General features: G+C 43.5%; 15 protein-coding genes, 1 long non-coding RNA gene and 1 other non-coding gene across 33 annotated transcripts; 9 read left to right on the top strand and 8 right to left on the bottom strand.

Annotated features, from left to right (window-relative positions):
• Nucleotides 1-39275: 39275 nt before the first annotated feature.
• LOC128453625 (uncharacterized) lies at nucleotides 39276-66460 on the bottom strand. The gene is made up of 3 exons (XR_008341524.1): nucleotides 66034-66460; nucleotides 53548-53669; nucleotides 39276-39688 (listed from the first exon to the last, which is right to left on the bottom strand). It is a non-coding gene; the product is annotated as an uncharacterized LOC128453625 (long non-coding RNA).
• An 871-nt stretch (nucleotides 66461-67331) lies between these two features.
• LOC128453729 (BLOC-2 complex member HPS6) lies at nucleotides 67332-72330 on the top strand. The gene has a single exon (XM_053436790.1). It carries the CDS (start codon nucleotides 67643-67645, stop codon nucleotides 70463-70465), a length of 2823 nt encoding a protein of 940 aa, XP_053292765.1. The 5' UTR covers nucleotides 67332-67642; the 3' UTR covers nucleotides 70466-72330.
• A 3098-nt stretch (nucleotides 72331-75428) lies between these two features.
• prom2 (prominin 2) lies at nucleotides 75429-90859 on the bottom strand. Its single transcript, XM_053436764.1, has 25 exons — nucleotides 90729-90859; nucleotides 90021-90310; nucleotides 88218-88551; nucleotides 85571-85635; nucleotides 85053-85258; nucleotides 84471-84591; nucleotides 83953-84016; nucleotides 83757-83846; nucleotides 82200-82396; nucleotides 81626-81700; nucleotides 81289-81352; nucleotides 81015-81171; nucleotides 80775-80927; nucleotides 80565-80688; nucleotides 80375-80457; nucleotides 80122-80206; nucleotides 79799-79942; nucleotides 78950-79015; nucleotides 78718-78810; nucleotides 78546-78599; nucleotides 77782-77862; nucleotides 76948-77016; nucleotides 76734-76823; nucleotides 76488-76600; nucleotides 75429-76353 (listed from the first exon to the last, which is right to left on the bottom strand). The coding sequence occupies exons 3-25, from the start codon at nucleotides 88477-88479 to the stop codon at nucleotides 76302-76304; spliced, it is 2508 nt and encodes an 835-aa protein (XP_053292739.1). The 5' UTR covers nucleotides 88480-88551; nucleotides 90021-90310; nucleotides 90729-90859; the 3' UTR covers nucleotides 75429-76301.
• Nucleotides 90860-93085: 2226 nt separating this feature from the next.
• Nucleotides 93086-113480, bottom strand: ldb1a (LIM domain binding 1a). 4 transcript variants are annotated; one of them, XM_053436355.1, is made up of 12 exons: nucleotides 113427-113467; nucleotides 110577-110677; nucleotides 99659-99761; nucleotides 99147-99191; nucleotides 98809-98884; nucleotides 97988-98090; nucleotides 97540-97712; nucleotides 97326-97448; nucleotides 97155-97232; nucleotides 96821-96944; nucleotides 96510-96652; nucleotides 93086-94706 (listed from the first exon to the last, which is right to left on the bottom strand). In XM_053436355.1, exons 2-12 carry the CDS (start codon nucleotides 110602-110604, stop codon nucleotides 94653-94655), a joined length of 1050 nt encoding a protein of 349 aa, XP_053292330.1. In that variant the 5' UTR covers nucleotides 110605-110677; nucleotides 113427-113467; the 3' UTR covers nucleotides 93086-94652. The 4 variants fall into 4 exon arrangements, with proteins under 4 accessions (XP_053292330.1, XP_053292329.1, XP_053292328.1 ...); XM_053436352.1 differs by lacking the exon at nucleotides 93086-94706 and adding an exon at nucleotides 95024-95592 and having other exon boundaries at nucleotides 113427-113480; XM_053436353.1 differs by lacking the exons at nucleotides 93086-94706; nucleotides 110577-110677; nucleotides 113427-113467 and adding exons at nucleotides 94726-95592; nucleotides 102080-102391.
• A 3137-nt stretch (nucleotides 113481-116617) lies between these two features.
• pprc1 (PPARG related coactivator 1) lies at nucleotides 116618-127432 on the top strand. 2 transcript variants are annotated; one of them, XM_053435638.1, is made up of 14 exons: nucleotides 116618-116848; nucleotides 119348-119443; nucleotides 119558-119707; nucleotides 119938-120018; nucleotides 120110-122144; nucleotides 122634-122687; nucleotides 123637-123697; nucleotides 124013-124080; nucleotides 124305-125013; nucleotides 125094-125297; nucleotides 125394-125472; nucleotides 125566-125687; nucleotides 125995-126146; nucleotides 126951-127432. In XM_053435638.1, the coding sequence occupies exons 1-14, from the start codon at nucleotides 116768-116770 to the stop codon at nucleotides 127049-127051; spliced, it is 3993 nt and encodes a 1330-aa protein (XP_053291613.1). In that variant the 5' UTR covers nucleotides 116618-116767; the 3' UTR covers nucleotides 127052-127432. The 2 variants fall into 2 exon arrangements, with proteins under 2 accessions (XP_053291613.1, XP_053291614.1); XM_053435639.1 differs by lacking the exon at nucleotides 116618-116848 and adding an exon at nucleotides 117762-117940.
• Nucleotides 125791-125926, top strand: LOC128453941 (small nucleolar RNA SNORA50). Its single transcript, XR_008341574.1, has one exon. It is a non-coding gene; the product is annotated as a small nucleolar RNA SNORA50 (small nucleolar RNA).
• Nucleotides 127433-128871: 1439 nt separating the features above from the next.
• Nucleotides 128872-143428, top strand: oga (O-GlcNAcase). 4 transcript variants are annotated; one of them, XM_053435641.1, is made up of 19 exons: nucleotides 128872-129396; nucleotides 130402-130453; nucleotides 130549-130646; nucleotides 130798-130928; nucleotides 131009-131180; nucleotides 131281-131379; nucleotides 131731-132015; nucleotides 132130-132288; nucleotides 132407-132597; nucleotides 132869-133129; nucleotides 133230-133433; nucleotides 133876-134050; nucleotides 135980-136072; nucleotides 137528-137613; nucleotides 138700-138804; nucleotides 139163-139254; nucleotides 139816-140008; nucleotides 140118-140277; nucleotides 140851-143428. In XM_053435641.1, the coding sequence occupies exons 1-19, from the start codon at nucleotides 129231-129233 to the stop codon at nucleotides 140985-140987; spliced, it is 2859 nt and encodes a 952-aa protein (XP_053291616.1). In that variant the 5' UTR covers nucleotides 128872-129230; the 3' UTR covers nucleotides 140988-143428. The 4 variants fall into 4 exon arrangements, with proteins under 4 accessions (XP_053291616.1, XP_053291615.1, XP_053291618.1 ...); XM_053435640.1 differs by having other exon boundaries at nucleotides 132869-133144; XM_053435643.1 differs by lacking the exon at nucleotides 135980-136072.
• A 542-nt stretch (nucleotides 143429-143970) lies between these two features.
• npm3 (nucleophosmin/nucleoplasmin, 3) lies at nucleotides 143971-147258 on the top strand. The gene is made up of 5 exons (XM_053436314.1): nucleotides 143971-144147; nucleotides 144331-144416; nucleotides 144898-145017; nucleotides 145119-145212; nucleotides 146553-147258. The coding sequence occupies exons 1-5, from the start codon at nucleotides 144075-144077 to the stop codon at nucleotides 146657-146659; spliced, it is 480 nt and encodes a 159-aa protein (XP_053292289.1). The 5' UTR covers nucleotides 143971-144074; the 3' UTR covers nucleotides 146660-147258.
• A 6432-nt stretch (nucleotides 147259-153690) lies between these two features.
• trim8a (tripartite motif containing 8a) lies at nucleotides 153691-164683 on the bottom strand. The gene is made up of 7 exons (XM_053436867.1): nucleotides 164394-164683; nucleotides 161748-162347; nucleotides 156832-156927; nucleotides 155960-156193; nucleotides 155617-155648; nucleotides 155006-155121; nucleotides 153691-154895 (listed from the first exon to the last, which is right to left on the bottom strand). The coding sequence occupies exons 2-7, from the start codon at nucleotides 162315-162317 to the stop codon at nucleotides 154345-154347; spliced, it is 1599 nt and encodes a 532-aa protein (XP_053292842.1). The 5' UTR covers nucleotides 162318-162347; nucleotides 164394-164683; the 3' UTR covers nucleotides 153691-154344.
• A 5716-nt stretch (nucleotides 164684-170399) lies between these two features.
• Nucleotides 170400-178821, bottom strand: sufu (suppressor of fused homolog (Drosophila)). Of its 2 annotated transcripts, none has more exons than XM_053436272.1 (12): nucleotides 178436-178821; nucleotides 177953-178087; nucleotides 177528-177664; nucleotides 176326-176468; nucleotides 175437-175522; nucleotides 174910-174982; nucleotides 174492-174645; nucleotides 174248-174350; nucleotides 173736-173870; nucleotides 172112-172250; nucleotides 171931-171999; nucleotides 170400-171837 (listed from the first exon to the last, which is right to left on the bottom strand). In XM_053436272.1, the coding sequence occupies exons 1-12, from the start codon at nucleotides 178582-178584 to the stop codon at nucleotides 171748-171750; spliced, it is 1413 nt and encodes a 470-aa protein (XP_053292247.1). In that variant the 5' UTR covers nucleotides 178585-178821; the 3' UTR covers nucleotides 170400-171747. The 2 variants fall into 2 exon arrangements, with proteins under 2 accessions (XP_053292247.1, XP_053292246.1); XM_053436271.1 differs by having other exon boundaries at nucleotides 174492-174648; nucleotides 178436-178817.
• A 4913-nt stretch (nucleotides 178822-183734) lies between these two features.
• On the bottom strand, nucleotides 183735-187148 carry mettl18 (methyltransferase like 18). Its single transcript, XM_053436644.1, has 2 exons — nucleotides 186920-187148; nucleotides 183735-185342 (listed from the first exon to the last, which is right to left on the bottom strand). Exons 1-2 carry the CDS (start codon nucleotides 187022-187024, stop codon nucleotides 184374-184376), a joined length of 1074 nt encoding a protein of 357 aa, XP_053292619.1. The 5' UTR covers nucleotides 187025-187148; the 3' UTR covers nucleotides 183735-184373.
• A 204-nt stretch (nucleotides 187149-187352) lies between these two features.
• zdhhc16a (zinc finger DHHC-type palmitoyltransferase 16a) lies at nucleotides 187353-192433 on the top strand. 5 transcript variants are annotated; one of them, XM_053436642.1, is made up of 11 exons: nucleotides 187353-187517; nucleotides 188777-189028; nucleotides 189131-189325; nucleotides 189421-189509; nucleotides 189845-189873; nucleotides 189974-190107; nucleotides 190307-190390; nucleotides 190480-190565; nucleotides 191280-191403; nucleotides 191580-191650; nucleotides 191761-192433. In XM_053436642.1, exons 2-11 carry the CDS (start codon nucleotides 188795-188797, stop codon nucleotides 191861-191863), a joined length of 1149 nt encoding a protein of 382 aa, XP_053292617.1. In that variant the 5' UTR covers nucleotides 187353-187517; nucleotides 188777-188794; the 3' UTR covers nucleotides 191864-192433. The 5 variants fall into 5 exon arrangements, with proteins under 5 accessions (XP_053292617.1, XP_053292615.1, XP_053292614.1 ...); XM_053436640.1 differs by having other exon boundaries at nucleotides 187354-187517; nucleotides 188771-189028; XM_053436639.1 differs by lacking the exon at nucleotides 187353-187517 and adding an exon at nucleotides 187902-188088.
• A 933-nt stretch (nucleotides 192434-193366) lies between these two features.
• Nucleotides 193367-200215, top strand: ubtd1a (ubiquitin domain containing 1a). Of its 4 annotated transcripts, none has more exons than XM_053436420.1 (5): nucleotides 193367-193757; nucleotides 194124-194210; nucleotides 198218-198445; nucleotides 198916-199101; nucleotides 199320-200215. In XM_053436420.1, the coding sequence occupies exons 1-5, from the start codon at nucleotides 193706-193708 to the stop codon at nucleotides 199532-199534; spliced, it is 768 nt and encodes a 255-aa protein (XP_053292395.1). In that variant the 5' UTR covers nucleotides 193367-193705; the 3' UTR covers nucleotides 199535-200215. The 4 variants fall into 4 exon arrangements, with proteins under 4 accessions (XP_053292395.1, XP_053292397.1, XP_053292396.1 ...); XM_053436422.1 differs by having other exon boundaries at nucleotides 194059-194210; XM_053436421.1 differs by having other exon boundaries at nucleotides 193979-194210.
• A 616-nt stretch (nucleotides 200216-200831) lies between these two features.
• Nucleotides 200832-211626, top strand: rrp12 (ribosomal RNA processing 12 homolog). 2 transcript variants are annotated; one of them, XM_053436037.1, is made up of 34 exons: nucleotides 200832-201043; nucleotides 201922-202154; nucleotides 202369-202452; nucleotides 202574-202650; nucleotides 202738-202843; nucleotides 203265-203381; nucleotides 203465-203603; nucleotides 203702-203829; nucleotides 203938-204036; nucleotides 204121-204212; nucleotides 204307-204418; nucleotides 205133-205233; nucleotides 205322-205436; nucleotides 205527-205669; nucleotides 205751-205872; nucleotides 205959-206023; nucleotides 206113-206275; nucleotides 206538-206689; nucleotides 206847-206914; nucleotides 207023-207116; nucleotides 207204-207362; nucleotides 207471-207551; nucleotides 207664-207769; nucleotides 208757-208864; nucleotides 208956-209113; nucleotides 209198-209289; nucleotides 209586-209741; nucleotides 209834-209997; nucleotides 210104-210208; nucleotides 210290-210336; nucleotides 210441-210519; nucleotides 210853-210920; nucleotides 211035-211117; nucleotides 211211-211626. In XM_053436037.1, exons 1-34 carry the CDS (start codon nucleotides 200905-200907, stop codon nucleotides 211311-211313), a joined length of 3858 nt encoding a protein of 1285 aa, XP_053292012.1. In that variant the 5' UTR covers nucleotides 200832-200904; the 3' UTR covers nucleotides 211314-211626. The 2 variants fall into 2 exon arrangements, with proteins under 2 accessions (XP_053292012.1, XP_053292011.1); XM_053436036.1 differs by having other exon boundaries at nucleotides 206535-206689.
• A 1029-nt stretch (nucleotides 211627-212655) lies between these two features.
• antxr1d (ANTXR cell adhesion molecule 1d) lies at nucleotides 212656-235168 on the bottom strand. Its single transcript, XM_053436818.1, has 18 exons — nucleotides 234747-235168; nucleotides 230047-230118; nucleotides 229893-229964; nucleotides 229468-229549; nucleotides 228779-228809; nucleotides 228614-228687; nucleotides 228106-228174; nucleotides 227929-228009; nucleotides 227746-227806; nucleotides 223415-223513; nucleotides 222681-222750; nucleotides 219394-219472; nucleotides 219037-219132; nucleotides 218524-218562; nucleotides 218307-218405; nucleotides 218053-218217; nucleotides 217882-217962; nucleotides 212656-213754 (listed from the first exon to the last, which is right to left on the bottom strand). Exons 1-18 carry the CDS (start codon nucleotides 234902-234904, stop codon nucleotides 213455-213457), a joined length of 1728 nt encoding a protein of 575 aa, XP_053292793.1. The 5' UTR covers nucleotides 234905-235168; the 3' UTR covers nucleotides 212656-213454.
• Nucleotides 235169-237748: 2580 nt separating this feature from the next.
• On the top strand, nucleotides 237749-239785 carry prdm8 (PR domain containing 8). The gene is made up of 3 exons (XM_053436996.1): nucleotides 237749-237961; nucleotides 238339-238572; nucleotides 238700-239785. Exons 1-3 carry the CDS (start codon nucleotides 237749-237751, stop codon nucleotides 239783-239785), a joined length of 1533 nt encoding a protein of 510 aa, XP_053292971.1.
• Nucleotides 239786-243624: 3839 nt separating this feature from the next.
• On the bottom strand, nucleotides 243625-253249 carry gdf10a (growth differentiation factor 10a). The gene is made up of 4 exons (XM_053436926.1): nucleotides 253240-253249; nucleotides 247670-248149; nucleotides 244817-245970; nucleotides 243625-244696 (listed from the first exon to the last, which is right to left on the bottom strand). Exons 1-4 carry the CDS (start codon nucleotides 253247-253249, stop codon nucleotides 244505-244507), a joined length of 1836 nt encoding a protein of 611 aa, XP_053292901.1. The 3' UTR covers nucleotides 243625-244504.
• Nucleotides 253250-274379: the final 21130 nt, after the last annotated feature.

The following is a 274379-nucleotide window of genomic DNA, read 5'->3' as shown; positions in this document are numbered from 1 at the left end:
TTTTAATCCCTTTAGAAAAAAGAACTGTGCTCTACTTAAGTGTGGAAACTCAGCAGCTCCAAGAATAAGACGGAAAATGTGTGCTACCTTGGAAGCTGAAAATGAAAGTAAAGATGATATAAACTTGAATATAACTTGCTATGGCGCGCAACAACAATATAAATCTGCCAATATCCATTAAAGCACGATATAGAGTAGTTATTTTTCCTAAGGGGGTGAACAAGTTGTGCCACTTGTTCCGTTAAAGGTTGGACCGAGCTCCTTACAGATCATCAGCTTGACATATTCAATCTTTTTTTATATATGTACATACTTGCAGGCAAACGCACAACATCCACCGGTGCCTCACTCACCCGTCAGCTGATCATAGGACCCGTCCAGCTCTCTGGAGTCCGACAGGTTTTGGTCACGGTTTTTCGCCTTCATTTTCCAAACCCTGCTGCGCGCCGGAGTGTGGAACCGTGCGAGGACAGCCGAGATGTTGCGACGCTCGTGGAAAAGATTTAACAGTGGATCTGTCGTGCGCCCTCGCGGAGGATGGCTACAGGTATTTTACCGTTAACGAGTCATGTTTGGTTTGAGATAAAGAAGAGAGAGAGAGGGGGAGATGGAGAGAGAGAGAGAGAGAGAGACGGGGGAAAAGAGAACGAGAGAGAGAAAGAGAGAGACTCATTTAAGTCGCAGTTCCCCGTGTCTGAGTCTCCGTGTGCGCTCTCGGCATCCAGGAGCTGAGTGAACCAAGCGCGCTTATGGTGTAGCGACTCTCACTCGGGCTGACGCGCGCACACACACACACACACACATACTTACGAGCACACACACACACACACACACACACACACACACACACACACACACAAACACACACACACATAGTTGTGTCACCATGACTTCAGAGGACATAATATTGACTTACATTGATTTCCAAGAGACTCTACCTCAACTATAGTCACTAAAACTAAACACAGACAAGCCAAGGGAGCGAGAGAGACAAATCTTTGAAATAAACATTGATTTGGAGACAATAACTATCGAAAAAAGAATATGATAATAGGGAATCTCCAAACATGTGGTTTAATCATTCATTCATTCATTCATCCATCCTCCCCTGCCGTTAATATCACCATCACATCTTCCCTAATGTTCTCCATTGAGTCAGAGCCGTGTCAGATGTGCACACAGAGACATCGGCAGGAGCAACAAGGAGCACACTGCTGCTGCCAGGCAGAGGTTCTGACTATATCTGATCTATAAATACTCACATGGCTCTGGGAAGCCTTGTATCTCTTCCTTTTTTCTCCCTTTCTTCCTTCCTCTCTCCCCTCTCAGTTGTCTTTGCCTCACTTCTGCACGCCTAAATCACACTATGACATTCGGTCACAATCTGTTGAGCATTCTGTCTTTGATGCCGTATTTTCCCTCATTATGTCAGGGCTTGCATCAATAACGCTCACCGTCCTTCTGTGCATCCATTCATTAATTTATTTGGAGCATGAAATCTGAAGGAACAGTTGTATTTGTTGTCTGTAGGCTTTTCTGTTTAGATGCTCATGCCATGTGACCCCTGCTGAAGGAAGGGCATGAACTGTAGCGTCACAGATATTAGATTCCCTTCTCATTCACGGCTCGGCTCAGTCTTTCCTCCTGCTCTCTCAGGAGTCAGTTGACCTCTGAATCGGACACGTCAATGAAAGGTCGTTTGTCCTGAGATGGGACGGCCTCCAGTGTCATATCTGTCACGGAAATTCCCATCAAGCACACATGTCTCTCCCGGTCCGATAATGTCTGCATGCAAATGTTCAGGCCATGTAGCCCTTGACCTTCCGGTTACCATGTGGTTATAAGTGACATTGACATGTTGTGAATGTTTGTGTTCTGTATGAGACAGAGGTCAGCCATGGAGGTTGTGTTGTTTACAATAGACTCAACATTGACAAAAGCAGAAACACTTAATGTTGAAATTGTCTGAAAAAGTTTGTGTCCTTTTCCCCCGAGTCAGTGCGTTCAGACTCCATTTTCAGATGAGGTGGAATTAAATCTTGTACATCTTAGTTCATTCTGTGCATACTGTAAGCCATTGTCATGTGAAATAAAACCTCCAACTTGAATGGCACTCTTTAGAGTCCTATAGGTCTGCCCACAAATGGAATCCAGGTCGAAACCATTGCAGTTTAATCCTCTTTGTTCATTCTGCTTAGTGCGATGAGTTATTTAGATTTTTGTCACATGTATAGGACATAAATTGAAGCTGGACACAGCTGATGTTCTCTGAGTAACAAAACCACAAGTATCACTTAAATGAAGGCACTCCAGTTGAGCTGTCCAGGGACATCACATATTGAATTAATTACATTACATGCAGACATGCGTTTGACACTATGATGCCCCCTGGTTGAAAATGTGCAAACATTAAAGACAAACTCTGAGCACACACAAATAATGGCCTCGGTACATTAGGCTCTGTTTGCTCTTAATATTACTGCTTGCTTTTTAAACATGTCACACTCCAGCAGCACCAAGCACAATGCATGTGTCTTTGCTGTTTCAATAGTATATACTCTTGCTGTTAGAATCATGCACATGGAGTCGGCTTCTTCTTCACCATTATAATAGTGAAAACAACTAAAGGCAATGAGATGCACTTAGATCATTTTCATAGACATCTGTACACAAACAAACTGTATGCATACTCTGTACCTGTCTATGGAGGCATGCACATATTAATACCTTGATAATATGTTCTTAAAATAACAGTGAAGTACTGCATTATTGACCACAAACTGCATATAAAGAAGGAGAACGCATCTCTACGGTCTACCACTATCCAGAAATGAAGCCAAAATATTCATCATACAAACGTTGATATCTTGCAGCAATGACTGCTCAGGAACGATTGGAGGCTGGAGTTGACTAAACATCGCTGTTATAAGAACTACCTAAAATGACAGAAGCCATATTTGAGAAACATACATTCAATGTGTCCTTTTTTGTTTGGTCAGCGTCCCGTCTATTAATGTGGAGGAGGCAGGGTTTATGACCTAAACTGCAGCCAGCCATCAGAAGGTGATGGAGATCATTACAGGCTTCACTTTTGGGGAGCAGTCGTGTCGTCTATCTTTGTCTACACTACAGCCCAGCTTTGGCTTTGTGCCGCCTGCACCTGACCATTACTCCCGTTGCCTGTCTTGATTTAGCTTATTGAGGCTGAAGGAGCAGTGAGTGGACAAACACATTACGTCATCCAGTACCCTGGCTACAAGTCTCATTGCCATCCAGATGCCTACATGGTTGCTTTATGAGTGATTCTTTACATTTTCCGTGTAAAGTATGACTGAAAAAGAGAGGAGGTGAAGAAGAGAGAGGAGTTCAGGTCACGAGGAGTTGGATGTCCCCCCCCGCTAAGCCTCATTTGAACCCTGCATGCTGCCAGTAAACAGAGGGAGGCTCACAATAATCACAAAGCCTGCTCTTTCTGTCATCTAATACCAACAAAATATTTCACAGATACGGACGATTGGGTAGCGATTGGATTTCAGTGTGTGGTAAATGAACGGAGACAAGGAGAGGGGGATTCGAGATGAAGGCGAGGAGGAGTGCGCGAGGATGAAGGATAGGGGAAGTGGGGAGATCGATGCACGGTGAGTTAGAGGGGATTTAGTGAATCACCGCCAAAATAAAGTGAATCGGCAAGTCATTGATGAGGGGGCTGTCTGTAACTGCAGGGGTTAGCAGAGGGGTCCTCTAGAGAAACTTATGTGGATGTGCGCATGTCGCAGCTTTGCAGTGACCTTTGTTGTATTTAGAACAGAATTGCAGACACCAGGCATGAAGCCAGCTGGGTAGCAGGTTCTGCTGTTGTTGTGTTCACTACGTGTTGTGTGTATCCACGTCCTCAACACCACACAACATTAAGAACAAGAGTCGTCTTTTCGTGCTTCTGCTCCAAGATCATTTCTGACAGTTCACCTACTCTCTAAACAATACAAAGACTGTTGTTGACCTGATATCTTTTTTATTGTGATTCAAGTCTGTGATCCAATTCAGCCATAAACCAACACAAATGTGCCCACACGATATCACCAGATACACAACTCGACATAAAAACTCCTCGTCAGTGTTCATGTGAAGGGTAGCAGCACATTGCAACTTCATTCAAATCAAGCCAGAATTAGCTTTGTAATCCCACTCTGCCCATGAACTTCCACCACCTTGTAACCGGATTATTCACACCTACTCAGAAGCTCAGACACGTGGATGCAGAGGTTAGGTTGTCGGCGTCTGCAAGTTGTTTGTAGAAAATTCGGATGTGAGAGTAGAGGAGGACAGGAATGCAGATGGAAGGAGGGGGAGTAAGACTCATTAAACTACTGAGATGCACCTTCTGGCTCCGACTGCAACCCCAAGGTTAGTCCCCTGTCCTACAAAACTGCATAGTGAATATTAATAGCACAAAACTCCGGGATCCCAAAACCAAAAGCTGTGTACGTATTATGTCACATCCTGCAACAGCCAAACTATACCGATTTTTTTCAATGCAAAGCTTTATAAATCTTTCCAAATACAATGTTTCAATATTTTCAGTTTTCTCATGATCATTGGGGCGGGGGGGGGAAGAGACATAAAGATCAGTTGCCAGAACAATTCTGCACCTCAGCAGAAAAGATGGAATAAGAGGGATTAATTCAGAAGCAGCAGTCGCTGATGGTTTTTCAAATCACCGAGCATCACTAAGCAGAAAGGAAACCCTCCTTGTTAAGCTGCATTAAAAAGCACTTCAAACGTCTAAATGACACTTGGATTCATTATTCGCCGCAGCCAGCCACCTCCAGCACGGAGCTGTCAACCCGGCCTCAGTCCCACAGCCAATACCGGCTGAGTGACTGATTGATGATGTCCAGTGAGACTCACGCACACCCACCCAGACAGAGACCTACACACACAGCGTACCCAGACACACTCTCCGTGGCTCATTAACAAATAGTGAAGGCCACCAAAAAAAAAAAAAACCTTGTCAGTTTAGTTGAATTTTGATGGTTTGCCTGTCGGTAACTTTGTGTTGGTCTGCAGATTTAACCTCATATATGTATATAAACGCGTGACAAGTTTGTATCACGATTATAACAACAGAGGCACAACTTTGACATTGAAGGTGGAATGCTTAGCTTGCATCTAACACATGCGTCTACTGGCCGGATGCATGGGCTCGGCTCCGAGAGGTGCCGGCTGCTGGTTGGCTCATCCTTAACCTCCTGCCGTTTAAATTCGGTTGGGTTTGCCAGCGCTCCAGGGAAAGAGACTTGGCAGCAGCATCCCGGTTCTGTACCCGGCCTCCAACCCTTTTTTTGTAACTCTTTGTGTAGCCTGAAATTGCGTTTCTGAGTAGATAGCAGTTAGGGTTTGTTCTGTTTCACTTAGGTCTAGGTAGCAGGAAGGTGTTTTCTCTTCTGATAAATTGGTTTTCTTTTGTTTATTGTTTTGGCCTTGGTTCACCTCGGTGTGTTTGTTTATGGTCCCTGTCACATTCTATTATCACCTGTATTGGTAATAAATTGTTGCACTGTATTGATTATCCGGCGTTGTGATTTTGGTTTTGGGGAATGGGGGCAGTAAAGTCCTTGTGTGTTTTTATGTTGCGGTCCTACACCCATAGACAGGAGCATAACAAGTGTAAAGCTGATGAGATTAACAGTTCTAGAAATAAAGAAGAAATTCATAATGTAAAATCAATTGAGATTAATATCCTATCTTTAACTTAGTCCCACTAACCACAGCTGTGGTCTGTCTCCAACCCTCACAGGAACTTTTAAAGGAATTATAGTTCTACATTCCACTCTCGTCTCCTCATCCTCTTCTTCCTTTCAGCACTTTGCTCCCATCTTAACCTACAGCAATCGGTTCAGTCTGTTTTCATCAAGCCTGTACACTGTCCGCTCTCTCCCTCCCTTTCCATCTCCGCCCCGTCTTCTGATTTATCTTTCAGACACCTCCACACCTCCTCGAGCGAGATGTACACAATGACCTTCAGAAAACACGGACTGAATCGCTCTCCACGTCGAAATTTCTCCCCCTTTAACCACACTTGTTTGTAATTGGTTTTATTTTGCTCCTTGATGCTGTCTCAGAAAAGAAAACAAAATTGTATAACTTAACAGCTGACCCCAGATACGTTTGCTGTCTCAGCGAGCCTTTGAAACCTGTGATAGAGTTTGACAGATGTCATCCGGGCTGCTGCCGCCGACGTCACCTTTCACCTGAGGGATGACATCCTCTGAGACAGTGACACACAAACACACACACATATACACAAAGTCATGCCATATCGAACACATCACCGGGGGGATGAATCTGTGACAGCGTTGATGTCAGAGAATTATAACATATTGTCTTTTTCAGCCATTACTCCAATGTATACAGCTTGTGATTCAGGTCTAGTGCACAACCGAGAGCAGCTGAATAATGTTGCATCTCTTCATGTTTACTGACCTGGACAGAAGAAAACCAGGCAGAATGAAAACCTGTATGAATTACTCATGAGTGTAAAGTGCATACTTTCTCTGTCTGACTCACTCGCTTCTCATATCCCCCTAAAAAAAATGTTTTGCCCCTTTTTGCCGTCTTCCTCTGTCTCCTGCCGTGTCCTTGCTCAGTCCGCTCCAGACGTGTCCTCTCCGTCCAGACGGTGGAGTCATTTCTGTGGAGCGGTAGACAAACAGACCCACACGCCCACACACAGTCAAACTGGAGCCTATTATGTGGAGGTGACCTCTATGATGGTTAATCAGCAGACAATTTGTGTTTGCACAGATCGTCCACCTGCTGTGTGTCACATTCCTCCTTCAAATACAGTCATGACATGAACAGAGTGGAGTTAGTGGGCTGTTATTATGAATCCTGGCAGAAGGTTCATACTGAAGAAGCACATTACCAGCTCATCTTCTGAACAAGTCATCTTACTGTTGAATGTTCTCAAGTCAAGTCCAGGATTGTGACATTGGAGATCCGGGTTTTCAGTGCTGAATTTTAACTGAATGTTTTTTATAGTGACTTTGCAAATTAAGGATTACCAACCTGCGTTTGTATGCTTTCGCCAACAAGTGCAGATTCAGTCAACATACATATTCTTCCAGACTCATATAAGGTCAACGTGACCTTGGACCCCTGAAGTCTTATCAGTTCATCTTTGAGTAGAAATGACAACTAGTCAAAATATGAAGTGATTCCCTAAAGGCAGACTTATCAGGTACAAGAGGCAAAACATGTTTTGTGAAGCCATCGTTATTCACCACGATCAATCATCATTACCTTTGATACCTTTTGAACTTTGACCACACAAATCTAATCAGTTGACCTGTGAAGCCCAATTAACGGTTGTACCAAGTTTGAAAGAATTTCCCTAGAAGTGTTCCTGAGATAATGCATTCACAATGGGAAAACGTTTGTGTCAAATCTGACGAAAATTCTGTCTCGTGATACCGTGTTCACAAGATTGGGACCAATGGATGGACAGACCAACTGAAGAACCGACGTACAGCAAAGGCACAACCTTAAAACAGGATAGCTCCATCCACTGGAAGCATAAAAACACTTTTTCATGAAGTGAACATTTCTTTCAAAAGATAATTACTGATGGGCCAACTTTGAACCCCAGAATTCCCAAGCTCTTTGTCACATCTAATTCCCCATCTTTCTCTTTTCTTTTCTACTGTCTTCTCCCCTGTGTTCCTCTAATAAAGTACAGTGCAGTAAACAAAAGAATGAGTCAAACAAATATTAATATAGAATAAGATGTTTTAGTAATTTCTGGGAAAAAAGTACATGTGACAGTTACACCGGGTACTTCAACCTCTATTGCTCTTATTTAAGAGTCACATTGTGTGAACACATGCATTCACGTGGCTTCACGCACACACACACGCACCTCCTGTGCTTCACCAGAGTAATGAAAAGTGTTTGCGTCACAAATAGTGTGTTGTTTACACCACAAACCTCAAACTGACCGTCCTCCTGAAAACCTGATTGTATCGTTCTCACCTCACTCATCCCAGATGAGAGAGTCATTGAAATCTAAAGCTATTACAGAAGATTGGAAACATATAAACCTCTCTTCATTTTCAGCCAGGGATGTTTCCCAGAGGGAATAACAGTCGATTTTCAGATAGCACCGTGTGAGAGGCAACACAGCCGCTCGTGTTCTTGTAGCAGTGCTGCTGTGTGTGTATGCGCGCTTTCATCAAGGCAGTGCAACCTGAGCTTGTGTACTGAAGCAGTGACAGCAACCAAGCGAACAGAATCCAGTTAAAGTCGTCCACGTGCCTGTGAGAGCCGACAAACAGAGGGGGAAGAAAAAGGTTGAATTAAAGTGTGGAGACTTTTTTTCTTTTGGAGACATGTTGCTGAATCCCATTTATTTCAACATCTTATCACAGCCTTAACCTCTATCTATTCAATATTATATAACTCATTATCACTTCCTATTTCCCTGATGTGTCATCGATCTGTTGGCGCTATTTCCATAAACTGCACTCGTTTATCATTGGTGCAGCGTCAGAGCAAACAGTCTGAACATGTCAGACAAACATTTAAAATAACAAATTGCTCTACGTTGGTTGAGGACAGCTAAATAGCCCTCAGTAGGGAGGAGAAAGCCCATAAAATCGCCTCTGATAGATCACTGGGGTGTGCTGAGATGAAGCAGGTGCATGGGTTTTATAGGTGCAGGCAGGGGAGAAAAAAGCTGCTAAGGGAGATGGATGGAGAGCAGGGACCGGCGGGTAGATGCGGGATATGATTGAGAGAGCAAACAGAAAAGTACCGATGTACGGAGCAGACAGATGGATGGAGTCTGGCGGGCCGGAAACCGCCCCAGCCCCTACCGCCCCAATGTGCTGCCCCATTAATGGCCCCAGAGGGTTGTTTTCACACCACAGCACAGGTTGAATCGCTGAGGAGGAAAAGTGGGGGGGCTCGCAATCCTGCTGTTTAGGCTCAAGTCCCTCTCCACTGTGAGAGGCTGTATCTGAATTACTGCTGCACGGTGCGATGATTTCCTCTCTCATGATGCTCTTAAGAGGGTCCCTCTTTCTTATCAGGATGCTGTCTGCAGCACGCTCCTGCACTTCTCTCCTGTAACACTCATTGTCAATCTAATTACTCCGACCATCCGTGGAGTGGCTGTAAGATCAGGGTGCTATCATACCAGTGGGCAATGAATGAGATGAATGGGAGCGACAGAAATTTGATTTGAGTGTTTAATAAAGCGGATAAGTCGAACGGCAGGAAGCTACATGGAGGCTGATACACATCCTGTAGGGTTCAACTCAGACGAAGCAGATCGGTGTTTCTAAAGCACTGTATCTAATCAGTGCTGGGCTTATGGTGTGTGTGTGTGTGCGTGTGTGTGTGTGTGGAGGGGTTATCTTGGTATTTGCCTCCATTTGTACATGTGCATGTGTGTCCTATGGGTGTGGAATAAGTAATGCAGAGGCGCCTAATGAAAGATAATGTCTAGTTAATGATCTGTCAAAATGAAGTGTTTGCTTATTGAGGAAGGGATCATCCCAAGCTTTAATTTCCACTCTGTGACTCATACTGGAGGATATTGCTTCTTCCATGTACATGCATTACACACACACACACACACACACACACACACACACACACACGATATATAAACACATGCGCGCGCACACTGACAAAATGAAATAAATAGCTTTTCAATGCGGAGTGCGTTATGCTCAGGCTGAGCTCGGGTACCAGCGAATGTGCGGTTTTGTTTGTGTATCTACTGAGAAGTGCCGAAGCGTCTCATCAACCACTTGAGCTGCCTGCGGATTAACAGAGGAGATGGAAACAGAACACAACCGCCAAACCGCCCATAAATGGCCATCGAGCCAACAGCTATTGGAGGGAGGATTAGCCTCTGCTTTATTCACCACACATCATTGTCAGGAAGAGCTCTTACCGCTAATCTTGGCAACAGCTTTCATTCTCATGGGGGGACCGAGCCCCTGCACAATACTTTCGAACACTTGAAGTAATGAGTGTCGATGGCGCTGCGACGTACTGTAAAGAAACGCGGCTCCAGCCTGAACCAAAACAATGCACAATCAGCCGAGAGGTGAATGGCCCCGGGAATGAATGAAGTGTTAAGGGGAGCAGTCACACATCCACATATGTACGTACACACACACACACAGAGAGAAGTTAATGCTTAGATGAGGTGGTGGATAAGCACTGATAAGAGTCACACGCACACAAGCAGGGAAACAAATTATAGATAAAGAGGTCGGACATAGGTCAGGCGGCTATTTAATAGCAGCGAAAACAGAAATGCAGTGCAGTTTCAGTCAATATTTCTTTTGCCAGACTCATATTAGGTCACTGTAACCTTTTACCACTGAAATCAGATAAGTTCCTGTTTGAATGCAAGTGTCAAATTCCCTAAAGGCAGTCTTAAGATATAATAGTCAAGAGGCAAAGTCATAATGTGAGGTCACGGCAGCCTTGAACTTTGACCTTTCACCGCCATAACATAATCAGTTAATCCTCGAGTCCAACTGAACATTTCCAAATATGAAGATATTTACTTGGGTGTCACCATCGCAGATTCATAAAAAAGACACAAGGCATCAGGTACCATTACAAGGATGCCAACACTCTGGTAAACTCTACACTACAGGACATATGCATGTCTGATAGGGGTCACAATCTAGTGCATATTGTTTTTCAGGCCCTATTGTATTAAGGTATGTAAGCAACACCTCCACACACAGGAGCATCCGTGCATGAAGTGGCACCTGAGACGTGGAGAAGCTACCGTGATGTAAGTCAGAGACAATGACTGATGACCACAGATCTCCAGTGCATATACAGCAAAGTGAATACCTTCTGCACTTAAGGTAAATGGATTTGTATTTATATAGCACTTTTCTAGTCTTGATGACCACTCAAAGCGCTTTACATTACAGTTTCACATTCACCCATTCACACACACATTCATACAATGCATCTCCTTGCAGCACTTTTGTTATTCTATGGGGGGCCATTCGGGGTTCAGCATCTTGCCCAAGGACACTTCGGCATGCAGATGGTTCAGACTGGGGATCGAACCGCCGACCTTCAGGTTGGAGGACGACCACTCTACCCCTCATTCACAGCCGCTTTACTTATAGTAAAGCACACCGACATACACAGGGCCATCAATCATCCGGTGTGGTAATTGTTCATGGTTTATTTACTATTATCCATCAAATATATATCATTATCAGAATCAGAATCAGAAAATATTTATTGCCAAGTAGGTTTACACCTACAAGGAATTTGCTCTGGTAATTGGTGTATACAATGTGAGGCCACACAGCTCATCAGCATCTACTGTTCTGCCTAGTTCACATTAGATGATATTTTAGCAAGTTTTGGAACTTGCTGACAAAAAAAAACAAATTTCAGCCAAATCATATTTATCCAACAGGATAAATATCTTGATAAAGTAGAGCAGACTGCACAATGATCTGATGACTTTGAAAGTCGTGTAGTCTGAGTTTGGGATGATGGAAAACACATCTAAAGTCTGGTTATTTAAGTGTAAAGTATAAAGAAAAAAAAAGAAGGATGCTGCCACTGTTTATATTACTGATTGCTGATAATGAATTTATAGCCAAACAAGGTTAAGTAATCTAATGTTAACGGCATCTTCATCGGGGCGTTAATTTGTGTACGTACACGCTTTCTAATGAGTGTAAATCTCATTTATCTATTATTCTCTGTAGACCACACAGCTCTGACCTTTCATTGATTGAATCACTAGACTGAACTGTAACTAATGGGCCTGGCCCTCAGTGAAGCCACCATCTCTATGTGTCGTCTCATTTAAAATTGGCATTTACACTTTGTGGTTGATACTTTTATCACCTAGTGAAGTGCCGAATTGTAATTTATCATAGTCATGTCCCTGATTAACACAAGGGAATGCAAATACTTACCCCATCTATTGTCTGGATGCTAACTTCTGCCGCAAGGCGTCCATCTGTCCTGGAATGTCGACTGGCATTGTGTACGTGTGTGTGTGTCCAAGCTTATAATGACCAGACATTAAAGGATGGACATGGGACACGTTGGATACAATTTGTAAAGGAGAAGGAACATTTTCCATATCCCACCGGTTTACATATCCTTCTCTGGTTCAGCACTTCCATTGTATTCCAAAGAAAAAAATATTTATTTTAACAAAACAATGAGTCAAGATCAATCAAAAGATCTCCTAAACAGATGAGAATTTACCTCTGTGGTTAACTCTGGCAAATTTTCAGAAATGTTATTTATATGCACTGTCCCTTTCAAATAAAGTAAAGTAAAGTAAAGATTTCAGGGTATTTGCTTTCAGTCATGTCGAGCCTCACACAGAGTCCCACCAGATAATCAGCATTCCTCACACTGTACCTGTTGGGAAAGAACACTGCCAGAGCCGAGCTTTCTCAGGCGTCCTGCTGGTTCCTCCCACCGGGCAGAGTTATCATCAAACAGGGACGCTTCACTGGAGCTCACCCCATGTCTGTCACCTCGCCACAAGCCTCGGAGCCACATGGTCACAGAGAGTGAGCAGCGGGAGAGTGAGGCTTGGTCCTGGTGTTTGCTGCGGAGTGTCAATCAAAACACCAGCGGATAAGGTGTTGTCTGATCCCACTGCAGTGTAACAGCTTACAGCACAGAACATCCCGCACCAAAAGTTAGATATGAATAGAAGTAGCAAATAGATCCAAGACAGAGCTACGCAGTTGTGCTGTTGCCGATTCTTGGCAATGAACTTGTAGTAAAGGCAAAGGAAAGGCCTGCAGGTGAGTTGATTTCCCAGATATATAGTTCTGCCAATTGGGCAAAGCTCTCAACAGTGGCATAACTTGAATTGCGTGGCAATAATCATTGCGTTAATGAGATAATCATTAACCAGTCTTTACAGCAGCGCAGAGCTCAGTCAGGTTTGCCAAGTCATGGCCAATCAAAACCAGAACACCAGAGACTACAACAGCAGTGCTATCATTTCCAGATGATTGTTCTATAGCAATACCATAACTGTTCAGTGTGCCTGCATTAAAAGCAGTTTTCTTTAATATGTTATTTCACCAAAATCCGTTGCTGAGGAGTTGAGAGCACGCACAATGAGTGTGTGTGTGTGTGTGTGTGTGTGTGTGTGTGTGTGTGTGTGTACATGGTGGTAGATGAAGATCTCGAGTCAGCTGAGTAGGATTTATGTAAAAAAAGAAAAAAACTTGTAATATATTTTTCTATATATCTGTCACACACCTAATTTGAATGCAACCCAATTAGCAGATGAAAACATTCAGGCTGTTCATGTATCATCTCAAAAGTCACCCAGTACTGTGTGAGAACAGCAGATCTGGCAAATTGATAAAACATTACAGTGCACCGTGAGTGACGGTGACAGTGAGGAAGCGCACTGTGGGTTTCAATCAACGTCGAGTCTGTGGCCAATTAGTGAGAATTTGACTAAACTCTGCCTAAAACTTGACACAGCTAATTAAAAAGAGTGTTGGGAAGTCGTGAGAAAGAAAAGCTTTGTTTTTTCCCACCTACAAAGAAACTGCTGCAATTTGAACACTTGTGTAAGAGGAGACGCTGCACACTGACACGTCTCAGGTTTAAACTGCTGCTGCTGCTGCTGCCGCTATTAAAACACACAAGCAGACGTTTGGATGTGTCATAGTAGGACAGCACAGGTGATACTATTAACATTGTTTTATTCTGTTTGAGCGCCTCAGTAAGTCTTGGCAGAGTGTCGGTGAATAAGTACACACACAATACCAGGACTTAGCCATCAGTCATTTTAGGATTTACAGCAGTGCAAGTCAAACTGTCTTCTGTGAAAAAAAGCCCATATTGCAGCCCATAATTTAAACTGCTGGACCGGAGCCGGCTGCATGAGACTGCCAGGGTTCAACCCTGGATGAGACACGGGTGCTCTCCCAGCATGCTCTTTAACTCTAGCCTCAACTTTGCATTAAACAAAATCACTGACACGAGCCTCTCTTGCACAGATGGGGACATTTTACACCCAGCGGACAAAAGGAAGATGTGACACAGAATCAGAGGCAGCGTCAGTCACAAAGTCAGACACACAAACAACTGTTGAAGACAGCTCTCTCTTACCACCTGGCATGAGGTCCACCTGCCAGATGGCACAGTCGAAACCCCTCGGACGCACTTAGCAGTAGCACACTAACACACAGGTATGCACAAACACAACGCATGCACATGATTTTACTTATGGTCCTGGCAAAGGTAATTTAACACACACACACACACAGACACTCTTGTACTTCTACATTAGTGAGGAGTGAGGACACTCATTGGCATAATGCATTCCCCAGCATGTTATCCTAACCTACACCTAATCCTTACCCTAACCCTAAAACAAAATGTCCTCACTCCATTGGGTCAATTCTCAAAATGCTTATATTAGGCATAGACCCAGTAAAGGGATGACCACCAGTGGACCTGCAAACTTCAGCAACAACCTCTGGACTTTGTTGTTACATATCTTGACTTGTTATAAGTGGAAGTCGCAGCCAGGCCCGGCAGGAATTTCATAAAGACCAACACTGGTAGTTTTATGGTTGAATAAGCCCAGACGGTAAAACAACAAAATGAAATCATGAATAAAATAAACAGATCAAATAATCCACCAGCCTCAGGACCCTGATATCACCTTTCTGGCAGGATATAAACAGAGGAGGAAATGAAAATTAGAGAGAGAGAGAGAGAAAAGACAAAAAGAGAGGAAGAGGCATGGCAGGGGTGAGACAGAGAGACGGAGTGGGAGCGAGCAGTGGGGAAAGCAGCAGCAGCAGTTGTGCGATGGGGGGGTTGAGCAAGACCTCAAGGCTGGCGCTGACAGGTTATTGCTCACACACACAATATGCTTTGACAGCACGAGGAACGTGTGTCACAAAAGATGCCCCACGCAAACGAGCACACAACAGCACACAGAGCGAAGCGTGCACGCCGGCGTCCCCACGCTCACACATGACAATCATCGTCGTCGCCGGTTGTGTAACTGAAAATATCAGGCCATAGAGGAAACAGCTAGTCTCCCTTCAGAAATGATTTGCTAACACTCTGAAGATCCTGAGGGTTTAAAGCCTCTGTTTACGCAGAGTATTCTGCTGGATTATGTCTCGCTGCTTCTATATTTAGTAAATATTGATGTGTCAGGTTCAATCTCTGCCACATTGAAAGGTTCGAGGCAAGCCGGGCTGAATAAACACCCTGTTGCAGTCAAGAGGGGTTTTGGATTTTTACCCACGGGCACTAAACGTGCACACTCATTGCGTTTGCATAGCACGGGGCCGACGTATCAAGAGTGAGCACAGTGCCCGGGGCAGAGCAGCAGATGTGCCATCCACAAGATGAATCTACTCCACAAATAAATCAGACCTTTGTGGGGTTTCCTCCAGAGGATTGGATTTGCTAGGGCACACCTGCGCACTTACACATTCACACACATACAGTATATACAGTGCAGCGCTTGGCCAACAGACACACACTGAACGGCCACAGTGTAAAACAGGAACACACAAGCTATTGCAAATATCCACACACACACGCGCATGGGAGCTGGCATTACATAATGAAGACTGCCCTCCTAATCCCAGGGTGACTGGAGTTCCTCACCCTCCAGTAATAGTGGGGGCGGAGGGATAAGGGGAGGAGAGGAGGCAGTGGATGGAAATCTCTAATCCAGTGTGAAATCAGTGTGAGGTGGAGGTGTGTAGATTAATCCTCCCTCTGTGACAGAGGGCAGGGCACAGCTACTTCGCTGCTGAAGGTCAGACTCTAACAGCTGCCACCACAAGATATGCAGCATATAGTATATATATATATACACACTGGACACACAGATAGAAGATTAAGTCACGGATTGAGTTCAACCTGGAAGAGATTAAGCGTTACAGTTAGGAACAGTATTTTAATTTACTTTTGTTCATGGACAATATAGACCCAGAATATTACATTTCTAAATGTAACCAGGCCTAATGGTCTTAACATTTTTAAGCCATTGCACTTTTAAAATGAATTTATTTTAATAATGAAGACTGGATTATAGTTCTTCGTTATGGGTTTTCATGCAGTTGGTATATTCTCTTAAACTGTTTACAGACATGCACTGAAGGTGTGAGAACACAAATATCTGAGATACTGAAGACATCTTCTAGAACTTGTCCTACCAGCCACCCAGTAAAATGTCCAGAAAATGTCTCTCTATCCAGATGTCACCCTTCACCCGAACGTTCCAGACATTTTCCTCTTGTGTGAACTCTTCTTACTCGGATAATCTCCTCCTGCATTTTTCATATGTGAAAGACAAACTCTGCAAAATGTCCCGACACAATTTTTGGGAGTTTAACGTCTTAGTTGGGTTGAGTGAAATCTTAAAGGGGACATATTATGAAAATTCCACTTTTGTAGTGCTTCTACACGTTAATTTGGGTATCTGGCATGTCTACCGTCCCAAAAACTCTGGAAAAAAACAACCCCCGCGATTTGTTGTGGTTCCTCTATGTCAGAAACGATACGCTAAAGTGTGTCCAATGGGATTACGACCGAAATAAACGTCATATTAACAACATGCCCACTTAGGGAGTCTCGCTACATGGCATAAACAAGGGACCCCCGGTGTAACAGGCCATAGTATACCCCCAGGCCGGAGTATACCTGGGGTTAAAGGGGCCTAGGCTAGATTATACCCCGGGTATATTTTGGCCTAGGCCAAGATATAAATTGGCCTAGACCAATTCATACCCCTCAGGCCAGATTATACCCCCATGATATCAGTAGTCTTGAATGACATACACAAGAATTTTTCAACATTTTATTGGGGGTTCAGCTTTGTCAGGTAAATTAAGGGAGAAAGCTAACTAACTTAAATCTTAAAACTCTAAAACATAGACTTTTATAACTTCAACCAGAAAAACTGATAACAACATCAAAACATCCAGACATAGAATATAGAATATGCAAAATAAACAAACAAATAAATAAATAAATAGTATAAATTAACTTTGTCTCAAGAACTATTTACATTCCACTCCCTAGCATCACACGTCAAGGGTTACAGAGCAAAGTCTAAACGTTGACTCAACAGTGTGGAAGGATGCTGCTGCTGCGCCAGCTCAAGTTCCCACTGCTCCCACTGCGGGGCTGCGCTGGGAAGCTGGGGCTCTCGCAGCCAGGCTCACCGGGGGTGAGGGGGGCGGGGCACTCAAAACAGGTCAATCTGAGGAGGGCTGTTTTAGACAGGGTATAAAAAGGTGCTGTTTTAAATGATCCTTGTGGTATTTTTACCAAAATATGTTACAACCATTTCATTAAGACCCCAAGGAACCATATCAACTGTGGTTAAATGGGCATAATATGTCCCTTTTAATGCTTGTACTTGTTCCACATGGCAACACTTGAAGATCCACATGTTGTGATATTTTCTGCTGAGAGAAAATCGCGGTCAAGCAGAAAGAGAGAAGAGCTTGAGAGAGACGTTCAGATCCTGTCGACTTTCTCTACCACTGCACACCTGGCCAAGCGCTGTGTGAAGTGGGCATGCTGTGTGTGTGTGAGTGTTTGTGTGTGTGTGTGTGTGTGTGTGTGTGTGTGTGTGTGTGTGTGTGTGTGTGTGTGTGTGTGTGTGTGTGTGTGTGTGTGTGTGTGTGTGTGTGTGAGGTTGGGGGGGGGGGTTCCTCGAGCATATCTGTAGCCTTAAAGCCACAGTAAATTTTACATTTCTCTCATTTGGCTATAACGTTTAACAAAACACAGGGATTTTGCACTTGTACTAATGAGAGTTATAAATCTATTAGTGTGTAACATTGGCTGTTTACAGGTAGCATATAGTGTTCAATCATAACTCAGTTAATGATGCCGAAACAGTGCTTTGCTGTAATTGACATTTCGTTTGCAGGCTGCAGTGAATCCGCGGGCTCATAAATATTGCCTGTCTGTCTCTGAATAATTTCAGAGACAGACAGGAAAGTAATGGAAAACAAAATTATTTTGAGGAAATGTTGAGGTGGCCAGTCACTTCAGATTAGAGGGCGTGGCTACAAAATGACCTTAAACCGCATTGGTAATTTTCTCTTGCACTGCGAATACCAAAGTCTCCAGTTCAGCATCCACAGAGACAAGTTTAACTTGGGTCCCTGCATTATGAGTCACTTTATTTATTCTGTGGAAACAGGCCAAACTCCTGCAGGGCCAAGTTTTCTTTTCACAACAGATTTTTAAAAGGGGACCTTTCCCCTGAACTGCAATGCATTAAGAGCAGGACTAAACAAATTAGGCAAGAAAGGAACAAAATAAGAGGACATTAGAGCATTATACAGATAGGGCAGTGCTGCAAATACGGAGAGGCAAGACCTCCTAATTGAGTTATTTTCATCTAATACCAGACAGCATTCCCCTTAGTGCTGACCTTGGGACAGTCAGAGTAACAGACAAGGGAGAAAAGCAGAATAGGAATGAGCAAATGAAAGAGAATAGTGATGCGGAGCAGGAGCCGGGAGGGCGGAGAGGGAAATTGGAAAGCAGGCGCGAAAGGAGCACGTCAGGAGGCATGAAGAGGTAGAACTTGAGGTTATGAATGAATGACAGACAAAAGGGAAGGAGAGAACACCAAAGAGGAAGGGATGACTCTCTGATTTCACACTAGACAAGCTTAAATGGCAGAGGGGAAGGGAGCTGATATATTTGCCTTGTATCGATGTCAGACGCAGGCTTGGCATCAGTTTGCAATGAATATTATTCTTTACAGCTCAGTTTTGTGAAGAATGCTCCAGCACACAAAAGGTAAGAGGAAGATGTTTAAGACAAAAAAATGACAGCGAGCAGGAAACAAGACCAGAATCCCAGAGTAGCTAAGGTGTTGATTTGGTTAATGGATGGTTGGTATGTTTTCTGTCTGGTATGTGGCTTTTTCAATGTGAATGGATTCAATCAACATTCACTCTTGGTTCATGACTCAGCAGTAGACAAAGGTTTCTATCAGCTTCAAGAACCCAACCGAAGCCTGAGCAAGATAAAAAATTCCATGTGGACTGAATATAATTTTTTTAATTTTTGTCCAAACCCATTGATCCCAACAGGTTCCTACAGGCTTTGGTCACGTATCCACACTGCAGTCCAGCTAGTTTCTTGCTTCAAATGAATAATGTCTACACTATTAGTTTAGAGATGACCTCAGTGCCTTTGTTCCCACTAATCTAATATCTGTTGACACTATGACCAACAAATTTACGATTTTTGTCGATTCTCACTGCTCGCAGCGACCTTGTGTCCAGCAGCAACTGTCAGCAAAATAGTAAAGCATGATAAACCGTTTAAAATCTGCTCAGCATTGTTGTGGAAATTGGTCAATAAACGAGGTTCTGAGACAAGTTGTCCTGTAAGTTTATTAGTAAAACCTTTCTGCAGAAAGGATCACACAGGCAAGGTGGAGGAAGCAAGTGAGATGAAAAGTGTCTGTGCTCATGTGTCTCTGAGTGGGCTACCACCTGATTTAACATTGCATTTATGTCAGATTCATAATGGACAGTTTAACGAGATCAAAAATCTATAGCCAGACAAGCAAATAAGTGAGATTGCAGTTAGGCCAGGTCTTTACAGACAAGTCTCACCGAGTCGGCAGCCATCTTGGCATCACCCCCTGGTAGTTATGTCTTGTCCCAAGAGAACAAGCTCCCATCTATTTGAATGGGAAACGAGCCATAACAGCATTTTTTTTAATAGTTACCAGAAAAGAAAAACTGCATGTGACACTATCAACTGTTAAATATGATATCATTTCTGGATGTACCAATAAGGATTTCTGAAATTTACATTGATTGTTTTTTCCAAAACACAAAAAGGTATACCTAGTTTAATTTGATTGAAATAATAAGGAGGTTTAATAGAAAATTTAGACAATAACCTTCAACACTTAAAGTTCAAAGAGTCTGCAAGAATTACCATTGTGGTTTCTGTCATCTTTCTGGACTGTGTAACATATGTGGTGTAAGAAAGTGACAAAGAGGAGAGAGATTAGACATCGTCTATGCTGTGAAGACAGATGTGCCGGTGATGTGCACAGATGTCCAGATGTTTGTGTGTTTATTGTAATGAAGGTACACATGGTGTGTTAGTGTAAAAAAGTGCCTGGAGAAACATGACGTTCTGTTGAATTATAAATCACATCTCTACAGAGCTTCAGCGTTTATAACATTAAATATTTATGATGCAGTTTTATTGGAATGTGGCGGCAGAATTGTGACGGTACTTTAGTTAAATCTGATGAGTCAAGGAAGACATGAAGTGTTTTATGAAAAAATCTGTGGATGATGCCATAGGACAATTGTGGATATTTTAGAGTCGTAATGAAGCCCCTCAGTTCCCTGATTATTGCCATATATGTCACGTATGCCATCATAAGTCACAGAAAGGTGTGTTTAGTATTCATAAATCACAATTTCTACTTACTGTTTGGAACTTGATGCTTTAATCACACTTTCTTCTCTGCACCAGTCAACATATGCTATTTCAACATGATAAAAAAAAACTTTTACTTCAGTTTTTAATTTCTAAATTATTAATTACAACCCAAGTCTGGACCAAGGCTGCAGTTTTTTTTACTGTGGAAGTCGCATTTTCCTGATGAAACAGACACAGTATCTTAGATGTCGTAGAGGCCGTCCATCTAAAAGATATTTAAATCATGATTTATTCATGTGTTACTTGTATCAAGGGCCAAAATAGTTCTGTAGCATTAAAATTTAAGTGGTTTACAAACTGTTTATTCAGAACTTGGGTTTGTTTAATAGCAGTTTGATATCATATATTTTTTGTTAATACAGAGAAGTTTTCATGTTTGGCTAAAACCACATGAGTAATCTTGAATAAGGTTGTTTTACCACACGTCCTCATGTGAGGCTCTTTGCTCTTCTTTTTGAAAAGATGGAAACTGTGCTTTAAATTCATAAATGCAGCAATTTTGAGTAATAAATGTGGGATTTAATAAGTCTGATCGAGTTATCCTGACAAACTGGCAAGTATTTTCCTATTCCTTCTTCTCATTTCAGCTGACAGCAACCTGAGAAACCAACCACTCCTGAAACAGAGACAGAAACTAAACTACGTCCGACACATGGAGTTCAACTGCAAGGCTGTAACCAGAGTCCCCCCTCCCCCCCTGTGTGCTGCTCTGAGAGCACAGAGCTGACAAACCCCTGGAGAGTGAGCGACTGTAGAGCAGACAGACACGTCCCCACGTCAGTCTCCTGTCGAGTCTGCACAGCGGAACGAAACCGAGGAGGAAGAGGAAGGAGCAGCAGTCTCTCTCCACCCGAGAAACGCCTCAGAGTGCCATGTGAGAGTCGGACAGTTCTCATGGACGAACCAGGACATCCAGCAGGATCTGGAGGACCATCACACGAGCTCAGCTATATCAACATATGTATATCTGACATTAACAAAACATGAACACCAACATTATCTCTTATAATTACCTTTCTGAAGTTTTACATAGAGCAATACAAAGTATATTACCAGTCAGATTCATTAACATGGAGATGTTGTTGTTCCACAATTCATTCATCTTCTTCAGCTTCAGAGTTGGTTTTCATTCAAACCTGTTTACAATTATGTGTAGCGTACATAAGCATACTCATTTGCATATTCATAGACCCATGAATACTAAATGAGGCGAAGATGCAGCATTAGATCCAAGTCATATTCAGGCCTCGGTTTTTTCCATTTTTCATAATGCCAACAGAGGAACTTTAAATATGTTTTTACGATGTAAATAACATAACATGGCTCAATAATGACATTAATGAGTAATAAACTAACTTCATCTTGCTATTTCTCTCACCACTGTGGTAAATATACACAGTCTCTGCAGCTGTTTTCTTCCTTATGAACTGAAGAGAAGAGAAGAGGCGCCGTGACTTTCATCGAAAAAGATAAATACACAGTAACTTGACATTATCTGATATTTTGATTCACAGGTCTTCGATTTACGCCACTGAAGCTAACAAACGTTATTCTCCTTTATCCGCCATTTGTCTTTGAGGGAATGAGAGGAGAAGCCGAGACCAAGAGGAGACAACACGCATTGTGAACATTCTAATATGAAAAGATTAATAAGATTAAGATTAAGATACATTAAGATACAGATGAGTCATAACAGAATTATCTTACAATTAGTTGATTTCCATTTTAAAATCATGTCAAATGAAACTCCCTAAGTATCAATATTGTATTTTAGCCTGCATCAAAACCCAATATATCTTTTAACGACCAACGCCTCTCATTCCTCTGGGCAGTCTGGCTTTCTGCTGTCAGTCATGCAGTCGCCTGACAAATCTGCCAGCTCCTGATGGCCTGGAGGGGAATAAGGGCTCGTTTCCTCTCTCTCCTCCATCAGAGCTAGAATGGCATGGCAGGGGTACAGGGTGGTGGAGCCATTTACACATGGCATTTACTCACTAAATGTGCTCGCTGGCCTGTGGATAATGCACACTCGCTGACTTTCTCTGGCCTTTATTCCTGGCAAACACCGGACTACTTAATCAGAATCTGTTGGAGCACCACAGCGGCGGGAGACTTTGCTGGTTGCTCTTGATATAATTGTGAAAAGGCCTTTAGCTCGGTGCCTTCAGTCCGCCCTGTTGCGCCTTGAGCTAGAGTGTAAAGACTCAACTACATGTTCGTATTGATTGCTCACACACACAAGGATCTCTCAGGGGTTTAAGGTAAACAGGATTTTTCTCTCTGCACTTTCTCAATGTAATCTCTGATGTTTGGGTTTAATGCACATATTGCATTGCCAATGTGTGTTTGGACGGAAACTGGCCAATATTTCAACCCAGTTAAGGTTCAAATTCCTAAAGAAGAAAGATAATAAAATACAAGAGTTTACATGTAGAGACATCCCTGGTCAAACCCAACCACCCCAGGGACGTGAATGCAGAGCCGAATCAATAACCACTACACAGCAACAGGATGAAGATTAACAATCAATTTCAATCTTCTCCCTCTAAGCCGTGGATATACCATCCAATATACAGTTCATTGTCCCTCTCACTTACTGATTTATGGGCCTATATGACATGAGGTGCGCGGTAAAATAAACAAAGTGAGGACCGGAACAGAGAAAGGGTGTTTGATGAGATTGGAGAACGGGACAGTGGCCAAGAAAAGTTGTAACAAAGAAGAGAAAAGAAATGGAGGATGGAAAAGATGCTTTGTCACACGTCGTCTCAGCACAAAAACAAAGAAAGCAACAACGAGCACGCTCTAAGCCGATGATCTTAGGGAAGAGAAAACCTCAGTGAAGCTTTATCTCACTGTGGTGGAAAGAGGAAACAAAGGAAACAAGCCGTGACTTGAAGCATAGGACGATGTGACTACACAGTAATCATCACTAATTATTGTTGCCAAAGCTCAAATCGCTGCAATCAAACTGGGGCTTAGCTACACTTGTCGCACTCTGAGCTAATGGGATCTGCTTGATTGAAAAAACAGGGTTATCGCCGGGATTCATCACACAAGGGTGAACATCCACACACATCGATCAGCCGGGGCATTAAAACAGGTAACTGACTTTTATGTTGAGGCTGATCGGATTATTTTTGACTTTGTGTAGCCATGAAGCCTCGGTAAATAACTGAAACCATTAAATAGGCTTTAAATCACATCGCTGACAGTTCGGAATGAACTTGAACTGTCAAAACAGCCACAGATAAAAACTGATCAGACACAATTTGAAAATCATAGACTGTATATAAAGAGGGATGACATAAAGTGAAGCTGATTCATCTTGATCGCTCCCTGGTGGCTGAATGCAGTACACATCATTAATCCTGCCTCCTCCATGTAAGTGGATGGGACGTCTAAACTTAAAAAGTCAAAGTTCACATTAAAATGCAAATAGTCTCCTAGTTGGTTTATTTCATTTTAGTTAGCTCACACAGATTGTTCACGGGTTTTCTTGATGCTAAAAAACATTGTGAAACATCCTGATTGAGCCGGTGTTCAGGTGGTACCCCGATACTGTGCTTTACTCCACGATAATAATAATAATCTTGATAATGTGCTGCATAATTAAAATATGCAGAATATGTTTACTGCAGGTTTTCACGTGCCTATCCTCAAAGTGTAGGTTTTATACCATAAGACTGGAAAGGTGTTGTACCTGCAGACTGTAATGTCTGAAAATAGAAACTTGAGGGTCACAGCTAATCTAGAACGACATAAATATTTCAACCTCCTTCATGGAGGTCATGCAAAGTGAATGACTTAGAAGCGGAGAAAGAAAAATACAGGTGTGTACAGCGTTTTCCATCATTCTGCAGGTTTCTAACTCAGTCTTATACATCCTCAGAAAAAAGACGTTAACAAAATGATGAACCGGCTCATCTCATAGGAATCTGCGCTGAGTTTAAACGGTTACCCCGAGTGAGACCGGAACACATTATAAAAAAATCATCTATGAGAGTTGTTTACTGAATATAGCAGGAAAATGCAGCTAATCAGCTGAACTGACGGAGGGCGCTGCACACTTCCCTTTTACGATAGCTCCGATTTAACGTAGCCTGACAGGACCTCCTCCCACAGCAGTTTACCCACAGAGTCAGCTTTCCACTCACTCTGTGAGCCCATGAAAGTTTAAAACAGAGTGCTGTTAGTCGTGGAGAAAGAGCAAGAAAGAAATATGCTGCAGCTTAATTTGTCCGAGAGCATAAAATTATGTAAAGCTGTATTTTTGCATGCTAAGTGCTTTCCACCTAAGGGCTTGACATCGGCATCGCATTTGAGGAGCAACGGAGAGAAGAGAAATACCTTTTTTCTTAATATCTCCATTTTGCTTTGCTTGTGTGACAAAAGTTGAGCTCAAACGTTTCTTTAATGTGTCAAATGAAACTGCAAATCGGTTTGATCCCTCCTGGTCCTGACCTCTAACAGAGCGATTGATCCTTTTCTCAACGCAGGCTTTAGCTTTTCATCTCCCGTGACCTATCTGCTCTACATCCTTTGTACATGCAGCATGTAAAGCCGTGCAGGCCCAGGCTGAATACAAATAAACTCTCTAATAACGCAGCCAGCCTCAAGTGCATCAAGTTGGCATCTATCAGAGTTAAGTTTTCTCTCTCAATGCAAAGACGGAACCAATTTGGGCTGAAACGAGGAGCTGGTGTCTGTCGTCACTGCTACAGTTTCTCATGAGAATAACAAACAGAGCGACGAGCTCGAGACTGGAGGAATGAAAATAAGACAGAAGTGTAAAAAAAAAAGGAGAGAGATGACAAGGCAAAACTGAAGGATGCCATGAGCCACATCCACCAATCTCAATGGGTAGATGGCTAATTAATCTCTCAGCAGGAGCACACATGTCAAAAATAGTGAACCAAAGACCCAAGACGCCATCGAGCAGGACGTGGGGGGAGGCGGGCAACCCATCGGCAGGAAACAAGGGAAAACCACTGGATAATGAGCGGAAGAAAACTTGGCGAAATAACGAGCGCATGACAAACAAGAGCAGAGGTCACAGCGTTCATGGTGGAGGAGTCGTGTTGCTGGTGCTGAGCCGACAGGATGTAGGTGAAACTTGACATTCTTTAGACTGTGTGTCAAGAAGGCAGCCAGTTGAAGATGGGATGAAGTTCAACTTCTCATTAGTAACAACAGGTCATCAGTAATTATTACACTTTAAGAAAGGCTTTTTGTCTTGAAATTACAATTTCCAGAAGTTCATATTTAAAAACTAGGATGTGCACCTACAGTAACACACATCTGCCTATAGCTCTTATAATGGAAAAATATTAGTAAATAAATAAAAAGCCTGATAATCTGAACCAATTGTTATACAAAATACCTTTTATATTGTAGTACAGTATTTTATGGAATACATCATAAGGTTATCTCATATTCTTCTTTTGTTACTTATTATTATTTTAGGGTGTTTTAATCCATTCTTTTATCTAAACTGTTAATAAATATTTTGAAATCTAATAGTACTGTAATTTCTGAAATGATATGGGCTTTTAAAAAAAATACAAATAAAGTACATATTCAGCTCATATGAGATTATATTTTTTGCATTGTACCTCACTAATGCTTGAGAAAGATGGAAGGAAGGAAAAAGAAGAAAACGTGAAATCTTTCAATTTCGCTGCACTTGTCTCGTCTCATTTAGTACGTGAAGGATTTCAGCTGCTTCCACTCCCTGTCTCGTTCTCTGTCACTCATGTACTTGTACTTCTTTCTCCTCACACACACACTCACACACGGTGACGGGAGAATGAAGCGTCATCTGTCTCGAGGGAGCGGGAGTAAAGGAGGCAGGTAAGCAACAAGAGAGTAGGAAATCTATTTCTTTTTGAGGACGATGGAGACACACACACACAAACACGCGCACAAACACACGCACGCGCACAATCACACACACACACACACACACACTGTTGTGTCTTGCCAGAGATATACATCAAGTCTTCGCGCTGCGACTGGGAAAAAGCACACCCAGCTGCACCTTTCATTGGACGGCTGACTGGTCCCCAGATAGTCTGTGTTGACATTGTAGTCAGAGGAAATTGTTGGCGTGCGACAAGTTTGCACAAATGCACACACACAGATTAGGCCCACAGAGATAGTGAAATCAAACATTAAAGTTGGGGTAGAAGGTAGGTGACACAGAATACTCACTCGCACAAAGACACAAACACACAAACCATTATTGTAAATTGGTACAGAACAAGACAGAATACATTCAGGCCTGTTAATGTTAATGCCATACATTTATATGCAAAGAGATTTTCCTTTGATCACAGCAGCAACAATGACAAATTGCCTTTTGTAGGCAAAGAGTGTGATAGCATTTTTCTAATTACCCGAAGCTATCAGATTGTGATCCATGCATAATGCACACACACACAAACACACACTCATCAGCCTCTGAAGCTGTGAGCAGGCTATCACTCTGGCCCATCAGCTGTAATAGGTTTTTCACACACACCATCACGATCGGAGCGCACGTACACACACACACACACACACACACACACACACACACACACACACACACACACACACACACACACACACACACACACACACACACAGTCACACACACACACAGTCACACAGTCACACCTGAGGGGATTCATTCTGCTGTTGCTATTTTGGGCCATGAATGAATCCCATCTTTCATAACTTACATTATTCAAACACAATCCCAAAATCCTGATTGAGAGGGTGCAGGAGAATGCCACTGGGTGCAGGGATATGAAAATGGTCCCTCTTCAGTCATCCCTCCACACACACACAGAAACACCCACACACAAACACACAATCAAAGCCATAGGCAGAGCTGTCCACATGACAAACGAGGCTCTGACCTGGAGCTATTCAAAAAGATCTGCAGCTATAGACTGCAGAGAGGGGAACCCCATCACTACCCTTACACCTGCCTCCTCCAACAGACACACACTTTATCTACCGCTCTTTATTCTCGTCTTTCTTACAGTGTAATTGATCATTGTGCGTGTGTTTGGCAAGTTGCAAGAATTTGGAAAGTTTGGGGAAAGCTCCCTGGAGGGTGGTGTTTTGGGGCTGAACCGGTGACAGGATTACAAATAGAAGAGTGCCACAAATTTGTAACTACCAACATCTTTTCACCGTTATCAGTATGTGTTTGGGAATGTGTATGAGAAACAACCGAGTTCTGTGAGGGATATCGCTATATAAATAAAGGCTTAGAATTGAATCAATATTTAAGTCTTAGTCGATAAGGACCAAGTTGTGGTGCATGTTTTGATACGTGAAATTATTATTTTTACCTGTAAAAGGTATTTTAGTACACAGTCCTTCTCATCCCAGAATCAAACAGAGCTTTGTTTCTATTGCTTAAGATAGAATACACTCAAAATTGCACCATGTATATGCACACAGATCTGATTACAGTCGACACAGGTGTCTTCACACAAGACTGTATGTGTGTGCAGGTTTTGGGCTGCAGATCATCACACACACCCTTGTAGCCAATAGGGATGCTTTCATCTGCATTGGTTGTGTAAACATAATATACAACACTGATTATGTGCTGGGCATCCTACAGAGCTACCTGTAAACATGGTGGTAATGAAAGGTAATCTGCTTTTTTCCTTGGGATTTTGCTCTAAATGTTTTGTGGCTTGTTTATTTAGAAAATGAATACATAAGAAGTATATTTTGTCAAAATATCAGAATATGATATACCTCTATGTCTTAGTTTTATAGAGGGCTCTTGGGCTTGACTAATTTCTATCTTGCAGAGGAAATGTCTGTATCTGAGAGACGTCCTGTGATAAAAAAAAAGGGGTCTTCAGAGACTCCAGATCAGATGTGACTCATCTAATTGAGCCTCTCATTGACATGCTCTTCCATCACACATGTAGCTCTTCTCATTACAGTAATGAGGCTGTGGCTGCAAAGCTGACTCTGACATGTGAAGGATTCAGAAGGGAAGCCAGAAATCCATGGAGCTGACAAGACCAAGTGCCGTCCTCCCTCTTCATTCACTGCTTAACAAAAAACGTGACATTATCAGCCGCTCCACCGTGATCCATTGTTTCTTACATGAGCCCGTTTCACATGAGAACAGAGCTGCACTAAACGGCGGGCTTAAATGTCACGTTACTAGATTCACTTTCATCCCTGGATTTCTTGAATGGGAATGGCGATGGGTGCTAATGGCCCAGAAATGTCATTCGTATAAAGTTGATCCACGCACGGTGGATTTTCCAGAGGGCCGAGGAAATATGCCGCGGCGGAGCAGGCGACTGCTGCATTGAATGGAACCTATAAACCCAGAGACTGCATCTCAGCCGCTGCTGCGCTTATCTGCCCCGAGTGCCTACGACGGACAGAATGGAGAAACGTCTGAGTTATATTTAAATATGCATGACAGTTTGTTTTGTGTGTGTGTGTGTGTCTGTCTGGTGTGTGCGTGTGGTGGATCGGCTTTTTACTGGCCTATTTTTGCAGAGACAGTGGAAGGATGCAAATGTAAATAATGCTGATTATTTTGTTAATAATATAGATAACAATTTTCCAGAGCATTAAGTGAGAACTTCATAATGATAAATTATCTAAAACACACTATTTTAGTCATATACATGAAAACTGCCAAATACTCACAATAAAAAGTCTGATACAAGTTGTTATCTGCAGAGTATTCATTATTTTAGTTTAAAACAGTCGGCCTATTTACAGTAGAAAATCAAATTGCAACGCTTGCATCCAATCTCGATTCTTCCTGCAGCACACACAGCACCTTTTTTTGGGCTTCTGAAAACTCCATTAAAGTTTGTAGAATGTCTTCAAATCAAAACTTGAAAATAGGTCATGTTTTCATTCTTTGTCTTTTTTGATTGCCGAAGACAGCAGCTTCTCAAATAATAAAAAGAGGCGGCCTGGTTTGGATTGTTTGTGTGTATGGAGTGTGTGTGTGTGTGTGTGTGTGTGTGTGTGTGTGTGTGTGTGTGTGTGTGTGTGTGTGTGTGTGTGTGTGTGTGTCTCTGAGATGGGGGACAGAGGGACTTAGAAGAAACCATAATGCAAAATAATACACTTTAGACTTCTGTGATGTAAAAATGAATAAACATCGTCCTATTTTCACTTCATCAATTACATCACAAACAACCATAGACTGACTTTAGTCTTTGGGAGCTGTCATGTCGTCCACCTGTACATATACAAAGTGTCATAAATCCTGCCTCACCATGTAAGTGGATGGGACATGGAGTGTTTGTCTATCCAGTAGGTTCTATCTGTGGGACCTTGATATAAGATTATATGTTTTAAATATGATCGATGTTAAATAGCATCAGTAGAAATGATACAATCCTTTAAAGCAAAAAAAAAAAATGTTCTCTTCACAGAGTCACCACCACCTACAGTGTCTCAACTTCTTCACATCAGGAGTTACAACCCTGTGATCTCCATTTGAAAATCTACGAGTCTGGATTCATTTCTAACACACAATAATAAGAAAACTATTAATAGAAATTCTCATTGTCGTTCCTTCAATTAGCGAGTCTGACCTGGTAGAAAATGTTTCCTTGTCCTGCAGAAGATTTTGACTCAGAGAAATTTCACCAAACAAAGGACACTTCAGCATAATGGATTTCACTCCACTCCTCATTACAATAGCCAACATTTGCTCATGTCTCCTTTGGGGAAGATACAATGACTTAACACTGTTTTTATCCTGAGAATTCAACTTAACTGTCCCTAAATCAAAGGCTATCGTGCTTTAAAGTCCAGCTACACTTAAACATTTAAGATATGGAGGGTTACATCTGCCCTTCTGCTTGTCTAATAAAGAGCAACAGAACAGAGACTGCAAATTTACTGAAGCTGTGTGTAAAGTGAAATGAAAGTGGACTGACATTTCTTATTCCATTATTCTCAGCAGTAACACACCAGCCCACGATCTCTGATCACACATCTCTCATTAAGAGCCATTAATCTGCCATCCCGTAAAATACACCTTGTCTTTTTTGCATAAAACACACCCCCCACAGCTCCCCTCCTCCGGCTTTATGCATTTTTACAGCCACTCACACTTCACCTCCTGAGAAGGCAGCAGGTAAGCGAGTGTGTGAGTGTGATGACGATATGTTATAGACACCTCAGGACCTCTTTCTGCCCTTTAAGCCAGATTTACACCTCCTGCTCCACCCTCTGTCCTCAGGCCATCCTGCTGTCGTTTTTTCCCCTTCTCATCTCATCCACATTGTTCCTCATTGATGCTTTAAGGCCTAATTATACTCGTGTTGCACGGACGCACGCATGCACGCAAGACACGCAACACGTCGGCCAATTTTTCTAACTATACGACAAAACGACGCGAGCCTCACGCAGCCCGCAAGGCTTGTGATTGGTCTGCTTACTACATCCCGTCCGGAGTCTAGTTTCCGGTTTCATGCCCAACAATACGCGGAAATCACGGAAGATTTAGAAGAACGAATATGGAACAAATAGAAGAGCACTTGGCAGAAGAGATCCGAAAGTATGACCACTTGTATAACCCGTCACTGACTGGCCGATTTGTCCGCCAGAAATAGGCTATTAGGAGCCGGAGTGGCGATGTAAATAAAGATTCGACGAAGAAGAAGACGTCTCTTCTTTGTGTGTTTTGTTTTCGAAACAAAACGTTACTCCGCCTAGGGTTCTGGCGGTGAATTGCGTTGCAACACGCGCAGCACGTGAGTGAAGCATAAACCAAAACGAGTCCGTCGATGCAGCTGCGTGGCCTTCCGCGGTTGCAGTCGCAGGACTATAATTCTGGCTTTACTCTCACCTCACAAAAGTCTAAATCCAACATGCATAGTCAAACCTAATATCTCCTCAGCGGCCGCTAGTTCACTATTCCAGGCAATCAGCAACAAGGGAATCATACTTCGGCGAAGGGGCAGTGGGACTGAGAAAGAGGCTTGAACCGAAAACAGCAGATTCCATCGCGATTGTCATAAACAGTAAATGCTAAAAGTAGGCTAATCCTCTCTCTTTTAGCCATTTATGAATTAAACATGTTGAAGCATCACCCACTATCTCGCAGGAAGTTATACCCACAATTATTTTCACAGTAGCGCTCTGAATGCTAAGTGCTGGAGCACCACAGATGATAGATAACCTGAATAATGGAATGAAATAATAAAAGAGCGAAGATCCGTGTGAACATCCTTCGGCGATTCAATGATGGAGAGACCACAGACAGTTGAAATCATTTTTCACATTGAAGCTGCTTTCACACCTGCAGTGAACTCGAGATAAACTCCTAACATTGTCCTTTAGGACTTTAAGTGGTAACGCAAATGTCCAAGCGAACGGCTCCAGACTTTCTCCGGAGTTTCTCCAGCCAGCCCCCTTCTAAAAACTGGGTCGAAAGTCCGGAGGAGCTGATATAAGAAAACAGCAGGTGATTCTCAGAGGCATTTACTGTAAGCGGGTGCTAGAGACAAAAATAATATAACTATCACAGGTTGTAAAAGAGGAGCCACACACGTAGAAAACACTGACGAAGATGTCAAATAGTTTTAGGTGATAAGGGACGAGGCTGCTGTCGATGTGCGTTAAACAAAAACAGCCTTCTGCTCCACCCCTCACACACTCTGGCCATTTCAGTTTTGTTGTGAATGCTCCTGCTGCATTGTCCATGTGTCAAAGGAAAACTCCGGTGAAAGTTCTGACCTAATTCTAGTTCCAGTTTAAGTGTGAAAAAGGCTTCAGTCAGTATAGTGTTGTCCCATTGGCTTATATTTGAGGTGGCCAATTAGAAATTTATGAGATCAGTGGTTCAACTTGGCAATGCACGTGCATGAACCGTGGGGGGTGGAGAACCTGTAAGACCAGCGAAGGGAAAGGTGTATTATTTTTAAAATATCAACTGTCCAAACTCTTTCCCAAAAATCACTTTCCCCATCTTTAATTGCTATTTTGTGTGAGTAATGATCCAGATCTTTATAGTAAGTAGTATAATTTCCCTTTTTAACCTGCTGACTTCAGAGCAATAAATCATTGTGCAGCCTCTGCTGCATAACAAAAGAGTGAGAGCAGAATAAACAATGACCTTTGTCCAAGTGGAGTTGCGCTGGATCAGGTATGCAAATGGCACGACGCCGAGCCTCACCTTCATTTTCTACCGCCGCTCTCTCGCCGACTCCTTGTGCATTAAAACACCGAGTTGAACCTCGTCCTCCTACGAGTGCTCACCCACACGCTGCAGGTCCACACGCTGCAGGTCCACCCGTGCACTCTCCGACACGACAGGAGACGAGCTAGAAGGTGGGGAGCACTGCTTCAATTTCTCCAAACATTCAAAATAAAGCATTAGACAAAACCGCGGGGCACAGCGTAAACCCTCTCAGGATCAGCTCCGGTGGAGTGTTTCTCATTTGCAAAGGAAATCACCTTCTTAAATAAGTGCTGTAGGTGTGTAGCCATGGCAACGTATCACTTTGTCCTGAGCGAGGATACTTTTTGTTTATTTGGCACCGACATTGGACTGAAAGTGTTATTGCATATGACTCAAATTGGTATTGGTATATTTAGACTTCAGCTGTTTTTTGTTTTATTTTGTCTTACATTAGATGGTATATGAAAAAAGGAACCCAGTTAAACTCCAATTGATAATACAGACTTACTGCTGCTCCCTAAAGGTAGATTATTCTTAACCTTGTTGCTTCTTTAGCACCACAGCCCATAGAGAATGACCCCTAGTGCAACAGCCTGTGCAATAGTGTAGATGTGTGTAGGTGTCTTCTTATTAAGTGCCACATCCAGGGCAATAAAAGCAGTGGCTCCAATTTAGAGTCCCTCTAATATCTCCTGCACTGGACCTCTAAGTTGACACAGAAAGAGATGAAGGTTTTAATTGGACGCATCGCTCCATCTGACCGCAACACTGAAAACTTAATTAGCCTTTTAATTGCAATGAGTACGTGTCATATGTGCATACCTCTCTATCCTTTTTTAAATGGAAGTCATTGCCCTGGAATGGATATAGAAATAGTCAACACAGATGATGTGCCGCTGCTGCGACTCCCATTGTGTTTATATCTCTTACTGGTTAAATGAAAGCAGATTAATCTAGGCTGTTGGAGCACTTACTGTTTTGCACATTTATAATTCATGTGCAACACATTGAAAGGCAGACACTGTTCAAAGGGAGGAAGAGGATGTCTCACAAAGAAAGCGTATAGCCTTTATATCATTGACATAAAATCATCAGACTAGGTCAGCTGTGCTCATCAAAAGTCTTTTGTACCAAAACTCTTGACCTATACGAGTACCTTCTGAAATAGCATACCATGTATACCTTCAGTGCCATGATTACCATAATAAACATGCAGTTAGGCTTATGGAAGTCACAGTTTGGCCAGTTTGGCCAGGTTTAGGCACAAAGACATCTTGATTAATTTCAGGGGACAATCGCAATTTGGGTTGAAATAGGTATTTTGTGGAGGATCTTTCCTGTCAGTGGCGTATTTTAACAAGACCAACCAAAACACTATTCTTTTCTACAAAGAAGATTGAATATTTCTAGCAAACAATGACAAACCTATATCCTTGTTCTGTAGTCGTCAGAACAAAGTCGAGGGAGCTTCTCACTTCAAACGCTGTAGTCTGCCATTGTTAATGTTGTACTTGAAGTCGGCACTAGAGTTGCTGAGAAATCCGTCAGGCATAGAGTGACATGTACAGGGATTTAATGACCTGGCTATAGCTTGGCTCTTGGGTCCGACACATGCAGCCAATCGCACCAGCCCAGCATCAGCACCAGGTTCACTGGGGCAACTGTGGGCAACACCTGTCATCATCTGTAGCTAGTAAGTACACCTTTGAAAGTGGCTTGAATTTGCACATACTAGATGTAATTCATCTGCTCAGAACGACATAGTAAACAGATGCTGTCTGAAGTTGTGCGTTGATATTAATTTATTCCAGAATCAAGTTGAGGGATTCTGTTTTCCGGGTCAAATAAAATGAGTGATTGCCGATTCAAAGGCCACTCAGGGTTTACATGGACTGGTATAAATAGTTTGTTTTTCAAACCGTAAAGGACATCAGCCATCAGGCCATGAGATGAACAGATGCTGTATCTCGCTCTTTTGTCTTTTCGTCTTGATGCCGTCTTTGGCACAGAAGAATTCAAATTCAGTCATTTGTGAATCACGTTGTGTGACTCAGTGGCTTTGCAAACAGAGGCACATGAGGCATTTTGTTCTGTCGGCCATCTGCATCTCCATCCAGCTCGATCAACCCCCACTGAGAGCCCGTGGCAGGAAGGAGGCGGCAGCAGGTGCAGCGTGGCATCCAGCTCTGGTGATCGCTCCATGTGGGACATCAGTGTGTCCTACAGGGGTAAGAGGACATCAGTGTGTCCTAAAGGGGTAAGAGGACATCAGTGTGTCCTACAGAGGTAAGAGGACATCAGTGTGTCCTACAGGGGTAAGAGGAAATCGGTGTGTCCTACAGGGGTAAGAGGACATCAGTGTGTCCTACAGGGGTAAGAGGACATCAGTGTGTCCTACAGAGGTAAGAGGACATCGGTGTGTCCTACAGGGGTAAGAGGACATCAGTGTGTCCTACAGGGGTAAGAGGAAATCGGTGTGTCATAAAGGGGTAAGAGGACATCGGTGTGTCCTACAGGGATAAAAGGACATCACTGTGTCCTATAGGGGTAAAGGACATCCGTGTGTCCTACAGGGGTAAGAGGAAATCGGTGTGTCATAAAGGGGTAAGAGGACATCGATGTGTCATAAAGGGGTAAGAGGACATCGGTGTGTCCTACAGGAGTAAGAGGACATCAGTGTGTCCTACAGAGGTAAGAGGACATCGGTGTGTCCTACAGGAGTAAGAGGACATCAGTGTGTCCTACAGAGGTAAGAGGACATCGGTGTGTCCTACAGGAGTAAGAGGACATCAGTGTGTCCTACAGGGGTAAGAGGACATCGGTGTGTCCTACAGGAGTAAGAGGACATCAGTGTGTCCTATAGGGGTACGAGGACATCCGTGTGTCCTACAGGGGTAAGAGGACATTGGTGTGTCCTACAGGGGTAAGAGGACATCAGTGTGTCCTACAGGGGTAAGACGACAGTAGTATCTCCTACAGGGGTGAGAGGACATTGGTGTGTCCTCCAGGGGTGCGAGGACTTCGGTTTGACCTACCAGGATCAAGCCCCACGTCATTAACGCTTCAATACTGCTGAAGCATCCTTGAGCAAGGCACTGAATCCCTACCAGCTCAACAGATGTTGTGTGAGGAAAGTTGAACTTTCCCTCCAGAAAGTATGGCATAATTATTATAAGTTCTTTAATAAGCCTCCTTCCATCTGACTGTCGAGACACAGCAGTCCAAACATATGTAGATGTTTCATGCAAAGCACCGGAATTAGCCCAGCGGTTCACAGTCCGGGTGAAAATAAAAATATGGAAATGTTACGGAACATCAAAGAGGGAGATAAAAAACAACAACCTTTGGACACATATGCTCCACTGGAGATAGAGCTCACCGCGGCTCACGACCATATGGGACGGATGCTATTGCACCTCACATACACAGATCAAACAGTAACTCGACTGTGTGTGTGTGTGTGTGTGTGTGTGTGTGTGTGTGTGTGTGTGTGTGTGTGTATGTGTGTATGTGTGTGTGTGTGTGTGTGTTTTATATCAGATCACATTTTTTTAATGAAATAATGAAATAACAGAGTCTGCTGACAATTTACAGTTTCTACCATTTTATGACGCACCATCGCTACATTTAACTGCGGACTTGGTCAGTTTGTTTGTTTGTTTATAAGCAGGATAACACAAAAACAACTTGACGGGTTACCAAAAATCTTGGTGAAGGGTTGTGGAATGGGTCACAAAAGAAAGCATTCAATTTTGGTGAGATCAGGGGGCTTGATGAAAAGGTCAGGCATGTTGAAGGAAGTGATATCTATTATTGTGGGAAAAGACACTACAGACCTATGGGATATGTGGTATTTTGGGGGGTTGAAACAGATGAGGGGCAAACTGTCAGTCAAACGATTCTTGTGTGCGGTGTATTAAGTGGAGTCTGAGAGATGGTGTCATAAAAGTTTTCCGTTTTTGGTTTTTATGCACTTACTCCTGCCTTCATTTCACAAAATCTACTCTCTGCTCCACTTTCCTTTACTGTCCCTTCAGAGCAGTAAAGAAGTGTTGTACTACCTTCGACAACAACTCAACACTTTTTTTTATTACATCTACATCTGGACAATCTTCTGAGCCTCTGTTGTCAGCGATGGAGTAACGACAACAGCACTAAGTATCAAAGACTAAATAAAAAAATGGTCGTAGACTCCGGATCCCGAAGGTGAAGACAACATGGAAGTGTCTGAAACCGACAGAGGCTCCACTAGTTGGAACAACAGTCAGCCTATGAGAAAATGACTATACAATTCACTTTATATCGTCGGTACATGTTATATTATGGTCTCAAGTTTATGGTCTAATTCGCTAGTTTCAAGTCTTTTATGTTCATTTTATAAATGATGGTTCAATTTTGAGTTAAAGCACAATATGTATTCAGACATGGATACAGTGTGATTGACAGCTAGTAGTATCCAATTGGTGCAGGTCACAGGTGTAGGTGGGCGGGCGGTTCCCTGAAACTCCCAGCCAGACATTGGCGAGTAGTTCTTGCTCCCTCGTCCATCATGTGTCCTCTAGCACACCTGCACACTGGTGCACTGTAAGCAGTGCTAATTCAGCCATTAAGAGGAAGAACCTTATTCATCATTGTTAGGTCGCTTTCCAAATGAGCGTTAATTGTCATTAAAGCCGCTGCCAAAATAAATGTGTTGACTGATGGGCCATGATTAAAGCTCAATTAATCTTCCTCGCAGTCTTTTGCTAGAATTCAATGTACTTGTTTTGTAGGGGAATTTAACTCAGTTCACGCACAATTTTTCTTTAGTAACTACATATATATTTAAATATACATATATGTGAGTGGCAGTCACTGGACAGAGGCAGATACGAGGACATAGTGAGTCATTCAGCAGCAAACGCACCCACAGGTTTTCAGTGGTCATTTGTGGGAGATTTGTGGTTTCTCCACCTGGCCGAGCCGACCCCTCGCACCCCCCTGCCACCCAGCTTTCACCGTTCACGAGGATTGAAGGAGATTAAGTGTCTCTGTGGTTCACCGTGCCAAATTAAGCATCTTCTCTCTATCTGTATCACTTCCCCTCTGCCTTTCTCACAGACTCCTCCAGGTCATTTTTTCTCTCCTGGCTCCCTCTCCCTCTCTGTGCCCTCCCTCTTTTGTGTCTGACCAGTGATTGCTTTTTCCTCTCCTCCACAAATCCCCTCCTGCAGCACAAAGCTCGGCTTGTTTTTCTGGGCTGCTACAGGTAAAGCAAAGCAGGTCCGTGGTTTAATGGCCAGGGACAAAGCCGTGGGATTTAGCCTCTTGGACGTAACAGATGACACTGGGACTGCTATGTTGAAGAATGTTGAAGATTGTGGTTTACTTTTAATTTGCTTTTGTTCCATCTTTGCTTTTTAATGACATTAAAGTGATAAAATGGAAGGAATAATCAATCACCTCCTACCCTGGGATATCATCACATTTATCAACAGGCCGATCAATGCAAAACCATTAATTGAACTGATCGTGTGTGTGCATGCGTGAGTGAGTGAGTGAGTGTGTGAGTGAGTGCACCTAATTGTGAACTTGTCCAATAACAAGCTGTAAATCTGTCCGCCCATGCACAGCCGCCCCTCGCTCTTGTGTAACATGAACGATCACCAGAGGAGCTCCTGGTATGATTTTAATACGAGGGAGATTGGGACGATCGATAATCATCCGGCCGGAGAGGAGGAGGAAGATGAGCATTGTCTTTACACAAATGTCATAAACCCGTCAACGCCCACCACGGGGAAATGCTTAAAGAGGCGGTACCAAATTTAGGATTGCATTAATTTAATTGAAAACAAAAAAACATCGATATTGAATCTGTGATGGTTCAAAAAATCTAAATTCACATGAAATCTAAAACAACCGAAAAAACAGCAGGGTGGGTGAAGATGATGAAAATAATTATAATTGGAATCACTGTAACAAATCCAGCAGGAGTTTCCCCTCTCTCTCTCTTTTAATTCAGCACTCGGCAGATTAATTTTCTCTCAGCAGCTTTTAATTACCTAGGTTCCTCCCAAAGCACCGAACAGCAGCTCTCCCTTCCTCCTCTGCATCCTCCGCGGCCTGGTTTTCAAGTTGTTTCATCAATGCTGTTCACGCTCACCGTCTCAGGTGATGAAAGAAAAACGTGTATTTAGCTGCGCTCACAGCTGTAAACACACGGGTCAAATTAAAGCTGCAGTTGTTCTTTTCTTGAATATACGAGTTTATTACCACACCAATCTGTCGACAGAGAAGATTCATAATACAGCTCGTCTCAAAAAGATTGAAGTGCAATACGAACTATGACACGAACGCAAAACTCGAAAGAAGAGATGATATACACATATTCAACATGTCAACTAAATATGAGATTAAAGGGGCCACGCTTGTGTCCATGTGCAGTAGTACCATGAGATTTCAACAGCAGGATTTATACGTCATCTCCTACCTCCTGCATGCTCTACTCATGCACCACCCCTCATCTGAATGTTCTGGACATTTTCTGTGGTTGTGAACATGTCTGATGGGAACAATCTCCTGCTGCGTTCATCATATGTGGATAGCCAACAGCTTCAGAGACAGCAGAGACTCTGTTAATGTTCATCTTATCTCCATACGGGTTGGCAACTCCTCACACAGAACATAAAACATCCCAATCCATAAAACTCCTGCTGAGGCCTGATGAGCTCTCGGGGCAGCCACCTGTAAAACACTACTTTCCTCAGGCGTAATAAAAGATGCATGAAGTCATCAATTCCCTGAAAGAAGACAACGCTTTTTCAGAGGATGCACAGGAGCCCGATCTTTAGGAGGTTGATCTCAATCACATCCATAGTATGGCATGTTTGACAGGAAGAACTTGAAAGGTCTCTTCATCCATGGATAACAGAGATTTTAATGATCTAGTCCCACAGATCACATCTGGATGTTTCGAGTGGTGTGGTGAACCCTCTGGAAGGAGGAAGACAAACGACAGGACTGTCAGAACAGAACAGCCGACACAGCGATGGATAAAATGTCACAACACTCACATTGTTATATTATCCCTCCTCTCACAACAGCTGCCACTTACTGTCGGCACAATGTTGCCATCATTAAATCTTAAATGGGTTTCAGCATTTAGGGGGGGGGGGGGGGGAAAGTTCACATTGGTGGCAGAGACCATTTGCTGTGATCTAATGGAGGTTAAGTGGGTTGTGAGGCCCTGAGAAGTTTCTGATCCCACAAAGGAGCATTTAAAAGCTCCACTTCATGTGAAATGATGAAATCACCACAACACAGTTACGTGGAATTCATACAGCAGCAGCAGCAATAAAAAAGATGGAGTGCGCTGCCTGCTGTGGTACAGTGTGCGGTAATAATGTGAACCTGAGTTTGCATGAGCAGACAACACAGAGGAGTGAACGCAGCCGGTCACGCTGCAGCCTCGGTTCTGCCAAGAAGAGTGAATGCAAGACATTACAAGCAAATAATCTGGCCTGGCAGGACCCCTGATGCATGTGCATGCTGTAATACGCTTTGCTACCCTCAGGGCACATGGGTATTAACATAGATGTCACATAGGAGTCAGCTCTGCCTCTGAAACACATGCACAATCAGGCAAATGCAGATATTCCTGGAGAGTGATGAGTCAATATCCGCCCACAGGCTTCCCTCCCACAACAAACCCTAAATGTATTAATCGACAGATGGGAAACAGACAGGCAAGCCGACAGACAACCAACTGAATGGATGAGGTTCACATAAATAGATACTGGTCATCTGTTCAGCTAACAACAACATAGAGGTCAAAGTGAAATGAAACATCAGGGGTCAGATAGAGGTTCAGTATCATTTAAAAGCACATTGACATTTCAAACGATGCAGATGACAATGTAACATCATTTTGAATTTAATACGTGATTTTAGTAGCTTACCAACAAGCTTATGATTGCAATGGATTTGTGTGTTCATGGGGGGTTGGAATAAGCAGACATTTTATAATAAACCAATTAACATTTCTCTAAATAGTAGCTTTTAAAATCAAATGGTACTTATATCATTTGCAAACTGTTTATATGTCCATCACTCATAAGTGCCTGACACAACCTTTGAGCAAATAAAGGTTTTATGATTAACGTGCATAAATTGTAAATGATTTACATGCATGTGAATCAGAAAAAAAATTGTGTTTTTTTTACCCTCTAAATACAACACATTTTGTGTACAGCGTCCTTCTTAGGAGCATGTGAACACACCGGGTGACATGGCTTAAAGAAGAGGTCTGTTAAATACCCTGTCTCTCAATGATAAAGAAAGTGAAAAACATATCCTGGATCGGCAGCAAAATGTAACGGATTCGGTTGAGTAATTATTTAGCATAATCCTGAGTAATGAAAAACAAACAAACAGACAAACCCAAATGAAAACATCACCTCTGTGGTGTCCTGTCATTTTAGTTTGTTAATTTCAGTCTCCTCAGTGTATTTTCTGTTTCCTGTTTTATTTTGTAGTATCTGTCCCTTGTGTGTGGTTTCCATCTTCACTTCCTTTCGGTGATTGTCTTCCCAGTCCTCATGTGTTTCACCTGGGGTTAATTGTTCCTGCCTTCCCTCTGTGTCTTCTTAGGCCTCTGTGTTCCCCAGCCCGGTGTCGGTTTGTACTAGTTGTTTTCTCCCCACGTCGTGAGAAATGGTTTGTTTGCTCCTGCTGTTTCGTCCAGCTTCTCCTGCTTCCTCGTTCTCAGTGCGCCTTGTCGCCAGTGTTACTTTTGTTAGTGTTCTTGTTTTGTTTTTGTCTTGTTTAAACCCTTTTATTATATTAAATACCTTTTGTTTGTAACCTCTGCATCCTGGGTCCATCTCCTCCCTTCAAACCGTAACAACCTCCTTGTGAATAAGGGACAGTAGCTCTCTATTACAGTGACTACTCGACGTCACTGAGTAAAGCTCTGTAAATTATACATACAGTCGTTATTGATAATCGTTGCACAAACAAACTCATATTCAACAAAACTCAAATGAATTGATTTTTGCTTTAGTCCCAACTCTCGTAGGAGTTCCCAGCTCTTGTATAACAGATATTGGTTTGTTCACATTCATTGAACTGAGGTGTGTGTGTGTGTGCATGTGTATATATGAATGTGTGAGCGCGTGTGTGTGTGTCTGTCTCCCTTCATGCATGTGTGCCTCAGAAGTTGGAAGTTTGCCTAATCTCTGAAACACAAAAGAGCAAAGAGGGGCGAGCTGTTGCATTATTAAAACGCACACAAGTCCATTGCCTCTGCTGACACGTGCGCAGCCTTTTGTGCACTTTGTTTGTGTTCGTGACTTTGAAAAACTCACCCAAGAGGTTTAAAGCTCCGGGGTATTAAATGCTGGCTTCCCCTCCTTCCTATCTATAAGTTTATTCCCGCTGCACCGCATACAGCTTCAAATCTGTCCCCTCGTTTATCTCCCTCGCTGCTCTGAGCGCATGCAGACATAACAGTACACTCATCACACAGACTCACATGAACACACACACACACGCAGGCTCTCGAACACACAAAAGGTCCCTCACAGTGGCAGACTCTCAGACTTATGACATCGCCTGCATTAGTCATGAGACCAAATAAGAGCACATGAAATAATCATGAACAGGGACCGTATTCACAAAGCCTTCGAAAGCTAAAAGGTGGTCCCTAATTGGCCAACTTCTATTAGTATCCTGCTTTCAATCATTATTTTAAAAGCCTCCTTAAAAGCAATTCTCCAGGCCTTGAAGCAGAAGAAGAAAAGGCTTTTTCCTGAAGCTGTGAAGGTTTGAAGAGAATAAAACAAGAAAGTAGAACTAATCACTCACACAGAATAAAATGTTGCCCGGATCTGACGAGCGATGATTGTTTGAATCCATCACAATGGCTGAAACTCATCTCAGCAATTAATCCCCTTTTAAATAATTTTATCAATCTGACAAATGCTGATGGTAAAGGTGACCATTGTTCCTGGAGTATTGTCTGTTGGACAGGCAGTCAGTTTCTTCTTCAACAGCCATTACTAACACACACCTTTCTAAAGAGCTTCGAGCTGCATCGGTGCTCCCTAAAAATACTTCACTGTAGAAGCTGCCATCTGAATTGTTTCTTGAGAGGAAACTCCTCCGGACTCAGAGGTACTTTCCTGCTGCGGTTTTGACAAAGTATTTTTAGATGAAATGCTGAGCGAACAGGGACCTCGAGCACATTAAAAGGTTTTTGTTTGGCTGTGGATCCCGCGAACAGGCTTGCTGTCACAGGGAGGCTCCTTTCCAGGCTGAGATCAGAGTCATTCTCTGTGTTAAGACACTCAGAAAGTCATTAAAACACTGGAAAATGGGGCGTTTTAATTAGGGAGGTTCTCTCTTTGTGGATCTGAAACAGCCACACCATTAAAATCACATGTCTAGATTGTGTAGGCCCCCCTCCTTCTGCCAGACAAGCTCTGATCCAACATGGACTCCACAAGACCTCTGAAGGTGCACCTGTGGCTTCATGCATCAAGATGCTCCATCCTGGGAATTCCAAGATGGTTCCGTGGTGGATTGGACTTTTTCATAAATGGGCTTTATCCAACTGAGGGTCGACTCTTTGTCAACTTCCTTAAACTATCTCAGAAAAATGTTTATCAGGTCACATTATCCAGCTGAGAGAGACCACTACCATCACAGATAATTTTTGCCAGTAAAGTGGCTCGCTCTTGGTCAGCTGACATATAGCTATATATGTCATAATGCGTTCTGGTCCTTCCTCTTCCCAAGTTAAATAACTGTATGCAAGGACACACAACATCATAAGAGAATCCTGCCTACTCCATGTTACTGGATTGGACATGGATCAAACTAAAAGGTCAAAGGTCAAGGTACAGCTGCACAACTGCAATTCATCACATTATACACACATAATAACCCTATCTTTTTAATGTCCAGGTGCAGAATGAACACAATTATAGAATTTGAATTATGGCTGCCAAAAACAAATCTGTTTAAATCTACATGATGCAGTAATTGCTCTCTCGCTCAAATCCAAACTGTCCTTTAAGGTTTGACATAAACAAAGCTCATCAGCATCGAGGACAGCAGCTCCTTTATTTCTAAATCTACGGTTCAGAATTTCCCTTCATGAAGACACGTGCACTGGATTCTAACAGTGCTTATTTGCATATCATTTTCTATAGTAATTGATTTGTATTGCTTCATCAAACTCATTAGCGCACAGCCACATGCTGCCTCCCCGTGCTGAGGTTCTCCGACTGTTCTCCCATTGTTCTTTGTATATCAAACTCCCTTTATCGGTGCGCATCCGTGCATGTGTGTGTATCTCTGATTTGATTCTCAGTGAATAAAACTACAATATCACAGTTTCATCCCAACGGTGTTTATCATTGGAACATGAAGCATCCACAGGGATTTGATTACAGCAAATTACAATCATAATTACCCCAGACATTTTAATAATGGAGCTGATTAACGAATATTAGAGCGCATTGGGGAATATTGCTGATCACACAGTGAGGAGAGGATGACATGAGCTGGGATGCAGAAAATGGATATGACAGGCAGCCATGCGAATGTATACCAATACCACCTTTAAAATAGAGATGTCACCATTTTTCCCTTCCGGATACCGATTCCAATTCCTGGACAGCACATTAAAAGAAAAATCCATTTTGTCTATCTGTACGAGCGACGGGTTAATAAAACATTTAAATTAAACAATAGCAAATCTGCAGAGTGGCTTCGCTGGAGTTGAACTTTGACCTGTGATATTCGCTTTTCATTCTCGTATGTGTGATCGTGCCCTGACCCTGTGTGGAAGTGATGACTCCTATCGCTGTCGTATGACCTGGCTCAGCGTGAACCGTTGAAAACCAGCTTGAACAAAAAAATAGAGGAACACTATGGGATAATGAACCAAAATGGCTGCCACCCCTCAAAACCAAAGTCTTGCAAATGGTACAAGTTGCCATTTGAACTCTGGTTAACGCTGCATCAACAGAAATCACTTCTTCACTGCTTTGAAAACAGAACTTTCACTGGCTGAACGGTGCGACTGCTGTATTGTAATGGAGAAGAAGTTGTGATTTCAGTATTATCTGGGGGAAGCTAGTATACTTTGAAGACGTGGTATCACATCGGTACGTATAGATTCTTGTACTCTCCAATGACCAAACTGGCCTTTTCTGCCATATCTGAGGAATTTCCGATGCCGTTCGGAACATCAGTACTTCAAACATTCACTGTCCACCTTTTCATCAGTTTTGTTTCCCAAACAAAAAAAGTTTGAATCAAGAAAGTGCACTGAATAGATTGAAATAAAAAGAATGAATGAAATTCAAATTCAAGCAAATGTAGTATGAATGCAAACAGAGAGTCAGAAGAACAACTTCTTTTAGTTTGACCCAAAGTCTGGCAGGATGGACCACCCACTCTCCTTTGAATAATAAAAAGTAATTTATAATGCCCACCCCAATGCTTTTACTGCCAAAATCCTGGAGCACTTTAACCTGCGGCTGAGAAACCCCTCATACATTATTCGGTGTCCATTTTCCAATGCCTGCTTGCTGGAACACTGAACTCTAATAGCAGCCAGGAGCTCGCCGGCTCTCCGCGGTGGCAGCACCACCCCACCCAGTCCACCACGGCCGACTGAAGGGCACAGGCTGCGACCCGAGAGACAAACACAACACGCTTTTCAAAGCACTGAGCAAGGCTCGGGGCAGCATGCTAAACAACCTGCAGAACACGCCTGAAGCCAACGGAAGTTTCCCCGTTTCAATTTTGCACTTGGCTGAAGCTGCATGGATGGATTCATTTGAAAAATACTCAGCTTTTGTGGGGATATAAATTGTTTCAGGCCTGAGGATAGTCCGCGAGAGCCCATTATTCCTCTTCTCGCAAACAATTCAAGTGAAAGATTTTGTCTTCTTTCCCCTGTGTAATTGTGTTGGTCTGAATATGTGTATAGGTGTCTGTGCATCAGCGTATGTTGTATTTTGATTAATCTGTGAGGTGAGTGAAAATAATGGTGGGAAATTGTGAGTTATAGTCGATTGTTACAATTCCCTTTCTTTGGCACACACTGAAAAATAACCCAATTATATTTTCCAAGGTTACAACTGGTGCTCTCTCTCTTTTTAATCACAGCCCCGGAGTGAGGGAAGCCCGGCTCGAGAGCAGCAATCCAAACCTAAAGCAGCACAGAGATAAGCTATCAGTGGAAGAGAGGAGGGAGTTAAATAATTCAAAGTCCCCTAATGAAAGGCAAATCTCGATTTACAGTTGTCTGGAATATTCATGGGTGCTTTGCATAAACTTCCCTGACATTTGGTTGTAATAATATGCATGTTGTCTTTTTCCCCTGCATGCAGACATAGACTACCCACGTTATGAATTTGTGAGGCTGGTAAAATTGTACCATTAGCCCGACTCCCCAATGAGCCCTGACCTTTGGAATAAACCCACAATTTTCCAGTGTTAGACGTAAAGCCTGATCACTCCAGAGTTTAAAAAAAATAAAAAATGTATCTGCTGCAAAGTTGATGAAACAATGGAGTTGCAGCAATAAGTAGTTGTGTAAACCCAAAGCAATTTTTGTGGCTCAGCTCTCTAGTACCAGAACAACCCCTGCAAACCTTCTGACACCACACTGACCTGCCTGTCCCTCATCCGAACAGAATGATCAACACTGTTGGTACAGGCCTCAATGAATACCCAGTAGAAGTAGAACTGACCATAAACTTAAAAATAATCTCTTCTATATACATCCTGGGTCAGGGAGAAGACTTTTTTCCCACTAAAAGTAGCTTGTGCATTATAGGGCCGCCTGACCTCAACACAATGTACAGACTGCAACTTTCAAACAGTGAGTACAGAGCTCATCTGTGACCTACATCGACAGTTTGCTAATGCACCATGTGTCTTGCTGGGTTAGAGGGACAAAAGGTGGAAAATGCTCGAGAGAAAACATTTTCCAGTGAAGCGGAGATTTGTTATAGATAATCTCGGATTGTAACACATTTTTATTTGGTTAATAAACAAGGTATAAAATTCATCAAGATTGCGGTCGCGTGCACAACACATTTGAGTGAGTGTGTGTGTGTGTGTGTTAGTGTGTGTGTGTGTGTGTGTGTGTGTGTGTCTTTTGGGAGACAAGCCAAAGACCTCCTACGCTAACTCGGAGTGACACTAATTAATGGCTGCTCTGATAGCTCCCTCTGCAAAAACACTTTGACAGTAAACAAGCTTTCAAGGTGAAACCATGACACTAATGTAATTTCTTTCCAAGCGGGGCACACGGATGAACCCCTGATGTCCGACCATTAGGAATCACCACACCTCTCATTCCAAATACTGTCCCCCATCTGGTTAAGTATGTTCTCCATTTGCATTTAAGACCCTTCGTCCCCTGAGCATTATAAAATGAGTCTGAAGCACAGTGCATGTTCTGTGGGAACAGATGTGATAATAAGCCGAGGCCTGGTTCCTCATTATACTGAGACAGGTTCCCTGCTGTATTGGGTCAGACCCAAGTCACTGGTGTCAAGCTCAGTAGAAGAATAAAGCTTAATAAGACTTTACTGAACCTCGGGGAGCTCATCTCTATGTGCAGGAGAGAAACAATGTGACGTGATGAGAAAAAGAAAGAGCGCGTTGCTGTAGCATGTTTACCCATCATTGCACATTGGACTGTATGGGCGAATAAGGACACATAGGGCAGCACTATCACAGAGACAGTAATGATCATTACTTTATCTCCCACACTGTGCCACAAACAGCTCCTCCGAGGCTGAGCCCAAATTCAATGTAAACAGGTCTTCACGGAGCTTCAGAGACAAATCTACATGAGAGACGACCGACGCTACATCCACCTTGTGCCTCTCAGCAGTGGAGATGCGTGGTGTTCCCAGAACAAGACACACGGGACGTACAAACCCATCACTCCACTTATTTTCAGCTTTTAGAGAGTAATTTGTCTCCCACACATGTCCACAAATGCAACGTTTTGCATAAGCCCACGTTGAAATGTTAAAACAAAAGCACATTTGCACACTAGTGCTAAAAGGCAGAGATGCACACAGGCGCCTGTCAGTTATCTGTTACATCAGAGAGAGACGGCTTCACACCAACAATCATCAGACCTTCAAAAACACAAGGTTATTTAAAGTGTAAAGCACTTTCATTGTAGGGATAACGATGCCCTTTAAAACTATTTGAATGTAAAATAAACTATAAAAACATATTAAAAGATTATCCCTGTTTCATCCAATCACAACCTGACAGGCTCATCTTCAGTTCTCTCTCATGACCGTCATTCAGCTGTCAGATCGGTTCCATCCATCCATGAGTCACCCACCTGCACCACCTCAACTCCTGCTCATCTCCCTTCAAATGGTCCGACCAGAGACCCATCATCAAACATCCCATCTTCATGCTCCAGTCCTCATCACCAGCCGTGACAAGTCTACGGGGATAAATCTCCTTCAGATTCAAAGCATTAGGTTCATAGGAGTTCTTCCGTGGGGTTCTATTTCCCGCTGACGGTTTGCCAGCCTGACGCTTAGTGCTGGAACAAACGTCCTAACGCCAGAGATCAGTTTTATGCTCGGGACACACATCATAACCCGCTGTCATGCTAACATGCCATTCTAGCTATGAATACAAGGCTAAAGAGAATTACACGGGAAATAAAATCCACAAACAGATGAACACACATCAGGTTACCCAGCTGCCCCTGCCTCACATTACAATATGATTGGCAAGTGACATGTGCTTGAGTGTTTGTGTAATTGTTTGTTTGTTTCCTCAGTTTGCATGAAAAGTTGAGCGTCTGCCGTAACGCAACCCAGCAGAACCACAAACACAAACACATGACGCCGTCCCATTCAAAGCAATGTTTCTGTTGATCCCTCCAGTCCGATGTCAGCGCCAAAGTCTATTCATCTGTTCAATCAATTTAATTAACTCCAAATTACTCACTCATTTGCTATTTAGAGTTACAGAACAATTTGATGGCCAAAACAACAAAAAAGTGAAGCAACTAGAAAATGTCTGGCTGTGAACAGATTGGTAACTGCCTGGATTTTTTCTTTCTATACAGTAGAAAGAAGATGTTTGTTATGTCAGCATCTGCCAGCATCTGCCTCCACCTCACACCCAAACACAACCCCCCCCCCCCTCACTGCTCTGCTTATCAGAGGTAGTAGGAACGCAGCGTCTCCCCAGGCTTTTCACCTCGATTAGCTTCTTATCGCAGCACAGTGACAGGAAGACAAACACATGTGCTGCTCCACCCAGTGGCAGGATTACTCTTCAGCTGCGGTGGCAGGGGCCGCAGATAAAGAGATAGTGCCGGACAGTCTTTACAGGATGATGCACGAGAGCTGCTGTTGATCTCGCCAGTGTCACCCGGACAGGCCAGAACTCCTCGGCGAGAGTTTGCAGTCTTCTGATAGGTCCGACCATAAGGCCGCTTTTTCTCTCTTTACAGAGGAAAAGCTCAATTCCCTCTTTTTACCTCTCGCTTGCCTCCCTGTTCTGCTGCTGCCGCTCTCCACAGGGATCTGTTACAACTGAGTGGTTCTCTAATGATCTCCAAGTGAGAAGCAGAAAGTCAGCCATAAGCATGCACATGGTCAAAGCAACACACCCTCTCACATGCACGGGCGCACACAATACACACACACACACACTCACTTATATTAGTATCCTCAGGGATAATTGTTCTCTCACCGAATCCCCATTAAAGCATGGAGCTGTGTGTGTGCAGCTAGATTTAGTGAACTGGTGTGCCTGTGTGTGTGTGTGTGTGTGTGTGTGTGTGTGTGTGTGTGTGTGTGTGTGTGTGTGTGTGTGTATGAGAGGGGGGGTTGCAGAGTTGACAAGTGTTTCAAGGGGATAAAGTGCAGCTGAAGGCTCATCAGTTGGATTGAAAGTCAATGTTTTGTGTGCATAGCTGCGTGCGTTGGTGCATGTGTGTGACATGGGAAGTGCAGTGTTAACGCTTGACTGAGCGTGTCGAGGGCCTGCACATGAAACTCCTGCAGCCGCGAGGGAGAGACGGAATCTACAAGCAGATACAGTGCCTTGCATAAGTATTCACCCCCCTTGGACTTTTTCCCATTATGTACTGTTACTAACTGGAATTCAAATAGACTTAAATAAACTTTTTCCCGTTTGATCAACAAAACATGCATAGTACTTTGGAGGTGCAAAATACATTTTATTGTGACACAAACAATAATGAGAACAAAAAAGTTGACATCTGTTGGGTGCATAAGTATTCACCCCCCTGTGTCAATACTTGGTAGAACCCCCTTTCGCTGCAATTACAGCTGCAAGTCTTTTGGGGTATGTCTCTACCAGCTTTGCACATCTAGAGATGGAAAGGTTTGTCCATTCTTCTTGGCAAAAAAGATGAAGCTCAGTCAGATTGGATGGAGACCGTCTGTGAACCACAATCTTCAAGTCTTGCCATAAATTCTCTATTGGATTGAGGTCTGGGCTTTGACTGGGCCATTTTAAGACATTAACATTCTTTAATCCAAACCATTCCTTTGTAGCTCTGGCTGTATGTTTAGGGTCATTGTCCTGCTGGAAGATGAACCTCCGCCCCAGTCTCAAGTCTTTTGCAGACTGCATCAGATTTTCTTCAAGGATTTCCCTGTATTTGGCTCCATCCATCTTTCCCTCTATTCTGACCAGTTTCCCTGTACCTGCTGAAGAGAAGCATCCCCACAGCATGATGCTACCACCACCATGTTTCACTGTTGGGATGGTGTGCTCAGGGTGATGGGCAGTGTTGGGTTTTCGCCACACATAGCGTTTTGCATTGAGGCCAAAAAGTTCAATTTTGGTCTCATCTGACCAGAGCACCTTCTTCCACATGTTTGCTGTGTCTCCCACATGGCTTCTGGCAAACTCCAAACGGGATTTTTTATGGATCCCTTTCAACAATGGCTTTCTTCTTGCCACTCTTCCATAAAGGCCAGATTTGTGGAGTAGACGACTAATAGTTGTCCTGTGGACAGATTCTCCCACCTCAGCTGTGGATCTCTGCAACTCCTCCAGTGTAACCATGGGCCTCCTGGTTGCCTCTCTGATTAATTTTCTCCTTGTCCGACTCTTCAGTTTGGGTGGACGGCCTCCTCTTGGTAGGTTTGCGGTTGTGCCATATTCTTTCCATTTTCTTATGATGGATTTTATGGTGCTCAGAGAGATGTTCAAAGCTCTGGATATTTTTTTATAACCTAACCCTGCTTCATATTTCTCCACAACTTTATCCCTGACCTGTTTGGTGAGCTCCTTGGTCTTCATGATGCTGTTTGTTCAGTAATGATCTCCAACAAACTCTGAGTCCGTCACAGAACAGGTGTATTTATACTGAGATTAAATTGCAGACAGGTGGACCCTATTTACTAATTATGTGTCTTGCAAATGTGACTTGTGAATGTAAATGGTCGCACGATGAAATAAATTTTAATCTGTGGTTATACCATGACAAAATGTAGAAAAGTCCAAAGGGGGTGAATACTTATGCAAGGCACTGTATATGGAGAGAGAAAGAGAGAAATACCGTGGCCAATGGTCATTAGTTTACCTGACAAAGGAAGTGCAAAAATGGCCAAGTGAATCAGGCTTCAGTGTGTTTATATAACTCTATATAGCTTGTATTATTTTATACTTCAATATGACTCTCCAAACTATAATAATGAGAAGAAAATACATAATGTTCAGTAATTGGCTAAAACAATGTCAAACGTCCCTAACAGGCCCAAGCACTGAAAATAAAAAATATATGGTATATGTATAAGAAGCGTGGACCAAAACAGAATACATAACAGTGAGTCACACTAGGGGTCTCTCACTCAACACAACAGTTAAAGACCAAGTTTGATGACGTCGAAAAGCGGCGTGGGATCATGGGAGTTTTCGTCTCCCCCATCGTGGCCGATTAAATTGTATCTGACATGACCGAGGCGCAAGTCGTGCTCACGGATGAGGTCGCGTGTGTTCAAGCTATTTCCATGTCACGCAGCAAACGGTTATGAATAATCGGAATCCATTACAAGTGATTACAAGAGACGGGCAAAGTCAGGGATAAAGCTGGTGTGACACAATTAAAACGAATCAAAATAAAACATATTATACCTTTAACATCAGTTAGTAAACTATATCTCATATCATTATTCTACTTTGTCCAAAAGAGCTTTAATCACAACGGCTTGTTAGCTGTTAAACTGCTCCATCTTTGATTAAAGCGATTCATGACACGCTTCATCTAACCCCCGAGACCTGGTCAAAGGTTTCTGCCTCCACGTCGTTAAAGTTGTAATCGTGCGGGCGGAGGGTTATTAGTTATTTTTTAACAAGCGGGTGAGCGATGAGAGAAAATCTCTGCTCCCACACCACCAGCCAATACACACACACACACAAACACACACACACACACGTAGCACACGAGTCCGACTTACTGTATATGCTCAACAAGCAATGAGCTGTATTCTGGGTTTTAGAAATACCAAGGTCCACGAACTGAGCTTTGTCCTGATCTCACAACAAATTAGATTTCTTTGATCTACAATTTCACATTCAAAAATGTATCTTTAAACCCATGTCAGTGGGCAGTAGTTTAAATAATCTGTCAATCCGTAATGTGTGGGAATCCACCTGGACTCTGAATCTGGTACAAACCAATAAAATTGATCCTACCGGTTCCACTGTAATTACAGTTTTTTTCAGTCGCTAACAAGCGTTTTTCTAAACAGTAGTCACATTTTCAAAACTCTAAACACGATTAGCACAACATCGGTCCTTTGTGGCCATACCATTCACACATTTCATGTTGTTTTCACACAATATGCAGTCAGTGAACACATTTATATAATGCTTACATTTTCTTAACAGACAAGCTATACCTCCAAACAAAATTATGGATTGTTTTTGTATTATTTACAAATGTTAACACACAACATCCCACAATTGCAAACACAATATTCCAAACCTTAGATACAGTATAAAAACCTCTGCTTCTGTAATACAGTAATATCAGTTCTAAAACAATATATCTCAGCTGATAATAAACAAACAATTGAATAATTGACACACAGCTGATGTATGTTGGGTATATTGGGTCAACCACAGCTGATTCCACTCTGGCTTAGAATCAATGGCATTACTAAAAGGAGGACTTTGAGGAGTGATGTTTTTGGAAACAGAAACCGAAAAAGATGTTTGGACTAGGAAGAGTTAGAGCAAGGGGCCCAGGGAGAAGAGCAGGCCCAGTGAGAGGAGCAGTGAGAGGTGTAGTAGTGAGAGGAGCAGGAGTAGTGAGAGGAGCAGGAGTAGTGAGAGGAGCAGGAGTAGTGAGAGGAGCAGGTCCAGGGAGAAGAGCAGGCCTAAGGAGAGGGCAAGGTAGAGGTATAAGAATGCGTGGTGGTGGCATTCTAAGGGCTACAAGGGCAGTGGTGAGTGATGGAATTCGTGCCACTATCATTGACCATGTGATAAACCACGGTCTTTCACTAAGGGAGGCTGGTGAAAGAGTACAGCCCAATTTGGGGCGGTCAACGGTTGCGTCAATTATACGCATCTTTCAACAAACCAACAGGTAAGTTTGCATTTTACATGGATTGTTTCTATTCTCACTTGACATGTCAATGAGGCCATACAGTAATGCATATGTTGATTTTTTTTGTCCCTCAAAAGAATGCAACGTCTTCCTCCCTCTGGGGGAAGAGGTAAGCTCCTTAATAATCAACAAGAGCTTGCCATAGTAGATATGGTTGTTGCAAATAACGCAATTTCATGTCACTTACATTTTTTTGCACGGTTCCTGCTCTTCTTCTCTCATCTTCCTCACCTCCTCATCTTGTCCCGTGTCTTTTTCTTTCCCAAAGCTGAGCTGTGATTGACGCGGTCTTTTCATTTTCCTCGGTGTCTGTGAAGAAAGTCAAAACAGGCTCAATTGATATTTATATGCAAATGTCAGCAGCCTCAGCAAAGGACGACCTGCGTTGAAAATAAAAACAGCCCTTATCTTAACATTGCTTTTCAACCTTTTTCACAAGCTGAACTGAAAGCAAAGTATTTAAAATTTCCTTGCAAGCAGCTCAGTCTGACATTGCTTGACATTAGCTGCAGCTGTAGCTCCTTCATTCACTGAAGTGAAACTCTCTAGCTGACATCATGACTGAGAGTCACAGTTTAAAGCAGCAGGAAAGAGCCTGTTGGTGATTTCTGTGTTTCTTGTATCTCTCTTCATCGAGCGTGTGGTGTATGGCAAAATATGGAAGAAACAATTCAGTTGAAATAATCTATCAATGTGAGATCATTTTCATCTTGTGCCTTATGATGGATCGTTCTTCTACTACGTTACTGATCTCAAAGAAGTTAAAACAAATATTGGACATCAGGTATTTGCTGCTTTCACTTCTTTCAATCAATGCATCATTGAGTGGATGTTAACACGGCTCATCAGCTCAGGTAGTAAGGGGTTGCCACTGCAAATATGTATTGCTTTAATTTGCAGATTCCTCTGGAGGGATGTTGATACAAAAAGAAGAATCGGCCAAATTTCCTCTGTACAATACGATTTAATACGGAAAGCACTGCTGTTTTAATGAAGCTATAATCACCGGAGGAATGAGATTAATTTGGCTGCTGAATACAGGGGAACCAACATGGACTCAGAGAGTTTTGGAAAACCCCCTCGTCAATTAGTCATACGAGTCTGGACGATAACTGGTTGTCTCCCCACATCGGAGCTGAGTGGGCTCTCAAATCCTGCAGGCCCAGTTTCAACAGCTCAAGCCAAAGTATTAGACTGCAGGCCGTGTTACCCCGCTCTGCCAACGGCGTCATTGGCAGCTCGAGGTCCAATGCCTCCCAGCACACGACAGCTAAAACCCTGAAATGGCGTCGAGGGGGGGGAAGCGGCAACACCTACTTGGGTAAATCCCCTCAAAGCCACCACATTATCTCCAGAGCACGTATAGACTGCTGAGTCATGGAACACTTCACAGGGAACCTAAGCAGGACACCATGACAGTGGGTCTGCGTCTTAGTCGTATCAACACATGATGCTGTGACAGACTTAAAATGTCAATCACTGTGAAGCCTCTCACCTTCATAAGCTCAAGTGTTTGAATATTCATTGATTATGTATGTACAGAGCGTAAATCACATTACTAGCTGCACTGTGACTGGGAGAGGGATTCAATTGGCTTCTACTCATCACGTGAATCATTTAGGTCAAGAAAAGTATTCGTTTAACTCCAGAGCTTTGCCCTGATGTTTCTAATAATTGAACAGGAATAAGCAACTAAAGGCTTAATTTAAACACGTGATATGAAACTTTGGCCTCACGGGGTCTCTCAATCGAAACACAAGATCTAGGGTGGTGTTCGAATAGTTAATTTTGCTTAGGGACCTTCCTGACTGAGTGAAATGACCCAGAAGTATATTTCAGTGGCAGCCATAATAAGAGATGTTTGAATTCTCTAAGGTATAAGGAAAGGAGCTTCAACGCTTCCTAACTTATTTCCTTTAGCATAGGAAACATCGGACCGTCCTTTGTGGAAGGTATAAGTAACACACTACTTAAAATCCAGAGCCGCTCTAAAAGTCACTGCTAAAGTTGATATGATAAAATATAAAGGTAACCAAAATTAACATTGCATTACACATAATTGTGGTTTTCTTTGGGTTTGAACATTGTTGGAAAAATGTTGTTAAAGTCAACAAAACAGGTTCAGTCGTTTCTGTGATTGTTGTAAACAATGTTCCACATTTCATTTTTCTTAACCACAGGCTGAGAATCCGTCAAATATGTGTACATCATTGATAAACGCGTTTAATCTTTGTGTGTGATATCTGTGTCCTGCACGTGTGTGTGTGTGTGTGTGTGTGTGTGTGTGTGTGTGTTTGTTTGTGCGCGCACATATCTGCTTAATCACAGCATCTGTTGTTGTCGTCACTCTTGGATATAAACATCATCAATCACTGCAAGAGGTGATGTTATTTATCACGGCCCCTATTTGTTGGATTATTGAAAAGACTTTATCATCCACATCAGGATGTCATGGAAGAAGCCTCTCTGAATAATGATTGCATTAAAAATAATAATAAGCCAACTAATTTCAATTAAGTGCGGCCCTCTTCTGAGGGGAGGGTATGATTAATGGCAGCATGATGAATGTGTCTTGTTAGATTAAAGTCTCTTATCGATGTCATAACGTGAGTGTTTGTAGACGCCACGCGGCGCTGCACGTCGTCTGTCTCACCATCTCTCAGTTATCTAAGAGGCTGGCTGAGTCATAGTTACAGCTCAATGGAGATTCATACAATGATGGTTATCAAGTGTACCGGAGGTAAACATTTTAATATCAGATCTGTTCCAACACCCACTCGTCTTCTCTCTCACACCTTCATCACTGACTCTGTACTGCTTTTCTTTCAGAGAGCAACATGTTTCCTGTACAGGGGGATATATTGGCATTTATATTAACAGTAATCAATGTCGTCTCATACTAACCACCGTGTCATTGAAATGGTTTGTCAATATAGTGGTAACAGTGTTAAACATACCCTGCTAAGTGAATCTGTACAGTGGTCAAACATGAGTTCTGCCACACACGTCAAATCGGCAAATCAACTATAAAACCTCATAACCGAATGGTTCATTGGAAGATGACAGAGTATGACATCCATCTGGAAATCAAACACAAGCTGGAAGTAGCAATCACACCATTTCATCAAATAATGGATGGAACATGGATATACAATAAGAACTGAATCTGGAATTAAACTGGGAACTCTTGCATGTGAGCAAGAACATGATGGAAAATATAGCGTTTACCTATAACAACCGAAATAGCTTTGGTAAAGGGTGACTTCATAGATGGCTACATAAAACACTGAAGAAAAAATACAAATATAATATTAGTCCTTGAACTAGCATTAACCTCCAGCTCTAACTCAACTGTATCGAAAGTAACTTACTCAAACTTGTCAAATGTTTTTAGGACCACTGTGGTGAGATATATAGTTAAGAATCTCTTAGATAAGTGAAATAAGTTGGCCTCCAAGTGCAAACTAGTTCGCTGAGCATCTGCCGCCAGAGTCATATATGTAACTGTGATAAAATAATTATTTGCCTTAAAATAAAGGGGATAAAGGGGAGTGAAGATGAATTTTGTATACAAGACTGAGGCATGGAGAAAAAGGGTTCAATTCCCTATACAAAGACATCATTTAATGAGAGCTGGATGTTAAGGCTGTAAGTCGTTTAGTTAAAAGAAAATAATTTGTGCAGGTGCAGAACAAGTTTTTCATTAGTATTCACTTGGAGTTGCTGTGTCTGCGGCTTGTTGGCATGTAACTAAAAGTGTGTGTGTGCGTGTGTGTGGTGTGTGTGTGTGTGTGTGTGCGGGGGGGGGGGTTTGCACCTGTCTGTCTGCTGGCCCTCCACGAGTGCATGCTGGTTTATTTGCCATATGCCGAGGGCTCTTTGGAGCAGAGGCACCATCATCCATTCATCAGGCCTGCAGCATCCGTGTCCGCCTGTTTCCCTGATCTACGCTTTATTTTACACCTCAGACACAGACTCACCTCCCTCTCTAAACCCTTGTTGACATAAAGCAGGAGCCGCGACTATAAATCCACAAATGCTGCACTGTTGCAGAGTCCCATCGGTCAATGTGATTCCTTGCTCTAAATCTGCAGTTTTGTTGCACTAAGCCATTTACAGACAGATGAGAGATGGGTGTTAGAGAATGTAACTGAAGGGAAACAGTATAATCCACAGATGAGATTAAAACGTGTGTAATATTTCCCCACTTATCTTAAATCTGATCAATAACAACAGTAACGACAGTGATGGACAGTTATGAGGGGGGAAAACAAAGCATCATAAACAATAGCTACATGAAGAGACAACACCATAACTCTTTGTCAAATCCTTATACTTTCATTTTCTCGTGCCCTTCCCTCATTTCCTTCACTGCTATTTATGGGGAAAGAGCAGTGGGCCCGGGTATCGATTGTATGTGGAGGACTAATGGGCACGACAAAGGTGGCGTGGGGAGAGAAGTGGATGAGAAAATAAAAGGAAGAGGGGATAAAGAAGGGATAAATGAGAAAGACGGATGCAGAGGAGAGGCGACGCTGCTGCACAAGGCTGAAAAGGGGGGGGGGGGTCGCTTTGGGGAATACTTGAATTTTAGTTTTGTTTTTTTATCTTTGCCTTGTGTCTGCATCAATATATTGCTGCATTAGTGACACATCATGAGGCCAAACAGGAAAACACATTATATTCCGCCTGCAGAATGAAAACGATAATATTTCCATTAAGTTTTGTCAATGTTTCCATTTAGTTATAGATTAGAAATGCACATATGTACCCGATTTGAAAGGGTGCAAATTCTCACTTGGATTCCAGGATGAATTGAACAAAGGGCAAATACACTTTGACCATAACAAACATGTTTTTTGGTCTTGTGAGAACCATCTAATCAACACCTACACAGAGTTTCTCGGACTAAAGGATGAACTGATTAGAATTTGTTGGACAAAGGTCATTGGGATCTACGAAAGCCCATTTTTTGCCTCGTGAAGATGTTATCTTAATTACAAGAGAATGCTTTCAAATTTGGCAAAGGTCAAAGTGGTCAAAGTGGTCAAAGTGCAGTTATTTGAAATGTGTGTAGACTGAGATATGGAGATTGAACTAAACACGTTTGATTTAGAGGAATAAAATCACAAACCAAAACATCAAGAACGCAAATAGAGCCAGAGGGTCAGATGAGTCTTCTCCATCAAGAGCTCCACAGGCGGACAATTCGTATGAAGCGGAGGACAAACACACGGAGAGCGAGGCAGGAGGTGAAGTTGTCAGACATTGATCCAGGTCCAAGAGTCAGCGGCATCTCTTTCTCACGGAGCATAGCGCTATACAAATGAGTCTCAGGATAGCTGCCTCCTTCATCCTCTAATCCCTCCTACCGCCTGCTACGACCTAACACCTGATCAGGCCTGCTCCTGGCTCCTCGGCTACCCACAGGAAATCATTACACCCATCGCGAAGCTCTCCACCAATCTCCCCCGTCCCCTGAGCTCCACCTTCTTCCAATTAGGAGGTGCGCTGAAGCCACTGCATCTCTGATCTCATCCCTCTTCCGAGCAGCAAATCAAATAAAAAAAAAGAGAGCTCAGAACTCCCAAGCTCTCTCAAATTCGAGGTGAGTAATGATAGAAGCCATTTAAGACGATGCAGCCTGTCTACACATGGCCTTTACAAAATGTGAACATGAACTGCAGAACTATTGAGGTTTTGTTGAGACGTGAAAAGCTCTTTCTCAAATGCCGGCGGGGACGTTTGTAGCTCACAATGGTTCTGGTCATGCTGAGCTAACGTGTGGTGATATAGCACCTTTTCTGCCATGTGTTCCTGTGCTTGGATTCTAATGAAGGTACAGTGTAACATAGGGTGCCTACCCAGGGACCTAATTTATCAAGCAAAGGCCAACAGTGTCAAAGCCATTTCCTCACGAGGTGCTGCCACACAGCGAACGAGGCTGTAATGTGCAGGGTACAGACATATGTATTAGTATTCGCCCCAACGTCTAGTGTGGGAGAGCTAAGGTCAAATCAAAGGAGCAGGCATGCACGGGCCTGCAGGGAGGATAATTCCCTCTGACAGGTCTGCCATCACCAGAAAATACGGATTTATTTTCATCCAACTCGGCGTGAATATTTCAGGGTTTTTTAATGGAGTAATCTCAATACTGTTGCTAAAGGTGCAACGTGCACTGTATGTGGGTGTGACCAAATGAGCCCAGAAATGTGCTTTTCTTCACATCCACAGTTTTTTCAGCTCCGTTTTGAGGAGGAAACGCTTTTTATCCATAACGGTCACCAGGAATGCGAGGGTGGAGCTGTGGCTTCAACGGCAGCAAAATATTCCATTAAAATGACCTGAACAGGTTTAGTGTCGGCAAATGACTGACTGTCACATTTGTTTGGAAGCTGTGTGGTGTCGTTTTTTATTCTAGGATTTCAAAAATCCAACTTCCACAGAGGCTGAAATGTCTCCTTAAAATTCAATCAAGCAAAAATCATATTTACTTCAAATTTAGGTTTGTTCATGTGAAGATGCCGGAACATTGTCAGGAAAACTGAAGAGACAAACTGGCACGGAAGGAAAACACAGGTGGAACCAATGAGGGGCGGGGCAAGTGTTCAAAAAAGACAGGAAGTGAAGTGAGAAAAAGGGACGGAAGGAAAATAAACTTCAAATCAAACAGGAAATGAAAAAAATCAAAGAAACAAAATAAAAGCTGTGTTGCGACAGCAGGAACTTTCTCCAGAAACCTTTGAAGGAATTTCTTGTCTAGCGTAGCGACCTTCGTTCTAGATAAAGTGAAGGTAAATCTCTTCGCCCCACAAAAAAGTCCCTGGTGAGGGGCAAGTGCTGGAACCTTTAGGGTGGGGCTTGCAGCACTTGATTGGTTGAATTCTCTTGTTCTTTTCTTTTGTATCGACACTAGGGTATTAGAGATGAATAATCCAAAAAAACTAACGCAACAAGGTCAAATCACCATAATCTAAATTAGTCCAACAAAAGATCTGAAAAGATTAATCAAAAGTCCACAACCAAACACATCAGCAGTCCAAAGAGTCTCCTCATAAGATGTAAAAGGTGGAATCGTGTTACCGACCCCACCTCACCAACAGTACAGACAGACCCACCTGAAGAATCCCTTTCATAGCTCTCCATTTTCAACCTCTTATGAAATACTGTATGAGTAACGAGGACATTTTAATTCCTTGTCTTCCATTTCTCTCCTCCTACAGGCAGTAAACAGGACAACATACAGCATCTGCACAATCTAAAACCAAGTAGACAAACAGATGTTGGAGCGTTTAGACGAAAGCTGCTTAAATGACGATAAGAATCCCTCGGGCAGGATGATAAGGAAGTGGAGTTGAAGGGCTCCCTCTCCGCTGCTGATCGACGAGGGGGGGGGGGGGGGGGGGGATGTCGCTCGTTCTCAGCACTTGGTTTGAATGAAGTGTGATCACGCTCTTTAGGATGCTTTCACACACAGTCAGCAGAGTGAGCGATGGAAAAACGAGAAGGAAACTCCTGTAGGTGGTAATGCTCATGGGCACATTAGCAGTCGCAGCGCTTTTTGCCGTTAGCGGAGTTTAAACCCAGAGCTTCCTCCTCAACAGGCCTCTTCACAGCAGACATCCTGACATGTGATATGAGGAAAAGCACAGGTGTAAATAAAGAAATGTCTTGAATGCAGCAGCTTCAGGTTCAGTATTGAGTCTTTCATTGGTTTTTAAAGCCCTTCATGGTCATGCACCAGCATACATGTCTCATGTGCTTACAGTGTATGTCCTTATGACTACTGGTACGAGTCAGACAGCTTTTACAACCACAAAAACTGTTGGTGACGGCTTTTATTATTTCCGAGCTGCTTGAACAGTCGACCCGAGGACCTGAGAGCAGCCAGAAGGGATGAAACCTTTAAATGCAGACTTAAATCCTATATATCTTTAACCCAAATTTTTACTACGTATGGTTGTATTCTCAGTTTATATTATTAGCATATGTTGGTCTGCTTTTATTGGAATCCTTTCACACAGAGGTTTTCATGCCAAATGTCCTGACTCATCCATTAAAATAATCAAGACATATGGGGACTCTGTGTTGACACATGTGTAATATCTTAGATAGATAATGATATCTTAATAGGCACCTTTGAGTTTTTCTTTCACATAGAGAAGTAGCAGCATAAAGTAAATATTTTAAATATTGTAGTGGGTCCTTGGCACCTCTGCTTTAACTGATCCTCGGAAAGTTGTAAATTACAACAGGAAGCTTGGAGGGTGTCTGCTTTATTAACATATTAAATCCTGACAGCGGCTGACTGTTTTTTTTTTTACAAAGAACTATCTCCGGTGTAATGTGTGCTTGCTGAATCAGGCAAAAAAATTAGTGCCATATGCAGCGATTTAAAGCAGAAGACACTGTACAGTTCAGTTAATGAGCAGAGCAGAAAGAGAGCGAGGGAGAGGGGGGGAAGAAGACAGCGCCTGTCTGTACGTGCTCTGCCCGGGAGACAGATGTTGTTGTTAATGCATCTGTTTGAGTGATAATTACCACCTATAAAAGATTACAGGCACATAAAGGCAGTTTTCTGGAAGCACACAGAGACAATTTCAAATGCCACCGAGTTCTAATGACCTGGCACGACATTATCATTTCACAGCTCATCGCAGCTTCCTCTCTCTGTGCGAGGGGGGGGCAAACTTCAGAGGGAGCCACCCTCAATACAAATGCACGCCCTTCACATGCCAATAAAACCCGTGTGCGAGCAACACACGCACACGCCATCCGTGTTTAGAGGGTCTGATCATGGCGAGGTGCTGTCAGATTCACCTCCAGATGCAGCCCCGGTGGAGGAGGCCTTTTAAGTGACAGCATCAAGGATTTTTGGATACAGCGCCAGTTAAATTAGGCCAAGGCTGAGGAGAGGATGCTCAGCGTGATCAAAGCCGACACTGATACCGCTTTGACTCCTGCATGTTGCCGAGGCGAGGCGGATGTTTTCAGAAACAAAAAAAAGAAGAGATTGCATCCGAGGGTTTATCTCAACAGCAAATACACCTGATCCTGGGACAGAGAGATGGAGGCAGGAGAACAGACAATCAGAAGCCGAGGCCGTGGAGAGGAAGGGTGAGTATAAATACCCAAGGAAACCTAGATGCAGTTTCCGGGCTGATTAATGAAGAGGCAGCGAGGTGAAATGAACAGGAAATCAAGGAGGCGGAGGAGGATGACTCCTGTTCTCTGATCTCCAGCAGGACTTTGAGCACCGAAAGCTGCAGCGAGCCCAGTGACTCACGAACGTTTTCATCACCATAAAACACAGAGGAGATGAAGTTGGGTTGTTGTCACAATCACAGAGGGAGGGAGGACTAGGTGGCAGAGTTCATACACTCTGCTCCCAACCCACTAGATACAGTTAAACACTTCAGTCAGCGAGCTGTGTGCAGGGAAAGTGATGGCACCACCTTCCTTCATCCTGACACGACCAAACTCAGCACTTACTGCCAAGCTGTGGTCGGACACCGTACTGCACCACAGTCGCCTCAAAGTCGCCTCAATGGAGGAGAGGACACGAGCACAATGAAAATGCAGAGATATGAGACAAGCCAGAGAGATGGGGGCAACATCCCACAATGACCCAAGGGCCATGAAGCCGATTAATAGTGCGAAGTGAGCGCTAATGCTACTTATGCTCAGAGTCAGCGTATGGATCACTGAGATAAGAGTCAGCGCTAAATGCAGAAGCACATACAATTGTAAATGGCGTGTTATCCAATCAGCCAATGAGGCAGGGGCATGTGATCTGAGAGACAGACACTTCACACTTCAGGTTCAATTGAGGTGAAGCAGAAGTTTCATTTCAACTTGTTCCACTAATTCTTAGATATTACAACTTTTTTTCCGTTTCCAAGTAGCAGCTTTCTCATTATGCCAAAGTCACGGCTGAAGACGTTTCCAAAATGCATCTTGTATTATTGAACTTGTAATTGTTGTAATTGTCGTCTCAGCTGAAGGGAAAGTCAGTCATAGCTCATTTATCTACTGTTTGTCTTCCCTAATGAAACCCGGAGCTTCTCTCTTTGCATCATCTCTCCTCTCCGTTCTCCGAGACCAACAGCCTATCAAGATTTGTGTGCTCGTACAAATTTGTTGGAGTTGTTGGAATAATGAAGCTCCGGAAAGAGAAGGATCTAACTTTGAAGCTCCTGTTTAATGAGTTACTTTATTCGGAGCTGTGGAAAAATAAAAAATAAGGAACGTTTTTCAAATAGATTTTGGAAAATCAGCATGGAGTCTCCAGTTGTTCAAATCCATTGAACTCATTAATATTTCATCAGGAATGCAACAAAATCCAAAGTTTGCTTTATGTATTTGCATTCTGTCTGTTGTGCTTTGTTTTCTGTCGAGGAAAATATATTTTAACTATCAGACTTTAGGTTTTGAAATTACACCACTCAAACAGAATAAAAAGAACATTAACCAATTAAAGATTGAACTTTTTTTTTTTATTTAATTGAAAATAAAAATGTTACTGATACTGAGCAGAGTTCTCATCCTTCCTCGATTCCTCCGCTTCAGCTCTAATCTTCCCATTCTTGTTTTCCCCTGACGTGAGAATAAAAGATATGTGTCAGAGGAAAACAAATGATGGATGACTTCAGAAGATGACTTCGCCCTCAGAGGCAGCCGGAGCTACGGTGACGGGCTGCACACATGACAGCTTTACAGCAGCCGGAGCAAACTGACAGTAATATCTGGCTGTTCTCGCAGGAGACGGGAGGCAAAGAGGCAGCTGTAGCTTTCAGTTCACACACAGACACAGGGAAGTAGCATCTCACCCAAACTCAAAACAGACAGAGGAACATCCTCTTTTCCTCGTGCACACTCACTTCTAACGGGCACGCGCTTCCCTCTTCTAAATATAAATAGTTGTACCCTGCAGAGCTGACGGCGTGCCCGTCGTCTTTACCCTGAGCAGCAGCATTTTGCAGCCACTGTTTTTCTTTCATGCATCATATAACTCAAAAAAGACATCACCCCAGCCTCCAACCCCCTCTAAGTCTCTAGACAAGCACTTTATCTTCCTGTCTACAGGCACAGCAGACTAAACACACTTCCTAATAGAGGGTGTTCTCTGTCCGAGGCAAGCTTGTCTTGAGGCAGCGAGGCTTGAATCTACTGTTTGAATAACATATACTTCATCCATAATGACAAAATAGTACATACAAAAACAGGGACACACATACACTTGCCTCCATTAAAGTACCTTCTGGTGCAATAATAGAGAGAGCCTGAATATATATGAGCAAACTGAGAGCAAGGGAAAATACCAGGTTTAAAATATCAACCTCAAGGAAACTACTTCAGGTTAATGTTCAGCTGCTGAGGTCACAGAGAGTTTGAAAGAATGTGCAAAGTTAAACCAAAGTTCACCGCTTCCCTCACTTGTTCCCTAGGTAACGTAAGACCTACTTTCAGCCGCTGACAGAAAAGTAGACACAACGTGTGTATCTGAAGGGGAAAGGGGATAAAGCTGCAACTTTTTATGACTTGAAATTCATTATCGTGAATCCTAAAGCCACTCGAATACTTCTCTCACACACAGGATGACTGTTTTTTTTGTTTTTTTTTGCTGGTATCACCACCAGTAGCAGCAAACACAAACAAATGCAGTTTTTGGTGGAGTACTTGTAGAGTCCAGGAGCAGCGAGTTTGTGTGTGAGAGAAGACGGCTGCCTTGTGATGCTGGATCTCAGCAAACCATGTGATTTCCATTTAAAAACACAGCGAGCGTTGTGTGTGGTGCTTTAGATTCCACACAGCTATGTATTCTGGGTAAAAAAGGGAAAAGGGGGAAAGGAAAGGAAGCAAACATCATCCATATTCAACTCTATTCGAATGAGTAGATTTAAGGTATTTCCATTTCTTTTAATTTGTACATTTATCTTCACACACATACAGTGATTGAAGACCAATACTGCCGCCTCCTGGATACAAAGTGCACTACACTCACAGACACCATTTAAAAAATCACATCCAGTAAAGTAAATTTGGTAAAAAAGATTTAAGAAGGTAGAAAGTCAAATCTAATGGAGAATTTATGTGACCAAGACAGGTCAATGCATCCTTGTGCCATAGATAGATATGAGACCATAAGAAACAGTCAGTAGAACTTCCATCGGGATTCGATTATGTTATTGGTGTCACAAGCTCTTCTGCCAATTGATTTATTATTATCAAACACAGGCAATCTTATCCTTGGCTTCATCGCGGTGGTTTCTCCAATCTCAGAGCTTGAAAGCTTCCATTCATGGCTATGTATAACTATCGGTGAGAGAGAAAGTCGTTTTCCTAGAGGGTCGGTGCAGGTAAGAGGATATAGACAAACTGTATAAAGAAAAATAAATTAAAAGCGTTTTTATATTTGTGGTTTTAGCATCAACACGGTTGAATACGAATAAATTTGGCATATAATTAAAATATCTTCCACTCAGATAAAGATGACAGATGACTTTGTCTGAATCTGATGATTTCAAAGTCAGAACAGTGTGAGTGTGTAATTTGCCATGAAAGTTTATTATAGTGCTAAATGGAGCCTTTATAACAGGCAAACAGTTACATACATTCACTGTGAGTCACAACTGAGCCTTTAATCCTCAAACAAAAACTGTATATTTTTTACCTAAGTGTGATATGATGGTTGTGGCCTGAGATGTCTACCAGGACGTCCTCTGAGCCTGAGCGACATCAGCTCTAAACATCCTCCTGCAGACATAGAGCGGCTCTTATTCCTCCAATCGGATTAGACTGAGTCACTTTCTCAGGTTGGTATTAACCCAGCTGATGTTGTCACTGAACGGCCATTCCAGTCACAACCTCGTGCCAGAACCAACAGGGACGTACTGAAACATTTAAAGGTTAATTTTCTGCCAGTTGGGATAGATTCCTGTCTCTGGGTGTGTGGTGGTAAAACTGGTTGCTGTTATACACTGAATGAGTCACATTTAAAAATACAGTTTAAAGCCAAAGCAGATGAGGAAATGAGCACAGTTCCTCATTTTACCTGGATATTATTTTCTAATCCTGTTCTGCAACTTTCAGCCTGTTTACAGCTGTGGCACAGGAGGTAGAGAGGGTCGTCCACTTTTTAGAATGTCTATAGTTTGATCCCTGGACCTCCAGTCTTAATTGTGTGATAGAAAGAAGCGCTATCTGAATGTGTGTGAATGGCTGAATCTGAACTTTACTGTAAAGCACTTACTGTTGTCGATAAAACTAGAAAAAGCACAAAAGTTATTTACTATTAATCCTCCAACACAGTGATCCTCAAATATGGGATTGCAACACATCAGGGGCTCAGTGAAAATGCACAAATGCATGTAATTAAATCATTATGGTGTTGATATTGTGAAAACCTATTACTTTAATATTTATCTTGTGTTATCTTGTTCTGTTCTTCCTCCTCCAACAAAATGAGGAACTTATTAAAACACACAGGGACATTTCATTGATTCCCAAAGCAACATAAAGTCCTTTTGTTTGTTTGTCTGTTGAAAGGTCAAAGGCCGGGGGGCCTACTGGAGCTGAAACCACTTCACTATCCTGCTCGAGATAAATCCAGTTCAGCGTTTAACTAAACACTGCTGAAAGTCTAAGTGAATATTGAAATGTATGCACATCTGTATTAACTGAAGACCCACAACAGTTTAAACTGACTGAAGACTCACATCTGTATACTGAAGACTCACATCTCTTTAAACTGACTGAAGACTCATATCTGTATAAACTGAAGACTCACATCTCTATAAACTGACTGAAGACTCATATCTCTATAAACTGACTGAAGACTCATATTTGTATAAACTGAAGACCAACACGTCGCTAGTGTTGATTTTCTCTTTGCTTGTTTATACTCTTTGTCAGCCCTCGACGTCATCTCGCAGCCCCGCCCCTTATGCTAAACACGCTCGGTATCCGGAAATGAAGAATCCCGTGATGTCAGGCTGAGTGCTGCGGTGCCCTCACAGCTTTATGACGACCACCCTGTGTTTCTCGCCGCTGGGTTTCTGAAGGAAAGTCGACACAGAGCTTGTGTCGCCAGTTTACCTCTAATGTCGTCTGCCGACATGGGTTTCCCGGTTTCGAAGGCTGTCGCTGGATGTATCCTTCCGCACGGACCCTAACAGCGCGGCGATGAACAGCCTCTCTCCGGGATGCGGCTCAGTTAGCTCCTCCGCAGGTCAGCCCGCTGTAAGCTAGCGGCTAGCGCTCACTACTACACGGACGCGGTGATGGCGGGGTTCGTTCTGGAGCAGCTGTCCGATTTCGGGGACTTCATCGGCGGCAAGGAGCTGGGCGAGGCTCTCGAAGCGTCGCACCACGGTCTGTCGGACGTCCGCATGAGCCCCGACGGGCGTCACGTCCATGTCATCCTCCGAAAGCCTAAAGCCGGTCTCGTGACTTTTGACAAGTATGTAAGAGCTCAGCCGGTCCACAACCAGAAGAAGTTGGATCTGTGCGCGACCCGAGCTGTGCCCATCGTGGACGTTTTGTATCTGGATCATAATAATAACAACAACAACAACCACAGCAGCAGCAGCAGCAGAGATGCGGTGGCCGTGGTGTACGAGAACGGAAAAGCGGAGTTCTGGAGGTTCCAGGAGGGCAAAACAGGCTGGCACCTCCTGCAGACCTCGGACCTGTGCAACAGCCCCCGCGCCAGGGTGGTCTCTGTGTGCGTGTGCTCCAACCTCATCATCTGGTGCGAGGAGCGGCCGCCCTCAGAGAGCTCCCCGGCCCTCGGCTCCACCAGGAACAAGTTCAGGTACTGTGTGTGCAGACGGGACTTCGAGGTGGAGGAGGGGGCCGTCAGCTTGGGAGGGGTGAAAATCGCCCTCCACAACAATCCCAAATACACCCTGGTCAGCTCAGGTGAATATGTGCACCTTCTGCCTGATTTGAAGGTGAAGCCGCTGCTGAGCGTCTCTAAGTTGTTCCTCTCCTGGTCGCCTCGTCAGGATTCCTTTAGGATCAGCACCACATGCAAAAACACAGCTCTGAAAAAGCTCTCGGCGAAGGAGTCTGACTTCAAGAGGCTGGTGACGGACTCTCTGGGGTTTTTATCGACTCTCGAACCGCCTGAGATCTACGAGGTCTCGCCCACGGGCTGCGGAGGCCTGCTGCTGCTGCTCAGCACCGGCTGGCTGTGTCTCCTGCAGAAGGACGGGATGCTGCGGCAGGTTTACAAACAGGCCGACAACTGCCTGGCAAAGTATGGGACTCCCATGAGCCTCTGCATGTACCAGGACATGGCGGCGCTGCTGGTGGGGCAAAACCTGCATCTTATAGACATGAACTGTGGCCGGGAGCTGGAGAAGATTGTGCTGAAGAGAGAAGGGTTGTTGTATGCAAACCAGGCTGATAGACAGACCCCCCACCTGCTCTCAGGAACTGGACTTTTCGTGGTGGTGAACAAGGACACAGACTCCAGAGATCACAACTACAAGGTGAAACCGTCTGATAGAGCAGAGTGTATTCATCCTGGAGCCCTCCTGGTGGAGGCTGTTTTTGAGGAGGCCTGTAAATACTACCAGCAGAGGAGCCTGAGCAGCACCCAGCTCACTGTTGACACGCTGAAGAAAGGAGGCAGGTTCCAGGCTCCCATCTCTTTAGCCTCCATCCTCGGGAACTACATCAGCACCGGGTCGAAGCAGAAGGGAGCCGAGGTGTCCCAGAACGCAGGGGGAGGGTGTATGGAAGGGCAGGACAAGCTAATGGGCTCTCTGGAGGCCGAGCTGAAGGCCCTGGTCTCTCTGGAGGAGCTGAAGGGGAGTTTAGTGAGGGGAAGTGTTAAAGAGGTGGAGGCAGTTTCTGAAAATCTGATTGAGAGAGAGGTAGCCAGACTGCTGTCATTGTCCGAGCTGGATAAAGAGCCTCTGCTTTACCTCAACTCCATCTTCAGCATCTTCCCGTGCCAAGCGTGGAGGGCGGCACAGGCTGCCCTGCAGCTCCACCACAACGGGGAGGGGACTCTGTCCAGCAGCGCTCCGACAGATGTGTGGAAAACTGTCCTGGGTCCTGCTTCAGCCTCCAGGTCCCCCGCCGCCCTCAGGTTATCAAGTGGTGGGTCAAGGCAAAACCACAGCCCTAAAGGAGACCGCGCAGCAAACTGTAAAGTCAAATCTCCAAGTTCCACTTCACCAGCTTCCCTCCCTGTGTTTGAACTCCTCTGCCACTCAGTTTTTCACTTCGAGCCCAACTGGCTGCCCAGGTTCCTCGAGCTCGCCCAGCGGCAGCAGGGTTCAGCCGGCCTGGGCCTGAGTCTGACCTCCACCTCGTGGAACTTCACTGGCGGGAGAGGCAGGGAGGGCGGGGAGAACAACGTGCCGCTCTACAAACGAGCCATGGGCGTCTTGTCCAGCCTGTGCTCAGATGGAGACCAGCAGCAGAACTTGGAGGTGGAGCTGCTGCTGGTCAGCGGGCGGCCCAACGCCATCCTGCAGGCGATGAGGGTCCTCATTGCCAAGCAGAAGTGGGAGCGGGTCATGCAGGTGGCCCAGACGTCCTGCAAACAGAGTCCGCTGCTCAACAAGGAGATTTTCACTGCTCTGTTGTGTGAGGTGGCCCACCACAGAGAACTGGACCCATACCTGGACCTTTTGTGGACTCTGTGCCCTGAGGATCTCACTGTCACCACCATAATCAACTTGGTTCTGAAAAGCCTCCCCTCCCCTAACACCCCTGCCTCATCCACCTCCTCCTCTTCCTTCTCCATGTCAACTACCACCTCCTCATCCCCGGCTCCCTTTGCGGACTCCCACAGCAACCAGCTGACCATCGGGCTGTTGAAACCTCTCCTGAGAAAAGTCCTTCAGCGGGAGACCAAGCCCTCCCAGCACTACGCTGACATCCTCCAGTCCCCTCTGTTTCCTCCTCCAGCACCTCCTCGCCAGCCCGCGGAGCAGCCAGGGAACGTCGCAGATCCCAGCACAGACTTGGGCAGCGACATATCCCCTTCTCTTCTCACGGAAACACCTGAACAGCAGTCGTCCACACACACTTCTGTGCAAAGGGCGACTGTGACAATACCTGTTAACCCATTTTGCTTTACATAAATGAACAAATACCCTCAAAAGGCTAAGAAGACGGCCTTAAAGGAAATACCATAAACAATCTGGCCAAACTGTGAAACAGTGTGTTGACAATCGTTTTACAACCTAATGATATCAGTGTTTTCCAGGTATCATCAGTGTAATACAGCTTTACAACAGATTGGTAATTTCACATGAAGTATGACAACTCCAAACTATGAAATGACTACTGAAGATCTTACCAGTGTAAATACTACAGGGGATTTTTAAGTCTTAATGTGTATATACTGTGTTTGCATTGTTATTTATCTCTTTAGCCTTAACTGCACGTAGATGAGAAAGTTATTGCATCGAACAAGTTTAGCCTTTGCTGGAATATCGTCAATACATAGTTACAATCTGTAAAGTGTTAAGCCACTAACTCCCTATTTTTGGGGTTTGATTCTATCTGTGTAGAATATTTGCCACGTAAAGTAGCTCACTTCTGCTAATTGTAGCCGAGTTTAGCTGCCGCATGTCAAAGTGCATTCCTGCAGTGGGTAATCTGCTGAGTTTTATCCTGACAAGCTGGCCTTTGTGTTTGAATGTTTGTTTTAAGTGAGGAGTGAGGGGAGGGTGGTCCAAGGTTCCTCTCGTGTTGTAAGAGGACATGATCTAAGTACTTCAACAGTAACTTGATTTCGATGGACTCAACTAGAACTTCTCGGAGCGGACCTCCAGACAGTCTTTCTGTTTGCTTTCCCCCCCGTGTCGTCCATTTTTGTCTCTCGACTCCATCTTGTCCGCTCTGCCCCGTCTCACAGGACATTCCAGACAGAATTCCCAGTAAGACTGACTCACAGTTCGACTTTAAATTAAATTAAATTAAATTCAAGTGAGGGTTGGGCACATTGTGACTAACGTAGGCGCCCTGCTGGTTGCATAAGGTCATGGACCCAGTGAGGGTAATGCTATTAGAGATGTCAGGCCCTCTGTCTCTCTTCATGCTATCTTTTTTTTTTCTTCCATTGCTTTGAAACTGATTGCACTTTTGAAATCACCCCAGTCAGTATTGGTTGCACCGTGCTTTTGAATGAATCAAATGAAATGAATGTTTATCTGATTTAAGTGCTGTAAACAAAAGTGTATTTAAGTGCCTGTTGTCTTCGATGCCTTTAGTGACTTCTTCTTTTGCTCATCGTTGTCACAGAAAGTGTTTTTTTTGTACGTGGAGCCCTTCAAAACAAAATGGTTATTTATTTTGTGACAAATCCTCGAGCGGGTACTGGAAAATGAAACTTGAGGCTCCACGTGAGCGAGGGACTGACAGAGAACCTCCTGTGTGCGTCTCTTAAGTGACAATCAGACTCCAAAATGCTGCAGAGCAGGCGTGCCTCTCACAGCGCTGCTCTTCATTAACAAGACAGTGTTACATTTCTGCTGCGTCTCCCCAGTCGCAGATGAAGAGCTGGAGGTCGATCGGAGGATCCTCCCTCTTTAACGCAGAGCACAATGTTTTGTCGTCTGCTGATTTCTTCCTCTAACCTGATCGGTGTATTAATTGTGAGACTTCGAGCTCTGAACACTTAAGAAGTTGTGACAAAAGCTGTGCTACTGATCTCAGTGGAGTGCCAGGAGTTTCACTGACCAACATCTGAAAGTAGCTGGGAACTCCCTTAATTCCCCAGACAGACCGCACAGCGCAGTGTTATGAATCCCCAGATGTTAAATCATAGTTTGCCTTAAACTTTGCTTCTGGTTTTGTTAACGAATACAAAATTCTTCTTGGATTTGCCTGACAAAGTTTTGTTTTCTTTTGGTGATCCTGTATTTTTGAAAAAAGCAAAAAAAGAATGTACCAGTATTTAATGAACGGGTGCTGTATGCTATTAAACTGGAAACAAAACTTCTCTTTGCCGTCCTGAGTTTTACATGTGAAGTTACTTTTTCTGCATTTGTACAACGAGAATCATCCCATCATCATCATAAGTTTCTCTTTAGACTGAGTTTCAAATGGAGCCCTTCAAGTCCCAAATTATCATATTTTTTGCTCTTGTGTGAAAGAGACATTAAGTCGTACGCACAAAATATTTAACTGAAAATTCAAATGGGTCTTTAATGACCAGATGCTCGAAGCCCCAGCGACGTAGAAAATTCAGCTAATAGTCTTATTTTCACACATGTAATGAAATTCTTGCTGCTCCTAAAAGCTGTAAAAAAACAATTTACTTAAGCCAATGGTGCCTTTACTATTCAGAGATTAACTTATTCCCACAAGGTAATTATCTTGTCCAAATGAGATGTATATCATATGGAAGCGTATTGTGTGTGCAAGATTAATACAAAATAATCCCCTGTTAGGTCTCATGGGGGCTTCATAGGTTTAGATTTCCCTTTGTGGTTTAATTTGCTGTTCCTGTTTCTCACAGCACCGGTCCATAATGGTCAGCTAATAATACATTCATACGTCTGCTTCCAAGCACGTGTCAATCATCCTCCACCTGCCAAGGCCGTGTTCTCACAGATGGCAGCAGATCTGGTTTGTTCAGTATCCGTCAGCATGTTCCTCTCAGACTGATGCACCACGACAGGTCTCACTGACGGATCACACACTGTTCAATCTCAAACAATCCAAACGTCAACACCAATCAACTCTTTTAGGTTCGGGAAAGAGACAAACAACTCAGTAGAGCTCATTCCTGTGCCCGGGCCCAACAGTCCTCTTGTGAAACTACATCTAAATTCACTAGATCCAGACACACACTCATAAATATCAGCCCCCTAAACATGCCTGGTTTTTATCCATCAAGATGAATTATTTATTAAGGGAAGAATCTCATGATGGTAAAGAGAGTGTGTTTGTGTGGGGGGGGGGGATCCAGGATTCGCACCAAAATGTAATGGATTCTTTATTGGGTAATGCCCCATCCCTCCACACAATTTCGTGGAGATTATTCGTCAAGTTATTTTTGCCGTAACAAAGAAACACAGACCAAAACATAACCTCTTTGGCTGGGTTCGACCCTGACCTGACCTCCCGGGGAAAGGTGAACAAACCAGCAGAGAATGATGTCCTAGAAATCAATAAAATAATATGAATTTATGGGCATAATGCAAGAACTTACAGCTATTCTGCTGTGTTATTCATTTAATTCCAAGATGCACCCTCCATGTTTAAATCCTCTAACAGCTGCAGGCGCTGTGTGCCTGTGTTGTCCAGGTAGGATTTGAGTGTGTAAATGTACCTGAATGTTTCCACGGTCAGAGCCTTTATAAGAGGGAATGTTCAGTCGTGACCTTTTAATCCTCTGATAACCAGAGAAGCGTAGGAGGGACACATGAGGACTTGGGGTTATAGTCACAGGGATTCGTGTAGAGGTGTAAAAGGGTGGGTAGTGAGTCATCTATCTTCAGTGTTAGATGCAGAGGGTAATGAGAGGCTGACCCTTCTCACAGAGCTGCAGAAACCTGTCATAACCTGATACCTAAAATCCCCCATGCAGCCAATCCCCCTGTTCGCCTCCCTCCTCCCTCCCTCCCATGCTCTTGTGTCTCTCCCTTCTTTCTTTGGTCTCTCTTTTCCCCCGGCCTCTCGTGTTACAAGGTTTTTGAGTCGTGCAGGTGCTGAAATGCCATTGATTCACCCGTTCTAATTATAGATACAGGCCTCCGGTACACAATAAAACCGCTAAACAGAAACTGACTGGCCCTGCCTGCTGCTCTGACGTTTGCTCGTCCTTGATTGTGTCTTGCAGGAGTAAATGAATCAGGTGTAGTCCAGCAAGGACTACATCAGAGAATATATGATTAAAACAGTGAATGGTCTATGTTTATATGGCCCTTTTCTATTCTTGATGACCAATCAAAGCGCTTCACATTTCAGTTTTGCCATCCAACCAGTCACACCCATGGATTTATGTGCAGCACTTTCTCAGGCCCATCACTCACACACAGTTAGCACAGCGATCCGGGGTCATTTGGAATCGAGCATCTTGCTCAAGGACACTTTGGCACACGGATTTAAACGGTTTGCTAGAGATTGATGTATCGGGTGTTGATGAAAGATAAATGGAGGGTTGAAGGAGATGCATGCTGTTGTGGGAGGACATACTGGAGACCATTAGAGGTGGAGGAAGACTCAGCCTGGCGGGTCAAACCCAGCCATGACTTAAACAGGTCGGCACGGTGGCACAGCGGTTAGCGGTCTCTGGGTGGCGTTTCCATGTTCTAGTATGTAAAGTAGAGGGGTCATGCTCCTCCTGAACCCAGGGTAACTAGTTAACTTAATTTAACTGAAGGTTTAACCACTTTACAGGACAATGTCATAGAGTAAATAGCTTCTCAGGATAGAGGAACCTAACAGAAAAGCAACAACCTTTGTGGAGGGTGAGACCTTTTAAAGCTTTGAAAATGTAATCTGATTAAAAAACGGTTTACACACGATGAAAGAAATCACAAGATATGTCAGTAAGTTAGAATCTAATCCACTAGGCCAAACAAGGCTTGTGTTATTGTAAAAACTTTACATTTTTCGTTCCGCATCTGCTCAGTGTTTCCTCTCTGCGTGTTAATTCATCTACACAGTGTCACGTGCGAGGGGGAACCAAGAGGTGAACTTTGACCTTCATGTAACAAGCATGTGGAGTGGCACTAATAAGGATCACAAAGACACACTATCTTTTTCTATCGTAGTAATTCAAAACTGTAATAACAAATGTAATAACTGCATCTGTGTAATCTGTGCAAACGGGAGTTACATGTACAGTAGTAGTTCATGCTTAGATGTAAGAGACTGAGGCAGCTGAGCAATTGTTGGATGATAACCATAGGACTTTGTTAAATGTAGTTTCCAACATATTTGTAGTGGGTTATAACGCAATCCAAAGGGAGCTACTGGAGATATTTACTGTGAGAAGCACTTTGATGGAATGTGTGGAAAACAGACAGTGACTGATCTCAGAGATTTCACTCATGTCACAGTCAAAAGGTAGAAAAATGCAGAGCAGACTCAGAGTAGATTTTTTTTATTACTCACAGTATTTTCAAAAACAGCTGGCAGGAATTTAACAGTGATAAAAACACAATCTGCTAAAAATTGCAAAAAATCATCATTTTCAAATCACATCAGTCAAAATCTGAATTTAGAAAAACACCTTTGCAAAGATCAGGTCAACAAAAAACAAAAGTTGCATTGTGAGGTTTCAACAGCAACAGTATGGTGACTGCTTTCGCTATTAGTCCCAGAAATAAGCACAAAAAAAAATCATTTGATGATTCACAAGTGGAATTATGCTTTGATTCTCAACATTAGTGCAAGTTTAATTATTATTTAGTTAAATAGTGTTTCCCATTGGAATTAGGTCGGCGAGGAACCCGGCACGTTATGGGTACCTGTTGGCACAGTGACACACTGATGCCTTCTTTGAAAGCATGAGACAACTACACGACTATATATAAACACTCAAAATCAGCTTTAAAGTTATAAATCTATCGTGTGAAAATCCAGCAGCAGGCTCGGTACATTCAATGCATAAAAAAATATTTATCTAAAACAGCGAAATGAAATATATCTCTTTGAATGTTCATTTCCCTGAAGATTCCCTTTTGCCCTGTGTCCCCCTGAGGTCAGTGAACAGATACTGTGTTAGTGTGTGTGTGGTGTGTTGTAAGACCACTGCAGTCGTATAGCTAGCGGACTTTCTCGTCCACTCTATTGTGATAATAGGATAATAAAGAAATGAAGGGGAAGAGCGACCGAACACCTGGGACTTCCCGTCCGTGCGTCACATCTGTGCAGGAGTGTTTTTACTCTGTGGAGAGATGCCACACTGGTGCCGGCAGTCTTCTAAAGCTGTACCGCTTCATACAGGAGGCCGTCCTCTCAGGGGATTTTCATGTGGGCCCGTGGAATGTTGGTAATAACTACGTGTTCGCTGGAAACAAAGACATTAGCAGCGTCAGACCAAACTAATCAGCTGTGATTTCTGCACACATACAAACATGGATAAATGTGTGTCTGTAGATGTGTGTCGTTGTTTTGTCGTGTGTGTGTGTGTTTGCTTCTTACTCATAGACGTCAGAGCGCTTCATTCTCCTGTAGTACTTGGCTAGTTTGATAGAAAGGATGATGCTGGGGATGAAGAAGATCAAGCACCAGCCCAGACTGCACCAGAACGCATTCTACAAAGAGAGAAGAGCACAGGTGATGAAAAAAAGGATTGAAAAGGGACTTAAAGAAGAAATATTAAGCTCTTGTCCAGGACAAAACTATTTTTTTTACAGGGGTGTATATGTGCAGCTGAAGATGACTCACCAGAGACTGCACCACGTACTGACAGACGATGATCTCCGCTGAGTTCAGAGCTCCGGCTATCGGCTGACAGCGGCCCACCTCTTGTGTGATCTGAGGGAGAGGGCCCAGGTAAGGCCACTGCACCAAAACTGAACTCATATGTGTCCATGAATACAAAAAAACATGTGTATTATAGTTCAACAAGTGCAGGCAAAAATAATTGATTAGACTTTACCGCGAGTTTGGCCCAGTCAGCGTAAGTGATGAAGTAACCCAGCTGACAGTCTAAAAACTTCATGCTCTCCTGGGATCGTGAGAGAGAGAGAGAGCGAGAGAGAGAGAGAGAGAGAGAGAGAGAGAGAGAGAGAGTGTAAATTCCACACATTTTCCCCGTGCTTTACAGTGAGGAAGTCATGAGGAAGCACTGGAAGCATAGGGGAATTCTGGGTAAATGCTTTGGAGTGACCCGTATTTAACTAGATAATAGAATTATGACTGGAAAAGTTTATTCTCTACTGAACCATGTTTCATGCCTGTTCAAAAAGTTTAAAGAAACAACTCAATGCAACAAAAACTCGTATGAGAATACCTCGAGGTTCACATGGTAGACGACAAACTGGGAAGTTTTCCATTCTCAACATTTTCTCAAAGAATAATTAATTTATCGTGATAGAAGAAAAGCAGATTTAATCATGACAATCTATGATTTTGTACAACTTTGTGCAGGGGACTAGTTGGTGTGGTGTGTTCAGTTTTAGGATCATACAAGATATCTGAAATAAAACTGTGTCATCCTGGACCCCTCGGTGCCTCCCCTTCAAGCTCAGAGCAACCACTAACTAATTACTAAAAAGCAAGTATTACTGTAATTGAGGAAAAATATAATTGTGATTCATGCCCTGTGTCTGCGGAGCAAACAAGCACGTTGTTTAAACTCCAAGCATCACACTTAGCTGAGCCTCAGCAGCTTCTCCCCCTCCAGCCCAACGACTGACACACCACATGGAGCCCTTTTTCTTTTTTCTTCTCTTTTTTCTCTAACTCATGTGACCCGTGGCCCTCTACTCACGGTCTTGACGATCTGTGTCGTATTTGTGTTGAGGAAGTCTTGTGCTACTCCCACGTTCCTCAGCACCTCCCCCACTGTCCCCTGGAAGCACCAGAGAGGAGAACGTGTTATAAAGCACAGAAAGAACGAGAGGAAGAACGACCTTCTGCTCGTTGGCAGCTCCTGTATTGACAAAGCGATTTATTTGACTCTTTTTTTCTTTTTCTTTTTCTTTTTTTTACTTTAATTGACTTTTATACATTTTCAATACTTTTATTTATCAATATTAGTTATACACATGTGTATCATGACCAGACATACAAAATAGTCTATGGGTGCAATTTCAAAAACGCAACAGGAAGCCTGCTATTTTGCATTTAGTGGCCATTTTGGCCATATTCCACATTTTTACTTTGAGGTGCTTGTACCAGGGCTTAAATCAGATCAATTTCAAATTGAGATGAGTGTCACCACAACAAGACGGGGATACAAACCAACTCAAAGATCATCATAAAGAAAAAACGTTGTATATTTGACAGTACAATTGTACATTGATCTACATTAATGGGTGTCTTCATTCAAGTTCTATACATGTTATTGTATTGTACTGCTTTTCTTTTTCTTTTAAGGTTTTTATTATAAAATGCATTATTATAATGAGGTACCCCCCCCCCCCCCCCCCCAAAAAAAAAATCCATATTGCTCAGGCTCGAGTACTAACAAGATTAAACAGTATGGAATGTACTCTAGTAGTGTATGTATGAGTATGCTGTCGGTGCACTCACATTGATTTCCTCCATCATGGATTGAAGACTCTTGACACTCGAATTCAGGTTTTCCTGGGGGGGGGGGGGGAAGCATGAAGATATATGCTTATGAATTAAACGCCGAGAAGAATGAAAAGCAGAATGAGGATCATGGGAAAGGTTGCGAGCTAAGATAAGGAAACCTCCTCACCAGTTGTGGGATGATGGTTGATTCTATGTTGGCCTGAATCTTCCTCAGGTCACTGGCCTCGCTACGTAACTCTTCTCCAGTTGCAGCGTCCACCTGGAGACAAGTCAAATTGTTGGTTAGTAGATCCGATGTGGACATGAGAACAAAATACATTCAGTTAGGATTTGTAATGGAAAAAAACAGAGTCAATAAGAGGGTTATGTTTTCTGAGTGATTATGTCTCGTCACTCACTTGAGTCGCAGCCAACTCAAGTTTATCTGCTGTTGTGTTCAGATTGATCCTGGAAACGTTGTTAATCTGCGTGAGATAAAAAAAAACAAGCGTCACAGTTACATGTTGGATATGAAAACCTAGAGCACTGGTTTCAATTCATGACAGAGGTTTAAACTATGGAAGATGTTTGTGCTTAGAATGAGAGAAAGTGGTTTGCCTCATAAATGGAAGAAACTGATGATTTATGGGTGGGAAATGTGCTTGGATTAATTTATATAAAGGCCTAAAGATTAAAGGACTTTTTTTCCCTTTTTTTTACTAATGGACATATATAACAATGGCAGTTGTGTTTTTAGTAACTTCACCAAAGAGGTTGTGTTTTCACACCTGTCCGTTAGTTTCAGGTTGTTTTTTTGTCTGTGAAAAAGATTTTATAAAAACTGCCAGACAGATTATCACGGAACTTGGTGGAAGGATGCAGTATGGGTCCGGGGGGGAAATCTGAATACAACTTTTTTTCATTTCCCTTAACATTGTGAGAAAGGGCGAATTTAACCATTCCCCTGAGTTCTCAAAGAACATTCATGGATCTTTGCGCGCAGATATAAATACAAATCTGGATCTAGTGAATATAATGTGGTTTCGGACTGATGGACCGAAAAAAAAAATTAAAAAATATATAAATCTGTTCCACTCAAAAAGCAAAAACATACAAATTGATTTCAGTTCATTTGTTACCGATTGAATTACATTTTTTAAAGCTGGTAATAAATGAAAAGTTGATCGTGAAGTTTTGAAAAAGAAAACACATTGAGTGAGAGTGAAGCTACACATACTGTAGACACATGGAAGCTGAATAACAACTACCTGCTGGGTGAAGGCTGAGGAGTCCAGATCATTGGCCTTGGAGGAGAAGCTACTGAGCTGGTTTTTAACTTCCGGGCTCAGGAGATTGATGGTGGACAGAGGGATATCTGTGTTCTCAAACTCCTTCTTGATCTGCTCTGTGTACTGTGTGATGGAGAGACAAACATCTTCAACGATTACATGCGACTATAAATCCAGAAATCCTTCATTTTTCTCGAGAGCAGCTCATCTGCTCGACTTCAGAATCAGCAGGGGACTATTTCTGAAGACCCTGGGAAGCACGTTTAAAATAAAGTTATTGTAAGGACGATAAGGAAACTCACTTTAGAAACATTGAGGACTTCGTCAAGGTTTATTAATTCATTCAAGTGGAGGGTTGTCCACACAGGCTTGTTTTCCTCACAGTCTCTGCAAACAAAGACATTAGGTGAGATCAAGTCAAACTTATTTGTACATTACTCGCAAACTTGACAGTGCATAATGCATGCCAGTAACTTAAGAGCCCAAGAACTAATCTAACTGGTGTGTATGCCTGCACATTATGTATTATTACTTTAATGTTCTAGTATTACATACCTGTAGATGTCAGAGAGACTGATTTTTGTTTCCAATCCTAAAGTTTGAGTTATCTGTGTACTTAAATTTGTCGAATCAATGAACTGCGGACAGAAGAGGCAATAATATTAACACAAAGATATTCAAGACATAATTTGCAGTATTTTTGTACCTAATGACCCGTGAGTGTGTATGTGACATATCTCGCTACCTTCAGCAGTTGTCCATCGTTCCAGGGCCGACAGACCAGGACGTAAACGTTCCCCCCCACAAGGAACAGCAGCACCACCACGATCATGAACAGCCACGAGAAGAGGAAGCTGAACCCTGCACCCCTGCAACCACAACCGGGTCAGAGGTCAAACAAGAGCTCAGGAAGTGAAACAAAATAACATTTACCTAAAACCAACGCAGCACTCACATCACCAGGAAGGTGCCTCCACAGTCGGCCGTGCAGGATCGCTTCGTGGGATCTGCGGAGGGCGTCAGACCCAGAGGGCCCAGGACCAGACCCAGGAGGTTACACACCACTACCAGGAGCACCACGCAGCACAGGGCAACACACACACCCCACCTGGAGACCAGAACACACACACAATAATTGGATTTGCAGGCGTTTCATCCACCGATCATGTGCGTTTGCCGTTTGCAGGTGTTTTACCTGATGTACTCGTAATTCTTGACCTCTGCTGTGACAATGTTGATTTGTCCGTGCACTTGGCTCAGACTCTCCGATGTTTTGGTCAGACTGGTCAGGGGGATCTTAGTGGAAATCTCGGAAATCTGTGTTTGTACTTCACCCAGCTGCTGTTTGCTTTCTAACACATACACACATAAAGATATCTTATTTAAAATTGACCATATGGACAAACTAATACTACTAATCAATGACCAATAGATTAGTATCTGAAATTGAAGCGAATCTGCTCACGTACTTCGAACCATATCCTTGGTTTCATCGGCCACCGTCTGGGGGATGCTGTCGAAAAAACTCTCCACCTGCAATAAAGAACTGTGTTTATCTGTCTGCAATAAATAAAAAAGTACAAACAGATTCATCTCTTTTTACACCGATTTTACCCGCTTACTTTGGCTTAAAAATCAATTAGTCATATTTAAAGTAATTATGTTTGGTTAAAACTTGTTCACCCTCCCTCTCACAATCTGTCCACCGACTCTGATTTGTTTAAGCTGGCTTTGTGTTATCATAAAAGAGACGTGATTTTATTAAAGTGTTTTCATTTGGGGGGGGGGGGGGGGGGGGGCACAAACCTCCTCGACTCTCGCTGTGAGGTTGATTCTGACGACTTCATCCACTGCAGACTGGAGCTCGCTCGGGATGGTGATCTGTGGACAGTCATGTTATACTTTTATCTGACAGGAGGAGGCAGCAGAATTCAGCAAAAACAATGAATGGAATGAGGAATAGTGAATAGTATCTAAACGAGGAGAGGAGATAAGAGGGGAGGAGAGGAGAGGAGACAACAGGAGAGGAGACGGACTGAACTTATCAGAGACAGAAGAGTGTAGGAGAAAACAGAGAAGAGCAGATGGGCGGAGAACATATCAGCTGTTCAAACAAAGCATGTGTCAGCGTCTCATTCTGCGTCAGAGGATCTCTTATTACATAAATGATTCTTCCTGCTGTTGCTTGATGATAAAATCTGTTTCTTTGTCTGTATAGAGGGGCTTTTGTTATTTTGTATCTAAAACACTCAGGTTGACAGGAGTGAGTGCCAAGAACGACCTCAATTCTTCACCCTGTGTTGTTCAAATCCTCCATTCAAGATGAAAAAAACTGATATAGGTGATTTGACATACTAGGATGCATACAGTCAGGACTTACAGTGACAGCGATGTCCAGTGTTTGGGTCTGTAGCTCTGCCTTCAGGTCTGCACAGACGGGACACTGTGGTTTGGATAAAGTCCGATTGATGCGGGTTTTAACATCGGTGATGTTGCCCTGGACTCGGTCCATGCTGGACTGCAGCCGAGCCAGTGACGAGTTCAGCTCTCTGAGTTGAACACTGATGCTTCTGGTCTCTGATCATGCAATTGAAAAACACAAATACTAAGTATGCACCAAAGCAATAATCATTGTAAGACATTCATCATCTACTTAGCTTGGAAATCAAAAGCAAGGCGCAAAGAGCCGAATGGAAGCTCAGAATAAAACAGAAGCACGAGAAGAACCAACAATCATTGAGAGCAACGTTATCCAGCTGCTTTTAGTCAAGCATTACAAATATGTTCCATGACGCTCTCCTGGGCCGGATGTACAAACAAAGATGGCTTCGTGCTGGATTAGGTATTGTGTTATTGTTGAAGATGAAAAAACCTTCTCGTAAACTTCCTGGCACAGAAAGTGCACATACAATCAATACTCATATCATAAACCACTACACACTGGAAATTATCCAAGTTAACCTGTACACAGGTTAAAATACTTTACTTTTTGTTAATTGATCATAGGTGTGAGTGGTGGTTGTTTCTATATGTAAACTGTGATGCACTGAAACACTGTCCAAGCAGTACCCTGCCCCTCCCCCAGTGCCGGCTGTGATTGGCTACAGCTGAACAACTGGCAACGAAAATAGCAAGATGGATGGATGGCGTTATGTACCCAAAGTATTGGCAAATATTTAATAATGAAGGGATCATGTGGCGATATTTGTATTCTTTAACTATCAAACAAGACATGCAAATAAGAGTCACGCCCAACAGCACGCACCCTCCTCGGGTGGTGAGAGCAAGTATTGACATATAGGTTTGGTGAGCATGATGCCCGAAGGGGAAGGCGGGTGACAGCAGAGATCATCGGCCTCAGCCACAGCATCAGCCTCAGTCTCAATCTCAATAGCAGATGATTGGTCTGCAAACATTTTGTTCTCTTATTATGTTTTATCTTTCAATTAATAACAAGCGGTGCACCTATATACATTTGGATACATTTTGTTGGATGTTTTGTCTGCGACTCAAAATGCCCCACACGCTCCACGTGGTGAAAAACAGGACATTGGGGAAATGGGGGTCACTGGTCAAGCAATTTTTTAAGAGATGGGGACATTGAATTAAACTCATGGATTTTAATGGAAAAAAATATTGCACATTCAGACGACTGATATCTATGAGTGTGTGGGGAATTTGATGAAGCTTCATTGACCTTAAGTAATCTTTTGGGCCTGGGGGGAAGTATGTACTTTAGTGAGTGCCATAATATCTATTCTCTTCCTTTCCTTGTAATTATAAACAGCATATAAAACCAGATGGTGAACAAAAAGGACAAAGATCACTGCATGTATGAGCAAGGCCCCCAGCCACTCCTCTGATCTCCTGTCAGATATTCACTCATGATTTGACATGCTCAGACTGGAACAGGACGCAGCATGCAGGCTAACCATACCTTGGTTCAGGCGTCTCACAGGGAGCAGCGCCTGGTCCAGAGTTCCCGTGAATCGCCTCTGGACCTCTGCTCCCAGCTTGGGCCCGATGTCTGAGTCACACGTAGGCGAAGAGAGGGTTAATATGGTGTGACCAGAGCAGAGCAAACAACGAGTGGTTCCTCTGGTTGAACATTATTACTTCCCCCTCCCTCTTACCGTCTAGGTTTCTGGTGACCTCCTGTATGGTTTTGTTGCTCTCATCTATCACGTCCTGAATTTGCTGGAGGAGAAACAAACTGTAAGCTGTGGGTTGAACGGCAACATTTCGAACAGATCACATGAGCTAATTGTAAATAGGGGCGTAGAATATAAAAAGCAACGAATACAACACAAGCATATCTCTCCCGGCGACCTTTCCCTGCACTCCTGTGGTGTGAGATAAGTGTATTGACACTGCAGAGGAACAGGACTGCTAATTAATCACAGGCCCAACTGGAGAGAACCGGAGCCCTGTTTGCATCTCACACAAAAAGCTTGTCGATTCACAGCAGATTGATAATCGGTTGCTGGGGGGGGGAAATAAGGTGAGCAATCCCAAACAGACACCACACAGGCTAATTCCCAGTCCCCGTCGTAAGTGTTTGAGAGGAAAGGAGCAATAAGTCAGCCAGTATTGATAGTTGCCGACTCGCCTCCGCACGATGCACTTCCCTCAACAACAGGGTTTCTCTTACCTGAGGCACAGCTGTGAGGAAGGTCTGGATGTTGTCTAAAGTTTTGTTGAGCTGCACTGGAGTCTCATCCACACTCACTTTGAGGGCTTCATTGCTTCTGAACATGCAAATGTTCCCAGCGCTATAAAAAGACACACACACACACACACACACACACACACACAATAACATAATGCAGAAAATAGGGCTTTGCACACAGGCACTGAGACACTCACATTCAAGCTATTTTCCAACACATCATTATGCTGATCAAAAACCTAACCCAAACCATATCCCGAATCGTAACCATGACCAATCCATGCCTAGCTCTAATCTTAACCTCACCACAACTCACATCGTAACCTTAACCAGGACCTCAGACATGTTGTTTTGTCTCAATATAAACTATTTGTTGTGCTTTCGACATTCTGTTTAATGTTTGTTGATGCCCTGTGATCAGTGCTACAAGCCAATTTACCTACAAGGACAAATTAAGGAACCCCCTCTATACATGTGTGGTCCCCATTAGGTCAGTGTTCATGCTGGAAAGGCTCCTAAAGCTGTATCAAAAAAGAGCACACACACACACACGTTCACACTCACAGGATAATAAGTGTGGTGACGAGTGTGCTCCAGTAGAGAGTTCTCCGGCGGCAGTCGATGGAGGACGTCTGCTTCTGGTACATCCTCCCACCGCAGTTGCCACAGCAGCGACAGCACGCCAAGAAGAAGCCCACGATGGGCATCAGCACGATGTACAGGACGCCGATCGCTGCGCACACCAGGAAACCCACTTCATACACCAGGGCCTGAACACACACACACACACACACACAAACATGTATCACAGCTAAAAAAGCACAAATATCAATTTCAAGTGACTGCGACATTGTCTCGCTGGTCTGTCTTTAACCAAGCGAGACACTGGTTGATTAACTGTGTTTTCATTCTTCTCTGGTGTCAGTCCAGAGCACATGAGGAGGTTTTGGTTACTTCAGTTGGAGCCTTCTTTTGAACACACAAGAATGCTCCAACATAAAAAGGGTCTCAGGTTTCCAGCCCAAGGATATGTCTGATTTGTACATGTGACATGTGTGTCAAACTCATGAACACTCACTTACTTCTTTAATGAGCTCTTGATCTGACGTCGCTTGTGGATAACTGTTGATTGTTTTCAAGATTATCTCTGGAAAGAAACAGGAAACACATTTTTTAAAAACTTCATAAACACAGATTTTGGAGGCCTGGAAAAGCTTATTGCTAATCGCTACTCTCCACCACCAGCCGCTCTCACACTTGTCCCTGTAAAATAAATCCAGCAATGGGGACAACGTGTCTTCTGCTACGTCCAAACATTGTAATCTCTCGCTTTGTAAAACTTGAAATCTGACACCTCCATCTTGTGGTTACTAGGAAACAAGGGCGGTCGGGAGGAGAGATTACATTTTTGCGCACACACACGTAAAAAAAACAACAAACAAACTAAACCTGTCCTCTATGGTCCCACCGAGCCGTGGTATTGTGGTGGTTATTCACGAGGTGAACAGGTAACTGAGAAGATTTATTGTTCGGGTGTTCCTCACACAATCTTTTTGTGTCGTTCAAACCGTTTCTGCATGTGTGTGTAACATCAGATGGCAGCCAGCATGACATGAATATCCTGGAAATTTGTGTGTTGTTTTGCCTCAACCTGAGGTATTTTATGTTGAAAAGTTTTACTTTAGATTCATTTGACATTATGTAAGCCTTTTCTCATTAAGTTTATGTTTTTCAGGGACAGTGCATACTAATAACAACACTGTCAATGGGCCAGACTTACACAAGAGGCTAATTTCCATCTCTGGCAAAGTGTAAAGTTGGAAGCCTCAAATCAAATTACAAAATATAAGTTTCATTTAAACAGTTATCATGATGTAAACATTATCAATTAGCTAAAAGTAAAATATTTATATTTAATAGATATTTATTAGAGGATCTATCAATTTTTGTATTTAAAAAAAAAAGTTACCTAATGTTACAGGAGTCAAACAATTTGTATCAGGTGTGATTTAGGCCTGAGGCCCAATCAGGTGTATGATCGAGAATAAAGGACGAGCTCTGATCCTTAAATCAGGAAACAAAGAGCAAATGGATGATTAGTTTAACTTTTAATGAACCGGTCGAAATACTTTACGAATCAGAAACAAGCCCCTAAAATATAAATGTATAAATCTCTAGTCATTAGTTAGCAGGTTGTGACAATTTCAGTGTTGCTTGATGTATGAAGCATTTTTTGTTCCCACATAGCAAAACTGTTTTGGAACTGATTTGGTCCACACTGTCACACTGCCACTCTGTCACCCGGCCCACACTACACGTGGAGTGAGGCACTTGGGCGGTCTGCTCCTGTCTGCCAGATCTGGGCAGCAAGTAAGCCAATAGCAATACAGCACGTCAACCAAAGGTGCCAAAGGTGGCCCAAAATAGTTTTGTGCTATTGGGCCATAATCACCATTTACCACATGAGCCACTTAAGGTTCCAATCCACATCTTGACGAGAGCACAGCATGTTTTTAAAAAAAAGGTCCACATTTTGCGTTGGGATATTTGGGCCAAATTTGCTATTTGACGAGTTGGCCACTTTAGGCTCTTATCCATATGCTAACTGGGTTTCATCTTTCTAGCTATTAAATAAATTAAATGTTGATTGGCAGCTTTTTGTAATATCCTGTTTAAAGCTGTGGAGTGAAACCCATTTGTTTACTTAGTGATATTTATAACCTACGGGTTACTGGTTTGTTCATGAAGCAGAAGCCACAGTTTAGCATTCGCAGTCAAACCAGCTGCCTTATCATGGTTCGATAGCACAAAGTGTTTCAGGAAAAATCGATAAACACACAACAAGCTTTTAAAGTGAAACACAAGTTTCTGCATGAGACATTAAGCGGCTATCATATGAAGTCATCTCTTTATGACAACACTGGGTCCACCATTACAAATGACTGAACCTTTGTCTAGATTGCAATGACTTCAAACAAAGGTTAACCAATGATTTCTGTGTCATTGTGTGAACAATACCAAGCAGGATGTAATGTATGAAACCGAGAAGGGTTTACGGAGCAATTACGACCGATCACAGGGAAAGAGGGTGTGGCAAAGGTGAGTCTCAAGTTTGAGTCAAAGGAGACGCTGGACTAAGAGCGGGCACAAAGGTTAATGATTGACAGGGAAAAATACAGGAATTCCCATGAACTTATTGATTTACCAATCCTGTGGGCTTTTTGTATGGGCAGGGTCACTGCAGAGCAGGACAGGTTCAAACTGATGGTTTACACCTTTGTCCCTGTAAGAAATGCTGCCCAGACTGGGAAAGCCAAAACATTTTCATGTAATTTAAATCGCTGCTGGTTGATCTGTAAGCAAGAGCCTGGACAATAATGAATCCGTTTCCACGTGTTTAAAATGAAATTTTAAAAAGTAACAAAAACCCAGTTAAAATAAAATGAATGAGTTAAAAATTGTCAGTTTCAATGTGTTGACATGTGAGTGGGTCTTGTTCAGACTTAGGTCCATGCACAGAAAAAGAAAAGGATACGTGAGTCTGACCGACTTGAGTCTTCGTTGGTCAGAGCAGGAATTAGGGTTAGTTTAGAACCAGGGCACGGGCCCACAGGGACTGGCTGATTGAAAACACTTAAAATGTTCCAAGCACACAAAAAAAACCCTACTAAAAATAAAACACATTCTTAAAAGGTCCAAAGGTTCGGGCTTGGTTTAGTGTTGACTTACCTTCAGGGAATGGGTCCGGCTGGACTGTGTGGAGGAAGGACTGGACCAGAGGGGCCATAAACCCCAGGCCGGTGTCCTTCGCTGCCGTGTCCTGGTACTCCACCTCGGTGAGGTGCAGCGGGGCCGTAGCCGGACAGGCTGTTTGTGGGGGGGCCGACTGGGACAGGCTGAGCCCCAGCAGCATCGCTGCAACGCAGGCTCTCAGCACTCCAGTACTGCCCTGCGGCCTCCACACACCCCTCATTCTGTCACACAACCCCATGATTACAGGTGAGGCGGGTGGGGAAAACTGGTTTGTAGAGTGATCACTTCATGGCACAGGTTTTTAAATCACCTGAAAACAAGACCAAAAAAGGAAAAGAGTGAATACAATGGAACTGATGAGGCATGATAATTAAACCTTTGATACATAAGCTATGCAAAACCCTTCTCAGGCTTCTTTGATGACATAGAAGTCTCATCATCTATTAAATTATAAAATACATCTATTAAAAAAAATATAGCAAAGAAATACTAACGGTTGACATGTTCATAAAGATGCTGTATGAAGAACAGGATAAGGAAAATGAGAAGGAAATTCTTGGTCTTGATTCGGACTCTGAAATCTCCGATGCTGAGGACCTACACTATGTTCTACAGGATTAGGCTGGAGTTATAGTTGTGTCTTAGAATCCAGCTGTCCTAAATGAAGAAAGCTCCTTCGATGAGATAGAAAACTCATCTTCTATCTCATCGATAGAGCCTTCTCCTAAATGAAGAAGGTAAAATAAGCTATGAAAGAATCTAGCAAAGAAACATCAGAAGGGTAGTGATACAAAAATGATTTTTATTCAATAAGTAACATAAATCCATAAGGATTTATGATGATCAATCATAAATCCTTATTTCAAGGATATTTTAAAAATGTAAATATTTCTCAGAGTGCACTGTGTAAACTGAAAGTCCTTTGGGTGTAACTCTTTAATTTTGGAATAGCTGAAAAACTGAATGAGGAAATTTATTCAGTGCAAAGATACAGAACTTTTGACCCATGTTGTGTATCAAAGGGTTAAAGCTTGGAGAAGAAACCCACAGACTGAGTCACACAGAGAGAAGTCACAGTGCTGTTTCTTTACAAAATGGCAATGGACAAAAGAACTGCTGCTATTTTTATCGATGAAACACAGAGAGGCATGTTTTATCAGTGCCAGTGGTGGAATCCTAATGTTTAACTAACACCAATTTCATTTCCAAGCCTCCGCTTCAGGGGACAGTTATCCAAAAACTTTTCTCTCAGGAAGTAGAGGATATGCTGACATTTAAAGTTAAAACAAAACAATGTGAGACACAGATAAGGGATATAACCTGTCTGGGTTGTGCTGTCAATGCTGTGCTGCATGTAAACACACAGAAAACCTGCAATCGCCTGAGATGCCCACATCACCTCTGTTTATCCCATTCTGCCTGAATGAAATTCCAATATGATCTCAGAGTGCACTGTGTAAACTGAAAGTCCTTAAGGTGTAACTCTTTTAAGCAAATAACCTCACAAGGGCGAAGCTCCACACTAACTGAACACGTGTTCTTCCTTAAAAAAAAAACTGAAAACAGTCTACGATTGTGTTTCCCCTCTAATTTCAAAGACACCTTACACTGAGGGTATTTACTCTACAAACTGGGACTGTGGGAACCAGCTGTCTGAGCAGCTCCTCTAGGTCCAGGCACCGGTGGAGGTGTGAGTGAGAAGGTGCAAGAGAGACAAGAGGACACATTCAAAGAAAAGAGGAAAGCAGAAGAAGCATTGAGCTGTTTTCTTTAACTCACCTTCCCCGGGGCGGACAGCGAAGGACAGCCACACGGCTCTGATCTCCAGTAATTCAGTCCGGGGTGTGTGACTCCCACGGACTCTTTACAATCCCGTAGAAACCTGACACGCTCCGACTGCTGCCGCTAAGTTGACGCTGACTGCTTGGAAGGCTGGGAAAGACTGGGAGCAGAGGCAGAGAGAGGGAGGGAGAGGAGGGAATCAGAGGAGGGAGAGAGGGAGGGTCTTTAAGAGAGGAACAGGGAGAGAGGGAGGGAAAGAGGTGGCAGTGAAGAAACTGACGGAGTACCTTTAGAAAAAAAAGACAAATGGTATTTATCGTGCTTTGTTTCCTGGAGTGGGTCAGGTGGCGTAATTACACTGCATCAACTCTGAAAAACAAGATAGAGCAGAAGGAATTTCAGAAAATCAGGAAGCAGGATATGCTGATAGACAAATAGGGGAACTATCGAAAAAACAGGACATCTGTAATGTTGAGGTGTACAAACATGTAATAACACGGTCTAAATATGCAGATGGGAAGGATACAGGTTGAGGGAGATGTGAGTACGCACATACAGTACATGTAATGTGAGAGAGATCACAGATAAAACTCGGCTGCCGGAGAAGACACAACAACCACAATCGACTGAACTACAGATATAGTAAGAAAACACTTTCACCTAAACAACCAACATCAGGGAGATGGAGATATTATGATGACTTACCTATAGTGCGATTATTGTCATTAGTCCACCTCATCACTGTTTCTGAGGTTATTGAACTTCCCAGTCTGCAGAGCTGTTGTTCCCTTCTCTCAGTGCCAGAGTTCCTCTCTTAATAGGACAGAAGATAGATTTGCATGAAGAGGAACACTTTTTGATCACGCACAATCTGATTTCCCTTTCTGATGCACAAAAAGCACAGAGTTGTGCACCTATGTGTGTCCTCTTTTCTTGTTTACCTCATCAGCCGCACAAACACTTGTTGATCACCCTCTTCACCTCGACATTGTCGTCAATTACAGGCTGATCCCTCAATCAACAGATTAAAGGATCTACCAAGAGCAACATGGAGAGCTCTTACCAAACAGCTAAGGCACAAGGAGACTGTAGAGGCTTTAGTGATCTCCAGCATTGACTATGAGTTCCTTATGCAACGACACTGAGAGGCCGAGTGAAATTTATCCTGTGAAAAGACACTAGAGAATAAATAGTAGAACACATTGCATATCTCTCCCTGTCTCATTTTACGTGGCTGAGTCCTGCAGTTCTTTTCCCTGCCTGCACTTGACTGTGTTCCCCAGTGGGAGGCCGGTGAAGGATCCTATCCTCAGTGAGCCCTGCTGGAGATCGCTCCCATGCTCCCCACCTCGGTAAGAAAGTGTGATCTGTGGAGCCACCAAGTGTTGAGCGCAGACACAACAACGCACAACCAAACTGAGTTCACTCCGTGGTTCTATGAACTAGCACCGTGGCTGCAAAGTCTCGAGAAGCTCGGCAGGAGAGGATTCTTCCAGGATGACAATAACAACAAGCAAAGAGATGGTTAGGAAGAGAAAAGTGGAAACTTTGAGCTTGTGGTGAAGTCAGAGGCCCTCCAGCAAAGAGCAGCTGAAAAGAACCATCTGGTGTCACGATGTTTACAGTTTTTATTTTTTGAGGAGCATCTTTCCTCTTGGGCCTTGACTAAAACAAAACAAAAAGTAATCAATGGACATGATTTGTCATGACATGTGTTGTGTATTGTATGTTTCCATGGTGACTGTGAGATTTGGTTCATTTCTCGGAAAGATGTTGAGATGACTGTGACACGTGGTCACAAGGTCAAGAATTAGCTTCCATGCTTAATTACCAGACACTTAAATCCTGAAGTCAGCCATGAGCCTGGAAAAGCTAAAACTGTTGTTAAGTGAATCATCATTGCTGCTCTCCTGTCTCCATTGGGCCCCCTTGTACTGTATGACTGAGATTCACCAGCTCGGCAAAGAAACAATATCACATTGCTCTGTTCTATCATCTGTACCTATCACTATGCAGCGACTGTAACAGTATCTGTTATCTGTCTTGTTTCCTGCCACGAAGCCTGGCTTCCTGCTTTTGAATTACCTCTGCCCAGACAATAGAGTATGATTAACTTGCTAAATGAAAAAAGCTGACAGATAGAAGCAGGTCTCACTGAGAAATGCATCCCTGACTATTGGTTGTTTAATAAACTTGAGGGCTGCAGGGTCCCGCTCGCATTCCACTTCAAACTTGGTTTCAATAAGAACATTCAATAAAGTGCTCTGGCCACAGATCACGTCCATTTCACATGCAAAGAAAAAACTTTATTAATTTTGTGTGGGACATGTTTTCTTGGCAAGAGCTGTTGATTTTTGAAGGATCCAGAGAGATCAGACTCACCAAAGCATGCTTGTGAATTACTGGAGAAAATATCAGCTTTATCTATTTGGTCTTTTATGTGTGATTCTCTTATCTCAGTTCTGAGGGATATGAAATAAAAATAAAATGTCGCCTGTTAAGAATCATCACAGTTGAGTCGAAGAAAGACAACAGAGTTCTTCCAGTGGAAATTCGTCTTCATCCATGAATTAGTAATGATACGGATTTAAACTCAACAACCTGCAGCTCTGTGTTGATTTACAGCTTTAATGATGGTGGAACTTCTGACAGGCTGCTCAGTCAGGTCCTGTGATCTGAGAGACCCCTGCTGGGCGAATCTGCACATTACTATCCAGCCGCTTGCAGCCAGGACGCTGACGCTCATAAAGTAAGCGACATTTTCCATTTAATTGAATGTGTGTTAATAGGAAAACAGTGACTCAGCGGCTATATTGTCAAACACAGTGAGGCTTTTATCCCGATAATATTCAACTGTTGGGAAATATCAACCTTGCTTTTTGTTTTTGACATTTACATAATTTTGATGCAACTGAAATTCTCAAATGAAAAAGTATAAGATCTAAAGATTTTTGGTTAATGTTTTTTAAATTTTCTGCATCTGTAGATGTCAGGCTTCTGACTCGCAACAACAATGAGAAACTTCACAGCAAAAAAAAAACGACAACTTGGAGGGGAACACGGTTTTTCTCTAAATGTGGTTATTTATTGGTTTTCAGAACATCTGACAAGTTTTCAGATAGACCAGAAACTTACAACAGCAGAGAATGGCTATTAAATATCTCTTCACTGTGAACATAATGAACCATTGTAATAAACAGGCCAGACTGACCCGGGAGCCGCACGTCAAAGGAACAAAAGTAATGGAATGACCTCTTTTTTTTTAGCATCAACTGACTCAGCAGCCCCACAAACCCCTCCATATATTATCATGAGTATTGTACAGGTGGGTTGGACCTAAACAGAACGTCCGTACATAGAAAAATAAATACAGTTTGCTAAAATGAGGGCAAAATTCTTTTATCAGTGATTGTACCATAAAAATCACGTTTAAAAAAACTTTTAAGAGGCTTTTCATCGCTTTACATTAGATTGAGTTTCTCATAGTTCTAGGGAGGAATACATAGAATAACTTTTACAGAAATTACTAGCTAAAAATATACAAGCACGGACACAAACAAAGTAAAGCCAACAGAAATGATTCTTCATAAAACATAAAACAGCGCAGTGTAATCGATATCTAAAGACTCTTTACATGTAGCTCCTTGGTCTGTAGCTTTCTTAATTGTGATTAAAAACTTTTCTGGGAAACTTAAGTTAATACAAAAGTCTTTTTTTTTCTCTTAAATCCTATTTTACAATCCTGTCAAAACTTGTTTTTTAAAATATTTTTTGAGTAGCAAATTTGAGACGTTTTCGGCAATTATGTTGGCTGAAGAGAGGACCCCCAGATAAGAAATTTCCAGAGACAAAAGCAAACAGTTTCTGCAATGATAAGACAACAGATCTAAACCAGGCGTTTGACGGATAATTCGGGGGTCAAACTGGTTTCCAGTGTGCTGCTTCGGACTCGCATCAAACGAGATGCGGTGCAGCATCTCACACACTAGCCTTGTTCTCCCCAGCAGTGAAGCCAGCGGACCTGATGACAGTGTGATGTCTGACACAGATGGATGACATATCAAGCATAGACTTACATGAAAGTTATTACCACCACAATAAGAATGATCTAACAGCAATACTTATACATTAATATATACTGCAGGTTTCAGATGTTTTACAGTTCTTACATTAGCAATAGAAAAGGAAAACAAAATACACCGTCAATTCATAAGAAAAATAGATAGAGGTTTAATAGTGGGAAACAGTGCAAAGAATAGTCGGGGGTGTTTTTTGTTTGCTTGCTTGTCTGTTTTTTAGAAATTGTTTACAAAAAATGAAAAAACAAAACTGAAAACAAGTCTAAAACATAGAAAAAAGGAAAACGCACGTCTGTAGCGTCTGGTGCTCTGGTCCAGACACGCTGCATACCACCTCTCTCCAGTACCTCAATGTTTATGCTGTAGATGTTGCTGGGTATGTGTGTGCACTGGTCTGTATGTATATGTGTCATTGTTTGATTTGGTATGTGTAAGAGAGTGGGTGTGTGGGTCAAAGAGAAAGAGAAAGAGACAGAGTGTGTGTGTATGTATATATGTGTGTGTGTGTGTGTGTGTGTGTGTGTGGGTTTAAGATTTAGCGTAGTGGTTCTCAACTCCGGTCCTCAAGCTCCGGCACTGTACAGGTTTTTGTTCCAACCAGGTCCTACAAAAACAAATAATTGAGTTTTTAAAAACCGAACTTTGGAATTTTGATACTAAGAGTGCACACAGTTCTCTGCAGCCTGCAAAAAAATAAGTTAAATAAAAGCTGTAGCATTTCCTCCCTGTGACACGAGCACAACAGAAACAGCGAGGTGCGTCGTCAAGGGAAACGCACGCCAGAGAGACCCGAGGTTGGAACAAGAACCCACTGACACGGTCGCCGTGGCGAGCACTCGGACACTAGGACTCGCCAACTTTCGGCCGATACATCATGGCGGGTGACGGTGGCGGGTGAACACACGTGCACACGATCCGCCACCTCTCGCCACGCACCTAAGAGGACTGACTGAAGCCGAGCAGACAAGGGCCAAGGCTGAGCACCACTGATCATGTGCAACAATGTGAGGGAGCAAGAGTGGGATTCTGCTGACCCTGTCCTATGTGTGGCAGCTGAGAGCTCTATCAGCTGTGGAGCCTTCCCCTCATCACTCTCCTTTGTCTTGAAAATAGCATAACGCAACAAAACAAACAGAATTTAATAGAACAGGAGTGCTCGGCGCTGCCGCCCTCCCTGACTCCTCTCGCTAGCACGTGGGCTCACGTGGGTCCCAGTAGGATTTAAGGATTGAATAGGGGGGGCTTGCTGCTGCGACTTCAGCACTCTACTGGGATGACTGCGAGTTGTCGTTCTTGCTCTCTTGACTGGAGGGGGCCTTGTTGTTCCAGGGTGAGTGTGCCCCCAGTGCAGGCGAGCTGTTGAAACTGTCCTCATCCTCCAGGCCATTCGCCACATCGAACTGCGTGTTCTCCAGTCGCGTGATCAGACGCTCGTCCTCGTCACCAAACTCCCCTCCCATCAGAGTGGGCTCTCCCACCATCATCACGTCCTAAAGGGGACAGCAAGGGCCGGTACATATTATCCCCATAATGCAGGGGGGTGCGCGGCATGACTGGCTGCACGGACGAGTTGTAACTGTGGTCTAGGTGCGATCTAACTGGGTCTTATCCCAACTGAACAAATACATTTTAACTAATGAAATGCATTTTCAATGATACTTCAAGGGACCATGCGTCATCAAGGTATCTGGCCCTGACCGTTCCGTCGTCCATGTGACCTTGACTTCCTACCCCCTGTTCCAACAAACAGGGTTGAGGGGAACTCCCTACTGGCCAGCGGTGGGCATCCCTGATCCTTGAGTGCTGCATCACGGGGGTTTTCATTCCACCTCGGGTCTCGTTCGCTCAATCAAGCAACCAATAAGCAAAGACAGCAGTGCTGTGTGAATCATCAGTGCTCTGATAGACTTAGTGGTAAACTCTAAAACCAAAGTCAATACAGCGGATTTGGAGAGAAAACCTGTCCCACTGGAAATCAGAGCAAGGAAATCCCAGCCCATGGCCCCAGAACAATAGAACTTACTTAAAAGAAAGAGGTAACTTGTACCCCCCCTCTACATAAACCCTTAAACCTGTAGTCCCAGAGGACAAGGGACTGCCCATCACTGGTTCATATGAGGGGGAACTATTAACTTAATCTAATAATCCTAATTAGAATTACAGAACCCCCCCTCCCCGTCCCTCCCATGATTCCTAAACCCACCTCCAGAAGCCTCCCTAAGCTATCTGTTTCCTGGCCTGCTGCTAAACCTACTCCTAGGCAGACTAGCAACCCCTGGTATCACTATCTACAACCACACATAACTTTCTAAACCCCTAGCCTTTCTTTTCATCCCCCTCCATCCTCTGTCTCATCCTCCCATGGAGGTGCAGATGGAGGTCAAGTAGATATAATGCTTATAGGTACCTGGTTGGAGAGTGAGAAGTTGTTGGCTGGACTCTTCTTTTTGCTGTTGCTGTTGTTGTTGTTTCCTCCGCCGGTGCTCACGGTGCTTCCACCGGACACCTTCCTTTTCCGCCGCTTGTTTGGAGCTTGTCGGGCTGGCTCAGCTAGAGACACAGAATAGGAGAAGACGTTAGAAGTTCTGAAATCTGTAGTCATGACAGTCATGTCATGCTACTGCAAGCTGGATTTGTTTATGGGTACTCCATGGCTTAATACGTTCAAGGGCAATACAGCCATAAATACCACTGGCAATTTCAAAACATACGTGTTACCTGGTGGGGCTACCATTCGTTGCCACTTTTGGAAGAGGCAGGTCTTCAGGCAGTCTCTGGGGCTCAAGCTGTAGGTCTTATGTCTGGACATCAACTCTTGCATGGGCTCCAATATCACACATAGCTTTAGGGAAGATAAAGAGGGAAAGCAAAGAGACATGACGCAACATTAATGAATTATTTTTAAGCGTGTAAACAATCAAAAACGGACCTAGGATCACATAACTAGTCCATTTTGGATAAAACAATTTAAATAAAAAGGTATAAGTTATCACCCCTTATAGTTCAGTTAAAACTGGGCACTTAAAAAAAATGATATATATGATGTGCTTACACGGAGGTAGTTGAGCGTGGAGTTGGACAGCCCACATCTGGTGATATTCTTAGCCAGCTGATCGAGCATCTGCGGATCCTGTGTGATCAAGTGAGAAGGCGAGATCAATAATGATTTCATGTACAGGATGTGCATCTGAGTGTGCATTGCTTTCTCGAGCCTGGAACTCACATGCATGGCCAAGATGCTCCTTGGCAGGACCTCTCTGTGTTGTCTGATGCTGAAGTGCCACGTCTTGATCCTCATCATGTCATCAAACATGAACTCTAGGTACAGACGACCCTCCACACAAACCTGTTCCCCAGGAGAGAGAGAGAGAGATCACAGCTCAGGCGTCATGATGCCAACAACAGGAGGAGAGGAGTCAGTGGGACATTAACCATACCTGCGTGAACATAGGTTTGCCGTTCTGAGTCACCATGGTGCACTGGTCGCAGTCGAGGGACACAAAGTTACTGTGGAACGACTCCTTTGGATGCTTCAAAACGTAGAACAGCTCAGTGGCGCCCCCTTCAAAAATACTTCGAAAGTAGCGAGGAATCAACGTCCTGCCAATGGCTGCGGAGAGAAATCATCGTAAATGCACATTCAGCCACGAAGGGAAAGTGATGAGTTATAGTAGCAGAGAACCTCACATGTCTGATTAGGATCAAGTTTTAATACAGAGAATACAGGCGGTAGTTCTGAAACACATTTAAAATGTGTAAAATACATGGAAATATGAAGATGAAACCTATATCTTGCACATCTCTCAAATGAAATGGGTTCCCTGCCTTAATATTGTAATTAGAATCTGATAATACTTGAAACTTTCTGAAAAAAAAAAAACTTACTGTATCGTTTGGGTCCATCTTCCAGACAGAAAGTGATGGTGAGCATGGCGTCGTCCTCAAAGAACTCTGTGGTGAAGGCATCCCACCAGAGATTGTCACAGTCCTGAAAGAAGACGAAGAACCATTGCTCTCATTTTTCCCCATTCCTTCAAATCTGAAAATTCTGAATCTCGTGGTTTACGTCAAAATCTCAATAAAATAAAACAAACCAATCAAGTCTAATTAAGCAAAAAGACATAGAAGTCACAACATTTTCCAAAATGTTACCATGAAAGGGATGTGGTTCAGTTAGCCTTTAATTAAAATGAGTCAGTTATTGGTTAACCTTCAACCCTGGTAATATTGAGTGTTAGAGAAAAACAATAGGTGGTGTGTTTGATAGAGATGTGAGGCAGTATGTTGTTCAAATATCAAATGTTAAGCTGGATATAGCTGTAGGTATATGTAAACGTACACAGGTTACGCTGTTGTGTTGTTTGATGGCCACAGAAAACAATAACTCAAGTCAGCTACTCTGTTGCAGGCTCTGGCGTATACACAGCTGACACTCCAATTACATCTCAGCCAGGTTCACCAGATAATCCTATTAATTCATTAGAAAGTGACTTGGAATGAAGCCAGTAAGCTCTTGAGCTTTATTTCCCTATAAAATCCCATACATTGTTAACTTCATTTTTATTTATTTTTTTAAACATGTCAACAGTAAGTATTTCACAGAACGTGCAGAATGTAACAAACATTAGATTAACTGCAACCATGTTTTTGGACAGCAACAGTTTGGTGTTGATGTCTTAAGCTGTAAATGATGATGTGACTCTCACCTCTGTCCAGTTCTGTAATCTTTTGTTCAGCTCATATATCCTGTAGTCTGTCTGGTTCCCGTACGGTGTGGGTCTCCTGAAACAGAAACCATGAAGCGTTCAACACTCGAGAGTCTGAGCTGCAGGTGAATTTTAAAATGAACAGAGAACATAATGTTTTATGTTTTATTTCTGATTACATAAGGGTTCCCACTCTTTTTTAGGAATTCTTTCCCAGGATATAGTATTTTTAATTTACAGGTTGTTTTCATGAATGAAAATATTCTTTAAAATTCAAGGTTTTCCAGGATGCGTGGGAACCCTGTATATGCTCAGTATTTAAGCATCAGTGTCCTCACCCCATTCCAGGTTCCATGTATGACGGGGGGTACATGGGTGTTGGCCTAAGAGGACAGAAAAACAACAACAGTCAGCCACTGATTCCTTAAACATTAAAGAAATACTGCAAAAAATGTTTTGTTTAGTTTGTCAATCAAGTTGAATGTTGCTTCATCTTGATTGGTGCCTTTTAGTCCACACATTATGAACCAGTCTGTATATGTGTAGTTAAGTCTCACATGATTTGATTCAATCATTATCTAACAATGCAAATTGAAGAATGTGTTACAACACCAATAAAAGATAAATATGTATAAAAACGGTTGACACCCAAATAGATGTGTTGTGGTCTTGAGTAAAAATATCTAGGTCAAGAAAACAAATCATAATATTAAGACTTGAGGCTCATAAGAAGTAAAGCGGAGACTCAGTGAGTCACATGATTAAACCAAATGAATTCATAAGGTGCATTAGTTTCATACATCTTTTCCTTCATAACACACCATGACCTGACAGTATGACCCAGACCTACCCCACATCTCTGTCAAGCATAGCGCCTGGGTGGAAGGGGGGAAAGCTGCCGCCGTTGGGGGGCTCCTTAGGAGAGTACAGCTTGAATGACTTTGACGAACAGCCTGCAGACAGCCACCAGGGCGGAGGAGGAGGAGGGGAGGGGAGGAGGAAAAAAAGAGCAGAGATTTAGAGGAGATTTAGATTTAGCTCGTTCAAATCACAGCATCATCTAAGTAATCTGATCTGGGACGGTTTTGTTGAGATTTACTGAAATAAAAGCACGCTGCCAAAACAATTTCCTGCTGCTTTCATTATCTAATGCATCTTCAATCTGGTAAATGGACAAGAAAACAAATCATCATCATGAGGGGGGGGGGATGGAGAAACAGCAATATTTATTAGCCTGCAGAAAGTCTGAGAAACAATCAGGCTAATGGGACGAGATGGTCTGGTGTGTACTTTGTGTTCGTGTACCATCCATAACACAACAGGGCACCCTGTTCTCTGCATAGAGCCCAATATGATCCTAACCATACTCGTCTGGGCTGTGTGTGTTCACCCCCTCTAGTTGCCTCTACCGCCCATCCCCCCACTCCCTCTACCCTGGCTGTTGTTAACCCTTTTCTGCCCAGATGAGGCATTCATGCTCAAACAATTTGGGGCTCTGAGAAAGCATCTATTTGGTATCCCAGCTCAATGAGATCCCACAGGAAGCCGCAACTGCACATGATTAGGTCCGACCAAAGCCATTTTAAATGCAAGCTCGCAGTGGTGGCCCAAACTGGCCCACCATAAACCACTCTGTAGTACAGCTACAGAAAAATGCTTATAATCCGGATGAATTGAATATATGTGGTGGAGATTAATTCAAAATCAGGTAAAGCGACATTGGTTCATAGAAAATCCTCAATGTTTCCACATATGCCTTCTGCATTGGGGTGTTTACGTATGCTTCGCTTGTACATCAGGTATTCCCAACAGGCACCTGAAGGCAGCATTATGGTAATTTGTTAGACTTAAAGTCAAAATTTATGCAGAACAGTCAGTCAGTGTAAACATGGCATGTGAAGTGGAGATCGAAGCTTATTAAAATAGACAGAGGGAGAAACATGGGCGCCCAATACGACCCACTTTACATCGGAGTCCATCCTAAAATGAGATGTTTAATAAAAAAAACATTCTCATCACGTCTAGTGAACTGATGGATTCCCACAGGCAGAGGTGGTGATTTAAAGTCAAGGCAGATACAGATGGAGGGAGAAAGGCACGAGTTGGGGTTAAGTATGCCCGCGTGAACTCCGATCGGTCTCTCCATCGGCTCCTCGAAAACAACTGGAACTCCTCCTTAATTTACTTTGGGCCTTTTCTTCCTCGCTTCAGCACACCCGGGAGAGTCACGGCAGGTCACGTTCTCCTCCCCATTACTATGGAGGCGAACCTGCTCAGGAGCATCCAACAATGGTTCTCTATGCATTACCTCTGACCTATAGACCCAGCAACCCACCCCCATACACCCTCCACAACACCACCAGCCATTAGACCCAGACAGCATTCAACCACGTATGATAAGGCTTTGTTCAGGCCGGTGCTAAGGAGCACTGTGCAACAATACATATTCCACTGCAACCAATAATTCCCCTGCCATAAAAACCTGTTCACTATCAGATGTTTGCTGTCAAATAAACATGCATCTTATTGCCTCCACTGTGGAGTCTGATGCAAGAGTATTCTGAAACATGCAGGCTGCAAGATTGCTCACGCACAGGTTATTCTCACTTCTAATAAAGATCCACAGTCACCAGCCGTAAACCCATCGACACCATATCTGCAGATTAAACATCCCAGTCTAACAGGAGCATAACAACAGTTTAAGACGCCAAACACAACAGTGCCAGGGAAGCATAATGAGTTAAAGTGCACATGACAAATAATGATGAATAAGCCTGATTGCAGTCTGTAGACAAGCTCTCATATCAGAAGCTGGTGAGATGTCATGATGCCGGGTCTCCACCAGCAGAGGAGAACTTTAAACACATTAATCTGCTGCAGTTAAGTCCGCCCAAACGGTCCATTGCGAACAATAGAGCTGCATCCGGAGAATGGCCCCGAGCCAATAAAACATCCAGTTGCAATGTGCGATCCCTCCCAACATGACGGCCCCGCTTGTTGTGCTCTATTCGGGGCTTAATGTGTGGACGTGCACCGTGGATAATTAAAAGTAAAGCCGGTGTTTATCACACGGGAGCGTTAACTGAACACCAGGGCCGCATTCGCTTGCGGAGCACGGATGCCATTGCTAAGCTATAAACCTACTTGCTAAAGTATCGTCGTCGCTGCCGTCCACTTAACAATTGCCCGTGCTCGTGTTTCCATCACTTCCTGTTGTTTGCTATGAGCCGGGCGGAGCTGCTAAAACAGTGCGGCTGTGAGGTGGAGTTACCTGCAGAGAAATGTCCACCGAAACGCGGTGTCGCTCAACACCTCCGCTCGGTGTTTCTAGCCAGCTAGCCTCGCTGCTAGCCGGAGCGGCTGGGTGATGAGGAGGAGGCGGAGGAGGACGAGGAGGAGGAGAGCTCCTGCTACGATCCCAAAACAAGACGGCGGGACGGGAAGTGCGATGCCCCCGCTAGTCTCCTCGGTTCCCGCAAACTCGCAGCCCCCAGCAATGTGAATTAAATGTCATGAGCTCGGGGGTCGGTGCTGCCTCCGCACTACTACTACAGACCCTTTGTTCCTGCCAGCCGAGACGCGAACAAACAAAGGCCCCGCCTCCTCCGGGGCTCCTCCGCCCATCCCGGCTCACAGACCGGGACAAACACGGGCCTTCCTCCCTGCCAGGGCCCTCGGTCTGTCCTGTCACACGACCGCACCAGGGCCCCCCGCTGGGATAAGAGGCAGGGGGCCAATGGTGAGAAACAACACACATATCAACACATCCTTTCTTACGAATATAGTACAAGATGGTCAATGTCCCTTGTACGTTTGAAGGTCTTCTGCACCATAAACTACCAGCAGATGCTCGGGACATAACTTCAGTTGTGTACCTTGGTGTCATAAAGTGTTTTGGCCTTTTCAGCATCACAGTCCAAACCTGAGGGGACGCTGAGGCTAAAGGTAAATCTGACCGTCTACTGGATTGTATGGCTCAGTAGATCAGACATCATTACCTCTGTGCCTTTTTAAACTAAACACTGTTCCATTTTTTAACATAGGACAAAATGGAGAACATCCTTTGTATGTTCTACCTCACTAATTCATGGCTACCACCACTTGATGTTATCGGATGTTAGTGGAGGACAGCATCAGCTTTATCTCTGTGTCAGACTGTCTGATACAACTGGCTTCATGAGTTCTTTCACTGTACTATTCTTTGAAACAAAAGGATATCGACGTAAAAAAAGAAGTATTTAGGGATCTTCAGTCCTATTTAGTGAGCTGCCAGTAAAGGGTGAGTTCTCTGTGTTAGACCAGTGACATTTCATTAAAGGGATAGGACACCTCCTCCTCCTGCCTGGAGCCTCGTTCACGTCTGCGGGCGCACACACCGCACAAGCTCACGCCTCAACGCTCTCGCCCAAGTGGCACGTAGGCCCTTTAGGCTAAAGAACTGGTGTAAATGACTCTGCTTCGAGTCCAATTCAAATGCCGGGGCTTGCGGACACTTGGATGACATCACAGGAGCAGTATGGAGGCATTTTATGTTTTTTTCTGTTGTTTTTTACATTTTGAAAAAAGTGGTCCCCAGTTACTAAAGTGGTATTTGGCTGGAACACTGTTTACCCCTGAAACACCCCAAAAAAATTTGTGGACTCAAACACTTCACCTACCCTCCATCGTCATTGTGGTGAGTAGATAATGAGTGAATTTTCATTTTGGGGTGAACTATCCCTTTAAGTTAATCCCTTTCTTGACCCCATTCAGACCTGGTATTAACATCGGCCTCAGGGATCCAATCGAAACTGGTCAGCGCTAAGTACATGTATGAGCCATAGACTGTACATAAAGATGGACGACGCATCTCCACTTACTCCAACAACAGAGCTGAGATAAAAATGCCACCATCTTGTGCATTTGGAGCCAGAGTCTGCACAGTAGCAATCAGGGGATGGAGCCATGGTAGCGAGGCCCCATCAATGCGCGCTCATCTAACCATGAGTCAGTCTCAGCTGTTAACCATGAAGTTTCACCACATATTTATAGTATCAAATTTCTAAATAAGAATGAGTAGGGAATGAATACTTGGACATAAAGCAGTGTGATAAGAAAAACCTAAAATGTCATAAAACATATATTTAGACTTTTTAGATTGGCCATGTCCCGTCCTTTAATATAGAGGAGGCAGGGGTTATATTACAGCCAACCACCAGGGGGCAATAAAGACGCTTTGGCCTTACTTTTGGGGAACTGCCATGTCGTCCATCTTCGTGTAGAGTATAATTTGAATGCAGCAAAAGCTTCCTCAATGTGTCTTGGTTTAAGATCAGTCAGACCACATTTGAAGGTGGTCTGTGACACATGTGGCCACATTCTTTATTGTTTCACCCTGCTTGTGATTAATACGGTCTTTAAAATGTCATTCTATATAAGACCCCACTAACACACTTGTTATATTATATATAACATTAACTCCTTTTAAGTATTTTTAACAGAACAGAAACTCTTAGGCCTACAAGGCCCATGCACAGGACTGGCTTGTTCTCCAGGTTCCACAGATTGGCTTGGATTTACCATTATTATGTAATTAAGTGTCCATTAGATGTGAGGCCTCTCAGATATCAATATCAATTATTGTTTCTAGTGAAATCTGATCCATCTGAGAAGATTTTTCCAACTTGGTTAATTTATAAAGCTTTTTTATAATGTTGGCTAATTCCACAATATAATCAGTAATGCAAAACTTGGGTATAATGAATTTATTTTGCTAGGGCTGCTGGAAGTAGGTAAACTAGCGCTGGTCAATCATAATGAATAGTGCAGACTCTAACAATCCCAAAATGAAAATAGAAATTGCATTGATTGAATCTGTGAAATGTGTCTCAGAGGTTCTGATTACACTGCTCAGTAAATCAGTGATAGTAGTTTCCTAAATATGCCGTTTAATTTGTAAGGGCTTAGGAAAAATGATTGACTCAGACGACTCAAATCCTTTAGACCACAGTCTTGAGCCTGTCATAGCCCCAGATTATGTAAGGCTATAATCTGTAGCCTCACGTTTAATCAATAACCACTTGTGTTTACCAGTCATACGTGAAGCGATCGCACAGAGCATTTAAAGCTCAATTTGTCAAGGCTTCAACTTGAGCCAGCAATTAGTCGGTGGAATAATATAAGCCGGCAGCGTAGATGAGAGGGGTAAAGCAATGCATTTCATTGAGAGCAAACACGTCTGACCACAGTCTTACCACATTAACCCCACATCAGACACAGAGCCGAGATATCAGCTGGTGTTCAGTGTTCAGACTGGAGGACACAATACCACAAGAACTTTCAATTTGAATGTGAATAGGATTTTTTTGTAAGAGCCTTTCATATAACTGCTATGACCTGGAATTTCAAGTTGCAAAGACACAGCTGGAGAATATTTCTTCCAAATTTTCATCTCACTACTAGGGGCCTAAAAATATCAAAGACAAAAACATGAAATGTAACATGATTTTTTCTTTTAAGTTTTAAAGACAGTAAAAGTTGTGGTTTTAAACTCATCTTTATGAGAAAAAACTGAACACTTGATGAACAGCAAAACATAAAAACAATCTCAGATAGGTCCATAATGTTTTATAGCCTTCCTCCTCACTGTGCTTGCATAAGGAATATCCATGTTATCGATAATATAACCTTTCTTATTGAAAAAAATTATACTGCTATTATTATTGATATTGTTTTATTGCCCAGCCATAGTCAACACATTTCTGCCTGCCTTGGCCTTTTCTTGTTACCAAAATATTGTTCAGCTAAAATGAAGAATCTCTTCTACATAAAGTAACTGGAGTCCAACCAAGAGAGACAGAGAAAATAAATTATTGACGAGTCACAGGGTGAATAGTAGGTCCTTTGTCATAACACAGGCCAAGGGGGGGGGGGGTCTCATGTTGATTCCCTGCTCTGCTGCCATCTATTCAGTGTTGATGGACTGACACTGGGAGACGTGACAGAACAGCATCTCCCTCTGCTGGTAAATGATGCGAACATCTTCCCTCAAGCTTCAGATGAGAAGAATAGAACAACATTCATCCAAGAGGTAATTCTGCATCTTATTCCCCAGACATCTGATTGAAATCTATATTATCTGCATTATATAAAACAGATTAGGATTGATCTACAAGAAATATATATTATACTTTATAGAATATTTCATGAATTTCTTTGAGAGTATTTTAGTTACCAGAGCTGATTCTTATTTCTTCTGAATTCAGTAAAAAAAAAACATTTACACACCCGCACCTTGTAAGCAGGGCTGTCAGGCAGTGATAACACTAAAGGCAGCATCAGAATATGGCAGTCGTACACTACTCCAGAACTAAGTCCTATTTTAGTCACCGGAAAACTGGTGTTGCACTACACAAGATCTGATGCACTTGCTTATATTTATAGATCTCTGGCCCCTAAGACCACTTTACATGTGCTATTTTATGCTCCGTTGAACTGCAGAGCATTCACACACTATCACATTCATCTGTTCCCATGGAAAAAAATTCATGTGGTCTCTAAACAGGAAAAATTGAAAATGCATCAAATATTTAATGGTTCATTATTCCAGCAGGTTGACACGTTTTACTTGAAGAAACTGACTGTGTACTTGACTTATGACAGAGACAATGAAGCTTTACAGAGAGAACCTGAACCGAGCGCTGGCGAACAGCATGTTCAGATTCATGTTGCTGCTTTTCTCGACACCGCCGTGGAAGCACGAACCTGTCAGGGACGTTGTGGAGGCACCTGACTGGTGGAGATAAAAACATGGCAGCAGACAGAATGAACACAGACTGCACCCAGAGGATAGTGCTGTGGCTTGACAGGAGGAAGTTCCCCCGCACGTGTTCCAGATAAACCGAGAGATAACAGACGGAAACCAGTATGTGAGTGTCAGTGTGACGGTTGATGCTGTTGGACATTTGCAATGACACAGGTCACTGATCTGACTCTAGCCAATCCCTGAGGTCCGCTGCAGAGGACTGTTGTTGACTAATCGGATGTGGTGCAGTTTAAACTGTAGGATTGAACCTCATTAATTAAACAATCATTTTAACAGCTTTCTCTTGTTGGGCAAACATTCAGAGAACAAAATTACATGTCCTGAAAATAAATCACCGAAACTTATATAATGTGTCTGAACCTCACATAAAATAAAATCAACTCTGTTTTAATGTGTCATCTGAAACTAAACAGCAGCCGTCTGCAGTGATAAATCAAATGCATATAATTTTTTATGTATATATTTTTTTGTCATATCTTAAAGGCCACTTTAAGAATGCAAAAAAATACAGTTCACATTTGTTTTCCTATTCAAATGTTCTTATTACTTTTTAATAACGGGATACATTTTTTATAGTTTTCTAACAATGTTTATATCTATATTGAAAAATGTAAATGTCGCCACTGTAAATGTGTCAAAATAAGTCAAAAATATTAATGTACTTTGTAAAGTTGAGTTGGCTCTGAGACAAATGAGACACGTCTTTTGCACTGTTATCGATTATAAGACAATAAAATTCTTGAATCTGGAAAATCACTGGCATCACATAAACAAAAAACAATGGTTTTATGGCAGAAATCCCTTTAACAGACAGAAAATGTAAACGTTCACCTTGATTTGCTTGTAATTTATTAAATCTATCTGCGCCATTCAAGGTCTGTTTGCACAGTTAATCGTTGAAACCTAGCAGTCCCTCACACAGGTCCATTCAATCTAATGAAGCTTCATATACTGTATTTACACAACAGCCCTGACCCTTAAATAGTCCTGAACCCACACACTCAGGTTGTACACGGATTCTCCTTGCAGCTTTCAAACAACATTGCGGCTTTCCTCGTGCCTTTTGTTTTCCTCACGGCTCCGTTTCAGACTGAGCGCTGCTGCTGTCATGTTCTATCTCCCTATCAGACCTACTTTCATGTCTAAAGACTCTGCAGCTTGTACGTCTCTCACAAGTAAAAGGTGCGCTTTGATAAAAAAATCCCTTTTTTACCTTCCCACACATTTAGTTCTCTTCCCATCCTCCTCCCCCCATGTGGCACATGCCAGCTTTCCTCTGCCATCCTGTCGGCCTGCAGCAGATGTGACATCACTACAGCTCGTCTCCTCTCAATGCGCCCCCCCTCCTCATCTCCCTGACTCCCCAGCATCTCTGTCTCCCACGCATTCCTTCTTTCTCTGCCTCTGCACACACAGCCATTTTGATCTAGCAAACAAGATCTGAGGGACTCACTGGTGTAGAGAAAAAGAGAGAGAGAAAGAGGAACTGAGGAGGGGAAAAAAAGGGAGACGCATGCTTTCAGTGCAGTGAAATAAAGCTGAGGCAGTCATGTTGTTGTGTAATGGTAATCAAAAAAGGAAAAAAAAACGGCTGCCATTTTGGCTCTGCTTTAAGCCACTTTTCTCCAATCAGGAGCCATGTGACTTTCTGCATGAGGTAACGCCACAGTTACTGCAAAAGGCAGTGAGCGAAGGATGAAGGAGCAACAGAGAGAGGAAGAAAGAGGAAGAGAGGGGGGGAGAGAGTGAAATGACGGAGGGGCTGGAAAGAGATGGGTGAGAGACGGAGAGAGTGTCGAGCAGAGGGGAGGGTATGGTTGAGTGGGTGCATGTGAAAATGAAGGGGGGGGTATCTTAGGCTCACAGGCAATCTATTTTTACCATTTAGTTTGAACGGGGGACGTGATTGGCTCTGCTGTGTAACGACGAATCTCCTTCATGCTGGCGAACAAAGCCTTAAAAAGGCTGATTCACAGCAAAGTCAAAACAACAGCAGGATGCCACAAGGTTGTCAATGAACCAGACAGACAGGAGAAGTGTGTTCCGTCACATTCCCTCCACATGCCGGAAGAGTAGACATGCAAATACACTCTATTTAAAGTCCTTCATCCAATAATATTCGGTAATATTCGGTAACAAAACAAAGACGACGGAGGGCAGTTGAAAAGAGAAAGTGATCTGAGAGGAAGAGTTGACATGTTTTTCTCTAAGCACACAAAAGGATGGGGCGGATCGTCCACCCACCATCCTACAAGAATGTAAACAAACCAGTCGTCATTTATAAGGGTAATAATTCACAGAGCAGGAGCGAAACTGCGAACCAGTGTTGATCGATGTTGCTCCGCGGTTCTCTGAGAGATCCACAAGCCGAAACTTGTCCGAGCCGGATCCTCATAAGGGTTTACATGTGCGTGTGTGTGTGTGTGCATGGTGTACATTTGCATGCATGCCTGTCTGAGGAAACCTCTGTGTGTGTTCGATTGCTGGTGCACACACACCATGCACATGGCAGCTCTCTCGGGTGGACCTCTCCGGTACATCCTTCCAAAACATGTGGATGCCATTAAAAGTTTCTGCTCCACTGTAAAGTCTGTCAACAGAGGGAGCGACAGAGGCAGCGATACTGGAAAACTACAGAGGAAGGAGCGAGGAATGATCTGAGACGAGAACATCAAGCGGAGGCCCCTCTAATATTATTCCATCTGATAGCCGACTACCAATGAATCAGAGCAGCCCCATTAAAATGATACTGACACCCTAATTCAATCTGCGTCCTCTCAGATCCCCCCGAGCAGATGCTACGATTCAATTTCTATCTGTCCCTCGCTCCCCCGTGCTGCACGGAGCCCCTCCCCTGGCACTGTGAGGCTCTTTGCTGTGCGCCAGGCGACTGTCTTGAGCCGCCCGCCTGCTCTCACTGGGAGACCATTAACGAGAAATTGCTCTCAAGTCACAAAGGAACAAACACTCCATGGGAGAGAGCAGATTAAAAGGTGTGCTTGATAAAAAAAATTGCCGAAAACATTTTGCCTGCCAAAAACCGACATGTGAAGACAAAGATGCAGACAATACAGAGACATGCCTAAGAGCCACACAGCAGCTTAACTCCAAACATATTCAACCTTTTCATTAAATCCCTCATTAATGGTGGAGAGCGCCCTTCTCTCCTGACACCTTAACATGCCTTACTAACACTTGCTGATCACTTTCTGTGCACTTCTTAACCTCATCTCCAACACTTTGTCTCCTTGAACGGATTTAGCTCTCAGCGCTTACTTTGAGGTCTCCAACTGTTCTGCGGCTTTAGTGTTGTCCCCTCTGTTGTAAGTCGCTCTGGATAAGAGCGTCTGCCAAATTAGTAAATGTAATGGTTTAAACTCGTGAGAGAGCAGCTTTAAACCGTTTTGCAATGACTCCACTGAAGTGCTTTGGCCCCTTTCAGTGCAAGAACCATGGGAAGAATATGAAAAATGATTCTAGTGACATTAAGCAGTGATCTCTACCAACTCTTCTAAACATGTAAGAGCACAAATGATCAAGAAGCAGAACAAAAAAGGGTCAGAAAGAGTGAAAAGAGTGGAGAGCGAGTCAAGTGCTTATTGATATTTCAGTGTCTGCCTGTGTCAAAACTCAAAGAGCCATTGATCCGCTGCACAGTGTGCTTGCGTTAGTGCGAGGGCTCGGCTGAACAACTCAATCCCAGAGTGCGCTAGCCTCACTCTATAACCCTGTTTTAGGACATGTGTTGAGAGTGTAGCGCGGCTCCACCATCACACACACACGCATGCACACACAAGCTCACGCAGCTTGACACTGGCCCTGGGCGGCTTTGCAACACTTTTACATAAGTCATCTTTCTGACAGTACCTCTGAGCACAGAGACAGGGGCGGGGGACAGGGGAAACCGAGGGAGAAGAGAGACAGAGAGTGACAAAAGAGAGAGGGAGTGAGAGTAGGTACTCACCGGGACAAGCACAACCTCCAACAGACATCTTCTCACATGTTGGGCTCTGCTCGCAACGAAACAGCTGCACTCTGTCCACACGCTGCTTGCATGGGACAACTCTGAGGAAAACAACACAGACAGGGGGGTGGAGGGATAAGAGGGAGTGGTGAAAAAGCAGGGCATGTACACCACAACTACACTCCTCTTTCTCTCTCTCTCTCTCTCTCTCTCTCTCTCTCTATGTAACTCTCTCTCTCTCTCTCTCAGTTAGAAGCAGGAAGTTGGCAGTGGTGCTCTGGCTGCATCATTAATAGGCATATTGCAACACAAGTGGGAGGGAAAACAAGAGAGAGTATTGAAATAGGAAGAAAGAGACTTTAGTGAAGGGACTGGAAAAAGTCATATAGAATGGAGCTAAGGTGTGTGTTTTCGTGCGTGTGCGTGTGCAAGGAAGAATGCATGAGGGAGTCAATTAGAGCAAAGGAGAGGAAAAATTGAAAATGCACAAAGTGTGTGTGTGTGTGTGGGGGGGGGGGGGTGTGGGTGGGTGTGTGTTGCTGTGTGTGTGTGTGTGTGTGTGTGTGTGTGTGTGTGTGTGTGTGTGTGTGTGTGTGTGTGTGTGTGTGTGTGTGTGTGTGTGTGTGTGTGTGTATGTGGGTGTGTGTTGCTGTGTGTGTGAGAGAGAGTGTGTGTGTGTGTCAGTGATGTATCGTCTATTTTTGCCCAGCGCTGCTCTGGGAGATAAACATACTCAGTAGGAGCCCAGAGGCAGAGGGTCATTACTGCCAAACAAACACACATGCATGCACACGTACAGACACACACTCACACAGCCTGCCTCGTGTATGACAGATTTCCACCTCTCTCTCTGTCTCACTGCTTCCCTCCGTTTCTCTGCTGCAGAGAGAAGACTGGTGTTAATCACTACAGACAGTATTGATTAAAAATGCAAAGCCCACCTGGAGCGCAGGGACACCGGAGGCCCATGGGAAGCAGGAATGAGCACACAGGTATAAACGAGCTCACGCTAGTCCCAACCAAGAAGAACTGCATGTAAACAGTGGGACTTGACTGTTTACCCAGCAGCCTTTGCCTCTTCTCCCTTTTTTCCCCCCAATCTTCTCTCGCTTACTTCGCTCTGTCGATTTAATCTTCACACGCTGTTGATATTACCTTGACCTCTCTGCAGCTTGATGTGATTTTGTTTCATTTCCTCTCCCTCGTCCACGTCTGTGGCCTCCCTCCCCACTCGTCCCATAACTTCTCCCGGCTGAAGCGTGCCAGTTCTGTGAGCCAATAACCTCATAATCTCACACTTCACTACACAAACACACGCGCACATATTTAACTCCCATGAGCTGGAGGTCTTTGTTGCCCACGTAGCTGATCCTGTCAGAAACACAAAGATACGGTGTAGATGCAGTGTGGCTAAAAAAGGTGTCAAAATAGAAATTAATATGCATCCAATCATCACTTATCTACAATGCTAATCCTTTGAGGGTCATTGAGGGGTCATCAAATGTGACAACCTGTTGAAATTGTTTGTAAGAGACATTCAAAAAGGTCAAAATGAACTGGATCATCTGATTGGACTGAACGTAAAACAAAAACAAGCTTGAGAACCACTGGTTTATTACAGTAGTAGTACAGTAGTTACAGTCCAGTTATCCCCATGTACTGAATCACCCCCCAAAGTGAGTTGAAGCCCAGTTGAGCAGACCTCAGATCCCTGTTTATCTGTCACTCACAGCCGATACACCAACACAAGACAAAACAACTCCACTGAAACGAAAGCTGACAGGCACATTCCCAGCACAACAGCCCACTGGCAGAGACATCACAGTTAAATGTCATAAATGGTGTCAGACACTGTTCTCAGGAGTGAGACACAATGAACAACCCTGCGGGCCTCCTCATCTTTTCCCCTCGCTTGTCTCCCGCCCCTTTTCATTTCCTCTTCGCGCACGCTCACACTTTCTTGTCTCAGTCTGTTTCGGGATCTGTGTCTCTCTCTCAGCTCCTCTCATCCCTCCCTCTGCTGCTCTGTCACCATTTGGCTCTTTGTGAGCCTCGCGACATGTACAGCAGATTGACACAAGCTTCTGCTACTATAAAAATGGACAACTCTGAACAAAGACGGAGATGAGTGATAGAAGGGTCTGCTCCCGACAAGAGAGGAGGGGTGCGTGATTGTGATTTGGGAAATGGCTTCTTCTTTTTTGAAGAGATTAGGCTTTCAAGCTGATGAACATCACCGCTGTCATGCTCTCTCTCTCTCACTCTCTCTCTCTCTCTCTCTCTCTCTCTCTCTCTCTCTCTCTCTCTCTCTCTCTCTCTCTCTCTCTCACTCTTGCGGATGCAGAGATTCCCGCTCTGTCAACACATCCGCACATTGCTCAAAAAGCTCTGGGAGAATAACGAAGTTCATCCACCTTCCGGTCTCCGTCCCTCCGCTGTGGAAACACTCAGCAGCAGCAGCAGCAGTTCCGTAACACTGCGTGACAGACAGCAAAGTGCCTGCACACGCACGCATGCACTGACTGCATGGTTTACTGATGGCACACATGCACTCACACATGAACACACTCTTAGCGTGTTGCCCTCTGACAGCATGGCAAACACTCGCTTTGCCCCAAATGTCCGAACAGATCATTTGAAAAGGCTCCTGGTGGCATGCTTGTTTCCCCAGGTGAGGTCATGCTATCAAGGCGTACCTCTCTGTCTTTTGTCTTGCAGATGTTTTGCGACCCCCTCCCTCCTTTTTTCTTTATTTTTCTCCACTCACTCACTCTCTATCTATCTCTCTCTCTCTCTCTCTCTCTTACAGGCAAACACCGTCAAACAAGCTCCATCTCTCCATCCGCTTACCTTTGTCTCCGTCTCTCTTCTGCGCCCACGCTCGCTCAGAATAAAAGTCCGCCTGGGTCAGCCACGCAGAGGAAACCAAGCTGGGCCAGTGGAGAGATAGAGGGGGGGAGAGAGAGAGAGAGAGGAAAGAGAGTGATGAGCAGATGCAGATAGGAGTCACAAATAGAGAGTGGGGGTGGCTTTAGCAGTGTGCAAATTGGATGATGAGAAGGAGGTAGGAGGGAGGGAAGGAAGGAGGGAAGGAAGGAAGGAAAGAGGAGGGGAGGGGGCAGATCTCCGCTGCACTGGTATGAATATGACGCAGAGGCAGCAGCCAGAGCCACTTCTCCTCTTCTCTCCTCTCCAGCCCCATCCCTCCATGCCCATCGAGAGGAGAGAGGAGAGGGGGGGGAGAGGGCACTGTATCCATGGCAACGACAGAGCAGCGGTAGGTAGCGGTGAGGGAGTGGGTTGGGGCCCAGTGGTGCTCCTCTCCTTCTCCTTCTCCTTCTCCTTCTCCTGTCAGAAAACAGGGGGAGAAAATGTGAGCAACAGTGGGTTGTGTAGGACATGACAGGCGATGAGAGGCAGAACATGTGGGGCTGTTGTTGTGTCTCCTGGGAAGAACAAGCATCAATTAACGGAATAAGTAACTTTAATATTTGAACATATTTAACTTTGGGTCCTCTCACCACAGCCCATTAGAGCAGGGATTATGTGGATTACAACTTGAGAAAATTGTAATTGCGTCTGTGTGGAGCTGAAAATAGATCCTCAAACAAATTAGGCATACGCAGAGATTAATGTGACGCTGTTGAAGCCATTTAGTGCATTGTTCATTCATACTTAATCCCACACTCATCAGAGGCAATTTGGGGGTTCATGTCTTGCTCAATGGTGCTTCAACGTGTCGACAGGAGGAGCCGGACACGCGCCTTAAAATGGTCTCATTCTTTATCGAGAATTCCTGTTCTTCGAACGGAAATGCAGCAAGGGACACAACCGATCAGCGAGACTCGTAATTGTTGCCGTAGGGACTCCTGGATCGACGCCAGGAAAGATAGAGCACAGCCGAGACGGAGCTCCACTGCAGTGGGTCTGTAACCTGGTGGCGTCTGTTGTTTCTTGACACTGCTTGGCAACAAGGATGCTGTCTCAGATTTGCGGGTGCGTGGTGCTCGCACAAGTTTACAGTGAGGAGGCTGTCAGGGAATATGGAATATTTAATACTTGTGGGTGAACGCAGCAGTTTTATTTATCACTGAGCAGAGAATAGATGACAAATGTAGAACAGAGACACAGACAGAGTGGTAAACCACAATGGAGGACCACAGAGTGTGTCTGTGTGTGGGCTCACCTCTAATCCATTTCTGCCATATGGGACAATGGGAATTGCCTATGGCTTTTCTGTGCCATGCTGTACTGATCCTAATGAGGAACGCGTCGCCCCATCTTTTGTCTTTGACCCAGTTTCATCCCCACCTCTGAGTTTCACACCCTATGTTCTTGTTCACCCGTCGTACCTTTCCTTCATGTATTACACTCAGTGCTAAACAGACTGGGCACCACCATCTTTTATTTAATTTATCTCCACAGCTCTGAGGGGAATAAATATTTTCATAGTGGTATTCCCTTGTGCAGATTAAAATGTGAACTGACTCTAAAGGGATTATACCATTACATAGGTCCAAACCTGAAGATAAAATAATCTTACATTAGATTCCACTTACTGGCTTTTTCCTTTTTCATGATGTGACCTAATCATTGGACCTATGTCACATGACAACAGGTGAACCTACTGTAAGGGGAGACATTAACCTCTGTGGTTTCATGATGGGACCGTTAGGTAATGGCGGAGATATGAACTCTTCTGAGTGCCCTTCTAGTTTTTGACCAATTGATTGATGTTAATATATAATAAAATGTCAGAAAATCAGGTAACAATGCCCATCACACGTTTCCAAAGTTCAAGATCGCAGCTTCAATTATCCAAACAATACTCCATTCACACAATATCAAACAAATCAACAGTGTTAAAAACCTTATCTCACCTTAACAATGATCAAATTGTTACTGATTGACTAAGCTAAGGAGAGGTAAGGTACAGATAAGGTGTGGCTAAGGTAAAGTTAAGATAAGATAAGGATCAGTTAAAGGTGTGGCTAAGGTAAAGTTAAGATAAGATAAGGATCAGTTAAAGGTGTGGCTAAGGTAGAGTTAAGCTGTGGAAAGGTAAGATGTGGCTAAAGTCAGGTGACATATAGCAAAGGTATGGAAAGGCTAAATTAAAGTAAATGTAATGTATGGATACTGTATAGCTAAGGTATCGTATATACAGTGTGGCTAAGGTAAGGTATAGATAATGCAAAGCTAAGGTAATGGACAGATAAGGTAAAGCTGAGGTGATGCATTGATAAATGTCAGCTAAAGTAGATTAAAGCTCTGACAAAAAAGATTTAAAAATAACGAGCTCTACTAGTTTCAACCTTAAAAAGACTTTAACGTTTGACCTACCTGCAGAGTTGTTTCAGCCACAGTTTCCATTAAAGTCAAGACAAAATGAAATATAATGTTTAAAAACAACAGTAAAAGTTGTGTGTAGAGTTTTTAACTCAGATACACACAGGAGACCACCCTTTATATACAGTCTATGAGACCTTTTTTATACAGTCTATGAGAGCTTCATATACAGTCTATGAGACCTTCACTTACAATATGAGAACTTTATATACAGTCTACAAGAAGTTCACATACAGTCTATGAGACTTTCACATACAATATGATAACTTTATATACAGTCTACAATAAGTTCACATACAGTCTATGAGACCATCACATACAATATGATAACTTTATATACATTCTATGAAACCTTCACTTACTATATGAGAACTTTATATACATTCTATGATACCTTCACTTACAATATGAGAACTGTATACAGTCTATGAAACATTTATATACATTCTATGAGACCTTCACTTACAATATGAGAACTTTATATACAGTCTATGAGAAGTTCATATACAGTCTATGTTAACTTTATATATAGTCTGTGGACCACCACATACAGTCTATGAGAACATCACTACAGTGTATGAGACCTATGAGTCCACCACAGCGCAGTGTGGCGCCGTCTCCTCTCACTCAACAGAACTACAAACCAACGTGGCCGGCGCAACCCTTCACCCTCGCTGCGTCACTCTGCGTCATTTTGCCGGGAATGTGGGATCCACGTTTCCTCGTGCCGGTGCAGTGTGTGTCCACTGTGTGTGTGTGTGTGAGCGTGAGAGTGTGTGTGTGCCGTCGTCACTGTTCATTCTGAAAGCAGCGGAACCGGGGCAGAGGAGTACACTGGCAAGATGGCGGCGCGGTGGGGAGCAGGCGAGGAGACTTTAACTGCGTGCAATGTGGAGTTTTTCTCCATGGACATACTAGACGAGGTAAATGACGAGTTGTGGAGTTTGTTCTCTACAATGCAAACCCACTGTTAGCAACTGTGTGTGTGTGTTTTTCAAGTAGCAGGGCAGCGCGTGTTGTGTGTACGCATGGAAAAGTGACACGTGGATGCAACCGTGGTATCACGGGCGAAACTTATAGTAAAAGTGCACACTATTTTGTGTTCTAACAGTCACACAACTCTCTGGTTGTATGTTTTTAACACAAAGCATACGGCGACAGTATAAAGCATGGTGTTTTTGTAGCGGTGTGTTAATGCTAGCTGGTGACTCGGTGTAGCTCGACTCGACCGGCGAGGGACGTTTCCTCCCTTTTTAAAACAACCACCATTGAAGCTAATGAAGTGACAGTTGTGTATATTTACTGTTGGTTGGTGTGGCATGTGCGCCAGTTGTGTGATCCGTGTGTGCAACGCTCATTTAAGCTGCATCGGTGCGTGTAGGTGCTATGTGGCACGCTGTGTGCTAGCCATCAACTCATTCACAACACGTGGTAACCGACACTTGCAGCATGCTAGTCCTCCATCAGTCAATACTTCAATGCGGATGATAACTTCTTTACTATGTTACACAGTTTTGTGGGGCTTCTGCGTTATACTTTTAGCCATGGGGTAGCTTGTAGGCTCCATGCCAGCACGTTGCAGTACTGTGACATCAGTGTTCTCAGTAGTGATGCACACATTCAGTCATCCTGCTATTTTATATCTATACAACTAGTGCAGTCACACGCAAACACACTTGTGTCACTATCACTCTGCAGCACCATGTCAACTTTCCATTCAAAACCTGTGTGTCCACATGTGGTTGAGTCGTGGTGGATCACATGTTGGATTCCCTCGCGCATGCGCAGCAGAGACAACGTTTAATCACTGCACATGCACTTCCTGACTTGTATTTATATGTGGGCTTCGTTATGTGGTGGTGGTCTAACTTTCGGTGTCATCGCTGTGGATTTCAAATCGCGGGTCTCTTTGGTTTGTGATTGTAAAAATACATAAGGCATGCGATGGGGAAGAAGACCCTGCTGGTGTTTGTTGTAGTGAAACACGTGGGGACGGTGGCCTCCCAGTGGACAGGGTGAGGCCAGGATCAAACATGTCTGCGTGTAGACAGCCACACGTGGGCCACTGGGAAAGGGACTCTGCGTTTTTAAAGCAAATAACAAAATGTTATCACTCATTTTAAAATGGTTTTCTATGCTGGAGCAATACTTTAACCTGTTGTTTTTGGAAAGAGACTACAGCTGTTTAATGTTTGTTATTTATTAAACTAGTTAAGACTTGCCTATATTCCAAGATTATGTGATGGTGTGCATTTTACGTTATATCGAATGTGTAATTATATAAAGTAAGACGGTGTTTTGGAGCAGGCCCAGAACAAACATGCTATGATGTTCTTGTATGTTTCTGTAAATGCCTCTGGAATTTTGTTTTCTTCTTCATGCCGGAACTCAAAACATGTGCTCTCTGCTGCCCTGTGGGGTTCCCTTCCTGATTCTCATTTTCAAGGCCCTGACACTTATTCTTTGCTCCAACCACCAAACAGAAAAGTGAGGTTGCCCTGTGATTGTCAGACCTTTGCAAAATGTTAGATTTAATGTCTGAAAAGACTTTTTCTACTACAATGTCAGTTTTGAAAGTTGACTTTACCTTCAAAGATTTGCAATCTTGATTTTGTTTACATTTATTTGTTTGTCTGGCTTAACCTAGAAATATCCTTTATAATTTCAGTGTAACCCAAAAAAACAATTTTACAAACCGATACGCCTACACTTGTACACATTCCATGAACAAAAAGGGAGCGGGAATAAGAATCTCATGAGTGCCCCAAAATAAATTTTACTTGAATACAGATGTCATTAAAAAAAAATATATTTCCCTTTTCATAAATCGTATATTGTTGTTCCTTCTATCATCCACGTCCTTTGATATTAACTTATACAGTAAATATTTATTAAGGTCGTCGGTAGAATAACTGGAGCATCTAGGAAAACCGAGTCCAAGGCACCTGGACACGCTGTTTTAAAAGCGAAAATAAGTAAAACTTGGACAAGTCCAGTTGTAAATTCAGGCCAGTGGTTGATGTGTGGTACTACAATGATGTTCAACCTGTGACCATACTCAAATTACTTTCAAAAAACTGTCTGCGACTCAAATCACAGTTTGTCTCATAGGGATTAAAAAGATTCAACATCCTTTGTCCTTAATGCTCAACAACAACAACAAGGAAAAACTACCAAAATAACTATAAAGCTGCTTGTATCTCAATAGGTAATTCCTAATAGGTTTAAAATGTTCACATACTATTAAAGCAGTGGGCTGCTCTCAGATGCTTTTGTGAAAGTCTGTTAGCTGTCTCTAATGATGTGGTCATTAAACTTTGCTTGCCACAATCATGTACTCGTGGGTGGCTGCCTGCAGAGGGTTTTTGTCTGAATCATATTTTCACTGTCGTTTTTTTTCCCTCTCTCTTTCTCTCCTCCAGACTGCAGGGCTGTGCTCTGAAGAAACTATGGAAGCCCTTCAAAGCTGCTTAGACCCCTCCATTCTTTCGATCTTTGAGGACACACCAACAACAGAGGCATGAACTTCAGTATTACAGCAAACTAAGAAACATATGATGTTTAAGCCCTGTTCAGTTGTATGTTTACACTCCCCGAGGTTCTGGCTCTGATCGCATGTTGTTTTTATTTAGACCAAAGGACTGGATGAGGAGAGTGAAGCCACGCTGCTAACCGCGCTGACGGAGATCCTCGATAATGTTGACGATGAGAACCTGTCGCCGTTTGATACACTCCCTGACTCAGACCTGCTGTCAGGTCAGAAGGGCAGGGAACACTCTCCGGTTAGTAACCAGCTGTCGAACATAACTCTGTCTCACTGAGTTCTGCCCTACACATCATCTGTCGGGCCATTGAGTTCAGGACAGAGAGAGTGAAGTGGGGCAGAAGGACAATCTGCTGACTTCTGTGGATATAAATATACCTCTTGTTTACTTTGTAAAATAACAATTTGCCCCTAAAGTCAATAAGTAATAAATGTCCTCATGCTTTTTGCTTTATTTCACTTCTCCAGCTCAGGAGGCTGCTGTGTATGTCCCGTTCCCCTCCTGAAAAAGATGCATTTTGTAGCGTTAGACCCATATCAACTGGAAAGGTACATATGCACAATAATCAGTCGGTGCGTAAACTTTAATAAGAGACGGGACTCAGAGGTTGACATTATTTTTTATCTTTTCTGCACCCAGAGCCTCCCCAGGATGCTGGCAGACTCTCTCCAGAGGAGTGATGGTGAGGAAGAAGACGATGGCTCCCTCAGTCTGAGCCCAATGGGACATGCTTCTTCTCCTGACAATGACTTGTTGGCCTGGGGAGATGCTTCCCTCCCACTTCCTGTAATGTTTGAACAGGACGGGGAAGATGGAGTTTCAGTTAGCCTTTCGGACTTGGTCAGACACATGCACCCGTACTGTATGTCCATTTGTGTCGAGGATGACGACGGGGAACAGATGTTGCCTGAAGGAGGCATCTTATTCGAGGTTGTGGATCAGGGGGAAAACGGTGAACCCATACTGGCCATCCCTGACATGGAGCTCCCGATATCTTTGCCACTTATAGAGCAGTTTTCAGAAAATGAATGGAAACTTGCAGATGAAGCGGAAGAGGTGGACTCTGACAGTTCGGAGCATATAGTCGTTGATGATGATGAAGATATAATTGTCAGCGAGGCTCCACTTAAAGTTGCAGCCGCTGCAACACCAGGCCTGTGTACAGATGTCAAAGATGAGACAATCGTAGAGAGACAAAAGGAAGAGGTTAGAGAGAGAAGCTCTTCCAGGAGAAAAAAGAAAAAGAAATCAAAGAGAGAAAGCAAACCAGAGCCTGTGGAAGGAAGAGTTCTCAGGAGTGGTGTGTTGAGAAACACGCCACAGGAGGTACCACCAAAGCCTGAGAAAAGATCAGTCAAAGAGAAGAAATGCAAAGTCTCAAAGGTTCCCGTTGCCTCGACTCCAGCTTCTTCTTCTTCCTCTGTGAAATCTAAGAAACTAAACCCATGCAAAACTGAAACAAAAACATATATCACAACTACAACACTATTGCCTAAAAGTAGGGTGCAAGTTCCTTCATATGCATCACCCAAACAGGCTCTGCTAAAGGATGGGCCAAGCTGTTTACCCACAGCCGTGAGCTCCAAGCAGCCCGATGGACCCCCCGAACAGCCGGCCCCAGCCCAAGAGAAGCTGGAAGTCTCATCAGCAGTTCCCTCTGCTGTCCCTGTCTCTCTGTCCTCAGAGAGCACAGCAGCTGCTCCTAGTCCCACAACACCTGAGATGATAGGACCTGTTTGTGAAGCACTCCCTCTTGTGGCCCCCGCAGTCCCAGAGCCGAAACCCAAATCACTTAGCCTAGCGGAGTATCGGCGGCTCAGAGAGCAGAAGAAACCAGCACCGGTGGAAAAGAGAGACGACAACAGCACCAAGTGGCCTAGCCTCCCAGAGCTTCCGACAGAGCTTCCCCTAATTCCCTGCCTGCCTGACCCCAACCCCCAGGATAGTCGACGCCCCAACCCCCAAGCAGGCAAAAATGAAGTGGAGGAGGTCAAACCTGCCTGGCAGCCACGGGGGCCAGCTGCACCGCCCACCCCTGAGGCACTGCTGGTGCCCCCAGCCTACATGACTGCTTCATCCAGCAGAGTTCCCACTGCTACTCCCGTTCCTAAACCCAAACCTTCTCTACCTGAACAGCCCCCAGTTCCTTCAGTGAAGGATTTACCCACACATCAAAGTACTGTTGCTCAACCTGCAGCACCTCAGAGTTCTGGCTCTCCAGCATCTTTAAATCAGGCCAATGGGCTCATGTCATCAGCAGATGCAAAATATTCTTCTGCGCTTTCATTAAGAAATAGTGAAGTCGATGAAAAGTCCCAAACTCAGCTCGAGTTTCGAAAGTCTGTTGAGCTCACTAAAACCACTACAGAGCCAATCAAACCCACCACTGCCCCCAGTGTCCCCCAGAAAACCACTGTTGTTTTCCAAAAGTTGCTTGACGTAACCAATGCCGCCACATTCAACAGCCCCATCACAGCTGATATTAAATCCTCCAGACCAACGGACTGTGGCCCCCCGCTCTGCTCTTCTCCAGCTGCGCATCCTTCAGACTCCCTGAGTCTAAAGGCAAACCCTGTTCTGCTTAAAACAAAAGAGAAGCCCACTACAGCAGTGAAGCCCCAAAAGGCGAAGAACCCAACACAGGAGCTGATTGAATCTTTCACCAGTGAGATAGGTGAGCATAAAGATACATGCTGGTCTTGATTGATTGATGGCTGTGTTAAATCTTCATGTGGATAGTTGTCAAGTATTTTGACATTTGAATTCTCACATACAACCTCTCCTGATAATTTCAGGAAAATGTCCAAAGTTCAGTGCATGGCTCAAGTGACATGCATAATTAAATTGCCATAATGGTCTCCTCTCTGGAGCTCTAGCCCTCACTTCAACTGATCCAGTAGTGTGCTGATGTAGGAAATGCTGTACCTGCTGTTACTGCAGTGTAATATGTATAATGTAATATTGTAAAAAATCACTTGTGCTTGTCCATGTTCAAGAATGTTCTCTGTAGTCATCCTACACCAGTCTGATGCCAATGTAATTTAACCTGTACCGTTTAATATCGGTTTTATTTATGTCTTGTCTGTTGCAGCGAGACTGTAAACATATTTGTGTTTATGGGTGTGTTTATAATTCATAATGTAATGTAATAATCTTTGTGTAGGAATTGAAGCTGCTGATCTGACCAGTTTACTGGAGCAGTTTGAGGAAACCCAAGGTAATCAATAATGGCAGATTTTTTTTTTTTAGCTCTGATTACAGAAGCGCTCTGTTTAGTACATGTTGAACAATGTTCCACTTTGTATTTTTTTTGTAATGCGTTGTTTTGGTCTTTAGGCTGGTCCTTCTTGCCAATTGCTTAGTAGCTCAGATAGCGTTGTAAGAAGCTAAATGTAGTCGAACTATCTGTTTTCATGGTTTCATAACCACAGGAAGTGGAATAGAAGACAGCAGCACTACCTTTGGTTAACAGCTGTGGGTTAGTGGGTAGAAGGAGTTTAATTAATCTCAGAGTATCCAGTAAAATCAAAGAGCTTTACTGGTCAAAACAAATATACTGATGTTGAGCATATTCATAAGAGCCATCATCAGTGAATTTAGATCATTAGCGGATAACATGTGCAAGGTCTGCCTCAGAGTTTATAGTCCGACAAAAGTGTCCTACAGTAAAGATAATTATGTCAGGCTGTTCTTATTGACTCAAGGGTTATCTGACCCCTCTGGAGAGGTGTGTTTAACACGATAGTAGGGCACTTCATAACGGCAGATTTCTTTTTGCTCTACTGCAACGTTTCCCGTTTGTAAGAGCTGGCTGCTGTGTGTGGGGCGGAGAAGCTGCTTTGTGCTCCTGCCTGCTCAGCTGCTGGAATTTTGCCCTGTCCGCAAATCCATTTAACTCTCGCCCTGCTGTCTTTGTTTGGGCCAATGTACAAGCCCCAACTCGAACAAGTGCTTGTGCTTCCTGTTCCATCGCGTGTGTCGGATGCGTTTATGAAACACAATAACTTAATACACTGACCATTTAATGAAATTCTTTTGTAGATACACTGAAATAAATTCAATATTCACTACATTTATATCCACACAGTATCAGGTTTGTAAGTTGTTGGTGTTACACGCTCCCTGTCCTATTATTGTTATTTATTCACTGTCCCCTCTCTCTTCAGCCAAAGAGGAGCAATGTGTTCCGGAGGTCTCTGGTAGAGCAGCAGCTGTAGGAAACTCAAGGTGAGTTACCCTACAGCCCTCAAGCTGCTCTGTGTGACTGATGGGGCAACGGTTTCTCTGGAAACACCCAGGGCATGTGAAACCAGTTTGCAGTGTGTTTGTGTGCGAGTGTGTGGGGGTGACAAATGCCCACTTTTTTGCCAAGACCTACCGTAAAACCCCAACTGTTGTCTGCCCACAGTGATGGTCTATTCAGGTCTGAATTTTTGCAACCCCATTTAAGTTTGTATTTTTGTGGACTGACTGGACCAACTGAGGTGAGCGCTGCACTCTTTACTAGTGATGCGCTAACACGCTCCTGTGCTTACTTTGCAGTTTTGAGTTGGCTCCAAAGACAAAGGTTGTGGAGCGAGTGAGAGCAAATGACCTCTTAAGCACTGCAGGTAATTCACTGTTATCATTTGGCTTCTGAATGAGTCCATTAAGTCTCATCATTCAAATAGACGCCTTTCCTTTTGTTCTACCCTTGTATGGATTCTGTTCTCTCTGCGCTTCCAGTATTAAATACGCACAGTCATTAGAAACTGTCAATCTTGATAAGACACAAAGACCCTTTGCACATGTGTTTGCTATAATTGTGGTACACGTTCTTTCTCCTTTGCCTCAGCTCTTACTCCTCCAGCCACTCCTCCCCACCTGATGTGGAAACCTCTGGCCCCTGTGGCGCTGCTGGGGAAGAGCAAAGCGGCTGAAGCCTGCAAGTCCAGCCCCTCCAAGATTATCCAGATAGAGGCTCGGCCTCTGCCCTCATTCAAGTCGCGCAGCAAACCCACTCCCGCTGCCGCCACTGTCGACCCCGAACTGGCGTGCTTGGACCACGACTATTGCCTCCCCAACAAAGGCACTTCTGCTGGAGAGCCAGGCAGACGCTGGAATGTCAAACCGCAATCATTCATCACTATTAAACCCATCATGCAACCCACTACAGTCATCGCACAGACAACGCCAGCTGTCCTGGCACATGCTGTCCCGTCTACCACGAACCCTAAGTTTACAACCAAAACTCATGATTTCCCACTGACAGATGACCTGGATCCCAGTTCCATTCTGGAAACTCCTGATGCCTCTCCTGCTCGGCAGGAGGCAGATTCCTCTGTTAAAGAAGGAAGCCCTAGGGAGGGGCCTTACGGCAGGACCTACCGTCGTCATGCAGACTCTCGCACACCCAGCCCCACATTTAGCCCCAAAGAAAGGAGCGGCGGCCGGTCCAGAAAGAGAAGATCCCACCGTTCTCCTAGCCCGATGTCCAGTGGTTCAGAGTCAGACTCTCATTCCTCTAGATCTCGGTCTAGATCACGTGGTCCAGCTAAGAAAAGGTTTGTCCCCCAGTCAATTCATCTGGTTGATTTCTAGAAGGTGCAAGGTTCCTCACTTGCATTCCTTTTTCTTCATTTAGGTATTGTCCCCGTAACTCTGAGAGCAGTTCCAGCTCCTCATCCCGTTCATCATCACGGTCCTCTCGCTCTGCGTCCCGCTCGCCTCCCAGGAGGAGGAGGTATTCCTATTCCTCATCTCATTCTGGCTCATGGAGTCGTTCCAGGTCACGGTCTCGATCCCCTCAGAGACGAGCACAGTGGAGTAGGAGCAAGCCATGGTGCAGGTACAGTTTATAAATCATGCTCTTCTAGGGGGTAGTCCTCGTATACAAATACTTTTGACATGAAGTTAAAAAATGACTTAAACTTGTCGTCCTCAGTCCCTCATATGCACCGAGCTATGATCACAGCGAAATGGTGAATGGGGAGCCGGTGAAGAGATGCAAGGAAAAAGCCATTGTAAGTTAATTTTATCCTGAGTACACGCATGTTTAAGCAAATTCTAGTATTGTTAAATTAGATTATCTGATTTACTTTGTTTCTTTCTCTCAGGAGGAGCGCCGGGTTGTTTACGTTGGACGAATCCGTGGTACCATGACCCAAAAAGAACTTAAAGAGCGCTTCTCTTACTTCGGCGAGATCGAAGACTGCACCTTGCACTTTAGAGACCACGGGTACGAAGATAAACCGTGACAATTGGACATTAATTACACATTTCTCTATAGCATTTATCAGGAGCTAATTTTGTAATTTTCACAAGGATATAATATGAGCTAATTGCACTGTCTTTGAACCTTCTTGGTCTCATCCGTGACCTCGGGGGCCAAGTTTCAGTGCTAAAGCAAAAACTTGTTTATAACTGGGGCCTCCTGGCAACACCTCCAGGTCGCTCTTTTAAAAGCAAGTGACAGCTCAAGACTGAACAGGGCTTGTTCATGATTTTCACTGGACAAATAGACTAATATTTAGTATCTTTCACAGGGACAATTATGGCTTTGTGACTTACTATGATACCAAGCACGCGTTCACAGCCATTGAAAATGGGAGCAAGCTGCGCAAACCTGACGAGCTGCCATTCGATCTGTGTTTTGGCGGAAGGAGACAGTTCTGCAAAAGCAACTATGCTGACTTGGGTGAGGCACTGGCTTCAAATCGACAGACACCAGAGAAGTTATTGTAGCTCCATCCCAGAGCCATGTTAATCCATTCTAACAGTGTCGATGTGGTTTGCAAAAGATTAAAGTTATTGGCTGCCGTTCATCCTGATTGTGTTTTCACCACAAACTAGACGCCACTGAGAGCTGTGGTACTTTGTCAAGAGCTGCCAATAATTCTAAACTTGGCCGATCACATGGGCGCTGTTGGACCATCACACGATGGGGAGAAGGCAGATTGTTGTTTGACTACAAAGTCTGTTTTTCATGGCTATTAAAGCATGGCGTAGAGCTTATACTACTCTAGACTTATTTAGTTTGTCTTGATTAATGTGGAGGTTTTATTGACCCGACCGTTCACAGCACACACTGCACATGTGTTTTTAACTGTCGATTCTGATGCTCAACTTCAGCCACATTTGACTTGGATCATTAGGTAGTGATTAACTAAATTAATAAAACTTTTACCATTTGCTAGTTTTTTAAACCCTGGTAGACCCACTCAAAGATATATCGACTCCTTTCTTATTGACAGTAGAGGAGTTTTTTTCCCCCTGGTGAGTCATGGTCGACGTCACAAATGCACCAGAAACAGACGTTCTCGTTGTCTTTTCATTGCTGCATTTTGCATGATGCAAGGAAATCTCTTCTGTAGTTTTCCCAAGATGTAAAAAAGCCAAAACAATAATATTCATGGCTTTTTACAAATCACCGCCTGGATATTCCTTTATTTGTCCCTTTTTATTTGAACACGATACTGACTTTCTGTCTTTCTCTTTGCAGATTCGAGTAGAGAGTACGATCCAGTGCCTGTGAAAGGCAAGTTTCATGCACTAGACTTTGACACTTTACTGAAGCAGGCCAAGCAGAACCAGAAGAGGTAGCAGGAGGCCTGCAGCAGGAAGCAGCTGACACTTACCTCAGAGCCAACAGCTGGCTCCTCACCTGCAACACTGTCTTTACATTTTAGTTGTTGCTTTAGTTTCTTTTTTTGTTTTGTTTTTGTTTCTGCAAGCTAACACCTTCTATTGAAGTGAAGATTTGTAAAGAAAAGTTGAAAAAGAAGTTCAAAAAAATAACTAAGTGAAATCAAATATTTTTTTTTAAATTTTATTTAAATGTAAAATCAGATTTGAATTGTATGGACAGATGATGGTTTTTAAAAAAAGGGTGAAAATAAGTGGATGGAGCTACCTGGCTCCTGGGAAAGGATGTAATACATTAACATGTACTACAAACCTTAATTAAAAAATGAGAAAATGAAACGTGTTTGTGGTTCTTTTTTTTTTTTTAACATCTTTTAGGAGCACGACTTAGGAATTTCACAAGAGAACGAGCATAAACTTGAATGGCACTCTGCACATAACCAAGGATCAACAGTCTCTTATATTGTATCATGCTGCATGAAATTTCACACACGCATTGATATTGTTTACCCTAAATTTGCTGGACTATTTTGATAAAGGTCTACAAATTATTCCCTGGGATAATAGTGAATATTTGAGGGGGGGGGCAACCATCTCGGTATTGGAGAAAAAACGTCCTGGATCTACCGCAGTATTTAATTTGTGGCCCATACCACAACGTTCCAAATTTTCTAGAAATATGTTCAGGAGGTGTTGTGTAATCTTAACAAATAAAACAACCTGTGAACAAATGGATTGTGGTAAAAACAAACTCATAGGTGGAGAAAAAGATGGCTGAATCTGGGTGTTTGGTTTCAGGGTTCTGAAAGTTATTTTTTTTTCTCATGGCAAACTTTGACAAATCATAGCAGGAAACGAGCCAACAGTTTTATTTATAAAGCACATTTCATACTCAGAAGTGGATTCAAGGACATGTGCAGAAATATGTTTAAGGACTAAGACTTGAACTGTGTGAAATAGCAAAAAATACAAATACAATGATGGTACAAGTGAAACACATTTCATGGACAACAGCTTGTTTTTCTGAGTGTCCCAGTATGCAGTGACGGTTGGCTGACATGCAAAAAAAAAACAGGTCGCTGTGAGTCGCTCACCTAAAAGGAATGCACTCATTATTTCACCTTTGCTCTTCTGCTGTGAGGAGCCAAACAAAGCACCAGCTTCCATCCACTGAAGCTCACTGACTTTCTACTGAGCAGCTGCTAACTTTACTGAAAGTTACGGAGGAATCTTGCACAAGTATAAGTGTAAACACTTCCTGGTTGTTGAATATTTAGCACGTGCACCTTTCTGACACAGAGACAAAGACCCTGGTCACAACAGAGATTAAGCTCCTCCCCTCTGTCGGAGCTCTGCTGCATAAGTAACATGGATTATAAACCAAAGATATTAGAAAGCAATGGAGATGTTCAACACAGAACCACTGAGCAGCGAGTTATCTGATGTGCTGCCAGAAAATCAAATGTATGAACAATTGTGTCTTTAAGTTAACGCATATTATTGCTCTTGTTTACCGGAAATAAACCAAAGTTGTTCTACTCTTCAGTGTTTGTTCTCCTTCCTTGTCCGGGCTGTATACAGATGTAAGTGTTGTCATGTAGGGTAAGCGATCAATCAGGTGCTTGCAGTTTTTATGTGGTTATGAAAACGTGTGTTTGTATTTCTCCTAACTTCACCCAGAGGCTGACATGCGGAGCTCTGTCTGGCAGTGTTGTCTATCTTGAGCGCGCGCTGACATCTTTGTAGTGTTTTGTCACGCAGATCCAGTTCGGACTGGTTTGAGCTGGTCTCCTGCGCACGCGCACTGGGTGTAAACAGGAAGACACGACAGGACGGGACCGAGGAGACGATGATCGCAGGAAAAACAACCAGCGCTTGACTTTTTCTTGAAATATTCACCGGGACATGTTTTGAAACGCGCTCGCTTCCTGCTATTCTGTTCGCGTTTCCCCGAAGCAGCCCCTGAAGTTCGGACATTTGTGATAGACTCGCCGACACCGCACGCGAGCTAACGCCGAGCAGACAGCGACGCGATTTGTTTCCTCCGGGTTCCGTCCGAATTCACTCACCGTAAAAAAAACCAGCTCCGTTGTCTCTGTGCAATTCGGTGGCTTCACACCGAGCGTGTTCCAAAGTGATGGTGCAGAAAGAGCAGCCCCTGGAGGCGCCTCCTGAGGACGCAGAGCCGAGCCCCAGCCCTGTCTCCGGAGAGGCTTCTGCCAAGGCCCCCGGCCCGGTGGAGGAGTCCAGTGGAGGTGTCGAACCCACGGGCCACAGGAAATTCATAAGCGGGGTCGTGGAAGGTAAATGTGACAGTGTCGAGCTAATGCAAATCAACGAGTGCCGGTCATGCTCTGCAGCCAAAAGGCAACGAGATACTGCAGTGATCCTGTGGGAAATGATGGTCATCATTGGATTCAGCTGCTCGTATCCTGTGTAAAATCACCTTAATGATAAAGGGGCAGTGGGGCAATCCATTATAATTTACATCAATAGCAATTTTATGATTAATAAGTCAAATATTTAGCTTGTTTCTCATTCTCTGCTCATTTAGAAGAGTTTGAAGCCAAAACCTTCACTCAGGAGCAGAAATCTGTCTTTAAAGCTGAATGAAATGATTATTGTGACAATTATAGATATCCACTGCAGTTCTGTCAAGTAAATTGTGCAGGCAAATTGTAATCAGTAGTTTTTAATACTGAATACATCATTAAGGTGGGTAGATATCAGGAGTCAAATAAAAACAGCAAATATTTCTAGGTAACACCTGCATTAATATAAAGAAGAGTTCGTTTTTGCCCATGTCATTTTCATTATTCAATATTTTGTATGTATGGCTTTGGGTCAGGTTTAGAACAAGGTCTCAAAAATATCATCTTCTCTAATCATGTGACAATTTTATTTGTTCCTTGTACGTCAATTCAGTACAATGAAAAGTGTTGGATGAGAGGAACAGGTCATCTCAGCATTAGGAGCAATGTCACGGTAGAAAATGAAATAGATCTCAATATAAGTAAAATACAAAACTAAATACTTATGAGTGTGAGGATTCTAATGGGAAAGCCCAAGTAGTAAGTGTAAAACCAAAGGGACAAGTTGTTACAGAGGTAGATTGATGCTTCTTATGATCGTTTGTCATACATTTTAAGTTTTTGAAATAAGTAGAAATACCTTGTCTCATGGCCCCTCCAGCCCAAACCTAGAGGCAAATTGTTAGTTATAGCAGTTAAACACCTAAGTATGCACAGGAAAGGGTAGTCGATTGTCAGCACTGCATAAAATACTAAATGTATTGTTTCCTGATGCAGGCTTTTATGGTCGACCATGGACGATGGAACAGAGGAAAGAGTTGTTCAGAAGGTAGGTATGAAAAATATTGAGTGGTGCAGTGATGTTGAAATGAATGATGTTATATGAAGATGTTATATTTGCTTCTGCAACAATGCATTTCACAGGCAGCAGAAGTGGGGATTGAACACATACCTGTATGCACCCAAAGATGACTACAAACACAGGATGTTCTGGAGAGAGCTGTACTCAGTGGAAGAAGCAGGTGGGTGTTGTGTGCCAAGTAAAATAAAAAACTGCCTGGTTATCATAAGTTAAAGAACAGTCAGTATATTCCATATTTAAAAATGTGACTTTAAGATAGGTTAAAGCACAAAAAGGCACCGAGTGACTGACTCTCCCCAACTTTCTTTTAGATCAACTCATTACTTTAATTGGTGCTGCTAAGGAGCATGGGATAGAGTTCATCTATGCCATTTCTCCCGGACTGGACATCACCTTCTCCAGTCAGAAAGAGGTTACTGCTCTCAAAAGGAAGCTTGATCAGGTAATGCCACATGTGTAACAACTCTTCATAATAACCTCAAGAGTTCAGTGTATCTTACCCTTTCCCCCTCCCCTCCGCAGGTTACTCAATTTGGCTGCAAGTCATTTGCCTTACTTTTCGATGATATCGAACACAACATGTGCCCCGCTGACAAAGAAGTGTTCAGCTCATTTGCACACGCTCAGGTTTCCATTACCAACGAAATCTACCAGTACCTGGGAGAGCCCGAATCCTTTCTATTCTGTCCCACAGGTACTTCACAATTTAGCTCTAAATCCTGCACCTATGTCAAAAACCTGTTTGATCCACGTGTTTTTTCATGCTTTGTTTGCTTTTTTGCCTCGGAATACAGAATACTGTGGAACTTTCTGCTGCCCTAATGTCCATCAATCCCCCTACCTCCACACAGTAGGAGAGAAGCTACTGCTTGGTATTGATGTCCTGTGGACAGGTGAGTCCGGGGGGCAGTTTGTACTTCGTCACTGAATCACACCAGTGGTATGGCTGAGCCGTGTACCATAAAGCATTCCTAGAAAAGAACACAAAACTCCTCTTCCTTCTCATCAGATCAATTAGTATACACACCACCTCCTTTGACATCTTCTCTCTTTTCTCTATTGCAGTAATTTAAAAAAAGCTACTTTTAACACTTTTATTAACCATGATCTGATGGGGGCATATAAACAAGGCTAAACAGTTTCCTGTCAACTGACTCACACCATTACTTCTGTTGAGCAAACCGTTACACACATTACTGACGTAGATAAAATGTCCAACTGAGATGTGTTATGTTTTCCCGAAGGCCCCAAGGTTGTGTCCAAAGATATCACAGTGGAATCAATAGAGGAGGTGTCAAAAATCCTCAAAAGGGCCCCTGTGATCTGGGACAACATTCACGCCAATGACTACGACCAGAAGAGGCTTTTCCTGGGTCCATACAAGGGCCGCTCCACAGAGCTCATCCCCAGGCTGAAGGGAGTACTCACCAATCCCAACTGCGAGTTCGAGTCCAACTTTATAGCGATCCACACTCTGGCCACCTGGTACAAGTCTAACATGAACGGGGTGCGCAAGGATGTGGTCATGAGTAAGTATGAGCCCATAAATGTACTAAAGTGTGATGTGTCTGTGTGGTGTTCTTATGTTGGAACGCGGGTCATTCATTATTCTGTGTGTGTTTCTCCATCTTGCCGTTCACCAGGCGACAGTGAAGAGAGCACAGTGTCCATCCAGATCAAGTTAGAGAATGAAGGCAGCGATGAAGAACTGGAGACAGACATGCTCTACAGTCCACAGCTCGCTCTGAGACTGGCTCTAACAGAATGGCTCGGGGAATTTGGCGTGCCTCATCAATACAACAGTATGATTAGTCTCATTATTATATTATATACTCAATGCTTTTGTCTAGCTGTACAAGTTGAAATAGGCATGTAGCCTCCAATTGTAATATATATGAATTTGTTCTCTGTCTCCTTCAGGCAGACAGGTGCCTCAGAGTGGTGCCAAAAGCACAGTCATAGACGTGTCCTCCGTGGCTGCGCCGTCTCTCTGCTCCTCCACGACAGTCACAACTGTGTTCCAGCAGCCCATAATGTCTCCAGCCATGCCGCCTCTCTGTCTGGATTCGCTCTCACATCCCTTGGCCACAATACCTCAGGATGAAGAGGAGGTAAGGAGGATTATTGTTACCATTAGAAAACTGTAGCACTTGTATTACCCATATACTTGCAAGCTTCTTTTGTGACTAAGTCTTCTTGTTTATGTGGATTAAGTTTCAGTCATGCAGTTAAAAGGATTTCATTCTCTCTGATCAAGTTCTTGTGCTTGTTTTTTGCTTTGTGATTGTAAATTCACTTCCTATCTTCAAATATTTGTTTATTGGGGAGGACAACGTCTGTATTTGGTTTTACAATTATTATTTTTCGACTTCCCTTGTGCAGGTGGAGGTGGAGAAGAAGGACTCAGATGAGGAGCCCATGGAGATGGTGGTTGAGAAGCAGGAGGAACCGGAGCCAGAAACTGAAGCAGACGCTGAGGAGAAGTGTGTTGGTCCTATTTTGGCCGACAAGATGGCTGAGGATCTGAAGCCCATGGATACAGACAAGGAGAGCCTGTCAGAGTCTAAATCCCCTGAAGAGTCTCTCCAGGAAGACAGTGGAAGTGATATTGCCCCTATGCAGACAGACGACCAGCTCAAACAGGTGCTGCAGCCATTTGTGAGTTTTTTCTTTTCTTCCCAACTCAAAAACAAGTTAACATTCCCTACAAAATTATATTAACGCTGCGTGCATGTGTCCTCAGGATGGGTTTGTGCCTGGGCCAGACGAGAAGCCCCTGTTCACAGCAGAGCCCCTCACAGTTGAGGACCTGAGCTTGCTGGCAGAGCTCTTCTACTTGCCTTACGAACACGGATCCAAGGCCATGCAGATGTTGAAGGAGTTCGACTGGCTGCGAGCCAACAGCAGCGTCGTCAGTGTGAACTGTAAAAGGAAGGAGAGTGAAAAGGTGGGTTGATACGTTGATGTTAACACATGCACTGAGGAAGAGGCGAGAGTCTTATCTGTGAAGACTAGTTCATCATTAACTGAACTTGCTTGGGATGTTTGCTGAAAACAAAATGGTGGATGTGTACTACCCATACTGCCCATTGGGTGGTGTGGTTATGACAGGAGATGGAATGTGCTGGCACCACAGACCATGGTGTTCTATGCTTCCTTAATAAAGCCCTTTCTCTGAAGATATATTTGCTGGTCAAAGTCAGAGAAGTTCAGATGTTAACAATAAAATTATAGACGTCACGTCACAATTGTCATCACAACCTGACCTACTTAAATAAAACCGAACTTGTGAAAATGTCTGATGTACAAAAACAAATATTACAAACCAAAATGAGAGTGTCTTGCTTTGTCAACCTTATCTGTTTACATTTCCGATCAATGTGTGACAGGTTGAAGAATGGCAGACAAGAGCAGAGACGTTTGAGGAGATGTGTTGCTCCGTCATCCAGATGTTCACACGTCTGTCCAATTCCGCCAACCACACCATCCTGTATGACCTCTACGCTTACATCTGGGACGTCAAGAGCATCATTTCTATGGTCAAGTCTTTTGTCCAGTGGTTAGGTATGTATGAGGTCAACCATAAAGTGCTCACTTTTAGAACACAGTAACATAGCAGTAGTCTGATCTTATGTCAGGAAATCCTGACTTTTAAAATTTTAAAAACATAGTTTCTCACAATCATAATTTTAAGGACATTTCAAATTATTAAAAACGAAATCACTAATGATTGATTTTTTTAGCTGCATGGATTGTGTTGCAGTCCAGTGATATGTAGTAACACAAGGCAAATTAATAACAAACATGTTGCACAGTCTGTTAACAGATGATAATACTACAGATGAAAGACATCTGAGAAATACAGCTGTTAGTGATTTGGCCAACAGGGTGAGAATCCAAGATGTGGCTTATAGACACACAGCGCTACCTTAATAGTTATGATTCTATTTAGAACATTTCAATTGTTTTTTTTTTTCTTTTTCTTTTTTCCTTTGTCTGACTGAATGCCGCTTGCACTGCCAGCCTTGTCCTGATTCACTCCATAAAAAGCTGCTCCATGTTAGCGATATCTAAACTGGGTCTCTGTGGCAAACATCCCAGCAGGGTTACTGCTGCTTGCTGTGTATCCAGTAACATCACTGCTGCATTCCCACACAGACAACACTTGCTTCCATCCCTCTGTCTGTGGGGATGGGCGCCAGGGGGGGCGCTCCCCACCCCCCCCCCCTCCATGCCCTAGTGCGCACGCGAGCTTGGAAAGCAAGTTGACTGACTGACTGACTGTGGAAGGCCATTCTGGTGCATAAACTGAAGTGTCTGAATTTGTCTTTTCAGCTGGTTTTAACACAATCCATATGGATATATTACAGGAGACTGTAATGTATCCATATATATTTTATATTGTGTATATATATTTTTATATATCATTCGCTCAAACTGTATCAGGATGTGATCTATCACCTTGTAAAAGCAAGGATATTCTTTCCCCCTGGCCTTGTTCAGACCTGGTATTGACATCTTTCCCTAGAGATCCGATCACAAGTGGACAGTGTTGTTATCAAATCTCACTTCACCCGCTCTATATTCAAATAAACACGTACATTTGTGTTCTCAAACACCAAATAAGGTTGTTTTATCCAGTTTCTTTCCCCCGATGTGTCCCAGGAAAATGTTTGTGTGTCAGCGTGGGGACAAAGAGAGAAAGCAGAGTCAGAAGGGACTGATCAAGCAGTGCTGGTCAGTGGTAGCGGTAGATAGTGTTTAAGTCACTACAATCTAATCGACATATGGTCAGATGACAGCAGCTATAGTAGGCGGTCCTTCATATGTGGCCCAGGACCTGCCCAGGACGCATGCGTGACAGACCACCACCTTTGGGTGCGTTCACACCTTTACTGTGCGCCGACCACTTGTGATTGGATCACTCAGGACGAATGTTAATACCAGGTCTGAACAGGGTCTCTGACTTTCTCCCTCTCGCTTCATCTCCCTCTTTCTTTCCCTCTATTCGATGGTGCACAGTGATGCAGTTTGAGCGACAATCAGCCCTATGATCACATCTCCATCTTCTTCCTGGAGTGTTGTTTTGACTAGTCCGAAGCACCAGCATGGCCTGTAGGTAACTCCCCGTAAACCAGTTTCATTCACAGGTTTCTGTCCAACAATAGTAAAGCTGAGGACTGTAGCTCAGAGTACACAGCAGGCAGCATACCCACACTGGCATAACCACATGAAAGATCCACACTACTGGGAAAAACCATCAGTAAATTGAGTGTATAAATTAAAGTAATTCTTATTAACAAGTGGAGTATTGTTAAGTACCTAACTGCTGACTTCTGTTGTTGCTATTAGCAGGTTTTTTGCATCAGTCCACATGTTTTCCTCTTTATAGAAGCTGTGCAGCCGGCAATTAGTCACAACCTCCCTGGTTATTGTATTGAGAACACTTACTAATAACTATTTTCTACTGTTTTCTCCCTTCACCATGTACAGATGGAAGAATCCACAGTACAACTTTCTACTGCTATTGGATCGACAGTAGCCGTTGTATGCACAGTGCAGGCGTTGTCCCTTTGTTTTCTTTATGTTAGCAAAACATTTTTATAATTTTTTTCTTTTAATGTAAAAAAGATTTGATTCGGAGGAAAGGAAGCTAGCCCTCCGCATGAAGTCACATTTTGGGCAGCGATTCTTAGCTTTGAATTGTTGACTCCCAAATTTCTCCCTTTGGCAGCTTCTCTCTAACTTGTTTTTGTTTCTGTCAGTAGGCCCATAGAAATGGCGCAGACCAGCCCGATGCACATACTCAAGGGAATTTACACTTGGCTTTTAAAAATCTAATCGGGGCACATGATCCTCAAACCACACAGGGATATATTTCTGACTGTGTAGCTACAGTCTGTGTGTTCACATACATGCAGGTTGCAAGAGGTAGAGTTGCATGTTTCCTGCAGAGCTGTGATTGTGTTAAAACAATGCAGACTGAATAGATCGTTCGGGTGGATGTAAACCACTTAAAGATCATTCTTTTGTCTGTTGTGTGGTTTTCACTTTGGGGTGAGCCAGTTCACAGTTCCCTCCTGTGGGTGCATCTGCGTGCTGGACTGCGTCAGGTCGACAGAGGAATTGTTTTAGCGATATAATGAAGTTCATATGTGAGGCAGTGGATGTCCTGCCCGCGCGCTGCATGTGTCTGGTCACATGACAGGAGTCCTCGTCAACCAGGGCTAGAGCAGCATCAAAAGCGGCATCAAAACTGAATACGACCTCTATGAGCCCTGAGTGCTTTTATATATATATATATACTGCTATTTATATGCCTTGTTATTCATATTCCATGATGTTTGGTTTCTCTGTGGCTTTTAACAGAAAGCCAAGAGGCCTTTTAACTCAGGGACTGCTCACACAATCAGGCCCCTCTCGCTCCGTCTCCCTGGTTCGACGACTCCGTCATATGACGAGGCAGATAAAATGAGAATGTGACTTCACACGGGGTGCTGGGATCATTGGGTTGAGGGCAGCTGAAGCTTACCTTTGTAGTCTATAGGCAGTGTGGGTTTTGTTTCTGAAGGTCAATATTATATTTATGAAGCCTGTCATCTTATCAAATAAGTATAACACCAAGTGGGCTGAACTGCACTCAATTCTGTTCTCTCCAGTTTTTGGAGAGTGTGCGTGCATGAAAGAACTTATCTCTAAAGACCTGCATACTGCATTCTGTGAAACAGTTTGAATAGCTGTATTGACGCAGTGAAGGTCTTAATTTGTCGAGTTTAAAAAAACAACAACTTGTATCTTGAATCTGATTCCGCCTTGCAAACAAGTAAGCTTTAGTTGCTGGAGCCCCTATTTTATCAAATATATTTCCTCTGAATAAAATTCCCCAAATTAGGCCCTTTTTATTTTTTTATGAGTAAACCAAAATAGATTATTATCGATCATGCTATTAGATACATATGACCCCATCTCCCTGCTCCCCTCATCTGTGTCAGAGAGCCCCATCTTGTGGTAACAATGTCCGCTTGGCTCTGCTCCTAACAGGGTGTCGTAGTCAGTCCTCAGCACAATTCCTTAGAGGAGACCAAGAGCCCTGGGCCTTTAGGGGAGGTCTAGCAGGAGAGTTCCAGGTATCTAATGCACTGAATGTACAGCTATGGAAAAAAAGAGTGTTGTGAGCAAAGGAGGCGATGGTAATATGTGAGGAGGTATGAAGGGCTTTGGTCTGTCCAAGGTGAGCTGATAAGAACGGGTCGGGCTTCATAACAACGAGGTTCCCTCCCTTTCACTTGTTCTCCAAACACATTCATGTCCTTGTTTTACTTTGGGATATGGTCAGTGAGTGTGAGGGGAATTGGTGCCCTGATACCCGTCCTGACAAAAACAGGTTACAGTCGGTTTGGCCTTTTCTGATTGACATCATTTCAGTTTCTTTCAGCAACTGCCCAAGGAGATGCTGCTTTTCCCTAGCGCACGCAGCGCAAGCGAGCATGGCTAGGTTTTTATTTCCATGACATCTCATTTCTTTGCAGGACGCACAGCGCACAATTTACCAAGCCAACCCTTTGCAAGCGCACGCGCCAGCATCGCAGCGCCAGCGAGTACGCAAGCATGTTTGCAACGGGAAAACTCCATGATCAAACGCAGCTGTCCAGTCTCAAAGTCACACCTCCATACTTGGAGAGTAGCAACACTCACGATAGCAACTGATCTGCTACTGAATGACTCAGTTAGCTCACATTGAATTTGCCCCTCTGGTTTTTGTCCTGGAGTTCTCTCTGCCTCTGCGCCAGCATCATTATTTTTCTCAACAGGAGGGTCCCGCGCAGCGAAATATTGCGATGCCTTACAAAAGGAAAAGAAGCATCTCCTTCAGCCAGTGAAACCTTAGTCAGACCAAAATACCACCCTTGTCTTATTATATTTGAAAAGCCAATAATGTCTGTGCTTGTTGTGCTATGTTCCTTTAGCAAATTGACAAAGACGTGATGTTTGCTCTCGTTGTCTACTGTCAGATCAACAAGGAACACCAGTTTGCATAATTATGATTTGATTTTGTTTTAATACATGCCGTTCCAGAGTGCTTTGCTCTCTTCTATAGTTCCTTTTGGTTTGACAGTGGCTCAGCTGCAGCAAATGCACAGTGAGGCATTCAGCCAAAGCAGCCCACCACCTGGTGTCAGTGAAAGTGAACCTGTTTCTTTTGATGCCCACAGAGATTGTTGCCAATAGAAGGGGCAAACGATCTTTTCTACCAACCACCACCTTCAATGCCGACCTCCAAAATCTATTCCATAAGGCCCTACTTTCCCAAAGATGAGGTAAGATGTGTGTGCATCTTGGGCATTTCCTTGTGCACCTTGAAGTATTTCGTCCTTAAGTGCCAACAATTACTGCGCATTAATAATGTTTATGAATGTATGGCAGCAGAAATTATGTTGGCTAGTTTCAAGTATTCCCAGCAGGCCTGGCCTAGTTAAAGCTGGGAATGCTGTGTTATCCTCCACTGCAGTTAATGAACGTATGTGCCGAATGTAGAGACAGCTTCAGACTGTTTACATCTAACGTGTCTTTATGCATATTGAGTTTCCCTTTGACATTCTTTGGTTCAACTCCTCCACCACAATAACGGCTATATTGGTCCTTTTTTTTTTTTTTTTTTTTCTTTTTTTTTTACAGGGTGCTGTTTATAAAATCTGTAAAGAAATGTACTCTGAAGGGACGGAGGAGGCTCCTTTCTCGGAGGACGATCCAGACCTCATAGCAGACAGGTAACACATGAAGATGTATTTTCACACATGAACAACACAGTGGCAGATTTTCTGCACAGGCGTGTTAAAAAAACAGCAGCAAATCGTCCACGTTATTCAGGCGAGAGGTGGTGCAGCCGGATGCAGCAGACAGAGGCAGGAAGCGACGTATTAGCTCCAGAGATCACATGATTTTCTTGACACCATTTTCGGCTCTTATCACCACAAACTCTTGACATCTTCGTGTGTGTGTGTGTGTGTGTGTGTGTGTGTGTGTGTGTGTGTGTGTGTGTGTGTGTGTGTGTGTGTGTGTGTGTGTGTGTGTGTGTGTGTGTGTGTGTGTGTGTGTGTGTGTGTGTGTGTGTGTGTGTGTGTGTGTGTCTCACTGCTTTTCAACCTGGAGATATTATTAGGATTCTTCGTTCTCTTTGATGCTTTGTTCTCACATCGACTCCTCCTAGACTTCTACTGACATTACGATAGGAGGCCAGGCGGAGCGCCTCACTCTAACATTTGCCTCAGTCACACTTGCACCCAAATACAGAGTGCATGTCTGAAAGCAGCTTTACTGTTTCCTCACAGGTTAGTGGGAGGTCTCCTGAGCCTGAGTTCAGACTACGGCTTTGTGCTCGAGGACGAAGAAGGGATCTGTGGCTACGCTCTCGGTACAGCGGACGTCCAACCCTTTATCAAGACATGCCAGTTGAACTGGATTCCCTTCATGCAAGATAAATACCACAAACCTGACGACCAGAAGGACCTCACCGAGGCCGAGGTAGGATCTCAATCCATCTCTCCTATTATCGTTAATCCACTCCAGGTGCAGTGTCTCCAATTGTTGAATGTGACCTAACCACCTTTTATTCTCTCTGATGTCGCTGCAGAAGATGATGTTGAGTTTCCACGAAGAGGAGGAGGGTCTTCCAGACTCTTTCCTCTCCAACTTCCCCTCTCTCATCAAGGTTGACATTCATGCCAAGGTGACAGACCCCAGTGTGGCCAAAAGCATGATGGGGTGTCTTCTGTCTTCTCTTAAAGCCAATGGTAGGTGTCTGAAGTCTTGACAACAATGGTCTGTGGTGTTACTTGTATTAACTACAAAAATAACATATTTTATTGGTTCTGTTAGGAACGCGGTTTTAAAAATATTTAATTTAACCCAAAAACGTTTACTCAGTGTCACTGCAGCTGAAGCTCACAGATCTTTATCTGGTTGAACTGTGAAAATTAGACCAGAGTCAAAAACAACAGGCCTTTTACTGAGCTAAGTTTCCATAGCACATAGTTAATCCATGTTATGGTAAGAAGCTTCTATTTAAGACCATATGTGTAGACATTTAACATGCAGTGAAAACATAAACCTAGGATAGCATTATATTTAGCATAACAATTTATCCCATAGAAATACTAAATAATGTTCATGTTGCAAATCATTAAGATCAAAGTACAATAATGAACCTGTAACTTTCAAAGCACGGACGAAACTAACCTTCTCTCCCCAGTGACATTGGCACTGGTTCATTACTGGTCAGGGACACAGGAGATTATTGTCAGCTGAACACCATGTTTGCCCAAACTTGTTTTTGTCTGACTTGTTTTCTTTTGTTCGACTCCCAGGGTCCCAGGGTGCTTTCTGTCAGGTCCGTCAGACTGACAAGAGAATGCTGGACTTCTACAGTAAGCTGGGATGCTTCGAAGTGGCTAAAATGGAGGGCTTCCCCAAAGACATCATCATCATGGGACGCAGCTTATGAAGAGTCAACCTGCTCCAGTAAAACACAGAGAGAGCAAGTCAACGTGGCTGCAGAATGTTTGCTACCTTCCTGAACAAACCTTCCATGATGATTTTATACTACATTACCATCTGGGCGAGCCCCGGGTGACCTCATTTTAGGATTTGTGTACAGAAGCACAGCAGTCGCACACAAATTCCCCTGTGCTGCCCTCAGTGGATTCAGCCGATATGAAGCCAAAAGGTTGAGGAGTGAACTGTAGTCAGTTGATTTCAGCCGACTTAGAAGAGTGGGGCTCTAGCATAGATTTCTAGAGTCTCGCCCTTCAATTACCTCCAGGAGGCAGAAGGCGATAACTGTAAGCCTTTTTTTCTGATTTCATCTAGTCGCCAGTACATGGATATCGCCCGTGTGCTCGGACGCAAAGAGTCTGTATCTGAAATGGAGGCAGAGCTGTGAAATGAGGGCAGCCTGTATCTCAGGTAGTGTCTCACTACCCCCACGTCCTGCTTTGCCAGCTTTGACGCAGAGAATAGCACAGCTGTCGATATAAGTAGGACACCTTTATACAGAATGTGAGGTGCTATGTGAGACTTTGCCTTCTTTCATCAACACATCATGATATTTCCAATTCCTCCAGCAAAGCCTATTAGTGGCTTATTTCTTACCAAACGTGGTGATGCAGAGTCTGCACACATGAAGGTTGGATACTCGTAGTTTTCGGGGTTTGTGATTAAAACTCGTCACAGACCAGTAAAGTATTTGTTGAGACTGTGAAATACTCAGCTGGGACACCCTCTGAATCGGCTTTCTAGTGGTAGTAGACATTTGGAAAACAATATAAAAGCTTCTACAAGTTTACAGACCTGCTTCTCGGCCTGTTTTTGTTCGGTGCTTTGCTTTCGGCCATTTGTTTTTCTATTTTATCATTCAGCTGTTTTTTGCTTATTTCCCCTTTGAGCTATTATTGCCTTTTGGTTCATGCGTTTGGATTTTAGGTTTATATTGCAGACCTCCAGTGTCTCCTGTGGAGGGCTGTCAAACACAAGGTTTAGTTTGGACATCAGGCTTGTTGTTACTCAAATTCGAGACACACAGCCTGTCTCACCAGATCACACACTCGGTCACAGACATCCTCCAGTAAACCTAAGCTGACTGACAAGGTTTATACTGGCAGAGGAAGCTCTGACAAGCATAGTTTCGTTAACTAATGTAAAATAATGCATTTACTATATGTACAATTTTTTATTTTTGTCTTTCATATGTTTGTGTAAGTAGTTCAAATTTAATTGTTTACTTGTAATTTAGTTCATCTGCGTTCCTCTTCTGCTTGAGAAAATCGACATTTCCTGAAAGCAGTACCCAGTGTGACCAAAATCTTGATATTTTAATCTGCTATTAAAAAACATTTTTCCACAGTTTAATTACATCAGGTTAAATAATAATAGGAATATAAAAAACACAGAAGCTTTAAGCTCCTACTGTCCCAAAGCAGCTCACGTCTTAATAACCACTAAATCTGCAGTTTCTAGATCACCATTACTTATCATTCATGATCAGTTTACACTGTCGTGTGTCATCCGTCTTCCCTCCCTGCTTTGTTTCCAACATCGCACATTCTCAAATGAATGTCCTCAGTCGGGCCCTCACCGAGTTTCTTAAATCTTGTCACCAAATTGGCACTGGCTCCGGCACTGTTGAAATGTGGCTAATATGAAGCAGAAATTCCTGGGCCTTCTAAGACGTGTCCGTTGAATGTTTTATATTCTGACTCATTTCCCAATTTGTTTTTTGTAAATCTTATATAGTTGATTAAATAAAAAAAGCACTTTGACTATAGTTAGGAGTGTTCTGTTGGTTACCTGAGGATCATCAGTTGCTCTTTAGTAGCTGCCTGCCAATGTGATGTTTTATACTGTGTACATTCATCATGTGCATGAGGTGTATTGGATTTGCTGTGGCATTAGATTGACCTCATCTTACGCTACAAAGAGGAAGAAGCATGCCATTCACCTCTAAGAGCATAATACTGTAGAATATAGACAGTCTGTTGACACTGTCAATCATAAAGTGTTATTATTTTGTATATCCTTATAGGGACTGTGGCTGACATTTTGTTTTTCTTGAAGGAACTTGTTACATTACAATGTTTTGTACATCCGTCCTAACTGGCTTCTCTTTTTTTTCTTTTTCTGGAAGATGTGAAACTCACTTACAGATCTGATGTTCGTCTCCTTAAACGACAGCAGAACCTTAATTCTTTTTTTAAATTTTGCAGTCTTTGCCGACGCTCGAGCTTTCTCCTCTGGCAACCGGGTTTGATAGAAAATGGGCTGTGACTGAGAGAAAAGGCTCCAATTGTACATTTTCATTTCCTGAGTTTGGGGTATCATAAAAGTGTCAGTTTACCAATGTAAAATTTGTATGTAAGATACATAAGATTAAAAAGTCATGAACCATGATATGTTACTTGCTGTTTGTTTTTGTCTGTGTCGCTTCACAAGGTGTTTGAAATCTACTACTCGTTTTCAGTGTTGACCAAGAAATATAAGTTTACGCCTGTGTAGATATTCTTCAGCTGGGCCAAAGGATCCTCAGGTATTCGGCAATACTTAAGTTGTAGCAAGATATTATGATATAATATGATATAATATATATATATATATAAAAATAATATATTTATAATATTTTTTATACCTTTAAATAATTTATTCAGCAATGAAATGCTTAAAAGTATATAAATAAAAATATAAACTTAAGGTATAATAACGAAATATGACATTAATAAAATACCTAAATAAGATTCTTAAATAGAAAAGAATAAATTGTAATGAATATAATTGTTTATTTAAGCAAAATAAAAAAGAATAAAACAAAGAGAAAAAGCAATTAAGCGATTTTCCTCCACAAGGTATTTAGTAACTAGTATAATCTAATCTAATAGTTCGATCCATGGTCGGAAACAACATACATGAGCGAGCTTCGGTCGCACGGTGATGACGCGGCCGCCCGGATCACACTTTGCGACGCGCTTCTTCTTCGTGAGGAGCTCATTCGTTTGAAACGTGTTTCCAGTCCAACACACTTTTATTCCATCTGCTCAGCAACATGTCTTGTCACGAGGATTGCACAGACGACCACGGCATGCGAGGCCAATCCAAGCTGGAGAGCTTCCTGTTCTGTAAGACCCGTTTTCATTCAGCGTTCCCCCGCTCCGTGCGAGCACACGTGGGTTCCCTCCGGAGCCCCGTGGTCACTGGAGAAACGAGCCCGTGTGTTCCAGGCTGTGAAACTCTGCACGGATTCACGTGAAGGGAAAGAGAGTGTGAGGTGTGTAACCCTGGTTGTGTTGTTTTTGTTGCAGCGTGCGAGTTGTCCTCCAAAGTCCCTTTCTTCACTTTCCAGGCGGACGAAGAGGAGGACCTGGAGCACTTCCTCGAGCTCAGAACGGTATGTACCTGAAGTGTGGCGTGCGAAAAGAAGTCCCCATCACAGGTCACCTAGGCGCTCACACTCCTCAGTTCCACACAGTGCAGTTTGGTGTCCCAAGTTTTTAATGCAACAACATGGAGCAGTGGCGGATCTAGAATTTATTTTTAAATCGGGGGCTACAATTCCCAGAGAGGGGGTCGATTACATTTCTCACACCCACCGGTCACCACATGGACCACAAAGATTGATCTCAAGTCTTTTCACAACTCAACTAAATCAAAGTACTGTCTCGTGAGGAGTTCAGGTGTTCAGGGGACAAAGTCACACATGCAACTCATTCTGGACAGATTTGAACACCGGCTGTGAACAGACTAACTGTCCTCTTGTGATTGGCTCGCTCAGGGTGGATGAAGACACCAGGTCTGAACAGGGCCGTAGTCTGATGTGGAGAAGGACCGTTTGTAGAACACCTTGATCTAAATTCACCTGATTCCCGCAGATTTGTCTGGGAGAAGGCGCCAAGGAGGAGAGCAACATGGTGGAGGTAACGGCCATGAACCACCAGGGAAAGACCGTCTCAGTGCCCATCGCCAACCTGCACATCAGCTGTCTACCCATGGTACCGTGCACTGTTGAGCCTGATTCCTACAGATCAGATCACGCAGCAGCGGAGGCCTGAGTTTTTACATCTCCTTGTTTTGTCTTTCCTCTTCTCCTCAGGTGAGTCTGGGGGAGTTTGAGCTCAAAGCCCCGGTGACCATCCGACTCAGGGCCGGGTCCGGGCCGGTTAATGTCAGCGGGCTGCACCTTATTGGTAACGAAAAATCATTTCAACTCTCCCAGTACTTTCAAACCACTAATGCATCTTGCTTCTTCGAGTCGAGCTGCACCATGATGCAAAATGTAATCCTTCCTTTTTGACCCATATCACATCCCTCCACCAGAATTCCTAGAAATCCGTGCTGTAGTTTTTGTGTAATCCTGTTGACAAACAAACAAACTGAAAGTAGTACCCTTAAGTTCACTATGTAGCACTGGTCCAACAAAATAAAAAGTAATTTGGTCAATCAATAAATGGTGAAGATTATCAGCAGATAAATTAAACTTCTGCATGTGGATAAAGAAAGCAGTCGCTAGGCAACTGCTGTGATTCTTCAGAATCTGAAATACTTTTCTTCTTTATTCAGTTTCTTTTGGATTTGACCCAACGACATAAAAAGTTAAACATATCTGAGGGAAATAAAAATGTCATTCACCTCGAAATGAAATTCATGACCTTTGACACGTTTGATGTGAAAGAGTTTTTAAAGTCGTGTGAAATAAGCATTTATCCTCACTGCAGGGAAAAGCTCCGTGATCAGGACCAGACCTGTTCTGTTAAACCCACTGCTGGTTGAAATGAGCGTGTGCAGCCGAGTGACATGCAGTCACTCGATTGGGCAGATTAAATTAAGCAGCCCCACTGATCTATAACTCAGATTCACACGAAGACAGTTGTTACCTCTGCCTAGGAGGTTATGTTTTCACCCCTGTCCCTCGGTTCATTATATTGTATGTTTGTCAGCAATAGTACGCAAAAACTAAAGAACAGATTTCCACAAAACTTCCAAAGGGAAGGTCCAGGAAATTGTGCGAATTTGACAATTTCCCCGATTTCTCACAATTATTCATGAGACTTGATGAAAACAGGCATGTTTAGGTTGGTGATATTTGTGTGTGTGCAATTTGATAAAAATATGTATCTAGAGGATTTAAAAGTGGTTTCATGGGGCTGTAGGTTTTTTCCAGCTGCTATCCGGCGAGGGCACGGTCACACCACGAATAGAGAATATCATTAGTCAAAGTTCGTCAAAGTTAAACTCCACAGGAAGCAAATGTTTTATTTGCCTCGTCGCTCACAGAGGTTGAAAGTGAGCTGGAGGTTCACCCCTGATGTATATATATATTGTGAACGTGTGACCGGGGCCTAACAAATAGATCCACAAACCTGTAACTACCAACAAAGTGTAGCTGATCCAATGTGGATTCATTCAGGAGTCAACAGTTTATGTGTTTGCTCAACAGTTTAATAACTTTGTCCGAATGAACATGATGAATTTGGTGCGGTTCCATGAAATTTAAGGGGGCTCAACTTTATCTTCTGTTCCTGTGCAGCCTCGGCGGCTGACGACTCTGATCTGTCTGAGGAGGAGAGTGAAGATGACGAGGAGGAAGAGATCACCCCCATTAAGCCAGCAAAGAAGAAGCAGCAGAAGCAGTAGGCAGAGCGAGAGAGAGAGAGGTGGCAGATTCTCACTCACTCACACACTCTCTGGTCACTTTTGAGAGACGCCACAGATTTTTGTACCAGACGGACTCACTCTGCAGAGCTGCTACTTCTTCCACACAGTCACGTGACCGCTCACTGGGCGGCAGCTACACACGCTGTGGGAGGAAGGAGCATCACGACGGGTTCGGGTGTTCTCGCCTCTCCTCTCAGTCTGAGCAGTGTAATTAACTGCGCTTTAAGACATTCACTTATAGAAGAACTGTTTTTTTTATATCAAATGACACCTGGTGTTTTATACTGTATATGATGCAGTCACGCTGACATGGATTTACTGCACCCGTGCTAAAAAAAAAAAGTCCTTCACCTCGAGTGGATCCTGGGATTGCCTCGAAGAAACGGTTCTTTTCCAAAGTTTACTTGCGTTTCCTCTTGAAAAGAAGAGTTTCCTGATTATTTTGTTTCAGCTGAATGGTGCAGTTTACATTCGTACAGTTTATTAAATGTTTCACAAGAATCTCCATTTCCTCTTGTTTGTATTTTCAAATCAGCGTTTTTTTCTATGTGACATAAATGTGAAAACTTTGTACACGTGGATGCATCAGCTTGTTTTCATTTTATCTCCCTTTTTAAAATCACACAAATAAAACTAATATTTTTAGCCTATTAAAGTAAAATATATGTATCCGCAAGGTGACTTAAGCTAAATGCAAGTTTTCATCGGACACAGTGCAGGCAATGGGTTGTAATTTAAAAGACGTGTAGAACAAAGACTTAACTCCTTTATGACCACAGTGTGTTCTTGACAATTTGGGACGTGCGTAGGAGCCAACAACCAGAAAACAAACGGCCAAACTGATTTGTGAAAGTTGAGGACAGAATCCAGAACAAGCCACATTGCGGAGCTCCACACGTCCATGGGGGGGTAACACTAACACAACTTTCCTCCAGACAACATGGTCATGCCGGGTGCTGCCATGGCAACACGAGGAATGCACTCGCCACCTGTGTGTGGCACTTGACGGCAGCTTAGTGCTAACGAGGAGACGGGACGGAGGGAGGAGGCTCCAAGATGAGGAGGGCAGGGAGGCTTTCATCAGAGGAAGCTTCAATAAATCATGGTGCATTATCAGGGTGTGTTTTTTCCACCTCTCTTTAAGGCCTCTAGTGCCTCAGTTGGTCGTTGTTATTGCGACGGGAATGTCAACCATGAGGGGGGGGGGGGGGGGCAATGAGAGGGAAACAACAAACCCATCACTTCACCTCCTCCAGACTGCGATGGTGTTGGAGGAGCTCGGCTCTTCCGGGGGAATACGATTACTTGTATCCCACAGTGCCGCACTGTTAAAAACCTCTCAAAGCGTCACGTGACAAGTCGGCAAATCAACGAGCAACAAATCCCACCGACGGTTAATGCCGCTGAGAGCAGGTGCTGCTGCTTCTTATTTTCTGACTCATAAAGCACATCCATCTGCTGTGTGCTGAGTGGGAGTTTGTGAACCTTTACACAACTTTTATTGGGCGTAAGGGTTTTATGGTACAGTGTCTGTGTGACCTTGGTGTGGAGGGGACAGATGTGTCCAGAGCAGATGCTCCAGTCTGGAGCATAAGCAGCAACTTGGGGACGGGGGTTGAAATCGAAGCAGATATCATCAAATAAAATAATATTGTATAGGAAGAGTTTCCTCTGATTTAGGGTTAGGGTCTTCTTTTCTCACCATCAGGTCAAACTCTGAGGACATTTTAAGGCTTTATATTTGCTTCATGCATAATTTAGCTTTAAATTCCAGACATTTTCTTTACACTGTATATGCAATGGATAACTAGAATGGAACTCGGTAGAGAGCAACCTTCTTCAAAGGCATTAGATTTAATCAAGCTGCACCAAATTCCACACGCTTAAAGATATTAGTCAGATCTGGATCTGCTCCAAAATGTAATCGTCATTTTCTTAAAGCATCTTCCACCAAGTGTCGTATCCGCCTGGTAGTTGTTGTGTACTGCTGCTAATTAACAATACAAGCAGTGATAAAAACATGTCCTCCTTTGCAGAGTGAAAATCTATATTTATAATGACGTGTTTTATAAATTTCAATCTTTCCCTCACCGTCCTTTATTCCTGCTCGTGACAGTGAGTGCATCGCAATTTAACATCTTTAAATGAGCATAAAATCTCTCATTACAGGATTTACCGATCAAAGATGAGGTGAATTTATTTTTAAGTTTTATTATCTGTAAAAGAAAAAGTGGCCTCATTAATTTCAGAAGATTAAGAGAGGGGTTAGAACTGCTGATCTGTGGGAGCACACATTGCCTGATTTTTCATTTCAGCTTTAATACAATTGACTGATGCTTGAGAAGTAGCATGCAGCCCAGTGAGTGGAGTCAAGTATAAGCAGCATCTTTACCAGAGGGTGGCTCTTCACCAATATGGCTGATGCTGAGTCTCTCTTTTGTTTTGGCTCATTAAACAACAGAAAAGCTTCTCTCCGACCAGGCCCTGGTGGCGTGGGGGTAGAACGACAGCCGGGGTCGTCCACGTGTTCCGGTCAGCTGGTCACTACACTCCGATCCATCGGGGAGAGGCATTGTCAAAGCAGCTTAGGTTCATTGTTAAATCCACTGTAGCGACAAACAGGAGAAAAATTGGCAGATTCATGGCCGGTCGCTGCATAATGTTTCCTATTGTGGCATTGTCTCAGTTCCCCAACATACGACATGAAACACACTGGGGAGAGATTAGTTTGGTTTTTAACTACTACAAACAATAACACAATTGTGAATATGCTTATGCACATTGGTAAATCTATAGTCAACACTCTTGGCTTTAAAACAAAAATGTCGTTCTTCAAAAGACACATAACACAGCTATAAGAGAAGTGGCCAAAATCCTAATCATAGATTGTAAAGAAAGATGGGCGACAAGTTCGTAAACCCTGCCTCCTCCATGTTATTGGATGGCACCAAGCTAAAAAGTCAAAGTACAGGTCAAATACATTTTTCTCAAAGATGGTTCCTGTCACTTTAGGCAGTTGTTCGTTCAAGAGTAAGTTTGGCTTTAGTTTGTTATTCAAAATTATGAAGACGGGGTGAACCACCGTGATTGACAGCTGACACCTACTCGTGATTGGTCGAAAGCGTGCATCAACGGGAACCTGTTACCACGGTTCAATCCCCCATTACCACCATGCTGACTCACCAGTCCATGCACAAACTGGCAACGTTTGTATCTGGGATCTGTTAGCTTAATTTCTGGACAGCGGGGGGGGGGAGTGGAGATGCGTCATCCATCTTTGTAAACAGCATATAGCATTTTTAACATGCATATGCTGTTCAGCCATCCAGTTGAATTGTAACTGTTGATATAAAGAAGATTTTTAGAAAGTTAGAGTTATTGAAAACAGGAGGAGAAACATCATGTCTCCATACTGAACTCCAGAGGAGACGAAGCTGGTGGATTTTCCGCTGCCTGAGCAATAAGTCTAACTGACAGCTGACTGGAGATTTTGACGGTGTCTGTCTGTCTGAGGTTTTCTGCTGCAACGCGCTCCCCCTGATCTCCCTGAGACACTGTGCTCACATTCTGTCAGTTTCATCTGGCCCACAGCGACGCAGCAGCCGGGCCATGTGGCGGACAACAGAGGCACAAGTAGCAGAACTAATTGTCACGTAGGCGAAACTGTTCTACTTTTAATAAGTGCCACTTATGGAGAGAGGCAGTGCAGCAAAAAAATATGGTTCACTGACATGTTGTGGAGTGGAAGTAAATCTTCTCTCTGAAGTATAAAGCTGCAAAGTGTAAAAATAATAAAACAGAACCTACAAAAAATAGGTGCTGTACTTCAGTAAAGACACTTCTGACATGTGTCACTCTACGGCCCAAAGTTACTATGGCAACAGCTGAAGCACTTTGTATTCTCACTCGGATACAGCTGTTCTCCACAGTGGGATTCTGAAATGCCCTTTAATTATGAGCTGCAATGTCCACACACACACACACACACACACACACACACACACACACACACACACACAGCTCCACTGGCACGGCTCACCTGCACACACCCTTCCTGTCTCTGCTCATTTCACTCATATACATTATTTTAATGTCGCCTGTTTCCCTGCAGCTCAAACGCGGCAGAGGGCTGGTTTATGTTACAACCATTTCCAACCGCAGAAATAGATCTGAAGATCAATAAACATCAGCCATGGATCTTTGTCTTTGATGTGTGTGTGTGTGTGTGTGTGTGTGTGTGTGTGTGTGTGTGTGTTTGTATTTGTGTGTGTTTGTTACCCTGGAACGCAGTTTTGGCACAGATTTCAAAGGCCTTATCAGATGAAGGTTAGCATTCTGCATGGTCGATGAGAAGCCGCTCTGTATGCATTATGCTCTATATGTCCATGTTCCTGTCAGTGTGACTGTGTGACTGTGTGTGTGTGTTTGTGTGTCGGTGTGTGTGTGTAATACTTGAGTGTTGCCATGCCGGCCACCTCTCACATGCACTGCTGAACTGATGGGACAGTTACACAAGATGTAAAGGAACTGGGATTCACATCAATAATGTTTATCAAGGGCCTGAGCTATAGAGAAAGAATACTCACTAGTATATGTGTTTAATTTAATATTGCAAAAGGATTCATCTACGAAGCCCCTTTCTTTAAATTCCAGGGACTGACACTTAAATATTAGGTGTTTAGGATGAATTTCTCCTTTAAAGGGATAGTTCACCCAAATATGGAAATTCACTCTATCTACTCACAACTAAGCCGTTGGAGGGGTGGGTGAAGTGTTTGAGTCCACAAAACACTTTTGGAGTTTCAGGGTTAAACAGTGTTGATATATGATATATATGTATGATTGTATTGGATGAAACCACAGGAGCAGTATGGAGGGATTTTCTTTTTTTTCTGTCGGTGTCCGAATGCCATCGGCATAATGGTGCATAGATAATGAGTGGATTTTCAAGTCTGGGTGAACTATCCCATTGAATCATTACCGTCTTTAAATAAAATATATCTGAAGGAAGAAAGTTGAGTAAATAATGGGTAAGAAACAGAGATAGTGCCCACTCTCACTCCCACTCTCTGATAGTACCTCTAGCCACTGGATAAGGCACACAAACAACAGCTGCACAACAGCTGACAGTTCCCCATGCATTGAGCACACACAAACACACACACACACACACACAAAGCAGGCCCACAATCCTGCTGCAGGCAAGGGCGTGTTGTAATCATACATATACAGCTCCAACACACCTGCCACAACAGAGCACAGCTGTCAAGAGCATCACCCTGCACCCTATATGTAGCCTCAACCTCACACACACATACACACGCACACACATGCACACCCTCACCCTGAGTCTACTTCTCCACACATATGAGGAAACACACTGACTGGCTGATTGTCCGCTGACACCTGAGCACACATTCAGTTGCACAACAGGATTCGATGCTCTCCAAGTCTGCACACGAGGCAGCACACACCAAACACACACCAAACACACTCACAAAGCTGCACAGCTCCTTCTCAAGCTTAATGTTGGTGCTAATGCTGTAAGATTGATCAAACCACCACTGGGCAGCACATTGATCTGCAGTGGCATTCAAAGAGGAAAACACTGACGCAGAATCTCCAAAAGATAGAATGTGACACAAGTCAATATTTTTTCAACATTTGGATTTTTAAGTTTTAACAGTTTTGCTGTCATTTCCACTGTTTTGTCCTTTTAGTTATTTATTTTTTATTTCTCTATGTACACCTTACTCATTTCTTTATAAATGCTTCTTTTTCTTTCCTTGCCTTACAGCTCTAAAAATGGTTGGTGGATATGAATACGCAGCTATGAATTAAGTTATTTATATGGATTGAATTAATAGTATGGTCCCTTTTATATATACTGTATGTTTTATTAATAACACACACACACAGAAGGAACGGCGCACAAGGGGAATGCTAATAGGTACACACACACACACAATAAATGTCAAATTGATGCCACACTGTAACTAAACCTCAGCTCCTCCTCCTCCTCCGCTGCCTCATGTATTAGATTAGCTGCTAATGAAAACTGGGTCCTTGAGATATCAGACATTTGAGTATTCACCTTCCTGAATTCAGTTTAAGTAAAAAAATAAAATAATAGAGAGAAAGGGAGAATGAGACAGGAGGGCAGTACATTTTATCACCCATAAATAAGTGATGTGCCTCACTTGCTCCCCGCATCTCCCCGCCCATCACCCCACCCCCCTAACCATTCTTCCTCCCTCTCAGACCTCCACTCCGCCCCCTCGGCCCGCTCCCCCTATTGCACAGGGGAGGGGGGAGGGGAACAATGAAAGGGGTATGAGTGACAGATAAGTAGATGACTGCACTGTCCCAGCCCTCATTAAAACTCTGCGCTTCTATCGGGCGGCCCTCCTCCTCGTCCTCCTCCTGCTCTGCATCAGGCCCTGGCAAATTATACCCCGGGAGAGGAAGAGGAGGAGAGAGAGGGGAGGGAGGTGCTGCTCATCAGTTATTCCTGTTCTCTGACCCAACTTGACAACCAGCTCCAATAATGAGACAAAGAGGGATGAGACGCAGACTCTGCCAGGGGACCGGGATGCTGACAAGGGGAGTGAACTGTCCCTAAAACGGAAAACATAGGCGTCACGACTGCTGCCGCCCGCTCTTTAACAAATCATTTCCCTCCATCATATTCTGGGATTCCTCTGAATGCAGGAAACTTGTGGCGATCCAGTGTCTCCCTTTTCCATCTGCAAGCCTGAGCCTATGAATAGACTGAGGCCGAGCTGCAGGGTGGGCTGCACTGGAAGCTACAGGAAGCTCTGACATTTCAACTGTAACCCAGAGAGTCAGTGAAACCTCTTCATCCAAACAAATCATAAAGTGTGCTTTTCAGTATAAACAGACCCCAAGCTAGAATAATACATTTTTAAAATAATAAATGTCTCACCTAGCTTGTAGTGTTAAAAGTCCCCAAGATTCCTTTTAGTTGAAGCTTGAAATACAACAAGATGTGATTTAATATGCTTGTTTATTCAATATTTTCCACATCTTTTTGGTTTATTCATAATCGTATATATTAAAAAATCCATGAAAAACCTGACAAGCAAATGTAGCCCAGTGTGTTTGTAAAGCCACATGGACTTTGGAGTGCACAGGGAGGCTCCCTGCATGCTTTCAGCCGCAAACAGGAAATAATCAAGAGCTCGGAACTTGCAAGTACATTAAGAGCGAGTTAACAGTCTTTTTAGGCACTGAAGTCTCTGGAAACCCATAATGAAAGATATGTCATTTCTTTTAGTCCACTGCTTGACTGGATTTAAGACTATGTTGTTCACATTAGCACTTCCAGTCGAAAATAAAACAGAAAATAAATACAAGTACAGAATGCTTTCAAATTAGAGCATCACTGCTGTATATGTGATTCGGAAAGTGAACAGGAAATGGTTTCCCATAATATGGTCAAGTTAATGTCAAAATAATTCATGAAGGTGTGTGGGTCTGTATGTGTGCGTCCATTACTTTATTCCTCGTACAATAATCTAGTGAGACACAGCGTTGACGACATAGCACTGATGCAAGGTGGAAATTCAATAAAAATAAAAGAGAAAAATGGAAATGCTGATTCCAAGTCTGCATAAAAAATAGAACAGAGTGACTCTGCTTCATTATTTGGTCCCGTAATGCTTGGCTGAAGGCTGGCCGTACAGCTCGTAGAAGTCAGGGTGCCGGGCCGCCTGCGAGCCCACCATCAGGCCACCCATTGGGAAATGCTGCAGCGGCTGGCTCCCATGGGGGGGAAACTCCTGAGAGGTCATGGGGGCGAAGGAGCCCGACGGCGGGTACGGAGGCCGGGCGCGAGGGGCGGGGGCCCTGGAGCAGCAGCAGTTATTCAGAGTGCACATAAGAACTTTCCTCCCTTCGTACATGGCTTGTTGCGAGGCACCTCCACTGGGGAAGTGGGAGGAGGGGAAGATAGTCCCTGAGTGGTGGCTGGAGCTGGAGCCTACACCCATAATGTGATGGGCTGGAGAGTCAAGGAGCCGAATATGGCTGGAACTAGGGTGAGGATTCTGGGAGGTGGAGTTCTCTGTTTTACTTCCCATGAAAGCCATGCTGTACTTCCTCTTCTGTGGTGCTGAACTCGTCCCCAGTTGGGAGCCAGCGGAGCCGGCGCGAGACTGGACGATCTCAACAATGGCTGACTCGTTCAACGGCTCTGAAAGTGGAAGGTAGAGGAGGATGAGAAAGCAGTTCATCTTGATCATTTCCCAGAAATAGTTAAATATTTTATAATCAGCACATCTACCCGTCGCTTTTCTTTCTTACCTTCCAGCATTTTCCGCAGGTTCTTCTCTCTCGTTGAGAGTTCAGAAAGCAAATGATCAGAGTTGAGCTGGCCCAGTCCGAGTGGAGGCATGGCACTAATCAGGTGAGAGGTTGACCTGGAAAAAGACACACACAGAAACACACAGGAAAAACCATGAGAACCAGACGCAGCTTGAGACGCATTCTGGACCTTGAGATTTGAGTTGAATTTGCAAAGACTACAATAATAATGAACAAATAAACAGATGTGCAAACTTCCATCGAGACAAAACACAAGTGAAGAATTGCACAGTTTTTATGAAAAAAACCCAGTGATGATATCAGATTATGTGTCACTGCACCAAAAGGTGTGCAGGAAAACATTAAACATTTATTTTAAAGACGTTATTAGCATTTAGACTTAAAAGGGCACAGGAATATTAGATGAACAAAATACCCAACAAATCATTAATACCAAAAAACACAGTAATTACTGTTGCTTTTGAGAAGGATTCCAGGCACAAAGTTGTCCTGCATCAGGTTTCTTCTCATCGTGATTGTATAACTCACGATGAATACGAAAAACCACCATGAACGGTGAAATGAAAGAGAATCGAAGTAACGAGGCTCACCTGTCCATCAGCATCTGGTAGGGTTTTGTATTCTGAAGAAGACAATAAGACACAAGCGGTATTCAGATGCAACATTTGGTTCGCTAACGGCTGCTGTGAGACCAAAAGAATAAAGACAATGTTGTCTCCTGTCTTGTTTACACGCATCAGTGTGAGTTACACATGACATCTGTGGGCGACAAAGCTTTTTGTGTTCTTTAAAATCCGACATTTAAATCCTTGGAACGGCTGGAATCACATAATGTAAAACAACTTCTGCTGGTGTGTGTATTGCATGCGTTTGTGTGGCTGTACAGACAAATTCCATGTGGGGAGATGGTGCGTCGATTTGTTTTATTCTGACCTTCATGAAGTTGATGTTGTCGGCTTTTTGAAGAAACGTTTGCACTGAGCTCAGGAGCTTCTCTGCTTCCTGACGCCGCTCGTTGAGCTGCAGCACCTGCTGGGATTGCTTCCTCCCGTACACGGAGCAGGTGCTCTCCAGCATCTGCATGGTGTCAGACTGGTTCTCTTCCAGCAGCCTGTGCATCCTCTGATACTGGGCTCTCACACGCTCCTTCAGGTCAGACACTGTGTCCTGTAGAGAGAGAGAGAGAGAGAGAGAGGACGGGTTAATCTACAAACACACAAATTCTACAGGCATATAACAGCTGTATATTTTTAGGTCAAAATGAATTCCCTTGCAATGGAAAGTACTACTTTACTGGTGAAAGTGGTTATTCAATGTTTTTGGTGGCTCAGGAAAATAGTCACTTACATTTTATTAAGTTTGAACATTTTGTCTCTTGAAAGTGCAATAGTAAATTGCTGGAGTGCCAATTTAAACAGACAATTTGGCATTTTGTGTTGTCTTTTCTTGAATTTCCCAGCAGAAGCTACTAAACTATTCAAAAATAGTCTGCAACAGAACAGAAGTAAAGACATGAGACATGTTTAAATATATATTTTCTTTCTTCGATTTGTTGAATCCACTTGTTCTGGACTAAAGTAGTGAAGTAATTTGTAAAAAGGCATTTTCCACTTTAATGCACAAAGCTAGAAATAAATTACTTTCTCGTAATTTGTCAACAGTGGATAACACACAGAGTGGTTTCATTTAAACACAGTGTTGACAAAATAAAAAATAAAAATCTACATGAAGACAGATGGAGCAGTGCTGGTCGTGGTCAGATCTGTGTCTCTGTAAGTGCATGCATTGTGTGTGTTGTACTGTACCTTCATCAGTGTCTTGTCTGCCTCCAGCTTGGCGAGCTGCTCATCAATGGTCTGGACACGACCCTCCAGTCTGTCTTGCTGCCTCATTAACGTGGCCTGCAGGGAGACGACAAACAAGACATGGATAAGACAGAGGAACCCAGAGTCTTTGAAAGCAGAAAAATATATGTGAGGAAAGTTTCTTAAAAACTCTGCTGCGACCATCAGCAAACGCTGGCTGCTACTCGTGACTCACTGAGACTCCCTCCTCCACAATCCTGATCAGACTGGGGGAACAACAGCTGCCGGACACAACCACATGCATTTATCCATTAGGGAGATCACCAGCAAAAGGCCAACGCAACAACACAAATCCATCTCTGATTGCCTCTGAGTTTATCAGGGATCCTGCTACATCACATGGAGCCCATTGTTGGGACCTGTCGACTTCCTCTGCGGGCTGAGGCATAGTGCAGAAAGAGCCACAGGCCATTAAAAGAGCCGGTAAACATAATCCTTCTCCACTTACAGCACAAGATGCTAATCAATCTACAGTCACAGGCAGACTGCAAACAGGGGAGGGCAGGTACCTTTTTTTAATGAACTGTTTCTGAATGGGGAAAGGCACCCTGCCCACTGTCATGGCAACCAAAACCTTACCTGTATTTATAAGTGACAGCTAATGTGTGTGAGGGAGTTAAAAGTCGGGGGGGGGCGTTTCACTACCCCCTTCTCTGCCTTCTCGTTTCTGCCACATGCATTGCTCCCGTTGTTTGCATTGGCCTCTGTGTGTCGGTGACAGCCTGTCGTGTCTGTGTGCACAGCGCCCGGCTCTCTCCCTCCGCATGAGTGTGCATGGGAGAAAGGGATCGGGAGGAAAGGCGTAGGGCTGTGGGCTCCGCGTGCACATGCCAACAACGGACAGAGAGAGAAGGGAGAAAGACATACAAAAAAAAAAAAAGAAGAAGAAGAGAGAGGAGAGTGAAACCAACAGAGGGAAAGTTTGAAGCGCAGAAGAGAGAATGAGGACATTCCTGCGGTCTCCAGTGAGCGCGTTTCAGGGTATCTGCATTGTGGTATCACAGCAACAGGCCTCTTCAGCTGCTTACACCACTCATGGAGTCTTATGTACGACAACTGGCTGGCCACTGTGGTGCACCTCGTCCAGCTAGCTCCCGAAACAAAACTGTAAAACGACTCTAAATGACATAAAACACTGGCCAATGTTAGATCCTTTAGTTTGCATTTTCTCCTAAGCTATCCTTTTAACAGACGACAATTTGATCACCTGGGAAACCCGATCTAGTTAATTTGTTTCACTATTCAAGATGATTTGGATGATGGCTTCTGGCATTACACTGATAAACAGAGAGGTAGCATTTGAATTAAGTTTTAGAGCAGTACCACTTTGTAAACCCAACGTTAGCAAGTTACAGTCGCGGGTGAGTGTGTTAGCAATAATTAGCCTTGTTACACATCCCGCAGACCAATTATGTACTGTTTTGGTCTTCACCATCTCCTGTCTGCAGTCTTAGCAGCTTAATGCTACTCGATGCTAGCAAGTCTCCAACTTTTGGCTAACTTAGCTAAAGGTCACAAGGCCATGAAACCAAAACAATGACCTGAAACAGGTAAAAAGGCTCCATAGAGCTAAATGGGCAGTAGCCTACAAATATTTGTCTGGGGGGTCGTCTCGACGAAAGAACCAACGACAGACAATGATCCTGAGAAATATTGATCAACCCAGTTTGAGTGCTGAGAAGAAAACAGCCATATTCACATGGCGGCCATTTTCTTCTGATGTCACACTCTGGGAGGGAAGCTACAATGCTATTAGCAACGGGTGGAAGATCAGGTTGCAATATACCCATTAGGAATCTGACAATCTGTTATCATTCACTGCTCCTTGACTGATTACTGCAACTGAGGGGACAATGGACGGTGAACATTTGGAGGAACATCGGATCATGTTTCAAGGTAAAACAATATATCTGCTAGCTCATTAGCTACTGTTAGACAACAGCTAAAGTTAGCATTCAGCCACTTTGGTTTGCTGCCGTTTAATGATACGATGGGGAAGGTGCTTTATTTCTGAAATATTAATAATATTAATCAATCAATATCAATATCTGTGGACACATTTATTTAAACCTGAGGGTAAAAAGCACTGGATAAAAGTTGTAATGCTAAAGGCCCTACTTACTACCAGAGCAATTCTGAGGGTGGGTGAAAAGAGCCAGTAATTCAGAAAATTGATGTGGTTAAATCTAATGCATTTTATGTGCAGGGTAAAATAAACACCTCTAAGATGTATACTTATATGTGTAAAAAAATGTATCATATAACTGTGCACTGGGGCCATATCTTTTCACGCATTTAACATATTTGTCAGGCTTTCAGGATTGAAACAAGTAGGCCCTGTTTAGACTAACTAACTGTTAGCATCTAGCTAACATTACATGCATAACTGTTGTGCATCTAAAAGGGTGGTGGCCCACTCTGGAGACACATGCACATGAGGGAAAGTTTTCCACCAGCAGCATTCTTGTTGGAAATCAGCATCACTCCTTAATCTCGTGCCACATCCCACACCTGAGCTCCATCTCCACACCACATGTTGTTACACAAGAGGCACTTTCAGTTAACCGGCTCTTTTCAAACAATCTGATAACTGACTCTGCAAACTCACATGGTGCCGAGTTCGTTGGCAGAGTTCCTTGTTAAATCCAGTTTTTCTAGGTGCAGTGCGTTTAAAACCTTTCAGACAGTTCACTCGCATTAATAATCACTGTCTTAACATAGCACAGCTCAGTGGTGCCCATAGACAAACTCAGGGAAGAACACTTACTGGGTTATTGCAATGGTAAACATTACATCAGCATCTCTTTGTGAGTTGGTTTCACATTATAGTATCGTTTCTTTCTGCCTCGATGCTTCTGCTCAACAACCTTGTCTTCCTCATTTTACCATGTTTCCACCAATTCCCTTTTTGGGGACAGGAAAGAACTGATCTGCTGATCTCTCTGTTACAGTTTGAATGCCTACCTTTATCAAGATTAAACTCGCCAATGATCACTTTCCCTACTGTCCTATTTAGGCATTCAGACACCCGCGGGTTGCCAGGAAGCTCATGTTTAAATGAGGAGCCTCAGGCTCAATGAACAGAGAGCCTCTTTCACAATCAACTGACAACTATTCCCCACGTCTGATGTCAATGGACTACCCTCAGCATTCTGGGGAACTGACTCACACCAGCCCAAACACAAGAAACTGCAAACTGAAGAGCTCCCATGAGCGAATGTTTCCTGCTAAGATGCCTGAGAAAACCAAGGTGAGGTTGTGTGGGAGGACTCCTCCTCCGCCTGTCCCAGGAATGACATTACTATTATATTACTCTTCCTTTCTCGTCCCAAAATTACCCATACACCTGCAAAGGGTTACTGTAAAAGTTTCCTTTGAGAGCCAAAGTAACTAAAGATATGAACACAGCTACACTGTTTATCCAAAAACCAACAATAGTGCTGCCAGGGGGATTGAAAATCCTTTTACCAAAATAGACCACAGCTCAGTCGAGAAGGACAAACGCTCAGAAAGAAATGATGAGAAGCAACTCCTGCCTAGAACTACTTTAACAAAATGACCCAGCATCCAAGAAGAAGCCTTACTTTGGGGGTTTTGTCACATTCATCACCATTGATGTGCACTCAGTCTAAAGGCCCAAGCATGGAGAGTGTTCATTTGAGAAGAGCAAGGAACTCTTTACCCTGCAAACATACAGTTGTGAAAGAAGAGAAAAATGGGTGGGTGTGTGCATGTGTGTAGAGAAAGAGCAGCTTTGGAAAGGGCTGAACAGACATCTTTTGTCCCAATAATAGCTCTGAACCAGAGCAACAGATTGGACCGAATACTTCTACCCATTTAGAACCAAGTGATCTACACACTGGAAAAAAATGTGTCTGTAACATTCTCATCTGGAATAATGCAATTATCAGACATATCAACAACACATTGAAGATGCCAAATTACTCTTAATCTCCCCCTCAGTCATTCTCCAATAGAAATGGCTATATAAGACAGTGCATGTTTTTTCTTACATTAGAATTGAAAGAAATTGTAGAAATGAGTAAATTACCGAGGTGGACAGAGCCATGACACACTGGCCTTATGCGAGATGCATACCTTCACCTCAAGGTCAATCCTGCCAAGCTGTATCATGATTCACTTCTGGTCAGGTAGGTTAACAAACATAGAATATATGTTCTCATTTCTTATAAGTCATGTCACTAGAATCACTTTTCAGCAACTGCAAATGCTTGAGATTTTATTGATAATCTCTCTGGTTTGGGAACTGTCTCGCAAATCATCACATTTCTATTTTAAAAAACAGCAGGTCAGTTCTTTTATCAGCCTCCAAAGCCTCGCCAGTGTGTGTTTCCCCCCATGAGCAAATGCTGAAACTGATCAGGGTAGCTAACCAAGCAGCTAAACGAAGTACATGTGGATCCGCCCCCCCCCCCCCACTGCACAGGGTTTATCATTTCTGGTGGATGCAGCTTGCATCACAGCACTTACCCGAGGGCACAGGGTGGCTTATGTGTGGAGTGGCGATGTGTAGGCGTGGTTTTGTGCAGTGCAATGATCAAGGTTAAAAGCAGTGTGTGACATATGCCTACATGTGTGTGCGTGTGCGCCTATCATCTTCCCCGAGTCGTGGCTTTTCACCTGTCCAGTCCATTCACATCACATGAGATTAAAGGGAGCGACAAAGGAAGGAAGCCACAGACTAGTGAGCTGGGAGGAATATTTGACTCCATGAAAATCAAACAAAAACCAATGAAAGAAAGCTCCCCTGTCACATTTTTTGACTGTCACCTGCGTTTCAGTTGACAGTTTAAAGTGAATTGGTGAGTGGCAGTGCGTGTGTGTGATTAATCTACCTGCATTTGTATGCGCTGCATATCCACATCGCAGACTGTATGTCTTTGGTTCGTGCAGTGCGAGATGCAGCAGAAGGGACACAGAGCCACATGCTCCTCCTCACAGTGGAGCAGCCTGTACTCCTCGTGTGTGGGACAGGTCCAAGCGCTCAGCTCCTCAGCGTCAACTAACAGGTGTCCCGGGGCCGCACAAGGCTGCTGTAGGTGCGTCTGGATATGAACTTGGCAGCAGGGCTCCTTGCAGCGCAGGCAGACCTTCCGCACAGGCAGTGGCGGGCCTCGTCTACAGAGGACACACTGTAAGACAACCGGGGCTTTCTCAGTGTTCAAGGCATTGAACCGCTTGACAATATTGGCAAGCTTGAAGTTCTTCTCCAGTGCTGGTTTCTGGCTATAGTTGTGGTTGCACTCGGGGCAGCGCACTGCAGCGTTGTCTTTGGCCCAGGCCTCCGAGATACAATCCTTGCAGAAGTTGTGCTTGCATGGCAGCTGGATGGGCTCAACGAAAACATTCAGGCAAATTGGACAGAGGAGCTCCTCTTCCAAGCTGTTTTTCCAGCTTGCATCCATGACTTAGGCTGGATCCAAACTGATGTGTTTCTACAAGGGTCAAACGAGAGAAAGAGAGATTATATTGACATATGAAAACAAAACAGCCTTGTGACAGTTAAGCCTTCGAGTCTTGTCACTGCTATCTTGTCCGAAATGGTACAGAAAGATCTAAGCAGGGAAAGCAACTCTTTACACAAACAAGCAATCACCCTGCCAGCAGCCGATCTTCTATGACTGTCATGTTGTGATCAGGCTAGTTTAAGCTTGTTTCTGATGAAGGCTTCTGGTCAGCATCTTTTTATCTGAAATTTGTGAAGTGGGTAGTTAGCTGTGTTGCCAGTTTGGGTTCACCTGATAATTATTTTTAAGTCTGTGCTCGCAATTGTGGTGTACTGCGTAGCCTGAGTTAGCCACATCGATGCTCCACAGGCGATTAGCCCAGTTAGCAGCGGCTCTCATGATACTGTGATGAAGCAGTTGGGCTAATTTTAGCTTTCTACAATTATAACTGTTGCTGGTTGTTTGCGTCATGTTATTGCATTTGCAAAGTTGTGGTCTCCATGTTGTTTTTTATAGCCTCTTCTGCTGCTGTACTTACTATACTGTGCATGTGCTGCAGCCTGCTCTGTGATGTGGGCAGGGGCTTTGGAGAAGGTTTTGGAAAGGGCAGGGAGGGGCCTGGACGTTGTACTTGTGCTTTCTACTTTATTTTCAATACAAATAATTTTTTTCTAAATAGGTTTAAAATTGAGGTTGTCTGATATTTCAAGACAAAACAATTCATTCTTTCTGAATGTAGTGTATGTAAATATATGTAAATAAGAGTTAAATTATGCGCTGTTTAATATTGCTAAGCTAGCAGGTGTTGTGGAGTGAGTTGTTCGCATTTAATAAGCTTTAAAAAAGGTGTTTCTGAAGGCTGCTATATCTTTCTGTCAGAAACTAATTTAGTCTTGCATCTTTCATGCAGAAAGGAAATTGGCGAGAAATGCATCCGTCATAGACGATGTGCTCAAAAAGAGTGAAGTGTGAATAATGTTAGATTGTCAGATAATGCCACAGGATGAGAGTGACAGAGGAGTCAGTTGACTTTTGGCCACTGAGACGTACAGACATCCATAACAGAACCAATATATTGGTTAGCAAATGCTATGGGAGCAGGACAAACTTCAATCGACTCAATCTACGTCTCGTTTTACTGGTGTTATTTTGGAAGATGCTCACTTGATTCGTTGGCACATTTGTTTCACTTCTTACGTAGTGAGCTGTTATACAACTATTTTTGTTATGATAATGGTCCATAATGACGGGGACATGCATACAGAGGCGGATTGCCACTCACCTTCACACTATAGGTGTGACAGGTGAAGCAGACAAAGCAGTTCAGTATGTAAATGTTGTGTTTTGACTAAGAGTCGTCCCACCTGCCCTCAGCACCAAACAATAGAAGTGCCTTGTCATATTACAATTAGGAATTTAAACATTGTTATACATTTATATTGAAATTGATGCAGATATACATTAAAAAATTAATAATGCTATTTAAACAATATTTATAGTTTGGAGCACTTCATATACGGAACAGTCTTCTGAGGATGCTGTAATTTTATTTCAAAATAGTGTTCAACTTTTTGTAAAGGTCTTAGTATTTCTTAAACCATTAATATATTTATTATATATCGAGCAGAATATTTAAAAGGAGTAAAAAAAAGGTAATTGTATACGTCAGTATTGTTTCACTTTTTAATGAACTGTAACGTAGACAGTCTTTTAAATGATGGACGAGTCAATGTTGTTTTAATAACAGTTTCCTCTCCTGCTGCGGATTGAGTTTTTAGAAGGTGGATGAATCCACATTGATTTAGTCTCCGTGATGGTCGAAAACCCTGCGTTCGTTCCGCGTAAAACATCCTTTCAATCTGGCTCCGGTGTCAACGACGATTCAATACTTGGTTTAAAGGTTGTTTGAAGCAGGTTTTTCCGGAGCTGGGACCAACAACATGTCACAGTGACACCGGATCACTGTGAAAAAGCCTCATTCCAGTCCACTGAGACACGTTGTAAACACCATTGAAGGAAGAAAGGCTACGTTACCAACTATTTATTCCTGCCCATGTCGTCGGTGCACCTCTAATGCCCTCGGAGCTTATCGTATCCAGCCCGCGGTCTGATCCAGCTCCTGCCGTGAGATCGGAGCAGGGTGTCCGACATACATCGCTCGGTCCCGGGGGGAAGGTTTGACACGGTTCCCGGTTGTTATTCGTCTGGTTCCGCTTTCCCGTGAACTCTGACTAATATCGGATGATAAGTGCAGGCGGCTTGTGACTCGTCGGAACGGAGCTTAGTGCTTCCACACACCGACTCCCCCTCTCTCCCCTCGCTCCCCCTCCTCTGAGATAACGTGACCCGTCACGGAGTTGATACACAGACGGGGGAGGAGCCCGGAGGAGGCCGGAGGAGCAGCGGCCACATAGCAAACTCTACCGGAGAGACCTCACATGTGCATGGCTGGAAAACAACAGTGTGTCTCTGAGTGTAGTCCCTGACACCCAAAGTGGGGCCCTGGCTTCCAGTGAAACACTAAATCACTTCATCTAAGGCTGTGTGCAGAGTTGGTACCTCTTCTTAATGAGACAGCCTTCTAACCAGTTTTTTTTTTAAAAATGTAACCAATACTCTATGTACAGATAATATAGTTTTGCCTAAGGTTCAATGAGGTACTAATGCATATAAATACATGACAATCAATTAAAGGTTCAGTGTATAGAGTTTAGGGACATCTAGTGGTGAAGTTGCATCTTGCAGCTGATTACCCCTCACCTCACCCTCCCCTTCAAAACACAAAAGAGAACCTGTGGTAGCTTTCAGTTGTCGTAAAAACTCAAAAGGGGCCTAGTTTGTCCAGTTTGGGCTACTGTAAAAAATATGGCAGCTGCAAACTGTCATGCATCGCCAAGAACTTTTGGACTGTTAACAGATGCACACACAGGCAGACAAATTTGTAAGCTATAAAAAACAATAAAAAAATATAATAAAATATATCAAGAGTCCTGTACTGATAGCATATCATGTCGACACAAATAAACATAAATGATGTCCACAATCGGGGTGATTCTTCCCTCTATATTGTTCTTTCTTCTCCTCCTCTACTTTGCGGTGCTTTCTGAATTGTGCACCTGATAATTTAATATTTTTTTGATTCATCTTTGACTCTAACCGCAGTCTATCACCGCAGCTTGTACGTCAGGGACACACCTGAGGCGGAAGCGCAAATTCTCTGCGAGCCGCCGCCTGACTGTTCACACATGGAGCCATCCAGGAGGATGTTTTAGATGCTGGCTTGCCTATCCACGGAGCCACGGGTGGTGACATCAGCAAATGTCCCTACTATGCTGCCAAAATGAGTAGGTTTTTATACTTCTCTTTGTATGCATCATGCTGCTATGAGGAACTCCCTTCTTTTTTTCTGTTCATGCTGAAATAAAGTGGATTCACTTGGTCTGACGTTTTCAATCACATCTTTATAAAACACCTCATTAGCTTCACACTACAAACCTTATGGGGGGGGGGAATGCTTTTTGAGAGAAGATTCCAGATTCATTCACTAGACTGGCACTCAGTAGAGCTCAACAGAACCGTATAGGTTCATCTCTGATCCATGCAGCTTCTTTCTACCAAGTTGTGTGGTTATTGGTCCAGTAGTTTATTACATAAACCTGTTGACTGACAAATCAGAGATTAAAACATAACCTCCTTAGCAGACGTAATAAAACATCCACCCATTTATCAAGGAAAATGATACGTCATGATAAACGTGACACATGCAATGTAAAACAATACATTAACGTCACACCATCATCCTCTAACCCCGGGACACACCTGCGAAAAGCAGTCCGCCTCCTTTCCTCGCCCATGTTAAATACGTCATGATAAACCCTCTCCTGGAACCGTCACCTTATCGTGGTGGAGAGGTTTGCGTGTCCCTGTGAACCTGAGGGCTGTGTTGTCTGGAGCCTTGTGCTCCTGGTAGGGTCTCTCATGGCAGAGTGGTCTCAGGTGAGGGGCCAGACTAAGAATGGTTCAAAAACCCTCAATGAATATCGACGGAAGAGGAGATGTGACCCGGCCCGGAGGAAGCCCGGGGCCCCCGTCTGGAGCTAGGCCCAGACGGAGGGCTCGATGGCGAGCGCCTGGTGGCCGGGTTTGCCACGGAGCCCGGTCGGGCACAGCCCGAACAAACTACGTGGCACCCCCCCTCTCTTCATCTCATGGGCCCACCACCTGTGGGAAGACCCGTTGGGGTCGGGTGCGCAGCCACATGGGTGGCAGCGAAGGTCAGGGGTCTCGACGGACCAGACCCGGGCGGCAGAAGCTGGCTCTGGGGACGTGGAACGTCACCTCGCTGTGGGGAAAGGAACCGGAGCTTGTGAGGGAGATGGAGCGCTACCAGTTAGATCTGGTGGGGCTTACCTCCACGCACAGTCTCGGCTCTGGTACCGTACTCCTGGATAAGGGTTGGACTCTATTCTTCTCCGGAGTTGCCAAGGGCGTGAGGCGCCGGGCGGGTGTGGGGATACTCATAAATCCCCGGCTGAGCGCCGCGGTGTTGGAGTTTACCCCGGTAGACGAGAGGGTCGCCTCCCTGCGCCTAAGGGTTGTAGGGGGGAAAACTCTGACTGTTGTTTGTGCGTATGCACCAAACAGCAGCTCAGAGTACTCGGCCTTCTTGGAGACCCTGAATGGAGTCCTGTATGGGGCTCCAATAGGGGACTCCGTAGTTCTGCTGGGTGACTTCAACGCCCACGTGGGCAACGATGGAGATACCTGGAGAGGCGTGGTGGGGAGGAACGGCCTCCCTGATCTGAACCCGAGCGGTCGTTTGTTATTGGACTTCTGTGCTAGTCATGGATTATCCATAACAAACACCATGTTCGAACATAAGGGTGCTCATAAGTGTACTTGGTACCAGAGTACCCTAGGCCGAAGATCAATGATCGATTTTGTGATCGTGTCATCTGATCTGAGGCCGCATGTTTTGGACACTCGGGTAAAGACAGGGGCGGAACTGTCAACCGACCACCATCTGGTTGTGAGTTGGATCAGGGAATGGGGGAAATTTCCGGATAGACCTGGTAAGCCCAAACGAGTAGTGCGGGTGAACTGGGAACGTCTGGAGGAGGCCCCCGTCCTAGGTATCTTCAACTCACACCTCCGGCGGAGTTTTTCTGGCATTCCTGTGGAGGTTGGGGACATTGAGCCGGAGTGGGCGGTGTTCAAAGCCTCCATTGCTGAAGCTGCGGCGGCTAGCTGTGGCCTCAGGGTCTTAGGTTCCTCAAGGGGCGGTAACCCTCGGACACCGTGGTGGACACCGGTGGTCAGGGAAGCCGTCCGATTGAAGAAGGAGGCCTTCCGGGATATGATATCCTGGAGGACTCCTGACTCGGTTGCAGGGTACCGACAGGCCCGAAGGGCTGCAGCTGCTGCCGTGTCGGAGGCTAAGCAGCGGGTGTGGGAGAAGTTCGGAGAGGTCATGGAGAAGGACTTTCGGTCGGCACCAAAGTGTTTCTGGAAGACTATCCGGCACCTCAGGAGGGGGAAACGGGGAACCATCCAAGCTGTGTACAGTAAGGATGGGACTCTGTTGACCTCAACTGAGGAGGTCATCGGACGTTGGAAGGAACACTTTGAGGAACTCCTGAATCCGAATAACACGCCCTCTATGTTGGAGGCAGAGCTCGAGGTTGATGGTGTTTCGTCGTCAATTTCCCTGGTGGAGGTCACTGAGGTAGTCAAACACCTCCGCAGTGGCAAAGCCCCAGGGATTGATGAGATCCAGCCAGAAATGCTAAAGGCTCTGGGTGTTGAGGGGCTGTCATGGTTGACACGCCTATTCAACATCGCGTGGGAGTCGGGTACAGTGCCAAAGGAGTGGCAAACCGGGGTGGTGGTTCCCCTGTTCAAAAAGGGGGACCAGAGAGTGTGTACCAATTATCGGGGTCTCACACTTCTCAGCCTCCCTGGTAAAGTCTACTCCAAGGTGCTGGAAAGGAGGGTTCGGCCGATCGTCGAACCTCAGATTGAAGAGGAACAATGCGGTTTTCGCCCCGGACGTGGAACTACGGACCAGCTCTTCACTCTCGCAAGGATCCTGGAGGGGGCCTGGGAGTATGCCCATCCGGTCCACTTGTGTTTTGTGGATCTGGAGAAGGCGTATGACCGGGTCCCCCGGGAGAAACTGTGGGAGGTGCTGCGGGAGTATGGGGTAAGGGGGTCTCTCCTCAGGGCCATCCAATCTCTGTACTCCCAAAGCGAGAGCTGTGTTCGGGTCCTCGGCAGCCAGTCAGTTTCGTTCTCAGTGGGTGCTGGTCTCCGCCAGGGCTGCGCCTTGTCACCAATCCTGTTTGTGATATACATGGACAGGATATCGAGGCGTAGTCGTGGTGGGGAGGGGTTGCAGTTCGGTGGTCTGAGGATCTCGTCACTGCTTTTTGCGGATGATGTGGTCCTCATTGGATCATCGGCTTGTGACCTTCAGCACTCACTGGATCGGCTGGCGGCCGAGTGTGAAGCGGCTGGGATGAGGATCAGCACCGCTAAATCTGAGGCCATGACTCTTAGCAGGAAACCGATGGATTGCTTACTCCGGGTAGGAAATGAGTCCTTAGCCCAAGTGAAGGAGTTCAAGTACCTCGGGGTCTTGTTCGCGAGTGAGGGTACTATGGAGCGTGAGATTGGCCGGAGAATCGGAGCAGCGGGGGCGGTATTGCGTTCGCTTTACCGCACCGTTGTAACGAAAAGAGAGCTGAGCCGCAAGGCAAAGATCTCGATCTACTGGTCGATCTTCGTTCCTATCCTCACCTATGGTCATGAGGGCTGGGTGATGACCGAAAGGACGAGATCGCGGGTACAAGCGGCCGAGATGAGTTTTCTCAGAAGGGTGGCTGGTGTCTCCCTTAGGGATAGGGTGAGAAGCTCAGTCATCCGTGAGGAACTTGGATTAGAGCCGCTGCTCCTTTACTTAGAAAGGAGTCAGCTGAGGTGGTTCGGGCATCTGGTAAGGATGCCCACTGGGCGCCTCCCTTGGGAGGTTTTTCAGGCACGTCCAGTGGGGAGGAGACCTCGGGGAAGACCCAGGACTAGGTGGAGAGATTATATCTCAACACTGGCCTGGGAACGCCTCGGGATCCCCCCGTCAGAGCTGGTCAATGTGGCCCGGGAAAGGGAAGTCTGGGGCCCCCTGCTTGAGCTGCTCCCCCCGCGACCCGACCCCGGATAAGCGGATGACGATGATGATGATGATGATGACGTCATGATAAACCAGTCTCCTATGTCGCCTGTACCAGGAGCCGCCCCTGTCACTGGTTATCTTGGCTCACTGTCTGGCCGGTAATCAGCCGTCCGGACCGCTCCGTGAAGTAGGAGGAGATGTTTGTTTACTTGGAATGCAGCCACTTTATTTCTCGGATATACAGCAGGAGCAACACTCGCATCACCTCTAGGTGCTCCGTCACTTCTTGTTATACACAAATTTGTAGCGTCTTTTCCCACAATACCCAGGTGCACTACGTCACACACTACAAACTTTCCTTAAAGGGGCAGGCCATACCTGCAACACAACAGCTCTCGGTCTCATTTACAGATGGCAAGAGAAAGCAGAGAGGGGTTTTTACAAACTGTCTGATAAAGATTCCAAAAGTAAAGGCAAGGGGTAGTGATGGATAAGGTTTTCTTTAACAAGTTAAGTCTTTCATTCTCACTTTCCACCTTAAAACTATGAAATGAACTGAACTATGAACTAGTTCAGAAGTTAAATGGTGAACTATGAACGTGAACTATTCATGTTTACTTGTATGAACTGAACTTTGAACTAGTTCATAAGAGGTGTGAACTTGCACAACACTGATGGCTTCTTAATAGATGTCTGAAGCATTAGTATGTGATTTATTACCCGTTAGCAATTCTTCTGCATTATGGTCACAATAAAAGGTTCCTGGTTATTCACCTGTACATTGTTTTAGAAGAAATCAAGTATACATGTAAATATTGACTTGTATTCACCAAAAGGCTTTTAAAAGGATAACGTTCCTCTTTAAAACTGCATTAGTGTTCCAGCTTTATTTGTGTAAATATCTACACACTTTAATGCACTTTGGTTTACAATTAGCCAGTTCAGAAATTAAAAATGCCATATCACCCCTGTCTAAACATTACATTTTACACTCTTGAGTTAAAAAAAAAGAAAGATTATATAAGAGTATAATTTTAAGGAGACACGGTAGTAAAAGTAGTCTTTGCTTAGTTTCGGCTTTAACATGGAATGCACTGACGGTATCAGAGAAAGACAGCGAACGCAGCAGCCTTGAATCAAAGTGATGTTTCTCAACAAGAGCTGAAGGCAAGAGTCGACAGTGAGTATGTGGTGCTTGTCAATACAAGGCACTGTGGAATTTCACTCCAAGCAGGTCCTACTTATCAAAATACACATTTTACATTTCAACGGCCACTGGGGAGGACACTTGAGAGAGGACGCTGAACACAGATTCCTAGTTGTTGAAAATTTACAGAGGTGATAGATTTACTTTCATAACTAAACACATGCAGAGTCGAGCATGAGAAAATAGAAAAACGACACATTCCAAAAAACTATTACCCAATAGAGGAGTTGTGTTCTTGGCACAAGGGACAGAGGTGGTTCTCCCTGTAGCGCTTGACAAATATCTACAAAAGATTTGAGATGCTCGTTTGGTTTTCCCAGACAAACAAAGGCAGTGAATGGTAGTTAATGATAGTTCAACCCGTCATGTCGTACTACAGAATCATGACACTTTTAAGACAAGGACAGTTCTGGCAGGGAACCGCCAACAGTTACAACTTTGGTATGACTAAAAACATAAGAAAAATGTCCAGCATTTGTAAATACTATACACGTTAGCTCAGTTGAAAACAATAGTGACAAAAATGGTTCAACATGTGACTATGCAGCCTTTTTCTAGGGCCACTGGAATAAATAGAACTAGTTTATGAGAACTTTGACTCAGTCGTTGCTTGGGACCTCCTGTCTGCAGGATTCATGCTCAACTACATTTGTGACATATAAGTCAGACCTGGCCTTAATGGATGAATGGGCATCCGGGTTTGCAGGTCAGATAATGGGTCACCTATAATGATTGTTTTAACAGGTAAACCATCTGGACAGGCTGGATTTGACATTTTTAGAGGCATTCATGTTGTTAACACTGGGGTTAGTCTGAGATTGCAGTAACAGTCAAAAGTCTTCCGATAGTCCTCTGGGATGAAACAGTCTCAGGCTCTCCACTGCAGGAACAACACATCTGTGCGCCCCAGCAGCTTTGGGGTCGCTGCAAGTTCTGGGAGGCCTCCAGTTCATGATGGTCCACTCTAGAAATGTGTGATTGCAGGTATTTTCTAGTGATTAAATGTCTTGGTCTCATTGCAGTGGATTATCAAACACAGAATCTGGTAGGACGGAGATCGTCAGCTTCTTTTCTGGCCAACTGTACTCCTTTGGTAACTTTGTCTATGCAAAGAGAAAGGTTATATGAGTTTAAACAGGCCAGCAGTTGAACCAAACAAAACTGAAAATAAAAGTTAAACAGGCGTTTTTACTAACCTCCTCACGAGTGTTCAGTTCCTGTAAATCCCCAAGCATTTGCTCTACAAACTCTTCGGTCAACAGTATCTAGACAGGGAAAACAGAAACTCCAATAAATGCCATCAATATGCAAGTGCTGCATGAAAACTGTGAGTTTGTGAGTGAGTCTCTCTGTGTGAGTCTCTTTGTGTGTGTGTACCTGGAGCCAGGGGCCGTGGGCTGCATATGGATGCTCTTCAGTAGCAAAAGCTCCTTCAACTCCCGTTGACACAAACGTTATGGCTGTGTCTCCATTGATACTTTTGAAAGTGAAATGTCTTCCATGGAGCAACCGACCCCTACAAAAGGGTTGAATACAGCACAGTGTGAGCCACAAAGGGTATTTACAAGTGCATGAGGATGTAATATGAGTTATTGTGACCGTAACAGAATATTTCCATTTCCATATGAAAACTACTAGCAAGCTTTCTATGTTGCAAAGGCAATATAAGATATGCTTCTAAATTTGTATCATCAGAATTCCAATTCATGGCCAATCTTTCCACATTTGATTTTATAGACTTAATTTTCCATCGAATAAAAATGTATTATTAAATAAAAATAAATTGTAATTTCTTTTGAGCAATTGCATGTTGAAAATTTACAAATAAGTTGAGACTCACTGACTGCAGTGATCAGTGTTAATCTGTTTTGTCGGCCTAGTTATTTCCGTCCATCAAGTTACAATATCACTATTGATGAGCACATTACTGAAGCTCTATTTGATGAATTAGGTATCGGGGCTGCTCCACACACCCATAGTGACTTCAGATGACAACTTTGCTTTTTTAGGATTTTTACTGTAGTATTGATTAGTAAATATTTTCTTGTTCTGAATCTATTCTTAAAACATGCAAATGTTTAAAGTGAAAACTATCTAAAGAAGTCCTATGGTGAATGGCTGGACCTAAAAATGGTCCAGCTACTTTTCAAAATGAAAATGTCTTAATAAAAAATAAAAACCAAACAACTTCATATAATGTACAATAAAACAAAACTTATAACAAATTCCCCTAAATTATAATGACAATTGCAACATATACTAATTCATACAACACATATTCTGTCGTACTTTAATATGACAGACACATCTTCAGTAAGGTCTCGTTGGGTCTGCTGCATGGTTTGAAACTATCATTTAATTCAATATCTTTTCTAGGTATTAAAAGTTTCAAGCGGAAAACATTTGCAAAGGTAAGTACATTTTGTCATAGTCCCACTCAATCAATATCACATAATCAGGCCTTTCACATCATTTTCTCACTCTTAACTCTCCACACGTCTTTCCCTCTCTCACACAAACCTCTTTGTCTCCTGTGTGTGCAGAGCTAAATTTTGAAAAATAACAGTTTGTGTTGTTTAAACACATTTCAAATAACGTCTTAATACTCTTCCAGATACAGACGAACACCAAGCCCAGGTTGTTATCAGTCATATGTCAATTCCAGCAAGATAAGGAGAATATAAGGGGAAAAAAATACTGCCTGTGTATGAGCTGTTGCCTCTGGTGATTCAATCATCAATATCAGTCAATGATATACAGTCGACTCAGAGTCCAATAATAGATGCATAATGTTCTTATTCATGTGGTTATATTTAGTCTGAACTGTACTGTCTTAAAAATAGCACTGGACATTTTAATAATTATCCAGCATCGTAATTTTACTGGCGTTTCTGTTCTCGTGTTTATTGAAACCCGGTTTGGTCTTTTATTTGTTTCTATTTCCTGCAGAGATCCCAGAGCTGTAGATGTTGTATGTGTGTGCAGGAGAACGGTGTAGTACCGCAGGCAGAGGGGCAGCAGCGTGCCTGCCTCTTGGTTGAATTTCAGATGGACGCTCTCCAACTGACGTGTTCGGACCAACTCATGTGGAACGATGGCCGCTGAACTCTCACTCTCCAAACTGTCCTTCCGACTCCTGAGAAACAGACGAAGAAGAGAAGAGAAAGGTGGAAGGGAAATTAAAGTGAGGAAGTCTGAAATCGTGCATTCAGCTATTATAGGACGAGTGTCTGTGGAAAAACAGCTATTGTGAAGGAAACTGCCGCTCCTTGCACTGTGTCCGGGAAGCGTTACTTGACTCTGCAGACGACGCAAACACTTCCCGAGAAAAATAGCAACAGGATAGTGACAAACCACAACATCATGCTGGTAGCTAAGAAACAAAGCTGGTAACAGTTCATATGTCAAATGCTCTGAGTCACTGCACATGGTGGAGGGAGTTATCCTGGTGCAACCTCTGTGCGGAGCTGAACCCATGTTAGTGTGTGTGTTGTGTGTGGGAGGAACACTTACTGAGGCCTCTCATGGCTCTGTCTCTGGCTGCTGATTGGTGGTAGAGCTGCCTTACTATTAAACTCCAGTCCTTTTCTCAGGGTCTCCCTGATCTGCTCTGTGTCTGTCAATGCACAAAGATCAGCGTGGAATTATTCCACCGTGCATTGCTGCCAGCACGCGGAGAGAATGGTTAAGCATTCTTGGGTCTGCTCTGTCTTAATTAGAGGATCTAGTCTTTTATTTCCTTTGGGACTTGGCTAACCTTTTTCGGAGAGCCTGCGTGGCTGTGATCCAATGCAGATGGATCGGCTGTCCTCCTCGTCCTCTGGCGGTCGACTCAGATCGTCCCACACACACTTGGCACTGACCCCACTTAGGTTAGAGCCCTCTGACTCAATTCCTTGGTCCACTCTCTCCTGCTTAGAAGAGCAAGAAATATACGCAATCATTAACACTAACTCAAATAAAACTCATCTAAGCTAAACATATTCAGAAATACTTGGACACTGCACAATGATGTACCAACAGGGGGCACTAAATACAATGTCAAACAGGGGTGGGAAACCATCAAGGGCCATTTCATAAAATTACTCTCAGTATTTCTACTAGCTCTGCTATATATTGCATATGTAGTGCATGTAGCTAGCAGCTGAGGAGTATAATAAATAATAAAGCCTTACTTGTAGGTGTGGATCAATGTCAAAAATGGTCTCCCCTCTCCTCATATCTGTGATTAGCCAAGGACCACCAGCTCTGTACACAGGAAAACCATTAGCATTCGTCCTGCACAACATTAACCACAGGTTAAACACACACACAGTTAATAAATTAAACAGTAACTACATTCTTCAATCTGCTGCTCATAATGTGTTGACCCCGCTCCAGTATTTTTCAGTGGCACTTACGGTAGTCTTTCTATTTCAGTTCAATGACACAAATGCATCTACAAAAGACACTAAAAGACTTGAAATGCACGTCTAGTTGTTTTTAGAGCAAACCTAAATGATTAGTTTCTCTCTTTGTGACATTTTTTACAGATGTAGCAATCCTAAATTATAAAACAACACTAATCCATCAATTCAGGTGTGAAACAAAAATAAGCATAAACCAAACCATTGAGAAATACCATAGTCTTTTATGTAACATATGACTTAAAAACCTAAAACAAGTCTCTGTAATCTATCCAAGCCAACACAGGTCCACTCACACTCGGACTCCACGCATCAGCTCCAGAATCCCTTGGCCGTTCCACTGTTGGGCCGCCTGTAGCTCCTCTGTACACACACCCACAATCTGAACGAGACAAAGAAAGAGCATGAGGAGTGTGGTCTTCAACCTTTTTAGTTTCTAAGTCCTTCTTACAACCCATCATACCGACTTCAACTCTCTCTTGTGGGGCAGCAGCAATGAGACATAGACATCCTCTTTATGTAAGTGTGTGTAAAGCTCTTACTCCCAGAGTCACCATTAAAGATAATTAAAGTGTTTGTGTGTGTGTGTGTTTTTGTGGGAGTGTGTGTGTCAGTAATAGTAAAAAGACAAGCCAGCAAACCAGATATTGTTCCTCGAGGACAACACACCACATTTGTTTTTTTGGATATCAAAAGTAATCTAACACATTTGCTTTTAATTTCTTTTCTGGAGGAAGAAGACTAGTGAAATCAGTCTTAGTTCATTTTCTCTACTTAGAGGGGGAGATGCACACACACAGGTGAGATGTTCTGTTAGGTTGCACGTTTTTTTCAAATACCAGCATTGTACATATGTAAGTTTGGCAATCATTAGTTTTTATATCATGGTATTGGGAAAATATCGTTTACAGCCATATCCCTAATAATTATTGAACTTACTTTTCTTAGACCTAAATAACAACTACAAACTCAGCTGGGGTTCAAATAATTATTTATGTACTGAACAATAAAATAGAACTTTTACCTAAATGATCAAAGGTTTTTCCTAGATTGTAAAATTTTTAACTAAATCTTAAAAAAGTAACTGTCCTGAATTAACAGCAATGATATTTTCATGTAGGGTTACTTGACAGTAATATCCCAAAAGTGCATTATGTGAAGCCATTTATACATATTTGAACTCACCTGGAGAAAGCTCACTGTGCCAAAGGGTGTTTGAATTGGTTGTATCTGTGGGTCGTCCGTGAGCAACATGTGCTGGATACGAGATTCACTGTTGTCCAGTGGATTGTGCCACGATACATGGTCGCCACTACAAAATGTGTTTTCTGTAGAAGAATGATTAAAAAGGAAACATTAATTTTAAAGGACAGGATGGTTGCGAGAATGCAAGTGAGCGAGAGAAATCAAACCCCAAATGCCATATGAAGAACATAAAAACTACACTTCAATCTGAGGAATCTGCTTGGGAGGTAACATCCACCCAGTCTAGATTTACTGTAGGAGAAATGTGAGGGGGAAGACGGCCAGGAATCAGCATTCATTTAGCTCGAGGGCCCAGCCCACCCACGCGCAAATTGACCCCAGCTGGAGAGAAAAGGGTTGGAGAGGAGAGGAGAGAGAGAATAGCCTTCTTCTCTTTCTGCGTGGCTTTTAAATGCCCCCTCTGTTCTCAACTATTGTGAACATTATATACACAACTGAAGTATTTCAAGAACGTAGCAGAATAGTGTATACTTATTTATCTTACTCATGATACACATTCTCACACAACAACAATGATCTTATTTGTCATGTCATCCATAAAAAAGACAAGCCTTGCATAATGCTTAAGGGAAAATTGAGAAAATAGACTTCCTCTAAATACAGAGCGCTCCCACAAACACTGATAATGTATACAAAACTTTTATCAGTGGAGTTATACACTACATTTACAAAGAATGCATTCGGAAATTGTTATAGCAAATCTAGCACAGATAAATCATTTACTAAACTATTAACAAACTTTGACTAAATGACTAACACAAATCAAAAGGGGTCCAAGCGAATCTGAAGAATGAGGAGCTGTACAAATGTATTTCATAACCATTTTAGTGTGCCTGGATTTTTATTAATTAAAACATTAATATGTCTTTTATAAGAATATAACGTTATATTACATTTACAGAGGACCAATTCATGTCTCAAAACTGTTTGTTTAGTTAGATCAATGGTTAAAAACTAAATTTAGCTGAAATTGTTGTGTACTTAATTGTTGTTACAATTAAGTAATCGATTTCTTTAAATATTTCGTATGAGATTAAATGACATGACCTTGGTGTTTAAATATGTGGGATTATCCAAGCATGGGAACAAAACATAAATATCACTCTGTGTTGTGCTCTCACCAGACTGGAACACGTAGCGAGCCAAGCCTTGCATGAGTTCAGCTGGCCAGGTCGGGGGTGCCGTCTCTCCAACTTCTCTCTTGAGTCTAAAGGTGAGCTCAAAGCCAAACCCGCTGGGTCCATCTGCCGCTGTGAATCTGACACACACACACTTTATTTAATCTCTTTATATACATGGAGATTGTGATAGTCCCACTGCTTGAAAAGATCAACAACACAGTGAACATGCTGTGAAAGAATAACAAGAGAGGGACACACAGTTCCAGTGTAAGTTAGAAGTTCATGGTATGTTAATGAGATCATGACATAAGCAATATAATATTCCAATGTCCACAGTTTTTCACATTGTATAATGAATTCAATGAAAAGCGTCCCTGAAGCTGCCTGAGCAACAGGTAGTGGAGTATTAACAGCAGTGTACTCACTCGTGCACCCTGTTGTCCCCGTACAGGTCACTCAGTCCGAAGCTGACATAGTGCCAGTGCTCCTGGATGTCCTGAGCTGCACAGCCCGAGTTCCTGTACATACTGATGTAGTCTAACGGGTCGGGTCCCCCTAACCTGTGAGGAACAAGACAGGACGACCGTCAGCCGGACCAAAGATCAACGTGTTCTAGTGTTTCTGCACCCACACCTCAGTACACATGATGTACAGATCCTCAATTGACCAAACATGCATCAACTTTCACACCAATAGTAAGTACACTCATATTAAGTTGGTATGACGCTGGTGCTGGGCCCCCCGGCCCCAGAAAACGGTGGGGCTCCTGGCTTTATTTGGCTTAAACGTTAGCAAGGCGGCTAGGCTAACAGTTGGCTAAACGTTTGGCCATTACTATTAAAAACTAGTTCCCCTAACTTCTCAGCGACAGAAATGGCGGACTAGCAACAACAGGACGTGGTACCTACCAGTATTTGACGATGGCCGTTACTTGCAGCGGGTTCGCTTGCTCGGGGTAAAGTCGCCGGCACTCCCCGTAGATAGCCTGCAGTCCGGGGGGAAACAGCGGCACCAGCCCGTGGGCTGGAGCACCACTGGTAGGCCGTGCCTCATCCATGCCACGGTCTCGAACAAATCCGCTTATTCTCTTTAAAAAACACCGCGGAGGCAGCGATCTTCCGCTGTCCGCTCCCAGTCAAACTATCAGGAGAGGGAATCAAACCATGTGGGCTCCACGGTGGCGCGGCCGCCGGACGGTAAACAACTTTAACTTCGCTCGTTGTGCTTCACTCTGCAGGAGCCAGCCTGTTGCTCATCTTCTACAAAACTCATCCATCACCATTGGTTGGACGGAGCTTCTTGCGTCACTGACCGACGGCTCCTGTCAGCCAATTAAAAAAGGAAATGTAGGTTTGTGTGGATTTCCAGATCATTCTGATTGGCCCACACGCTGTCAATCAAACAGAAGGCGGATGTAATTCCAGAGTTGCGACTATAGTGAGATTTTCTTGAGCCAGATGGAACTTCAAAGAAAAGATCGAGTAGCCAAACTAGTTGTTGAAGAAGTATTTAAAGTATCTAATTAAGTATAATTAACACAATGTAATTAAAAAAATACTCTAAAAGTCCTGTATTACATGTTTTCTAATTCAATTGTAAGTATCAGGCCTATTTACCAGCAACTAATTTCTACCACTGCAATCAAAATCATGTTTTTATAGCTTTTCTATCAAGTCATTATTTAGTAATATTCGTCATAGTTTCATTAACTAAACATATCTTCAAAAAGTGTTTCAAGGGCCTAACCTCTGCATAAAGTGATTAACATTTCATATAGAGTGAAAGATTGTAATCAAACTCTGCTTGAGAACCATTATTACTTAATGTCATAGCCAAGAAGCTACTTAATTATTGATATATATTAGACTTACATTAAATCATAGAGATGTAAACATTATAACATCTTTAATGTTGGCATTTGAGGATATTCATCAAACATAAGGAGGATTTATTTTCATCCGTTTTCCTGCTGCCTGGATATCGTAATAATTGGGTCACATTGCAAAGGCCTTATTGTATCCCACATGAGTGTTTTCCAAAGAATTTATTACAGACAAATTGAAATGAGTCAGCAGACCCTTATCATGGGATTAATAAAAGTAAGGAAGTTCAGGGTGGATTTTTTAATCATTACTTCCCTGATAAGAGATAGCATGGCATGTCATGCGATCTTTCACAAGCGGAGCACAGCATTTAATCGCACCCTTTATTTTATTAGCCTATGGTTTTGTGCATGGAAAGGATCATTGAATCCTAACTGTCAGGCATCAGGGTGTCTTCATAACTGGATTTTCTTACACTTTCTTATATACTAGAACAGGGCAATGGTTCAATACAAGCTTTTTTGGCTGTCACCAAATAATTAGCATTTAACCATGATGGTGAAGAATTTAACCACTATGGGCCTCCTCCGGTGCTATACTTCAACCCATGTCGTAGTTGTGTATAAACTGAACAACCACAGCACCTTTGCCCTCATGGCTGCAGTCCAAGAACGGGGTTTGGACTGAGGGCAAACAGTGTTAGGGTAGATTGGAAAGAGTGTAATCCAGCTGTAGAGCTAACAGAGGGGGACAGGAGGGCCCTGGGTACATCGCACAAATGACCTTTTACCTGTGGTGTTTCGGGTACCTCAAAATAACTGCTTTTACCCAGAGATATATTCTCATAGAAGTCCTTATAACAACATTTAAAAGTTGATGTAGCTTGGAATTTTGTCAGATTAACATTATGTTGTAAAAGGAAAGGATGATGATTTTCAATTTTGATCATATCTTGTTTATAGATAACCCAACAACCTGCCGTCACCATCGCTAAGGATGTTATGAAACTACATAAAGATGAGATGTGCATGCGTTCAGTATGTAGCGTGGTAGCTTGTGCATGATTTCCTGCCGCAATGTTAATGTAGCAGAATTTTAAAAAGAATTTTAAATTAAAGTTAATCAATTACAGAGGAACAAAATTATTTTGATAAGCTTTATTAACAACATACAACATGATTAACATGAACGTTGACAAACTTAATGACAAAATAGTAATATCATAAACAATTTCAATTTAACTTATCAAGCATCATTTGAACCCAAAAATGAAGTCAACAATCCGTGAAGCTGCGCAGTTAGGCTGACAAACTAGTACCGTACCAAAAGAACTAAGCCCATAGATGACACCTGAAGATGCCCCCATCTATGGAATTCAGTTCTCATAGTAAAGCACTTATGAATATGTGGTCCCCAGGAAACTCTTAATCCAAAAATATCCTCATCTCTTGAACACTACCTATAGTTTCATTTAGTGTATATTTTTTAACTCAGCTCTTTGTCTATGTAATAATGGAACAATACACAATTAAAATAATCCATAAAAAATAAGGAAACATGAAATATATGGTGATTAAAAGCAAATGCGGGTTTAAGAGATATGATGCGTAACTGATGCGTCCATCCCTATTTCTCAAGAAATTCAGATGATGAGATGATGTCATCAGCACTACTTCTTTTTATCTTCAGATGATTGAGCAAAAGACCATTACTAACTACAGCTGATATTTCAATTAAAAAAAAATCTACATTTTCTGAAAGTGATTACAAATTGAGAGGCGTTTTCTTCTATGTGAAACAAAACTAATGTGAAGAAACAAACCTCCAAACTGCAGTTGGGATTTGTGGATCCAGCTCTGTGGTTATAGAAAGAGTCTGAGGAGGGTTTCCTGGGGTCATCTGAGGAGCTCCACGGTCTTCTTTATCGAAGTATTCCTGAAAATGCTTCACAACCACTGAGATGAAAGTCTGTCCACCAGGCTGATGCAAGCAGCACTGAAGCAGATCATGGTGCTGATAGTGCTCCGATCAAGGCATGAAATGACTCATCAGTTATCACAGTACACTCCCAGGAAAAGAACTTTGGGACGTGTAATTGCTGGAATACATTTAGTCAACGAATCACCTCCAGGCCCTCCTAAATTTGATATTAACCAACATCCACGTAATTACAGGATCTCTGCTGTCATCCCAGATTAAAAAAAACTCATTCAAGGCCTCTTATCGGGACAGTATATACATATATATACATAGAGAGGGAGATAGAGAGAGAGAGATACTTCCTCAATGATATCTCAGTCACTGTGGTTGACTCAGTTGGAGAGTACATTCTTTTAGGACACATGCAATTCAGGACAATGAACTTTCTGATGAAGGCCACACCTGAACACATTCAGGAAACTATCTTTCCGGCCGTTGGAATTAGAAACAACCAGTTCTACAGAGTCTTGCTTACGAGACTGAGGACATTAACCATGTATTCCCGCCTGCACTGAACTAAACAGCAGAGTGGCAAACCCAGAAAAAAAAATCACATCTTAAAACAAGTAAAAAATGTATAAATTGTAGTTTTGTTTCAGCATATCAAACAATTTAGTAATTATTTACATCAATAATTTCCAAAATTTCAGCATGGACCTGTTTGAGACAGTTCCCGCCTATATACATACCCTTGTCATTCATTGAAGAGTTTCCAGATCTTGGATTTACCACTCATCCATTTCATCATAAAGGCTTCCTCGGTCTGTGCCGTAGCGGATTCAAACTTTAAACATACCTCAGCAGTCCCATCACAACAAAAAAGCAGTTTCAGTGTTGAATCAGCAGAATCAATCTTTCCAAGCTGAACGAAGACACAGCAAGCCATCCCTCCCCAGTTCACCTGCATGTTCAGCTCACGCTCCTACGTCCTCCAGCTCCCGGGTAAGGATACAGCACACTGTCTGACATTCAGAGCAAAAGAACCTTAAATACCAGCACCTTTCATATCGCCCATCAGCCTCCCTCCCTCCTCTCTGTTTTTTATACACTCCCTCTGTACGGTAAGCCCGAGTGTCACTTCCCAGTAACAAGGAAACAGTGGGAGTGAGCAGCACACCCCCTCACAATGAATCAACACATAATAGTTTCTGAGGAAAACCATCTGACTGGCCCTGCCCCCTGTTCCCATAAAGTAAGTGGGGGAAAGGCTGCGTCTTCTCGAAGAATCAGGAATTCCCCTACAGGCCTTGAACAGCTGTCGAGATGAGAGGCGATGACGAAGCAGACACACTGGAAGTTTGCCGGGCGAGCATATGCAAACAGAAACTGTGTTAGGTGCTTTGTGTGTACCCAACATTGAAATAAGTAACACTTATAACACTGTATTTACATAACCTGTAACAGGAAATTCTGTCCCCACGCTGCGGGTGTTGAAATGTAGAGTCATGTTTGAGCTGGTGACAGTGTTTCCTAGAAGACAGTATTATCTTTGTTAAATTATATTGATCAAAAGGCCACCACTTGCGTCATGGGCACATTTAGGACGAGACTGATTAATAAGTATATTTTTTGTGGTTGCAGTCGTCATTACACAGGTACGATAAGAGCGTTTCATCGAAAACAAAACCTACCTAAAATAACTATTTGTCATGTGTTCATAGTCCAACGTGACAGGGATGTGACACTGATCTTGTTCAATCACAGGACTGCATCAGCAGGGTAAAACCACTGCTTTTAGACAAGGCAGCACACAGTTATATTCAAACAGCTTAACTGTTCGGTGACCACATAAAAAAAAAAACTGATTTCCTCATTCCCTTCACACAGTCAGTTAAGGTACAATAAACTCCCCTGGAATTGATTTATACTTCCTCCCAAAAAAATCCCAGTTAGAATAATTCAATAGATTTCCTCGAAATGGGGTTTCACCACAGTGTTGGAATAATTACAACATAGCTCTTCTGGTATGTGAATGTGCATATTTCCAGGACGTGTCCATCCTCATGTCATGACTTTATGTGTTGCAAGATGACGTACTAAATTTAACTGTAGGTAGAAACCGAAAGGATCAAGAGAGCTACAAATAAAAAGATACAGAGACCCCATAGAGTCCCACCATTGATGTGCACTTACTCCAGAATCCACTTTCAAACTCCATCCTTGGGCTGGTGGGATAAGTTGCAATTGACATTTTGCGCCAGACTTCAGAAACAAGCCTGGCTTTCATGCTGCTGTTTGAACACTGGGGAAATCACTCGCAAAAGGTCACTGAGCCCATTTCCTTTCTTTCCTCCCTGTGCATCTAAAGACCAGTAACAGCCCCTTTCAACTGTACTTCAGTTACTAGCAGAGATATTCAAATGTCTATATAGGAAGTGAAAGAAGGTGAAGGTAACCAGAGAGATGAAACTGAATTGTTTTTATTTCAGCTATTTCATGATCTGTCAATGTTGCTGTAACATAAAACATACACGCATTAAATTGAGTACTGGAAAACAATGCTGACTGTTTTATTAAGCTCTTATTAAAACTATTAAACTGCAATAATAAATCCATTAACCCATTTAGACCAATTGCAATATATGTGTGTACATACTTAAAGACCATTTGGGTACGTCTCTATTACATTCGTCTAATTCCACAACTCCATTGCGTAAGAATGTGCCTGATGTGCCTGATTTGCGCTCTGAGCCGGCAAAAAAATATTAAAGCAGACTTTACTTGTGATCCACTGACCAAGGCTCAGTCAGTAAGAGATATGTATGAGGAGATGGACGAACAAAAGGGGCGAGTTTGGCTGCTTTATTGGTTTTTCAAAACATGTTCACAAAGTTTAGGGAGAGGACAATGGTTTGCAATGAAAGCCAAATGTTTAAGCTGTCAAATGTTTTTTACTTCATGTCTGTATCTGCTTCAGAGCCTAAGAAATAGGTTTTCATAGACAATTGCAATCCTGTCGGCTCCTCCGATTTTAGGTGGTGGCGTTCAAACAATGCTTTGGTTGTAATGGGTTAACAGACCATAAGGTTCTCAAACACCTTATTCAAATAGCGTTGTTTTTTTTAAAACGTAGGACTACTACGTGTCTCTGAAGTCCTTCCTCCCCCTCCCACAGGTGATCCACAGAGAAAGTCCCCCTCTGCTCCACAAATGTCTCAAACAGGTGGAGTCCGCCGCCTACACCAAAGTAGTGGGATTTGGTGGCGAGGTAGACGAGTCCATCTGGTGCCAGCAGTTTGTGGAGCGTCTCGTGGAGGGTGGGGTAGTAAGCGGCGTTGTAGATTGTCTCTGACGTGAATATAATATCATACTTGGGTGGTGAGCTCTCCTTTAGAACCAAATCCAGAAACGTACTCCAGTCACCAGAGAAAAAACGACACTTCGATAAAAGCGGGTGCTGGGATAGGTCTATGGCTCGTCTCTTTGGGGGCGTGCTGCCGTCTCTCAACGCTTCTTTCTCTTTCAATGTCTTTCCACAACTTTCTTCCTCTTGTAACTTTCCGTTGCCCCTCCCTTCTTTGTCATCTTCACTGTCTATGTCATCATCCTCCTGGCAGTTTAGAATTACAGTAGGCACTGTCAGCTGTTCAATAACTGTGCTGTTATAATCTTGAAAGTGGATGTGACTGGCTCCTCTCTTCAGAGCTAGTATCCCCAACAGCCCTGCACCACAGCCCAGATCTAACACTGCCTTCCCCCCAAACGTCTCTCCGTCTCTCTCCATGAGCTCCAGAAGGTCATAAGTGCACTCCCACACCTTCAGCCCTCCCTCGTACACACCGGAGATGAGATCAGACCTCTGCTCTGAAGTGCGAGAGAGGATATTCTCATCATCCTCTCGCTCCGAGGCCGTCTTCTCGAAAACTGTCTCGTTGAGGAAGTGGAGGGGAGGAAGACTTCCGATAGTGACTGTTTCAGGGACAGCGTCCACAAGGAGGAACTGAGGGTCAGATGGTAGATGGTGCTCTTTGGCCTCTTTTACTGGCTCTGCTGGTTTGGTATTGTCCTTGTTCTGAAAAATACAGTATTGTGGGTTAGGGAATAAAGATTTTCCTGGTGGTTATGTACGTGCTTGATGTCTCTGTGCAAATGTATGACTGTGCAACATGGGAGCTACACTGGTTTTAAGTAGACAGTACACTGGGTGGAGGGAAAACATTTCGGGATTAAACTATCATTGTGCCTTTGGACCAACATTGGTATTTATTAATGAAATGTGAATGTTTTAAGAATAATGTGTGTGTGCTGCGTTCACAAAATAGACAGTCTTATCAAAACAATAACAAATGAATATTAATAATAATAATAATAATCACACTATATAAACAACAATTAATAACAATATAACAACGATAACAAGTTATCTTTAACCAGGTTTTGATAAATACATTATAAATGAGTAAAATGGGTTCAAAATTCATATTTCAAGTAAATGAGAGTAGTGAGAGGTCAATTCAAATATAACCATGCAGACCTGAACTGATTCTTGCTTTAAAGCTTCCACAGACAATCTACCTTACTTTGTTTTATGTATTTACTAGTTACCTCATTTCCCAATAACTCTATACCAGACCCCGACAGTAAACATACAAATGTCAAATGACTAATTCATCCCATCCCTATGTACTTTGCGGTCGGACGTACAGTAACAGCTCATACAGTCATACACCATCAATGTGGACAGGATTTCCGCAATGACTCTTTTTTGACATGAAGGCGCTCTGGAATGTCAAGGCCTGTCAACCTACGCTCTCTAGTGGTTAAATGAACATGAGCATTTTCAGTGTTGACAAACAGAGATGAAATTACTCACAGGGGAAATTGATAAGATGACCTGCATATATGACGGCTATGTGTGTGTGTGTGTGTGTGTGTGTGTGTGTGTGTGTGTGTATTAGTGAGGGGGTGCGCCCCTGTGCTCCATTTGAGAGGCGACTCAAAAAGTTTTGACCAGAACACAGGTCTGTGTTTAGAGTTGGATAAAGAAAAATGTATACTAGACTTGTCAATTTTTTTTAAATTATGAATTAATATAAGTAAATACCAAAAACATACTTTATCACTGTATTTAGTAATCGCGTTTATTTTCTCACCAACACACCTGTCATATCAAGAGATGTAACAGTGACTCTTTTAGAATATGAACTCTTGTTAATTTTACTTTGCACAAAGGCTTACTTCTATACCATTAGATATGATAAAGCTGGTTTATATATTTATAGCCGAGACCATAGAGACAAGATTTAAGATTTAGTCTACTATTCGTCTCATATTTATTTATGTCAAATTTAATTATTTTTTTGTGGTTTTTTTTTCCGCTCTCCTCATCTGACTTGATGCATACGTTTCATTGTAAATAAAAATGTTGATGGTTCTACAATCATAAAGCTGTTCCAGTGGAAAACCCCACCACAGACATATTGAGGGTCCTGCTCCTCCACTTCCAGCCCCATGACCTCACGAAGCTACACATGCCACTGTCTGCGCATGATCTTGAAAACTGCGATCTGACCCCCCTACCTGACAGTTTCGAGTGTATTGAGTTTCTCATTATTAAACTACATGAATTGCTGGACTAACATTACTTACAGTTGGAGCAGCATTGACTTTCTTGCAGATTTGTGATTCGGGTCCACTCGCTTGGTCCGAGTTCACACTTTGTGTCGGGACGTCGAAGTTAAAACAAAATGACATGATGACAAAACCTAACACCAGTAGCTTCAGGTTGTAGCTGTTTACTTCAGTGTCCACATGGCGAGCACACCGCCGAGCGAGTGAAGCTAGCACAGCCGCTGCGTGGTGGAACTACAAGTCCCACAATCCCTAGAGCCAGAGTCCCCAACAGCAGGTTATTAAAGTAATTCTAAATGAATAAAGGTGGACAACACAATACATTTTGTGTAGTATTAAGTGTAGATATTTATTACAACTTAAAATGAGGGTAGATTATCGAGAAACTAATCACTGATTGTCTGGAGTTGTTTCCTGACTCGGAATACCATAATGCCTTGCGCCTCTCTCCCCCGCGCATGCGCACCACCTCAGGGATCAGGATCCAGTTAACTGTCAAAGAGAGTCAGGTCCTGCTGTTCTTCGCTAAAATGTGGGAATAAATCCGGTTTTCACCTCCTTATGGACATGTCGACTGGAGGGCTGGTGTCGGTGGGTTTCTGGCTTTCATAGAACAGTAAGTATTCTCTGAAATAACCCTGAAATCCGGTCAAATATCCAGAAATGAGCCGCAGCTCTCAGCGTCAGGTGTTAAAGCCTCGGATGACATCCAAACAAAAGAGATTTGGGAGGGTGGCGGTGCAGCGGGCTGTCCACAGCTCTGGGAGTGATGGGTGCGTTACATGTCATGGCTGTCATGGGGCTGCAGCCACAGCTAACTGTGGTCTCCGCGTCTGGGAACCAGTCAGTGTCTGATGGTGGGGGGGAAGCTAGACGCTGCTGGTGCTCCCAGAAGTCCAGTTCTCTCCGGAGCTTTGTCACCCTGAGGTATCTCACCTACCTCCGCCCAGTCTCCACCCTGCTGCTTCACCCTGTCCGGAATGTAGACAGACAGGATAGATGTGTCTGTCCTTTTCTTCGACAGAACACGACACCTCTATGTATTACTGTTCTATCATCAGGCTTCTTTGTGTGTGTCTGCTAAACTGTAAAAGTAGCTCGTGGAGTTTACGTGTTAGCTGATCATGGAGAGAACAACTTAACTAACAAATAAAAGAGAAAAATCCCAGTTGACTGACTCTCATATGGTAAGTTTCATCTAAAGTACCGGGCTGCAGGTTAAAGGATTCATCTATCTATTAAATGCTATGCTATTATAATTCTTGCCAATGTTTACACGTATCCATCAAGAGGGATTTTCTGTTAGTTTTTCTGTATCTGAAGTGAGGGTTGTTTAAATATCCAAGCTAAAGAAAAAACACACCTTGACGGAACTCTTACTATTTTCTGTCTTTTATTGACAGAAACTTATTTAATGTGAAATCACTCATACTCTGGATTGTTAGTAGAATTTATTTTCTCTGTCCACTTTTAACAAAGGGGAGTGAACAGTTTGTTGCTGATGATTATTGCCCAACAGGTTCCAGTGTCTCATCTATACATTGTATATGTCGGGGTTTGATTTATATTAACGTTTTATTCATTCTAACATTGGTTTTAGGATTTATTATAACATACATTTTAAGGGCTCATGTTTTTATTTTCTGTTTCATGTATTTAGAGTATGTTTGTGTATTTCCTGGTTTATATTTGAGCTTGCAGGGACACATTCCTTTTTGATATGACAATAAAGGAATGAGTTTTGACAGATTTACAGTTAACTAAAACAGAACTACTATTACTACTACTACTGCTATTAGCAAAGTTGAATGTCTTTCCACTTTGCAGTAAGAGTCTTCAGTTGACTCTTTCTCTTTTTTATTCTTGCAGGTGCAGTTTGGTCCCAGATGCAGGATGCGGTGGTGTCCCAGCTCTGTGCTACACCTGCTGCGCTGTGTATGGTCCCGCTACTGCACCAGGAGAGGAAAAAGCAGGCTGCCTCTGTGGATCAGGGAATCATGGGCGTACATACTACTACTAGTGCGGTCACTTTGCTTTAACTCTCTCACTGACTCAGATGTGGTGTTCGACTCCGTCTTTGAGCCAGTTTTTTGGACTGTGGACTACGTCACCCGCTGGTTTGGCAAAGTGAGTTTGTGTTTGTCTGTGTGCTACTATGATTGGTTACAGGAAGTTTTGTTTCTATCTGGAGAATGATCTCTGTGGGTAACCTCTGTCTCTGTCTGGAAGGTGTTTGTTTGCCTGGTGGTGGTACTGACCAGCTCCATCCTGGCGATAGTCTATTTGATTCTGCTGCCTATGGTCATCGACACGTACTCCCCTGCATGGATCGCTTGGCACCTTACCTATGGACATTGGAATCTCGTCATGATTGTTTTCCACTACTACAAATCTGCCAAGACCCCACCCGGGTGTCCCCCCACTGTAAGCCTTCAACTTCCCTTTTCAGCCGGAGCACAAATAACTTTTTTTAAATTAGTTTAAATCTTAAACTAAACTTAAATTTACCTTTTTACCAGGTAAAAAATGACAGTCCATTTGTGGCAGTCTGTAAAAAGTGCATCATGCCCAAACCAGCAAGAACACACCACTGTGGTATCTGTAACAGGTGAGTCATTCTTCTCCTCTTCTATAATGTCATTATTGGGGGGAGATTTATCCTTGGAGATTCAGATGTATGGTCTATATACTGTATGTCTATATATCTCAAATGGACTCTGTGTCTTATTTTGACTGTCAACGATAAGTTGTTTGAAAAAACGATTCTATTCTCACAATAGCTTAGTAGAAAAACTGATTTACTGGGGCCAGGCCTGGTTGGAAAGAGCCTTCTGGTGTTACATGCATTAAGGGTACTATTGCTGTATGTTGTCTGTTAAGAGAGGAGGGAAAAAACGCTTTCTATATAAGTATCAAACTGAAAATTCTCTCTTCCTTTTGTAGGTGCATTCTGAAAATGGACCATCATTGTCGTATCCTTTGCGCTTATCATCATTTTTGTTGTATCAGAAATCATATAACTGGACAGTGGAAACAAATAGATGGTGGTTTGCCTTAATGTCAGCGTCTCAGCGTGGTTAAATAACTGCGTGGGTCATTTTAACCACCGTTACTTCTTCTCCTTCTGTCTCGTCATGGCCATGGGCTGTGTTTACTGCAGCATCAGTGGCAGGTACCTCTTCCTGGATGCTTACAATGCTATTGAGGTGAGTGCCTCAGACTGACAGCACACTGTTAGACAGATGTTGGGTGCAGGACTGCTCTAATGTTGCTCTCAATTGTGTTTTTCGGTTACTTTTCCTCCGTGTCAGGTGTCTCTCTCTGTGGGGCTTAACTGTTACCTTACTGACTAACATCTCATGTTTCTGTCTTCAACTTTTGGGTTTATTCGGGCTGTTCCATTAGCGCTTTAAACATTTGGATATGGATAAGCATGGGATACCAGTAACAGGGATGGGACCTCTTATAGGGCTGCTTCCCCCTGGCCAGGTACAGTCTCTAAATACTCACACAATACAATTACTGTTGTCCTTGTTTATTATCACTGTCTAACATTTCCTCTTTTCATTTTTATCAAGACCCACTATCAGACGCCTGCACCACACTACACCTTTAAAGAAAAGTTCATTAATAAGTGCATCATCTACATGTGGGTCCTCACCAGGTAAAAGCTACATTTCAAGTTGTCACTTGTATAGAACCTTACCGCCCAATCTTACCTAATACATACAACAAGCTGAGCAGGTGTCATGTGTTCAGTAGATAAGAGACAGACAGGATGCTTTTGTGACAACACATTCCACCAAGGAAACAATTTTTTAATCAGTTTTTACATTTATAAATGTATAATTTACGAAAAAACTATGCAAAAAATATCTGCATTTATTTTTATATTTACTTAAAATTTATTCGGTCAATTTCCTAATTCAAGGTCTATATATTTGGTTAAATTTGTGTTGGGGTCTGTATAACAAGTATATACCCCAACCAGGCAATGCTTACTTTTTTTATATTGTTTTTTCACTGTAAAGCCATTTCTTAATGATGTCATCATGACAATATTCGTACCATATGATGATAATTGATTGGTTAATGTAAGTAAGCTGTTGTTCATGTCTCTATTCTTATTGGTTGCTGAAGTTCCTATTTTTAAACTGTATGATGTCACTGTGACTTCACACTGACATCATCACGACAGCATCCCTACCATATGATCCTAAATTATTCTTTAATTTATAATGAGCTTTAGCTTGTGTATGTGCCTAGTTGTACACTAGCATTGAGGGTTATTACAGTAAAGTGCTGTGGAAGTGGGACAGGTTTGTTGGCTTTTATTACCTTGGCAGCGGATCAAATGAAGTGTCTTGTGTTCTCGCAGCACAACGGCAGTGTTCCTAGGAGCTCTGACATTTTGGCATGCAGTTCTCATATCCAGAGGAGAGACCAGCATCGAAAAACACATCAACAGCAAAGAAACGAAGCGATTGGCAAAACGGGGAAGGGTAATTATGTTCGATAATTACATTTTGAAATCGTTCTTGTCGTGATAACTTGGGGTGCATATTTATGATGAGTCTCAACCCCTCAATTAAAGGAAGTTTGTTTTTGTTTTATGTTGAATGTAAAACATAATGAGGTTTTAATTACTCATATTGTTTTCTCTAAACGGCTCTTCCAGGCTTACAAAAACCCTTTCAACTACGGCAGGCTGAATAACTGGAAAGTCTTCCTCGGCGTGGAGAAGAGAAGGTGTGTTTCTCTGATGGGTGTAGAGGCTTTCTTTTGAAGCTGCTGGAAATGATCTATGAACAATATACAAGTTATTCTTACCTGTGATTTGCTCCATCTTTTGTCCCTAGTCACTGGGTTACTCGTGTTCTCCTTCCATCTGGACATCTTCCACTTTGTGATGGTTTGACGTGGGACACCTTACCGTTTAAAAAGGACATGATGCCTGTATGACAGACTCCGCCTAGGAACACTTATTATGGTCTGTTCTGTGTCCAGCCCCCTCTGGTCATTTGATGTGGTTGGCTGTAAGGATATGTGCTCGTCAGCTCCATACAAAGAAGAAATGGGGTCGTGTCAACCTCCAATACCTCAAAAACTTTCTGTGGCATTGCTCATGGTTCGACAGCCTGCCTTTTTCATCAGTGGAAATACAAAGTTTCAGGAATACTTGACTGGGGTTTACTCACAAACGAATATTACTCGAATATGAGCATTGTGAAAATTATCATTTGATATTTTGAAAAGACACGTACTGACTGACATATCATTGGACTGAAGTACTTGTTAAATGATATTTATATTTTTCTGAAACAGATGATCTTTAGAACAAAATGGTTCATCTTCATACCTCCTCCTCCTCCCCACAGTATCATTTGCACTGCAGTCCAATATTATCATTTGATTTGAACATTCAAGCAAAACTGCAGTGCCATCACAATGAGTTATTTCTGTATTTTGTACCTGTTAAGTTAATAAATCTGTTTTTATTTAAAAACATTGAAACTGTCAGTGTTAACCTAATACTGAAGAAGTGTATTGTTATTGTTACACATACACAATTTTGTTATTGTACAGCAAACGTAATAATATGCATTTTTACTCTGGTATTCTTCATATCTGTGTTTAGTTGCTTTCCTACAGGATCATTTCATAATATTCCGACAAACTCCATCTCCAGTGTTAAGTCACAGGGTTGTTTACACAGACAGACTCAGAGACGTGCAGCTACTAGAGGTGGATTAATTAAAATGCTTGCAGATTTGATCTGTAGATACACATGAATATATAATAGCAGAAAAAGGTAGACACATCATTGAAATGAAAACATAAGAGAGAATGCGTCCCCCGGTGGCGTTGGTTAAAATGGTGGAATGTGAAAGAGAGTTGTTGTGAGGGAGAGAGGAGAGATTAACGGATGAAAACAGATTTCAGTTTGAGTCCAACCCTCTTGCTCATTGCTCATTACACCCACCCACTCTGACTGAAAAAGACAAGAACATGTGTCAATATTAATACTTCCAGCAGGTGTCACTGTTCAACATGTCAGGTTTGTGCAGATCAGCTTTGGATAATTTATAGTAATTCAGAAAAAAAGGCAAAGGAATCCTGCAGTTTTTGGTAGAATTTGATTAAATATCATTATTTATTCTGATAAATAGGAAACTTCTCAATAATAATGAAACTTAAAACAATTAATTTGTCATGTTTTTATTTCCATGATTTCTGTTATCATGAGCAGCCATGCCCTACTGGGACATGCTGTGGTGAATGCTTGGCATTGATAGGCCATAGGTTGTGTTGTGCAAACATTTATTGTATATCTTTTTTTTTTTTTTTAATCTGGACCTCTGACTTTTTTTGAAAGCGTAGCCCTCTAATTGTGAAGGAGTCCTATCTCAGCTCCTGCTCTTATTCTGGTGAGCAGATATATCTGAAGTGCGCATGCGTGCAGACTGAACAGGATTTAATTCCAGCCTCGGTGCCAACTGGTCCGTGCACGTGAAGTCTCGTACATCATGGTTTGGGGGAAATATGGATATTGAATTCAGTTTTTCTTTTATTTTGGTGGGAAACAGTTGAGATTAGCTGTAGGTTGTGCAGCTCACACACACACACACGCACACACACACACACACACAAACACACACACACACACACACACACACACACACACACACACACACACACACACAGACACACACACTGATCCCCTGTCAACCCGCTGCTGACTCTCATCTGCTGATCGTCGCGTCAGGATCCAGAGATTCAACTTCACCGCGGAAGCCAGCTCGGATGTGGCAGGCGAACTGCAGACGGATGCATAACTTAGCGCACTGGATTTCTGGTATGGCAAAAAAATAAAATAAACACATTTCTCAAATATGTAGAAAGTGAAATCAATGACATGTCCCGTGAATGTGTGTATTTAAAACGATGGGTCAGATAAAGTGTAATGTGGCATTAGCGTGATTGACGTTGGAGAGAGGCTGGCAGTGGCTCGGGCGCGTGTCCCCGTCAGCTGGCAGTACACGTGACGTAAACATCGCGGCTGGTCTGACCTCACAGGAACAAGGAGTGCTGAGCTGTCATCATTCCCCCATCGTGCTTTTAACACCATCGTTTTCGTCACATGTGCATTTTTGAAGAACGCGTGGCTGGAGGATGTGATGCGGACGCTGATGTTTTGTGTCTCCTGGCTGCGGTGATGCAGGGGCCGTGATGGGAGGCTGCGTGGGGAGGAGCAGGACGGAGGGACCAGGGAGTGCCCGGAGCTCCACGAGGAGCAAGAAACGTGGAGGTGAGGATGTGAGACACACGTTGAAGTTTGAGTGAATACACAGGAGAAGTGCTTCGTGCTTTAAGAGATGATGTCCTTCAATCAGGAAGTGGGGGTGAGTTGGTTTCTGTGCGTTGACTTTGGCAGAGGGTGCTGTTAGAAGTCAGATTAGACCATATGGTAAATGTTCAAGTGTAGTCACATGGTGGTTTTCCAGTCTTATCGACCATAGTCAAGTCATATTCACCCATTCACACCCCACTTTCTGAGAGACACTATTTATACACTGTCGACACAGCCAGGGGATCAGTGTCTTGCCCAAGGAGTCTACAGCAGACTGAAGGTCATGGGGATCGAACCACCGACCTTCTGGTTGGTGGATCACCCTCTCCACGCCCCTTTCGGGAGGCAGAGAGTGTCTCAGCCTGAGAGAGGCTACAAATATTTTTTGAAGGCCTTGCACTGTTACATTGAAAAGTCATCGAGTGGAAATTGCTTCTATGACACAGCAGACACGAAATAATTATTTCAGGACGCACTGTCACAGCTATCTATGCAACCGATTGGCTCACTTAGCACCCGGCAGATATGGCAAACAGGATGCAGCTGAAGAGATTCAGGCATTTCATGATAAGATGATTCCTGTAGCTGCAGCGTAGACGGCCGCCTCAGTCTGCAGGCTTACTGACTCAGGTGCTCAAACATTTCAGGCGCCACGGCTTAGTCATGTGTCTAATCTGTGCCGAGCAACTTGCGCTGATAAGGCCGGTGTTTAAACTCTTTTCACTTCATTCCTCTTGTGACAGAGCGACACCGGGTTGTCATACATTATGTATTCAGCAGCAGCAGCAGCAGCAGCACAGGGTGGTTTCACATCAGAAGTTGACCCACTTGGTGCAGAAAGAGATGATGTGACCTCACAGCTCAGACCACGTCCTCAACAATTTGTGAAATGCAAACACACAAAACCCTTTTGCTATTTGCTCTGTTAATGCAAATCTGAAAATACATATATTTGCATGTGTTCACGTGGAAAAACGTCACCTGTTGCATGAGATGTCACAGACGTACCGTAGCTTCTCCTTCAAACATGCCATAAGACTTTGACAAGGGTTTATTGTCTGTTAATTGGTTTAACATGTTGCCTTTGGGTATTTCTATCCTGCCGCTAAACACAGCTGATAGGATTAAGGCTTCTTCTGGCCAGGAACCTTCTTCCATGAACCGATTCCTGTGGTGTTTTGGGGCGGTGATGGTTATTAGCATGGATATAGGTGGAGGGATAGTGGTAAACTTATGTCAACTGGGCGAGTGACCATTAGCTGAGCTTTAAATCGGCGAAGCAGTGGCCAGATCAGGTGGGGTTGTTGGCGGAGCAAGCTGGTTGCACACAGCTGGTGTTGTGCTCTTCCTCCACAGGCCCCCGGCTCTGTAGCTCATTATTACCGACTTTTGATGCGTAGTTCAACTCGGACTCGAACCTCAGAGAAAGAGCAGCTATGGGAGTGCCGAACTCCAGAGAATACAACTATTACCATGCTCCGAGTACTCCCTTTAGGATGTTGTTGAAAAGTAAGTATAGATTTCTTTTGGTCTGGGTTGAGGGAGATACTTTCATGTTTGCTGTTTTCATGTTTGTTTTCATGTCTTGTCTCAGAGGGGTTTGTGTAGAGTTCAAGACCTTCTGTGCTGTTGTAACTATTGTTCTAAGGTTTGTACGTTTTTTTTATAGATTTTTACATCCTTTTATCAATGATTTGTGGTTATAGTTTTAATTTATTAAATAATAGACATAATTATAATGCGTAATTATTGATATTTTTCCACAGTGCTGCCTCTTTAAACTTTCATGGAAACTTGCATTACTTTGATGGATTATGAATCCGTTTGAAGATGTTATTGTTGCAAAGCCGATACAGGACTTACTTGCTTGTATGTCAATATTTCTGTGTTAATGCATTTTCCAGTATCATCGTTTTAAAACAGTGCAGTGCAGAACAAGGAACTACTACAGCAGTTTTCCAAATAGCATGAAGCAATGGTGCAACATTAACTTGTGCCCAAAAATAAGGATTTTTTCAGTTCCTTTTCAGGCACAGGTTGACTTTTTCCATCCAATGTGAATTGTTAAACTTAACAGAGAAAAAAGCTGGAGCAACTGACTTCAAAAGAAATTGCTAAGCTCAGATTCCAGGTACATATGGCTCACAGCTCATGACACACGGGCCGAGTTGACCTTGTGCATCCACAGTGTACACAAACAATCAGGCTCAGTGACGTGGATGAAACCATTGTCACATAATCCAGGTTGTCATCACTGATGAAATTCACTTCATTCTATAAAACACAGAGCCAAAAGGTTATATTAGGATATTATATTACAGTATGTACAACCAGGAAAAGGTGTGTGTTGTTGTGCTGTTCCCCATTGTTCAATCACTCAAAACCAATTTTTTTTGTCTTTATATTCCATTTACCTGAGTCGGTTCTAGGATCTTCAGACGTGAAATACTTGTTTGGTTTACATATTCATGTGCACAATTGCAACTTTGCAGCTGCACAAACACAATAACAAAAGTAGATATGAGCCCTGAAGAACTATCTTTGTGCAAGAGAAATCAGATGACTATTTGAATATTGATTATGCACAATCATAATGAATAATCATTGGCATAGGAGTGATTAAATGAGTACCGAATATATTGTTATAGTCTCCAGACTCCTGTCATCTCGTTATTATATCACTTTGAAAATTTTATTAAATTATGTACAAAAATTACCCCTAACACTAAATCCACACTCGCCTCACCTCTAAAGGTACATTTTCACATTTTGTGACGGGAGGTACAGTTATACTTCAGTCAGAAGATCAAACTCTGTTATATCTTCATGCACTATACATCAGATAGTAAACTACACTCTGTTAGACAGCAGCACAGCCATGTTTGGAAAAGCTACCAATTTGAAACCATATGATGACGTGATGAGTGAAGTGTAGTGGATTTGTGTTTGTGATGTTGTTGTGCTTGCTGCTGGAAGACTTATGTGTTTTCGCTGCCTTTCATTGGCCAAAGAGTGCTCATCTCTCCAACCAATGCCTTATGGGATGGGGCAGATAAATCCTGTTATGTGGAACCTGATTACTGCCTATAATCTTCCGCAGTGTGTGTATGTGTGTGTGTTTGTGCGTGTGCATGTCAGTGCACATGTTATGTGTTACTAGCCACTGCAGTAATCTGCAGCACTATAAATAATCACTTTGATTTTCCTCTCCCTGAAAACCAAATTTACTTTCTTGGTACGTGGGCATGTTCCACTTTGGAAACACCTTCAGGAGGTGCTGAAGTTACTTTGTCAGTCTGCTGCTGGACCTCTGGCAAAGAGCAGTTCCGTGCATTGTGGTAATCTGCTTGTACTTAGCTCATGTAGCAAATGAAGAAGATGAAGATATCACAGATGTTGGGGTGTACACAGCTTCTTCTCAGGGATGACTTTTACTTAAGACTTTAGTATGGGACTGAAACAAGTGAGAATTCATTTGAAATATGTAACTTTTCTACTGTTTATTCCATTTATTTTACTTTAGATGATGTGGAATATTTGTTATTGTCATAATTTTTTGTTTCATAGTTAATTCATCCTCGCTTGATACAACTCTGCTCAGGGACAAGACATTTTAATTAATGATTTACTGATATTCACGTGTGTCCCAAGGTCAACATAATGTTATTCAGGCCTGAGCCAACAAATCAACCATCTACATACTGGGCCAGTTTATCATTGCTCCATCGCTCTTTCATCCCTTTTAGATGTTTTACCTGTGTCATAAAAAATTTAAATAAAAAGTTAATGCAAATCTAGAAGTTTTTTAAGAATTATAAGTTGGGGCACCTGGTGGCTCACCTTGTTGGTGGGGTCACCCCATGTCCAGAGGCCTGAGGAGGCCTTTGCTGCATGTCTTCCACCTCTCTTTCACGCTTTTGTTCTCAGGTCAGATTAAACACAACCTTCTTTTTTTATCTTTCAAGGACGTAACGAGCCCCTCAAGAAGGAGCGTCCAAAATGGAAGAGTGAATACCCAATGACGGAGGGCCAGCTGAGGAGTAAGAGGGACGAGTTTTGGGACACGGCTCCGGCCTTCGATGGACGGAAAGAGATCTGGGACGCACTCAGAGCTGCAGCTCTGGCTGCGGAGTGCAACGACCTGGAGCTAGCACAGGCCATCGTGGACGGAGCCTGCATTACTGTGCCACACGGTACGAGCACACCCACAGGCACATGCTCACCAACGCACACACTCAGATATTGAAATGTGCCTCATCCAGATGGGAATTATAAGCTGTTAATGTTGTGGGAACCTCCAGCAGAAATGCACTATAATGATTCAGAAATTGTAAAAAGGACACTTTGCAGCATCCCCATGCTTCAGTTGTTCAGAGATTACTCCTGTGGTAGTTACATAATAGTCAGAGTGCTGCGTGACTGCTGTGAGTGGCCTGGTGCACACACACAGCCATGACAGTGTTCATGCACTGTGTTCGTGCTTTCTACTTTCAATAGTGTTGTTGATGTAAATGGGTTGTAAGTAAATATAATGTAAATGTATTGGCCTCAAACTTCCCCTTGTTGACAGACCCGGGTTTTGGAGTAGAGAAAGGGTTAATGTGTTGGGGTTGGAAGGTTTCTGGAAACAGGTTTCTGATGTGGATCCCATCTCCTTCCGCAGGCTCCCTCACAGAGAGCTACGATGAACTGGGAAACCGTTACCAGCTCCCGGCCTACACTTTAGCCCCGCCTGTCAACCTCATCACTGAAACGTCCAGCCCGAGCAAAACCTCTGATTCTGCCCATAAACAGGCCCAGGCCGCTCCGTGCAGACAAGAGTTCCAGCTGCGGGTGCGGCTGTCAACAGGTGAGAAATACCCTCCATGACCTGTGACGTACTTGCACGCACACAATGACATTTAAATGTAAAGAACAACATGTTGTGGAGTTCTCCTCATGCATATATAATATCACATATTCTCTTCTCAGCTGGAGACTGATCTATAATTTAAAGCCTTTCAGTGTCTCGCAGCTCGGTCAGGAATCTGTGTCAACTCTTATTTCTTGCCTTGTGGTTTCCCTCAGGGGAGGATGTGCGCCTGACAGCCAGCATGGCTGACTCCATCGCCGAGCTGAAGAAACAGCTGGAGGAGCAGGAGGAAATCGATGTGATTCGCCAGAGGTGGTTCTTCTCCGGGAAGCTCCTGACCGACAAGACTCGACTTCAGGACACCAAGATCCAGAAGGACTTTGTCGTCCAAGTGATTGTGAACGTGAACCCTTCAGTCATACCGAACTGAGGGGGGAGACAGAAAGGGATGAAGGAAGTGCCACGGGGGGGCTGCAGGGAGAGGACTAGGGCTTGAAATCACTTTCCATTCGGTACTGCAGTGGAATTTTCTGTACATTTTTATATAATAAATTATTGCTTTTATATTGCTCCTTTTTGTATTTTCCTTTTTCCAAATGAAGTAAGAATATTGAAAAGCACTGAAACACTTTAGAGAAAAAGTAGAGTCCTAAGATGTGCGTCCAAATGTCTGTCTGTGTGTCTGTGTGTTTGTGTTGACATTATCTAGTTGTTTACATGGACTCATCCCCCCCCCCCCCCCCCTCCAACCCCTTGTCACGTGTGTTTACTTGTGCTTATTCATGAACTAAATCTGTTCAATCATCTCTGGGATCCACAGAAGGAAAAATCCATTCTCCTATTATTTTATCTTATTTAATTTTTTTCAAGATTCCTGTCATGCAATTCAAGGAATTGGCCGAAGATGGCAGAAAAAGAATCATGTAAATATCAGTTTCCCACACGGGCTGTTGGGTCTTGCGACTATCAGCACACTACACTTTCATTTCACACTCTTTTGTTCATAATGAGGTCACGGAATCCAATGAATGATCAGTTCTGTTTATCATTCTCATCACTCCAAACGAGATACTATAGTTTTATTTACTATACGATGCTCCACTGTATTTCGATAACTTATCAATAAATATTGTTAAGTCTAAGCCATTATGTGCTTTTCTGACTCCTAAGCACCACATGTATGTCTCTGCAGAAAGGAACATGTTGGAACTATGCTAAAGCAATATTTGTACAGTGTGTTTCTGCTCTGCAGGACTTTACACTTGTCCAAAATGGACAAATTAAAAACTTTGGAGTTTTTACGACGACTGAAGGGGAAGGTGAGGTGGAGGGCATTCAGCTGCAACATTCAAATACACCACTAGATGTCACTAAATTCTACAAATTGAACCTTTAAACCTTTGTTTTAAAGGAAGATTACGCAAACACGACCAGATGGAAATCCAGAGAAATAGGTGGATGGATGCAGAGCCATCAAATTTTAATGCGGATCCAGGAAGATTTTTCACTTTTTTCTCTTTTTTTCCCAGAGAATAAAATGATGAAATAAATCAGGCCCATTTGAACTGATATAAGTGAGTGTGTGCGATTAGGTGCAGCTTTATTTCAGGGGGACTGTTGGGTTGACTTGTGGTTTGTTTGTGTGCTGTGGACAGCGCCCTCTAACGGCAGAATAACACCATGTACATGTCAGAGATACACCCCACACACGTGAGCGGGCCTGTGACGTCACTCCTGAGCGACAGAGCCGCCTGCAGCAGCTCGGGCATCGGAGCAGATTATTTTTTTAAACCCCTGAAAATGGTGAAATCGGGGAAACTTCGTTCCGGAGCGGGCTCGAAGCTGAAACGGTGGAAGAAGGGACACAGCAGCGACTCCAACCCGGAGACCAGTCGCTTCCGGCAGGCTGCTAAGAGCCGCTTCTTCAGCCGACCCACCGGTGAGACTCCCCATTACACGTGGGTCTGTGGCTAGTGGCTAAACTTAGCTACAGCTAACCATTTAACTTTTAGCAGCACGGGGGAAGTGTGTGTGCTGCGCGAATCAGTGTGTGTCAGTGAAACCAGTCAGGATGTCAGTGGGAAATAAATTCAGGTCTTCCTAAATTCTTCTTCGGTCTGTTTGAACAACCTGAATCCGACTGTTTTCATCTGATCATCACTGCAGTGTGTGTGTGTTTGGTTGTCCTCTTTAAATTATAACTGATGTCCAATTTGGCAACACCCTGAATTAAACTGAAATGGAAATACAACAGTTAGTGTAACAATAAAACACTTTTATTTATAACAGTGAAAAAGATTCAATAAAAATAAAGCAGAAAATTAATAATAGTTAACGAAAATGAATAAGGGATTGGATTATTTTAAAGTAGTATCTGTGGTCAAAACACATCGTGAAATATGTGGCTAAAATAATACAACTTTAACCCTGAGATTAAATCTGTTTGTCCTTTTAATATAAAATGTAATAATAGTTTGTCCTATCAAAGGTATCACTGGTTTTGCAGTTTAATCATTTCATGAATTGTTTTCAGGGAAAATGAACCAGGAAGTAAACAGTGTGTTTCACTGGATGAGCAGTGTAGGACGTTTTTATAAAATCAGATTTGGTGAAACCAAGCCGTGACCACAAAGATAGACTGTGTCCATGGACTGGTCAACAGTAGTTGCTCCTCCCACGTCGGTCTCTGTTAATCTTTAAATTGATTCCAGGCCAGATTATAATCCAATTAAATCATTGAGCTTCATCCTAAAAAATTGTTAAGGTAAATTAAAGAAGTTTAAAAAAACAAGTTGACGTTGTGTTTTCCCTCCACAGAAAACAGTGATCTAACAGTCGATGCCCTCAAGCTTCACAATGACCTGCAGACGGGTCCGCTGGAGCTCAGTGCAGGCCGCCGCCAAGACCCCTTCATGGAGGAGGAGCAGCCGGAAGAGGCGTTTTCAGAAAGAACCTCGGGCACCTTCCTCAGCGGCCTGTCGGACTGCTCCAACCTCACCTTCAGAAAGGTGCAGCGCTACTGGGAGTCCAACTCAGCCGCTCACAAAGAGGTAGGAATTACCGCAGAGGTAGATCATGTATTTACAGCCCTCCATTAATGAATCGATTTATGAGATATTGTGGGGTGTGTGTAATGTTTGCAGACTTTAGTTTTGATGTGTTTGCATCATATATGCCGGTAGGACTGAAAAGAGAGATTTAAAGTTGATGCAAGCATATAAACCCCACTAACGTGTTTTTAATGACCAATATAATCCCTCACAGATTTGTGCAGTATTGGCAGCTGTTACTGAGGTGATCCGTGGTCAAGGAGGGAAAGAGACTGAAACAGAGTACTTTGCTGCTTTGGTGAGTGCTGCCTTTTTTATATATATATTCACTAGGATATCGAACATCTTGTTTTGAGCTGAAAAGTGTTAGTCAGAGGTGTGTTGTCTGAAAATGAAGCATGTTTGTGTGGTTTTTCTAGATGACCACCCTGGAGGTTGTGGATTCGCCAGAGTCCCAGGCTGCAGTGGCGTACCTCCTCAACCTCGTCATGAAACGGTGGGATTATACACTTCTGTTTTTCTCCCAAAGCAATAACCTCCAATGATGTCCTCAGATGTGTGACTGGTGTATTGTGTTCCCCAGGGTTCCTACTCCGGTGCTCATCTCCAAGTTCTCGGACACCACCAAGGCTCTGATGGACATCATGACTAAACAGGCCACGTCAGAGATGGCCTCGGCTCTCAGATGGGTCAGTAGATTTGTTTCTGCACCAGTTTGTCTCTGGTCATTTTTGTAAAACTAGCAAATAAATATCTTTTTTGAATGCCACTGCTCTGGAGATAGCCAGTGCTCAGAAGGATTATGTTTTTGGGTTGTCCGTTCAGTTATGGTCAACGATTAACAGATTCGATTTGGGTGGTCAAAAGGTTGAGGTCACAGTAGCCTTACAAAACATTTTGAACTTGATATGTGAACTCTTCCCGTGGGGAATCCAAATATTGACCAGCTCTCACTTGATCTCAGTGATAAACTAATTCGATTTCACAGGTCAAAGGTCATAGTGACCTCACAAGGGTCTTGGTAAAACTGTATGTGGACTGGAGCTGCGCTGGTTGGTGGAGGGATACACCCGCAGGGAGGTAATTCTAGTTTACTGTTTGTGTCTATAGATCCTGTCATGCTTGGCCACTTTGTTACGGAAGCAGGATGCGTCTGTCTGGACTTATCCGTCCACTCTTCAGGTTTACCACGGCCTGCTCAGCTTCACGGTGCACAGCAAACCTAAGGTCAGTCTCCTTCTCCTCGGAAGTAACACGTGTTAAATTCAATATCGAATAAGATGCTAACATCGTCCGCTTTTCCTCTTCAGGTTCGTAAATCAGCACAGCAGGGTGTTTGCTCCATCATCAGAGGAAGTGATTTCCTGTTCGCAGAAAATGCCCCCGCCCACCACCCTGCTGCAGTGACCACGGCCAGGTTCTGCATGAAAGAGATGGAGCAGGCAGGAGGTGAAGCACCAGGATGATTGACACAATTAACTGTCAGATTTTTTTTTCTGTGAACAAACGGAAGATTTTACTATGTCTGATTTTCTCTTACCCCTCAGGCAGCAAAGAGGACACCACCACACTTCACATGCTGGGTCTTCTAAAGGAGCTGATGGGGACGTTTCCTCAGGGAGCCGTCAAGTCCTGTTGTGAGACGCTGCTGCGAGTGATGACACTCGGTCATGTGGTGAGAACTCAGCAAAACACATAGTTGTGTCCAAATGCTCTTTGATCATCTGCACAGTCACTCGAACGTAGGTATTGTTTAATTTGTCTGCTGTGTTTCTGGTTGCAGCTGGTGACTGCGAGCGCCATGCAGGCCTTCCATAAGCTGTTCAGCGGGAAGCCGAACACTTTATCCCTCTCGCCGGAGCTCAACGCTCAGATCATCACGGTGAGAAAATACAAACAAAAAAGAAATGTGCCAACGTCATCTTTAAAGAATATGGTGTTAAAACGTGTCCGCTCTCATCTCCAGGCTCTGTACGACTACCTGCCCAGTGAGAACGAGCTGCAGCCTCTGCTCGCCTGGCTCGCCGTCATGGAGAAAGCACACATTCACCTGGCAAGGTAATAAACACACAACAGCAACACTCTTATCTTGTAATCATGCTTTTTTGGTCGGACAAGTTGAGTTCATTGTGTCAACTGTCTCCTTGTCCAGCTTGCAGAGCTCTCTGAGTTTCGGTCACCTCCCTCGCCTGTTCTCCGCTGCCATGTCCTGCCTCTTATCGCCCCACACGCAGGTGGCTTCTGCCGCCGCCAACACACTGAAGGTAACGGAATCCTCTTCCAGATAGGTTCAGACCAGGTCTTAACATCCGCCCTGAGAGATCCAATCGCAAGCTGACAGCTCTGGGCTCGCCTTCGTCCTGTATGGGGCCACATGTGATCAGATCTCCCCTCCCTGCTCTGTATGCAAATAAACATGTACCTTATCTGTGGTTGAAGAACAGATACTGTTTTTACCCAGTGTGAGATTGAAGATGTGTCTGATGTCAGTATGTTAGTGTCAGTCAGATAAAGAATGCGTAGTCAGGAGGGGCTGAGTGACTCAATACACTGAAGGCAGCTCTACTACAGAATAACCCATCAAAGTATATATAAATTACCCATTGAAAAATCTGAGTCAGAGATTAGATTTTGGTGGTTGCCACAAACAAATCAACGTATAAACACAGAGGCGTTAAAATACTTAGTTATAAAAATGGTGGTGGGTCAGAGGACGTCAGCTGAGAAGATGGTCCTTCATATGTGGCCCAGGATCCATTTATGTTCACACAGCAAAAATAATTTGAACCTCTGAATGTGGTCTGACTGGATCTCAAGCCCCCCTGAGGACTCTTGAACTTAGTGCCGACCACTTGTGATCAGATCATTCAGGACTGATGTTAATAACACGCCATTCATGTTCATGTGTGTTTATTGAGGTATAATTCTTTTTCGTTTATTTTCAAGTCTTCATCTTTTTTTTCTTCTTATCTCTTCAGACTCTGTTGACTGAATGTGTTGGCCCTTTCTTGGATGGAATAGGCCTCATCAGTGCCACAGCCTCTGCAGGAAATCCCTCTTATATCTGCAAAATGTTTCGGTAAATTCCAAATTCCAGTCTCACTATTCTTTATAGAGGCTCCATGTAAACGCTCTCCCTGATGAGTGTGTGTGTGTCTTTGTTCCAGTATCGTAGAGGAAGGATTGTCTTATCGCTTCCATGCCTCCTGGCCATTTGTGCTGCAGACCCTGGGCTGCTTCTATCGGGTCGCTGGGAAACAAGCTCACCCCGTCATGGCCAAGGTATAGTCACACAACGCCAAAGATCACCGCATGGAGTAAAGATGGTGGAAACCTTTTGCCTGAGTCTTTGTGTTGTGTCCTGTGTGACAGTCCCTGCAGTCCCTCGCCGACCTGCGCTCCACTCCTCAGTTCTCCTTCAGAGGAGAGTTGGACCTGGCTATAGGAGGCGCTGTGGAGAGCATGGGACCTGAAGTGGTGCTTGGTGCTGTGCCTCTCAACATCACCGGCTTCAAGTAAGAGCCCAGAGACTCAGAGTGGAGCAGCCCCCTCGTCTCGCTGTGGTTTATCTGACTGTGTCGTCTTTCTTTCACCAGTGATGACCTGGAGTTCCCACGAAGTTGGCTGGTCCCGGTCTTACGGGATCACGTGAAGAACACTCACCTTGGTTTCTTCAATTCCTACTTCCTCCCTCTGGCGTCTACGCTCAAACAGAGAGGTAAAGATCATGTGTGCTCCACCTGACCGTGATGTAACTAGGAAGGTGGATTGTCTTTTTCTAATGACTTTGTCTTTGTGTTGCAGCTGAAGAGTTGGAGCAGGCAGGACAGAAACTAGAGGCAAGGGTTTACCAGACTTTACAGCTCCAGGTAACTGACTTAACACGACAACGCTCAGTATCATGAGTAAAATTGTTTTATTAAGACGTACGTGTCTTACGGGCTGTTCTTATTTTCAGATTTGGACCATGCTCCCTGGCTTCTGCACGTGTCCCGTGGATCTGCTGGTGTCTTTCAAAGGCCTCGCCCGCACAATTGGTGTAGCCATTAATGAACAGCCAGACCTGAGACTCACAGTGTGCCAGGCTCTGCGCACCATCATCAACAAGAGCTGCTCCACAGGTAGGACTCGCATGTTCAGAGACAAATACAATACAATACATTAACCCTGTGAACTGTGCTATAGAAATGGTCCACCATGGCCTACATTGGTATTTTTGCTGACTGTGAAGTCATGTCTTTGAGAATGTTCAGATCACATCTCTAAAATCGGTAGAAAAGCTAATGTAGATCAATAAACTATAATAAATGTACTGAGATAGTGTTACAAAGGGTTAATACCGACATGTCTAACCCTAACCCCAACCCTTTATGTCTGCAGAAGAAGAGAAAACTGAAGTGGGCCGCTTCTCTAAGAACTTCCTGCCCATCCTTTTCAACGTGTACGGCCAGCAGCCTGCAGCCGGAGAGTCCGGCACCTACAGGATGGCCGTGCTGGACACCATCAAAGTTTACCTGACTGTCACCGAAACAGACGTCAGTCCAGCTCGATGAGCTTAATTCATTTGCACAGTGATGAAGCCATGTTTGATACGATTATTTAACTTGCATACCGAGCCAACTCTGTGGACTGATGATTGACTGACTTGACTAGGCCCCATTTCCTCTCACTAATCCAAACTATCGTCCACAGATGACCTGCACTTTCCTGCAAAAAGCCACAGACAGACTGAGCAGCACCGAGTCCAACGAGTTCACGCGGTACGATATGAAAACAGATTGTTTAAATGTATCTTATATTTTTTTTTAATATGTTAGATGTCAATATAGTTACCCTTGTATATTTTTTGCTCCTTTTCTACTCTTCAGGCTGTCCATGATGGACCTTATAGTTGCCATGGCTCCCTTTGTAGATGAGGTGACCATGACTAAAACCTTTGATCTGATTCGGCCATACCTGGAGGTAATTGAACACAGTGTTCTTAGTTCGAACCTAATTACCCCGAAGTATATTCCGTGTTAACCTTGTGTCTGTTGCGTTTGGTTTCAGACCAAAGACCAGGGCATGCAGAAGAAGGCGTACCGAGTGCTGGAGGAGATGTGCGGTGGAGAACGAGACGAGTGCAGATCGTTTGTTTTGGCAAATCTGGAAACGCTCAAAGTCGTCCTGCTCGAGACTCTGAAGAACGCCTCGTCGCCCGCAAAGAGGGTGAGACCGCTGCGCCGAGAGAAATAAAATAAATAACACATCACATTTTACTGTCTCGATTTACAGAGCTATCTGATTTTAATCTCTATATGTTTTGCTTGTTCTCAGCCGAGACTCAAGTGTCTGGGCCACATCGTGAAGAGACTCAGCGAAGAGCACAAAGACTTTATCGCCGCACTGCTGCCAGAGGTACACACACACACACACACACACTGACCCTCATGACACAATCCAGTGGTGGCAAACGCACAGGGTATTCTGATGTGTATAGTTTTTTTCATGAGGATTTTCTCTCCGGCAGGTGATTATATGTACGAAGGAAGTTTCTGTTGGAGCGCGTAAGAACGCCTTCAACCTGCTGGTGGAAATTGGAAATGCTTTTGTCCGCTTCTGTGGGAACACAAAAGGTAACACGCTTGTTCTCCTCTATATATATATATATTAGGGCTGTGAAATGATTAAAATTTTTAATCAAATTAATCACAGGTTTCTATGGATTAATCATGATTAATCACATTACCGATTTTCTCGGAATATTTTTGTGAAAACAAGATTTATGAAATTTAACTTTTCTTTTGTGCTGCAACTCAGCAGTTCTTCAGCAGTTATCATTGCTTTTCCATATGGAACATTAATATAATCTTCATCCTAAACAATATTCGGGCTCCTTAGCCATTGTGTGGTTGAATAAAACTTTTTTTTTAAAAATCAAACAGAAATTATTTGAGCTTCTTAGCCATAGGATGGTTGACATTTTTTATATTTTTTGTCACACAACCATTAACCACACCATGATACAATCTAATGCCTCTAAAGGCCCTCTTAGCTACTCGGTCTTTAGCCAGTTGGTGAGGCAAACTAACTTGTTCAAATTCTCTGACAGTAAAGCTGACCGCTTCTTTTGCACAATGTGTCCGGTGAGTGAGTCTGGTTTGGCGCATTCCACTTGAACGCCCCTCGCCATCCAACACATGCTTCGCGTTGCGGTGGTTAGGCGGGTATTGCTACGGTGAAAAGATAACTTCTCGCAGAGTGTGCATATCACCTTGGTTTTACTGAATGTTCGATCTTTGTTTTTTTGGAACACGATCTTCCCGTCCAGAAGGTCCTCAGGTTCCTCAGAATTATCCATGTTGTTTGTTTGTTTGAATGGCAGCTGCCGTCTGACTGCATTAGAGCGGCGACTAGTGCAGAGGCGGCGGAATTGGAAGGTCCTTCTGCGCATGCGTTAAATGCGTTAAAAAAAAAAAACGAATTAATCCTGTAATTTAATCATAACGCGTTAACGCGTTATTTTTCACAGCTCTAATATATATATATATAAAAATGTGTGTGTGTGTGTGTGTTTGTGGACACAAGTGGACTGAACTTTTTACCATCTGTCTCTGATCCAGATGCCATGGAGCAGTATTTGGTATTGGTGTACGCAGGATTCTCAGGCTCCGTCACCATGATCACCTGCACGGTGCTGGCACTCACTCGATTAGTGTTCCAGTATAAAGGTAAACCTGATAACTTGAAGCTGTCTGCTGTTGCTGTTTTAAACGCCTGTATTTGCGGATGGGACTCAGTGCGACACCTTCTCTTTCCCAGACTCCATCGAGGTGTCGGTCATGGAGCAGCTGCTGGAAAACATTTGTCTGCTGCTCTCATCTCGCACAAGAGAGATCGTCAAGGCAGCCTTAGGCTTCATCAAGGTCATCCTCTTCATCATGGACCCTAAGGCGCTGGCTTCACACGCCACTGCCATGGTATGAATTGCACATTGTCAATGCTGGAGTTAAGCGTAAAGATATTTGTGCACTGATTAAATGTATTTTAACTCTTGTGTTCAGATGGAGGGCATCGGCAAAATCCATGACGACGTGAGGAGACACTTCAGAACAAAACTGAAGAACATCTTCACCAAGTTCATCAGGAAGTTTGGGTTAGTGTTTGAAATACGTTTAAAAATACATGAGACACGAGAATGAGCTCAGGGGAAAGTGAGTAGCAGTGTTTTATACTTGCTGGTGAGGTCACATTATCCGACACTAAATTAGAGCTGAGTCAGATGATGCCTTTACCTCGAGACGTCCTCCAGGCCTGATCTGCAGAAGTGAAGGATAGTGTGGTCATTCAAAATAATATATGGGATCTAAAAATATCTAATACATTGTTCATTACAGTGCGTCTGTGTGATGTGCGTATGTGTATGTGTCTGATCATCTGGTGTGTTTCTAGTTTTGAGATGGTGAAGAGCATGCTGCCTGCAGAACACCACAAGGTGCTGATAAACATCCGCAAGGCTGACTCCCGCACCAAGAGACGGAAACAGGCCAGTGAGGAGCAGGACGACTCCGAGAGCGAAGAGGAGGGACCCACAACAAGGAGCGAAAGGTCAGACCACTGCTCCACATACATGAGGCTCTGCCATCCCCTATACATTCATCTTTTTTCTCTTTGTAACCTTTGTTCTGTTCTTTTTATAGTATTGAGGACATCCTCGCACAGTCGGATAGCGATTTGTCAGAGGACGAAGGAAAGGCTAAGAAGAAACCAGGCAAACGGCAGAAGGGACGGGCCTGGCTCAAAGAAGGAGAGGAAGATGAACCGCTCAACTTCCTGGACCCGAAAGTTTCCCAGCGAGTGTTGGGTAACAGACTTCAGCCCCTCCTTGCTTTCATTTCTCTAATCGCTTCCAGCTTGTGTGGCGATTTCCCAAGAAAACCGAGCTGAAACGTGTTTGTGTGTTTTCTCAGCCACCAACCCAGCGCGGAAAAAGAGCACCAAGGCTGACCATGGCTTCAAAGTGACTTCAGATGGACGGCTGGTCATTAAAGAGGATGAAGAGGAAGGTGATAAAGGTGAGAAGAAAGAAAGTACTGTCCTGTGTGTTTCTTTATGTCTGAACAGGATGTGACACTGACCCGTTACTGTTTCCACAGATGAGGGAGATATGAAGGATATTCTAGAAGAGGCTGGAGTCAAGAGTGTGAGTTGTTAACACCCGTGATACAGGAGTTGTATCATTTTTCTTCTATATGTATTGCTGCTCTTTATTTATTATCTTTTTATTTATGTTTTTATCACCTTCAGAAAAAGTCACAGAAAAGGAAGATTCAAGATGACAACTTTGATGATGACATGGACATCGAACCCCAGATGAAATATAAAGGTATGAACATTATGAGACAGTATACTGTATGTAGAGCAGTATGAAACCCCTGTGGTCAGAAATGGGTTCTAGATAATGATTTTCTTTAGGTTACAATAAGTTGTTCTTGATTATTTAACCTTAATAAGTTAGACTCCATAAGTGTTATTTATAACAAAGTTAATGGTAATTTGCTTTCTTTATGATGACTAAACATTGGCCGATATATATTTTTAAACTCAGTATTGGTGTCATCCCCCTAAAGTCCATATCGCTCAGACTCTTATGATGATATGTTGGTCCATGGAGATTTGTGATTTCAGACTAACCAACACTGTTTATTTCCCCACTCAGCTGGAGGCTCAGGTATCCACAGATCCCTTGGAGGCAGACCAGACTTTGGAGAAGATTACAAATCAAAGGTGAGTCTGACAGCGTGCATGTACACACACACACACACATGCAAACACAATGCAGCAGTTGTTGGTTGGAACCATGAATTCTGAGCTTCTGTTCTTTCCTCTTTCATCTCACAGAAAGGAAAAGGAGACGTGAAGAAACAAGGAAAACACGATCCTTATGCTTACATCCCTCTGAAGAAAGCTCAGCTCAATCGCAGGTACGAGCAACATGTCTCTGTAGAGCTCCACAATGGATTTTGTTTTAAAATGTTGGGCACTTACACACCTCTTTTATTGTTTTTTGCCCACAGGAAGCGAGCCAAAATACAGGGCCAGTTCAAGGGCATGGTGAAAGGAGCCCAAAAGGGGGCGCTGTCTGGAAAGAAAATGCAGAAGAAAAAGAGGAAAGCCTGAGGGGCACATCTTATATAAATCCAATGGACTCTAAATGTGTTTGTGTGTTTGCTTGTTCATACACTCGTTCTGAAATGTGAACATACACCTCGGACGTGTGTGTGTCTGTGTGTTTCTGTCATGGAAAGTGAAACCAGTTTGTTTTTAAACTGTTGACGTCCTGCAGTGAGTAAGTAAACAAACAAACAAATATTGTGTTGAATGTGCTGTCCCTGACTCGATCGATATTGGCTGATCAAACGGAAAATCCTTTGATTGTCAAATAAACCCCCTCAGACAAATTAACCTATTAAATACTGTTTGTGAAGAGTAACCTGTCCCTCTTGTTGTTGCGTTATTTGGTCTCTTGGGGGCGTTGTAGACTTCTGAATTATTAACAGTGAATAGCAGCAATTATTAATGCTTTAATCAATTAATATTTTTACTCAATTAAAACAGTTTTCAAGCTGAAATGTTACAAAGAATTCCTGTTTTTCATTTCAGCACCACACATTTACCTCCAGATACAGAAATTGTATGTGCCTTCAGTTCTTCTACTTCCAGGCATTGAGAGAAGCTACATATGTTTGTGGTGCAGGCTGATTTAGAAGCCTTGTGTGATTCATGTCCTCAGAGAGATTGCAGCAAAATGAGTCATGAAGTGACAAACTGACCATGATCCTTTGTGTCTGAGCCTCACTGTGTCTGTCAGTGTTTCTCAGGAGGGGAGCAGATGATGTAGATGCTGATTCAGGACATTATCAGACCTCACGTCATCGGCAGTGCAGTAATCTGTGTATGGACATTTACTTTGAATAACAACCTCAACACCCTTTAGCTTTTTCACACTTAATTGTATTAGGATTTTAATTTGAGTGTATAAAATTTACTTATGTTTACTGCACACAGCCCATAATGAAAGAAATGTGTTTTGAATCTGTTCCAAGGCCACTGAGTCTGCACTGGTGGTTTAAATGAAAACGCGTCAAAAAGATTTACATCAGAGCGACGTGTTCCAGAAATATGACTTTGAGGGGACCACTGATCATCTTAGAATCCGGTCATTAACTTTGTAGAGCGGCTATATAAATGCCAGCGATAGAGTATTAGAGCCCTGACATCAACGGAACTGTAATTAGTTTAATTAAAGAACATTTCCAAATGTTCCTGCAGTAAATTCAATGGACTAATAAACATTTCATTAGTTCACGCAGAGTCAGGCCCCATCTCCTCAGAGCTACGTCAGCTCAAATGTGTTGGTAAGCTGATTCATAATGACGATGCAAAAATAAAGTAATCTTGAAAAATTTAAACTTTTAACACTTTAAATCAAGAGGAAAGAAAATCACTGCCCGGTCAAATGTAGAAAAAAGTTGTGTTTATTGAAGAAAAGTTAGTATAGAAATGATGCCAATGATCATTTCAGTCACAAAACAAAGAATAAAGGAACATACTTATTTTCAATGTAAGACCACAGATACAAAGCTTCCCTCTATCCACCAACATGCCCCCCCTCCTCAAAGACCCAGAAATCCACCTGGTACTAAATAGAAAGCAGATGCAGGCAGGGCCCGTGTTAAAATAAATAAAATATGGTGAAACTGCCCTGCAGTTACAATTAGATCCCCTAACTTAATTTTTTTTAACTAGTTTGTAGAAAAAGATTTGGTTAAAAAAGGTAAAAGGATGCATCCATGTGATTTCTAGCAACTTAATATAGAGTACATTTAAAAACCAAGGCAACATCACCATCACTACATGCTGTTATTTCTCACCCTCGCTCAACATTATTATCCTCTGCAACACCACAGGAAACAGGTGCATTTATCATCACCATCCATTCGTACTCAACTTTCAACAACACATAAATCCTTTCTGCCGAATCTCCAGAAACACTTGAACTTACTCGCACCTTATGTCAACGTGAACTCTGCTAAATACGAGGAACTACATGCATTTTTCTATGTTTCATACTAAAGAAAGTTATCTTGATGGAATTCAGTAGCTGATTCTCTTATCAGATAAATAGTTTGCTGTCCAGCAACAAAGCACAGAGCTGCATGGAAGAGCTCCAGGCAGAGTCTTTGGGGTGAAAGGAGGACATGTATTTTATGGAACGAGTTGATGTATCAGTGGTTTGTTGGAGGCCCCGTTCTTTATCATCAGAGCCTGGGTGGGGGTCGAGATGGCGGGGGTCCTGGAGGCCCCGGGGGTGCGCGAGTAGGTGGTGGACCTGGAGGGGACTGGACCACGGAAGGGGGTGCACGGGAGGGAGGCGTGGTGCGGGGCCCTCTGGACGGTGGTTTTGTGCGGGGGACCGAATTGGAGACCAGAGGTTGCTCTTCGGGCTCAGGAGGATGAGGAGGAGGCGGAGGCGAGGGAGAGTGATGTGCGCGAGGAGGAGGAGGAGCCCGGTTGTTCGACTCCTCATCTTTGACCCGTTGGAAGCTAATACAGCGGCCCTGTGAGACACGAGAGGAGAAAAGCACAGCCACACATCATCATTTCAATGAAGATAAAAACGCTGTGTCCATCTTTGTGCTGAAATCAATGAGCGGCTAAGATCCACCACGGTGGTTTTGTGTGAGTCTGTGCCCAGATCAGCCGACAGAGGCGCTTGTGTGTGACGCACAGAGCTGCCTCTGTCCACACCTGCACCACAATAGCTGTGATGCGAGCAGAGGCACCCATACGCTGAAGCCTGCCCCAGCTCCCCTCCTCTTCTCTCGGAGGCTCTGAGGCTTCTGGATGCACAACAGAAAGCGGTTCATGTCTCTAATGTGCTCGACTTGTTGGAATGTAAAAGGGGCTGATTTCAACATCGCCACAATGGTTAACAGAGGCCCCTCGGCATTTAACATAATTTACAAGTCGGGAGAGAATGGAACGCTTCTCTTATTGTTCTCATTGAGGGTTTTGTGTGTCTTCTCTTCACCCTCTCTGTCCCCTGTATAGCATCCCTCTGCACACACACACACACACACACACACACACACACACACACACTCGCTCGGGCAGTGTGTGAAGGATGGAGCAGTAGATCTCTGTGTCACTGATCCTTGGTGGTCTGATTACACCTTATTAAACAGAGAGGCCCTAAAGTCACACGGGGGCCATTAAGAAGGCCCCTGCAGCAGTAGCTTTGTGACTTAGAAGGGGGCCCATTGTGGGTTTGCATATGAGGGGGCGCGTAATTGATTTGGGGGGGGAAGCCGGGTTTAGGGTGGGGGGGCAGTGACTCCTTTGGGTCAGAGTGAAAAGGCCAGTTTGAGAGCAGCAGAGCAGCAGAGCAACACCAGAGCGAGCATATGGACACAATGAGAACACAAGCTCATGAATATGTGTATGTTTGTGTGTGTGTGTGTGTGGCTGTAAGCAAGCTTCCACCAGGACATATGGCCTGAATGAAGCTTCGGCCTCATGAATAACAGAAACAGAGGAAGGAGGAAAGTTAGAGAGGAGGGGGCTGCGAGGGATCACCAAAAACACAGGGCTGAAAAGAGCCGGAGAGATGGAGGACGGAAAGAGATATTTCCACTTTAAAGCCGACAATATGTACATAAATGAGTGGTGTGAGAGGTCAGGGCTGAGTCACTGGTGACGGTCAGAGACCCCCCGTGTGCCCCTTCGGCTGTGACGTCTGCTACGGTTTCACTTCCCCCCCCGGCGACTGTTTACTTCAATCTCTCAACTCCTTTTTTATGGGAGAAAAACAAAACCTTAAAACACCTCAAGCATCCCTCTTCACACCACTTCTCTGTCTGCTCCTCCGTCTGAGCCCCGAGACTTTGCCCTTCCCTATAAAACACACACACACACACACACACACACTCGCACACACACATCAAGCAGTGTGTGCCCGTCTATGTGTGAGCACGCGTTTGTCACCATTTATAGTAAAGAAAAGGGGAGAAAGACGAGAGCGGAGACACACATCTGACCTGACAGCTCCGCCTGTCACCTCGCATGACATTACAGCGATCCACTCACCAAAGGAAAAATGCTCCATGTGTACTCACAAGATTTAACACAGTTTCTACACAACATATGCTTCGGCCCAGGATACTGAGACAGTGTCAGTGTATCAGACCTGGCAGTATCCAGCCACGCAGATTTACCAAGGAAGCGTTTGTTTGTCTGTTCATTTGGTAGTTAGCAGGATTACAGAAAAACTACCAAACCGATTTCCTTTAAATTTCATAGAGGAATTGGGCAAGATTATGGGACTAAATATTTTGTAGTGGATCCGGACAAACAAGTGTAGTAATAGTGACATTCTTCCAGAATCGGAGACTGGGCGGTTCTGGTTTTATAATATATTTTAAATTAATGAGAATTGTTCTCGCTTCATACAAGTTCAACTACAAACATCTACCAAACAAAGTTGCTGTTTGAAGTTTGAAGCAAGAAGGTTAACTTGTTGCTAAATCGTTTTTTTGAATCTTTATTGTCCACCTTAACATTATATTAAGATTTAAAATAACAATAATAATCGCTTTTTTAAAATGAGCTTAGCCGTTTAGCCACCGTCTGCCCCTGTAGCACCTGGCAACTACACTGCTCCAAGAAAACTTGGGGGAGGGGAAAAGGATGTCGCTAACACAATTTTAAATGCACTTTTTCAGTCCTGTGGTATGCTGGAGTGATTTAAGTGGATCACGAGTTGACATAGTTTGGTCAGTATTGTGTTTGTGGAAGAAATTCAAGATTTCTCACAACTTCAGTGAAACTAAAAGTATCTACATGGCTGGAAGTCACTACAAATAGATCAGAAAGTACTGTGGTCCTTTGCGTTTTGGGTGAATTGATCCTTTTGCGTGAACTGATTGGTGTTTTGTGGAAAGGGAGGCGCTGCTCTGCTCATTTGGGTCGTCTGTGTGTGTGAGGACGGAGGTCTGGTGTGTGTGTGAGGACGGAGGGACGCTGGCCGCCCTCTGGTCTGGTGTGTGCTGTGTGACGGGGCCATCAGTGCCATCAGCTCTGGGGACAACAGAAGGGAATCTCTTCTGTCACAATATGGCTCGTGGCCTTTCAACTCCCCATCTGTTTGTGTGACACTAACTCGGGAGAGCTGACACACACGTTACAGTGACACAACCACACACACACACACACACACACACACACACACACACACACACACACAGGGCAGAGAGATGGAAATGCAAAGTGTGGCAGGAACTGGCAGCCCGCTGATGACCGTTTGCAGAGGCAGTGAAGTGGGAGTGATGTGGGCAGAGAGCAGGACGAGCTCCTCCTGAGCTGCTGGTTAGTAATCCACACGGAGGAGGAGTCGGATCCACGCCGCGTACCGCTGTGCTTTTTGCCACCGTGTCGGGTTTGTTGTGACGCGACGTGCGCTGTTTGTCGTCACGCTGCAGCGTTATACTTGAGAGAATTTAGACTTGTTGCAGTTGTTTCGTCAGCGACGAGAAACCTTTGTCGTCTCTCATGTCCGATTTTGGCTATTTTCTATTATCGCTTACAAATAAAAGTGGATTTCTATTGTCCTTCACTTCTTACAATATGAGGGGCAGGGATCCATTTTCCTGAGTTAATGGCGCGTGAAGCGAGTCGTGGGGGTCAAGACTCAAGAAACTTCTGCTCTGACAGGGACGTATTGTTCAGCTTCGGGAAAAAAAGAAGAACCCAAGATGGAAAGACGGGATAGAACCATTGACCATGACCATTTTTTATAGACTGCAGATACAGTAGAGACTCACATACACTCATACTGATGATGAATCAAGTCACTCAAGCAACAAATCAATACATGTTGCAGCGATATGGCCTCGGCTACGAAAAGCGACAATGAGACCATTGACAACGGACCAGATGTTTAACCATGACAACCAGTGCGATGATGAAAACATCTCGGGGGGGCTTGTGGGATGCCGTGCAGAGGGTCAAGGTCAGATAAGGGGGCTGCAGTGATGTCATGATTTAGGACTTTTCAGAAGCGGGAGCCAGTGATACGACATGTTAAAGAATCTCAGAGGAAGCCTATGTGACATAAACGCCTTTCGGACATTTTTTCCCCTCCTGTGATCATCACTTGAAAGTAGACAGCGACGTGTGACATGCTCTTCATGTGGAAACAAGATAGAAACCCAGTTATTTTCTTGGATTCACAGGAAGAAGTACAGAAGATACAGTCGTCCCTGTGTGTGGACAATGGCAGCTTTGACGACCCGCGCGGTATCAATAGCTCAATGACTCACTGTGTGCGCCTCGTGTGTGTGTGTGTACGTGTGTGTGTGTGTGTGTAGAAAGGCTGCTGTGTTGGAGATCAGGCCGTACATGTTGCCGACTGACACGTGTTGTCTCCGCGCCGTGTGACAGACACAGACAAGGAGACAGAGACAAAACATCACTTTCCAGAACCACTCGGACCATCGGGACTTGAAATTACAAAAGCTTTTCAAGTGGTTCTTACCCACAGAGCCATCCCCCCAAATTACACATGATTACCCAATTATAGTTTGTCTGTCACTGATTATGCCTGTTGTTTCTGCTCCGTCTGATTTTATACACGTGTTTCAGGAAATGTCACGGCGGCGGAGAGACGGCGGAGAGACGGCGTCCTCACCTGGTCCCCGGGGTGCGGCCTCATCAGAGAAACCTGGTCGTACCCTCTCCTGAACAGAGCCCACAGAGCGTCCAGCTTCCCCTGCAAGAAAACAAGAAGATCTCCAAGTAAGAAGAAAACCCAACCGTAAACGTGCACTCAGCTTCTAAAAGCACTGACATAAACACCTACCTGAATGGGTGTGTACCACCTCCTCTGCTGCGGGGGGCGGCGCGGTGCTTTTCGAGGTTTGGGCTCGTACGGTTCAAATTCCTGCTCCGGCATCTTCACGACTGCGTTTTTGGGTTTGTCCAGCTTGGCTCCTTCCTCAGTGGAGCCCTTCTCCCCCCATCGCACCTAGGAAGGATTAGGTAAAAAGAATATATTTAAAAATCTACATTCTGTGAGTTTACAGGTTGTTGAAAGCTGAGTTTGGGTGTGGGTACCTCCATGCGTTTGATCCCCCCCACTCCTCTTCCGCCGTAGTAGGACGCGTCCACTGTGGGCCACCTCTTCTTTGGCATCCCATCCTCATCATCCGACTCCTGTCAGTCAGAACTCAGTTTTATCAATACTAAAACTACTGCTGTCACAATCCCTTTATCTTTGTATGGATATCCAATTATAATGAATAGAAACAACTAAATGTAGCTGGTGACTTACGGGCTCTGGAGGTGGGGGTGGTGGAGGTTCTTTGATAACCTGAATATTGAAAATAAAAAACATAAGTGTCAGGAGGTAAAAAAAAACAAAGCTTGAATATTTCAGCCTGGCTCCTGACCTCTGACTCATCACCTATCATTATGTGTCGTTCAGTTTTGATAATGTGGTGTTGGCCACAAACAAATCAGCATGTGGTCACTGAGAAGCACAAATCCTGATTCAGTGTGAAACTGTGGAGGACGTCAGCAGAGTCACACGTGGCCCAGAAGGCATTTGTGTTCACACAGTGAAAAGAACATAACTTCATGCTTCCCAGAGTGACCTCCGAATGTGCTCTGAATGATTGGCTCTAACATTCAGGAGGCATTTGTGTGTGGTCAGACCTGAACCGATATGAACGTCTGTTAGCTCACTCGGACACATGTTAATCCCAGGTCTTAAGAGGGTCAATGTGAAATGATAATTTTATCTGACTACCAGGCGGAGACATTTGTGTCTAAGGTGCAAACTTACCAAAGTGCAGCAGAGAGGCCAGAACCACCACATCAGCAGCAGAGCCAACACCAGGAACACCACCAGCAGTGATATCAACACGATGGTGCCGTCGAACTGCACACACAAAATAACGGGATGAGGATTAAACCGAACTGGAAGTCAAGGGACGAGGAAAAGGTGAAAATGAAAAGGGACAGTACTCACAGCCTCCTCTGATGACAGACACAACAGAGGAGACGTCAGAGAGGAAGAAGGACAGAAGACTGGAGAACCGAGAGAAAATAAGAAGATGGAAAGAAAGATTATTCAAATCGGGGCAGCGTGCTAAGAAGGACGAATCAGCGTGCAGCGTTTAGAAACACGGGGTGTACTCACACATTCAGTGGTGGTGATGTGGACGGAGCTGGTGATGTAGGAGAGGCCCTGGTTCATGCTCACCTGCAGGTAGATCACCCTGAGAAACACAGACGCAGGTCCTCAGACACAAGTCGTTTTGGGGGCTGGACTCAAGAGTTTGACTTTCCCACATGAGGATGGAACGTATAGAAATCACATAATCAGCCCTTAACACCCAAAGCTCTGCTGACATCTTCAACTGTGTCTCCTACGTGTGAAGCACCTCCTGTTCATCCTGAGATGTTTCTTTTCTTCTGTTTTTTTTTCAGAGGATCTCGTTCGGATCTTATCTTTATTTACATTTTCTTTGAGGGAGCTGCCCCTGCGAAAAAATCCAGAGACAGTCCAGAGGCTCTAACTTGGGACATTTGGATTCTCACACGTCTCCTCCTGAGAACTTCAGGAGATTATACGGAGTGAGGTTCATGTCTGACAGCAGCCGGAGTTGCAGTCACACAACACATTTCAGTGCACACACATCTGCCTCGCGTGCGCCCAGCCCCCGGCCTTGTTTTTCAGCTACTGTCAGCTCGCCCCAGGTGTCGCATACATTCCTCAATCTATTCTGTCCATACTTGCTGCCTTAAAAATGCCAAACACAAACACGCTGACGCAGACAAAAAAGTAAGTCTTTGCAGAGGTCAGGGAGTTTTCCACCCTCAGTAGGAATCTCTTCTGTTTGGATCAGACCCAGACCTCTAATGCGGAAACCACAGACAGCTAAATTACTTTTTCTCCTCCAGTGTTCGCTGCTGATATATCTGCAGGAAGGGCAGCGGAGGAAAAGAGATGAGGGGGAAGATGACCGCATGGCCAAAGATGCGATAAACACTGGCGTACCCAGGGATTATGGTGAAAAAGGCCCCTAGTTGGGAGGTTAATTATGAAGTTCTTCAGAAATATGAGGAAAGTAAGACACCGGCTGGGGTCTCGCCCGCTGGATCGGAGTTCTGGGTTTTTGGAAAAGAATGGAGAAAGGCTTCTGGTTGTGGTCTTGGGGTAGGGAGAGGGGGCAGAGACAAGGGGGCCATTGAGCTCCGGGTTTAGATTTGAGGAGAGGAGCGACAAAGGGGAGGTCACTGCAGGGTGTGCAGGGGGGGGACAGAGGAGAGGAAACAGCGTGGGGGATGGTAGGAGGAGGGGCCCTTCCTGCTCTACATCCCCTTAGCACTGTCCCCTCCCCACCCCCCCACCACCCTGCATCCTCCTCATACCGCTGCAGCTCCGCTCATAACTCACACCGACCCTCAGAGTAGGAAATTGACATCGCAGGTGCCGTTCATCTTTTTCTACTTCTCCTTCCCTCCCCTTTTCTGCCCTCTCTTCTTTCCCCATTATACGCTTAGCCCTCCTCTTTGGCGGGCGGGAGGGGGGGGGGGGGGGGGCACAGGGCTATCAGCTTCTCTCTGACACAGAGATCTCAGCCCCTATCAATCATCAATCTGCCCACTATAGCCTATATATATTTATGTATGTCTTCACCCTGTGTGTGTGTGTGTGGGGAGGAGGGGGGGGGGTAAGCTGCATCCGGAAGGTTCCCAGTCAACACAGATTTGTGTGACGGCAGCGTCAATGACTTCATTATATGCGACAAGGCTCGGGTGGAACAGGAGGTGATTGAGGATCTTTGGGGTTTGGGCGAGGAGGTGCTGCTGGGAGCTGGAGTCCCTGAGAGCCCCTGCACAGACGGAACTACCCCAAAACCAGAGGCACATAATGAGATGTGACAGGTCGGGGTGAATCTCAGGGCAGCGGCTAATGGGTATTCTGATTATTGATGAAGTTTGTTATGGAAGATGGGAGAAAAAAGTGAAAAATCGACTTTGTTTAGTTTACATTTGAGATGACATTTCATAAAATGTTGGGGTTTTTGCTTAATAGGTGGCGTAAATGTTTATGTATTAATAATGTTTATTTATGCTTATAAACTGTGGTGGGGGACGTTCTCAAACATTTCTCCGAAGTAAAAGTAACACAATAATAAAAAAAAAAAAATTAAATCTAAATGCAAAATGTACTTAAGTACACTAATACAGTAAAAGCACTTGTTACATCGCACCACTGGTCATGAATATAGTTTAAAGTCGTGTCAAATATAAAATCAGGTGATATTGCGTAATGAGAAGGAGCATTTTTGTGTGATGGTGATATTTTGTACCACCACCACCTGTCCAGCCTGCACAGGGGCGCCCTCGCTTCACTTCATCCATGTGCACGTCACCGCTCCACAGCCCAGGACTCATCAGCCAGCTGTTGGCCTCCTCTTGGGCCCTGCGGCCATTCACAGCTGACTTCCTCTTAAGCGGCACTGAGGCTGTTAGGCAGCGCGGCCTCTGCTCTAATGGGCCTCTGTTACAGGGAAGACGTCTCCTTCAGGCACCATCGTGGTGAGTAATGATGCTCTCTGCTCTGAGGAGGAGCAGCCAAACAAAGCCACACTGACATGAAGGCATATTCAGGACTGCACACCTGATGGACTGTGTAATGACTTTTATGTTGTGGTTATGTCAAACACTCATCTATCAATTATCTTCAACCTTTGTCAAAAGGTGCGAGTAAAATAAACGATGCCGCAGCAGACTCGTCAATCTTCGTGTGGCCACAGAATAAAAACAAATTTCCTTATCTCTGAGGAGCACTTTTCACTGGCGGACAAGACCAGCTCAAATCACGCTAGAAATCTGAATGACAGCAACAAGACAGATGATGACTGGGAGGTGTCTGAGGCCGCAGGCTGGAAGTGTATAATTATTCCCGGGACTGCAGGCGGCGGGGACAGGGAAGGCTGCCGGGGCTTCTGTCCTCTCCGAGCTCCAGGAGCAAAGCTGGAAGCCCCTCGGAGGAAACTTTACACTCCGCTCACACTTTCTCTCTCCTAAAGTGTCAGGCTGCGATTGGGATACATCACGCACACAAACACACAAACACACACGCGCGGTTGTGAAAGTCCTCTCCAGCAGGCTCTCATTAAGTCGTGTTCCTGGGCTCTTCTCCTGTTGTCCCCTCGTGATTGGTGTCTGGCTTCGTTAGCTGTGACAAACACTGATTGATCACAGACACTCGATGACTTTGGCCCTAATTTGTTCAAGGACTTCTGTGTCCACACCAAACTTGCGTGTGGCTGGCGAGTATCTAGGGTACGTAGCTCACGGTGCAACAGCTGCAACGCGGAGGCTTGGGCAACTGTAACGGCCGACCGATGGTGGGGTCGGGGGGGGTGGGAGGGGTGGAAGGTGGTGAGAGTCGATAAGAAACATCCAGCTTACCTTCCGACCTCCTCGACAACAGGAGCAGGACAGAGCAGGAAGGTATCCTCCACTCCAGCTGGTCTCTCATCTGCACAGTTGGAAAAAGAAGGAAATCACATTTTATGAAGTCGAAATTGAAACATCTGCTGTGTAGAAAACACTTCCCACATTTGTCTTAGATGTGAAAGCCAAACCAGATTCCCATTATCCATTTAGGTTCACACATTAATGTATAACAGCATGTCTCTAGTAATAGGAAGCATGCATAAGACAGAAATCCATCAGAAATCCATTAACTTTCTGTATGTATATTCCACAGCGATGTATCCGCCAACTCATCCAGATCCATAACAAAATGTTATATGTGTTTTCTTGGGTCAAGCCCCACCCCTCCAAAAAATGTCATAGAAATCCAGATGAGTTTTGGCGTAATTCTGCTTTATAACAAACAAATGCAGATGGAAACAATAGAATAACAATCAGAGAGCACATTCCTTTGTCATGGCTAAACAGTCCCCTTAAATTCAATGAAGCTGCACACACACTTATAGGTATGAGTCTCCTAAATATGCAGAGTTTTTGACATCAACATCTTTGTTTTCTTTGGATAATTCACAAAAACTGATACAAATTTCTCCATTTTGCAACGTTAAAGATAATCTGCCCTCTGATCCGGATCCTCAACCAATGTCTAATGGGTTCACCTCTGGCCTCTACGACAAACAAACAAACAAACAAGGTGGTAGACTTACCCACTGTGTACGTATCATTGAGTTTGAAGCTGCACAGCACTTGATCAGTGTTCCTGGCGTGGAGGAAACCGTTGCCTCTCACCACCACCTGGAAACGCTCTGAGACAAACAAACACAAAGGGAACGAGCAGCATCAGAGATGATGAGCCACATGCACACGCTCGCGCACAACAACAGTGAGACACACATTTTCAGCACAAAACTGATCTTCAATTTTGGTTTGAACTAGTTTCCACTTTCCCATCATGGCTGACAACCGTCCTCTTTCTCTGACGCGGTGGCTTTAGCAGTAGAAACGTGTTCATGCTTCATTACTGCTCGTTTATATCTGGGTGCTTGTGCGTGTATGTGTGGAAAGGCCATAATATGCTCCAGTGGTGCTAATGCTTAAAGTGTGGCTATTCACAAATATCTTAAGACTCTGCTGCAGCCAGAAGGTGTTCATGTGTGTGTTCATGTGTGTGTGTGTGTGTGTGTGTGTGTGTGTTTGACCTTTCGTCTCCCTCAGGCTCTGTTAAAACGCACTGACAGAGGCTTGCCAGCATATGCTGCAGTGTCTATGTGGCTGCTACCCAGCATATGTTAGAGAGTGGGGAAAAACACTTCTTTAAAAACATGGCTGCAGGGCTGACAACAGCACAGCACTGTCAAAGTAGGTCTGACCTTACCTGTGGCACAACGGCATGTGTGTGTGTGTGTGTGTTTGTGTGTATTTATGTGGAAGTGTATGTGAGGATATGTGTGTAACCTGTACATTCTGCATTCTGCGTTGTGTTTTTCTGAGGAATGTGTAATCGTCTGTATGCCTCCAGTATGCATGCATTGTTGGAACATGTGTGTGAGTGCACGTGCGTGGTCCCTGAGCGTGCACGGAGGTTTCCTCCAGCACTATCCTGGCTAATAGAAGTGAACATTTGCCACACCTTTAACATTTAAAGCTCCAGCGTGAAGATCACTGGATAAAAGCATCACAGGGTGTGAGTGTATACGTGACAGTGTTTCCTTGAAGGTCAAAGACGCAGCCATGAAAAGTCATACACACAAATACACACACAGAGACGGAGCATTTAACAGAGGCCTGCACATCTCCACATGTTTACAGATGCTGCAAGGATGTGGAACGAGAGTGGGTTTGTGTTCCAAGAGGAAAACTGGTGATGGACAAGACAGATGGAAACTGAAATCGAGCTCTTACCAAACAGGAATTAGTTGAATATATAATATACTTTGTATGATACCGTTATTTGATTATACATATCACTTGTGAACACAGGTGACCTCATGCAACTTATCTGCATGTGTGGGTTCACACTTATTTACAGATGTTCAATGACTTACAACTTATCAGTACTGCTCATGTCATTTTGTCAGGAAGAGGGATTCTACATGTGTACATACACACACACACACACACACACACACACACACACACACACACACACAGACGTACATACACATATAAATCACCCGATTAACCACTCATCCCATCACAGACAGTCTAGTCATTTACTCTTCACCATGTCCTCTCCTTCCCTCTGCCCTAATTTCTATATAAAACACAACCACAACAATCAACCATGAATGTTAGCTGTACAACCATATATCAAATAAACTGGGCTGTATTAAATTTTCTCATAATCCAATAACGTGTTTATGTTGTTTGCAGACACAAGTACATTCGGCTTAATGAGAGGACTCAACACTAATTATTCCTAATGCTCAGTGCCTTGGCTGCTTTAGCAGTCATCCCCCTTTCACCCAACGTTACCATCAAAGAGCAGGGCACATGTGCACACACACACACACACACACACACTCACAGAGAGAGACACACTCACACAAACAGAATGCTGAAGATGGCAGATATTACTCTGATTATTAGAGCCAGACAAATATATTTGAAGGTCGTGCCACTTTTAGGGAGTAAAAACAGTGCAACTCAACCCTATTTTAAATCACTATAAAAAAGAAAACACTAATACCAGCAAGTATATAGAACTTGAAATAAGAAATTATTTGTGTTTTAAACTTAAAATGCAAACATAACTGCACATCTTTTTTTTTTTTTACATTGTTTATTTTTTTCTTAAATAAAAGTTTTCATGTGGGCAAAAATAAATACTGATATATCACCGAAAGGCTCATATCGGCTGATATTTAATATACTGATAAATTAGTCTGTCTCTTTTAATTGTAAGAATTGCCTAATAAAAAATCGTTACTGGCTTTGCTTTATTGATCTATTGATTATGAAGTGCATTGAATTACACAATACTTGTTAAAACATCAGATTTGTCCAAAATTGTACATTTAATTTGTAACTTTTTAACCCTAATCAATCAGTACTAGCATCCAGCTCTAAGTCTGGATCTGAGCCTCTTGTGTACACACCCTGACCCACTGCACACACACTGAGGCTTGATGGACTAAAAGGTCAGTGCTGTCAGACACATGGTGGGCAGGGACTGGTGGTGCTCTGCTGACACGCTCAACACATATGCTCCTGCGCTCTCGTCTCTGCTCTCTGCCTGCCGCCGCAGCCACACGTCCACTTCCATCTACACCTGAACGTCTGACGAGGAGGATTACATCTGTATGAATGTCTTGTCTGTGTGTGACCGTACACATGTACATGCATTTGAACGCGTGTCTTGTGTGTGTGTGTGTGTGCGTATGTGTGTGTGTGTGTGGGAGAAAATGGTGTACGGCTTGTCCGAACAGCGGCTCTTCAATCACGTTAGTGCGACGGGACAGTGAAGGGCAGGGAGGGGCAAAGGAGGAAGGGACGACGGGGAGAAAAGGGTCAGACGTTAATGAAAGCAGCAATCTCTGCTGTCATGTTAGATCTGAGGCCCGACTCACGCTGTCCTCTCGGTGTACGTGCGCACGTGTGTGTGAGGGAAATCAGTGCTGTCACGTCTGATAGTGCAGCCCAACGTTCACTGTCCAGTCTGATGGCCTGTTCGCAGGCAGCCCGGTCTGGTCACTTCACATCAGTGTGAGGGACATGTGTGTACACGTGCTTGAAGATGTGTGTGTGTGTGTGTGTGTGTGTGTGTGTAAGTTTAAGTGTGTTGCTGTAGAGCATGTATGCTATGTGACTACACGCAGGCAGAGATGAGGACAGACAGAGACACTGTCATAACACCTATGCAAAATGTCAGAATGGATATAATATGTGCGTATAAATGCATCAGGATGGACAGATGTGGGCAGATGGTTATAGTCAAACATCTGGACAATCTATTTCACACCCTTGTTAAGTCAAAATAAAAACAAACTCCTGCTTAACCTTTGTTTGTACCCGACAATCACATTATTCTACATTATACTGCAAAAATAAGCTTTAAGTAAGGGAAATACTTTCTGTATATTTATCCACAGAGGAATTGAAAGCAATGTAGGATGTCTAAGATAAGAGCAGTACGTTATTCATGCCTGTCATAACCCACAAAAGCAAACAAAGCATTATAAGCATAGATTCAGCACATTACAATCTTCATTAATTAGGCCAGAATCAGGCTTTGGTTCAAGTGGCTCCCTCGCTTCTTAGTTCACTGACCATTATGCTGCTCATCAATCGAATAATAAATGAGGCTGGATGTTATTTGTCCACATGTCGAGTGACACAGTCCCACTCATGCTTCGGCAAGAGTGTGTGAATCACAGATGTGACTTTAATTCGTCAGAATTTCTTCATTATTTTTTATCCTTTTAGGGCAAAGCTGCTGCTGCTGCTCTCCTCGTATCCTTCCCCGTCCTTCATAGCTCATAATGGATGTTAATCTACATTGGTCGTCCTGGTAGCCCAGCTCTAAATGCACTCTCTTAAGTGAGTCCTAATAAGGTCATGTCAGAGCTCATCCATCCAGCTGGCTACACATAAAGTCTCTCTCTCTGTCTCGCAATCGTTCTTGGCCGTTATTCTGCTTTTTACTACAGAGGAGCTGGACATGGGGAGAGGAAGTGAGGAAGAGGAGCGGGTTCAAAATGCCCAAATGACTATTTAGCATATACGATGTGGCAAACTAGGCCAGAGAAGCAGCCATGCTTAAACATTGGCAGCTAATTCCTCTGACCAACACCCGCCACCCCTCCTCTTTCTTTTCCTGCACACACGCTGTGCCGAAGCGGCGATGCTAATTCTCCCCCGGCCGTGACTGACAATACGCTCTCTGTCACTCCGCAGTCATAAGCGTCCATGCGATTACTTAGCCTCATGTTCCTCTCCAGAGGCTTTAGATGATTGTCATCTTACACAATTGCACACCGCGACTGCGCCGGTGTCTCAACAAGGAGGGGAAACCCTTGCTCCTCCTCACACCTCTTACCTCCTGCACACACACTGGACGGCTCAGCTGCCAGAATCTCAATGCATGACTTCTTGATGATCTGAGAGACGAGAGGCAGAAAAGAAAAAACATTTATTGGTTAATTCAATAACATAATATGATTTTGTGTGTCTTTCTGTGTGGGTCTTGTGTGATTATACATGTGCTATGTGTGTGTCGTACCGAGTCAATGATTCCCCTCAGGGCCTGGAAGCCTCCCCACACAGGAAACACATGATCCACCGTGTCTGCAATAGTTGCGAGCTAGAAAAATATTCATACGCAAAATATAAAAAAAATGAATTCTGTTTGCTTTCTTAGGCATTTGCAACATCTTCAATATCCTCCTGCAGATCCTACCTGGGTCTGGTTGAACTCTTTGACCCCAACACAGTAAACAATCGCTCCCAAAGACCTGGCCCTCTGTGCCTGCAGGAGAAGAACAGATAAACCAGCATGTAATGAGGTTAAAGAAACTCTGGTCGAGCAATTGGAGCAAATACATGTCCCTAAGAACATATCAGCTATTCTCAGTCTACACAGAGGACATTTTCTGAATTTGAAGTACGCTGTCATATTTATTACCTCTGTTATTTTTATCTGCTCACCCAAAAAAAACAATTTCCATGAAATTCAGTGGGGGATCAGACCTTTCCCCAAGAAAGAACAAATCCATTTTTGGCATGAATCCGGATCAGGGGGCGGATCCAGGTCTTTTGTTTCAGTTATTTAACATTGTAAGAAATGTCTTAACCGATTTAGAATTTCACAAAGAGCCACAATGAAACCGAACCACAACATCAACTTGAAGAATCAGGATCAACAAATCCCCCCCCCCCAACACCTTCACTTTACAAACACATCCTACCTCTCGCTGAGCTGTGTCAACCTGCCAGTCATTCAGTTCTCCATCAGTCAGAGCGATGATAACACTGGCTGTCCCTGAGGAACACGCAGATCAACTCTATTATTCTCTGAAACACTGTTCTACATGTAGACAAATGTATTCAGCTTATTATTATACTGAGCTTACCATGCCTCTCTTGGTATATCTGTTGATTAGCCTGCAAATGCAAAGAGGGTGTGCGTTAGTCCTGATTCTGAACCAGAGAAAAGAACTGAAAATAAATCAAGTACAGATTCAGTAAACAAATGACCAGAGCACGGTATTGTTGGTATTGTTATAAACATCAGTGTGATTTGCATGGGACTTGTTTTGGTTCTGATTCGTTCTTTGGCTGCACGATGCACCTAAGACTGGAAATCCAGACTTTTTCCTGTTTTTGTGAACCAGTCCGACCTGAACAATCTCCTGCTGCGTTTTGAGTTCCTTTCTGAAAAAGCTCATGACTGAAGTTTGCTACGTGCTCTTTTAGGACATGAACCCTTCCGTGACCTGGCTGGAGAAAAGGGGGGTCACTGGTGTTTGTTTTTAGATTTTAAGATGCCATCTAGAAATGTTGCTAAATCTCTGATCGAGATGAAAATGAGAACCAGACCATGAGGACCTGTGGAATCAAGCTGTGTTTTACACCGCTTTGTTTAATATGTGTCCTGAAAACTTGGCAGTTTCAAGAGGCAGAAATAATAAGAGCCGCTCCTCATACCTCTCTAATTCATCCTCGTTCCAGCTGCCAGACTCAATCAATCCTCAGTGGATATTTTATAAGACTAAGACGGGCTGGTTCTGCACATGTGTCGGGTCTTTAAACATCGCCTTACCATCTCCAGGCCCAGGTTCATAAATGTGTCTCCTCCGGGAACAACCCCCTTCAGATCCCTTAAGCCACCAGTAATGGCCTCCCTGTGGGGTAAACACACAGCCTGAATAAAAAAACAACTGAAAGAAAGCTGCTCAGAAAAAAAAAAGAAAGAATGGGAAAGATTCCCACTGAAGCAGATACAAAGAGGGTGTAGAGAGTAGTTGGAGTTGGCAAGAGAGGTGTGAGTCCCCTGCCAAAGTTGTCCTCAGCAGACTCATGCAATGCTTTGTATCGGTACGCTGCCAAACGCTGGATGGAATTAGTGTGAAATTAAATTTGAGTTGCAAAAAACGACATAAATGGGAGAAGGGATGACGTCCGAGGCTGGTGCAGGTACAGAGAGATCCACAGGAGGGGATGGTGTTGATCAGCTGTGGCTCTTACCTGTTCTCGGTCAGCTTCATGATGATGGTCCCTCGGGTGGAGAAGACGATGAAGGACATTCTCAGCATGGGGCTGCAAACACACAGTTGTCGTGAAAATAGTGAAAAAGAAAAACAAACCTCCCAAAGACAAGAATGACTCGTGCTGCTGGTACCTGATAAACTTCTCTGCCAACTGGTTCACAAAGGAGTAAATCTCTATCCAGTGATGCTTCACACTGCCGGATCTGAAAATACAACAGGTAAAAAGATTCCGTTATGATTATGATCATAAATATTATTCCAGTATATTGAGTGCAGCACAAAGATATGGCCATCAGCCTCGAGTGTACTTTCTGTTTAGAGCCTTATGAGCTAGTGTCAGTACGCATGCAAATCACAAAACATAACAAAAAAGAACACACAACAGACAGGAAAACACAACAACAAATCACGCGGACAGTGTGTCCATTCTATCAGCGACAGTCGAGGCTTGCGTTAGAATGTCAATGCGGTTGTGTTTTGTGATTTGTTGTTGAATTTTGTTGTTGTGATTTGTGGTTTGCCAGAGTGACTTGCACTTCAGGGCCACCGTATGGGATAGTCAACATGGTCAACATAACACCATGCTAAACATCAGCATATTGGTAATTTGCTGGTGTTAGTATTTGGCTTGATTACTTTAGCTTCAGAAGACGAAGGTAAAACTGCAATGTCACTATCATTTAATAAGAATATGAGTCCATTTCAGTGTAAAACAGGCATAATTTTTATGGGATGTGATTATGTACGATATGGAAGTATGTTTCAGGAGCAACAGTAATTGTTTATGTCCTCGTGATCTCAGGACATTCCTCTTAACGCTCAGTCCCCGTCACATTCCCTTACCTCTGACTGTAACCTGTCAGTGGTGAGAGGTGCTGGTTAGCCCGCGACGTGCTGCTGAGGACATGGCAGTCTCCTTAATGAAAGCCGGTCCCAGGGGGCTGCTAATGGGGGCTAATTGCTGCTGGGCCAGAGGGCTGAGGTTAGACAGGGACAGATGTAGCAGTCTGCCTCTAGCAGGGACCATGCAGCAGGCAGCTGGCCTGTGTGTCCGTGTCCGTGTGTGTGTAGTATCGGTGTTTGTGTGAGCGTCTGTGTGTGTGTGTGTGTGTGCGACTGTGAGGGGGAACAGATGGTCCCCGTGAGCACAGACAGTCTGACAACAGGTTGGGGGTCCGCAGAGTGTAAAGGCTGCGACATGAACAACACAGAGACGCTGGAGTAACACTCAGCAGGGGGCCAAGGCTATTTGAGGATGCAACATCAAACAGCTAATGCACCAAACCCTATGTGTGTAAGTGTGTGTGTCTGTGTGTGAGAGAGGGTAATAAACGGAGTGAAAGTGTGGGCTGGTTAGATTCATGACGGCTCTTTTGTGCTTCTTATTTAAACAGCCACAACAGCAAATCACAAAACACCACAAGTGAGACAACACAACAGCAAACAAGAGAACATTGAAAAAGTTATGTGATCTGTGTTTTGTGATTTTGCTTTCTTTTTTAGACATTGTGTTTTTTTGTTAGACATAAATGTGATGTGTTGTTTTTCGTGATTTGTCATTGTGATTTGCATCTTCATCTTCCATACATATTTACATTATGCGTATGAATGACTGAGGAGGAGGTGGACTTGATAACCACTGTTAGTTATTTCCTCTGTGTGCAAATGATTAGCTGATTAATTGATTGAAATTCAATGGATGAAAGTTTTCATTGTTATGACAGTGTCCACATAGTGGTCATTTGGTCAGCTCTGATTGGTTCCTTTGAGATTGGTCGACTGCTAAGAGTGTGTGTTGAATATGTTAGTACCACTTAGCAAAGGCTTCCTGTTGATCTCTAAACTGCTCTAGCCACGGTAAAGATAGTAGGCGGGCATGTTACATGTTATAAGTGACATTGACATGTTGTAGAAAAAACCTAGAGATGCAAACAAGGTATTTCAGTATTTTTAGACTCCTTCTGCCGTGGACTTTGAACTATTTAACTTTGCGGACATTTTGGCTGTACAAAACTTCTAATACCCACTAAAGGGAAATGGCAGGAAACCCGAAAAGCAAAATATGGAATAAATCACTGCCATCATTCAACAAATGCAGCAATTATTCTCCAGCCGTCTACCTGCATTCCTCAGTCTGCATAATATGAGGGCAGAGTCTCTTTTAGCTGCAATATTTTCCCTGCAAAGTGCTTCGATCCATGAAAACAAATCGCTCTCTTCCTCACTCTGCCATAAAACACAACACCTATTATTCTATTTGTGGGCAAACCAGATCGTGCGGAAGAATGCAGCCTGGTATTCGATGTGGGTCAGACACAGAGTGTAGGAATGTGGGGAACTGATGGTAGCTGGGTTTTTCCTAATCTTCACTCTGTGTCCACTGTGATGCTTCCAGTGGAGTGCACACACATTCGTTACCCAGCATGCCTCACTCTGGACACTTAGGCCACAGCTCAATGTTTACAGTCAAACAGCGAAGGGGTGTAGACACAGGGTGTTCTGCTCTTTGATTTTCTCTTCAGATTAGGTCATTTAACATCAGACAAGTCGGTGCCACCTCAGGAGAAAGATCAGCAGTTTCCTGGAGGCCTGCTGGAGCATGCAGGTCCAGACAGTCCAACAACACTGAGGCGTACCACCGGCTTGGCCATGCGTGACTTTGTCACGCTCCCGAGGCTACTCCTAAACTTTTTGAAGCAAAAGGGTAAAGATTGAAGAGCGGCTGACAGATGCTGCGTCTGAAAGATCATCAAATGTATTAGAACCAAAGCAAAATGTCACTCACAAGTCCCCACAGCTCATGGGTGGAGAGCCCCGGGCAACCAAGGACATACAGAAAGACATTTTATACCTTATGTTATACACACAAAAATATTCTATTATTTTGACATTATAACCTCTTATTCCTCTACCCCAGCAGGGCAGCAAATTCCGCCTAATGCTACCTTATGATTTTTGAGTGTCAGTCTCTGCTCACTTGGCATGTTTCAACATGTTTGATTGTTCTGTGTCCACGTGCATTATCTCCCCTTGCAGCTCAAGCAAAAAATGTAAATTATAATGTGTGTGCAGGTATAAACAGCGACACAGTGTGAGGCTAGACAGGTCAAGTACAGTCCCAGTCCAAAAAGATGGTCAAAACACCCTCGCTGACAAGGAAGCCAGAAAACTATCATGAGATTTAATAAGTCAAAATAGTTTGCGGCTGCGAGTTGGCCCATCGTGTTAATCCAACATCTAAAAATGACACAAAGATATTCAAAGACTGATCTGGGGTTAGTCGAGAGTTGGTTTTAATTTTAGAAAAAGGTTAATGCGCTTGCTGCCAGTCTAAAGCTCCAAGAGCTTTAAGTTATCTTAGAATCTCGGATCTAAATCAGGCTCTGGTTTGTTTTACATTCTTCCTCTGTCACGTCTCATTTCCAGTCAACCCTCTCAGGCTTCTATCAAATACAGCTTTAGCATCAGTCCAAGATCAACGTCATGCATAGATTTTTTAAGACATATAGACTAGTAGTGCCACTTGTTTATAAAGCAGTTTATAAGGTGTACTTTAATAGGGGTTGTACATTCTATGCCTCATTATTACCCCCACCAAGGAGGTTATGTTATCTTCTGCGATTGCTTGATAGTTAGCCCAATTCTGCAAAAACTTCTCAACCGATTTCTATGAAATTTTGTGAATGGGAGGGGCCTGGCCAAAGAAAGAGCTAATTCACTTTTGGGGCAATTTTTGTTTTTCCAATATTTTCCCCTTCTCGAGGAAAATAATCAGGCATGTTTAGGGAGCAGCCAGGTTTATGAGTGTACGATTTGGTGCAGATCCAAATAAAATGCAGATCTAGTGAATTTACATGTGGTTCCATAAGGGGCCTGGGTGGAGGCCATTCTAATTGTAAGATAAACACATTTTACTTCAGATATCCTTTTGCTTATTTCTGGAAGACGTCTTTCTGGTGGATTAAAGAGCAAATCTAAAAGGAGCAAGTTATGTTGGAGAAAGATGCACACTATCCACTATTTCATAACTTAGCAACCCCAAAGCTCTTACAAATGATTCATGAATGACCCCTAAACTTTGAATTAATATCTTATTATATAATTTATTGCAGTATTATACGCTCCTCTAAAGACAATGCCTTATACTGGTGTCAATATATAGCCTATGTCATGTTGTTTTAGATCTCTTTGTTCCATAGAGGAACATCCACCGAATCAGATCGAGTACTGCTGAGAAACAATAAAGAATGGCCCCTGCTTCTACGTCACTAAATGTCCGGATATAGGATGCAGTCGTCTCACGGTGGATGGAGGCCGGAGCAGTGTGAAAGATCACCGGGCCACACGGCACCAGTGTGGGGCAGCTGCTGCAGCTGTGTCCGCTGCAGGCGTCATCGGCCTGAAACTCTATCCATCCATCCGGCTCGCCCTGCCCACATCCCGTGGGTAAACTCTCCTGCCTCGCCGGGCTAAGAGAAAAACCGTAATGCTCCGAGTATTATCCCCACACTTCACATATACCGGTGCTCAAAGGCACGCAAAAGATAAACAATGAGGATTAAATGGTTTTGGGTGCTCAATCATTCCATTAAACATGAAACTGCTGCTTTATTTAGCACCGATGATGTGATAGGGGACAGAATCAAAGTCTGGACTCCTGGTTTCGGGACTTCTGGTCCAAGTTACAACGTGTATGTTACTTTTTTCCTCTCGCACCGTTACAACAACACCAGGAGCGATGCGCACCGCGTTTCCGAACCACTGGGGCGGTTGCATGGCAAAGCGCAGCGATGGGAAAGTAACAAAGCCATAAATAAAACGAGACACTCACTTGTCCAGGACAAAATAGAGGTCGAAGGCTCCCTGACAGGACATCTCCACCTCCTCCTCCTCCTCCGCCTGTTGCAGCTCTCCTTTCACCGACACCACGAGAAAGAACGTTCCCAGCAAAGCCCAGGCGAGGAACACGCGAGTGTGCGTCCTCGCCATCTTTCCCGGTTACTGTTGACTGCTCCAACGCTGACAACCGAAAAATCTTCACATGTTCTCTCTACAGCCTGTTTCTGAATCGGCTGCGGGCGTCCGTCGTGTCGTTCATCGGTGTTTTGTCCTCTTAGGTCGCGCGCATTCAGCCAACAGGAGTCTCGTTCGGCTCGAGCCGGGCGCAGCCAAGTCTTTTCTCTTTCGGCCGAGAGAGGGGGAAAAAAAACCACTGCATGGATCAGGGCAGGACGGAGGAGAGGAGCGACACCCGAGGAGAAACTCAAAACTCCACTGTTACACAGAGAGAAAAAATGCTGCCCCTCAAATCAGAAAAAAAACCCAGAGAGCCCATACCAGTGAGCCCAGAAAAGTCCAGAAAAAATACACATACAAGTCAGAGGAAACTGGTTGGTTTGATGTAAAAAGTTGATTAGTCAGAAATGAAATGAAATTTATTGCGGTGGTCATGATATATCCTCATATCCATGAGACTCAAACCAACTCAATATAACTGCATTATTGTGTCTAAAAGTAAAATTCCAATAGAAGAATTATAATGAGGGAAATACTTTGCTATACCTGGAGCTGTAATGGATGAACCCAAAATAACAAGGTAGCCTCTATGGTGCGTTTATAGGATGGAGAAAATATCATTGAGTCTGTTTTTATTTGTTTTTTCTTAAACCCCAGAATAAGGCCATTCATCACATTTATCAGAAAAAGGCTGCTTAAACTCAAACTTAACTTGTTTGATGCAAAGTTTCATCTCCTCAATATTTGTTATTGCGAATTGAATTAATACAAACAGCTTTGGTTGATTATTTAAAGTCATAATTTGTTCTGAATAGTCAATAATTCAGAAAAATGTATGAGTATTTTGAAAATAATTCACATTCACATTCTGAGACATTTCGCCCCCACATGTCGAACAGAGGAACTGCACAGGAAGGCCAAATGTAATCACGGGCCTTTAATGTAAATCGACCCATGACAGGATGCGATGCTGAAAGGTTTTGTAAAGTACATGTTCTTGTGGATGTCGAGGAAATGTTATCACACATGAAACTATATTGTTTCAACCCATAGTGTGATAAAACATTAAACCAGACCCGAGGATTCCCTTATTTATTCTGTTGTGTGTTGCTTTCTCCAAGTTGGCTCGATAACAACCAGGACATTTAACCCAACCAAAGCTTTGATGCAGAATAATCCATTAAATGCTCATTAGACAGAAACAGTTTAGTTTATGAATAATGCATTTGCCCGGTGGCAGCATGCTTCATGTTCTGTAATGGAGGCCAATTTTACAATTTCCTATTCGCCCACATAAGGATCATGTCCAAGGCTCGTGCGAGTCTCGTGTAGCTGGACTCATTGTTTCCAGAGTCGTGACCGAAAACTGTCTCTGGATTCCACACATAGCTTGAAGCGCAAAGTGGGTGATGCGCAAAGTGGAGTGGCTTTCATTTAAAAAACTGCACATACTAAGATGTGTGAAGGTATCCACTAAGAGATAATAGGGATTTGTTATTTGACCTATTCTGAAGGCCTGAGTGAGGACTCCTGCCTCAGGTTATGGTCCTGGCGTCCGGAAGTTCAGCGAATTACCTTAAATTGCGTAATTACGCAGCAGGGATTTGGACTCATGATGATAAAAACCTGAAATTACTCTTCTTCACATGTGGTGCACAGCATGTCCACGTCAGCCAGCTGCATGCTTGTTGTATTGTAATTAATCACATTAATACACACATCCCAAAATATTCATTAAATGGTCACTGCTCCCTCCATACCAACGCCCACATCTCTCATCTTCGTGGAGAGGACATGTAAATCCGACAAGGGCACTTTTGCCCAGGGTCTAAAATTCAAAGCGTGTGTGCAAGCGCGTGTGTGTGAATTCGTGAGCGCGCACGTGTTTACATCAATGCGCAACGCTCCAGTGCGCTCTCTGAGGGGAATAAGTGGGAGTGGGAGAGGAGCGGGGACGACAGAACGGAGGAGGATTCAGTCGGATAAGTAACCCGTCACCAAGGAACGCGATCATCATTAGCGAGGTCCACTGCACCAGCTGCAACTTGCTGCCACATCACGGCACCAACAGCCTCCTCCATGTCCGCCGGGTGAGTCCATGCACATGCTACTGATGCTCCGCTGCAGATCACTGGGACGCACAGTCTTTCTATCAAACGTCGTTTATTAATAAGAAAACCGGAATTTTCAGATTGGCACCTGCAAGTCATCCAGCGTCGTTCAGCTGTCAACATTTAAAAAAGACAAAGCCCTTTAAGATCAGATAGCTTTTGTTGAGCAGAGAGGTCTGGATCAATAGTCTCGTAATCTCCGTGCGTTAATGTTGTTCATAAATTAGGAGAAAACGTATTGAAGTTATCCTGGCGCACGGGAGGCAGTTGGTCTCCACGGCAGATGGGGAGACAAAAGGAGAAACCGGGTGAAAAAACTGAGACAAAGGACGTTAGAGATCATTTTGCCTCGGTACCGGCTGCGACACAGTTGAGACGCGTAATTTGTAGCAGGAGAAAAAAATAATACACATACTGAGGCAGAAATTATTGTTTTTCAATATTGCTCGCAAGACAATTCAGAGTTGGTTTCGAGCATCTGTATCCGACGGCATGTCAGTCCAATAATATCATCTAGCCTTGTTTCTACCTTCTAAAAAAAAAAAAAAAACTTATAAACTTTAAGTATGAAAATGTATTCTTAAATTTGTCATGATTTTTGTCTAATTCTGTTAAATCAGGCCTCGTGATTTTAACTTGATCTTGAGATAATAATATTTATTCCATCTTTGACATTAACCCCTTTGTATTTTGTTACAGATTGACGATGGATCACAGTTTCCTGCCTCGGTCCATCTGGACCAGTGACAGTAAATTCCTGCAGCATCCAGCGGATCTCTACAGCAGCGTGGTCGTTACGCGCAGCATCCCGGCGGGCACGTGCTTTGGTCCATGTGTGCTCCAAAACACTTTCTATGAGACCATCGCCTTCATAGCGCAGAAATCCTTTGACAGGAGAGCGAAGCCCTACGTGTTCCGGGTGAGTTGCGCAGTTTTGTGTTAGCTGTAATTTGTGCTTCTCTCCGAACAGATTTGCTTTGGTTAGTTGGTGGAATTTTCCATATTTTCAGGAGCCTGGGGATTTCGTGACCATCATTTGCATGACATCACCAGGCTCCATTTTAAATGTTCACATTTATTTGCCTTATATTTTATTTGGCTTCTTTTATAATGTTCACAAAGCTGCCATAACAAAATGACCATGATTTAAATAACGCTACTTAAAGGTGCCACCTGCAGAAAATGATTAACAATTTGACTTTTCATTATTTTAGTAATTTCCAGGAAACAAAATAGATTGAAATGTGATCATTTGGAGGCTGGTGTAAAAATGTCAGGTGCTCCTGTCGTCAACAGGTGGACCCTGAGGCCATGCGTAATTCAGCGCTGGTGCTGTCCTGGCTGCGGCTCGTGCAGGCTGCGCGCAACGGAGAGGAGCAGAACACCGAGGCCTTCCTGAAAGCGGGTCAGCTGTACGTGCGGACCACCCGGGACATCCGGCAGGAAGAGGAGCTGCTGGTGTGGTACGACCAGGAGCTGTCTCACCTACTGGGCTTCACAGACATGAGCAGAGGATCAGGGGAAGGTGAGGTGCAGCTCTGATACATTTCAACTTGTCATAATGTCGGAGTGATGATGTACACCTCGCAACACATGTCACATAAAAAATTTATTTATTTGTTCCTAATCATATGTTGTCTTCTTGTCTGTTATAGAGTACAGGTGTTGCAGATGTAACCAGGTCTTCAAGAACGAGTATCCGTTCCTGGCCCACTGCCGTTTCCTCTGCACACAAGTAAAGAGTGACCCCTGGAGCCGCGAGGTTTACGCGCACAAGCACGTGGAAATAAAGAGGCAACGCCGAGTGACAGATTTCCACAACATCGCCAGAGATTTGGAACACAAAAGACCCAGCGGCAACGAGGACGCGGAGATTTATCCCAAGAGGAGGAAATACGAGGAAACGCTTTATCCCAAAGGCCGGAAAACTGTGCTATTAGAAAAGACAAATATTTCAAACGATGATAACATTACTCAGCTGGTCAAAGGCTACGACCAGGCAGCAGGAGACGCGTCCTCCTCTGCGGGGAAACTGAAAGGCGACAAGATCAAACCGGATCATTTGGGATGTAAGGTCGATGATGATGAGGACGAGGATGTTGACGTGGTGGGAGCCAAAGAGACCTTTACGCACGGCAGAGAGATGGCAGAGAGCTCCGAGATGCACTCACGCAGCAGCAGTGCGTTCTCTCTGGTCAGGTCCAACGGACAAGGCGAACAGAAAAGCGCTTTCTGCAAACCGAGCAAAAGAACTTCTCCCATCAGCCCACAGGCGCATCTCAGCAGTGCTGCAACAGCCCCCTCTAGCCGCCTAGAGGAGCTGCCCGACGTTTTCACCCCCAGGGCCGTTTTGGGATACAACAACCTGATGGCGTCCAGCGTCCTGAGCGGAGACTTGCAAAGCGGACCCACTCCGGTGGCGCTGAACAACACTTTCCATTACGCACCGGAGCACTGGTCCAGGAGCGTCGGCGCCCAGCTGCAGACCGCCTCCTCCCTCACCATCCTCCCGCCGACGTACACCTCCTTCGGCGTGTCGGTGCAGAACTGGTGCGCCAAGTGCAACCTGTCCTTCCGCATGACGTCCGACCTCGTCTTCCACATGCGCTCCCACCACAAGAAGGAGTTTGCAGTGGAGTCCCAGGTGAGGAGGCGCAGGGAGGAGAAACTCACCTGCCCGATCTGCCACGAATACTTCCGGGAGCGCCATCACCTGTCCAGACACATGACCTCACACAACTGAGACGAGAGGGGGATGAAAAAAAGAAACTCTATTTATTTCCTAGCAAATGCTCGTATTTAACATGTTTATAACAGTGAATGTAGGTAACTGTCAAGAAAATAGCCAGACGGACAGACATGGCCTCCACAGCCTGTCCACTAGATGACGATAGAGGTACGTGTTGATCTCACTGCAGTGGGTTGTCTGTCCTTTAGCCCGGTCGATGGTTATTTGTGTGCCTTATGGAACTCAGGAGGGGAGGAAGACAGAGAACACATCATGATTGTCATAAATATCCGGACGCATGCCCTCTTATTCATCAGCTTGTCTCTGCTCTGATTGGTACAGAACACATGGATTGGGTGTATTTGCACATTGGTTTTGAAATCTAAAATGATGAAAATCAAACATACGTCTCGAGTATTTATTTCCCCCAAAATCAGAAATGGTGTCTGTTTGTTTTTGTGTGTGTCCAGATAGGCTGCAACTGAGAACAAAGTTGTCTGTGAAACATGTTTGCTTTCTAACATTGCTTAATAGTTCAACAATGGTTCACGTCAGGATTACACTTTGCCTAGAGCACCCAAAAAGGCCGACATTTGTTTTGGGATATTTTGGCCACACTCGGTATTTTAGAAGTTGGCAATTTCATGCTCACATCCTTTTTCTCCAGGCCAGAAGAAGTCCAGCAGTGGCACATTATGGCCTGAAGTGGCCCACAAACGTCTGCTGTCTGGGTTGTGATTAGACTGTGCTGAACGATCCAAGGTGCATCACTACAATTTCAAAATATTGTTCGAGATATTTCATCCAACATTTTTCATGCTATGTTTAAAAAGGAAAAAATGATATAGGAAAACCAAATCAATTTGTACTTCAAGTTTCATACTTCATTACCAGACTTGGACGGAGCCCACACACAGGCCCCCCGCTTTGAATTGCAGATTTTATGTTTCCTCCACCAATGATGTTCAACTTACCTCCCATGCGGGTCAGGCTCCGGACACACGGACATAAATAGCCGTCTCTGTTGCAGGTAAATGAGGCGGGAAGGAGGCATGAAGTTCATGGGAAAGTCAAGCCTCTTCCCTGTTGGGCGCCCTGTAATGTAAGCACGGCTGTAAAACCCTCCCATGCTGCTGGTATCTACTTTTGTTCGAGTCAAAGAGTTGATCCTCCTCAGTCTCTGTGAATCTGCCAGCTGATCAGACTCTCAACAGGTGCCTTCTGGAAGGTTCATTCATCATTTCCTGTAAAATATTACAGCTTTATGTCATGGGTGTTTTTTGCTTGTGATGATGATCGGGTGGAGATCATTACTCATATGTTTTATTAGTGGGACTGCAGCCTAAAAAAGACATGGAAACTGGGAGAACAAACCAGGAGAGCACTGAAACATGTTTCTAATCTTTCAGCGAGTATTAAAACCTCATTCAGTTTCAGGTATTCAGAATGAACTTCTTAGCTGAATGAATAACCATTAAAAGAATATTTTATTTCACTGTTCTGAATCAAAGACCCTGTGGCCTGCGTGATTAAATGAATGATAAAGAGGCCCAGTGTCACTTTATTTAAAGCTATGAGCCATTAGTTTGTGAGGAAAGAGCCAATTCAGCCCAGACAGAAAATCCTCTGTTGTCTAATAATGGCCGCATTGCTCTCCTTTAATTGAACAGTCATCATGTGGAAAAACAAATATTGTTCTTGGTTCCCCAGCTTGCCTCGTTTTGGCTTTTAGGCACATTGGGCCCCGTGCACGTACCTAAGACTACTGTGGTTTTCTCCACTGGAACTGACCGTGGTAAGTACTCTCCTGTGACTGTGATTGTGGTTGACACAGGGTTCACTTTTTAATAGCAGACTCTGGGTCCAGACTGTGTAAGGGATCAGTCAGGAAATGAAGAGAAAGAAAAAATCCAACCTCGATGTATACGTTACAATTGGGTATTCTACTTTGAAGCTCAGAAATCTATTAATGTAAACATGATTCATAATAACCCTAATTACGGTCATCATCGTAATTTAAATAGAGGTTATAGACCCCATAAAAAGGTACATTTGTGAAAAAGGTTTCGAGCTGCGGAACATTTCCACTCGTTCAAGATGGAGAAAACAGAACCAGGTTTTTATGTTTCTGAGACTTTTCTCTCACTCCTCTCATCTGTCTCTGGCTTTCATCATAAAACATTAAAGATTCATTTTAAGCTCTCGTTATAACAAATGGGGAAATAGCGTTTATCCCAGGTATTATTATGAAACTAAAATATAGGATTTTGTTGATTTTTTTTTATGTCATATTCATTGGCTTTATTAACAAACACCCACCAATCCCAGCCTTGAGAGTTTTTGTGGTTTATTGTCCTCTACAAATCGAGTCAAAGGGGATTTTATGTTTGTGACATCACCTAATTCATCACCGTCATATGCAGGGAGTTGGCTCATAGAGTGTGTAACTGTATCTTGAAGGTCCAAACTCTCACTGTCATGAGATGTGTTTTGACCACAGGAAGTAAGAATCCTTGCAGGAACCTCTTGCGTTTCCTCTGCATGTCCCAGGTTTATACCCACACAAAAAAGACCCGGATCAGAGGGTTGCACTTCAGTTCAGGAACTTTGGGGGGTGGGTCAGACAGCGTTCAACTAAATATTTCTGATTGGTGGGAGCATTCACTGCATTTTATTTCCCTCGACCTTTTCACAGGTCCAAGTTTACAGTTGCGATCACGGACCTCGAGAAATCCTGTGACAGATGGGCCGAAGAGGTAGTCCAGCTGTTCCTTAGCACTGTTGAGCTGAGGACGAAATCCAGCGTGAATTGAAATTGGCAAAACGACAACGTGTATATTCTTCGATCTCGAGTGAGCTGAGTGCGCTGAACTTGCACCGCAACAGACATTTAGGAATCAGACTCAGAGTCAGAAAATCAGAGAGCTTTTTTCACTTCTGTGTCAAAAAACAAATAAAATCCCCTTTGATTCATTGCTGACAGTAAAACATGAAATAGTATATGTTTAATGTCTGTTTATCTGATAACAGGAGAGGCTGAACTGGCTTTTAGAGACACTAACAGCTGACTGACAGTTCCCTTTTTTAGCTCTAAGCGCAAACTGCATGTAAGACGACTTATATTCTAAGGAGTAAACAGTACCTGGGCTCAGTCTTTTGTTCCTATTCTGCTAAATGTCTCTGTTTGTATTTGAGACACCATCACTGTCCACTCTTGGCAAACTTCAAAGCATGTCTGTAAACAGATGTGGCGCTCACTGTCGACTCTTTCACGCTCAATTCGAAAGCGACCACAAAGGAATGGATTAATAATCACAAGGCTCCCTCTGCCATTTCACTGTCAGTTTGACACACTGTTTAGGAACCGCGCGGGTCAGCGTCTTCCCTCCTGGGAATAAAAGTGACAAGCGCTGGAGTTCAAGTGGTTGAGATCATCTATCTGTTACCATCTGTATATGTTTTTTCTTTGGAGGGAGGGGGGGGGGGGGATTACAGAGAACATCCTGCACTTGTAAATGCTCTGCTTTTGAATGGAGGGAGACGGATGGGTAGAAAAAGGGGAAGTGCGCCATGTTTTGATGTTCAAGTGTCTGACGTCCTAATAGGTGCGTGCCTGCTTCCTCCGTCAACCAGTAATGCGGTACTCAGATTATTTGCCGGACAACAAAACGCCTGAGCCTTTGGTGTGGGGGTAATAATGAGTTCAAGGGGCTGCAGGGGAATGTTGGTTATCTTTGAGTGGAACCTTCCCGGAACACTGGTGCCCTTTTTGCCCCCACTCCCTTCCCCCCCCAGAATCAAACACAGTTTAAATTAAGTGTATAAAACAATAATATTCCAGCAAGGGCATTGGATTAAATTACATTTTTTATTCTAACTTACACAAGGCTACCTTTTCATAATTTAAACAATACACATGTACAGCATCTCATCTAGAATATAATAATACAAAACCTAGTAACCATGACAAATTATCTTTAACCAAGTGTCACATTCAAAATAGAAAACATTCTTCTGTTTTCATTATAGTATTCGTGAAGGGGTGGCGAGTGTAAATGGATTCCAGATGCTCTCCACAATTCACTGGATACTTCCTCGAGAGCAAGAATGTACAATAACCTTCCCATCTTGCAAACAAATTAAACGCTGCATGTATGTACACAGTGGCGTGTGATTAGCTCCAAAGTAAGAACAGCTGGACACAGTATGTAAAAATGACGAAATCTGTCTCTTAATCTCTCATCTGTGTGTTGCAGTGTAAAGCTGCCCGATGACACATTGATAAAGTCTCATATTTATAGCTTGTTGTGTCCAAAGAAAACATGAACACAAACTCACGTCAAACTTTTTGAAAGACCGATATATTCTGAGATAAAAGAGAAAACATTCTCTAAATGCTCCTGTCCATGAAACCCTCAATATTATCTCAAACAGAATCAAAACAACCGGGGCTTTGTGGACATGTGGAGCCCCGACTCTACATGTGCGACTCTGTTCCTCTCGCCGAAGCCGATGCCAGACAATGTGTCTCTTCAAGTCTTCCACCGCAGGACGAAAGAGATGGAAGTGATTTCTCTACAGCCTACGTTCCTCGAGGAATAATGACGGCCAAAGTGACGCTGTTTCTCCAGGATCAAGAAACCACTCGACAAACAGATGTATGGTTCTGTGTCTCCATTAGTCCTGTTTTTCCGTTTCTCCCCACATCCACCCTGTTGGTCCCCCTCCCCCCTCCTATCTGCAGGAGCAGGACTGGATGGACATGTTGGGATAAACCTTGAGCACCGGGTTCCTGGACTCGTCCTGGTAGAGCACGGCCAGGGGATTCATCTTTTCTGGGACGCAGCAGGGCTCAGGAACCCCAGGGATGATGCCAACGGCTCGGACTATGCTTTGGATGGTGGCATGGTTGGACGGCCTCGCCACCTAGGAGAGTTTGAGTAGATAGAAGGAGAAGAACAACACACTATAGTTACTCAATATAACTTGTTAATGCTGTGTATAAACCACATTATATGATATAGAGCAACGTGTTTGCGCTCCTACCTTGGGCATGGGGAATCCACATGTACCAGCACAGTAGTAGGCTTCAAAGGCCTTGGGAGCTATGACCCACTCGCTCCAGCCAATATCTGCAAAGTCCACTCTGAGGTTCCTCCTGGAGCAGCCTCTGTGCTGGCCGTTGCCCCACTGCCTCCTCCTGGCATTACGCATTGTCTGTTCATCAAAGCTCAGGACAGGAGACTGTGCGTTAGAGCGCCCCCTGTGCTTTTTTACATCCTTTCCCTCATTTCTCCGCTCATGCTTTCGTCCATCGCCGCTAGTCCGTGTGCGACCGTTTTTGTCTTTCTTCACAGTTGAGTCGTCGGCTTTGAGCCCATGATGAGATGTTTCTTCTTCTTCTTTGAGAACCTGGGGTTCTTCTCTTTCATGTGCTCCTCCTCCCTCCACTTCTTCATCCTGGCTCTTTCTCTTCTCCTCCTTCCTTCCTGATTTAGGCTTGGGCTTGAGGTACCAAGTGCTCTCCCAGAGGTCGTCTTTCCTGTACCCATCGGGCCTGTAGTCCACCTCAGGTAGCACATTGTTCTGGATGGGGTCAGTGGGAAGAGTCGCTTGCCTTCTCACGCGTCCTTTCGACTCTGGTGAGGAGTTAGGTCTGTGCAGCAGATTAGAGGAATGTGAGCGCTCTCCTCCCTCGTTGGACGGATCATATCTCTGAAGACTTGCAGCCACGCTGTTGGGCTCCTCCAGGGCTTGGTCATTGGCATAAACTAACAGGTAGGGCAGGCTGCCGGCGAACAGCACTTCCTCTGGTTTCCTATGGTGGTGCTGCCCTAAGTCCAACTCCACTGACACCAGGAGATGACCCTTATCCCGCGCCTCCTTTATGACCTGGGTCACATCTTTCATCTGCCACACCCCTCTCCTGTGGGGGTGGAAGGTCACGTTCCCTAGGAGTGACCCCATTGACCCAGATGTGACCTCTGACCCGGAGGAGACAGAGCGAAAGAGCAGGCTGATGGACGGAGAAGGGTTGACGACCGCGGAGCGACAGGACGGGCTCTCAAAGCGTTTACAGAAACAGGGTTTTTGGTGAGGGCGCCGCTCGAGCAGGAAGTGGAATGTGGCAGAAAGGATGACCTCTGAATCCTGGAGGGTTGTGAGGTTTAGTCGATACGCCGCCCTGTGGTCAGAGGACTCTGAAAAGACAATCAATCAATCAGTGTCAGTCAGGTGAACAACACAATGACAACTGTCTTTCTTTCATTACCTCCGCCAGGAAGGCTATGTTCTAATCTGTGTTTGTTTGTTATCAGGATTACACAAACACTACTTAACTGATAACCACAAAACCTGGTGGTAAGATGTCGTAAAGGTCAGGGAGGGACCCATTGAATATTGGTGTGAGGATTTTTTTTCACTTTCTTTAACATTGCGAAATGTTTATGTTTTTAAAACCAAAACTCCTTCTGAAACATCAGTCTTAAAACTTCAATCCACACAGACACAATTAGAATGTTTTGCAGCTCATAAATGTGTTATTTCAAAATCTGATTTTGGTTGTTCTTGGACAGATATACTGAGAAGCCAAATTCTATAGAGAACCATTTGCCAAAGTAAACACCAGCAACAAGCAACTAGACCTTATCTGAACGCACAGCTTTGAGCATTTCTACACTATTCATCACTGATTTTCATCATGTGATTTAAGCATTGTCTGAATAAGAAGCAAACGATTTGATGATAAAGTTCTATGGGAAAGGCATTTTCAAAAAAGGTACCAAGTGGCCGAAACACTATCTTAGTGTTTAACTCCTTTCCTTGTTCTGTGTTACATGACAGAGCTGTGGGGCTGCTGCGAGGCTCCGTGGTCCTTGGTAGGATTTCAGAAGGTGCCCTTAAGAGGAACCAGACTGTGGAGCCTGGGCTGGCAGCGGTAGGGTGGTGGGGGCCAGCATGCGGGGAGCTACATATTCATGATGAACATTAACTTCAACAGCAGAGTTATTGTTCATTGTGCAAGAGTTCAGCGGAAGTATGGACTGACTCAAGAGATATACATTACCTCGGATTCAGCCTGCATATGGAAATGCTTACCTCAGTTTCTCTTAAAGCTTCCCCTTAAGCCTAATACAGCCGGCACTGTCTGCTGCAGACACCAAGACATAATCAACTGTTTTAACAGATCTTACATTGTTGTGAAAACGCTCTTACATCTCTCCTCGGATTACCCTCGGCCACTGCAGTAAAAATACTCACGTGTTATGATATGCCATCTGAGAACTATGTGGGCTATAAATGTCTGCGAGTTATGTTTATAAAAACAGCATCAGAGAGAGAGGGACGACTGTGCTTTAAGCCCCTTGACTCCGGGACGTGGAGTCACATACGTCCCGTAGCCATAACAGGACCATGGAAGCCACGACAATGAGCCTTTCTGCGGCGCGCAAAACCCACCGCTGAGGTATTGAACCCGGGCATTGGCTCTCAGGGACTCGCATGCATTCTTGCGCACAGTGTGCGTCTGTCTGCGGTAATTGGTCAGCCTGTGCGCAAGAGGAGGCACAGCTGCTTCCACAAACAGTGAATCCACAGCGTCCCGAAATCATTTGAATGCATTCTCAGACCGTTCCAAAACAATCAAACCTATTTAGAGCGTCTGACCGAGACATGCACTTTTAATAAGCATGCATGGAAAATATCAAGGGGCTTTCTGGACGCTCCAGTCTTTTATTTTTTGCTTTGTGCCACATACCCATGGCGCACGAACAGCACCCAAGGCTATTTGTTTTTTTGTTTTGGCAAAAAAATTAAATCATTATGCACTTGAGTAATTCTGCAGGAGGCGATGCCTATTTATCGATTACTGTGTGCAGGTTGGTGAATGTGTTCACGCACCTTGACTGGCTCTGACACTCCTGACTGTGTTTCCCTCCTTGAGGCGGTTTTCCCTGTTGTATTTCTCGTACAGTTTGGACATGTGCTGGGAGACCACGTCCTGATCCACGCCATCTGAGAACGGGTCCGAAGAGGACCGGAGAGAGCCGCTCTCCCGTGCGCTCCAGGCGCCCCCCTTCATGACCCTAACCGACGCTGCACCCAAGAAACAGCTCAACATCAACAGGAGCAGGTGCGACGGCATCGTACTTGGAGCTGCCGTGTGCGTGCTAAAATGAATCCAAAATCCAAAAAGAGGAAAGGGATGCAGAGAAATGTCCCAAACTCTCCAATGAGGACTTAAAGATGCGCCAAAACAATCCAGAGGCTGTGCGTAAATGTTCCAACGCTCCGCTCTCCCTGTCCGCTTCGCGCGCGCTGAGCCGTCACACTCGTGGATGCTGAGTGGGTTAGTCCGGGCAAGAGTTTGAGCTGCTACTTCTTACATCTGCGCCAGAGGCTTGAGGAGGGTTATAGTGGAGCGGTGAGAGGCGCTGACGTATACTCCTGTCAGCCAACGAGGTCTCTGCGGAGGACACAGCCAGGAGTTTAGGTCATGATGCTGACCTGCCCCCTCTCCCTCCTCCTCCTCTCTCATGATCGCGATGATGATGATGATGTCGTTCTAAGTTTTTCATCCATGTACAGTGACAACAATGATCGTGGTTTGTTTAGCACTGTTCACACAAAGACACTTTTGAACCTCAATAAGCCTTTTTATCCTCTTTTTTTTCTTTGCAAGTAATTCCACCTCAAAATTTCCATCTCACCACATTATTTCCAGTAACTGCTTCTGACATGCTCTCAGTCACACATAATTAGCATGGAAACACCTACAATAATAGTCTGACCAACCACCCAAGGGCTATTGTTAGCAGAAAGTGATCCACATTCTGTACAGTTGTGTGTACGTGTGAGTGTGTGTGGAGGTGTGTGTGTGTGTGTGAGTGTGTGTGTGAGAGAGAGAGTTTTGGAGTGAAAGGGCTGTGAGATGACACTTTTGAGGTACTGTCTGTGATTTTATACATGGCCTCCACTGGGAAGGCAGGGCTCAGACTCAGCACAGATTTGTCTCTGGTGGTGTGTACATGTATATTTGTACGAATGTGTGCATGCGAGTTGTTTCCAGTGTGTGTCTCTGATGTCTGGAGCTCTGTACCAACAATGCTTGTTTTGTGGAAGTGGTGGTCTCCAGCAGAGAGGCTATAACTAGCTGGGCCTCTTGGGTCACACTCTTCCCCTCCACACACACACACGCACACACATATGCATACACACACATGCACACACGCACGAGCACACGTACACAGCTACTTAGTACATTTTTGGCCCTCAAGGGCCCCACAGGATACTCCTTTTCACTATGTTCCACACCAGCGACAGGTCTTAAATCTGGACTTCTCTAGAGATCTGTTTGAATGTGTGTGAGTGTGTGTGTGTGTGTGTGTGTGTGTGTGTGTGTGTGTGTGTGTGTGTGTGTGTGTGTGTTTGTGCTTGTGTGTGTGTGTGAGTGTGAGTGTGACAACGGGGGAGCATTATGAAGGAGTTGGCTGGAATGGCATCCTTTATGGTTTTGTCATTTCACACAAACACATAAATGCTTCGCCTCTTCCCATACCATGCTGAGTTATGCTCCGTTGCAAAACAAAATATGATTAATTGCATTGGTTATTTATTTGAACACATGTGATGCGGTTTTCCATTTGATTAAGAGTCATCTTTGAAAAACACTGTGAGAAATCAAGTGAGAACTGAAAGTGGCATTTTGAGAATGACCACTCCTGTAAATCAAAACCTCCCGGCAACACAAACAAATATTGAAAGATATACAGTTGTTTCTTTTGAAGACATAAGAAATGAAAACCAAACAGTATTTGCACAACAGTGAGCGGTCGTTCTCTGTTATTAACAAGCCATTAAAAACCACTTGTCATTATGACAACAAGGGAGTATCTTGTTGCCCACAAGGAGTCCTTTGCACTGCAGACCGATCAGCTTGAATCGTCAATTCAATACGTTTTTTTACTGGAATGCCTTAAAAAAGTCTGAAGCCAACATATGGTTGAGCAGGGAGAGAGGGAGGGTGAGTTGAGGTGATATCTGAAACCATGAGCATTAGGGTCCTAATAAATTGTCCTGGGGAGGAGACAGCCCAATACCTCAAGCGTGAGGACGACAACATGAAATGGCTTTGACCTCTAACCCTGCATATGTAGGGCAGTGTGAGATTAATGTTAGGCATTATCTGCGATAATGCTCCCCTGTCCGTTGTGACCGTGGAGGACAGCAGCATCATAATCGTGACTAGATCGAATAAGATGAAAAACAGCAGGGGAGAGCTCAACAGGCGCATAATCTAAGGATATGGTTACACGTGTCAGTTCTGTATGACTTTTTATGTTTCAGCCTGGAGCACACGCATGTATTAAGTGACAGGTCAAAGTGCGTCGGATTTAGATTTTTCTTGTGTCGCTGCTCTTCAAAGCCACATGTGGAAGCAGTCACGGCTCTCGCTGAGATCACAATCTCACACTTTTTGGATTTTCATGAATAAAAACCACATCAGATGCACGACAGCCACTTTCAGGCCAAATGTTGATATGCAGCGGTGTGATCTTTGGGATCAGAAATCACAGCGATAGCACAACTGTGACCGTACAGCCGCCCTGGCACACAGCATGCATCAGTGCGCCGCAGAGCTGAGAGAGGGACTCAAAGTGTAATATACCAGATGCATGCAATGTGGATTGTCCATGCAGGATTTGAAAGACTGTTATATAATCCGTGACGTCTGATCTGTGAGTCATAGTGCACATTGATCCCTGCAGCAGCACTGCACTGTGAGACTTGTTGTGTTTGACCACTCGGGCTGCGGTACAGGGCCGCGGTGTTTTAAAGTTTGTTCAACATGGAGGTCCCCTCGCAGGGCCCTGCAAACCAAACAGGGGTTGTGTTCTGCTCTTGGTGGGGGTGTGGAGGAACGTGAGGAATTAACATGCCCGCGTGTGTTTGTCTGTGTGTGGCGCAAGGACTCATGGTTGGTTCTGGAAACGCTCCTAGTTTAACACCTTTCCTTGTTATTGGCTAAGACTTTCTAGTTTTGGAGCTTAGTACTGGGGGTCTGAGAGATGTTTATGGATAGGCATAGGGGATTTAATATGGATCAACTATTGGCCAGTTGTCCTCTATTTGTCATGGTTTGCTAAAAAGGAACAGGGCTGTGCACGTACATGGAGGACACACTAACTGGCAATGGCTCCGGCTCATAAAAATAAAAAGGGGGAAGCTGGAGTCAAATGTTGCGCATGTTGCGTATCGACCAGGATGTTTACAGCTATAAGCGAATTTCCTGTGAACCTCTGGATTATTTTATGACTGGACGAACCAACAGGTCACACTCTAACATACAAGAGGTCACTTGGGATTTGCAGGAATTCAAGTGAAAAGCGCCAACGTCACTTTAAAGGCTGTTTTATGATTTTTAGGATGCTGTTAAACAGACAAAAACATGCAGGCGAGAGCTGCTGCTACGTCTAAATCACTGCATTGTTCGAGGAGTTTTCTGTTTGGCTCTGCTCCTTGGCTGCGGTTCAATACAGGCTCGGGTCACCTATATATTCTGAGTAAAAAAGTTATGGGAAATATTTGCTGAGTTTATTGGTGAGAGTTAAATGAGAAGAACAATACTTCTCTCTTATTTGTGCACTTTAGTCAGCCTGGCAGTTAGTGTCTAGCTGGAGGAACAACTGGCAGGGTAAGTGTTCAAAGAACAAGCAAAAAATAAGCAGTTTATTTTACACTTAAAAACCATTTTCAGACCTCAATTCTGGAAGATTAGGTACTGCTGGGGGGGGGGGGGGGGGGGGGGGGGGGGTACAGCATGACATGGCGTAAACATTCTCTGGAAATCATGTATTTTTATTTGCAGCACATCGGTGTTGGCCCTTATCACTTAAAGCTCTTGAATCGTCTTTAATCTATAGACTGTCCTTTTCATCTTGTAATATTTGTATTCTTTTTGTTTTTGTTTTGCGCCCATAACGTAGGAACATCACCAACATCCCCCCCCCCCCCCATTCTGTATGAAGTTTGCGTAGCTTTGTGTTTAGTGTACAGACATAACCGTGATCCTTGTTTCTAAATCTGAGAGAGAAAGCAAATGAGCATATTTCCCAATCTCTTGCGTCTCTGGAATTTTTTTTAATTCATTTTTAATAAAATGTTTCAATGTTATAATCACCACAAACAAGGAGAGGCAGAAATCTCAGTCAATAGCAAATAGCTACAACCAAAAGTATGTGCATGGCTGGCCACCACAATTGGCGATTGACAAAGCCTATGAACTAATGCTGGTAAAGCCCTGCAGCTAGACTGACACCAGATTACAGGATCCAAGTGTCCAGTAAAACACCACAATAAGGGCGCCATGGTTTTTGGCCCGAATCAGAGAGCCTGACCTTCCAAGGGGACACAGGTTTCAGTGTAATGATCAAAAATCCCCCCATGTGAATTTCATCTACTTGAGTGGGTAGGTAGGTGTGTGAGTGTGAGAAAGAGCAGGAGCGTGTTTGTGTGTGTGTGTGTGTGGGTGTGGGTGTGTGTGTGTGTGCGACTATGGAGTCTACAGCTATGCTAGGGGTTGTACCTCTATGACCCATTCACATGGTTAATAAAACATTCATAGAAGCAGAGGAATGTTATGGTTTTTGTGTGCGTGTGCATGCATGTGCAGGCAAACGTGTGTGTGTGTGCATGCGTTTATGTGTGTGAAAGAGGGAGAATGTGTGTATATGTGTCCTTGTGTCTGTGATGTTGGGCCTCCTGCAGTGACCCCTCGGAGTGCACCATTCTGTCCGCAAACAAAGGGCCGGCTGTTCCCCCCCACTTCAACCGTGGACTGCTCCAACGCTGCCGGCCGCGCGCTGCCGAGCTAACCAAATATTTCCCTTCCTGCGCCGAATTTGTCTCAATAAATAGTTTTGAGTTTTGGGGTTTTCTTTCTCCTCCGGCTCTTTGTTTTTGACAGAGGACTCCTGAACACACAGGTGGTCATTTGATCTCGAAGCTCGGACGGCGGAGCTGGACCTCTTGTTTTACCTGAGGCTGAAAACTGCGGGGCAAGAACCCGACTTCCCACAGTTTCACCTCGTGTGACATCTTGACTCTAGTGTGGAAAAACCATCCCCGCAGCACAACGGGCCTCTGTGGGAGGACTGTTTCATGTGTAATAGACGTCTGACTGATTCAGATTAATTTTGCTCACTTCTGTCTTCACAGGCCGTGGCGAGGTATATAGAGATGTATTGTGCAAGAGACTTTACTGACTGACGGGGTATTTTCTCTGAGCACGGCTCTAACCACTTGACAGGGGAGCTGATTGGTGATTGAGGAAAATAAATGGAAAATGTGTGTGTGTGTCCTTGCAGGATTGATGTCGTCTCCCAGGTCTGACATACAGCTTTTGTTCTGTCTCTCCATCTCTCAATGCCCATGTTATTCACTGACAGAAATATCAAGCTTGCACTATGTACCCTGAGTCATTGCTAATAGCTTATTATTGTTTTTGTGGTCCACATTCATTTTATTTGAGTATGTTCTGTGCAGACACCAATTATCATGTCAGCTCTAACTACCTCCAAGAAAGCCCTTTTCTGATCTACCTACTGATTCCACAAACCTCTGTCTGTCCGTTGGAACGTTTATCTCCCGGACCGTTCAACTTATCAGCTTCAAACTTGGCAAGTGTATCGTTAAGAGGCAGATGACGTGCTGTGTTCAATTTGATGCAAGTTGGCCTAACCTTTAATAAAACCTGGCCTTCAATGCAGTGGGCCTTCAGTCTGCAGACCAAGTTGAACATGTCTTCTTCTACGTCCTCTGATAAACTACAGCTGTTGATAGCTGGATCAAACCCTAGATCAAAATCACCACAAGATCATTTTGATTATTTGATTATTTTTGAATTTACCATATCGCACTGACACAGACATTCAGGGTTGTGTCATGGAGGTTGATCTAAGGCAACAACATTAATATTGCAATTTGCAAATTGTCTACAAAGTAAAATTCCAACATTCATTTTGTTGCTGTAATGCTTTCTATTGAGCGGAATTATAGAGCTTTATTCTGAAAAACAACAATGACACAAGTTAAGTAAATATGTGAACAGTGTTAAAAAAAATTCAGTTTCATTTGATGTATGAACACATAAACTGTGAAGGACTCATTAATTACAAAGAATAATTCTGAAGCAGAATTTACACAGGTCAAGCAAACAGCCCATTTCAAACAGGCCACTGCACTAGTACCATTAAAAGGTAGTTTGTCAGCAATTGCTTATGCATTCACACAATACATTCTCCAGATTGATGTGTTGTACTGACTGAGTGACTCTGCGCTCACACGCTGCAGCAACTGAGTGTGCAGTGTGAGCTGGGAGCAGAATATTTTGCAGACAGTGGGATTTGAGGTGTGACTGGTGGCGCTGTGTTTACTCTGACGCCCAAGATATTCATTACAGGCTGCGCTGTGCCGCTGCTACTTCCTGAACAAGTCCCATTGGCCTGTGACCTTCACCTCCACAGGCTTTCCTTAAATCCCATTGGGCCCGAGCCAGGATGGAGGAAATTGCACCATGCAGGAGATTGATTGGCTAAATCCTTTAATTATTTGGATTTTGCAAAGACTTGAGTGACTTTGCCTTTGCTCGCTGACTGTGTCGGACAAAGACGGGAATGTTTTGCCTGCTTGACGGACCACGCTTCAAAAAATATTGTGAAATTCAAATGAAATTTGAGGGTTTATTTGAGATGTGGGAATTGCAGCAGGTTTCATAATATTGATAGAAAACAGAGACGAAACACTTGGGAATGAGTTTGAGTGTTTTAACTGTAAAACAAATCAAAGGGCACTTATTTGTCACTTCCTCCTCACTTCACATTTCTGGTGTTTTCTTTAACTCGACTCCTGAGGTGGGAAGAATGGACAAAGTGTATTTCTTCAGTGGGATGTGATAATTTTTTCGCGCTTGCATGAGTGTTTCACCACAACGTGATGTCGCCACACACATTCGTTACAATATCCTGCTGAGATTTACATGGGGTTTGTTTCTGTTGGGCCGACTTTTACCCAACAGCCTCCAGCCTGTTATCCCAGAGCTCCGGCGCTCTAAAGAAAGCAGATATGTAATTGGTGTTGGGAATATGATGGCGGCGCCTTTTCAAAGCTTGATGGATCTGTCAGACTGACCCTTGCTCTAATTAGCTTCTGTCTCCATCATTTTGCGAGGCGGTGTGTGATACTTCCCAATAAATTTGCCCTCCTAGCAGAGTAATAAGTACAATATCTATTTCCCATTAGTGGGGGGTTGAGGCCTCCCGTCACTCTCTGGCCTCTAATTGGACATGACCGTTGCTGCGGTGATGTCATGTTGGCACTTTTCAGGAAGTGAAAAGCCCAATGGTGGTTAAGTAACTGATTAGCGAAAGTCGGGAAAGTGGAGATCGAAAAAGAACCGTGTTTTTCTATTTCCAAGTCATGTTGAATCAGTTTGATGTTTCACGGTTTTGGCAGCCGTTGATACATGTACAAACATTTCATCCACTGAGGTCCATTGTTATCTGTTGATGTTACAGGCGGGTCAGCCTGCAGAATAAATATACAGTACGAGAGAGTGAGACCCGTGCACATTGTCAGCGAGAGCCTGCTGTAAGGTCAAGGCCAGAGCAGCGGTAGCTAATCTCACTGGAACGCAGGTTCAACTAATACCAGTGAAGGCCCTTTGTTGATAACTTCCTGGTTTTAAACAGAGTGAACCCTCAGCTAAATCTACATTATTTTATCAGATGAGAAGACAAGAGGAAATACTTTTTTTTTTTTAAATCAATACAAGGCAGAAGCATAAAACATAATGAGAACCATGGGCAGATCCAGTGGTGGGGCCACAGGGGGCACTGGTCCCAACGGCATTTTGATTGGCTCCTGAAGTCCCCCCGTCGTGTCGTCTTTGACCTTTTTTCTTTGAATAAACAAGTCACTTACATATCACACCTTAATATGGACTTTTATATTCAACGTTTTTTTTTTAGATATACTTTAGTATACAGAATACAATTCCATAAACAAGGAACAATTTTTTAAATATAAAATGATTCAATGATGTGTGGCTTTGCTCAAAGCCATAGTTAACAGTAAATTAAATGTGCACCTAACTGAATCAGAAACCGAGCATGAATGCTGGAAATATATTGGCCCCCTTTTGGAAACTATTGCCCCCCTATGGCCCCTGATTTAGATAAAATCTAGATCCAACAATTAGGAGATCACCAAGAAGATTTAGAACGTTTTGGGAGAGTTACTGATGCTGTTAAACAAATCAAATCATTATGAAAAATATTAATATTGCACAAAAGAAGACAAATTAATTCTTTACTTTCAGTTTTTTCAGGCAGTAAATTAAATCCAACAAGTCAAATTAAAATGTATGTTTTATCCTTCCTTATTTTGGCTGTCAACTTTATCTCTTCCCATTTCTTTCACTCTCACTTTCTCTTACTTTCTACAAAGTTCATTTCTTTGCAACTGACTTTCTTTTTTCCAAAACTGCAACCCTTCAGCCCCCCCCCCATTCTGACTTCACTTCTCCTTTTGTGTGTGTCTATGTGCAGCCATGCAAAAGCATAAATCTCAATGATGGATTGCCACTGCTTAAAGCTGACGGTTTGATTTGTGAACAGGAAATACTAAAAAGCTAGTGATAGCCGATATGTCTGCTTTGTGACTGAACTCAGCAGATCACACAAAATAAGACACTGGCCGTAAAGTGTCAAAATGAACAATGTCAAATTTCTCATTACTTTACTTTTCTGGTCCAATTCACCCCCCGGAGCTTCGGGATCAATGGCCCTGCGTGGTCCCCCTTGTCAATGCTTTTGCTTATAAATTATAAATGATATTTATGAATGGTGTTTGGACGTATCAGCGTTCATGTGAGTTAACATTCAGCCTCAGTGTAAACTGAAACCTCGGTCCTATAGTTCAGAGTCCTTCTGATTCACAAGGCATTTTTCTGAAATGAATGGACTTCCCCTACTGACACGGTGGGAGCAGCAGGGGAGCGGTGTCAGATGTTACAACGCATGTGTTTGTGTGTGTGTGTGTGTGTGTGTGTGTGTGTGTGTGTGTGTATGTGCTTGTGTGTCTATTGTGTACTTGACTGCTTCCAAGGCCATGGACCAGGAGGTCTTCACATTGTTTAAACGGACTCTGCCACCCTCAGTTTCAACTTAAAAGCATCCAGGCTATAGGAGTCTCACCATCATCTACTCTGAAACTTTTCCCAACTCGACAAAAGCTCAATCCTCCTCCAGTGCTCCCATTTACCTCCTGTACCTCAGACGTGAGGTAGAGACAGATGATAGATTTGAATAGGAGACGCCTGATGTCATGCTTGGTAGCTAAATAAGCCCGAAGCAAGAAAAATACTCTCTCCGACAAGTCGTTAATATACTGATTCTAATGGAATGGGAAAAAGGCTAATTTGTTGGAACTAAAACGCTGTGAATGTGTATTTTTTTTACCTTATGGCTGCTTAACTCAATACCTTCCCTGTTTACCACAAGTGCCCAGGAATAAAATCCTCAAATATCAATTCAACCGAAGTTAAGAGCGTATGTGTGTGTGTCGGCAGTGGCCATGATCTCCCCAGCACATCCTTTTCTAATAGAGCTGTGGGGTCGTATTAGGGAGATAAAGCTGTAACAGTGGTGCACATTGGGTCATGACAGTGTCAGGGGTGAGACATGTGGCACACACCAGAGTTCTTCTGCTAACACCCAGACGTCTGCTGTACCACACAGAGCCGATTGTTCCACAGCCATGGGCCCTTCCATTCAGGATCCAGGGCCTTCTCCGGTCCATCCTGGGCCCAGAGAGGACTCCCCTCTCTCCTGGGGGTGACTAATGCTGAATGACAGGCAGACACTGATCAAAGCTGTTCCTGGAAGCCCCCCCCTGTCAAAGTTTGGAGGGGGCCGAGAGGAGACGATAAATGGAGAGACAGGAGCAGTATGCCTGGTCTGGACCTCGGCCAGGGATCAAGGATCAGACAGCATGGCTGGACTTTATTAGCTTCATCCCAGACAATACACACTCCGCAGTGGACCTCCACCCCTGCCAGATTATCTCATCTCTCTTCTTCGCCTGGTGGCCCTGAGCCATGCCACACAGGAGCTCTGCAGCAGGAAGGGAGGCCTGGTTAATAGATGCTGAGTCTGGCCTTTGCACTTTTGTGTATCCAAATCCCAAAACAGACCCAAGCCTCGCCTGAGTATTGGCCATCAAAAAAGTCTCATCCAACCCGAGTATTCTGTTTTATGCCTTTGAAATATCAGTTTTGTGGAGCATCAAACCACATATTCGACTTGAAGCACAGTTCTCAGATTCCCATGGAGGTGTTTATGTTAGTTTGATGCGTTTCGAAGGCAGCCGGCATGAAATGTAACGTGACTGAGTGAAGATCCCTGGCAGCCAAAGGGAAAATACAGTATTTTCCAATGTGAACATGTGCTCTTTCATGTCTCTGTGTGCGAGTTCAAGCTAACCTCTGAGCGGCAGACGAAGTAAACTGAAGTAAAATTGTCTGTAAAACATGTTTATATTTGTAATATAAAGTTAAGCACAATATGTCATGGTATATCCTGGGAGCATACGTTTCTCCCCTGTTAACCGTTCTGAACGGAGCCAAAGAAAACACTTAGCCCGGGCTCGACTGCTTCCCTGAACTCTCTGTGTTTCTCTATCAGAGCACATGGTGAAAAGTGGGTCTGTACACCAAGACAAATGTGTCTTCTTTTTTTTCAGATGGGAAACATAAAGACAGCTTTGTCCTTATCTGCTGTTCAACATGTTCATGGTCAAATATCTTAGACTGTCTGTTCAATAAGACAAATCTTTGAAGTAACACTCAACCACACTCAATGCTGCATCCATACTACAACGTCTTCATTTTAAAAACATATCAAGCCAGCTACGGATACGCATGCCGTCCACACTACTCTGGTATTTTGAAATGGAGGAGTTTAGAAACACTGCTGGCCATGTCTGAAAAACGTCTGAAAAACAAAAATCTGTGTTTTAGTCTTGATGGGTAGAAACTGAGACGTTTGGAAACTACGAGGTAGACACTCACAGCCACTTGCTGATTGGGTCATTTTGTTATTTATGTAGTTTTTGCTGATTCATCAGGCTCTTACTACATAATCCTCTGTTGGAAGAAAACAACTCAGATACCAATGTAGAACGCAACCTGGAGGATCACAACCAAGGGTTGATGATCATGATGTCTTTGCTTACAGCTGTTGTGCAGTTAGATTCTGAATTTATAATGATACAACTGCTAACATGCAGGATATGAACAATTCCTGTGTACACAGGCTCAGTGTGTGTTAGTCGTCACTCACTACTCGTTTTCAGGCGTTTTAGTATGGATAATGGCAATAACAACTGATACGGAGCCAAACCACGTGTGTTGACAAGGATTATTTTAGTTCCAAAACGCGGTTTTCAAATCAAATGAAGTAAAACAAGCCTTTTGTTTGCAATCAGTGACCGAATGGAAACACACCAGGAGAAGAAAGTCGCTCCAGGGGCGTTTATGTAGGTAACAAGCGAGCTTTATCTTGATTTGACATTGCTTTGATGCCCGTCTGTTGTTACCAATACAAGAGGGAGGCGAAAGTATAGGAAGTCCTTTGTGACCTCCACGGTCTGCGCCTCGAGGCAGCTCCTACACGGCAGCTCCGTGGCATTAATTGCACGTAGGAGCCCTGTGTTGAGAAAACCCTTGATGTGATGGATGAATGAAGGGCACTGAGTGGCAACTCTGGGCCTGATTGTGTTTCTCTTCAGTCACCACATTGCCAATACAAACCTGGACAGGCAAAGACAAACAAGAGAGAGGCCAATAAGTCACTCTCTCTCTGGAAAGAACAGCCTGTGGTTGCTGGCAGTAACATACACCTTGTTAGGCTGCAGGGCGACATGCTGTATTAAACAAACTAATACCTTTTTTTTTTTCCTATCAGCCAAACACATCAGGTTTGTTAATGTACTACTCAGTGACTTACGCCATTAGTAACTGTTAGTGGTGATGTATATATATATATATATATAAATGGCCATTTAGAAGCTTTCCAAACAATCCCATTTGCAGCAGTTGAGTTCATGTGGATGTAAACAGGAAATAAATCCATCCGTCATGTTGTGGCTGAACGTGCCCTTGACCTTCCTCTTTGCCTTAATGCACTAAAGGTCAAAACAATCCCACATGCTGCTCCGCGTCTCTCATCATTTCTCAATATATCATTAAACTGTTTATGTCCATGTCATTATTCTGCTTCTTTCTATGAGCTGAGTGTTCTGATATTGAATTTTGATCCGGAGATCTTCAAACACGTCACCATAAATCCTGAAAGGCAAATCGCAGATCCTGAGGATTGCTGCGGTGCCTCGAGGTCTGAGCACAGTTTTGATGGGGTGAAATTCAAAAGAATAATCGTGGTTTCGGGGGGAATGAAAACTGGAACCATGGCCAAGCGGGATCCACGGTGAAGTGCTTCCGTATGCCTCCTGAGTCCGTCGGCCTGTGATTTCATTGTTCAGCCACCGCAGTTTGCGTTCTGAATTCTTACAGTTCCTATTATTATCCATCCAAATCCCCCTCATTAAGTCAGACTCGCCTTGTTCGTCTGAAATTGTCTAAGTGAAGCTCAAAAGTGGCTTGTTTAATTTCAAGCTTCATCTGCAACAATAAAACACTGTTATTGTGGCCCCGGGGCCCGCTCCTGCAATAAGCCACAAAGTGTCTGCTTTAATGGCCGAGATCAGAGTGTCTTTGAAAAAAGATCCTGGTCGACCACAACAACTGGCTTTCACAGAATGTTGCTTCTGATCCGCATGGAAACCAAAATGCTTTCAAGACATTAATGTGCTTGATTCCACATGTCTGTCTGGTTGGACACACTGGATATTTACTGAGACGAATCATATATGGAAAATAAAAACTGACTTTGAAACTTCACCAAATTTTTCTCTTGCTCCCCCAAACTACATAAACATACAAACATTTGTACTTACTTATAAAAATCTTACACCAAAATTAGTGCATATATGCAAGGTAACCTAGGTGATTGACATGTTCTATGTTCATGCTTTTGGTTAGTTTTGGCTTTCATTTGCTCATTTTGAGGTTTCCATCAATGCAAAAAACAACAACTAACCAATTAAAAGGGAAGTGGATGGAAATATGTTGGTGCTCAAAACATTTTGAGTTTCCATTTAAAAGAATGTGTATTTTACAGAAACAGAAACAAACCTTGATGTGAAGGTTTGGGACAGAAATGCTATTGCTCTCAGATTTAATTATAGTTTTATAATGCTCTGAACATTAAAATGATATCCTTTGAAGCTCAGGATACATTGAAGCTAAGGAAAACTGGGGTTAGGGTAAATGAAGCCTGAACTGTTCATGTTTTGGTGATTGAGAAAGGAACCACAAAGACATGGTCTGGAGCGGAGCCACTGGACAATGTCCAAAGATATACAAGAGTCATCAGGAGATGACATTTCCCCCGGAAAACCCAGAATGTGATGGCACCACTTCACTTCCTGATGAACATAATGTAATGTTGAAGTTTCATAAAATGAATTCAAAACGTTTTTTTTACTTCTGCTCTTGAAATGAAATAATTACAGTTAGACGGATATGATCACTATATCCCCCCGCATTATACAAGATAATGACAAGGAAATGGTCACACGTGTCTGAGAGTTCGGAAATCAACAAATAATTAACTGAAACAAGAACCCCACTTATTTAGAGAATGTCAGTGAGTTTATAAATGTGTAGAAAACAGGGAGAGGAAGAAACGAAGTGAAGAGGGAAACACAGTGTTGCAGCAGAGTTTGGTGAAGGGCCAGGCGTTAGAGAAATCCGGGGCTCGCTCCCTCTTGTTCCCTTTATAAACCCACATGGCACACGACCAGCTGTTTGACGGCCCTGAAAGAAATCGTCCGATTGTTTTTGGACACTGTGGCATCGGGAAAAAAAATTGTGTCTCTCGCTGTCGGCCTGGCCGCAGTCACATCTCAAGCAGCTCTGCGTCTCTGCAGCATTCCACCACTATTGTGAATAATCATAGGGGTGTGTGACGAGCAGCAGAATGTCTTTCTTCTGAAACCTGGCTGCTGCGTGACGCCTGGGAGGAAGGAAGCAGACTTTAAGGAAGATGACAGCTGACAGATGCATCGCTCTTGGAGGCTGCTGGTGCCGTTGGAGGACTCAGACTGGATGTGAGGGTGATGCTCATCAACCACTTGTCATTGTCTCCTTCACTGGATACAGCTGAGCCAGATCTGGAGGCTGTGCATCATGTCGCTCGGCCCCAAGGAAACAGGAAACTGTGTCCTTCCTTTTCACACTCCCCACGTCTTTTATCTTGCGCCTGCTCTTCTGCTTGAGAATTTGTGTCTTTCTTTTGAGGCTTTCATGGCGGGTGGGTCGCCGGGACCATGTGAATTCCCATGGCAGCTCAGCCGTTTCCTCGCTTTGCCGCGGCGAGGCTCTCACATGACCCACAGTTAATTTGGATTCCTGAAACCCCAAAGCCAGCACTTTATTCTTTCTTTGTGTTTTATGTTCTTTTTTTCTTCTTCTTCTGTGGAAATGCGACTGAGTGGAGAAGCTTTATCGGCCCGGCCTGCCTGCTGGGGAGATAAAAAAAGAAAAGAAAAGAAAACAACCTGCAGCGCCGGGCCTAATGAGAACAGCTTGTTGATTTATTCCACTTCAAGATCCAAGTCCTGCACATCTTGCTCCAAGTCTGTTCCCTTCATTCTCCTCCTCTCTGGTTAGGTCAGTGGCCACGGAGGAGTAAGTGAAGTCGTTATTTGTTGTGTTTTGTTTTTTAAGCACAGACATTTTCTCTTTCAAACACACATACAGACTTACACTGGCCACTCTCACCAGCTGGCAGTCTTGGACTGTGGAAGAAGAGAGCTTTGTGATGGAGGGCGGCCTGCTGAGCATGCTCTAAACACACCCACAGTGCTTCAGGGGAGAGGAGCTGGGAAAGCAGAGGCCTGAGAGAACACAGAGGCCTCGAAGCAGCAGCAGCCAGTGACCCGGGCCGTTGCCAACACTTTACATTATCGCCCCAACACCATTACAATACACAAGGGAGGGAGAGATCCCAGTCGCAGGTTTGGACACTCCTCCAAGTGGGACCTACAGTAAGAAATAAGGGTTATAAATGCCACTGGAGGTGGGGGGACATGGCTGCTGTGAAAGTGGAGCCTTGTTGCAAAGTTAACCAAACAAAGTTCTGTAAATTGCAGTGAGTTGGGGTTTGAGGTTTGACAGACTTCTATGATGTGTGGGGTCTCCTCCACATCTAAAAGAAAATCCAAATAAACCAGAGCTATAGATTTATAAAAGGCTTCATGCATTATTCAAAGATAAAAGAGCGCCCAACATGTCAGGGGAGAAAGAATAATAAACTCCCTGCAGGAGGAGGCCTGAGCAGCAGAGAAAGGCCTGTCACTTGTCTTGATATTGTGTGTGTGTGTGTGTGTGTGTGTGTGTGTGTGTGTGTGTGTATGTGTGTTTGTGTGTGTGTGTGTGTTAAAGGACAGCAGAAGATTGATGAGCCTGTCATCTGTGGTGGTATTGTGGTATCATGGTAACAGTCTGATATTGTAATGGAGGGGAGTTTTGAACTGGGGGATAATGGCTGTCAGATGTGGATGTGGCAAAATCCAACAGGTGGGACACACCTATCACCACACACTCTTTACAATTCAGTTTTATTTGTGTGGCAGCAAATCCCCACATACTTTAACCAGGCACTTTACATAATAAAAATATATAGTAAAATATTATGGAGAAACCCAATAGCTCCCAGAGCAAATACTTGCCGACTGTGGTGGGAAAAACACCTTTAGAAAGGGACTCAGTGATGGCTCGATCTGCCTCGACTGGTTGAGTCCACCTTCTCAAATTCATTAGTGCTTAAGTCTAAACCCATCTAACAACAAGTCATACATAAACCACCATATAGGTGGTTTTTCCTGAGGCGGCAGGCAGACTGGACATGGTTCATCATAGTTTGAGTTGTGGAACAATCATATATAAAGACAAACCTTCACCGATTATTGGTTTCAGAACAGAAAACAAACTACATTAATCTCCTGCAATTAGGACTTTGTCGTTCTTTGTGATCCTTACCTTACTTCCTTCTCTGCTCCCGTCATAATTCCTAGAGCAGCTTTAGGTCACCTGTGCAATAAGATGCTTGCACAGATGACCCATCAACCCATTCCTTACAGGATGCTCCTGTATATAACGAGCCAATATTGATTATTTAATCAAATGTGTGCTTTGAGAAATGTGAGGGTGTCTCCTCACATTCCAAAGACATGTAGATTGGGTTAGGTTAATCAGAGACTGTGAATTGACCGAAGGAGTGAATGGTTGTTTGTCTCTGTACGTCGACCCTGTGGTACACTGGCGACCTGTGAAGGGTGGACCCGCCTCTCGCCTAATGTCAGCTGGGATTAGCTCACGCTCCCCTGCCAGCGGTGTAGACAACAGATGGATAGATTAAGAGGTTGAACCTAAGCAATGTCTCAGCATGATTATTAGTTATAATACTCTCAGGGAAACTATGACTAGTGTTAATCACTCCATTAACTGTCACTTCATGGTTAATCAGGTGTAAAAACTGAGCTATCAGAACATAAATGAACAGTTACAAATCTGTTTCATGTTTCCCACCCAGAAACAACTGATAAAAACAATAACAATGTCTATACAAGATTGAATTAAGCACTTTTATGGCAACTTAGGGAAAGTGCAACAAGAAAAAAACACTGACATATTATAAATGACCTTCATTACAGTGTCATGCATTAAGAAATAAAATATCACAAAGTACTAATTCTAGTAGCTAAATAAGACGGAGCCTCTGTCTGACATGGTGAGAAGCACATTTCCTCTGTCTAGTTATATGACGTCAACTGGCAAATGATCCATGATGTTCCATGACATGGTTCATGCTGCCATGTTGGAGTGATTTCTTGTTGTGTGTGACACCGTGGAAAGTTTCAGCGTCAGCTTTCACTCCAGAAATGGTTCATTATGAGCAGTGAAAGCCAAACTTACTGTTTATCTAAAATCCAAAAATGCTGCCCTCATCGAGGTCCGCTGCCCTGCGAGGTCAGAGGCAGTCGTGTTCCACTACCTCTGGAGGTTTCCACACACGCTTTGACGCCAACTTGTCTTTTGCCATGATGCGACATCAAATTGCAAAGGCCCCCCCCCACCCTCCTTTCTCGTTAAACAGAATGCCCTGTTTCCAGCCTGTGTTCTCACTGGGGTCTTTACCAGGTAAACAGCAGCATCATCTGAATCAGTGGAAAAATCTGCCTCATGGAGCGGGGGGGCAGCCCAGCTTCCCCACGCCCAGCATTTCTGCAAAGGTATTAAACGTTACAACCATATCAGCTGGAGTCCAGAGGCCGAACAATAACGGAACAGGGAGTCAAATCGTGAGAAGGGGTAATCATTTTTAACAGCATTTAAAAAGCTGACATGGTTCAGCTTCAGGCGGCGCAGCGTTCAACCTGGCTCCTTCAGAGGGTGACACACGGGGCAGAGTCCCAGTGAAGCTTCAACGCTCCAGATATTTGACATCTTAATAACGCAGATGAATCCGAAACAACCTGCCGACTTCCTGCAAGGTTTAATCTGTGTCCAAGAGAAGCAGAAATTAGCATGCCTCACTCCTTCTGGGTGCACGCCTGTCGCCGTCTATTAGCCCGTGGGAGTGTCGGTGCCCGTGCAGGCGCAGGAAAAGGATGTCGAGGAAAGCCCTGCATGGTGAGGTGTTTCCACGTGGAATCCCCCCTCCAATTTGTTTCTAAGTCGTTAAAGTTTCCAGCCACTTAAGAGAAACCCTGTTATTTTAATACACACTCTCACACACTCACACACGTGTTCCTGCTCAGACACATAACAGCCGACATTAATGCAAAACGCGCCAAACCACACACAACCTTTTTTTTTAAATGAAAACAAGGTATTAATGTCCTCTAATGTTCCCAATTCTGTCCTGGCATGAAGAAGAAGAAGAAGAAGAGTGTCCACATAGACCACTCTGTTAATTGTCTTCAAAGTAACAACACAGCGTGATTGGATGATTCAGAGTAACGGGGAAAAGGTGAGTAAAAGTGTTTTACAGTCCCTGTTATAAGGTCACACGCACTGAGTGGTCACGGCTCAGTAAAAGGTGCACGGCTTGATTCCAAGGGTCTGATTGATGCTCTCCCTTAATGATCTTCATGTCCCACATGGTTCACTAATTACCTCGACCAAGGAGGTTGTGTTTTCAACGGCGCTAGATGTTTTGTTTGTTCGCGGCATTACACAAAATCTACTGGATGTGTTTACACAAAACGTGGTGGTAATGTTCAGGGGGAAACCAGTATTTTGGGTAAGGGGGGTAATCTATATCGATTTTCTTCACCTTCTTTAACATTGTGAAAAATAATAAGAGGGAATAATTCGTTGATCTAGATAAAGAATATAGAAAATATGTATATTTGGGTATTATTTGGTGCCACTTGATTGGACTGTTGGACCTTGGGTGGAGGTATGCACTCTACTAAGTGCCATTCCAGTTTTAAAGATGCATTTTATAATTTCATTGAATTTATTATGAAGACAAAAGACACAATGTATTCAGTTTGAACAGCCCATATGAAATAATTTTTCTCTTAAACAACAGAATAGAAAGGTCTTTGCTGAAAAACACACTGGACAATATGGACTGGCTTTTCACTGTAATAATCATTTGTCAAAGAATGAATGATTCATTTACATGTAAATGTATGTCCTTTCTATTTTCCACCATGAGGCTGCATGGAGATGTTAATGACCATTTAACATTAAAACCTGTCTTGCTTTATCACTGAATGAAATATTTAGATTTTGTTGTTGTTGGAGCTCCACAAAGTGATATACTCTACTGACATCTATGAGAGGTTTGGGTTAGATCTCTAAAAACTGTTTTCTATGGACCCTGCTACTACTCTGCGAGGGTCCATGTTACTTCTATAGCGACCAGGTGCCATATGCCCTGACACGGCTGTAAAAGAAATGTGATTGATCACGTGTGTGGGTGGAAAGAAGAAAAATGATGAATTTAATAAAGTGTTTTTGTCTGTCAGCTTCTACCTTCCTTGATGTGTGTGGGAAAATGTCAGGAAGTAAGGGTGAGGTCACACGCAACCAAACACACACACACAAACACACCGCACACACACACAGACAGACTCACATACACTTAATAAAAAGCATAAAGATACACAACATTTTCACAAAGTGTACATTGATTGATGCTGCTCATACAGTCTTTGTATAACTCTGATAAATGATGCTTCAAATAGGAATTAATGATCTCCACCGTTCTGGCACTCATGCACCTTAAATAGCAATTTGCATCCATAATGGCTCCTGTGACGATGAAGATATCGAGCTGTCAACCAACCCCTGGGTGTTGCAGGAGGTTTTTTCTTCCCCTGCCTGCTTCACAATATCACAAATAAAAAGAAAAATGCAGCTCTCTGCCACACGCATGCAGAGTAAGCTTCAAAGATAACATGTTTTCTAATTCTATGCTCTATTCACACATCCCTCCGGACGTTTACCCGACAGAGCGGCTCGCATGCGGCCTCGGCCCTGACACAAACTCACGAAAACCACACACACACACACATTACAATAGCAACCTGTGCTGCAAGATACACACAGCTCTATCTCCACTAGTCTCTGGCACGGTCGTGCTGCCCTCTCTTTGTGCTCCAAACAACATCTTCCCGTCTTTAAAGAATGCCTCTGACGGGCCTCTTTGACATGCATTGTTTGTGCAGGAGAATTTAGACTCTCAGCCCCTGGCCTTGGCCCTCATCTGCAATCCAACCATAGGCAGGGCTGCCACTGTGACTAATGCCTCATGGACCTGCCTCTCCGAGTGTGAGTGTGTGGATGCATTTGTGTGTGTGTGTGTCAGAGAAAGAGAGAAAGTGTGACTAATGCCCAGAGAATGGTATTTATACATTAGGGGGCCATTAGTAGTTTAGGCTCCTCGATGGAACAGCAGGGAGGGAGACAGGCATTGTCGTGGCCCCCGTCACCCCTATCACAGGCAGAGGCAGCCGCCGCCACCGCCGCTGCAGCAAACGGCCATTTTTAGGATGTTGGAGACCAAACAACAGCTGCACCGGAAAATCACTAGGTAGAGGTTGTTGTCTCAGTTAACGTCAGGACTTCTGTGGCAGCTTTTTGAGTACACAAGTAATGATATTTACTTATTTCAATATAGAATACAACATTTACACTTATATCATCTAAGCAATATTATTGAACATACTAATATGACAAGGCAGGGCAAAACAGGTACATTATTTCCATCTGTGACAACTACTTCACTTTCAATTTCTTAAAGTTTGGTTTTTCCCTCATCTGAAAATAAAAAAGTTGTAATTTTGGTGAACTGATCTCATATTGAGCAACGTCACAACTGACATTTGAGAAAACCCAACCTTGTGCTCATGGGACAATATTTATGACCTTTCTACAGATGAGAGCCTATGGAGGGGTGGGTGAAGAGTTTGAGTCCACAAAACACTTTTGACTGTGCTTAACTGGAACATCCTTTAAATATGCTTCACTAAAGGTAGACAGATAATAAAGAATCTGTATTTATTTTTTTATTCGGGATACGATCACCATGGCTCTGGCTCAGACAGGTATTATGAGTTATGCTCTCTCTTTCCATAATGTTTGCCAAGTCTAGACTATAGCGTCGACAAGAAAAACACCATGTTTCACCGAGGGAAAGGCCATATATTCAAAAAGAATACTCTCTCCTCCAGCAGCGATCGCAGATAAGGTGTTGCAATAACACAGGGGCTGTCACTAATGGGGCAAGAAAAGAAAACGCTGTGCAGACGCAGATAACGAATGAGAAACTCAAATGTGGAGCGACAGTTTAAAAGAGTGTAAAAACATGAAAACGAAAATTCAGACATTTGTGAAATGAAACTCTTTGCTCATCACCATGGCTCTAATTTGGACATTTAGCCAAACTTAGCAAAGGCATGAAAGGAAGTCTCAGAGCATCAGGTTTTGTGTGTTTACGTATTTTTGAGTTATGCACAGTGAGGTGGCGCACCAAGGTCAAGGTTTGCCCTTCATTGGGTGGCACTGGAAGACCCAACGTGTGTGTATATGAGTTGTGAGCACGTGAAAGAGGCAGTAACGAAAGGTGTAAAAATACCATACCGCTCCAAGATAAACCCTGTCTCCCACGGTGTGACATTTACAGAGGCCTGGAGCGTGGGAGTGTGTGAAGGGGTTTCCTTGCATCGTGCACACTGTGTATGTGTGTGTGTGTGTGAGTGTGTGTGTGCAGTTTCCCTTCACCTTGGAGAAAAGCTCCATTGATGTTAGATGGTGATCCTGTCGCTGTGTCAAGAGCTGACCAGGGTCAAGAGGAAACTCTGGGGTTTTCCACGTAGGCGTACAGCTGTGTATGTGTGCGTGTTTGCACGTTTGCCATGTTTGCACAGAGCAGTGTGACGTTTTAAAGTGTGTGATTCATGCATAATTGAGGAGGGAAATCTGTTTTCATGCGGCAGGGCTTCTGAGAGGAGACAGGTGCCTCTCCGGAGGCCCAGGGCTGGAGAGGGAGGTCTCAGAGTAACAATGGATCATAGTGAGTTGTTGGACACACACACTGATCTGACATGAGCTGATTTAAGGCCCCTTACGTCAGAGTTTTCCAGGGGTCTATTGAGAAACACGATAACAACTGAAAGCGCCACCAAACCAATGTAAAAAATCTCATTGGATATCATTGAAGTACCTAGAATGTTGTGAGTTTTGTCTTTTACATTTGCTGCTGGTGTTCTCCTATGCCTCCTTCACAAGGAAGAAGGAACCCACAGCCAACGACTGTTTGTTCAAACGTCTCAGAGGCATACAAACTGTATTGTGGTGTAATGACAGCCAGGCCTATTAGCTCCATCTACTGGTTTCCACACCAAATGTAAAAAAAAAAACACACAGCCACAAACGTCACATCAATATGCATAATACAAATAATAGTTATATGATGAATGTAAAATTGCATGGTTAGGGTTATGGGCTTTGTACGAAATCAGTTTAGGTGTATACATTTGAATTTCTGGGGCAATATTCATTACATGGTTAAATATTTGAGCTCACTATTTGTCTCTTAATGATGGGCAGAATGCAGACTGCATTGTTTATATTAGTGCAGGACAGGCATGGCGGTTGACCAATAAAATCCGCCGATATAAACCATTCACAGAGATATCAGGATTCAAGTATAAAAACTTTTATTTTAAAGAATAAACTATGCTGAAAAGATTTACAGTTGATGTCAAAATTGGTTTACTTTCTTAATTAAGGTTCTGTATATTTGCATGTATTTGTATTTTTTGTTATAGTTAAAGATCATTTTGATCATGACATCTTAGGAACCATTTACAATTTTCTTTATATTTCGACCAATACATCGGTATTGGCCCCCAGAAATCCGTATTGGTTGGGATATAGTCATTTCTGACATAGCAATGTGATAAGCAAAGCTCTCATTGTTTTCCTTTCCTCATTTAGGTATGTGCACCCTCTGCAGATGTGGACTAAACCTTTACCAACACTGGACATTTACATGTGGTTGTGTTCACAAAGAAAGAATCTGCCATGTTTGACATTTTCATGTCCAACATAAACAGCCTTTAACCATCAGCCTTCACTCCGGCCTCGTCAACCCTCTCCAGCAGACCCCCGCCATGCAGCACAGACCTGTCAGGTCAATAAAATATGACCTTTGGCAGTGTACATCTGATAAAGTTCCTCACTTTACGTGGTGACAGTCTGCACTGGAGTAATTTACCGGGCTCCAATAAAGGAGCACTCAGCGCCTGTGCCTCCTCTGGCTCAGTGGTTTGTGACAGGCGGGCAAGTGGAGGAGCAGCCCAGTCAGTGACCCGCCATGGTTGATGTTCATCACAATGACACTGACCTACTTAACTGCCACCTCCTCTTGGATGTCAAAGAAATCACTGCCTGACATTTGGAGAAAAGCTTGGTCAATATTAGCCAGGCAGGACAACTAATAACCTGTCCTCCGCCTGATGAAGAACAAGCACTGATGAAATAAAGGAGCAAAAAGAAGAATGACTCTTCAGTGGGCTGCAACCGTCTCTTATCCCGCATCTGGTTGGTGTTGTCTTTCAAAAGCCAGGTTCATTTGCTTACCGAATGTCCTCGGAGCATCCACACGCCTAAGTGGAAACCATCAAAGCTTACGTCTCAACTTGAATTAGACACAGATTGATGGTGGTGAGGCCGAGAAGGCTCCTGCGCTGCGTACTTAGTGAGAGGAGAATGAGGGAGGCAGTGACCCGGAGCAAAGGTCTCATCAGCGCCTGTCCCCATCCGAGGCCCCTCTGCCTGTCAAAGTCACATTTTAATCGCAAACATAATTTGAATTCACACTAATGAATACAAATGACTCCCAGGACTCCACAAGCTGAGAGTAATAAATTATTATCGCTGCTAACAGTCGTATTTCTGAAGCCCTTTTTCAATTAGCTGCCTCCGTGGAGATGATCATGGAGGGCCCGCTCAAATGAAGATAAACGACGCCGCTCGCTCCGCCGTGCGTCTGCTCCTCGGATTTAATAGCTTTCTAATTCAGGAACATCTTCGACGTGACGAGGCGTGAGCCTTTTTTTTCCAATCTCCGGGCAGAGGCTGATGGGAAAAGTCACCTAATTGAGAGCAGGTGTTAATTAACTTTGTTCTGATGCGGCGTGCGATTCAGGAGTTTGACAAAGAGAAGATCGTCCTTGCCACTCACTGACACAGACCATTCAGTTCACAAAGAGAGGCCTTTTGCTGCACTCTGCCATTTTTCTAGCATCATCCATCTTGCAGCTATTTAAATTCGAACCCCCATCGATTATGACAAATTCTCAGAGTCCCTCAGGAGAATTCAGATATGTTTATGCTTTGAACATTTGTTTGCTAAATTAGCCTCTGAAATAACAGTGAATTGTTATTTTGTTTAAACTTCCTCGTGGCACATTTTGCGGTTGTTCCCTCCCGTAGAGAGCGTCAGCAAAACCAAAGTTGATGCCTGTTGACAGGGGCTCATTTACTGCTTGGAGAGGTCACATGATAATTACAGCGAATTATGGTCGTGGAAAAAAGCCTGAGTTCTGCTGATGGACTTGATATACTTACTGCTCCAGAGCACACAAACCAAACACCTAAGATACTGCAGAATCCACCTCCCTGGCCTGAGAGGGATAAATAAATAACCTGCCTCTGATGTAGCCTGTTATTAAAATGGATCAATGGCTGCCTGACATATGGCTTGATGCTCCACAGCCAATCCCTTCATCTTTGCATCATCAGTATCTGGTTTACAATAAATGCACCACAGCCAGCTGGCACTTCAACATGCTGATGTGATTTCTCCACGATACTGGAACACATCTCTTCTACATCCAGGTAACAGGGTCTCTACGTCTTAGGAGATTGAAAGCTAAAATAATAATGCATCCTGCAATGAGGCTTCATAACAAAATCCTGTCTGACTAGGATATTTTTAGTATTCAATTTATCAAGGAGTTTTAATTGTCTTTGGTGTAATGTGTGATAGGGATGAGCAGGACACTTTACGTATCAATACCAGCAATGATAAACACTGAATAGTGGATATGATCCAAACCAAATATAATCAATTTATCCATCCAAATATGGTCTATTGATAAACCACATTTTGAGCACATACTAGAACAAATAAATCACACAACAATAAATTATTTTGTCATTTGTTTAATTATTTTTTTGATTAATTTATCAGAGAATATTAGACATAGATGCTTAACATTTGTTAATTAATTTACATTCTTTGAAATACATTCAAAAGTAGTATACATTAATGAATAATGACACACAATTTTCATTATCTGCTTTTAAAATAATAATTATTGCTAATGGTATTGATCATTCAGGCCCTGGCATTACTCAACTGCTTATAATGTATTTGAGAGTTTTATATGCTACCTTTATTTTATTAGTTGTTGTAATTATGTTTATGCAGAGAAAAGTAAAACATTTTTTATTGTCAACAGATGTCAACTCTCATCCAGCATTAAATAAAGTGTAATTTTATGAGAACTGATGAACAAATGCATTTCTATCACATAACAAATACAGACCATGCTGTAATGTGCAGTGATGTGGTGTATACTTGGTCTTGTTTGGTTGTTTTATAGATTTCAGATGTAGTCAAACACAATAAAACAGATGAGGAAATTGAACAAAAGCCCTGGATAACTAACTCAATCCTTTCCAGAAAACCCCACTGGATGTAATTCCAGACCCTGCTTACAGCTCGCCACAAAAAACCCAGCAAACCCTTCACATAACCAACTTGAAATCATTTCAAGTGAACATACCAGCGCAGGCCGTAATCATACTCGCCTTCCTTTGACTAGTCTGAGGTTTCTGAAAGTCTGGAAAGCCACAGAAGTGTCATTCTGCTCAGAGAGCTGGATGAAAGACTCTCTGTGTCGCTGTCAGTGGGCTGTCATCATGGAGGAGCCTGAGGGGGTCGACTTACAACCAGCACCACCAACAACAACCGGGAAAATACACTCGTGCTCCTTTATGTTGTTGCTTTGTTGAAACTCAATCAAACACCACATTTTGGAACAGAGAGTCAGTTCAGTTCCTAGAAGACAAGTGTCCATAGTGACATACAATAGGTATCTGTAGCATGGTGAGACTTGAAGAGGTGTGTTTAACTCTTTTACTACGTCGATGACTTTGTGGTATTTGCTGATGACCACTCTTTGTTGCCCACAGTTGGATCAACATTATCACTCTCACTGCTCTCATAGTGTCATTTTGGGCAGCAGCAGGCATGTGTTTTGGGTAAAAGAGTTTCTAAAGCAAAGTGTTCACTTCCTGCACGGCCTCAAAACAGCACAGAGACAAAGTTAGAGACTGTGGAAGGTAAACTTTGTCAAGGATTTAGCATCTGAAGAGCCAAAACAGCTAAAACCAGAATGGCACTCAGTCGAGCACAAGCCACACCTAAAACATTATTTTCCGACAAAAGAAAATTCCAATCTCTGCTCATATATGACGGTCTATGTTCACAGCTTGTCACTCCATGTGAACAAACTCTGTAAGTGATAGTGATAATAAAAGGTTGTAGATTTCAGATCCTTGATTGAGTAGATTAATTGCTCCTCAATCTAGTGGTAATGCCTCAAGGCCCCAGTAGAGGGATCATGCTCCTTTTCCTCACCTGAAGGCGGAAGCTGCGTGCGGTTGTCTTCCTTCTTACTATTCAGCTCCATTTAAGGTAATTACCACACAACAAGCACTTTGAATATGTTCATATTGTATTAACCTGTATTACAGACATTCATTGAACTCCTGAGAGAGTGGGGGGGTTGATGACGCTTCAAACGGACATACAAATTATAAACCATAAAGAAAACA

The sequence above is a fragment of the Pleuronectes platessa genome, chromosome 12 (assembly GCF_947347685.1).
Source record: "Pleuronectes platessa chromosome 12, fPlePla1.1, whole genome shotgun sequence".
NCBI classification, from domain to species: Eukaryota; Metazoa; Chordata; class Actinopteri; order Pleuronectiformes; family Pleuronectidae; genus Pleuronectes; species Pleuronectes platessa.
Note: the sequence above shows the minus strand (reverse complement) of the source record. Positions and strands in the feature narration are given on the sequence as shown.

Bases quoted from the DNA above. Each gene is read 5' to 3' on its own strand.
- LOC128453729 (XM_053436790.1), top strand. From the start codon at position 67,643: ATGGCGGGGTTCGTTCTGGAGCAGCTGTCCGATTTCGGGGACTTCATC.
- prom2 (XM_053436764.1), bottom strand. From the start codon at position 88,479: ATGGGGTTGTGTGACAGAATGAGGGGTGTGTGGAGGCCGCAGGGCAGT. The intron at 84,017-84,470 runs GTAAGAGAAACC...TTTCTCCTCCAG, and splicing joins TCCTCACAGCTGTGCCTCAG to CAAATTCAGGACGTGATAGA. The intron at 81,353-81,625 runs GTTTGTGCCCCC...TCTTTATTGCAG, and splicing joins TCACAGCGAGAGTCGAGGAG to GTGGAGAGTTTTTTCGACAG.
- ldb1a (XM_053436352.1), bottom strand. From the start codon at position 110,604: ATGTCTGTTGGAGGTTGTGCTTGTCCCG. The intron at 97,449-97,539 runs GTATGGTTAATG...CCTGGGGAACAG, and splicing joins GCAAACCTATGTTCACGCAG to GTTTGTGTGGAGGGTCGTCT. The intron at 96,653-96,820 runs GTAACACGTATG...CTGTGTCTCTAG, and splicing joins ACGAATGGTAGCCCCACCAG to CTGAGCCAGCCCGACAAGCT.
- pprc1 (XM_053435638.1), top strand. From the start codon at position 116,768: ATGGCGGCGCGGTGGGGAGCAGGCGAGGAGACTTTAACTGCGTGCAAT. The intron at 120,019-120,109 runs GTACATATGCAC...TTCTGCACCCAG, and splicing joins GACCCATATCAACTGGAAAG to AGCCTCCCCAGGATGCTGGC. The intron at 125,014-125,093 runs GTTTGTCCCCCA...TTCTTCATTTAG, and splicing joins CGTGGTCCAGCTAAGAAAAG to GTATTGTCCCCGTAACTCTG.
- oga (XM_053435640.1), top strand. From the start codon at position 129,231: ATGGTGCAGAAAGAGCAGCCCCTGGAGGCGCCTCCTGAGGACGCAGAG. The intron at 131,380-131,730 runs GTGAGTCCGGGG...GTTTTCCCGAAG, and splicing joins TATTGATGTCCTGTGGACAG to GCCCCAAGGTTGTGTCCAAA. The intron at 137,614-138,699 runs GTATCTAATGCA...TGATGCCCACAG, and splicing joins GTCTAGCAGGAGAGTTCCAG to AGATTGTTGCCAATAGAAGG.
- npm3 (XM_053436314.1), top strand. From the start codon at position 144,075: ATGTCTTGTCACGAGGATTGCACAGACGACCACGGCATGCGAGGCCAA. The intron at 144,417-144,897 runs GTATGTACCTGA...TGATTCCCGCAG, and splicing joins ACTTCCTCGAGCTCAGAACG to ATTTGTCTGGGAGAAGGCGC. The intron at 145,213-146,552 runs GTAACGAAAAAT...GTTCCTGTGCAG, and splicing joins CAGCGGGCTGCACCTTATTG to CCTCGGCGGCTGACGACTCT.
- trim8a (XM_053436867.1), bottom strand. From the start codon at position 162,317: ATGGATGCAAGCTGGAAAAACAGCTTGGAAGAGGAGCTCCTCTGTCCA. The intron at 155,649-155,959 runs GTCAGAATAAAA...TGTCTTCTTCAG, and splicing joins ACAACATCAACTTCATGAAG to AATACAAAACCCTACCAGAT. The intron at 155,122-155,616 runs GTGAGCCTCGTT...GTCTTTTTCCAG, and splicing joins TACCAGATGCTGATGGACAG to GTCAACCTCTCACCTGATTA.
- sufu (XM_053436271.1), bottom strand. From the start codon at position 178,584: ATGGATGAGGCACGGCCTACCAGTGGTGCTCCAGCCCACGGGCTGGTG. The intron at 175,523-176,325 runs GTGAGTTCAAAT...TGTCTCGTTCAG, and splicing joins GCACAGTGAGCTTTCTCCAG to ATTGTGGGTGTGTGTACAGA. The intron at 172,251-173,735 runs GTACTACACCGT...ACCCTTTTGTAG, and splicing joins CTGCTGCCCCTCTGCCTGCG to GGGTCGGTTGCTCCATGGAA.
- mettl18 (XM_053436644.1), bottom strand. From the start codon at position 187,024: ATGTCATTTTGTTTTAACTTCGACGTCCCGACACAAAGTGTGAACTCG. The intron at 185,343-186,919 runs GTAAGTAATGTT...TGTATTTTTCAG, and splicing joins AAGTCAATGCTGCTCCAACT to AACAAGGACAATACCAAACC.
- zdhhc16a (XM_053436638.1), top strand. The intron at 190,108-190,306 runs GTGAGTGCCTCA...CTGTTCCATTAG, and splicing joins ATGCTTACAATGCTATTGAG to CGCTTTAAACATTTGGATAT. The intron at 191,404-191,579 runs GTAATTATGTTC...CGGCTCTTCCAG, and splicing joins GATTGGCAAAACGGGGAAGG to GCTTACAAAAACCCTTTCAA.
- ubtd1a (XM_053436420.1), top strand. From the start codon at position 193,706: ATGTGGCAGGCGAACTGCAGACGGATGCATAACTTAGCGCACTGGATT. The intron at 193,758-194,123 runs GTATGGCAAAAA...GCGGTGATGCAG, and splicing joins CTTAGCGCACTGGATTTCTG to GGGCCGTGATGGGAGGCTGC. The intron at 194,211-198,217 runs GTGAGGATGTGA...TTATCTTTCAAG, and splicing joins GAGGAGCAAGAAACGTGGAG to GACGTAACGAGCCCCTCAAG.
- rrp12 (XM_053436036.1), top strand. From the start codon at position 200,905: ATGGTGAAATCGGGGAAACTTCGTTCCGGAGCGGGCTCGAAGCTGAAA. The intron at 202,453-202,573 runs GTGAGTGCTGCC...TGGTTTTTCTAG, and splicing joins CAGAGTACTTTGCTGCTTTG to ATGACCACCCTGGAGGTTGT. The intron at 210,520-210,852 runs GTATGAACATTA...TTCCCCACTCAG, and splicing joins ACCCCAGATGAAATATAAAG to CTGGAGGCTCAGGTATCCAC.
- antxr1d (XM_053436818.1), bottom strand. From the start codon at position 234,904: ATGGCGAGGACGCACACTCGCGTGTTCCTCGCCTGGGCTTTGCTGGGA. The intron at 228,010-228,105 runs GTAGGATCTGCA...ATATTTTTCTAG, and splicing joins AAGAGTTCAACCAGACCCAG to CTCGCAACTATTGCAGACAC. The intron at 223,514-227,745 runs GTAAGAGGTGTG...TGTTTGTCTCAG, and splicing joins GTCCAGTGTGTGTGCAGGAG to AGCGTTTCCAGGTGGTGGTG.
- prdm8 (XM_053436996.1), top strand. From the start codon at position 237,749: ATGGATCACAGTTTCCTGCCTCGGTCCATCTGGACCAGTGACAGTAAA. The intron at 237,962-238,338 runs GTGAGTTGCGCA...TGTCGTCAACAG, and splicing joins CGAAGCCCTACGTGTTCCGG to GTGGACCCTGAGGCCATGCG. The intron at 238,573-238,699 runs GTGCAGCTCTGA...TCTGTTATAGAG, and splicing joins GAGGATCAGGGGAAGGTGAG to TACAGGTGTTGCAGATGTAA.
- gdf10a (XM_053436926.1), bottom strand. The intron at 245,971-247,669 runs GTGCGTGAACAC...TTGTCTTTTCAG, and splicing joins GAGTGTCAGAGCCAGTCAAG to AGTCCTCTGACCACAGGGCG. The intron at 244,697-244,816 runs GTAGGAGCGCAA...AAACTCTCCTAG, and splicing joins GTGGATTCCCCATGCCCAAG to GTGGCGAGGCCGTCCAACCA.